This window comes from Vicugna pacos, chromosome 15, assembly GCF_048564905.1.
Source record: "Vicugna pacos chromosome 15, VicPac4, whole genome shotgun sequence".
NCBI classification, from domain to species: Eukaryota; Metazoa; Chordata; class Mammalia; order Artiodactyla; family Camelidae; genus Vicugna; species Vicugna pacos.
The window spans coordinates 25,524,102-25,812,459 of NC_133001.1; the positions used below are offsets into that span (position 1 = coordinate 25,524,102).

General features: G+C 41.0%; 1 protein-coding gene across 3 annotated transcripts; it reads left to right on the forward strand.

Annotated features, from left to right (window-relative positions):
* Nucleotides 1-39,931: 39,931 nt before the first annotated feature.
* Nucleotides 39,932-191,325, forward strand: FSHR (follicle stimulating hormone receptor). 3 transcript variants are annotated; one of them, XM_006211260.3, is made up of 10 exons: nt 39,932-40,207; nt 105,330-105,401; nt 142,608-142,682; nt 145,186-145,260; nt 168,035-168,106; nt 169,265-169,342; nt 174,242-174,310; nt 174,421-174,495; nt 185,355-185,540; nt 189,867-191,325. In XM_006211260.3, the coding sequence occupies exons 1-10, from the start codon at nt 40,056-40,058 to the stop codon at nt 191,098-191,100; spliced, it is 2,088 nt and encodes a 695-aa protein (XP_006211322.1). In that variant the 5' UTR covers nt 39,932-40,055; the 3' UTR covers nt 191,101-191,325. The 3 variants fall into 3 exon arrangements, with proteins under 3 accessions (XP_006211322.1, XP_072793860.1, XP_031531523.1); XM_072937759.1 differs by having other exon boundaries at nt 145,189-145,260; XM_031675663.2 differs by lacking the exon at nt 185,355-185,540.
* The last annotated feature ends 97,033 nt before the right edge of the window (nt 191,326-288,358 follow it).

Consider the following 288,358-nt stretch of genomic DNA (forward strand, 5'->3'; position numbering starts at 1 on the left):
CTATTATTATTCCTTAAGGTGGCCACAGGTAAATCTGCCATTGCCATTTACCTGATTGTCTTATTCCATCCTGTGATAACAGAGATGGAAGGGGTTTTGAAAGAAAACTGTATTTCTAGGGTTGTCTCTGGCCTTTGAGACTGACACTGGCCAACCAAAGACTCGTATAAACTTACTTTTGGTAACTATTGTTACAACCATTAACTATCTCTTCAGTATCAGGACAGAAATATGAAAAGGAGAGTTTATAAAGATGATGAAGGAGGTGATGTGGAAATCTTTGTTCCATGATAAATAAAACGGTTTGTTTTCATGTTATTGTTTAATTATTCCTATTAACCTAATCAGTTTTCCAGCCACCAAGAAATTAAAAAAAAAAGGTAACAATATTTGTAGTAAGCAGTATGATACTCCAAAGATGCCCATGCCCCCTACTCCTTTGAATCTGTGAATTATATGTATTACATGGAAAGGGAAATTTTGCAAATGTAATTAAGAGCACTAATCTTAAAATAGGGAGATTTTTCGGGATTATCTAGGTGGCCAAATCTAATCACAAGAGCTCTTAGAAGCAGAGCACTGTCTCTGGCTGAAGGCAAGAGAGAAGAGGTTGGGAGCCATTAGAATCAGGAAAGGGACTCCACCTGCCATGTGTGGGGTCACTGGGAAAGCAGGAAGAATGCAGGCAGCCTCTAGGAGCAAGGACAAGTCCCTGACTAACAGCAAGCATGGAAAAAGGGAGCTCAGTTCTACAACTGTGAGAAACTGCATTCAAACAAGAATCTGAATGAGTCTGGAAGCAGATTTCTCCCCAGAGCCATCAGTAAAAAACGTAGCCCTGCCAACACCTTGCTTGTTGGAGCTAGCAGAGGATTCAGTTATGCCCATCCAGACTTGTGAACAACTAACTACTAAGTTTGTGGTCAATTCTATGGTAGCATGGAAAACTAATGTGGTATTCAAACAGGTCAGACCTCTAGTAAAGCCTCATCTGGATTCCGAATGGGTAATCCAATCCACTGGCTCCAGCATATTTTCAGAAATTCTGCAACATAAAAATATTATATTGTAGCAGCTTGTATTTGAAAAGAGGACCTTAATGATATAAGTATTAAGTACCTTCCTCTTCGAGACATCAGTGAGGCTTGACAGCTGGATCAGAAGCCAGAAACCCATGACATCAGCTGCCTTTCAAAGGTGATTTGGTCATTCATTAACTTTACAAAGAGCTAAAGACATTAAAATATACCATTAAATATAACTTGGCATTTTTTTTTGGTCATTGTTATTAGACTACTTTTTAGCCTGCACTGAAAGGTAGTGAAATACTTTATAAAAGATTACTTAATTCATTTCTACAAAAGAAAGTTTAAGTACAAAATGAATATTAACATAAGGTACTGACTTGTGCGAATTACGATCTTGTCAGTTATGATACAGCACTTTGTAAAATGTCCACATTGTGGGAAAGGTATCTGGGTTAGAAACTGAAAAAGAGAACAATAACAAAAAAGATACATTCCAAGCAAGCTCTTGAGGCTGAATGTAATGGCAGACGATGAAAAATAATGGGTGGTCATTTTAGATAAGATTTAAAAAATGAGAGACAAATGACAGGAGTCTGGAAGAGGTCTACAACAGTATTATTCATAGTTGCTGAAGCTGATCAAATCCCTGTGCAAAAATAGATAGATCAACCAGATCACCAAAAATCCACAGACAACTCCTACTTCAAGATGAGGTGACAGGCCAGCATCGATAACACTGTGACAGACTGACCTGTTCCCTTGCAGATAAGGTAAAAATCTCAGCTCTTTACTGTTCTTGAGAATTTGTGAGATGAGACTAGATATTCACGGGAGCATGGCTTTCTGGAAGACCAAGTACAAAAGCCCAGTGGGCTGGTTTCAAGGATATGAGAAGATTCCCTAGGATCCAGTATCGAATCCCCTTGCCAAAGCAGCAGTCAGGGTTGAGAATCACAGGTAGATAAGCAGGAGAGTAGATGACATGTACAGGTGACACAGGTGAATAGTCTGCTGTGGCAGAAACAAAGGACTGAAGACAAGATGAAGGGATGGAGGTAAAGAGGCACCCGGGAGGTAAGGAAGGATCAGACGCTGCAGGCGAGGCTTTGACCTGTGGACCACATCTGGCCTGCCATTTGTCTTTTAAGACCCATGCACTAAGAAAGAACAGTTTCCACAGTTTTAGCTTGTTGAAAATAATCAAAAGAAGTCTACTATTTCATGTAGGCTACTATATGAAGCGTACTATTACACATAAATTATATGAAATTCAAATATCGGTGTCCACAAATTGGGTTTTTATCAGTGCACAGTGATGCCCATCTGTTTTTGCATTATCTGTGGCTGCTTTTGCACTGCTAAGCTGAATAGCTATGACAGACACTATATTGCCCACAAAGCCTAAAATATTTACTGGCCTTTTACAGAAAAAGAGTTTGCTAACCCATGATGCAGGTTCAACTAGAGTGACATAGTTGAGCACTTTGCTTATGAACTCTTAAATAAAAGAGCCAAATAATGTCAGTATTGTAACTCTGGCAGCAGTGTACAGGGTGTATTAGATGAAGAAGTGGCTATATACAGATCGATCACTAGAAATTATTGCAAGAACCCAAATTACAAATGAAAGTGAGCTCACTTGGAGAAGGGGGGGCAGTGAAGAGAAGGCATATGTTGTGAAATATTTATCATATAGAATTGGCAAAACCTGGAAACAGGAGCTAGAAGAGTGGAGAGAAAAGACTGATATTTTAGTTCTGTTGGCTAGAATGACATGATTTGAAGAAGACAAAAAGAGGAGCAAAATTGAGGCTAGGAAAGGAAAAATAAAAGCGAATGAGTTTGGCATCGTACGTTAAAAATGTGTCATGCCTGCAGAATGGCAAGATATTCCTTGCCTCTGAACATTTATAACATACCTTTATGCCATTTATTGCATAAGACATTGTGCTGGGTTTTGTATATAATCTTACTATATTGTGATCACTGAAGGGTACACCTTTCATTGAATACCCTCACACAATGTGCAGTACATAATAATAGGTAACCTGCAGATTCTTGAATAGGGCAAGAATAGGTCTTAAACTGCTCCAGAGCCCCTCAGCACCCAAGACGGTGTAGGGAACACACTAGTCATGAATGAATGCTTTGTGAGAGATGTCAAGGGGTCAAACCTTCCAACCCTCTGGAGGAGAATGCATCAGTCATCAGACTGTCCCCTGTCTTTAATCAGCCAAGGTTCTGTAATATCACTACCTATCTATCTATTATTGAAATACAATCAATTACAACGTAGTATCACTTTAGATGGAGATGTGATCTGGCCAATAACTCTACTCTCAGCAGCTGTGTGCTATAGAAACAGAAAACTGCTTTCTACCTTTCTATCCTTAGGGGACACAGAGAGACAATGGTTGCTATTTTAAAAGAGGGGTTGTTGGGAAAGCTGATGGTTCAGATGAATGGGAGAGCACTCTGGCAGTGAAAAGGATTAACAGTGGGGCATTAGGAGGGCCATCAGGAGATGCCATCCCCAGAGGCTGAATAAACCCATCTGCAGTCACATTATTCAAAACCAACATCCAAACTGCAATTGTTTGGCAGATAGACTCTCCCATTATTAGATGAAATAGATAGGTAGTGACAGGTGGAATTGGATGAAGGGTACATGTTCTGTATAGTGTATGCCTGCGGGTCATTTCTGAGTGTGGAGATTACCATGTGAGATTAAATCACTCACCAGTAGTTGCCAGAAAAAGAATAAAAGAAGATAAAGGGATGCTGGGTGAAGGCCAGATGGATGTGTGGCTGTTGCTGAATCAATGGCAGTGGCACCCAATGAGGCAAATGCAGAGTTACACATGTAGCCGTAGCCACAAAGAGTGAGGTCTGCAAACAGGACAGAGAGAAGGTTATAACTCAAAATAGCTTTGGTCTCATGGTGAATGTCCCCTAATTTGGACTTTTCCTCCCTCCCTCTTCATCTCACAGCCACTCTCACCTCTTTACAAATCAGGGTGCATTTTCAATACATGGTACTTAACGGATGCTACAGTAACCTGAAAGGAATAAAAATATATTCCTTTCTTTTTCCCTTCTGATATCTATAGATACTGATCCAAAACAGCCTTCTCACCAGCCTTCCAGACCAACAAGAACCTTCAGTTAGACCCACTCTTTGGGGTTAAAGACATTATGCCTCTCATAGCACTCTTAAAGAGTAAATTTACCCTAGAACGATAGCGTTAATACTTTTCTTAGGGCTTCTGAGGCATAATGTGTTACGTGGGGCATCTTATCTAATGAAGACAACTGAGCAGGTCCAGAGGAAAAATGGCCAGACCCAGTAAGAAAATCTTCTGAAAAAGACAAAGAGAAAACGGACACTGGAAAAAAGACAATCTCTTGAGTTGACCAGAGTCCACTGTAGGTACCCAAGCCATTGCCATCCATGAATTGTCCCGAAGAGTTGTTGTCAGCATGGACAATCTTGTGGTGGGGCAGGGAGCAACTCTCCACCACATCAGTTTGGGCTGTGACAGACCTCGACCCCACTTTTGTTCTTGTCAATCCTCATGCAGAATCCACCCTTTGAAAAAGATGGACTGTCCTTTATATTTCAAGTATAGCTTTCAACTGAAGAGTTCAAAGCACCAGCCAAATTTCTAACATCTTTCTCTAGAGAACTGAAGCATATGAAGTTCTTTTTAATCTGACTATGATTTTTTTTTAATGATTGTGAACCATTAGAATATAGGGTTTGTGAGAAGCCTCATCCTTGGAAATTGTTCATTGGAAAAGACAAAGTGCATAGAGCCTTCTTAGCTAGGACTCGGGTTATCAATGAAACAGAACATTGTGATTGGATCATAGACTGTGGCCAAAGATGGGATCAATGTTGAGGGAAATAAAAGAAAAAAAAATCCATTTCTGCCTCCAGGAGGATGCTACAGAAGAAAGAAAAAGGAGACACACAAACTTTTGAGTCAGGAAGATCTACATTTGAATATTGCCTTTATTGCTTTCCTGTGATCTTAGGAAAATGTTTTAACTTCTTGGAGGGTAAGTGTCCTCATCTGTAAGAAATAAGTCTGATATGTTATTTCACAGGGTACTTGTAACAAATGTGGCTGGTACATGATAGGTGACACATGATGTGTCCATCCAAACTTTGATCTCTCACCTCAAACTGGGCAGACACAGCTTATATAGAATGATAGTAATTTAGTAGAGAGAGCTTGATACAATAGACAGAGCAGGAGGAGTTAGAGAACTTGGCTCCTAACCATGGCTCCGCCCCTACAAGAATAACAACTATCTCTATAGCAATTTCAGTTTATCAACAGCAACATATGTTTCCAGTGGATATTCCAATGCCAGTAACTTTATGTCACTGAACCTCAGTAGTATCATCTGAAAAACTGAATGGAGGTGTCACCTACCGTCTGTAAGGGTCCTTCCAACTCTGATATTTTCATTCTAATTCTCTCAATCTTATGACTAAGCGGCAAAAAATAATTAATACTTAAGAATAGATTATAATGAACACAGAAAGAGTCTGGTGAACCTGGGAACCTGAACAAGTTTCATAGAACATTAGAGGCTTGCATCACCTCCTGAAGCATGGATAGGATGTGAACAGATGAAGGAGAGAAGAAAGGATGTCCCTAAGTGAGGGTGACAACTGGAACAAGGGCAGGGAGTCAGAATGGAGGGAGACATTAAGGTCGAGAGAGGAGAATAACCTGAAAGAAGCAAACAAGAGTATTGGAATATAACATGAAGAAAGGCCAGGAAGACCGAGGTCAGCACTTAAATACGCTGCAAAGCCAAACAAAAACGAGACAAAGCCAAACAAAATTACAAGGAGCTGTTGTGTGATTTAGCCTCTCTCCTCACAGTTATCACCATAGTAAACAATCAATCTCTATACATGTTTCCACTCCTCTGTCTTCGCAAGTAGTTTCCTCTAGGACTCAAATCAGAACTTCTGCTTGTGTTGTAGAAGGCAGAGGGTAGACACCCAACTGTATATGTGGATTGAACTAAATATAATGTTTACAATGCTGTGATTCACATGGTTTGATACCAAAATGGTATCATAGCCAAAAAAAAAAGTGATCATGAAATCAAAATAAAAATAATTCAGCTCCAATTCTTATTTTTTTTTCTCTAACACCTAACACCAGGGAAAGGACTTAGTGAACAGCAATACTTCTGAAAGTCTCTTTCCTTCTTCATTATGTCAGCTGCACATATTTCATCTGTTCTTGGGTCTCCCCTCAAAACCACCCGAAGCCATCCCTCGAAACCTTCTTGTTATCTCCCTCTGGTCCTCCCTACCCCTACTGCCAACTCATGATCCCCGAAATCTTAGAAAGAATCCAGGGAGGATGCAGAGAGAGACTGAATAAACCCACTTAGAGTGTGTGATAGCTGGTAGGAGGAGGGAGATTTTATAGCCATTTACACATTCATCATTTTCACATAAATTTACAACACTTCTGTGTTGAACCAGATGTGGTCAAGTATGTTCAATACTATGTGTCTCATCTAGATTATACTGGGGATGAGCTTCAAAGAGCCTAATTCCACAGACTTTAACGAGAGAGGAGAGGCAGTTCTCCTGGGCTGGCAGTGTTGGCTCTGGAGAGGTGAGCATATTTGCTGCATCTGCACTGACCCTGAGCCAGGAAAATGGCTGAGAGTAGGATCTGAGTAGAAAGAAAGAAAAGAAGGGCGTTTGGGCAACCCAGATATCCATGTAAACCACACCCTCTTAAGTTCCTCAGTGGAATTTTGAGTTTCTGTCTTGTCTAATTTCAGCGGAACCACAGGTGACCCTTGAACAACATGGGTTTGAACTGCGTGGGTCTACTTTACAAGGATTTTTTTTTTTCAGTGAATATACAGTCCGCCCTCTATATCCTTGGGTTCCACATCCATGGCTTCGGTATCTGCAGATTCAACCAACCACAGATGGCCAGCCTAAGACATGATCTGCAGTTGGCTGAATCTGTGGAGAAGGAACCCACAGACAAGGAGGGCCCATTATGGGACTCAAACATCCACAGATTTTGGTTAACCACTGCAGGTCCTGGAATCAGTCCCTTGCAGATACTGAGGGATGGCTGTGGTCTCCACAGAACTCTGAAAGCTAAATTTCCCCAGGTGCTAGCTGCTACTCCTGAAATTCTTTCATCGAAGGTCAAAATGCCACTTGCCTCTTCTGTTCACGCTGAAAATGAGGGCACAAGGCCCTCGCTTTTCGAAAGTTTGCTTTATACCACGTCACTTCTACAAAACATCTACATTAGTAAGTACCTACCTGTGTTTGCTAAAATCCAAAGAGGATTTTCACTTCCACAAAAAAAGATGAAAAGTGAAAATAAATCGCGTTAAGTGTCTGTTTTGCCAAGAGCTGAGCAGTTACAGAGACAGTGGCATCCCAAGCAGCGAGACGGGCATCTCCACTCTCCTTCCCTGGGAACTAGGCTCAGCACCCAGCTGCCGAGGCTTTGAACTGTGTCTGTGGACATCTGCACTCTATCTGAATCTATTTTATGCATCTGTTAGCAAGATGCGTCCTAAAGTAATTGCTTATTTACTTTATGCCATTTCAGCTTAGAAAAAGTTTCATAGGAGGATCTGCTTTCAGGTAGCAGGGAGACCTGTCATTGTAATCCCAAAGGAGTAAAGGAACCCTGCATCTGGTGTCTTGGGGCAGAATTCCTGCAACGCTTCTAATAGCCCCAGGGGAAACCAAGAACAAAGCTTAGCTCTCCAGGTGCATGCAAGTATATTCATTCCAATACCTCTTTCTCTTTCTCCCCTCTTAGCTCACAAGCCCCTTCCAATTAATTGAGGGCAGCCAGAACCCAATTTACATATTTCCACATTAACAAATTCTCATCTACCTTTTCTGAGGAGACTATGCCCACCTACAAACCTCTCCCAAAGTGTATGATGAAAAAAATCTAATTCTAGGGAGCTGTGTTTCTGCAAGTTAGAAAGATGCCCTACATATTTTTTTTAACTGATCAGTCTAAAAACAGCTTCAGCCAATTTAAACCACTTTTTATAAAATATCATTTGCATCAGGTTTGACAGCCAGCCTGCCACTTTTCCAGCCCATTATGATATGAAACAGCTGAGCTACCAACTCTGGGAAAAACTTTCTGCTGGAAACTGCAACTCGATAGTAATAATGGTCATAAGCCTGGAAGGCGGCCTTAGCCTACATTATGGAGCTCAGCCTGCAAAACTGAGGAAAAATTAAATCAAGCTGAAGAAGGTGACAAAAGAACTAATTTTTCTGTGTTAAATAAGCAGAGAAAGAGATGCTGGTGGCTCTGTACTCTGTGTGGCCTCAGGTCATTGTCCCAGCTCTCCTTGGGGCCTTCTTATGGACTCTGAGGGAGAAACACTGTAGCCAGTGGACCAGGAAATGCCCAGCCTGTGGAATGAGCCCTGCAGGCCTAGGAAATAGTCATTAAAACAGTTTTTAAAAGTTCATCAGAATTAAAGAATGGCCGGCTAGATCTGCAGTTGTTTAGCTATGTCAGACTGCACAGCCCAGCTCGGAAGGCCGTGGTGAGCTGTACAATTCAGACCACCACACCAAGGAGGTGAAATATGCTCTCTACCTCTCCCCAAAAGGGTTTAGAAAATGTTTCCATTCAAAAGCTGGAACTCAAATTTGCGGGCAGAAATCCACAGTGGTAACTGTTCTGAGATCAAGGGTGTCACGCACCTGGGCCCACCCCTGTCGAGTTGTAACAGGAGGGCTTTGTTCAAGCAACCAGCTCTTGCTGCCGCCAGTCAGGGGGCTGACTTATTCAGAGGAATGGAGACGTTGGTAAGGAGCAGTCCTAGATTTCTGGAAAAGGCTGCGGGCTCCCAGAGCTGCTCCAGACACCCATCACTCACCTCAGGTTCTGCACTTTAGCTGTTCTTGCTCTCCTGGGTGCTTTTATTCCTGGTCCTCCCGTGATATCCCCCTCACTCGCTCCCCCTACTTTCGACAAACCTCATTTTGAGACAGGAGGCAAGGGGGCAGGGCACAACCATTACAGAATGACGCAGCAGTTAGGCCCAGGACGGCGTAGGATTCACTTCCAGTTGACACTGAGCCTTATCACAACTCCCACAGGGGCCACAACACTCCTCTGGCTGACCGTAAAAGGCCAAAAAGTGGGTAGTGGTCCAATTCCTGGAAATCCCTGCCCCTTTCCCAAAATAGTTGGAATGGTCCTCCCACTCAGCATATGAAATTACCCAGCTCATAGAAACTCACCACCCCCACACCTTGCGGTGAGAGGGCCTCCCTTTTGAGTGAGAAGGCCTGCACTCTCTCTATAGAATGTCTATCTCCTGGGGCCTCTCTTGCCTTCTGAGATGGCGTGTATTCTATCTGTGGGACGTGTATCTCCCGGAATTAACTTACTTTCACTTTACTATGCCTCGCTCTTGAATTCTTCCCTGCGCCAGACAGGTACCTATTCCCAGGTAACAATTCTGCTCTGACTTTGACATACCGCTCACCCCCACTCAAAAGACTAGGATTCAGATTATTCTCCCACATCCTAACCACTACTTGGGGTTTATAATCTCTTATTGCTGTCAGGCCATTCTAACTCTGCCTCAGTTCATAACCAAAACAGAACAACATTCATTCATCCACTCACCATTCATTCATTCATTATTCATTCATTCAGTCATTCAACAACATTAATGGAGCACATGCTATGTGCCAGGCATTGTTCTAGGGCTGGGAATACAGCCCTGAGCAAAACAAACAAAAATCTCTCCCTTCTTGAAGATGATGTTCTAATAAACAGGAGTCAGACATAGGTTGTGGATCTAAAATGCCATTTAAAAAATTCCCCTTCATCTTGCATGTTAGCCAGTAGCCACCCCTATTCTCTACTATTTCTAATCCCTCAGAGTAATATTTAATTTGAGTATGATACTTCATACCTTTCTAGGCATTTTCAAATATTTTGGCAGGAGTTCCTTAAACAATTTTATGAAGTACAGCATTTTTTAGCTTTTGATTTTGACATAATTGTAGTTTGCAGAAAAGTTGCAAAAAGAGTTCAGAGAATTCACATAGATCCTTCACCTCACTTCTCCCAATGTTAACATCCTGTGTAACCAAGGAATATTTGTCAAAACTAAGAAATCTATTTTGGTACAATATTCTTAACTAAACTACAAACTTTATACAGATTTCATGAAAATTTCCACTAATATCTATTAATCTTTTTTCTGATTTCATTTCCAAGAGCCTATGTTGTATTTAAGCTCTTTAAACTGTTCCAATCTGTAAGAGTTTCAAGGTGTTTCTCTATTTTTTATGACTGTGACACACCGGAAGAACACTGGCCAGGTATTTGCAGAATACCCTTCAGTGTGGGTTTGTCTGATGTTTTCTCATGGTTAGGCTATGGTTATGGGTTTGGGGGAAAATACCAAAGAAGCAATATGCCCTTTTCATTGTATCATATGAGGTACATGATATCAACATGACTTGCTACTGGTTCTGTTAACCCCGATCATAGGGTTAAGATGGGATCTGCCAGGTTTCTCCATAGCAAAGTGATATTTTTTCCATATTCCGTTAGAAGCCAACATTCAAGGAGAGGGGAATTAGCCCCACTTCCTGGAAGGAAGAATATCAATCTGTAGATGTGTTAAAACCACCACAGTACTTAATAAATATTTTGGAGAGATACTTTGAGGCTATGCAAAGATCCTGTTTCTCCTTAAAGCTTTACCCACTGTTTTTACCATTTACTGTGGATTTTGCCTGCAGCAATTATCTAAAGTTGATTTTATTCCCTTAATTCCTTCTACATTTATTTTCTGAATTCTTTGGATTTGCTCCTTTCCCCTTACTTATTTGACCATTTATTTAAATCAATGCAGACTCGTGGATATTTATTTCATTTATGCTCCTAGATCATCTTGTAATTGTGAGGCACAGATTTTAATCCCCATTCTACAAATAAAGGATTTGAGAAACAGAGCATTGTCATGACTCACCAAGGATCACACAGTCACTTGGTTGCAACACAAGATCTGCAATTCAAATTTCCTCGCTCTCAGCTCTACACTGCCTCTGGTTTCACCTGGTACACGACTTGCTACATAGCATGAGTTTACAATCCCTGATGAACAAACAAACAAATGAATGAAACAGTAAGCTAACAAATTCATTTGATCATGACAGGTGACTGTCCATCATCTTATTCTAAGAGCACAGAGAAACAGGAAATGGATAGCAGGGAGCTGTGAATACCAACCTCCCCCAGAGGAACTTTATTCACCAGTAAAATCATTTCATCGTCTTCCCAAGGTAACTTTGTAGCTTTGGCATTTGTCCAAGTGTTCAGAATGTATCATAGTTTCTTTTGGCCTGATTTGATTTTAGGAACGAATGAAAATATAACCCCTGTAAAGGGAAACCCAGCAGCTGGTTTTCCTGATAATCCACAATGATCCCAACGTGTTGACTTAACCCTGTTCCCAGGAATCCATGAACTCCCCAAAGGCAGAAGTCATGTCAAATATGTGTATGGGTACTCAGTTACTGTTGCTAAATGTGCATCTTGCTTTTTGTGGTTTCTCTTGGGGGAAAAATCACATTGTTGGAACTCCATTAACTGCCATAGATTTAGGGTTCTGAGTTATGTTTTTAAATTACAACATTAATATATAAATAAACTGTATTATTAAAAATCATGTCCTAGAAACAGTAGAAATGTCTTGTAGTTCGCCCAATTTCTGGCACTCAATAGGTGCTAAATAAACCTTTGCAGAATAAATGCATGAAGAACTAAATAAGTGGGCTGGGGCAGTTGGGGAAGACCTTGTGCAGGAAGTGAGGCTTGAGCAGGACTAAGGATGCTGATGACAGGTGGAAAGGGATTACTGTATCAAAGGAACTCTGTTCCTTTGTAGTTTTAGTCAGCTGGTAATAAGACTTTTCCCTTATTAGAACTCCTTGATAACCATAAGAGGAAGCCAATACCTTCTACTACCCCTGCCTTAGTCTATCAAGTTCTTAAAAGCCCTCTCAGTATGTACAATTGGTCTATGACTCAAAGATGACAAGAAAGCATTTAACCATCTTTCTATGAGATTTCATAACAGTAATTCCATTTTCCCAGTCCAGATGTAATCCATGTTACCAACCACACTCTATATGAAACCAACCAGTTCATTGGAAGTGGAACATTACAAATGGCCAAGGTGTGTGCTCTTGGGGCCCAGTCCACGCATGCACTCAGAGACCACTCACTCCTGTTGCAACTGTCTCTAAAAGATTTGGCTTACAGGGGAACTTAGGCCACTGCATTTTCTTTCAGTGGTTACACAAATTCAGGGCACAAGCCCAAAGACCTTGGAAAGCAGAGAAGCCATGTAAAGAGATACAAAGGCATTTGTGTTTAGGTTCTGCCAGTTTCCCAAAGACTTACTGAAGAAGGAAAAAGCCCACTGTACAAAAAAGTTTTTAGACTTAGGAGCCAGGAAAGGTGGCTGGATTTCCCCTTCTGTACTATTAACTCTCTGAGAGACCCAGGGCACCTCCCTTGACCTCTCTGGGCCTGAGAGGTCATATGTTTCATATGTTCAATGAAGACATTGGCTTTAGTAGTTCTGTCCCAGTACCCTCCAGGTACACTACAGGCAGTCTACTCCAGAAAACAGAGAATGTAAAGGTTCACAGACCAAACTGAGATGCTCGCATCATATAATGAGAAGCAATGAGAAAGAGACATGGGTAGTTGAACACACCTAGAGTCCAGTACAAAGAGGTGGAAGGACCATACTGGCGGAGTCCTGAGCTACGCAAACATGAAATGTCTGATATCTCCCCCCTTCCTTCTTTCTCTCACTCTTCCTCCAATCTCTCTTGTAAGCCGTGAGTTTATGAGGACCAGAGTGGAGGATGGGCAAGGAAATTAGCAGACAGAAAGAATGAGTCTAGAGTCTCTTCTATTAAAGAGAAGTGGGGGCAAGTAGTCCTGACTACAGCAGTAAATGGCCACTAACATTCTAAGCAGTTACTAGCCATGTCTTGGGAAGAGCACACATGGGCCAGAATAAGTATACATACCAGGTCAGATATGAAATAGCTATCAATCTGGAGGTGATGTGACCTGCACTTTGAGGATATTTAGTATTTACCTGGCCTTCCATTATCTCGTGTGTTCCATCCTTTTGCCCTGCATCCAACACACAAGTGTTCTGCTTATTCTAGCGAGGTCTACTGTGCCTCACAGGTTGCTAACTTCCTCTCCATGAATCTTCACTGAGTCACAAGCTACTTGTCTACTGACTGTCTATAATTATTCTTGTGTCCACTTCATGTATTTGTTAAATTTTTGTGTAGCAGAATTGAATGTTCTTAAATAAAAGGGAAAAATTGAACTTGCAGTGGCTTCTGGAATTTCTTCCTAATGGAACATTCTGGCATCTGATGACTGGGGCAGAAGCTGCCTAAGTACACACGAAGGCAAAGCAAGGAAGCCAGAATAGAAGAACACTCTCCCTTCTGTTCTTCTGTCCCCAGGAACCAGGAGACCTACTGCAAAAATATCTGTCTCAATTTTGAAACACTCCTGTGACTCTGTGAACCTCTGACTATCAACACTCAGATAAATTATGAGTGTTTTTCTTCCTTGAGTTTAAAGGCAGCTCTGAAGACAGAAGAATTCCCCAGCTATATAGCTGGGGTGGTGATCAACCTTAGCCGCCTCCTTGTCCCTGACAACTAAAACTCAGGAAATCATTCTTATGCCAGTTCAGCTGTCACTGGGGATCGGGCAGCGGGAATAGCTTCTGAGAAAGCAACACGAAAGGGCTGCAGCCATTTCTGCGACAGGGTGAGAACATGTGGCTTGCTCAGCACACAGCTTTGTCACTCAGACAGTGCAATCCAGACCACCTCAACCACAGCACACAAAGAAACATCCAGGAGTCATGCTGACAAGGAGAGTAAATGGAGGCATTTTCCAAAAATCTAACCATGTGTTTACTATGAAAATGTATTTAGCCCCTTGACCTTTCTTTTTAGAAGGGGCTGCTGGGAAAGGAAACCAATCCCTCTACCTATTTTTCAGGAACAAACAGTGGACATACAGAGATAAAGGGAGGGGGAGACTGAGTTTTTTTCTTCTTTGCAATTTGAGAATGCCAAGGTTTCTTGCCAGAGCCAACTGATGGGGACTGGATAGTTGTCTAACAGCTGGGTAGAACAGAAGCATAGTGAATGATGCCTGGGATCTGCACGACTAGAAATACGGTCAGAAATCTGGTCACAGCAGGGGTCTCTGTTGGGCACCAACTCCAGCAATGTCAACATACCAACACCACAGAAGTGTTTGGCTTCTGCTGGCCTCCCGTTTTGTGTGTGACTCCCACAGCACCCTGTCCAGCTTCTCCCCTCTCCTTCCAGACAGATCAGTTCCTGCATCACTTTAGCTGGGGCATCCCTGAGAACTCAATAGGGGAGGCCAAGGAATTAGCATAAAGTTAATCCTAAACCAGTAACACTTCTCAAGTGACTGACACAAACAAATTAAAGACTACCCCACAAAGATATATCCTTAATTCCCATCACACAGAGATTTTTACAGAAAAACAACCTCCAAACTGAACTCAAAATCCCAAATTACAAAACAAATGAGTTAACAATCCACCATGAATGAGTTGGCAAAAATACAACCAGATCTCCTCAAAACTTCAAATAATTGAGATATCAAATATATACAAAAAACAAGTATTTCAAATAATTATAGAAATAATTCTGGGGTTGCAGTGGTAGACTGAATGCAGAATGTGAGAGTCAAGCAAGACCCTAGGTGTTTGGTCTGAACAACTGGAAGGATGGAACTGCTGTTTCCTAAAGAGGAGAGGAGTGGGATGAGCAGAAGCTCAGATTCAGACACAGTAACCTGTAGGTGTCAATTAGACATCCAAAAGAGATATCCTGCCGGCAGTCAGACATGAGTCTGGAGTTCAGAAGAGTGGTACAGGCTAGAACTATACATCTGACAGTTATCAGTATATGGATGGTTTTTAAAGCCATAATACTGGATGAGATCACCAAGGGGGTGAGCATAGACAGAAAAGGGAAGAGGTCCAGGGATTGAGCTAGGGGTCAACCCACAATGTGAGTTAGGAAACTAAGGAGTAGCTTACAATGCTGACTGAGGAGTGATCAGACACACAGAAGAAACCCAGTGCATCAAATGCGGTTGATAGGTTAAGCAGGATAAGGACTGGATATAGGTGCAAAAGTCTTAAACAGGGTAACAGCAAATTACGTCTAGCAGTGTTTTCAAAATAAAACCATGTAATGATCATACTGGATTTATCACAGGGATGCAAAACTAATACAGCAGTAGAAAATGTATTAGGTAATTTACCATGTTAACATTAAAAGAGGAAAACCAAATGATCACATTAAGGACGCAGACAAGAATTTAATAAAATTCAACATCCATTTATAATAAGCATTTCTAGCAAACTAGTAGGAGACTGAATATCCCTTAACTTGATTAAAAGTGTCCACTGAAAAAACCTACAGCCATGATCCACTGGCTATTCAAATAGTGGAACTGTCTTTTAAAAACAAAAAATAAGGCAAGAATGCTCACTAGTCAATATATTCTATTAATCATTGTATTGAAGGTCTTAATGATCTTAGAATAAAATGTTAAATGTATAAGAATTGGCATAGAAGACACAAACTATCATTAAGGAATTACTATATAATTGTCTATAATAAAAACCAAAAGCAGTCTACAGGCATGTTAGCACTTATAAGAGTTTTGAAATATAATTAGACAAAAGATTGACATATAATTAGTTGCATTGCTATACAATAAAAACAATTAGAAAATTCAATTTTTAAGAAGTACTCTGTATATTAACAACAGTAATATAACATATACATTTTACCTAAGAATACAATTAGCAAATGATTTGAAAATCATTTGTACAAGAATTATAAAACTCGATTTAAAGATATTTAAGAACTAAATCAATGATCGTTGAAGTCAGTTATGCACTATAATCTTGGATTGGAAGACACAATATCATGAACACACAGAAATTATCCCTAACTTGATCTATAGTTTGGATGCAATTTCATCAAAATTCCAAGAAGTTTTTAAAAGAAATTCAACAAACTGATTCTAAAATCTACATGATAGACCAAAAGTCAAATGGAGCCAATCCTCTTAAAAAAGGGAAGGTCTTATTCAACCAGAGAAGATTTATCATAAAGCTGCAATAAAATAATGAGAATTAGCTCAGTGATAGACAAATACAATAGAACAGAAAAGAGAATCCAGAAATAGTCTTACATATATATGATTTGTTTATATTGACGGATGTGGGGAAATGAGAGACTGTTAGGACTGCTAGGACAACTGTTTATCCCTATGGAATAATTAAAATTCTGTCTACAAGGTCACAACATACACACAAATCAATTCCTAATGGATTAAAGACACAAGCCAGGCAGGAGATGAATACAACATCAAAAAAGTTTGCTGTTTCCTTTTTCTGAAAAGAAAGAAAGAAAGAAAGAAAGGAAAGAAAGTAAAGAAAGAAAGAAAGGAAGAAAGAGAAAAAGACACTAATGGATTGAAGACTTAGATGTAAAAGGCATCATTTTGAAATATATTTCTGTGACTTCAGGGTAGAGAAGCAAGAGCTGACCATAAAAGGGAAATATTTTAACAGATTTTAAAAACTGTAATGATTGCATTAACATTAAGAACTTTTATTCATCAAAAGATTCCAGGAAGAAAAATACAAGCCACAAACTGTGAGAAAGATTAGAACAAACATTATATTTTTAAATTCCTTCAAAAAATCAACAAGAAAAAAGGCAAACAACCCCACATAAAAATCTTCAAAAGATATTCACAGACATTTCTGAGCAGAAGAAAAACAAATGACTAGTAAATAGGTGGGGGAAACAGTCACACTAAATAGTAATCAGAGGATTGCAAAATAAGACAATGAAATGTGATTTATAATCAGTAGTCTGCCAAACATTTTAAAATCTGACACTACCAATTATGACAAAAATGTGGAGCAATGAAGGATCATACACTTGGATGGAAATGCAAATTAGCATAATCACTTGGCAGTACAATTGACATCATCTTGTAAAGTTGATAAGCAAAACCCTATGACCCAGAAGTTTCACTCCTAAGAATATCCTCATTGTACCCTATAGTAGCACTGTCCAATAGAAATTTAATACAAGCCACATATGTCTCTTAATTTTTTCTAAGAACTACATTAAAAATGGTTTTCAAAAAAGGTCACCTTAATCTTAACAATAGATTTAATATATTTTAACACAATCTGTTAGTTCAGCATGAAACCAATATAAAAATGTTACCGAGCTTTTTTTTTTTTTTTGTACTAAGACTTATGACCCATAGCAACTCAGACTGGCCACATTTCAAGTGCTGAATAGCCAAGCGGTCAGTGCCTGCCATACTGGACAGTGTAACATATGGAATCACAGCAAACATGTATGGCAATGTTGATTTTCCAGGCAGCATGATGCATAACAGAAAAAACCCAGAAACAATCCAAATGCCCATTGACAAGAGAATGGCTAATTTAACCAGACTGCTTAGATGATGGAATACTATGCAACAATAAAAATTGAAGAAGAGCAGGCACACACAATACAAAGAATCTAAGAAATAAACTTTGAATGAGAAAAGCAAGTTTCACAGGGGTGTATACAGTCTAATATCATTTTCGTAAAGCCCAAAAGGAAACAAAACTAAACAATATGTTGTTTAGAGATACATATGTATGTGGTAACATTATAAAGAAAAATCCAGGAATAAAAACAAATAAACCATCAAAGATAGTAGTTACCCTTGAAGGAAGACAAGGAAATGGAATCAGAAAAATTCATAGCAGTTTCAAATATTTAGATAATTTTTCATTCTTCATGGTGTTTTCATAAGTCATCATACTAGTACTCTCATTCATATCTCATGTATGTTGTATTTATTATTTTGTATGTATTAAATTCTTCATAATAAAATGAAGGGAAAAATAAAGAGGTTGTTCCAGAAAACACCAAATCACTTTGCCTATGGTCACTTTCTTGTCCCCCTTCACACTTCAAGAAAAAATATATGTTTCTATAGCTGTGGAGAAAGGACAGAATGGCCAGAGTTAATGCATTTAAGTTGCAGTTTAAAAACAAATATTTATCAGGTGTCAAGCACTAGATTAAAATCTTTATATCTGATATCTTGCTTGATTATCACAAAAACAACTGGGTTGGCATTTTTATGGTCCCCGTTTCACACTTGAGGAAATAAAGCTTGGAGAGATTAAATGACTCACAGGGGAAATAAAATGTCCAAAGTCACATGGTCAAGTAGCCAGGACAGGACCTGAACGCAAATCTGATAAATATCAGAGCCTGAGCTCCTAACACCTGATGTATGGACTGGCTCTAAGTGCTGGAGCCAGGGGCTAAGATGTCATTAACCTAGACTGTGCATAACAAATGAACAACTGCCACTGATGAAGTAAATTACTTATACCACGGTTTAAGTAATTTCTCTATGCTAGGTGCAAGGTATGCTTCAGGTCTTTATCTTTCACCTTGTTGCTGAATCCTCTTTTGCAGATGAGGGAATTGAGGCTCAGAAAGTTACAGTATTGGCCGAAAGAAGCTCATACATTTAGTTAATGGCAGTGCTGGGAAGCAAACCTAAGCTGCATGGTGCATCCTAAATCTTAATAAATGCTAGAGACATGCAGGTAGGTGGCCACTACCTCTGTCAGTAGAATTTGGAGCTGGGTTAACACTGTAAGAGATGACATCCTTCCACTTGCAATCAAAATGAGAATGATGACACTTACAAGGACCATGGCTATGTGTGTAAACCACACCCTGGGCGGGACATATCTGAGGCAAGAGGACATAAGCTCCTTGTATGTTATTAAGAGGTGGGGAGAGGTGGGAAGGGGAACAAAACCAACAACACGATGGCAGGAAGGAAGGTGTGTAATGATTCTAAAGATGATCGTCCAGTTAATGAAAGTGAAGGCAGAGCAAAGCATTGGATGATTTAGGCAGTTTTACTTTTTAAAAAGTATACTTTGAAGCCTGATTCTCTATGTAGTGAATAATTCATGCTCTCCGGGACCACAGAAAGGCTTTGAGATGCTCTAGGAAAAAGGAGGAGGAGGAAAAAAGCTGTCCAGAGGGGTTTGTGGGTTTGGGAAGAGATGGGTATGTGTGTTACATGTTAATGCAACTCTAACCGGGTGTCCAGATCAGCAAATCTTGCTGTAGATCAGTGTGGTAAGGATTCAGGCTGGCTTTCTGTGTTCAGTGTTCTGAGTTCAGCTAGCTTTGAAAATGGTTTTTTAAAAATCGTCATACAGTGAACATTCCGTGTGGCCTGCAAGGCTGAAACAGCCAGACTTTTTCTTCTTCCATGATCCATACAGGTTTCTAGCTCCCTTCTCCCCAGGTCAGCTTTACTCATTGGTGTCACTCCACCTCCCCGCGTTGCAGGGCAGTAGCTCTGAGATACCTGGATCAAATCTGAAAAAGTCATGATCTAACAAGTGGAGGGGGAGCTAGAGTTGAGGGAATCCCACTGGACGATCTGAGCAGGGTTGCTGTTAGGTCTTTGACCATATATATTTCAACAAACCTCCAAACACTAAAGGAAAACAGTGGTTGAAGATAACTGACACTATGCAATGCTCCCACCAGCCTTCTCACATGCATAGAAAGTCTCTGGTTTCCCTGATTGGGATCTAGGGGAACCTACAGGGAATGATAGCTGCTGGACTCTCAGACAACACAATAGGTGAGGCTGGATGTCCCCTGAATGGCCAACAGACATAATCTGAGCAAAGTCAAGAGCCAAGACCAGAAAAAGTACATGATGGGTCAGATGCAAGAGATGACTGTGAGGGCACAGGGCAGGCAGCCATGCTGACCTGAGCACGTCAAGAAAGCTCTTGGGGGGAGGGTATATAGTTCAAGTGGCAGAGTGCATGCTTAGCATGCACAAGGTCCTCGGTTCAATCCCCAGTACCTCCTCTAAAAATAAATAAACCTAATTACCTCCTCTCTGCCAAAATAAAATAATTAAATAATACAATAATAAATAATAATAATAAAAGAAAGCCCTGCAAGCAACAGTCAAAGAGACAACAGGAACTCAACCATGGCTTTCATATACTGAGAAGCTATTATTTCATTTATCCCTCACAACAACTCCACGTTGAGATATCATTATTACACCTCTTTGTTAAATCAGGAAAATGAAGCACAGTTCAGTTAAACAACATGCTCGAGTTTATAGTTTTAAGCACAGATTTGAACCTAGGTCTCTGATTTTGAACACTGTGCTCTTAAGCCCTATAATAACAATGTCTCCCAAATTTGATGGATACACAGACCCCTTTAAAGAAAAAAAGTCTTGTGCACTTCTAGTCTTGATTTAAATTACTTTTACGACAATTTTGTTAAAATGTGAACAAATATAAAACTAGCTATAAACTCATTCTAAAATAACAAAACCAAACATCCATATTAGAAACATTTAATAACTATAAGACCCATAAAATTCAAATTAAAAACATTAACTCAATGTGATGAAGGATGTTCTTCTGCTGAAACTAGATTGTCAGTGTGGGTTTTAATAGGAGGAAGATGAGCCTCAGGTCAGGTTCTGTATTCAATAATTTTTTTGCATGTATTTTGGCTTCAGTAATTCAGATAATGCCTTTTAGCATAAGTGTGTTATTAATTATTTCAAGGCTTTGCTTGCTGGTTCACAATAAATAGACCTCACATGTTTCCAAAACGCTGCCAACAAGCAATCGTCAAGTGTCAAGTTTAATTAAGTGTCGTTTGATAACTGTAATGCTGTCATGTTTACGTGAAAAGAAGGTTATGATTGCAGCATTACTGAAATTTTCATTAAATAAACTCTGACTGCCAGAAGTAAGTCTCATTTCATTTGTCTGGCCATGCCTATGGTAAATGAGTAGGGAGGGTGTGGCTCGTTCAAAGATGGGTTCAGTCGTGGGTCTCTGGGTAATCTGGGGTGTAGGGGGCTGCCAAGGAGTATACTGTTTTGGGTTTGATGTGCATACAGGCTCTTGCACTTTCTGATGGCTCAGTTCTCCCATCATGTTTCTTCCTGAGAAACTTGTATTAGTGCATCACTCTCTGAAGTCACTTGACCTTCACTTAGTCAAAATGAAATTTATTAAAAAAAAAAAAAAGCAAACATCCACATGGTAATTGTGTAGCCATTCTTGGAATGAGTGATGTTAAAATAATTCAGACTATGCCTGTTCATTTATTAGATGATCTTTGAAAGGCAACACCAACTTTTAAAACTTCTTTTATGAAACATTTGCCCATGAGTTCCAGTTTGAGAAACATGGACCATGGCTTCTCGTTTCCCAGCATTCATTGCAAAGAGAGGGGCACAGGTCTTTCAAGGATTCTCTCCTATTAAAAAACTTTGGTCCTAGAGTCACCTCTCAAATATATACAGAGTCTCCATCCTCTGCCCCTTTCTACTGGACCCTAGAGCCAGCCCTACATTCCTGTCTCTATATGCCCCACCCTCAGGCAAAAACCTCCTATATCCCCGGTTTCCCCAGGAGAGGTACATCAGTAAGGAAATCAATGGCTCTGAGCCCTACATTGATGGTCTGTGTTTTTCCTTGTAGGGAGACAAGCCTCATCATGCTCTTTAAATAGATGAAGAAATTGTAGCAGAAAGAATTGACTTGTCTGATGTCACTGAGAGAAGTTACAGATCCAGAATGTGAACCCATGATTCCTGGGATACCAGTTCATCCTGTTCTCTTCAAAACACACAGGCTCATCTCAGTAACAGATCTGCCCACTTTGCAGCAACAGAGGACTCCCACATTATTTATATGACTAGAGAGGGAGGAGAGTGCACTAGAACAAGGAAGAATCCAGAGCCATTATGCACTTCTGTAAGATATAATACTGGAACCTCTTATTTTACAAATAGCAACAACAACTGTAAAAATACCACTGAAGACGCAGAATTTTAGATTAACCTCTCTGGCTGTCGTCACCTACTCTATTTGCTATTGGTTTGAGAGACAATTAGTAAAGGTAATTTTTTTTAAATCACAGGACTCTAAAATCCATTAATTCAAAAAATACTCACATAATAGGGTACCAGTAAAGACAAACTTGAAATGTTTTACTTTTATTTTATTTTAATGGGAAAACTTCTATTTGGGAAGTGTTTGAATCTTTTGAAACAGATTTCCTTGGCTTGGGAGAGATCAACAGAATGAACTCTTCAGTTACATATAGAAAATGTGTCGGAGTCTAGCCCCAGCGGGTTTAGGAACCTGAGGGAGGAGTAGCGTCGGCGCGAGGAAAGACACAGACAAGACACACTTCAACAACGAGGTAGCAGCAGGTTTTGTCAGTTTACTCATGTTGTGGTATTTATATTTATGTTTACAAGCACTTGTGGTTTTAAAATACAGAGGGGGAAGTACAGTATTAACAATTTCAGTCTTTGTTGCGCTTTTGCGGTTAGCTTTTGTGGAACAATTTAAACAATCTGTGTCTTTACTGTCCTTATACTTGTTTTATTTGGCCACTTTGCTGTTTATGAGAATCTTGATTTAATCTTGTTCTTTTTTTATTAACTCTGTTGTACCAGAACGTTTAGACCGACCAATTTTTTTTTATTTTTTTTGGCTCTGAGAATTTTTAAGATTATATTGACCTAGACAGACCATTTTTAAATAGCTGATTAACAGGTTGACATCAGAATTTTTTGAAGCCTGATTTAAACTTTACTTAACCTATTCAGTTAGAATCCTCCCTTTAAGATACGCAACAATAACTATGGCAGCACCACGGAACATTTGATGGTCCTCTAACCCAAGTCCAATTTCCTCTAGGTATCTTTTTTGTCCTTACTCTGGCTCCTGATAAAGGAGACAGCTCTGCACAGATTTTTTGGGACACATTTATATGGAATTGTCCTTTAGTCATGTTTGTCCCAGTCTTTTCCTGAATTTTCCCATCTTGTCCCTGTGGGGACTTCCCAGAATTATGATTTTTAATATATCTACATAGCAAAGTAAATATTGAGCAAAATCCTAAGAAGATGCAGAGAACCCCGCCACAACTTTTTTTTACCACTGCTGTGCAGTGGCTCCCTCGTAGGCCTCGCTGTGCGTACAGCCTCAGGGTCTGGTGGCGTGGCTCCCGACATCTCCCCCTTTTTTATTTTTTAGTTGTAGACTACGAAGCTCTAAATTTACTTTTTGAATACTGGCACTTAGGATTTTGAAGAAGACTGGAAACAAAAGCAAAATTAGAATAAAGATAGCAATTTTTATGTCCATATTAATCAAAGTATGAACAAATCCATGTTTATCCATATATTGTTGAAAACTTTTTATAAAAGAATTGACAGTATGAGTTGTAGAGAACTCAGCTTTAGAATTACTAATATTTTGTATTTTTGTGCAGTGGCCCCCTCGTAGGCCTCGCTGTGCGTACAGCCTCAGGGTCTGGTGGCGTGGCTCCCGACAAAAATGCAAGTGTCCATGTCAACAATTGTTCTTAAAGGAAACTGTGGTTTCCCCACAAATGTGAATGCAGATGGTGTAGGCTGAAGTTTGCATATTTTTGATTGGGTAAATTGACTGCATTCACAGTAAGCCAGACTGAGCCCTTAAAGATATAGACAATTGTTCTAAAGTAAGATTAATAATTAATCTTCCTTAAATGGCATTACTTACATTAGAACATCTCAGACTTGAGGAAGTACATTGTTGACTATTTCAACTGCCTTTTCTAGAGTTCTCCTAACATTCAAGGGTGTTTGTATTAGAGAGAGGAATAAAACCCTCTCCAGGCTTAGGGACTGACAGGTGGTGAGGGTCCCAGGAGTGCCCACTGCTTATAACAGTGCATATTAAACTTGGAGCAATCTATAAATGAGCCTGTTCTTGGCTATGCTTTTGAAGTCCTGATGGAGGAGCCAGTGCCTATCCTTAGTAAGGGGAGAGACAGCAGCCTGAGAAGTGAATTATAAGATAACATGATAATGTGGCATTTGTAGGCAGCAATGGTTTGGAGTTGAGTTGGTGGAGAAAGTAACAAGTGACAACCAATATTAGTTTGAGGGACATGTAAGCATTCATCAGACACCCCTTTGGTAGAAAAACTCGGGAGAAAAATTAGCTTTCTTATAATTTAGATCATGAAAAATTACTATTGTGCACTCATTTCAGAAGCAAAATTAATAGGGCTTTCCAGTGACATTTATCATCTACACATGCCAGACACAATGCCTGGAACTGGAGATACAAAGGTACACAAAGCATGGCCTCGGCCTTCGGCTCTTACAATCTGGTGAGTGGACATTTGTGTGTGTACATTCTGGAGGTGTGAGGGGATGATATGCAGGGTGGGAGGGCTGCCTTTTAACAGTAGGAGGTCAGAGTATGAGAAATCATTTCCTGGTTTGTAATCTATCTGTATAAGAGAAAAGGGATTTGGTGCCTCCAAATACTCCTCCTCTGTAACAAGCCCTGGTTAACCTAGAGCCACAGGCCATGGCTCCTCAGTCACAGCCCCCGGGAGGCGGGAACTGCTGAACTGTTGTCCACTCCACTCCATAAAGTCAAGGAATAGATTCAACCAAAGAAAACAAAATGGCACTTTTTTTTTAAAAAAAGCATCAGGAGGATGCAGAGGGATAAATGAATATCTGTGAACTGAAGGCCAAAGGGAAAAGACAGTATCACAGTATCACATAATTAACTTCATCTCCTAATAAGGAAGAGGAAGATCGTACTCTGGGTACCAGCCTCTGTGGGCTTTTCCCATCAACATGGCGAAGTGGCCTTGACTTCCTCCTCAGGTTGCCTGGGCTACAGCAGAGACCTGATGGAGAATCCCCCGATGCACTGTGTCTCATGATGAAAGATGATGGCTCACTCAGAGAAATCTGAAAACATGTTTCTGACTGAAGAGGCAAAGACAAAGCAAGCATCAGGTTTAGCAAGAGCCATCTCACTTTCCCCTCTCTCTCATCATCATTCAAGTTACTGACAAGTTATTGAAAGGTTTTAAATGGCTACCACTTATAAGAATCAGAATTGACTTGGGGAGGTGGCTTCTGAGACCTTGAACAGCACATTTTCTCTTAGCTTTGGATGAGGTGGACTCTGTGAACCAGGGAAATTAGCTGATCACGAGGGCTAAGATTGTTTTGTTCCCTTCATTGCAGAAGTTCACTGAACACACAATACAAATTTCTCAAGAGATTCTGTTTCCAGACAGCTAGTAAAAGAATAAGAAAACAAATACAACTGGACCTACTCCACACTGTGGCCAACAAAAGTGTATACATGGTTAAAAAAACAATGAGAAATTTCCAAACCTTCCACTTTCTTTGCACTGTTGACCACTTCCCTCTTTTGACATCCTCCTCTCCCTTTGCTCCCACTCTTTTCCAATTATCCTACAACCTCTCTGACCCTTCGTTCTCAGCTCCTTTCCCAAATCGCTTCCTTCAGCCCATTTAGGGTGATGCTCTGCCTTTCTCTCCGGTCCTTCCTCCCCCTGCATTAGTGAGCCCACACTTTTTGTTACATTGTGTTTTAATTTGTTCTGATGCAGTAGTCTCCTTGGGTCTCTTGACTTTAGTCTTGCTTCTCTCCAATTCAGCTTCTACATAACTGCCAGAGAGTTTCCAAAGTAAATCCCATCAATATTTTCCTTGCTTAAAACACTTCAAAGCTCCCCATTATCTACAAAACACAGATTCTTTGGCCAGGCACAAAATAATTTCATTATTGGACTCCTGCCTAACCTCTCCAAACTTACCTTCTACTATGCCTTCCAACGTACATCTTATGATTTAATCATATAAAATCATTACAGCTCCAGTATTTCCATGCCATCTCTAGGGAATGCCCTCCTCTGCTTTACCCAGCCAGCCCCACTCAGGTAACCTTTCCTGGCCATGCCCACAGCACCATCCAATCCGGGTGAGATGCTATTCCTTTGTGCCCACTATTTGCCTTCATTATAACATCCTCTTGTGGTGGTCTGAATAAGATTCAGACAGGAAAACAGGTCATCTATAATTATTGTGGAAATAAAGGATTTATTATAGGAATTTGACCTTACATAAATATGCAAGAATATGGGGAAGAGACGATCTGGATGGGGCAGTTGGAGGGTCAGAAGAGCAGTCATTAGTCAGACTCCCTGCAGCATAGGAGTGGAAGCTTAAAGAGAAATCCAAGAAGCCACCAAAGTGGGACCACAAAAGGAACGTTCATGGAGAAGGCTCTGGAAACTGCTCCTCTCCAGGGAAGAAGCTGCCTCCGCACAGCTGCAGGCTTGATGGGTCCCCAGCCAAGCACAGAGCGGCGGGTCTGGGGCCACTCTTTGAAGACAAGCTGGATGAGGAATGGAGGAGAGAACAAGCTGGAGCCCACCAGGCGCCCATGACTCTGTCCATCACCAGAGCTGACAGCAAAGACCTTCTGGGAGCAGTGGATTCAGCTTCCTTTCTGTCAGCCAAATCACACGCAAGTTGTTTTCTTTTTTTCCCTTTTGGAAAAGGAATCAGGCCAGGTTGTCCTGGGAAACATAGTTCCCAGAGTTGGTCAAGCTGACCTAACATGGTCCAGCACACCTCATCTGTCTGCCTCTTCTCTGGACCGTGAAAACAGAAGACAAGGAGTATGTTTCAATCTATTCTCTTTTCTTTTCTTTTTTTTTTTTAAATTGAAGTATAGTCCGTTTAGAAGGTTGGGTTGCTTTCTGGTGTATAGCACAATGTTTCAGGCATACATGAACACACATAAATTCCTTTTCATATTATTTTCCATTATAGAGTACAAGATACTGAATATAGTTCCCTGTGCTATACAGCAGAAACTTGTTGTTTATCTATTTTATATATAGTAGTTTGTATCAGCAAATCAACTATTTGCCAACAAGCGCAAGGCCTAAGATACGGAAGAGATCCAGTAGAGGTCTGGGTATTGAAGGAAGGGCACCGATATACCAGAGAAAGCATTTGTGCTCAGTCATTTTCAGAGAAGATGGTTAGAAATGATATTAGGCATTCTCAGGATCACAATCTCTCTGTAACAAGACTGAATTCCAGTGACAAAATAAATGTAGAAGGATTCTACTGTGGAAGATAAATTTGATTATCTACATCAACATGTGTACTTAAAATTTAAAGAAAATGGGCAAACGTTTTCTAAAATCAAACTGGTTTTTTTTCCTTTAATGTTGTGAACATCTTCAGTTTTATTGCTTTGTTTCAGTTTTAGGGAGATCATTCATTTTTTGTTTTCTGTTTGCTGTTGTTTTGTTTTTAGCAAACTGACAATAATGTATAGGGAAGAACTACATTATACTGACAGATTTATCCTGAGGTTAATTGTGTTCTTATGAGAACATAAGAAAAGTTTGAAAAAAATTTTAAAGTACATTTGTTTTTTAAGTTTACTCTATGACTACCAAAGTTCATATCCATCTATTCTTACTTCAGAGGAGGACAAACACTTCTCCATTAAAAAAAAAAAAAAAAAGACAGGAAAATTCAGTGTTGAGTCCTCAGAAAAAATTTTGTGACTTTATTTAATCCAACTATACCCTGAAATTCCAAATTATAAATTATCCTTCTGGTAAAAACCAATGACCATTTAGGGGTAATGGAAAAAATGGCAATTTTTTTTCCCACGTGGGGAAAAAAGAGTCACTCAAGATTTTATTTGGTTGGTACCAAAATTGTGTTATGATATTTCTCTCCTTGTTTCCTTTCTCTGGCTCCCTGCGGGTCAATATTGTGTGCAATAACATGGTCAGAGTAACTTGTTTATCTGGTACTATAATTGTGATCTTCTAGAGAATTTGGGGGGGAAAGGATTTTGAAATAAAATTAATATGTCCAGGTTCTTATTGGACTTTTACAATCAAAACTCCAGATCTTTGACTCCAAAAACTGTGAACTCCTCCCTGCTGGTCAGTGCTGTGGAGAGGGTTTTATTCCCTCACCCTTAAAATGAAGGATGTGGTGTTATACCAGAGGTAATGTGATACCACAGAATAAAAACAGCACATGTTCTTTGCATATAACTCTTGATAAAGATATGCTGACAAATTTGACAGTCAACATGGCTACTTTGTACACTAAAATGTAAATCTGCATACATTTATAATAGAAAGACTTCAAAGAAATGCTGACTTTATTGGGAATCTCTTTGAAAACCCACCCCTCCACCCATTAGGAGTAGTCTGATGGAAATTATTGAGGAGCCTGGTCTCAGAGCAAACATTATTTGGGACATTAGTGATGAAAAGCACTCATGTTTTAGACAAAGGGAATTTTCTGTCATTCTCGGAAAGATTTAGGACTAGAAGTTACTATCTAAATTGATACTGTCAAGTTAATCCAAGAAGCATTTTTCTGTTTCGTTATTATCAGACATAATACAAGACGACATGTCATTTGATCAGATGCTGTCACGAATCAATATCCATTTGTCAGCCCAAAGAGGATACATAACAAGAGGATTAAGGATTGAAAAGAGGAGGAGCTTGGGCTAGAAGTTCACTGTCACACTGGAAGATGTTTCCGGAATTGTTTTTTTACTTAAATCCATCTAGATCATCCTCCCTCCCCTCCTCCTTGCTTCACTCCCTCTCTCCCTCTCCACTCCTCACCTCCCCACTTTTGGGGCCCCAGACCAGCAGTATGTAATGCTGTCCAGATTGTTGCAGTGTCTCTGGTTAGATGACCTATAACAAGACACCCCAGCATTTCTTGTTACAGTCCAGTTTATACATTTGAAGCAAAAATGTTCAAAGATCTTCAAGAATAAGAAGTTCTTTCATATCTGTAAGTTAGAACAGTCCAAATTCACTGTATTTGGCAGGAAGCAAGTGGTTCCCACATAGCAATGTCATTCTGACATGGTGAATCCGAGCTGCCTTGGCTTAGTCCAGGGTGGGTGAAGGCTGAGGGACTTCAGTTGTGCACATTCCCGCCCTAACATCAGACAGGAGATAACCATTGCTGTATTTCCATTTAGCTGCCCCTATTCTGAAGATTTTCTTGTCTGAATAACATAGACCTTGTTTCCATGTTAACTATATCCCTTGATTCCATACTGGTAGGGTGACCATAAGCCCTGGGTGCCCAGGATAGCTCTGGCGTAATTATGAACACAGTTCACTTTCACTCTCAGAACAATCCCAGTTTAAATGATAAACTAAATGGTTTCTTTAAAAACCTCATTCTAAATACTGGCATTAAAGCTGAGCTATTTCCAGATAACTGAGAGCTACAAAAATAAAAATATAGCGTTAAGGTAGGTAGTTTGGCCACAATGTAGTTGGAATGATTCAGCAGGACTATTCTGCAGAAACAAAGGAGGGTCCACAGCCTTTCAGGGTCACCAAGGGACAACAGAGGGAGGGGCTCCTCTTCCCTGGAGGGTGGCTGAGCACAGCCCAGCAGAAGGCACTGTGTCAGCCTGCCAGCCGAGCAGCCCAGCCTGCTGCTTTCGGTCCCCGCCTCCCGGGCTGCCTTGCTTTCCAGGGCACCTAAGCAGAGGTGGGCTGCCTTTAGAGCGAAGACATTTATATGTGAATTGTGGGCTTATCAGTTACCAGCTGTGTGACCCAGGACAGATCCACTTAACCTCTCTAAGCCTCAGTTTTTCTATCCACAAAATGAGAATAATCAGAGCTGCCCTGGAGGGTTGGTATAAAGATCAGAGATTCTGTGAGTGAAATATTTATCCTGGGCTCTAGTGCAAAGTGAGCACAAAATAAATAGAAGCTGTGTTCTGAATTCTGCACAATTTAGTAGAGGACTCTCCACATCTCATAAATGGGTCCCTATTTTTATATGTCTGGCTCCGATCAATCCTGTGCATCAGCCAAGCCCTTGAGGACAGCGTCTCCATTCTCTGCCTTAGTTTTGCCCACAGCACCCAGTGTCCCAGAGTTCAAGGCACAAAGCAGGCCTTCCATACATTCCTACTCAGTGAAGCAGTTGCCTCCCAAGCTCAGTGAACACGGATGGCCAGGGCCTGCCACCTCTTTCCCTTGTCCTAGAAAGTAAGACATCAATAACCTATAATGAAAAGAATCTGAAAAAGAATATATATGTGTGTATGTATCATTGAATCACTTTGCTGTACACCTGAAACTAACACAACACTGTAAATCAACTACACTTCAATAAAATAAGAAAAGATGAAACTGTTAAAAAAAAAAAAAGAGAGAGAGAGAGACATCACAGCACCAGGGCTGCCCGAGAAGCCTGCAGGGAAGGCGACATTATTGTGAGGCAACGGCAAGGGGACCTTTGTGGAGTCAAATAAACTCTCCTTTGAAAGCAGTGAGATTTCACTGCTTCTCTTTTCTTTAACCGTATTCATAATGGGATGTCGGTACTACTTTTCTTCATTCTAAAGAATAAAAATAGAAGAGACCTTGGGTTTTCAGCCGGCAGTGCTATGTTGCTGCCAATTGACACCCTTGCTTTCGTAAACAGTGCCCCTGCTCTGCCGCTGTTTTGAATACGCCTATATCCTGCCTATAGGTACACAGTTAGAATGTTTTGTTTCACTGGGGGTTTGGTTGAGAGGTCCAGGTGGGTGCAGGAACCAGCTAAGTGAGAGAATGCCACACCTACTTATCTTTACTGCTAGGGACTCAGCTTAAAATCAATGTTCCCAAAAGCCCTGCAGGCCACACAGTTTGTAATTAAGTGTAAGGCAACACCTCCATTCTTGATTGTATTCCTGTGAAGTAAAGAATGTTATATGTTGTCATCTTGTTGTCATAACTAAATGTTTACCTCCTTAAGACAAAGGGCAGGATCCTAGACTTGTACATATCAACTCCTAGAGCTAAACTTTTTGGAAGACACCAGGTGTAGATTTATATTAATAGTGGCTTCACTACAAAAATTTCTGAAAATATTCATTGGCCTTGAATTTTTTATGAAACTTCTCACAATCAAACCAGTGACTAGTTGCAGCCACCACCTGTTTCCCTACCCCTAACCCCAGCCCCTGCCTGGTGTCTGAACAGACGATGCATCTGACCCTCCTATCCATGCATCCCCATTCCCAAGTGTGCTCCCTTTCAATTTCTACTTACTCTGAAGCCTAGAAGTGCTGGGGTCAAGACCCTGACCCAAAGATCATTTGCAGAGACTAAGATGTGACTTGGATTCTCTCCGTTGTGTTTTTAAAAGCGCCTGAGACCTTCTATGTTTCTCTGTGGGAAATTAAACTAATGCAAGAATATCAAAAGCCACTTTGTTCAAAAGCAGCCCCGATTGTCCATCAGGCTGACAAAACTGCCTGCCCTTCACCTATCAGCAGTCTTCATGGTAACATTTTGTTTTGACCATGTGCTTCATTTGTTATCCAATCTGTCAAGGACAAGTCGGAGGGGACATCACCCCTCTGCCCGCCACAGGTTGGCCTTGAAATCCTCAAGTCCTGAGTGGGAGAAAGGGTCCAAGAAGGGGAGACACGGGTCAGCGAAGGTCCGTGTCACCAGTTACAGTGATGACTGGCTCAGGCAGGGTCAGTGGCAGGCAGGTTTAACCATCATGTGACCAAAGTCATTGGCCCACCACTTCACCACATACACCAAGTGGGAAATCATCACTAAACAGATTTGCTCTTCCAGGGATGAGCTGCTTACCTTTCTTTTTCACCACAACAGAGCTTTCATGTGTGCATCCCACACTGTCTTCACAACAGCCCTGGGAGTTCTCCATGGATGCCACAGGACTGACAAAGCTATGGATGGAGCCCGGTCTCCCAACTCCAGTGGACTGCTCCTTCCTTTGCTGGCCTTATGCATAGGTAATGCAGACTATCGGCTGTGTGGTGTCCTAAAGGATGTGCCCCTGGACCATCTCCCCAGCACTCTACATACTCTGTCAACTGCCTCTCCTTAGCCTCCACTGCTAGTGCCCAGTAAAATTCCCTTCATTAGGTCAAGCACTCCTCACTGGCACCCATCCTGAATTCCCAGTGCAGTTGTAGAGGCTGTGCACTGCTCAACCCAAGAGGGTTCATTAACATTACAGTCTAAAAGAATGTCTTGTATCAATATACAAAACATGTGCTATGGCCCATCAGGCCAGGTATGACTGGTTGTGGGGCTGCTATGCTAGGTTCCTATGTAGTGTCCTATCACGTTTACATAATTCCACCTAATTCTTACTATAGATTATATAATAGAATAAAATTTAGTAAATAAAGTTTAATGTGTTAAAGATGTAAAATAGGAAGTGTAATTAAGATGATAATATTGATAATAACGTGGATTTAAGGATGCTACTTGAAAGATCTAGTGTCCAAAGATTATCATATTTTACTAAATATTTATAAACTCTACATTTTGCTCTTATCATATCACAAGGAACTTCTATACCTGCCTAAAGCTCTTACTGTACTTCACTCAGGCCACTAATATTAAAGCAAGACTGTATTAGATTCACATGAACAAATGAAATTATAATATGATGATATATAAAAAGAGAAAAGGAATTTATTTTTTAAAATAAATATAAACCTACCAAATATGAATTTCTGAATGGCGAATAAATATCTTTGGTCATTTTAAAGTATCACAGTAAAAAAAAAAACAGCTTACATTATTTCTTTCTTGGGGTAGCAACATGCTTAGTTAGTAATTGAACAAACTACTAAAGGCTGAAAGTGAATCTTCAACATTGTCGCTGTCAGTATCTCTATTGGCTTAACTTGTACTTTGGAAAACATTAAGGAAAAAAAGGAAAAATTACCTAGCATACACGATGATGTCCTCTCTAAATGCTTACATACCTGCAGTAAATATTGGCAGAAGTGGCTATAATTACTTCCATCACTTTGCCATGTGACTTTGTGTTCCTCTCACCAAGAGGTGGAGACTGTGTCCCCAGCCCTCGAATCTGACTAGACTTGTGACTTGGCATAACCAACAGATTGCAAAAGAAGCTATCTCCAGCATGAGAACAGCCTTCTCCCCAGTTAGCAGATAAAGAAATGTTCTCCCGGCCACCCCAGAGACCCTATCTTCACATGACTACCCTGGAAAGAAAAGTGGTTTGGAAATTAATTCTTCAGATTTATTTATCAGCCATTTCACATTTCTGACCTGTGACAGAGCTGCCTTGGTGAAGAATTGTACCCAGTTGTGTGAGAACATCAGCATCCACAGAATAAAAACTGCCTCAAGCAACTGCATTGAGTCCTCCAGTCCAATGGTGCAGGCAGGCTACTACCTCAACATTGAGATTCGAGATCTTTGTGATTTGAGAAACTTTAACTTATGAAATCAGTAAGCTAAAAGGACCCTGATTTCCTAAGAGGTTCCAAAGAGTACATTGTTAAGACAACAACCATAACCATAATCATCATCCCCTGATATTTGCATAGTCCTTAACCTCTAGGAAATGTACAGGGAAATCTGAGCAACCTGAAGGCAGTGTCGAATACACGGTGTCCTCTGATGCGAGGAAGCACTGGCAAATGACCTCAAAAGGAGGCTCTTCCCGAAACAGAGTAAGTGGAAGAAAAAGTCAACGGAAGCTAATGACTCGATAAAAAGGATGATGAGAGTCAGGTGGGAGATATACAAGGGTAGAACAAGATCTGTATGCCACATAATTTTTCAGGACTGAACATTCAGTAATAAGGAGTTTATTTCGGGTTTATCACCACCAATCTGCTGGTAAGCTGTTAGAACCGCTTTTTCCACACATTAGTTTCCCTTTTATGTTTGAGAAGGGTTTTTTCCTTCTGTATCTGACACTGGTGCCAAACATTGTTGCCACGATTGCTATGCCCAATTCTCTGATGATGGTCTGAGTAGCCACTTCTCTTCTTTCAAGGAGAAGAAAGCAAATTCAGACAGCTGCTTCAGACAGCATGCCTATATATTCACCCTATGACATTTTCTATCTAGCCAGATTCTCATAAAGTTCATAGAACTCGTGATGATGCTAAACAACCCAAAACAACACCTGAGGCTTCAGCCCCTGAGATAAAACAGACCACATTGGAGCTAATTCTAAAGTGAAAATGCAGATAAACTCTAGTATACTCAAAGCTCTATTGGATAAAGAATGGCTGAAGGAACTGAGAATTACCTAAACAGGTATGAGGATGATTCAGGAGGTACCAAATAGCCAGTGATGTGCTAGGACAATTTCTCATTCATAAGAACACATTGATAAATATTCAGGAATCTTGCAAGCTGGTTCACATCACAATCGTAGCTTGATACAAGCTATAGTGGCAGAATTTACACTGTGAAAATTAACAAATGCTACAAAGAAGGAATTTTTTTTCTAGGAAGCTGTTAAACATTTACCAGCATATCTCTAAAAACAGCTGTCTTCCATTATTTTAAAACTTAAGTTTGGAAAGACACTATATTTGGTCATAAGCAAAGCTTCTCAAAGCTTTCCAATGTACTATATGCAAAGACAAATGAGAATAAAGAAACTTCTTGGAGCTCCAGTGACATGGTCCAAAGTGGCAGAGAATCTAAGCAAATATTGAATGTATAAAATAATGAGGACATACAATAATGACAGAACTAAAATACTGGACAACAAAAAAAATGTTTTATCTAGCTAGTGAGTAGGCTTAAAAATTTTAAATCCATGCATTTTTCAGGCAGGGATTTTCAATACTAATAAAAATAAGCTTCTAAATAAAAGGTATAAGCTAAGAGTATAAGGTAAAAATTTGAGAGTAACCATTAAAATTAGTAAGGAGAGTATATAACATCCAAAACAGTAGATGGAACAAAATAGAATAAGAAAACAAAACAAAACAAAGCAATAAAAGAACCAAACACACAAAAATTCAACAAATAAAAGACAAGAACGGGAAAAATGGAGCATGTAAAATTGTAACAAAATAGAAAGCAAGTTGCATGGTAGGAAAAAAGGCATCCATATAGATCAATAATTAAGATAAATGTAAACTATTAAGGTCATCTGTTAAAAGAGATCTACAAGAATGTATTAAAGCAAAAAATTCAGTTAAGTGGTTATAAAAGACGTGCCCAAAACACAAAGACACAGAAAGGCTGAAAGCATAAAGGCATAAAAAATTATACTAGAAAAATGTTTATCAAATGAAAAGCTGGTATATCTATATTGATTCCAGACAAAATTGATTTTAAGACAAAAGACAATTATTATGGTTACAGTTAGATGCTACATAATTACAGAAGGCTTAATTCACCATGTATACATTCCATTCTAAACCTGTATGCCCAAAGTAGCATTTATATGTAAAGAAAAATATAAAGATAAGATATAGGGACAATTTGCACCATTCTAATCATGTGAAATTTCAATAGAAATCCCTTGCTTAGTTTACTTAAAACTTAAAGTGTCGGCAAATATATAGACAAGTTTAGCAAAATAATAATATGCTAGATTTATGAGACAAATATAGAACCTGTTACAAGTAAATAGATAGTACTGATTCTTCTCAAGCTCAAGATTATTTACAAAATATTTACAAAAATTAACTGTACTAAGCCACAAAACACATACCAACATGTTTAGGGGTAAAAATCAGTGCCGACCAGATTCTTCGACCATTGTGCAGTTTAAATTGGAGGTCAGTAACAAAGAAATAAATTTAAATATCTCTGTAGTTTGTAGATTTCAAAACTATGCATCTCAATTATCTGTGAGTCAAAGAAGAAATAATAATGGAAAATTGAGAAATATTTAGAACTAAGCTATAATGAAAAATTTACCTACCAATATTTGTAGAATAGAGCTAAGGCAAAGATTATAGGGAAATTTGCAGATTAAGTATATATATATTAGAAAGGAAGAAGACTTGAAAAACTAATGAACTGACATTCAAATAAGAGGTTTAAAAATAGAGCAAAAAGAAAATAGAGGGAAAAATCAGAGCAAAATTGTCGAAAGAGAAAATAAAGATAGAATAAGACAAAAGTCAGTCCTTTGGAGGACAATTAAATAGAGAAAATTTTGGCAAGTTTGGGTAATACAAAGAAAATGGATAGACATAAATAACACTAGAATTTTTAAAAAATTTTTAAAATAGAATACTAAATATCTCTATGATAATACATTTTAAAACCTCAATGAAATATTCTTAGAAAATTTATAGCATAGGATTTTAAGAAATAGGAAGTTTTAATAGCCCAGTAACAAAGAAAGAAGTTGTATTAATATTTTAAAATCTTCACACACACACACACACACCATTAGACCAGGCTTGGATGGTTTACAGGCAAATAAAGCCACACTTTCAAGAAATAGATTATTCCAATTGGAAACAGTTTATTTTCCTAAGAACAAAATAAGATGGATTATTGCCCAACTCAGTCTATGAGGAAAATATATCCTTGATATCACATTATATAAGGACAATACAAAAAAGGAAAATTAGAAATTACATTACTCACTAAAAATTACTCATTACTAAATTACAAATTACTTATGAACTTAGATCACGAAAGCCTAAATATTAGGAAATCAAACCTCTCAGAGTATAAAATGACAGTAACCACATTTGTTAATCCTAGGATTATGAGTAGTTTAATAGTATAAATATCATTGTAACTCAGTAAATTAATAGGTTAGAGGTAAAAACAAGCACAGAAAAGCATTTGACACTATTCATCTCTATTCATGGTAAGAAACAAATTCTTAGAAAACTTTTCTAAGATCGATAATCTGATCTCTAACCTGATAGATATCAAAAGCCTGTAACAAATACCATTTTAGTGGTGAAAAATTAGAAAACATTTTCTTTAAAATCAGGAATATTACATGAATGCTCACCATAACGTCTATGTATCTCTGAACTGGGTCTCCTAACCAAAGAAAAAGAAAGGAAGAGAGAGAGGGAGAAGAAGGAAGGGAAAATGAGGGGTGGCAGGAAGGAAGGAGAGTGAAAGGGAATAAGGAGGAAGGAAGAAAGAAAGGAAGTAATTAGAAAAGAAGAAATAAACTCATATATATGATATATATATGGAATTGTTTAGATGTAGATGATTGTCAACAGAAAGTGTAGCAAGGCAAATTGGTATAAGATGAATATTCCAAAATCAAACATAAAATGTAATTTTAAATACTGATATTATTTAAGTAGCAAAAAACATGTTTAGGTTGTGCAGAAATAAATTTAATATATTAAGACCTTTATTGGAGAAGTATAAAACTTTACTGGAAGATATCAAAGAAGGCCTTAAAAACTTTGGTGATATACTATGTTTAGGAATAGGAAGATTTAATATCTTAAAAGGGATAAATTTTTCCCAAATGAATCTATACAAGCAATATAATTCCAAACAAAATTCTACCAGGATTTTTTTCAAGAAGCTTAACAAGTTGACTCTAAAATTCATATGGAGTAAGAAAGGTCCAATAGGCATGATACTACTATGAGAAATAAGACAGAGGTATTTTCTTGCCACAAGTCAAGACTATTGCAAAGTTTTAGTAATTAAGACAGTATGTCATCAGCGCAGAGAAAAAGGACAATGGATTATATAAAAGAGCTTAAACACAAATCTATGCAAAATAGTTGTTACTTGAGATTTGATAAAGATAATTTTGCAAATGAGAGAAAAAAAGAGTGTCTATTCAATACATGATTCTAAGACAACTGTTTATCCATGTGCATAAAAACCATATGCCATTGAATAAAACTGAAATTGAGTTCCTGACTCATAGCACACATAAATATCAATACCAAATAGATTATAGACTTAAATGTGCAGAGCAAAACTATGAAACTTTTAGAAGAAAATATAGGAGAATATTTTTATGGCCTCAGAATAAAGAAAGATTACAGGAGGATGAAAACATAAATTGTATATTTATACAATGGAATACTACACAGTAGTGAAACTGAATAGACTATAGCCACACAGATGCTTCTTTAAAATGTCAAGGTAGTGTAAGGTAGCAAGCAACAAAAGGTGACTTAATGGGTAATGAAATTTGTATAAAATCCAAAACAAGCAAAACTAAGCAAGATATTGTTTGAAGATACAAACTTTGGTGATAAAATTAATTTTTAAAAACAAAGGAATAATAACTACGAAATTCAGATTAATGGTCACTTCCAGGCATAGGAACATAAGAGGGATAAAGGAGGAGAAACTAAGTAGATGCAGTGGCATTGGTTATGTCCTATTTCTTCAATTCATGACTGTTTATTATTTTGCTTAATAAGTCACATTTGGTTTACACATGTTGTCCATAAGTTGTGAATACAACATAGTTTTAAAATCTAAAGTCTCAATTTTAAAAAGATTTCTGCTCGTTATACAATGACAAATTTAATTATAACTGGAGCACTCTAAAATCTCAGTGGGAATTCATAAGGCAGGGGTATGGGTGAGAGGTTCAATTGGTAATGAGTTCTTTGGTCACTGGAGTTAGTCAAGGAGAGGTAAATAAACTCCTTTAAATTACTGTGGATATTTTAAAGCCAATTTAAGCATGGTTGGTTGCTTGAATTAAATCCCTTCCACATCTGAAAGGATATAATCCCATGGATCAATCACTGAACGAAATAATTTCACTGTTCATGTTAGCCAAAATTGTAACAACATGGAGTCCATATAGATATTGCCTGAATCTTCCAATACTGGAGTTAGAATGAATCAATTGCTCCCAGAAGCAGCCAGGGAACAACTTCACCCTAAAAGTCATTTCCTTCTGTGTTTCATGTGTTTTCACTATACATCATCATTCCTTGGTGAGGGAGGGGAGAGGAAGGATGGAGAAGGAGAGATATATACATGTTTAGCATTTTCACATAACTCACTTTATGCAACTAATTACCTAAAGATAGTGTTGAAACTAATTTTAGCAAGTAATACGTTGTAGGCAGGATCTTAGAGAATATTCTGCCTTTGAAACTTCATAGATCCTGGAGTTGAAAGTAGAAGGCCCCTCTCCTGAAATTGTTACCAAACGTTCCTCAGATCCCTCACCATCAAGGAGATGGGGGAGTGTGGACGAAGTGCCATCATCTCACCTACACAGGACATTGAAAACTAAATTAAAAGCACAGATGAAATAAATTCATTTGTGCCAACTTCCAGGAGGCAAGGGCAATCTCCCAAGCTTAGAAATGAGAGAAACCAGAAAGGATGTGCAATAGGGGATAAACTCCTGGCACCTACTAAATCCCACTGAAAACACAGCCAATCCCGTAGGTCACTCAGATTAGTCAATTATCGCAGCAGGTAACTCTCAGAAGTGCCTCTTACCTATGGAACGCTGCTTGGGGCTTACTAATCCACTGACTGCCTTCTGAGCGGCACCATTTTCAGTTATTACAGCAAGAAAGAGGGTAAATGGCTAAACCCAGAAATTCAGGTTTTATGTCAAACAAGCTGGAGGAAGAGGTTGATGCCAAGACTAGAAACAGGTCACTGCCCTTCACTGAGTGACACTCTTAGTGATGTTTCACATTGTGGATTGCATCTTTTTTGGAGAAAGTCAATCATGTCACTCTTTTGAGAAGAGAATAGTGACCAACAGGGACACTTCTAGAGTGATATTAATATAAACTATTCCAGACACGCATTGAGGTTCTCTATGCTGTCCTCCTTGGGTCAGGGTGTAAGAAACCCAGTCGAGAAAGATAAGGGAGTAGCTTATCTTGTCCCTCAAAATCACTGTTGGTACACAGGAATTTTGCTATTTGTCTGGAAATGCCCCAGAGGAAAAAAAAGAAGCATCTCTTGGTGGGTCACATGACCCTACTGGCTCCCAAGGCAGATCTCTTCTTGTAAGGGCACAGTGTGGAGCCTCTGAAGTCTGGAGATTTTTCTCTGCAGATGCAGGAAGAAAGCAGGTGGATGGATAAATAAACATGGCCTTGCTCCTGGTGTCCTTGCTGGCTTTCCTGAGCTTGGGCTCAGGATGTCATCATCGGATCTGTCAATGCTCTAACGGGGTTTTCCTTTGCCAAGAGAGCAAGGTGACAGAGATCCCCTCCGACCTCCCCAGGAATGCGGTTGAACTGTGAGTATCAGAGGCAGCGGGAACCACAACTTGGCTGGTGTTTGTGTGTTGCGTGCTATTATTATTTTCACATGAGGCTGATAACTGTTGAGCTGAAATATTTCTGCCCTGACCGAAGGCTCAAATAAAACAAACTCCCCCAGCCCAACGCTCCTGCCCTGCGGTTCTCTAAGGATCTTAGTGAGCATTTGTTTTAGATGCGGCGGGGAAGGGCAGTGTGGAAACCTGAATCCAAAGGCAAAAGGAAGACTTTTTAGTGTTTTCGAGACACTTGCTCTTGGGTTCCATACTCTCTTTGGTGGAATCAGAAAAGTAAAATGAGGGAAAAGGAGAAACTTAGAAGAGCTAGGATTGGAGGCAGAAAGATGGCTCCAATTTAAGTGAACGGCACACTGTGTGTAATTCCTGAACTGAGATTCTGCTTCCTGGGGAAAAAGGCATTGTAAGAGAGGGAAGGGATACGAAGGAAGGAAGAAAGAAGAGAAAGAAGGAGGCAGGGAGGGGAGGAGAGCTATAGGGTAATCTTTACACTGCTGGGAAGATGTGATTCCCACCTTTGGATTTTTACTGAACTACTTTAATAGGAAGTAGACAGACTTCAAGTTGGACAAAATTTTAGATACCATTTCACTCTCTCTATTTTGCAGTTGAGGAATCTGAGGTCTGGAGAGTGAAGACAACTGCCCAAACTCTCACAATGAGCTGAGGCAGAGCCAAAACTAGGAATCAGGACTTTTGACTCACAGTCTACTGTTCTGTCTTTAAAATCCCACTTCTACTGCATTAGAGCAAAAGGAAGGCTGGACTATTAAATAGTCCAGTTACTGTCTCCCCTGAGAACTGGCCGACTGTGTCTCAGAGGCCGTGGATATCCTCAGTGTTTTCATTCCAACAGTTTTAAACAGAAGCTGCTATTCTGGAAGCCTGTTTTAATCTTGGTTCCCCAAAGCCACGGATGACTCATTTACTGCAGAAGGTGGTCATCTTTTCATTTACCAGTTACCATATCTACACTCAAACACATTGGTGTTGCATGTCAGATTTCCATTCGGGGACAAATGGCCACAGACTGGGTTGATTTTGCTTGCTACTTTTCCCCTGGGCATCACAAGTCCTCTGTGCCTACCCAGAGGCAGCTGCAGTGGGCAGGAAAAATAACTGGCTGGCTCTGTGTTTTCGCTACACTGCCTCAGATGAGACAGTTGTGCCTGATTACAGAGAAGGATGTGTCTCTACACAGACGGTCTGCTTTGTCAGGATATTATAATCACAGGAGCAGGCCCGGGTGTCTGAGCTCCTGTGAGAAGTCACTTGCTCCTAAGCAATAGTGAATAATTACTTAACCTCCTTTGGAGTCTCAGTTTCCTAACTTCTAGTGGTTTTAATACCACCTGCTTATTTGGATTGTTGTGCATACCTCTCCTGGCCCTTCTCGCCTTTTTCCAGTGTTTCCCTGAGCCAAGAAGCGCCAACAAGTTGTTAGATAGCGTCTACCTGGGCTTCATTTTAGGGTGGTATTTGTCTATTCAAAACTCCCTTCTATGCTAGACTATCTGCTTCCTGGTATCTCTTTACAAGAAGAGAGATTTTTTTTTCATTCTGCCTAGAAAAACAGGCAGCAGCCAGCTTTGGCCCCCAGTCTGTAGAATGCCCACTTCTGACTGACACTATAGCTGAGAGGCATGACAAACTCCTGGCTTCAGGAGGGATTCGACAGCCTGTGACAACACAGCACCAAAGACAAAGTGCTGCAGTGCACGAGCAGGGTCAGGAATGGAGGGAGTGCTAAGGTGATGGGCACAAGGGGCCTTTAACTGACTCTGACTGCTCAGAGGTGGCAGCATGTGGACTCTGGAATCCAAGAAACCTGGGTCCAAACCCAGGCTATGACACTCTTTTTTGCCCTGTCACCTGGGCTCTTGGCTGTATCATGGAAATTATAATGTGTGCCTTCTTTACAAAGTTGCTATGAGGACTAAATGAGACAATGAGCATAAAACACCCAGCACAAGGCCTCTCAACTTGGGGGCACGGGGTGGTTGTTGTGTTGTCATCTGCAAAACGCTAGAGAAGAAACACCATAGAGGGCATCCAGTGATGATCAAATGAATCAATAGGTATGAGAATGTTTTGAAAAACTGATGTAAGGATCCTTATAACTCTGAGATAGTCTACATAATATCCCACTGACTTAAGGATAATCTCCTCTTCCCCCCAGTGGCTGGAGCACTTACTTTCTGTGCACTTAACTTTCTGAGTAAGAAAATGTGTTCCTTTAAGTTTGCAATATTTGCCAAGAACTCAGGGAGCAGGTTTCATTCTGATCATAGGCAAAAGAATTTTGACTTCAGACTTACCCTAGAAACCCAGCTTCACTTGGAGGCAGTCAATGAATCTAGAAAGGACCCTTTGATCTGGCTTTATTCTCCCCGAAGTTAGAATTCCTAAGAAGAATGTGAACACCCATTCAAAATCTAAAAATTTAAGTCTAAGTGACAGTATAGATAAATAGATACCGTTTTCTTCAGTAGGGTCAGATGACCACAACACTAGGAGGAAAAAAAAAGAGTCCACTGATGGTCATTCCTGACTTAGGGAGATTTGTCTTGAGATTATATTATAGGCTGCCTGTGCCAGCCCCTCTCCTCACAGCAAGTTCCTGTATCTCATTGCTATTTTAATTGACCCAGCATTTAACCTCTAACTTTCTAATCATATTTTCCCTTTGCTTTATATTCCTTGTTTTGCTGTTTTGGTTTGGATCACTAGCCATATCCCACAACCATAGATTATTATTTAGTTAGGAGCTAGTTCCGTCTCTCCATAGTAGGCCCTTAGTTCTGAGGGATGTGTCAGTATTGTGGGTCAAAGGGAAGCCTTTCGCTGGGCCAGTAAAGTTCCACCATCTCCAAGAGGGAAATAGACTTTCTGATGTTTGCAAACAATTTCAATTGTGGTATTTTTTTTCTTTAAGAGCATCTTCAGGGATTATTATCATTCTGTAGAACACAGTTTGAGAAAGACTGATTCAAAGCTTGTCTATCTAACCCCAGCCACCAGAATGAACCCCTTATCAAGACTGAATTGCCACCCAGATTTCCTAACTCCCACTTCAGTGCTCAATTATAGCTAGAGAAGGACCCTCGGCTGGGTATTCATTGCTTTGTGCCTGAAAAGCAGCTACTTAAGAATGTGATGTGTCCTTATGAGGAAGATGGTTGTGAACTACAGACTATAGCCATGAGAGAACTAGGTGTTACTTTTCCTGAAGTGTGAAAAGGAATAGACTGCACAGCTACTAAAACTACTTCTGACTTCCTCATGTGTTAAATACTGACAGTTCAATTCTCTTCCTCATGTAGGTTTCACTTTCCCGATCGCCCATATCTAATCAATTTTACCAACTTCCTTCATGCTGCTACTAGCAATAATTCTCTCTCTTTTTTTTTTTCACTGCCATCATCTTTGTTTGGGATCTGAACATCTAAAGCCTGGATTAAATAATTATGTCCTCTTTTATCTTCTTGCTACCAACCTGTCTCTTCTCCAAACCAGCCTGAAAACCATCATTCCATTTTTCTCCGTAAACCACTGTGGCCACCAGGTTATGATTCAAAATCATTCAGTGACTCATGTTTCTGACTTTACCTCTCACTTTCCTCCAACAGGAGCCATCTACTTCACAAGGCTGATAAAGACTTGCTCTCAAGCTCAGTTGGTGTCCCCTGTGTTTTTGTTATACCTCTTGCTTACATGGTCTTGAGTTTCTTCTTTGCCTCTTGAAACCCAACGTACTTATCATACTCTTGCTCAGAGGTTGCCTCTTTCATGAAAGACACCCTGACCACTCCATCTTTATTTAATCTGACCCCTGGTTCAATTCATTTTACAATCTTGCTTTGCACTTAATTTTCCATGTGTGTTTCATTTCCTCAACTGCAGTGAAAATTTCCTTTATACTCCTTCTTATGCCTGCTTCAATGCAATGTATGTTCTGGGCACTCAATTATATGTAGCACAAATGATACAATAAATAAAAGGGAATTACATCTGTTTATTTGCTCTGCTCCCCAGTATCAAAGAAAGATTTTTATAAAAGATGATTATTGGTCTCCCTGTGGTGAACACCGTGGAATTTAATAGTCTCCTTGTTTTCCTTGCTTTTTTACGTGTTTGTTTTAAAGAAAATGCCTGTATGTCATTCCAAAATTCATTAATTTATTCAGAAAGAAAGATACATAGACTAGAAACAAAGTCTCCTGAGTTAAAAGTTGAATATTCTGTATTTTAGGCATATCACTCAATTCCCTTAACTTAATAATACCTGCTTTTCTATTCTTAACAAGAATATTGAAAGGATGAATAAAATTGCCTAAATAAAATTCCTTTAAACCTGGCAAGAATGTTCAAAGAAATACAATTTTTGCCAATTAGGGCCAGATTCCAAACCCTGCATGTTCGGTTTCTAGTGTTTCCCAGATGTGCTTTCATTATTGTAGTTCTGCCTGGATAGCAAGACCAAACACCCCACTGTGCAGATTGCTCTGGGTGCCCAATCCAGAGACTTCTACTGCCTTGTTGAGATATTTCTTGGCAAAAAACCAAACAGCACAGTTTTCATGCTAATGTCTACGTAATCTTTTCTCTCAAAATAAAACCTTGCGTCAACTTTAGAGAGAAATGGTATGTCGATGTCCAACATTTGGAATTTAATTGGGCTAGGGGTAAGAATTCCCTGCAGAGGAATTAGGAGGGAAAAAAACAGCTATAGAATGCAGTACCTTGAAAGGGAAAAAGGAAAAATTATATTGCAGGGGAAAAAATGTTTTAAAGTAGAGGATAAAGTCTACTCTGAGAAGTGGCTAAGAGCTGTAATTTAGAGTGTCATTATCAGCTATTGAAGAGTGGGGATTTGACACTGCAGAACTCATTGCTTGGTGAGGATAAAATCCCCTTGTTTCCCTAAAGGTAAGTGCTGTCCTTCCTCACTCAAGGCCTCTACCCAAGAAGCCTAAGCTTCAGAAACAGAACATCTTTGCAGGAAATGGGAAATTCATTTAACTTTTGATTATCTTTCTCCAAAGCCACTAATTGGGTTATCTAGTCACTGTGGTTGATTGGACTACACTTTTTTTTTTAAGCTGCTGGATTTAAACTCTCCAATTTTGCTTTATTTAGACTAGATTCTAGCTTATCTATCCCATAAGGTCACTTGGAAAGAGAGTCATTATTTTTAATTGCTTAGGATCTGATGATAATGTGATGTGGGTGTTTCTTCTTAATCTGCCCTCTCCCTAAAGTATCTCAGAGCCTGTTTTGTGTCTCTGACCTGAACATGCCATTACCTTGTTCTTTCTTTCGTATGGAATATGTCAACTGATCTGAAAATCTTCAAGGGATGTGCAAAAGAAGAAGAAGAAGAAGAAGAAAAAGAATTGAGTAAAGCAACCGAACCCTTGCCAAAGACCTGAACTCAATTTTATTCTTAGTCTTAGGAGTGACTAGTGTCCACTTGTCTTTCACGCCTTCTCCCAGGCCTTTTTCAGCTCAACACAGAGCCATCACAGAATCCTGTACCAGAAATAGTGGAAAATGTAGAGCATGATCCAATTTTTGTATCTCCACCAGGCTATGATTGAGGAAGACCTCTTAAGAAATAGGGATCCTAAAAGTCCAGCAAAGTTTCAGTGAACCAGAGAGATCAACTGAGGATATGGGAGAGAAAAGTCATCAGTAGACTGGTATAAGGTGGAAGTAAAATAGTGCTGAGGTTTCTTTCAACCCTAAAATGCTTTGATTTTACAAACATCTTCAGGCACCCAAACTTCTAAAACCAACAGGCTTTTTCTAGGCCTCCAAGTCCAACAAGTATATAATTCTTAAGCTTCTGTGACTTCAGTTGTGGGATTTGAGGGGCGGGGGGATGGTTCTTAGACTTAACAGATAGTTCTGTTAAGCTGTGTTATTTACAAATGCAACACAGAAAACCTCCCGCAGACACCTCTCCCCTCGTCTCTCTCTCTCTCTCTCTCTCTCTCTCCCTCTCTCTCCCTCTCTCTCTCTCTCGTTATTTTCCGTTTGGTGAGGGATCCCAGGTTCAACAATAATTTTGTAGCTGCATAAACAAAGGCTGATTGGAGGTCATCTCATATTTCATTCAAAACTCTCCTGGAACAGAAGGGCATGAGAAAGAAAGGGCCAGAGACTGGAGCACTAGATTTCAGGAGTGGCCCCAGTTTAAAATATTCTGTCCCTTTGAAGAAAGTCTACTAAATTTTGTTTCAGAAGATACCATCAAATCCCTAGAAGACAGAACTGCTTCTACTCCTCCATGGTTTGTCCTCAAATTAACTCCCCGTCTTCTCTCTCATTGTCCATCCTCTCGACACTCTAAGGACTGGTTTCTATTCCCCAGTTCCCAAACAAACCTTCTCTTCCTCTACCTAAATACAATTATTTTCTCCAATCTGAAATGTATTCTTCTACTCCAGTATGTTCAGCTTTTGAGACCAAGTAAAGATGCTCATTTTTCATGAAGTTTTCTTTCAACATCAAATATTTATTGACTACATTTGCGCAAGGCCTTCTACTGGGCACTTGGGAGAAAGAATCAATAGGCGAGGCACGATGCCTGCTCTCATGGACTTGCTAAAACAGAAGAGCATCAAATAAGTAATGACAATAATGCTTTTCCTCACTTTTACCCACAACGATAAAAATGCCCTTCGGAACCCAGAATGGTCATTGTCAAAACCACTCATTTGACAATTAATTGCAAGTGGGTTTGTGCAATATGAAATCACAGATTGTGAGAGCTGGAAGAAACCAATGCCTAGTGAGAGCCAATGAGAAGATGCTTGCCTGCTTAATGCCAGGGGGAAAAAATGACGCGAAGACAGGCGTCTGCCTGTCTCATGTAGATTTGCTTTTTTCGGGGGGAGGATATAGCTCAAGTGGGAGAGTGCATGATTAGCATGCATGAGGTCTTGGGTTCAATCCCCAGTATCTCCATTAAAAAAAAACAACAACTAAATATATAGACCTAATGACCTCCCCCCTAAAAATAAAATAATAAATAGATTTGCTTTTTTGACCACCTAGGGTTGATTTCAGGAGCTGTGCAGGGCTACTTCCAGAGCACCCCATTTTTTTAAAAGGTCAGAAAATTCTTGCTTCATTTTACAAGGAAAACACAGACCTCGAATAAAATAGAATGACAAATGAACACCAGCAAATTTATGACAAGGTTAGGAGAAGGAAACTGGCAGATATCTAAATATTTGACTAGAAGTTTTCACATTGGGCAAATATAAGAGTCTGGACCTTTTGAGTTGGGACAGAAGAGAATGGTACAGAAGGTGGAAACAGTACCGAAGGGGGAAGCTTAGGCTGCACTGTTTACTTTGCTAACCTCACAATTTTCCCAAAGCTGCTTGTACTTGTGAATACTCTTATGTGGATGTAGGGGAGAGAGCGGGTAAAGGAGTTCATGTGTCAATGGGTGTGTCTGACTGCCTCCTTTCAGAGCCACTATCATCTATGAAATCTGGTAATCACACAGAGTTAGTCTTAGAGCCCAGACGTCTCTTCTGAAAATGACACACCTTAAAAATGTCTACTTTGGCATAAGAGGGACACCAATAAGGAATTCTCATATACTCTTGAATTTATAAGCAATTTATCTTTCTTCTAAATTTCAAACTATTTTGCATGGCTATGTTTAGAACAGAAAAACAAATTGAATGCAAAAGAATGAGAACTTGCCATCATCAGATCACAGCCCGGGCAAGTATCAACAGTCAGCCCCAAACCTTTGCCACTGCCACAAGTCCACCATGGCTAATTTCTGCTCAGGACACAGGAATGAAAGCTGCATTTAACTGGTGTTTGTTTTATAGGCAAGCAGTGCAGACTTTCTGTAAGTAAATATACTGGGGAGGGAGGGCAGCAGAAAATGCAACCAGAAACATTCTTTTAATTCAGAAAACAAACTGGAAAGGCAAGGAAAGCAAATATGAGATTTATGGTGACAAGCAAAGAGGTCATCTGGCATCCTGTATACAGTAGCAAGACTGCTTCTCAGGCCCCTGATTGTGAAAATCTGCTGAGCTCCTTCAACAAGAACATTCAGCCTTAGAACCGCATCTGATTCCCCCCAACAAATACTAGATTCAAGAGAAAAGAGAACAAACAGTTATGATAGCCAGACAGGAACGTTACAAAGTAGCTCTGGAAGCTGAGCTATGGGGAAAGAAGAAGCAAAACAGCCACAGAAATATAAATAAAAGAAATGGCTGGTCCACTGAACTGGGGAATCACTGTGTCGCTATCTAGATCCCGCCTCCTAGGCTAGGCACACTCCCTGGGGAAGGCTGTCCAAGGTCCTATCGGAGGGGGAAGCCCTAACTGCCAGCGCCCTGGTGGCTGAGGAAAAGGGCTGCAGTCTGAGCAGCGGGCAGCCCTAAGAGGCCCCTGTTGTCCTCTAGTTCAAAAACTCTCTACTGTCGTTTAAAGAATAAACATTTGGTGTTTTGCTCAGGTGGGGAGGAGTGCTGGCCTGACCGCTCCAGGTGGTCTGCTCCAGCTGCTTCTTAAACAACCATTCCACACCCCTCTTCATGTTGGCACCTCGATTCTATTTACTCCCCAGTCCTGCTTTCGGCGACACCAGTGCCTCAGTTCTTGAGTGTTCCAGGGATCGTGCAGGGTAAATCACACTGATTAAGGATTCCATTTTCTAGAATCTCCCAAGTCAGCATGTCTCAAACTTTAATGTGCAAGCACATCAGAGGACTGTGTTAGGAAAATGCAGATTCCAACTCAGGAAGTCTGAGGAGAGGCCTGAGATTCTACATTTCTAAACAGCTCCAGGAGACGCTGGCTGGACTAGTTTCAGAACCACATTTATCCGTGTTCTTTACAACCCTAAGATGTTACTGCTCTTCTTCCTCTGTCTGTATGGCTTTATGGCTTTAAAAGAAAGAAAAATATGGAAGCAAACTAAATGTCCATCAACAGATCAACGGATAAAGAAGATACGGCATATACATATACAATGGATTATTACTCAGCCATAAAAAAGAATGAAATGTCATTTATAGCAACATGGATGGACTAGAGATTATCAGACTAAGTGAAGTAAGCCAGAAAGAGAAAGATAAAAATCATACAATGTCACTTATATGTGGAATCTAAAAAAATGATACAAGTGAACTTATTTCAAACCAGAAATAGACTCACAGATGTAGAAAACAAAATATAGTTATCAAAGGGAAAAGGGATGGGGGAGAGGGAGGGATAAATTAGGAATTTGGGATTAACATATACATACACACTACTATATATACAATAGATAAACAAGGCCTGACTGTATAGCACAGGGAACTATTTTCAATATCTTGTCATAACTTATAATGAAAAAGAATCTTAAAAAGAATATATATGTATATATATAAATGAATCACCTTGCTGTACACCTGAAACTACCACAACATTGTAAATCAACTGTACTTTAATAAATAAAATTTAATATTTAAAAAAAATAAAAATTTTTTAAAAAGAAAAGAAAGAAAAAAAATCCCCTTCTTGTCTTCTCAGTAGGGTTTAAGAGGAAACCAATAGTTACTTAGTTATTTGTTTACTATGCCATTTCTTCCCCAGAATCTTCATTCATTATTCAACCCACTCAATCTGGCTCTCTTCCCATTTTTCCACTAAAAAATGATCTTGTCATAGGTACCAATAAACTTCTCTTTATTTTCAGTATGTTTTACACTATGGTTATATTATTTTTTCAAATAAAAGTTTGAATATGAGAGGAAGGCCCACCATTCAGGTATCAGATTCAATGGAAACTCCCCCAGCTACATGTTACATGCCTCTCAGAAACACACCACACAGTTGACCAACCTCCTGCTTTTCTTGATTTCCAGCTTCTGTGACACCGAGCAACCTTTCCTCTTACATCCCACTCTGGACCTTGGTCTTCTCTGCTAGCCAGTCTTTAAGTGCTGGAGATCCCCAGGCTTCATCCAGACCCTCTTTTCTCACGCATCTGTTTCCTCTCTATAGTGATCGCATTAGTTCCCTGGCTTTAAATCCCACCTACATCCAAAAAGTAGGTCATTCCTGACCTCTTCATGGAGACCCAGACGAGTTATACCCAACTGAAACCCTAACACCTACAAAGAATTAAACATAGCATTACCATATCTCACCTATTCCATTCCTAGCTATATGCTAAGAGAAATAAAAACAGATGTCCACACAGAAACTTATGTACAAGTGTCTAAAGCAGTATTATTCATAATAGCCAAAAGGTAAATAATCCAACGTCCATCAATAGATGAATGGATAGACTAACTGTGGTATATCTATACAAAGGAGTATTTTTCTATGTTTAATGTTTTGAGAAAACACCAAACTGTTCTTCAAAGTGGCTGAACCATTGTACATTCCCATAAACAGGGAGTGAAGCTGCCTATGTCTCCACATCCTCATTGACACTATCTGACTTTTTGATTCTAGCCATCCTAGTGAGTATCAAGTATCTCACTGTGGTTTTGATTTGCATTTCCTTGCTGAGTAATGGTGTCAAGCTTTTCATATTCTTATTGGCCATTTGTATCTTGTCTCTATTGAACCTATATTCAGATGCTCTGCCCAATTTTTAACTGAGTTGTCTTTTTTTATTGAAGTGTAGTTGATATATAATATTATTTAAGTTGCAGGTGTACAATACAGTGATTCACAATTTTTAAAGGTTTTACTCCACTTATAGTTATTATAAAATATTGGCTATATTCCCTGTGTTGTACTATGTATTCTTGTAACTTATTTTATACATAATAGTTTGTACCTCTTAGTCCTCTACCCCTAACTTTCTCCTCATCCCTCCTTCTCCCCACTGCTAATCATTAGTTTGTTCTCCATATCTGAGTCTGTTTCTTTTTTTTAATATTCACTAGTTTGTTGTGTATTTTAGATTCCACATATAAGTGGTATCAGACACTATTTCTCTGTCTGAATTATTTCACTTAGCATAATACCCTCCACACCCATTCATGTCGTTGCAAATGGCAAATTTCAATTTCATCCTTTTTATGGGTGAGTAATATTCCATTGTATAAATATATCACATCTTCTTTATCCATTCATCTGTTGATGGACACTTAGGTTACTTCCATATGTTGGCTATTGTAAATAATGCTGCTGTGAACACTGGGGTGCATGTATCTTTTTGAATTAGTGTTTTGGGGTTTTTTTGAATATGTACTCAGGAATAGAATTGTTGAGTCATATGGTAGTTCAATTTTTAGTTTTTTGAAAAACCTCTATCCTGTCTTCCACAGTGGCTGCACCAAGCTGCAGTCCCACCAATATCAGGGTTCCCTTTTGTTCACATCCTCATCAACATTTGTTACTTGTGTTCTTTTTGATGATAGCTATTCTGAAAGGTGTGAGGTGTTATCTCATTGTGGTTTTGATTTGCATTTCCCTGCTGATTAGCATTGCTGAGCATCTTTTCCTCAGCATCTGCGTGTACTCTTTGGAAAATCTGCGTGTACTCTTTGGAAAAATGTCTATTCAGGTCTTCTGCCCATTGTTTAATCAGGTTTTTAAATTTGATGTTGAGTTGTATGAGCTGTTTGTGTATTTTTGTATTAACTCCTTATAAGATATATCATTTGCAAATATTTGCTCCTATTCAGTAGGTTGTCTTTCCATTTTGTTAATGATTTCCTTTGCCATGTAAAAGCCTTTAAGTTTAAATAGGTCCCATTTGTTTCTTTTTGCCTTTATTTCCTTTGCTTTAGGAGACAGATCCAAAAATACATTGCTACAATTTATGTCATAGAGTGTTCTGCCTATGTTTTCCTCTAGGAGTTTTATGGTTTCCAGTTTTACATTTAGGTCTTTACTCCACTATGAGTTTTCCTTTTGTTTGTAGAGAATGTTCTAATTTCATTCTTTTATAAGTAGCTGTCTAGTTTTCCCAGCACTACATATGGAAGAGACTGTTTTTTTTCCACTGCATGTTCTGCCTCCTTTGTTGAGGATTAATTGACCTTAACTGACATTCTGGATAAAAGTCCCTTAACAGATGTATAATTTGCTAATATGTTGTCCCATTCTGTCCCATTCTTTTCACTTTCTTAGTGGTGTTCTTTGAAGCACAAAAGTTTTTTATTTTGATAAAATCCAGTGTATGGTTTGTTGTTATTTGCACTTTGATTTCATATCCAAGAATTATTTGCCAAATCCAAGGTCATGAAAATTTATTTCCATGTTTTCATCTCAGAGTTTTGTCGTTTTACCTCTTACATGTAGGCCTTTGATACATTCTGAGTTAATTTTTGTATATGATAGATAATTGTCCAACTTCATTTTTTTGCATGTGAATATCCAGCTGTCCCAGTACCATTTGCTGAAAAGACTATTTTTTCACTATTGAATGATCTTGGCACCCCTGTTGAAAATTAGTTGACCATAGAGGCATGGGGATATGCCTCTGGACTCTAAGTTCTGTTCCTCTGATCTATATGTCTACTCCTGTATCAGTACCACACTGTCTTGGTGAATGGAGAATGTTGGGAGAATGTTTCATGTGCATTCGAGAAGACTGGAGACTGTATACCTGTTGTTGTGGGGTTGAGGGTTCTATACATGTCTGTTAGATCTAGTTGGTTAACAGCATTGTTCCTATATATTTGTTGACTTTCTGTCTAGTTGTTCTATCTATTATTGAAAGTTGGGTATTGAAGTCTTCAAGTATTATTGTCAAATAATCTATTTCTTGATTTTTGTCCATTTTTGCTTCCTGTATCTTGCTCTGTTACTAGGTGTATATATGTTTATAATTGTTATATCTTCCTGATTGATGGAGCCTGTTATCCTCATAAAATGTTCCTCTTTATATCTAGTAACATTTTTGTTTTGTTTTGTTTTTAAGCCTCTTTTTTCTGGAATTAGTATAGCTACTCCAGCTTTCCTGAGGCTGCTGTTGCAGGATGTAAATACTTTTTCAATCCTTTTACTTTCAATCTATTTGTGCCTTTGAATATAAAGCGTGTCTTTTAGAGAACATATAGTTAGATCATATTTTTAATCCAATTCAGTTTGACAATCTCTGCCTTATGACTGGAATGTTTGATGCAGTCACATTTAACGTTATCATTGATGTAGCTGGATTTACATTTGCTATTTTTACTTTCATCTGACTTTTTGTTTTCTATGTCTCATGTCTTTTCCCCTATATTCCTCATTTACTACTTTCTTTCACATCAAGTGAATTTTTTCTAATGTAGTTTTAAATTTCTTTAATAATTTTTACTATTTTTTTGAGATTTTGTTTTTCTAGTGGGTCCTCTAAGGTTTACTATATACATCTTAATGAGAATCAGCTAGATTAATGAGAGACAGAGAGATGTGTGTGGTGCGGAATATATAACACTTATATAGCTCTACTCCCTATTAGTTAAGAGAAGAAGAGAAAAATGTGGAGTTATAAGTCTTTTATAATTACATAATTACCTTTACGAGTACTTTTTGTTTGTGTGGATTTGAATTACTATCTAGGGTCACTTGGTTCAGCCTAAAGAACTTCCTTTAGGGAATTTCTTGCAGGACAGGTCTGCTAGCAGCAAATTCTCTAAATTTTCATTTATCCTGGAAAATCTTTATTTTGTCTTCACTTTTGAAACACAGGTTTTCTAAATATAGTGTTCTTGGTTTATAGGTTGTTTTTTCCTTTGAATACTTTAAATATGTTATCCCACCATCTCTGTCCTCCATTGTTCCTAATGAGAAGTGAGCTGTCGTCCCTTGTAAGTAATGAGTCATTTTTCTCTTACTGCTTTCAAGATTTCCTCCTTACCTTTGATTTTCAGCATTTTTACTATAAAGTATCTGTTTATGGGTCTCTTTGTGTACATCCTACTGGAATTTATTGAGCTTGCTAGAGGTTTTTCAATAAATATACAAAGTTTTCAGTCATTATTTTTTTCAAAATTTTTTCCTTTTTTTCTCTTCTCTCCTCTGCTACTTCCATTTCCCATATGTTGTTGTGCTTAATTTTGTTCCTTATTTCTCTAGGGCTCTCTTCCTTTTTCTTCATTCTTTTTCTCTCCGCTTTTGGATTATATAATCTCTATTGGTTTATTTTCAATTTTTCTAATCCTTTCTTCTGCAAGTTCAAATCCACTGTGGAGACACTCTTGCGATTTTTTTTTTAATTTCACTTATTGTACTCTCAACTACAGAATTTCCATTTTGTTTTTAAAAAATAATTACTATCTCTTTATGTATATTCTCTATTTGATGCAATACCACCAGCATACTTTTCTCTCTTTCCTTAATCTTGTTTTCCTTTACTTCCGTGAACATATTCACAATGACTATGTTCAAATATTTTTCTGTTATATCTGACATCTGGTTATTCTTACAGGCAGTTCCAATTGTCTACTTTATTTTCCAGTGTATGAGTCATACTGTCCGATTTCTTTTTATGCCTTATAGTTTTTTTTTCTTTGTCATTTCAGGTAACCTAATGTAGCATTCTGGGTACTAGGGGCCCAGTATTCTCAGCAGGCCACACTCAAAACAGAGCCTCTGGTGTACAAAGTGTGGCTTGGTAAAAGGAAAGGAGCCCCAGCTTCCCAGCCAAACTTGTTCAGAAACAGGCAGCTGCAGGCAAAATGGGAAATGCTGAAGTCCTATTTCTCCTGGAAGAAAGCCCCCCATCTGGGAGCTGGGAGGAGAGGGAACCCTGTTTTCTTGACAGCAGCATTCTGGAGTGGAGCATCCACTTCTCTGAGGTGGGAGAGGAGGGGAAGACAGTGGTTTTGGTTTAAATAGCACATTCTTACCCTTTTTTTTTTTTTTTGCTGGATTTTCATAGGTTTTCTTGAATATATGTTTCCTCCTTTGCTCTTTGCTCTTAGGACCATTTCCAGAGATTTTTGAGGAGTTTTCTTTGTTTGTCTTGTTTTTTTTTTAATTTTCACCAGTTTCACTACAGAGCTGGTCAGCTGCTGAAAATCAATCCCACCACTGTGTTCTTCAGCAGGCCGAGCAGAGGGGGAGTGAGTTGTGGCTGAAAGCAGCAAAGCAGTCAGGTACCCAGGATTATCATCTCTGAAGTTCTTTGTGTGCCCTTGAACAAAGCAGAACAGTTGGGCACGCCAGGAGGAAATAAATGTCATGAGACTTAAGTTTTTCAGCCCATTTTTCACTTTAATGTTTTTCACGTGCATTATTGGTTTTAAATAATTCAGTACACATGTCCTGAATACCAGTCTAGTGAATAATAATGGCTGTCACCTACCAAATAAGGTCACTAACTGCTCTTTTTGGCAGGCATAACAGTATCCTAAACATTGTGATATGGTGAGCAAAACAGGTGGGAATGGAATTACAGCCCAAAGGGATGCTTTCCAGGGTTGCTCTGGTTTGTTAGAGCAAAGGAGAAATACTGATTTGTTTTCTCCTGAGCAGGATAGAGACAAAATGACCTTCTCCCTGTGTATTTACAGTCCTGACCATTTGACTGCAGTAATTTCAGCGACAGAGAGCATGCAGTTGGACCAAATGGAAAACAAGCCAAAAGTAATATCAAAATCCTGAGTTCAGCATCTTCACCAAAAAATCATTGAGACCTTAAACAGAGCAGTACATCATCCATGACCTGCCACTACAGGCATCACACCTTTATGGAACATTTACTCTGTGTACAGCTACTGGCTGGGATATAAGAGCCAAAGGTGCAGCCCTGACACATAGATCCTTTTAATGTAGCTGAAGAGAGCAGACACAGACACAGAAGAAGAACCAGGCTTTTCAAGTTATCATATGATAACATGAGAAGGACAGGAAATGCAGAACAAAATTTGAGTACTGTAGAAGCTCCTTGAAGGGAGAGGTCCCTACTAACAAACATAGGGCACTTCCTTGAAGAAGTGAGACATGTGCTAGATATTGGAAAAAAAGATTTAAATATGTAATACGGAGAATTCAGAGTAGGTAGACAAAACATCTGGAGAGCGAATCAAACATCAGCAAATCAAATAAATAGCCTTTACTCCTGAAGGAAATAGCTTCTGAATGATCAAATTCATTTCTCAAAATGTGCCAAGTACAGCACTTGGGTGAGAGGAGGGGAACCTGGAGCACTTCCAGCCAGATCTACTAATCCAAGAAAGATTATCTAGCAGGAAATAAAAATGAAGTTCTGAGCTCTGTTTTAATAATTTGTGGAAGTCTGGGAAGAAAGAACCAAGGCATGGTTCAGAGAAACTGAGTGGAGTGTCAGAAATGGCTTTAAACATCTCTATGACTGTAGGTAAACCAAATTAGACCCAGCCTTACTTTTCAGTTAAGAAACACAAATTATGTAAATGATTGGAAGTCTTTTCAAAAAGAAATAGTTTTTATTCAATTATTTGGTTCAATTGCCTGTAGCGGCCCACTGAGGGCATATTACACCTAGGAGATCTTTGGATCTAAAGCTACACATTTCTGAAACAAATAATTCCTTCAGAGAAACTTACTTAAACACTGGGATAATTTACTCTTTCACACAGTAAGTAAATAGACCCCAATTGGATCTAGATAACTTTTCCTAGGATTAACCTGAAACTTACCATTTTGTTTGTTGATCCCCAACCCACTTTATTTTTCAAAAGAAAAGGAAAAAAAATGAATAAGTAAGTATAAAACCATAAATATCAGGAAAATGTTCCAAATATCCTGCCTCGCCATTTACTGTATTTTTCTAACTCTGCCTTCAAGTCAAACAGTCAAGATCAGCTACTGATCTGCCACTCTGTCTACTTTTGTTTTCACATCACTCTGTTAAGTTGTCTCCATTCCAATAATCATTATGGTGTAACTGACACTCCAGGGGAAATCAATTCCTTTTGACTAAATAGAAAAGCCTGCACTACCTCCCTTGAATCATAATTGAAGCCTTGTTTATTTTGCTGTTGTCTAAACCCTGGGACAGCCAGCATCTTGGTTTCACTGAAGGCAAATAGCTTGTCTACTGCAGCCTCCAGGGAAGATTTGCCATCCTTTAGGAACTGCCCTCCTTGAGTACGGAATAATTAGAACCACTTAGATATCTGAATTGCATTTCCCAGAGACTGGCTAGATGTTGTTCCTCAAGATTGTTTAAAGGAAAACTCCTTTAAACCCCTAAGGGGATAGAGTCTTTCTCATTTTCTTTCCACCTAGAAAGATATGAAGCTACAGAAAGCATTTAGATTTGTAGGACCCTCAAAAACAAGGATTCTCATTTTTAACTGTCTTAGGTCTGGCAAGTATTATGCACATCTTAGACCTCAAGAGATATTTATGAATAAATGAAATAAATGACTTGCAGTAAGTTGAACTGATGAGTTAAATTGAATTGGATTGGACTGAATTGAAATGAATTGAATTGGGCTTCTTGGCACCGACAGAGTAGATACCAAGAAGGCAGAAGGAAGGTCAGGGTGCACCATTCACTAGATGATCAAGGCCAGAACTTGGAATAATCCGGGAGTCCAAGCCCTCCAGGCTACTGGGGACATAGAGGTTAAGTGATTTCTTAAGGACAGATAGCAAAGTAGAAACAGAGCACAGACTCTAGACATAATAACAATAAAGACAAATAATTGGGCTTACATGTATTGTGTCCGTACTATGTCAGGCACAGCCCTACATGTTTCAGTTTATCATCTCATTTAGTCCTCATAAAAACCCTGCCCGGCAGGCCCCGCTCATCCTCACTTTCAGATAAAGCAACTAAGCATCAAACAATTAAGTAATTTCCACAAGTGGTATTTTCAGGACTCAGACTGAGGAATCGAGATCCCCAATAAACTGCTATCAACCATTTCAAGACATCTGGGGCAGTGGAGAAAAAGAGTTTATAATCTTGAGGACTTGAAATAACAAACCTGTTTCAATCTCTTTAACTTAAACATTTGAAGATATCCAGATTTCACACCTCTTGGACTTCCTGAAGTTTGATCTTGTCAAACGTATGGTACAAAGCCTTGTAGGTCTGTCAGGGTTTTCATTTCTGGGGATGCCTAGAAGTAAGGCCTTTTTAATAATAATCCATAATCTCATATTTATATGTATGTATCCTTTACATTCCAAAATGTAATCTTACAATGTTGAAATGTTTAATTAATATGTTGGGACTCAGAGGCCCTGGACTGGACACCATATTATGTCCTTACTTCCAGAATGACCAGGAATCATTACATGGCGTTATTTCTCTACCCTGTATCAAAAGGCCTGTCCCTCACCAAATTTTCTGCTCCCATCAGTGTGGAGTGATTTGAGTGTATCCACTGAACCCTACACATAGAGGTGTTCTAATCATCCTATCAAATCAGAACTACACAAGCAATTCTAATTATTATCCTGGTTCTGGTTCTGTAGAGTTCTTTTCCTTCCACAAGTTTGACCAAACCCAACCTTGGCTACTCACCCTTTCTCAAAGCATGATCCAAGTCAACAATCTTTTTCTCTGCTGAGTTCAGGAAGCAGAGATAAAAGACAGATGCCTCCCTGTGGGGCAGGTCTGCAGGTCATCTCTGAAACCCTCATGCTCCACCTCCTGAGATGTGTATCACAGGGCAAAGAGGTCAAACAGCAACCTGGCATGATCCCAGGACTAGGAGTGAGAAGATCGGGGATCAGGTTCTCATGCCAAGAGTACCTCATTATACAGCCTAGGAGAATCATCTAGCACTTCTGGGCCTCAGCTTACTCTTCTATAAAGTCACAGAACCGAACACAGTGATCCCCAAAGTCACTTCCCTCCCCATTAAACAGAAGGAAAACTTGAGCCCTGAGAATGAACTATGACTGAAGTCATCCAATCTTTTGATAATCAACCAGCTTCGTGGGGTTGGTCACAGCCCTTCCCAACCTACCATTTCCAGAGACCCTTGCTGCTTTGTCAGTTGTGATTCTAAGAATCTTACCTGTGTAGTCAAAATCCTGCCTTTTTGGCCAGTCTCTTTCCTCTGGCTTGTCATGATTAAGTGGCAGCAGGAATAAGCTAAAGGACTTGGTGTCTTTTTATTGACAATTTGCCCTGTAGACCCTGAGCCGGTCGGGGGAGCAGCAGAGGGTAACAGAGCTCATCAGCCATCTGCAGTTTCCTAGGCTTTCAGTCTGTTAGCAACTGACATTTCATCCCCATCACTACAGCGAGTGGCAAGTCTGAGGAGTGAGGGCCACTGCAAGAGAGTGTGTGTGTGTGTGTGTGTGTGTGTGTGTGTGTGTGTGTGTGAGAGAGACTGTTCCTGGCTTTTCTAGTTCAGTATTTAAAACCAAACGTCCTGCAAATTGAGACAGCAGATGGCCTTAAAATTCCTCAGGTAGTTGAATGTTATTTCCAAAGGAACGAAGACAGGGAAATTGGTGAACAACCATTCATTCATTCAGCAAATACTTAACTGATTGCCTCCTGTGTGCCAGATACTACTCTACATGCTAGAGGTAACAGCAGAGACCAAAACAGACAACAGGAAGCGATGATAAGCTCTCATGGAGATTATATTCTATAGTAGATGATGGGTAACAACCATGAAAAGTAAGTAATAAGATATCTAATACACTAGATGGTGAGGTGTGGTAGTAAGAAAAATAAAACAAGGAAAGGGACTATAGAAGGTCAGAGATGGTATCTATGCTGGCCAGAAAGCCCTTCAGAGAAGCAACCTATTGAGTAAACAACTAAAGATGGTGAAGGACTGAACCACGTGGATGTCTGGGGGGAGAATGTTCTAGAAGAGGGCCCAGCAAGAGCAAAGGACTCTGAGACAGGGATGCATCTGCATGTGCAAGAAACAGCAAGGAAGTCAGAGTGACTGAGGATGATTAGAGAGGGCACAGTGTGAGAGAAGTTCAGAAGGTCACAGAGAGTTTGCATGTGGACCCTTGTAAGGACAGCAGATTTTGTTCAGGGTGAGCAGGGAAGCCATGGGTGGGAGGGAATCCAATTTAAGCTTTGACAGAATTGCTGTTAAGAGTAGACTGAAGGATGTCAAGATAAGAGCAAGAAGACAAGTCAGGAGGCTATTACAATAATCCTTTTGAGAGGAGATGGGGGTCACTGGGAGGGGATAACTATGGAGGTGATGAGAAGGGGTCAGATTCTAGCCCTATTTTAAATGCAAAGACAATCAATTCACTGAGACATGGAATATGGGGTGTGAAGGAAAATAGTGCCTAAAATGGCTATAGGTTATAAACCTGAACAAGCTGAAAAAAAATGGAACTGCCTAACTCAGACTGGGGAAGAAAGCAGGAGAAACAGGGCTGAAGGCTGGGGTGGGGCGTGAGGGCGGGGGAGTGGTGCAGTGAAGATTATGAGACAGACTTAACCCTAAGGACAACAGGCCTTTATCCTCTGAAAAATAATTTCATAGTCTAAAGATTGTGATGTGGATATTTAATTACAGTCTTGTTTTCTGATGCAGATAAACTTATGCTGTTCTTTGCCTTTAGAATATTACACTAAAAATTCACACTTCAAAAAAAAAACAACTCAAGAGCTTCTGAATAATTACATTATACCTCAGGATTAGTTTCTTCTTTTTTTTTTTTTACATTTTTTATTGATTCATAATCATTTTACAGTGTTGTGTCAAATTCCAGTGTTCTTTTTTTTAAAACTCTTTTTTTTAAACTGAAGTTGATTTACAATGTTAGTTTCAAGTGTACCGCAAAGTAATTCAGTTATACATATACATACATATATTTTTTTCTTTTCAGATTCTTTTCCATTGTATGTCATCACAAGTAACTGAATATAGTTCCTTATGCTATAAAGTAGGTCCTTGTTGTTTATCTACTTTATATATAGTAATGTGTGTCTGTTAATCTCCAACCCCTAATTTATCCCTCCCTGCCCTTTTCCCTTTGGTAACCATAGTTTCTTTCCTATGTCTGTGAGTCTGTTTTTGGTTTGTAAATGGAATTTGTATCATTTTTTATAGATTCCGATATAAGGGATATCATGATATTTGTCTTTCTCTGTCTGACTTACTTAGTAGGGAGGGGATAGTGGTAGAATGTGTGCTTAGCATGCACAAGGTCCTGGGTTCAATACCCAGTGCTTCCATCAAAAAAGAAAATTAAAAAAAAAAAAAAGAAAGAAAGAATCCAAAAGGATGGGGCTCAGAGAACTTCCGGGTTGGGGAACACCTGGAGGTGCTGGGAGAGTGGTGCCCTCAGAGAAGGCATGGAAGCCTCAAGCCCCTTCCCACGTACCCCGCCCCAGGCATCTTCCTGAGGATTAGCTTTTTAAATACCTTCTGTAGGCTGAACAAGTTCCCTCCAGCTACAGACATAAACCATGTACTCTCTTCTCTGGTGATGGTGCAAGGGGGGAGCCTCTCTTCCCTGAAGAAAACTGCTGGATCTGTTCATTGTCCTCATCAACTCTGCTTTGTCCTTCCCCTTGGCAAAGTCCCTGTGCTTCTACCCAACCCCTCCTCCCTCCCTGCCCCTCCCTGAGAAAGCAACTCCGGGTGGAACTCTCTGACATCTGAACTTTACTTAGAGGGCATGATTCCCTTTACAACAGAGTTTACAGACATAAGACAGAAGATAGTTTATATGACTCAAGTAAGTAAACCTCTTAAATTCTTCATGTTTGGGATATTTCTATTTCAAATCAAAATGTGGATAAAAGGAAGAAGAGAGGGAAGAAAGGTGAGAAGAAGGGAGAGAGGCACTGAGGGAAAAGAGGAGAAAAATACTACAGTTCTTGGAGAAGAGGATTATAGTGGGCTAGGCAGAGACCCCCACGTATTGACATCCTTCATTCCGTAAGTGCTGAAGCTGAGGTCCCAGAGGGGTGAGGCAAACTTCCCACAGACCCAGAACTAGGATTTGGCAAAGCCGAGAATGGAACCCAAGATTTTGGGCCTGAATCTTTAGGAGCAGTGAGCCCTCTTCACCAGGAGGGACTCTGAAAGCGAGGCAGAGGATTGCAGGTTTGATATAACAGGCAAAGGAAAGCCACTGTAGGTGGAGCAGGAGTGCAGTCAGGTCTTTGGAGCACTGGCTTGAAAGTAAATGTTCAAGACAAACTGGAAAAGAGAGAAACTGGTGAAAGGGTGGATCCAAGCGAATTTTCCAAGAAAGAAGCAATCAGACTTTGGATCAATGAGGGTTGAGATCCAGACACAAAGACAAACCTGACTGCTGTAACCATGGAGGCCGGCTCGCTGTTCCACCAGCTTGCAGGATCTCTGTGGATCCGCTCGAGAGAAAGCCGGACCACCTCCCCTACCCTGCACTGGGAGGGCCACGTCCGTAAGGCACCAGCTCTTTCCTGTGTAAGCCGAGAACATGCTTGTGTGGGCATGTCAGTCTGTTTCCAGCTCTTTCTTTCTGCCCTGAAGGTACAAAGGGAAACGCTCAGAGCGAGCTTTAGGCAAAGCATATTTAATCCCAATGCTGCCAGAGAAAAAAGTTCCCCTCTCACGCCATCAAAACCAGGATTTTGAAAGCACCAAGAAAAGGATAAAAGAAAACAAGCTGCAGCAAGGGTTCTGATTCTCTAGTTAGGAGCAATTTGCAGTGGCACGTGTGTTGCCTGCTGGAGCAGGCAGCTGGGAAGGGAGCGACAAGAGGAGATCTGATTGAAGTGCTCTGGATACAATTTTCTCCAATAAATAAATAAATAACTGGCAAAGCATTCTGTTCCAGAGAAAGAGTACTCATCTTTGTCTCGAAGACACAGATCACAAAAGGATGAGGCAGAGAAGAGATGTTACCTTATGGATGTTTTTCTTAAGGAAAAAAAAAGATCTTTGTTCTTAAAAAATGAAAGATGTGGGGATTTTGAAGCAGTGGTCCTCAGTCTCCCTCTGACGGATTCCAACGCTGGAATTTAGACTGCAACGCAGGCAGCTCTGCCCCTGGGCTGCTTTTTCCACATACACTGCGGCATTCAGAATGATAGCTTGAAGGCAAAGGAGTTAAAGTTATAGAGGAGTCTACTACTGCTACCCAGAACTTCAGCTGCAAAAGCCCTCACAGAATATTTAGAATAAAGCAGATTTCCCCGCAAAAAGTTTAGTCCCTTCCTACACTGCTCTCAACTATAGTGACGCACAGGCTACGGGCTTTGCCAGACATCAGAACAGGCCAGGTTTCTGTCCTGACAGTTCTTTTAATTCATAACAGGAGCTAACATTTACAGAGTACTTGACAGTTGACACAGCACTTCGACAGGCATTATCTTACTTGGTTCTCACAATGAGCAAATATTTCAGTCAATTTGGGCTGCTGTAACAAAACACCACAGACTTAGTGACTTTCAAACAACAGGAATGTATTTCTCACGATTCTGGAGTCTGGAAAGTCCAGGATCAAGGTGCCAGCAGATTCAGCATCTGGTAAGAGCCTGCTTTTTATTCAAAGACAGCACCCTCCCACTGTGTCCTTAAGCAGTAGAAGGGGTGAGGGAGCTTTTATAAGGGCACTGATCCCACTCATGAGGGACCCCCTCATGACCTAATCATCTCCCAAAGGCGCCACCTCCAAACACCTTCGTCTTGGGGGTTAGAACTTCAACCTATCAATTTGGGGGGAACACCAACAGTCAGAACATAGCAGTAAAGTAGAAGTTACTATTCTGTACTGATGAGAAAACTGAAGGTCGGAGAGGTTAAATGATTTGGCCAAAGGAATACACTTCAAAATGATGAAAACAGAATCTGAATCCAAGGTTGCTGTGAAGACCAAAGGCAGATCATGTAAATCACTCAGCACAGCGTCTGGCACATCGATGTTGCTCCATGAATAGTAGCTCCTCCACCACAACACACAAGAGTTTCACCAAAACAACTCATCAAACACTTTAGCAATTCTTCCTTCAAAGGATGACTGTGAAATAAAATAGAATGATTTGGCTCATTATCACTCACTGCCTGGATGTCTCAAAAGGAATTCTAGTTCCTGCTAATTGATTAAACCAAGAAGAAAAACCCAATTTACCAGTGCCCTCCTGGAACATTGCAATGCATTTTGCTCTCATATTCGGATATTCATGCATACCGAGTATAACGTTGCTGTAGGACTTAAAAGGTGGAAGCACAATGGAAGGGAAACCAAGATTTACCCAGCCCTTACTGTAGGTCAGCAACTGTGATAAGCCAGCCCTTATAAACAACTCTGTAAGATAGCTGGCATTTCAGCCTCTTGGTACAGAAGAGAGTGAACCTCAGGAAGGCTGTAAAATTTCTCCACGGGGTAACTGGGGCATCACTGAGCCAAGACTGGACCCCAGAAAGTGTGCCTGGCTCCAAGTCCATTCTATTTCAACTATAGCACCAAACTCCTGATTGCTAGAATTTTACTGAGTGCTACTTAACCTCACCCAATTCTCTAGCTCTTTCAAGGACATGTTACATCATGGCATCAATACAATTCAAAGTGCCAGATTCTCTGCTGACTTAGGCTGAAGTGTCAGTTTATCGTAAAAGGTCACCCTGTCCCAGGACAGAAACCAGAAATCATCAGTATCATCTTCAAGGGGCCACAGTGCTTTTCCCCCAAATTTTGATTCGCAGTGGATTCCACTACAATCCTGACTTAGAAGATGAAATTCCGCACCCAGAATGCAGCCTTGCAAGGGTTCCCTTTCTCTCTGAGCCTCTCCGTGTGCCCCCTGCAGCCATGTGCTGTGATCACATTCTCTCATTCAGTCTCCACAGTGACCATGCGATGTAGAGACTATGATTAGCCTCAGTTTGCAGATGAGGAAACTGAGGCTCATGGAGGTTGCACTACATGCCGACCCACATAGCTCAAAGTGTGAAACACAAACACTGAGCCTGGGCTTTTTGTTCACTTTTTACCTCTGTCCACTTGTTTTATATTGAAAATAATCTCTTACAATCATAACAGCTGCAAAGGGAGAGTGTCCACTGCGATGTGCGTTGCCTGGGACTTCAGTGACAATCTATGATAAATGTTTGTATAACATGTGTACAAGACTCCTGGAGGATAATTCAGTGCTAACAGATTTGGTTAAACAAAACAAACCAAATCAGTGATTATAAATGTGCCATTGCAGAAAAGGAAGGAAACTGTGTAGGTATGAGGTCAATTGAATTGATGGGTTTGGAAGGGAAATTAATATTTTAGGTTTTCAGCTTGGAATTTACTAGAAAAGAGAGAGTGATAGGAATGACCAAAAAAATGGAGGGTCTGAAAATTTGGCCAAACTATTTGCTTTTGGAACATTTTCCAATATACCTAACCTAATTTCCTCAAATTCCATCAGCATAGTAGAAACAAATACCTTAGTAATAGTAAATTATAAAGTGTCTGATTTCTTGCCCAACTCCCTCACTCCCTATTAAAATTAGCCTTCACTTCACCCATAAAGGGCCCCTGAGTTACACTGGCAATTTTGGGGAGTGGACCACGTGTGGACAGAAGTGGTCCTCTGATCTGGGCCAATCTGCCAATGTCCACTGCCCATGAAGCCAGTCTGCATGACACCTCTCCAATCCCACAGCTGCCACAATGTGAGCCTTGCAGATGAGAATCTATTGTCTCTTGAGGGATAACCAGTGCTACACTCCATTGGGTACCAGCTCATGAGTTGGACTAAGAAGTGAGAACTCTTACCCTACTAGGTCTCATTCAGCCAGCCATGAAGCAAAGCCTCCTGCATTGGCAGTGTCCCTGACACACCCCAAGCCCACCTCCCTCCCCTCCAGCTTCTCCACTTCCCCTCCACTCCTCTTCATCCCTCTTAAGGAAGGAGTTCCCTTCTGCCTGGAGCCCTTCCCTGCAGAGTGCTCAGACTCCATCCACAGCCTTGGGAGAGGTTAAAAATCTTCCTGGGTTTTCCCTCAGCTTCCAGGCATTCCGTACACAAATCATGATCCTGGGGGCATCCTCTTCCCCACCCAACCATCTACCAAATTAACATTTTCAAAGAGATGCCCCAAAGCTATTGGCCATATCTACTCTTCAGCTAGGCTCAAACACTTACAAACCTCTAAGTGTTAAAATCATTTGGATCCCATCTACCTGTATGTCACCCTGGATCCTAGGCCAGTGCTCACAGGACTTGCTAAGTGATTAAGTTGCAGTGCTACTTTACAGTTTTCTAAAGTAATCCCAGGCCTCTCCTTTGCACGGGGCTTTCTATCTCTTTGCTGTAATACAAAATGGAGCCCATGGGAGTAGTACATAAAAATGCTAACGTGAGATCAGACGAAAAGTTGGGGTGAAATAATTCACTTCTAAGAATAGTCAAGCAAAAATAAACAGTGAAGGTGACGATGGGGACACATATGCAAAGAAATCTGAAGAACAGGAAGACAGCTGGGGTGAAGAGATCGAATTACTTCTCCTTGATGCCATATTCAGTCTAACTCATTGGTACACATTTATCAAGTTTCTAAAATCACTGAACCTTTTTTCTTCTTCTTCAGCTACGTTGCCCAATGCTTCCAATAAAGACGCGTCAGTTATCAGGAATAAAAGTCTGCTCTTTAGAGCTCTGATTAGTCCTCAGCACAGGTACACAGGAGCAGCTGCTAGTTTGTATGAGTCAGACGGAATTCCAGAGAAGGGAAAGGTAAAGTGATTATCCATGTATAAACTACTTTCTTTGCTTCTGCTTTGTCATCAATGAACTATTATTACGCAGATACTCAGTAGAGTCAGAGAAAGCCAAATCAAATTCAAGAAATTGAAGATGCTAGTCAGTTTGTCCCATTCCATAGAGCAGTTCCTTCAGTGACACTAATGTCACTAATGACACACCAGAGATGCAAAGGTGTATGTGCAGTGGGGAGACAGGGGATTGCCATGATTTGCAAAAAGCATCCCAGCAAGGCTGCCTGGAAGGGTGAGCATTAAACATGGAGGCAGCATATTCCATAGCTGCCCTCAATGACTTAGAATCTTAAACAGAAGTAGGTCTCTCCTATGAACATTTTATTGGCCTAATTTTGGGCCAGCAGCCTCCAAACTCTGACCAAGCCAATAACAGTCCTAGCTAACACCGACTGGGCATTCACAAAGCGCCAGGGCCATGTTTACCTCGCAGAAGATGAAAAAGGGAAAGAACCCTACCCTCTCCCTCCCGCCCTCAAGCTCTTTCTCTCATGTGTTTTTCTTACTCCCAGAAGAACTAGCTGGACTAAAAGTGCTTCCACCCTTATCAGTCTCAGACAGAAATAGAACAGGGCAGGGTGACTGTTACCTTGTTTGCTTTTTGGCTTCTAATTGAAGTCAACAAAGCAGATACTGGGGAAGGAGGCCGGAATCTTGAACTAAGAACATTACTACGAAGTATGGTAGCAAAATGGGGGCACATAAAAAGCAATTGCTGACATAACTCAAGGTTATGAAAAATTCTAGCTTGCTTTTTCAATTCCCATTTATCAAGTACTTAAGTATGCGTTAGGTACTATGCTAAGAACTTTACGTGCATTCACAGTATCTCATTTAATCTTTACAACATCCTTATTGGGAAGCATTATTTTAATCCTTACTTACAGAGAGGAAGACTGAGCTTTGAAGGATATATAGCATATAAGCAGCACAGCAAAGAACTGAGACCCTGATCTATCTTAACCTCACCAGGCTGCTTCTGGGCCACATGTTTGTTGGAGCCTTTGAGCTCATCCTGGCATCCTGCTTCAGTCTCATCCCTGCCACCCGTCTCCACCAAGCAGCAGAGGAGACTTCTGAAACTCAGGTCTCATCTTTTTTCTCCCCTGCTTTAACCCTCACAGGGCTGCCTATATTCCCAAAATTCCCCAACACGGCTTAGCAAGAGCCTTCCTGACTTGACTTTTGCTCACATACAGACTCAGTTCTTCCAGGGTCCTCACTCTTCTGCTCCACCCACGATGATGTTCCTACAGTTCCTGGAAAACACCAAGTTTCCTCTTCTTTGCAGGTCTTGGTACAAGATGCTTCCCCGACCACCTTGGTCTTTCTTCCCTCCCTTGCCCTGCTTACCTATTTTACTCTAATACCATCACACCTACCTACAGGATTCAGCACAGATTCACCTCCCCTCAGAAGTCTTCAAGGCCCCACAGTCTCCATGAGCTGCCTTTTTTTTCAGGGTCCTAGAGCCACCCTGGTACCTGTATTGTTGCACATATCACACCAAATCACTTTACTTGCTGACCTCTAGATTAGGTTCTTGAGAGCAACAACTGTATCTTAGCCCTTGTTTTAGTGCCCTGACCTTGGCACTGTGACTGACATAAACCAGGTCTCCATCAATCAGCAGAGTGAGTGCAGAAGCCTCAGTGCCGAAAACTGACTCTTTACTAGTGTTGCAGCAAGGGCAGGACATCATGGCAGCATGGTTTTGTTACACTTCTCACAATATAAGACAGCATGATTTAAGGGGACTGGGTCTCCAGGGGTATGTCCTACTGGAATGCATGTGGCCCCCTAGTTTCAAATCCCTAAAATGACCCCCATTAAGAGAAGATTTTCCTTGCCATTCTCTCATCTTCTCAGCAACGGCCCCAGCTTTGTTTCACCCCAGCACTTACCCCAAATTACAATCATCACATCCTCTGGATTTCACAGCCCACCCAAATCAGGGCCATTGTCAACCCTGTTCTTCCTGCTTTTTACTAAACTGGAATAGATTCTGGCACACAGAAGATGCTTAATTAACTATGTGTTGAGTGAATGAATCATCTACCTCTTCGAACTTGGTGTGAGATAGCAATAAACATCACAGGTGACCAGCATGTTTCACATGTATAAAGTGCTAGGTTCAGAGCTGGTGTTTGAGACACGTCTGGAGTTATTCAGGAGGTGCACGTGGCAGCAATGCTCTGTTCTCATCCCTCCGGAAGTTCTGCTTGGACCCTGTGAAGGGCCGTGCTGCGGCCAAGTCTTTTTCCCATCTACCCTTCTTCCTGTAAGTCAGATGCTCTCCGCTCACCACTTTGGGGTTTGAGGGGCCCAGCTGCTTTCCTTGTACACTTTGCCATTTTATTGGGCTAGATCCGGGCTTTTATTGGATCATTCTTTAAGAGCAGGAAGGAGGCCAAATGAGCTTTTCAACCAAATGACTTAAGTCCAATCTTGGTCCATTGTGTTTTAGCAGTGGGCAATGATACTTTTTCTGTACATCTGTATATCTTTCAAAGGATCCTTATTCTTTCACATCATATTGTTTTTACCACCATCGAAGCTTTGTTTGATCATTGTAACAATATTCAGCTGTGAGCCTAGTAAGTTTTTTAATGCTCTCTCCCCTCCAAAAAATGTCTACTTTTATTGGAATTCAGGGTATCTTAGCCTCCCCAAGGCAGAGTTAGTGAAAAACCATCATAACCTCTTGCTTCTTCAATAATATAAAAGTATTGTGTTTCTATCATCTTTATTACACTTTCCAAGATATTTTCACATGCATTGTGCCTTCTGCTTACCACAGTAACCCTGTGAGGCTTCTCACTCTTTTTATTGTTTCTAGTTGTGGCAAGTGAGACCCAGAAACAGTAACTCACCCAAGGTCACACAGCTGTGAGGTACTGGAGCCAGCATTCAAACATGGGACTCCAAGTTAATGTGCAAACCTTCTTGTTGATTCTTTTTTTCTCTGAAGCATTTCCCCAAAGGCAAGAATGTGGTTTACAAACAATGAAAAATAGAGCAAACTGGTTCTGACACATTATGTTAAAGCGATACATTAAGAGAATATTGTCCTGGTCTAGAATGAATGTCTGAGTCCACAGAGATGCCCCAGGATACAGACTGTTCCTCAATCACCATATTTAGCATTTAGATAACCCTCAGCCCTGGGATGTGAGACTCAGCAAAGCTTCCGTTTAAGAGCAGGTGGTTGTCCTGGCAATGTGATGATGCTGGGGTTCCAAAGTTATTCGTGCACAGTGGTCTCTGGGTCACCCTCTGGTAACTGAGGAGGGAGGCAGAAACGTGGATTTGCTGGAAAGCAAGCCTGCAGCGCGGGAGGCATGAGAGCATCACCAGCTTGCTGACTGGAACAGCAGTGTGCTTTGCTGTGTGGCCTGTGCTCTGGGGAAACGAGCCCTTGGCTAACTCTGCCCTGTCTCTAAGCCTTAACTATTCCATCTCCTAAATGGGAATAACAAGGCTCACGTGAGACAACTCCCAAGTCACTTGAGAATGACAGTAGATGATGAGTATGAAATATTTAAGGTGCTTTGCATACAATCAAGAGCAAAGCAGAGTTTGCTGCCGACAAGTCTGGCAGCTGTGAGCTCCAGAGGCCTCCCTCACCGTGTCCTCAGGTCCTTTTCTGCACAGGTTTAGTTCAGAAACCACCTCCCACAACCTGTCACTGTCAATACAGGAAACCAGCAGCCACATCTCTAATGAAAGTATTCAACTAAATTAAAGCAAGTTGTTGGGGGGAAGGTGGGGCAAACGAACAAACTCAGGTTCTCACCAGCCCTATTTACAGACCCTTGGGTTGAGGGGGGAAAAACTGCATTTGGGCAAAGGGAAAACAAGTTCTAAAAAGGCTTGAGTGGTTTTCGATTGCAGTCTCATCTCCCTGCCCAGCTGACGTCAGCTCTCTCCCTGGCCGTGTCAATCCACAGCTTCCCAGAACATGAGAAGGGCATGTGGCTGGACTACCTGTTTTCAGAAACAATCATCCTTCTAAATGATGGCCTTGAGGAGACAAGAACTTACAGGAGCTCAGAATGTAGCCTTCTCGAGTCTCTGCCTCTTCTACCCGCACTCCACTCCCCCGACTATCCCTGCCCCGCGCCTCCTAGACTTGCGCAGAGCCACATAAAGACCATTTACAGATTTCCAACCCGTATTTTACCAGCGGAACAAGCAAGGGGTTAAAGTGGCTCAGCCCTGTCAGGCAGACCTGGCTCTGGGAGCCGCCAGCCTCACACGTCTGTCTGGAGGCGTTGGCATCCCCTCAAGGTCACCGGTGGTTAAGGCTGGGGCAGAAAGGCATCCTCCCCCCGGGGTCTCCGTCCTCCCCTCTTACATCACAGCTCCCAGAGTGCTGTCCTGCTTCCCCTCCTTTCCGCTGTTCAAATGAGAACCCCCCACCCCCCTTTCCTGTCCTCTCACATTCCTGGGTGGCTTTTCTTTTCCCCTCCAACCGCTTTCTCCCAACAGGGCACTGGGGATTTCTCTCCGGAATAAAAGGGCTGGATCCCTATTGGCCCACTCTGCATTCATGCACCCTTCAAATACACAACATGACCATCAGTTCATCAAAATACTTGGTGCAAGCTGAAAACCAGAATATAGCATTGTTCACAACAACAAAAGTTTACGGGGGCAAGAAGGAGTTAACAACTCCCTTACCTAGTTATGTACTGGGGGGTTTCTCTCCCCAAAGTAAAAACAGTGGCAGTCAGCATTTGGTTCTAGTGGTTTCAGCACTCCTCTCTTGTAAATGCTCACCCAAGGCACTGCTACTTCTACTTAAAGATGCCAAAGACAGGGGCTTCTCCACCTATCAATGCATCTTCATAAGTTTCTTGTGAAAATGTTTAAATATTCAAAACTGTGCAGAAAGCAATATAATAACCCCAGTGTCCCTAAGACTAGGCTTCAACAATTATCAACAAATGGCCAATCTTATTTCATCTACACCCCCACGTCCCCCAAATCCTCCTCTATCATATTTTTTTTAATTTTATTTTTATTGACATGTAGTTGATTTACAATGTTAGTTTCAGGTGTATAGCAATGCAATGCAGTTATACACACATATATATTTTCTTTTCAGATTCTTCTCCAGATATAGAAAACAAACTATGGTTACCATATTATTTTAAAGACAACCCCAGACTAATTATCTCACCCATATTTTCATCTGTATTTTATCAGAAAAAAGGTGAGATTTCTCTTATGCAACATCACCTCCTTATTACAGTACATACACATTACCCTGAAGCACCTTGGGCATACCAATTTGCAGTTGTGAATGGAAACATAATGATTATAATAGGGATCTTCTCTTTGCTGGACTTGACTCCAGTGAAGGGAGGCTCATGCACATAAGCAATGCCTTAATCTCATTTTCTATGAGAAGTGACAGCACGAAGTGAAGAGAATGCGTAAGAGATTTAGTTGCTCTCTGGATCCCTGTCACTGAGAAGCTGTGTTACCTTGAGGAAATAAATGGCTTTCTCTTGCCTTAGCTTCCTCCTCTAGAAATTGGGGGTAATAGGGCCTGCCCCACTTACTTCTCCAAGATGGGTGAATCCCACAGGATGATCCACCTTGTCTTTGTAAAGACAAGTTGCCGTTCAAAAGAAGAAATAATTACTAAGAAAAAAAAAAAAGAAAGAAAGAAAGGACACATTGCAGAAACAGGGCTCAGTGGGAGTGTGTAAAGAATATGAAGATTTTCCCTGCCAACTCTCCAGTTACGGTCCCCGAGCCTTCCATGCAAGCTCATAATGGATGCTTGCTGAGGACGCGTGCAGAGCACCAGCTGCAGAGCTATGTCAGGAGAGGCCTGCTCATCTCTGATCTCAACCAATAAACCTGCCATCCTGGGCAGGGACTGCTTCCTCCTCCACTGTGTGGGGTGTTCAGACACAAAAGCCACCAGAAAAAGGGTATTTTTCACCTTCTTTGGAGACCCGAACAGAGGAACAAATCACTGATCTCTCCCCTCAGAGAGAAAATTGTCTAATAATAATGCTTTCTCCGGCCAGCCAGAGAAACGAAGTGACCAGCTGAGCAGCAAGTAGATGATTGTTCTTTCAGCAAAAACTCTGCTCAGTCTGAAATCAAAACCCGAAGGCATTTTCAAGGCAAAAACACCTGGGGAGAAGAATGGTCAATGGATTAAAACAAAAATGCCTCTCACCTACTTTCTTCACAGGGCCGGCCAAAAAAGGAAGAGGAGGCAGAACGGGCACTGAGAAGGGATGAAATAATGGTTGATTATACAATGGTTCTTTGTCTGCCAGGGAAGCTTCTGGGGCCACCATGCTCTCTGACATTCAGAACAAGGGCTCTCGTGGGTTCTCAAGAGTAGATGAGGACAAGATGGCCACAAATAACTAATGAGGACAAAACAAGTCCTGGGGGTAGGGGCCAGCTCTGCCTTCAGTCAGACTACGTGGCCCAAGGCCATGTGTGATGCAAGACTCAGAACTCCATTTTTTTTTTAGCTAAAGAAATCACCATGTATTCAGAAGGTAGGCTGAACAGCTCTAACAAGCAACTTCCCCAAATCACAGTGGCTTAACATGATGAAAATTTATTTCTCCTTCCAGGAAAGTCTCTGGCTGGGTGGCCCTTTCACTCAATTCCATTTCTAGAACTCGGAACAGCCCCACTGGGATGCGGGGGCCTGGAAATGCTGTTCCCGGCTGCACAGCCATTTCCCCACAACAACCCCATGACAGGGGAGGGTAGCTTTAGGAGGAGCCTGCTGCTTCCGACAGACCCTAGGATAGTGGGAAACTGTGCAGGACTGTTACGCTGGGGTAAGGGTGAACTAACTGACAGGTGTTTAGGATCACCTGCTTTGGGCAAAGATGTACACCACCTGTTATAAAGGACACAGAGAAAACAGGACCCTTGATCCTCAAGAGGCTTAAGAACCTAGTGAGGGTGACAAACATGCAATCAACTAACAACTAACTAGATGCGAAACCTCCTTCCTTCCCTCTTTCCTTGAATTGTGCCAGCTAATTTACGTTTCACTAAATATTGATGAATTGAATGAAGGCCTACAAATAAGTGATTTACAAGACAAGTACTCATCACAGAAATTCATATGGAGGAACTTAATGAGCAGAGGCAGTATACTAAGCAGTTAAGAATCGGCATTGGGACAGGCTGCCTGTGTTCAACTCTTGAGTCTGCCGCTGTGCCCAGTTTTCTCACCTACAAAATGGGGGTGGAGATCACCCTTACCTCATGGGATATTGAAAGGATTAGATGGGAATTAAAAAGGTAAAACACTTAGAACAATGCTTTGCAGGTGGATGTTGGCTGCTGTTACCGGGTAATGCTGTATTAAATACAAAGGGTGTAGACCGCGCGTATACATGAGAAGCCTTGAATGACTCACTGTGCAAACCAGCAACGTGCAAATCTCGCTCCCAAATGCATTCTTCTCTGTCTCCTCTTGCCACTGTGCCTGCCTGCCTCTCAGGTTCCTGTGCCATCTCTGTAGCCCCTGCTCTCATCCTAGACAGCTTCTTTTACTTACTCCTTCACTCTGGTCCCACCTGAACAGATTTGCCCTGATTTCTTAGAAGTGGGGAAAATTTCATATTTTTTACCAAAAGATGTTTTATCCTTTTCCTAACTTGAAATCTTATTTTCACCTTCCTAGTGTGGCAGAGTGGCTTCCCATGTCTCCATCAAGGTGGTGTGAAGGAGAAAGCCATTCATTCCCGAGGGTTTAGAGGGGGCTTCTTGGCAGAGGTGATACTGAGCTGGCCAGGACTGTGACAGGTGCAGAAAGCAGTCCGTGGCTAGTGGATTTCTCTTTATTTGATCAGCTCTCAGTATGTCTGGTCTACATTCCCAAAACTAGACTAGCCCTGTTTCACCTCCCCTTCCTCCAGCTGTCCTAGTTCTCCCTTTGGTCCTAACTGTCCCTTTGTTCCCTGCCTAGCATACATTAGGTTATAAATGCTTACAGAATAAATTCATGAATGACTCTTCAGTGCCCCACATCTATTTAAGTATCTAATTTTTGATGCTTTTAACTATCTCTGGAATATATCCTCTCATTATTATGCTCACAGTCACAGGTACCTTCCCCTTTACATCACGATTTCCCCCTCTGTTCCAGCTCAGTCTCAGTGTCCTCAAAAGCACACCTGACACAGGTATGCAGGACTCCTTATCCTCGCTCTGCAGTATGCCTTGCTCTGTTTTGCTTCCATTTCTGAAAACCCTCATGCTTTGTTTTTATACAATAGATTCTTGGCAGGAGAATTAAAGATGGAAACAGTCAACACTTAATGAGCCTCCCTAGCCCCCTGCGCACTTTATGACCAGGTCCCCGAGTACCAAATGTCTAGGCTTGGTATGATTGGCCAGAAAGAACAGAGCAAGGGTGCGGGAGGCAAAAATCATGTGAAACCTGGAAGGCAAACACACTGAGGTATTGATCTGTAATGATGTGTCCAGGTAAGGAATGTGTACTTAACATCTGTCTCAATGTGCATTTCAAACCCACAGTGGGAGGGAAGAAAAAAACTCCATCTTTGGAGTCAGAAATGCCTTGCCTGAAACATCTCTCTGCTGCTAAATAATTGGGTGAACTTAGGAAAGTCACCTAGTCTCTTTCAACCTCAATGGGAGACAGTTATTTTTACTTTGTAGGGTTATCAAGAGAACTACAAAGTAGGCTCATAAAACCCTCCACACTGTAAGCATGCCAATAAAACTACATTTCCAATAAAAGTTAGTGATCATGAATAAGAATTTTGTGAGGAAGACAAATATCATGTGATATCCCTTATATGTGGAACCTTAAGAAAATGACACAAATGAATTTATTTACAAACAGAAACAGACTCACAGACATAGGAAACAAACTTGGTTACCAAAGGGAAAAGGGTGAGGGAGGGATAAATTAGGAATTGGGGATTAGCAGATAAAAACTACTATATATAAAGTAGGTAAACAACAAAGTCCTACTATATAGCACAAGGAACTATATTCAATAGCTTGTAATAACCTATAATGACAAAGAATATGAAAATATATATATATATGTATAACTGAATCACTATATGTACACCAAAAGCTAATGCAACATAGAGCCTGCCCTCCCAGGGCTAATTATAATGGAGTAAAATCATCAGGTCTGTGAATGATCAGAGCAGGAAGACAGTATGTAAGCTGTAAGATGGCGTGTGCAAGGCAGCACGAGCGCTTTAGAAGGAAGGCTTAGCAGAGCCTAAGGAGATCAGAGGCCAGAGACATCTGCCCAGGGGAAGTGACAGTGAAGACAAGCTTTAAAGGAAAGGAGGAACTCTCCATGAAAACTAGGAGGGAAGGCCATTTTAAGCAGAGGGAAGAGCTTGGGCAAAAAGCTGAGACAAGAGTAGCATGATGCACTCAGGAAGCAGCAGGCAGCCCGAGGCAAGAAGGATGCGGGCCTGGGAGGTAAAGCAGGAGCCAGATCACACAGGACTCACCCACAGCTGTCCTGCTGAGGACTGTGACCTTTATTCTATGGGTACTGAGGAGTCACTGAAAGGCAACGACAAGGTGGGATTTGCACTGAGCAAGTTTTCTTTAGATACTGTAGAACATGGGCTAGAGGGATGCTTTCTAACTTTGTGCACATCAGGGCACACACAGACTTGGGCCATAAAGGAAAGGCTCAGCAACAGGACTGGTTAAGGTGAGGGGCCGCCCCGGCCCCACACAGCTGCCCAGGGGCTGAAAGGGTTTGCTCACACGTGTGGCCTCCCGGTAGCCCACCAGTGTGAGGCGGCACTGGGGTTGGGAAGCTTTGGATTAGGGAAGAGGTAAAATCATCAGGCAAGAAATGTCTCAGAAAATTAACTACACTGAGGGTGTCTGGGTGAGTCCCAATGCGCACATAAGATGTGGGTAATGGCCAGGGGCGTAGATTACGGTCAAGACTTGCTCTCTGTCAGTGGGCCTGGGGTTTGATGGAGTTTAATAAAATGTCACTGTACGTGGCATAAAACCTCCTAAAGAGCAGGGCAGGCTAAAATATGACTTTCTTCTTCCTTAATCATTTTAATCTGTGACTGAAGAAAAGCCCTGAATGATAGGATCAGTCCTCAGACAAACTGTAAAATCAGCCAAGTTTCTCCCGGGAATCTTGTCTTCCTCATCTTCGTCCCTTACTCTGCACCCCTACCTTCCCTCCTCCTATCAAACCTGCCTCTGCACCTGTGATGCAGCCCCTCAGGCCCAGGTGTAGAGGGGTCACTGCACAGCTTCTCCCTGGAGTAACTGTACATCAGGTGGTATCTCATCGCAAAACAGGAAGACTTGCTTCCTTCTCAAGGTATTCCAGGCATCCAGGTGAAGGAAGAAGAGGTGGGCAGGTAGAGAATCTTACCTTCCTGCCTGTTAAACCACACTAGAAAGGTGTCTCTAAAAAACACCAGTATAGTATTTAAATAGTTACCAAATATGGCTTCATTTGGCCTCCTTTAAAACATAGTCAGAAGGCTGAACAGATAGGGATGTGCCCATCTTACAGAAGAGAAAATGAGATCTGGAGGGGTTCCAAGTAATTTGCTTCTGGCCAAGCAGTTCACTCTTGGGGTAAATTTTAGCTTCTGGATGGCTGGAGGGAGGGGCCCCCTCTGTTTGCCAGGAAACTCTTCTGAATCCGCATTCTTCAACTCCCATTTCCACTTGGAAGTAGGCAGGACCAGACAGCCCCACACAGTAAATTGAGGTCAGGACACCCAGAGCTTTGTTTGTCTGCCTGGTGGCCTTGGGTCCGGCAGCTCCCAGCCGGCTGGCAGCAGGGTGCGGCTCACAAGGACAGAGGAGCTTTGTCCAGAAAGACTGAATATATCCACGTTGAGCCTGAACCTTTGGGGAGCAGCAACCACCAGGCACATTGTTGATTTTGCACTTGGAGAGTCTGATCTTTCTGAGAAAGCAGACACTTTGTTTTTCCTCACTGAAACCTCTTTTGTTAATTTTCTTTCTCAGCCTTCTGACTTCTGAAATTTAATTGCCAATTTCTGTTCTTTAAGCCAGAAAGGGGAGGTGTCTGGCCATCTAATGGATGACATGACCTTCAGTGAGCTTTCTTGGGACCACGGCCCTTGCACTGAACTGAGGAAATAAGGTGTGCAGGCTCAGGAGTGAGGGGTGGCAGCGGGTGGTGAAGCAAGCTAAGGAGGGGAGTGACCAGCACATGACTGAGGCTTATCCATACCCACAGCACTCCCCCAGCACTCCAAGGCAAAGAGGAGGAGACTGCCCCTGCACTTCCAATACAGGCTGCCTTTCTGCTTTTCAATTCCATTCCTGATATTCAGATAAACCAGACTACGTTGGTAGAAATGCACTCCAACTTTATGCTTTGTGTTGCCTTTCTTTGTGAAGCATAAAATATGATTAACCCCAAACCCTCACCGCCTTGCCTTTATCCTGTCCAAGACTGATGACTTAAGCCCTTTCCCCACCAAGTCTTTGAATCTATGGGTTTTTCAACTCAAGACAGGTATTTCAGTTAGCTGGAGTCACTAAACTTTAATTCTGGAGTCCCACTGCCAAACCCTTCTCACCCTCCAAGTGGTTTTGGAAGGCTGGTCTCCTCTTTACTACAGATGTGTTCCATCTTACCCCTGCCCTGCACCTCAGCGCCAAGCACAGCTGGACCAGCTCGACTGCCCAGGGAAGGGGTGACTGCTCCCTTCTCTCGACCCTGCTTCCTTGAGAAAAAGTCAGAGATGGACGGGAACAAAAATAAAGACCCACTGAGGTAACACCCGTCCTCTTTAAGTTCATGGCATTCCCCAGTCCCCTTCTCACACCACATACACATGCCCTCGTGAACACGATGTCTTTCTGCAGGCCATTTCTCCCTTATGCACTCTGCAAATCAGCTTCCTTCTGCCAAGATTACAGCTTGGGTAGAATGCAAAGAAAAGACTGAACAGAAAGAATTTCTCTTTCTTAAACGTTTCTTTTTTTCCTAAGTAAAAGAAAAGCTTTGATGGGCGTGAAAGAGAAGGGAAGCAGAATGGCTCTTGGAGTAACTTTCCACAGAGGACTGTTTTGGACTCCGACCAAAGCACCCTCCATGGTCCTGCCCTTTCTCTCCTTCACAGAGAATTCTGGCTCAGGTGGCCTTACCTTCACACCATCTGCTCCTACTCAGTGCACAGCAACTGTATGTCTATGGGGAGGAAATGGCAGTGGCTGACCAGGGAGTCAAGGTGGGCATGTTAATCTGATCAGCCCGCTGGGACTCTGGAGAGAAGCAGTTTACCAGCTTCCACGACCACTCCTTTGTCCAAGCGGTCACTGGGCCCAGGGTCAGGACTGTGTAAAGATTAAATCTACTCTAATTTCCTTCCATGTGAGGGTTTGCTGGATAAAATGAAGAGAACTTTACTTGATTGGAATGCTTTACTGAGCAAGAAACAAAGTGTTTACACATAGGGATACTTGGAACCTGAAACTGGTAGGACTCTCAGAAGCTTGATATTACAGAATGGCTTGTAAGTGAAAATGAGGACCTTTTACAATGATTGGTGATTGTAATGGGGGTTTCTAGATGGTAGGGGAGGTTAAAAGTTATTATCTTCAATCATTTTAGGAAGATGACTTAAGTTTCATTTATGAGTATCAGAGGCATTTACAAGAGACACACTGAATTAAATTTTGCTTATATTCATGAAATATGCAAGACTGCTTCACTTCCGTGGCTTAACCAGTTGATTTTGCCTGCTTAAGGGATCATCAAGCCTGGTCTCTTATTTTATTTTGATAATTCCTCCCACTTGGTCTTCCTGTCAGTAAGTTGAGGGTGTGGCCAAATAGGACAGCTTGACTTGGCACCACTGTGACATAATCGCTGGGCTGATGGTCATGTAGTTGTTGCTACCAACAGCTGCAGAGCCACCGTAGACATAGGCAGGCAGATCACCAAGTTGTTCGAGCTGTCTAATCCTAATGGATATCATTTGATGTATAAGTGTCTGTTGAAAAGCATTTAAAACCCATGAAAAGGATACACTGCACTTGGGAGGCTAATATCATAACTATGTCAAGGATGAAAAAATTCTCCAGAACAGATATTCCTAGGAACTAAGATGTAATCAACCAGAAAAATCAAGGGGCTTTGCTGGCTCCATAAAGTCAACTTTAGTTCTTTAAAACTGTCTAATAATAGGAATTTAAGATTATATCTTTAAAAGTGTCTTTAGGCTAAGAAGCTAAATTAAGGACTTGCCCAAATATACGTTGTTATAAGGAACATGCATTCTTATTGAATCTATCTGAAAACCTGTATTGCCATGAAAATAAGAATACTCAGTAACGGTTTCTGAATTCTGGAGGGATCAAGTAAGGAGCAAAAGATAAATGTTTAATTTTGTTTATAAAAGTGTACTTTATCAAACAGGTATAACTTATGGATAGGAGAGAGGAAGAGAGAGAGAGAGATTGAGATTAAGAGAGAAATGAGGGGTACTTTAAAGCTGGAAAACAAAACATTGAGGAACCAGTATGTTTCCAACAAAGCCCCCCACCTCAAATTATAATCATCTCCATCAGTTCATTCAGTCCCATGTAACTAATTCTCGTTTGGGTTGATAAGTAGTTTTAAGAATCAGTTGGTTTTTCCACTAGAATTTTAGAAATCTTTACCCAGGCCAGGGTTATGATCTGAAAGTTATTAAAAACCTGTATTCTTGAGTACTTTTCAGGATCTTTTCCATTAAATCCCTTGCAATTTTGTATCATAGCTGCTTGTGAAAGCTTTCAGGAAAGCATGGAAGTAAAACAATAACTGTAATTAAAATGTCCATGATTAAAAATCTGGTGAAAGTTCACTATAATGCAATTGGCAAAGGAATTTGGTTATTTTTGTGATATACAATATTTTAAGGTAACAACTGGAATTATGACTGACTATTTAGATAGTGAGCACACTGATAAATATTAATGGATTTTCTGTAGTTTCTGAAACAATAGTTAGTAGTAGTAGTTAGTATACTCATGCAAATATAATCTAAAGAATGTTAATCATTGCTTTTATTTGACAATGTTTCCAATGTAATTTAACATATCAAATATGCCTATTAATTTAACATTTCTCTTTTTATAAGAAGAGAGAACAAATCCCAGGAACCCTCTGGAAAAACCCAAAAAAGACTTCATTCAGGATTGATTTGGGAAAAGTCTGTCAAAAATGTCAAAAGATTTAAAAGACTTGATCAAATAGGATCACAGGTCACTGTGAAACAAAACTTAGTTACCCATTCAACCCAAGTGACAAACAAAAGATTTCAAAAGCAAATACAGAAAATCACATAACTGTTAAAAAAAAAAAAAGAACTCAACTCTTTTAACATTGAAAAGACACAGTTTTTCTAAGTAATCAAAAACCTGATAAAGACAATGTGCACAGGAAATTATTTTGATAAGACTTGGAATCTTTGTTTCCGAGGCAAATCACAAAAAGCAAGCCATTTATAATCGCTTATTAAAAGCAGACCAATATTTTAAGAAATATTCTCATCTTAACAGAGAGAAAATTGAACTCTAGGCTTTTATTGGTACATTATTGACTGCACTTTAAAAACTCATAAATAAATCCATTTGATTTTAGTTAGCCTTAACCTCAGAACAAAAAACTTCCTTTCCACAAACACTTAGCACTCTCTACATCCATTTATATTTTGTGCTATTTCTTTCTTTCTTTTTAATTCTGGAACATCATTTTACTTTGAGACAAAACTACTCTTTTTTTCTTTAACAAAAATGCATCCTTAAATTCTTTGCGTACTCTTTATTTAAAATCACCTCCGCTTTTCCTGCCACACTTGGTATACAAAGTTGCTTCCCTTCACTCTTATTGTTTCTAGTAGTTCTATTTTTACATATTGATTATAAATTTTAACTATTAGTAACCTATATTTTCCAATAAAAACTAGGAAGCAATTAGGAAATGTCTGTCATATATCAGCACTGTATAGTAGATTAGCAAATTTATGAATATATAATTATAAAAAAATATAATTTTTAAACACATATATTTTATAGTCTATTTTTAATGTGGCAAAAGACATGTTTACTACTAGAATCCAATTTTTTGTCTGTAAAAATTAACAAGCCAAAGGTAGACAAATTTACATTTAGCAATTAATGTTTTAGTATAGAAATGATCTATATTCAATGACTATCTATCATTGAATTTAATTTAATATCAACATTTATCTTATTTACGTTTATTTAAATTACTTGTTTTTTTAAACAAGTGTGGTTGGATTAGATATTAAACAGTTAACCATCATCTTAAATTATTTTTCTTGTTAACAAATTTTATAACATAAAGATAGAATGAGTTTATTTGACTAGTAAATCTCGGCAGAAGAAAACTGTATGTCTGAATTATATTTTATGCTGCCAACTCTGAGGACATGCCTGTTTTAATTAAACCAACAAACGTAAACTAGCTTTTATTTATCAAAGATTATCCTGAGCACAAAAACTTGGACAACCTTTGGGTTAGTCTCTATATTTCTAAGAGTTTTAGGAATACACTATATAATACCTAATTTAGGAATATTTAATTGGCTTATTTCTTAATCAATTAAATAAAGCTTTAAAAAATATCACATATACATAATATACTTACATACAAATATGTACACACATATATATGTATACAGATGTACATAAACATACAAACAGCTTTCATTTAAAAATTTTAGCCAAGTATCAGGTACAATAATACAAAACTCAAAAAAGGAAAGCTAGATCCAAATTGTGTTTCAGGCAGATCAGAAAAGTTAGTTACCTGCTCAGATGGCTAAAGCTTTTTACCAAAGGTTTTTTTTTAATTTAATGTGCTACAAAGACTTTTAGAGAAGCTATTTTTGGAGTCATTTTTCTGCATACCAATCAAAAATGCATTCCCTTGTCTCTGAGAGGTTAGGAATCCTCTCTTTTTAAGAGTGCCCCTGTGGGAGACTATCTTATCAGAGTTAAGGATTTCCCAAAATAGTCACTACAATGCAAAATTATCCAAAAATTCATCCATTTTCTACAAAGTCCAAGATCCTGGCTAAGAGCTTAAAGATTGCTCAAGAGAAATTATCCAAACTGAAAAATAGAAAAAAGAAAGACCAAAGAGGAATGAACAGTCTTAAGAGACCTGCAGGACAATATCCTAAGGTCTATCATTTGTATTGTCTGAGTTCCTGGAGGAGAGGAAAAAGTTGAAGCAGAAAATATAGTGGAAAAACTAGCTGAAGATGTCTCAGTTTTGATGAAATACATAAATCTATAGATTCAAGAAACTTAGCAAACAGGAAAAACTCAAAAAAATCCATGCCCAGAATAATATAATTTAACTGATAAAAACTAAAGAAAAAGAAAACCTACTGAAAGCAGAAAATCAACACATTTCATATAAGGGAAAACAATTCAAATGACTGAATTTCTCATCAGAAAATACAGAAGCCAGAAAGAAGTGCAACAATTATTAGTATTAGTATTCATATTAGTTTTATTATTTTGCTCTGAGATATTCACATACTACAAAATTCACTCTTTTAAAGTGAACAATTCAGTTATTTTTAGTATATTCACTAGGTTTTATAACCATCCCCTCTATGTAATTCCAGAATATTTTTATCACCCCAAAACAAACTCCATACTCACTAGCAGTCACCCCATCTCCTTCTCCTTCCAGCCCTGGAAAACACCAGTATACCTTTTGTATCTATGTACTTGCTTACTATAGGCATTTCATGTAAATTAATCATACAGTATGTAGATTATTATGTCTGGTCTTTTTACTTAGCATAATGGTGTTTTTTGCCCTTTTTAAGTTGAAGCATAGTCAGTTTACAATGTCGCATCGATTTCTGGTGTACAGCATAATAGTTTAGTCATACATATACATACATACATTCATTTTCATGTTCTTTTCCATTATAGGTTACAAAATATTGAATATAGCTCCCTGTGCTATATAGTGTAAACTTGTTGTTTATCTATTTTATATACAGTGATTAGTATCTGCAAATTTCAAACTCCTAATTTATCCCTTCCCGCCTCTGGTAACCATAAGTTTGTTTTCTATGTCTATGAGTCTGTTTCTGTTTTGTAAATAAGTTTTTCTTTTTTTAGATTCCACATAAGGGATATCATATGGTATTTTTCTTTCCCTTTCTGGCTGACTTCATTTAGAATGACAGGTCCACCTATGTTGCTGCAAATGGCATTATTTTATTCTTTTTATGGCTGAATAGTATTCCATTGTATAAATATACCACATCTTCTTTATCCAGGCACCTGTTGATGGACATTTAGGTTGTTTCCGTGTCTTGGCTATTGTAAATAGTGCTGCTATCAACACTGGGGTGCATGTGTCTTTTTGAATTAAGGTTCCCTCTGGATATATGCCCAGGAGTAGGATTGCTGGATCATATGGTAAGTCTATTTTCAGTCTTTTGAGGAATCTCCATATTGTTTTCCACAATGGCTGCACTGGACTACATTCCTACCAGCATTGTAGGAGGGTTCCCTTTTCTCCACAGCCTTTCCAGCATTTGTCATTTGTGGACTTTTGAATGATGGCCATTCTGAATGGTGTGAGGTAATACCTCATTGTAGTTTTGATTTGCAGTTCTCTGATAATTAGTGATATTGAACATTTTTTCATGTGCCTATTGGCCATTTGTATGTCTTCATTGGAGAATTGCTTATTTAGGTCTTCGGATCTTTTTGAGGTTGGGTTATTTGTTTTTTTCTTATTAAGCTGTATGATCTGTTTATATATTCTGGAAATTAAGCCCTGTCAGTCTCATCTTTTGCAAATATTTTCTCCCATTCAATAGGTTGTCTTTTTGTTTTGCTTATGATTTCCTTAGCTGTATAAAAGCTTATAAGTGTAATTAGGTCTCATTTGTTTATTTTTGCTTTTATTTCTATTGCTTGGGTAGACTGCCCTAGGAGAATACAGCTAAGATTTAATAATGTTTTCAAAGTTCATCTATGTTGCATCATCAATCAGTATTTCATTCCTTTTTATAGCTGAGTAATATTCTATTATGTGAGTATACCACATTTAATTTATCCATTGATGAACATTTGGGTTGTTTCCACTTTGAAAGCTTTGTTCTTTTTCATGATTATTTTGGCTATTCTGGGTCCCTTGCATTGCTGTATAGATTTTACAATCAGCTTGTCAATTTCTGTTTAAAAAAAAAAGGCATCTGAGATTGAGATAGGTATTGCTTTGAATCTATAGATTAATTTGGGGAGTATTTTCATATCCATAGTAATTCGGTCTACCTTTCCATAAAAACAGGATGTTTATTTAGGTCTTAATTTCTTTCAACAATGTTTTGTAGTTTTCAGCATAGAAATTTAACACTATTTTTGTTAACTTTATTCCTAAGTGTTTTATTGTTTTTCATGCTAATGTAAATGGAATTGTTTTCTCCCTTTCATTTTTGGGTTGTTTATTGCAAGTATATAAAAATATAGTTGATCTTTGTACATTCATCCTGTATTCTGCAACCTTGATGAACTTGTTTATTAGCTCTAATATTTTTTATAGATTCTTTAGGATTTTCTGTATTCAAGATCATGTCATCTGTGAAAAGAGATAGTTTTACTTCTTTTCAATCTGGAAGTCTTTTATTTGTTTTTCTTATCCAGTTGTTCTGGCTAGAACCTCCAGTATTATTAAACTGAAATTGTGAGAGTAGACATCTTCATCTTGTTCCTGATCTTGGTGATAAGTTTTCAGTCTTATACCACTGAGTATGTTGTCAGCTGTGAGGCCTTTTTATCAGCTTGAGGAAGCATGCTTTTATTCCTAGTTTGTTGAGTATTTTCATCATGAAACAGTGTTGGATTTTGTCAAACACTTTTTCTTCACTTCTTTGGGTGCTAATGTCATTTTTGTCCTCTATTAATACAATATAAGACATTGATTGACATTTGCATGTTAAATCAACCACATATTCATGGCATAAATTCCACTAGATCATGGTGTACAATCCTCTTTATATATTATTAGATTAGGCTTGCTAATATTTTGTTGAGATTTTTACACCTGTATTTATAAGGATTATTGGTATGTAATTTTATTTTCTTGTGATGCCTTTGACTTTGGTATAAAAGTAATAGTTGTCTCATGAAATAAGTTAGAAACTACTCATTCCTGTCTTATATTTTAGATGATTTTGTGAAGGATTTGAATTTTTGAATTTTGTGAAAACAGTGATAATTCTTTTTTAAACATCTGATAGAATTCACCAGTGAAGCCATCTGGTCACAAGCTTTTCTTTGTGAAAAGTCCTTTTTGACTACTAACTCAGTCTCATTAATTATTATGTCTGTTCAGATTTTCTGTTTATTTTTGAGTTGAGTTTTGGTATTTTATGTCTTTCTAGGAACTTGTCCATTTAACCTAAGTTATCTAATTTGTTGTCATGTGATAATTTATAGTATTCACTAATAATCCCTTTTATTCTATAAATTAGGTATATTGTCCTTTTATTCCTAATTTCAGTACTTTGAGTCTTTTCTCTTTTTCTCCTAGTCATTCTAGCTAAAGTTTTGTCAATTTCATTGATTTTTTTTTCAAAGAACTACATTTTGATTTTGTTGATTTTTCTATTGTTTATCTATTCATTGTAATCATTTCTTCTCTCTTCTTTATTATGTCCTTCAGTCTGCTTGCTTGGGTCTAGTTTGCATCTCTTTCTCTAACTTATTAAGGTGGTAGTTTAGGTTATTAACTGGAGATCTCTCTTATTTTTATAATACAGGTGTTTATAGTTAGAAATTTCCCTATAAGCACTGGTTTTACTGCATTCCATAAGGTTTGGTATGTTGTGTTTTTGTTTTCATTCATGGAACAACATTTTAAAGTTCTAAAGGAAAAGAACTTTTAACCCAGAATTCAGTGTCCTATGAAAATAGCTTTAAGAATAGAGATAAAATAAAACATTATCAAAAGAAAAAAAATATTTTTTTCCATTATTACAAAAGGAAGAGAATTTGCAGCTAGCAGAATGGCTCTAAAAGAAATTCTGAAGGAAGTTCTTCAGTGTGAAAGAAAATTATACCAAAAGTAAACTTAGAACATTAATCATATATAATAAATAATTTGTATATTATACATAGACATATAATAAAATATCTAAAATACATAAATAAATATAATAAACTCTTTTCTCTCCTCTTAAGTTCTTTAAATATATGTGACAGTTAAAAGGAAAAAAATTATAACATTATCTGTTGGGTTTTTCAATAGATGTAAATGAAATGCATATGACAATTAAAACATGAAAGGAGGTTAAAAGGACTGTGTGATGGTAAGATTTTTACATTTATCTTGAAATCATAAAAAATTAATTCTAAGTGGATTCTTAAATTTTAAATATGAATATTTTAATCCCTAGAGCAACCACTTAATAATTTATAAAAAGATATATGGTCAAATATAATTGGAAAGAAATTCAAATAACCCAAAAGAAGGAATGAAAGGAGTAACAGAATAATAAAAATTAGAAGAAACAAGCATAAAACAAATTAGAAAATTATAGGACTAAATCTAAACATATTAGTAATTTACCTTATGTGTAAATAATTTAAGCACATCAATTAAAATATAGATACTTTGCTACACACTGAAAGAAATCCACATTAAATATAATGTTATAGGAAGGTTGAAAATAAAGGATTAATAAAGATATATCATGCAAACACTGATCAAAAGAAAGTAGGAGTGACTACATTAATATTCAACTTCAGAGCAAAGAACTAGTAGACTCCAGGGCAAAGAAAACTGCTAAGAATAAAAAGACACATTACATAATGACAAAAGGGTCAAGAAGACAACAATTTTAAATGTATACGTACCTAACAACACTGCTTCAAAATGCATGAAGCAAAAATTGATACAAATGAAATGAGAAATGAACAAATTGACAACTCTATCTGGAGGCTTCAATATTACTTTCTCATCAATCAAAAGAACAAGTAGCTAAAACATCAGTAAGGATATAGAAGAATGAACATCATCAGCCAATTGGATCTAATTGACGTTTCTCTACTCATTTTGTGAGGCCAGCATTAGTCTGATATCAAAACTAAACAGAGATAGTGCAACAGAAGAAAACTATGGACCAGTACCTCTCATGAACACAGATGAAAAATCTTTGACAACATACAAGTAATTCAAATCCAGCAACATATAATAAGGATTATACACAATGACCAAGTGGGGTTTATCCAAAGAATGCAACTGTTTTTAATGTTTGAAAATCAAACAATGCAACCAATAGACAGTAATGAAAAGACTAAAGAACAAAAACACTCAGCAAACATGGAATAGAAGGAAACTTCCTAAGTTGATAAAGAGCATCAAGAAAAATACCAAAAAATCCTGAAAAATTTATTGAGGAACAATGTAAGAATGTCCACTCTCACCACTTCCCTTCAACACAGCACTAGAAGCCTACCCAGTTCAATATGGCAAGGAAGAGAAACAAAAGGTATTCAGATTGGAAAATAAGAAATAAAATTTTTTCTACTAATAGATGACATGATTGTCTATATAGAAAGTCCATGCAATCTCAAAAAATGGTCCTAGAGCTAACAAGTGACTTTACCGAAGTTGTAGGATGCAAGGTCAACAGGCAAAAATTATTTTTACTTTTAAATTAACAATGAATAATTAGAAAACAAAAATAAAAACAGTACCATTACAATCACTCAAAAAATGAAATTCTTAGTTATAAACTTTTTAAAATAAAGAATCTATATCCTGATAGCTACAAAATGCTGATGAAAGAAATCTAAGAACATCAAAATAAAAGAGATATACTATGTTGTGTTCATAACTGGGAAATATAATATTGTTAAAATGTCAATTCTCCCCAAACTGATCTGGAGGTTAAAACAATTTCAATAAAAATCCCAGTAGGAGTTTTTGTAGACACAAATTAGTTGGTTTTAAAATTTATGTGGAAAGGCAAATGAGTTAAAATAGCCAAAACAATTCTGCAAAAGAACAAAGAGAATTCATATTATGAACTTTCAAGATTACTACAAAACTACAGTAATCAAGAAAATATGGCATTGGCAAAGTGATAGACACAGATCAGTGTAACAGAATAGAGAGTCCAGAGATCAACCCATGCATTATGGCTGATTAATTTTTGACATAAATGCAATAATAATTCAATGGCAAAAGGATAGTCTTTTTAAACAAATAGTGTTGGAACATATGCAAAAAAAGAAGCTTAACCTAAACATCACACCTTATACAAAAATTAACTTCAAATCCAAAATGGATCATAAATCTAATTGTAAAATATAAAAGTATAAAATTCTTAGAAGAAAACACTGGAGAAAATCTCTGTGACCTAGAGTTAGGCAAAGAGTTTTTAGACATAATTTTAAAGCACAACTCATAAAAGAAACAATTGGTAAGTGGGACTTTATCAAAAATAAAGATTTTTGCTGTGTGAAGATACTATCAGGAAAACGAAAGACAAACTACAGATTGGGAGAAAATATTTGTAAACCACATATCCAAAGAAGGAACATGTATCCAGGTTATATTTATTAAAAAAGAAAAAGAAAGAAAGAAAAAAGAAAAGAAAACTCTCAGAACTCAACAGAAAGGAAACAAGAACAAAGTCAGGGTAAAGACTGTAACAGACACTTCACCAAAGAATATATAAGAATGACAAATAAGCATAAGAAGAGATACTTGACCTCAGTGGCCATTAAGGAAATAATTAAATCTCAATGTGATAAAACTGCACACCTATTAGAAAACTGCTAAAAACAAAAACAAAACTGATACTACCAAGTGCTGACAAGGATGCAGCACACCCAGAACTCTCACATGTAACTAGTGAGAATACAAAATGGTAATGCTGTTCTATGAAACAATTTGGCAGTTTCTTATATGTTAAATTTACATCTACCATATGACCCAGTAATTTCACTCCTAGGTACTTATCCTAGAAAAATAAAAATGTATATTAATACAGAAGCCTGGACATCAGTGTTTATAGTAGCTCTATTCCTAACCACTCAAAAATGGAAATAAGCCAAATGTCCTTCAACAGGTGAATGAGTAAACTGTAGTATTATACGTACAATGAAATACTACTCAGCAACAAAAAACACACTATTGATACACAAGACAAAACAGATGAATTTCAAATGAACAGTACTGATGAAAAAAAGCCAGTCTCAAAAGGTAATATACTGGATGGTACCATTTACATAATATTTAAGAAAAGCAAAAATATAGCAACAGAACACAGATCAGTGGTAACCAGGGCTCAAACGTGTGTGCGTGTTGGGGGAAGAGGGGGTCAGTGTGACTTCATAGTGGCAGCACAGGGAGTTTTATGGTTATGGAACTGTTCTGTATCCTGACCGTGGTGGTGAGGAGTACATGAATCTATCCATGTGTTAAAACTTACAGGGGGAGGGTATAGCAAATCGCCTGCTTAGCATGCATGAGGTCCTGGGTTCAATCCCCATTTTTCCTTCCTCTTAGCCAAGGCTAAGCCCCTTTCCAGTGGTCAGCATCCCCACTAGCTAGATAATCTGTGTGCTCTGCACAGTTCAGAACTGGGAAAGTCTGGTGGAGACTATGTGGATCTGCATCCCATCAGTGGTGACCCAGCTCTTTACCACCATGTTTCAGTCTTAAGTTAGTGCAAAGATCCTGTTTAATAGGAACACTTATTTCTTAAATCAATGGGTGTTTTCAACATAGGAAATGCCAAGAGTCAAGACACAGATTTCATTCCTAGAGTGAAATGGAATATACCCCTTGTTCAGGAAATTGGAGACACAACCCTCTGTGTCAAATGCAAGGTATCAATACCATTACATCATTGTTGCAAATCTGTTACTTGTCACATGCAGTTACTCTAGAAATTTCCATTCATAGATTTCAGTATTTTTTAATAAAGAGCACTTGTGTTTCTCTGACCATTGCTATGTATTTCTACCATTTTAGTATCACAGACAAATAATGTTTTGCTTCCATTATGAGTGAACTATTTATTGAGGATCTGCTCTGTGCTAGCAGTTAGTATCTAGAGAACAATAATGTGTGCTTAATATTTATTTTATGTTCTTCTGATGCAAAGCAGAGGTATTTATCTTGATTTCTGGTAAAATCTCTGGTCCATATTCAAAAGAAACAATGCTAAATAATGCTTTCTTCTTATCCTCACAGAGGAAATTAAATTTTTCAGGGGATCTTTTTCTCTATCAAAATATATGTTGCTCTTAAGAACTAGGTATAGATATTATCAGGTTATTGCCTTAAAGATTAAATAAATCATTCTTCAACAAACAACATATTTATTATCTTAGGAGTGAATTTGGATCTAGGGTTGCTTTCTGAGCACCATCTTGTTCACTTTCTCTGAAGCTATTTTAAATAGTTTTATGCATTTGTTCTTGTCTCTAACAGAGTTCAACATTCGACATTTGCATTTTACACAGTCAGTAAAAGATAATTATTCAACGCATATGCTTTCTGATTAAATGTGTGAAAGTCCTAAATAGAAAACGGAAATTAGTTTTAAGTGCATTATGAAAGACTTAAATTTATCTTTGGTTCATGGAACAGTGATGAGCTTTTCTTGTGGTATTCTCGTGGTTTCATTCTCTGTGATCGTCACAGTTGGGCGGAACCCATAGCCTCCAGAAGGGAGTTTATCCCTAGTTAATCCTCCTATAGCTGAGCAGAAGTCACCCCAAATTGACCTTTATGTGACAGTCGCCTTTCATTATTGCATCTTGAGCTAAATGTTGTCAATAAAAATCACAGTTAAACCAAGTTGACATTTAACCAAGGGGACCGAAAGAACTGTTTTAGAGGCATAATACGTTTGCCTTTTCATCAGATGCTGTCTGAGACCCTGGTGAGTCATTAAAGTGGAATTCCGTTTATTCATTCTGACAGAGTAAGGGCAGCCCTGAATTCTATCCAGACCAAAATCGAAAATATAGAGTCAAAAAAAATAATAATAATTCTGAATTAATTTAATAAGACTGGACCCTCAGAAGAATTTCTGGTAAAACTTCTCCTTTCGCTTTCTTGAGGCATCTTTGTGTTTTCCCTAAATTCCCAGCACAGCCTCAAATGACCGCTGTCCCTGCTTTGAATTAATTTACCTGGTACTGCTTGTTAAAGAAACATCTAAGTTCCAGATCTGTTTTGCTCTCATTCATCCCACTTGCCCTCATTAAATCCTTACCAGCCCTGGATCCCACTCTCTTCTCCCCCTCTGTGTACGTACATACATATATATATACACACATACTGAATTCATACAAAACTATTGTGAGCATGGGCTCTGGGGACCAGACTTGAGTTTGAAAATCAGATCTGCTACTGCACTCTTGATCAAGTTACTAAACCACTCTCAACTCAATGCTCTCATCTATAAATGGACACAAGTACAGTTACTTACTTGGTAAGGTGGTTTTGAGGATTATGTTAGATAATGTTAAGTGAAATATTTAGCATAGAGCTTGACTAAAATGCACTAAAAATGCACTAAAAACGACCATTGTAATCATCAGCATACACTCTGTACTGTAATTATTACATTACATATATCTCACAATAGAATTAAAATTGGTAGAGCAAGAAATGTATCTTGCTTACCATTGGTTTTCCCAGAACCTTAGATAATGTGTCTCACGTCGTAGTTAATCAATAAGTATTTTGTATATGAATAACTGTACATGGTAACTCTCTCCCCTCTCTCTCTCCCACCCACTCCTTCCCTGCCTCCCTCCTTGCTCCATCAATCTACCTATCTATCTATGCATAGGTATGCATGTAATTTTTAAAGAAATGTTTCTCCTTTGTAGCTGTTAATTTATACATGACTGACTCTCCTTTCATCCCAAGTAACTGTCCCATGACAGTGCCTGCTTTTTTTCAAATCATTTCTCATTCCTTATTTCCCTGGCTAGAAAACAAACTTGTTAGGAAAAACACTGTCTTTTTTTTTTTTTTTACCACTATGTCATCAGGGCCTAGAACAGTGTTAGACATATAAATAGGAACCCAATAAATACTTGTTAAATAACAAATGGACATTCTCTGACTCTGACTTTTAATACCTGCTTCTGGTCCTCTACCTTGGCCTCCCCTTTCTGGCTTGACTGTCTCACTTCCATTCGATGCCCTTCCTCTTTCTGTAAAATACACAACTCTCACTCATAGCACCATAGACCTTCTGAGCTAGAGTTCTCTCCACCCTGATCCAGCCCCAGCCCAAAACTTAACCTCCATTGACTGAAGAAGGGGGTCTCCAGGGAAATGTGCACATATCCTATGTCTTTGTGTTGTTACTCCAATGAATCATGGTAATGTGTTAATTGAGGGTTTCCCACCCTTCCCAGATGAAAGGAACTGCTTTATGCCTCAACCATGCACTGAGGGGAGTTGGATTAGGGATAGGAGCAGCTTTGTAGAAACCTCCCCCATCATGCCAACTCCCTGACTACTCATCAGGGCAGCTTGCTGCTGACTCTGCACTGTCCTTCTAAAGCAGGTATTCTCCATCTTCACTACTTATAAGAAATACCTGGAGAGCTTTAAAAATAAGGATGCCTGATGGCAACCCCCTCAAGGGCGGGGCTCAGCCATTTACAGATGTAAACAACAATGAATACCCAGCCTCAAGAGATTCTGATATACACCCAAGGTTGAGAATCACTGGGTTCTAAAAAGTCGAAGCCCATTCAGACTAGCTCTTCAAGTACCAAAAATCCCAAACACAAAGTCCTAAGGCATAAGACAAGAAGAATGGACCAGCAAGGAATCTGACCAAGTAACCTCTGCTGTGTCAGTCGTGACTTAACTGTAGCCAACTGCAATGATGTGGAATGTAGCCCAGTGTTGCTAGATCTTCTAAATCTTCCACAGAAGCCACAAACCTGCAATTTTGGATGAACTTTCATAATCTGAAGTGCTGGCAACCAATTCAAATTTCTTTAAAATGTCGTGTGGGCTGAACAAAACGTCTTGAGCTGGATTCCATTCATAGGCCAATAATTTGCCGTTTTTACTTTATACCAACTGCTCTCCCATGTCCTAAGAAGCCCTTTCTATATTCTTCACCAAGTCTGTATTAAATTCCTAGAAAGCTAGATTCCTCTTTCATCATTCACGTATGTTCTCGGTATTGTTTTGAACAAAACTGGTTAGTGTGGTTGGACTAATTTTAAAGGGCAAAAAATATTCTAGGATTTAGAGTCTGAGAAGCTCAAATGCCTAAAACTTAGAGCTACTGCCATTAGAAACATTATCCCTCACCTGCTAATATGCATTAATACCTGAAATAGGCAAAGCGCTGAGGAGATGAGGCCTTTGGTATACAAACCAGTGGTATGGCTCCTACTCTATGAAACCATTCCATTTACGTAGGGAGATTGGATATATACCCATGGGATTTTAGTACAGACACAGCACAAGCCATGTGTTACTGGTGAGTTCCTGGTTAGTTTTGAGTTTTTACGCAGGAAGTAGTAGAGCATTTTCCTGGAAAGGAAGTAGAGGTAGACTGTGGAGTGGCTCAGATGGATGACAAATGAGTTAAGATCCCAGAGGTACTGGTGAGCAATTGAAGGGGCTTTGTGTGTTTTTAATCTTTGCTGGCTTTTTTCTTTTGTTTTGTCTTGCTTTTGAGTAGGAGAGCGTCAAGGCAGGCAGTGTTAGGAGGAACGGACTGGTCTTAGATGATACAGATTGGATAAGAGAGACCAGAAAAGGAAAACCTGGTAGAAGGTCACAGCCAAGGCTGCAGACTTGAGGGGATGAGAGAGGGGCAGGAAGGAAAGGGCAGGCTTAAGTGGTTTTAACCTTGATGAGAAAGGAGGACTACTATTATTCAGTAATCCCCTGGGATGGGCTTCATTCTGTGTTGAGCACATAACATAAAGTTATTTCTTTTGCTTTAAACAGAATATGACTAAAATGGGAGAGCACTTGAAGAGGATCCCACTATATAACCACACTGTAAAATCCATCTTATAAGGGCCTTAGGGAGCATCTGGCCCAGCCCCCTCACTTCTGACTGGACTGGACTCTTCTCAGTCATTTGCATACCTTGTAGCAGGGCCAGAATAGAACCCAGGTTTCTCATTTCTTTACCCAAGTGATCTTTCCTTTTACCATGTTGCTTCTTCCCCCTGAGCTTACATATAAATGAGTTATAAATCATCATCGGATTCAGGAAAGAAGACAAATGTGAACAGGTGATAAAATGAAAGTGAACAAGTGATAAAACGTGATGTAGAGAGTAATTCCATAGCCACTCAGTACAAACAATGGGGCTGGGGAGGAGTCAGGAAGAGGAGCCACCACCTTGATGTAAAGGTTGTGCACAGGAGGAGGTAAAGTCAGCAGTGATACACAGTTAGCGGTAGAGCCTCCGTCCCTTTTATCAGCCCAGCACAGATGTTGAGATAAGGGGACATAAATGGAAATAAAAAGGAAAGTAGATTCAAAACAGCTATTAGAAATCTCTGTTCACTGGAAGATGATAAAAGTGAAGAATCACCATTGCAGGAAGGTTGTTGAGGAGAAATCGTGGAGACTCAGGGGACAGCGAGGTGTCATCGGAGCTGGGCTTGGAGTGGTGCCTGCCTCATGAGTTTCCATCCTACAACCACAAACTTTCTCTCCTAAAGAAAACATCATGGCCTCATGAGTTGACACAATGGCATGTGGCAGTGTCTACATGGGACAGATTATCTGGAAGTTCAACTGAATAGAAGGTCAATGGAAACTGCACATCTGGACTAGTGGGGTTCCCCCTCCTTCAGCCAGCTGTTTTGGTATCATGAAGACAATCCCTGTGGCTGGGGCTCTGACTTGCAAATGTTTCTTCTATCTTAAACTGTGCCAAAAGGAAAAGCCAGATTACCCTCTCTGTCCTAAACTGCTCGTCGACAGCCCACGTAATGAGAGCTAAATAACAGAGGAGGAAATAGGAGTAAGAATGCTTTTCGTGTCTTTCCATTCTTTCTCTCGTTTAAGTTCATGATACTTTTTCTCTCATGGATAAGGCCCTACAAAGAATGACTGGTGAAGGTTTTCACCAACTCAGGAATCATAACACATTGATCAAGATGGATTCAGTAAGGTACAACCAGAAGGACTTTCTTCTTTACTATCTCTGCCAGGCAAACCAGCTCCGCTGACTCATCTCCCCCCCACCAGATGAAATTCTGGGCAGATACCACAGCTGTTTCAATCTCATCAATGTCATGAAAGTCCAGTGTCAACTATTATTAGCTCTCTACTCTTTTGCCCTATTTAAAACCTCCCTATTCCACTGCTTGGACCTACTTCAGACGCAAACCTGTAACTGGTAAGGAAGGGGGAGTTTCTTCTCTCTCCTTTACTTCACCTCCTCCCACACTTGTTTCCAGCCTTGCCTGGGTGGGGCCTGGGAGGCAGAGAGACTGGAGGGAAAGAACTGGTTCCAACAAGGATGGTGCAGTGGCCAACAGGCTTTGGGCCCCTCTGGGTGTAGCTGACATTCAAATGCTAATTCTTAAGACCTCCATCTATTGTTCCTGGAGAGCAGTGCCTCCTCCAACTGGCCTCCAGCAGTCTATTTCATACAAGCCCTCTTTTGTGGCTGTTCATGATGTAGGCAAGTCCATTTCTTCAGGATAAGAGTCCAGCTCCCTTCTGCTGGGTACAGGTCTGGCTTCTGGGAAATCCACATCTTTGTGGAACTGTCTCTCTGTCTCTATCTCTGTCTCTATCTCTGTCTCTCTCTGTCTCTCTGTCTCTCTGCCCCCCTCTCTCTCTCTCTCTCTCTCTCTCTCTCTCTCAGTAGCTGGCCACTTCCTGCCTTTAGAGGTCAGACTTGAGTCATTCTCTGCATCTCCCAGATTTGTAGGAAATGCAGGACATCCTCTTTATTTAGTTCTCCTAATATCTCCTGCATCTGGCTTAATGTGAAGGACAGTGCCTCCTCCACACCACAGAAGAAGAATACAAGGAACACTGACACCTCCACTGCAAGAAATTCTCTCGTGAGACTTAGCAACCCCCAGTGAATCCTTGGCATTTTCTTAACACAGCCTGAATGTGGATGAAGGGCTAATACCAGCTGAACCAATTTCTCTGTGATTTACAGAGCATCTCACATCTTGGCAGTTAAGACTTATGCCAAAATGTGGAGAAATTTTTTAAAAACTTAAAGTTATATGAGGAAGCCACCTCTTCCTACCTTCCCACCTCTTGCTTCCTACTATTCCCTGCCCTGCTGGCTTCAGGATCCATGTGTAACGATGTGAGAATACAACAAATTAAATGCCCAAATGATTCTAACGGCAGGATAGTCATCTCCTGGGTCATGGTAAATAGCCAAAGCAAGTTATTTAAACTCTTTTTCTGGATGACTTCCTCATTCAGTTCAATCCACCTCCTTGGATAGCTTTCCTAAACACATTTCCAGAAAGTTAATCAGGGTAACAGTTTGACCTAAAGAGTGTGAAACACAAAAACTCTTGGCATTTTGAGGTCAGAAAGATGATCACTTTCTTTTTGTATCTCCTTTGCCAAGCTGTTCTCACTTTAATTTTTTAAACTCGCATGCAAATTCAAAGAACACAGAGCCCAGTGTCATTTACACTTAGGCCATCATAAAAAGGCAGCTTCCTCAAAAAGAAGATTGGCTGCTTTCCAGGCTGCCAGAAAGCTTTTTATGGGATCTTTTAAACCATTCTCCTTTAATCCAAAAAGGGAAATTAAATTTGGCCAAGGGTGAATGGACTACCCAAGATATGAATTGCTTCTAACAGAAACAGAGTTCAAGGGAATCCTAAAGCTTTCCAATTACAGTGGGGAAAAAAAGAAAAATAAATTCCACCCACCCCATTTATCAGGGAAGAAATATCAAGTAACTTGCAATATAGAAGAAAATTTTGTTTTCAGAGCCATTTTGATGAATTGTGCATCCTTACAGAAATCTTTCAGGCAATCGATGCCCCCTTACAGAGTGAGGTCAAGTTACCATCTGACAGGAAGGGTAAGAAGAAACTTTTTAACAGCTCTCTCTGTTTAAAAACAAACAGATAAATAAATGACGCTTGGGATACGGCCTGGTGAAAATTTCAATCTTGAAAAACTAATTATGAAATATTTCAAGTATGAAGCGTAGAGAATGATAATAATGAACAATCATAGACCACTCAGCTTTGTGAAATCTAAACATTTAGTCAAAATTGTTCAGATTTTTAAAAAAAAAAGTTAAATATTTTAGATACAGTTGTGTTCCACTCCCTTTCTTCTTGTCACAGAGATAAACACTATGTTGGTTTTGGTGTTGTCATTCTTAGAATTTTGCTGTACACCTGAAACTAACACAACGTTTTAAATCAACTATGCTTCAATTTAAAAATTATTTAATAATTAAAAAAAAAAAGAAAAGACAGTTTGTTATACTCACTAAAGCAAAGACTCTGCAGGTGCAGGAGCTCCCCTGGGGTGATTAGGGCATAGGAACAGTGACCCAGAGTCTAAGGGCCCTTTAAATGAGGTTGTTGGGGGTATGGAGACTTGGATTGGTTGATCTGCTTATGAAAGGCACACTCACAGGCCAGGCATTTGCAATTTCTAGGAATTCTCTACTCCTGTGAGGAGTAGACTCTCCAGAGTCAGCAAACCCCCAAGATGTCAAAATATCAAAAATACAGAATAAAAAGGCACAATTCATACAAAACAACATGCCGTTTTACTTTGCATACTGTTAACCTTTAAGGAAAATCATATAATACTGTACATTACTGTACATGTAATTCACTAACTTTTTGTTGCTCAATATTATGATTCGGGGATTTCTCCAGATTGTAGTATGCAGCTCTAGTCAGTTTGTTCCTTTTCACTGCTTCATAATTTGGCATTGTGTCAGTATATCACAGTTTATTAATATTTATTCATTCTCTTCTTTGTGAGCATTTGTCTCCAGCATCGTACTGTTACAAATGATGTGACAGTGATTAATCTTTTACCTGTCTCCAGGTGCACATGTGGCAGGGAGACATGGAGTAACCGGATTCAAAGGCATTTGTTTCCTTGACTTCAATAAATTTTGCCAAATGGCCACTGAAAGTATTTGTAGCAAATTACTCTTCCATCAAGAGCGTAAAAAAATGTCCTATTATTTCACTATCTCACCAGCACTGTTATTGTGAGGTTTTCCTTTTAATGTTTGCCAACATGATGGTAGGTAACAGTACCTAACTGTTGTTTAAATTTGTATTTTCTTGATTACTAGTGAAGTTAAGCATCTTTTCATATGTTTACCATTCATTTGCATTTTCTCCCTGCTTTAGGGAAATTTTAAGTTTACTATACTCAAATCCATTAGCTTTTCAATTTTGGTGCGCAGCTTCTGTGTCCCTTTTAAAGAAAGTCTTCTGAATAGATTCTTATATTTTATTTAAAAGTTTTAAAGTGTTGATTTTTCCCATTTAGATCTTTAATAAGCCTAGAATTGAGATTTTAATATGGTAATAAGCAAAAGTGGTTTCATTTTTCCCAACAAGAATAATCAATAGTTTCAGCATTCCTTATTGATTAACCCAGTTCTTCCTCCATAGATTTTTAATGCTACTCTGTCATTTGTCATTTTCTTTTGTTTAAAGCTCTAATTCTGCACTTTTAATTCTATTCCATTCGTCAATTTTTAATCCTTGTCAATACTACAGCATTTTAATCACTATAGCTTTATAAAAATCATATTGCCAGGCATGTCACTTCTCCCAATCTTTTCCTTTTTCAAAACTGTTCTGGCAAGTCTTCAAAATTTGCTCTTCCATATGCATTTTAAACAGCTAGTCAATTTCCATATACATGTATCAAAAGAAACAATAACAGAAAAACTACTGTGTCTTAGATGGGTCTTGCATTGTTTTTGTTTTTGACGTTTCAATTAAGTATTTGATTCTCCATAAATTTCTTTTTTTTTATTGAGTTATAGTCAGTTTACAATGTTGTGTCAGTTTCTAGTGTAGAGCACAATTTTTCAGTCATATATGAATGTACATATATTCATTTTCACATTCCTTTTCACTCTAAGTCTTTTTTTATTAATTTCTTACACTGTATAAGTCTTGTGGCCACTGATTATTGATATACTTTATAATGATATAAGAATGCAAATTATTTGTGTGCACTAATTATATAGCCAGCTACCCTACTAGACCTTCTGATTAGTTCTACTACTGATCTCTTAGAGTTTCTTTGCTTGTGTAGACAATTGTGTTATCTACAGATAATGATAGTTTTTCATCAATAATCTTGATACATCCTTGAATGTGAATGATACTGAGTGGAAGATGTAATAGCCAACATCCTTGCTTCATACCTAATTTTAAATGGAATGTGTCTAATATTTCACCACTGAGTGTGACATTTATTGTAGTGGTTGATAGATTTTACCCCTTATCGGATTAAAAATATTCCTCCTCTTTCTTGTTTGTCAAAATTTATCATGAATGGATTTGGGTTTTATCAAATGTATTTTCTATGCCTATTAATAAAATCATGTGATTTTCACTTTCAATTTTTTAATGTGGAAATTTTCTTTAATAGAATTATCTAAAATTTAGCAACGCTTGTATTCTAGGACAAACCCCAAAGATAGTATTATTTGTTTAAACTCTACTGGATACACATTGTCACTATATCATTTCAGACTTTTCTATTTACATTAATAAGTGAGATTGGTCTAAATCCTTTCATTCTTTTATTGTCCCTGTCTAGTTTTATTACTGATGTTAAACTAGTCACATAAAATGGGTTGAAGAGCATTCCATCTTTTGCTAGTCTCTGAAATAGTCTGTAAAAGATGGAGATTTTTCCAGCACTTTAAAGGAGTAGAATTTACTTTCAAAATCACATGATGTTGACATGGCTTTTCAGTGAATAGGTTTTATTACCAACCTAATTTGTTGATGGTTATAGATCTATTCAGTTTTCTATATCTTCATGTGTCAGACTTATTAAGCATATATTTCTAGGAAAATTATCCATATTGTCTGATTTTTTAAAATCTAATGTTAAAAAATTGTTCTTAGGGCTCTCTAATTTTAAACATTTTTCATTTTTCTCACTCTTTTATTGGTTCTTTTTTTCTTGGTTGATATGGGCAGATTTCTTTTTATTCTATTAATCTCTCCAGAGTTTACTTTTGATTTTATTAATCCTCTCTAATGTTATCTTTAAGTATTCCTATTCTTATCTTTATTATTTTCTCCCCATTCACTCTAGGTTTCGTCTCTCAAGTCAAACTTAAATTCTGCAATGTGTTTTAAGGTTAGTCTGTTAGACTTTCATTTGCTTTATTTCTAAAATAAAAAATTTAAACTTAAACTCAATATATCAAGTTGTAATGTCTAGCTGAGTGTTTATCTTCTCAAAACATGTCTATCAGCCCCTCATTTGATCAATATTTTAAATTAAACTGCTTTTGAGTTTGCATTTTAAGTTCTAGCCAGAAATAGAATAAATATTTATAGTTATTTATAAATAACTTTATTTCCATAACTGTAGTTCTTTCATTAGTTTCCTGTGTTAGCTCATTAATTTTCCATTTTTTTGGTCTCCTTTTCTGGTATAATAATTTAAAGCTATACATTTCTCTGTAAGTAGTAGTTTAGCTGTATCCCATAAGTTTCATATATTATATTCTCATTATGGTTCAATTCCAAATAATTTCCAATTATTATTGTTATTTCTCATTTGGCCTATGTATGATTTAAAAGAAAATTTCATTCATTTGATTTGGCTTGGTTTGGTTTTGGCTTTCCAAATGTGTGTGTACATGTATTGTCAGGGGGTCATCTCTTATTTCTAATTTCTAAGTAACGGCAATGCATAATTATCAAAGAAAATGATTTGTTTGATACCAATTTGCTTTACCTAGTGATCCACTTTTTGGTCAGTATTTATTTTAGTGTTCCTTATGAAACAGGTGAGCTTTCCAACCATTATGAAAATCCCACCTATTCAATGAGAAACACTGATTTCTTTGTTCACTATTCCTTCTTGTTTTTTGTGCCTTCCTACTGAATTAAATGATCTTATTTCCTAAGGGGATTCTTCTGCTAAAACTCTGTTCATGGCTAATTAAATTTGTCTAAAAGTGTTTTTATTTTTATCCTCACATTTCAATGATTATTTCTGGGCATAGGATTCCAAACTGGCAGTTATTTTCTCTAATAATTTTGAAGTTATTTTGACGAAGTTTTCTAATTATTCCTTTCTTTGAAGATAATATGTATTTTTCTCTCTGTTTGCATTTAAAATATTTTCTCTTTCGGCGCTACAGTTTAAATTCACAGGTATCTGGCAGTAGATTTGTTTCACTGAGACTTGCTGAGATTTCTGAATCTAAGGATTTATGTCTTTGATAAATTGTGGAAATTCTCCAAATGTTATTTCATTGAAAATGTCCTGTCCTCCATTTTCTGTTTCTTTCTAGAATGCATATGTGATAGATAGGTTGAAAAGCAGTTAGGTAGGTAAGTAGGTAGATGGATAGACAGATGACATACAGAAATAGATCTCTGCATTCCATTGTCCATGTTTCTTCTCATGAACCAGTTTGGCATCAAAATTCAAATCCCTTGTCTACCAAGTGTAGACACCCCTTTCCTTACTCCTTCCCCACCCCTCCACCCCCAGGATACACCAACTTCAATTTATCTCTTAGAATTCTGTTTGCATTCACTACTCAAGGTTCCATCTGGTATTCAGTTGTTTTACTTTGGGCCCCTAGGGATTTCTCATACTTTCTTACAAGCTCAGCTGGGCAATTAAAACAATATTGATTATGTTTTATAGACACTTCTGGGTGATCATTAATGGAAATATCTTCAGGTTGTTTAGTTTATAACATTTCAGGAAGTGGAAGTCAAGATTCAATTTTCAAAAGAGATTTAATTATATTAATTAGTTTGAAACACTTAATACAGCTACAGATGTTGAACTTTTTTTAGGAAATGTGCCCACTACTAGGGTTGAATTTAAAAAAAAATAACTATCTAGCTAACCTATTATTAAATTGAGTCAATTATCCAAAATTCTACTCTTTGCGTGTCTTATTAATCTTTACCTTAATATTTCAGCTTCTTTGAAATTTTAGACTAATTGAGTAGTTTAAAGCAATTTTATTTATTTATTTATTTTTTTACCAGTTTGGTTTCATCATTCTTCTGCCTTGTGATAAATAGGAACAAAAGGAATGGGTCTATGTTAACTAAGATTAAGTGAGTACATTAAGGGAGTATGAACTGACCTTGATTCTTTTCAGATTGGCATTCTAGAAGTTGCTACTATTCCAGAACCATTACACTCAATCCTAAATTAAATTTAATAGTTTCATACAGACTATGCTTGTAGTATGATTGGATAGTTTTTAGAACCAGCCTGAAATTCACCCACTCCTTCCAATCTTCCTCATATATTTATGTACTTTGGGATCTTTCACATTTCAATCCTTGTATAATATTCATAGTTATTACACCAACTGTATCTCACATCTGTCTCTTGGTGATTTCAAAGCTTCTGATTTTACCTTCTCATCTATATAAACTCCTCTAGAGCAAGAACAGCACACTGGATTCTCTCTCATGATTCCTTCCAATGGAGCTGGTGCACATGGTGGCCAAAGGCAAACAAAGTGGAAGAAAAGAACTGTTTTCCTGAACAATAACTCTACCTGAAAGAGGAATTTCACTAATACCAATAAATAATAGGAGACTAAAGTAATGAAGGTTTCTGAAACTATCCAAGTCCACTGTATTGAATTCCTACTGACAGACTGCCTTGTGGAAGGAAGGATTACAATGGAAGAAAACTAAACCTCAATTAATTACAAAGCAAGAGAAAGTGAGAGGGAGGAAAGCCAGAGGAAGAAATAGTGAAACAGTATCCCTGTTGTAGAGATTCCCAAAGGGTCACTTGTAATTCTACCCTCAAGCCTAGAACTCTGAGACTGTTCGATAGCCATCCATTCAGTTATTCAAGAAATATTTTTCTGAATGCTTGTCATGCACCAGCCACTGTTTGAGACATTTGGTATATAGCAGTAGACGTGTCACACAAACATTCCTGCCCTCACAGAGCTTGCATTCTAGTTGTGGGTAAAAGGTAAATAAATGTACGAATATACAAATAAATAAATAAATAGAAGATATAACTTGTCAAAAGCACTATAAAGAAAGGGGGCTAGGGGCTAAGTCGGGGAAATTGTCATTTTTAAATAGGGGGGTTAGGAAAAGCCTCACTGAGAAAGTGACATTTGAGCAAACAGTTGGCTGAAGGAGCAAGCCAGAAGGACATCTGAGAGAGGAATGTTCCAGGCAGAGAGAATTACAAATGCAGAAGTATTAGGCAAGAAAGAACCTAGCATGTACAAAGAACAGCAGAATACTGTGAAAAGAATGGGATAAACAAAGGAGAGAGTTGTCAAAATTGAGGTTAGAGGGTCTATGAGAAGGGAGAGTGGGAAGGTCCTACAGGATCCTGCAGGCTATTAGATACAATTTGGTTTTTTTCCTGACGAAGATGAGGAGCCACCGGAAGGAATTTTGAGGCAGATGTGAGACAAATACTTCAAGGAGAAGAAAATGGCAAAGGTGAAGTTAGCTGAGGTTAAGACTTTTCTTAGCTGGGAAAAATTAAGGCATATTTGTATACTGATGGGCAGAATCCAATAAAAAAGCAAAAAAAGGTGAATAGAATGTATGAAAGAAAGAGGAAAATTGCTGTAATGACCACCTTCACTAGAAGAGAGGAAAAGAGGTATGGTGTGGATTGGAGGGGCTGTTCTTAGTCAGGACTCTGGACAGTTCATCCGCTCTAACAGGAGGGAAGGCAGGGTGTGTAAGCCCTGGTGCAGGTGGGTGGATGGCTGGGAGCCATGTGAGAGTATAAGGAAGTTCTCTTCTACTGATTTCATTATCTCCGAAGTAAGAAGCAAGGTCAGCTAAGCTGGGCAATAGGGAAGTGATATTGGGGGTTGGAGTAGAGAAAGAGAAGAGGGCTCACACAGCGCTACAGGACACATGGAGTAGCAGTGGCAAGAGGGTTCATATTCCAGCTTTGCTACGTATTAGCCATGTAACCCTGGGCAAGTTTTTTCACCTCTCTAAACCTCAATTTCCTCTTATGCAAAATGAAGGTAACAATAGTGCCAGCATCACTGCTTTGCGGTATGGGTGAAAAGAGATCGTTTAGAAGCAATTGTAATCAGTACTCAATGGCAAGCACTAAGTATATGTTGGCTGTTAGCAGAAACTACACATTAGGCACTCAATGATTTATCAGTAAATGGACTGTGATATTTTATGTCCATTCTCTTTTCAGGAGGTTTGTTCTGACCAAGCTTCGAGTCATCCCAAAAGGAGCATTTTCTGGATTTGGGGACCTGGAGAAAATGTATGTACCTGAGTGTGTGAATGTTTCACATGGGCTATGGGCACCAACCTCAGATCACGCATAGCACAATGCTCTATACTTAGAAATCAGACTGACATACCAAGCAAACATTTTGCACCTTGTCCCATTTTATTTCCTTACCACAGTTCCTAAACAGTAGTGTGGACTCAGTGTGTGGCCATTGAAGTGGGCATAAGGTCAATCCAAGCAATTCTCACTTTTTTTTGTATGAGGTATTGCTCCCAAAGTACCTGTGAGTGGAATTTTTATAAACCAAAGCCTGTTTTCTCTGCTGACATTCATTCTTTTTAAGGGACACTCTCTATTATTTCTTTGATTAATATTTAATTGAGAGCAGGGACTAACATTTGTGCTTTAGAGGTTTCTAGATTTTTTTGTTCCTAAGCCATGCTGACAAGTGGTAATTGATACATAAACATTTGAAAGTATTGGGAAAGTTTACAACACTGAGGGGAAATGCCTTTGAAAAGAGACTTCGTTAATGTAAACAACCACTTTTTATTGGGCTAGTTTAATGTAGGGGTTTCCCCAATTAGGCTTTTGGTGAAGTGGGGCACGGTAAGGAAAAACAGCAAATTCTTCCATGCTTAAGGTAACCCCTGACCCCCATCACCTTTAAAGGTAATTGATCCCATCTCCCAGGCTTTTAGGGATGAGAAAATGTGTTTTTTGCCACAGTAGCAGCCAGAATTCAGGACTTAAATGCCACTAAATACAGCTACAGATTGATGGATTACACAGATGGGAACTTTTTTTTCATTGTTAGAATAAAAAAAACCCCAGGTTATATGTGTTTCTACTTCTGTAAGCCATTCAAGTTATTCCTCTTGGTTCTCTCAACCCCATTTCTAAAAAGAATTCTCGCCCAGATCTGAGGAAGCAAGAAAGAAATCCGTTAATGAAAAAAACACAAAGTAGAGAGTAGCAATGTGTTTCAGCAGTTAAGCCACCTGCTAGGAGGAGGTTGGTCAGAATCTTGGCTCTGAGTGTTAGTTTTAATATAAACTTACTGTGTAACCTTGATTAAATCACATTATCTCTCAGGGTCTTGGTTTTCTCATCTACGTATTAAGGGAAGAGTTTTTAAAGGGGGAGATGGCTTATGTGATGTCTAGTTTCTATGTGCAAGCACCGCCCAGTTGGATGCGAGTCCAGTTTAAGACCTGCAGCCTTCAGGGTTTACCTTCCTGAAGACATTCAACACTCATGGAAATTGGGAGATGGGGCACTCATCTGAGAGCTCACCAAGGAAAACAGGGAGGGAACAGAGTTGGAGAGCTTTTGGCTCAAGGTGTATTCCTGGATAGATTAGCTATTGCCCTGCCTGGAATTAACAAGGACTAGGTGACTATTGGTTATGTCTCATCACCACCCTCAACAGGTCTATAATTGCAAAGAAATTAATCTAAAGACAGGAATATCAGACATCACAAGTAATCCACCACTCAGTCTAGCAAATGTGACTGATCCCTCATTGGGTGCTCAGCCTCCCATGAGACAGATCTTCCTGTAGTGATATAAATGGTTGATCTGAGCCGACATAGCAATAATCCCAGAGACAGAGCAGCTGGTGCAGAAACTCAACTTCCTCAGACACACCTCTCTTCTTCCTTTACGTTCTTCCTCCAGTTTTTAATCAGTTTCTTGAACTTAATAAAGATTGGCTTTCTCTTCAATATCCCCCTCTCCACCAATCACAAAGTCCCTTTCCCTCCTTCTGCACATGTGGCCTAGGTTCGCCTCTCCTTATTAAAAAGAAGGTGAAAAGCTTTCTGGGGAAATCCTGCCTTCTTTCCCTGCTACCTTCCTCTCTCCTCCCCATCACTGCCACTCTTCTGAAAGAGCAGCCTGCATGCCCTGACTCCCTCTCCTTTCCCTTCAATCACCCCTCAGTCTGTGCACTTGCTGTCTGACCACAAATTCCCGTACACTATTAGATTATTCTGTCCAAGATCCCAACAATACCAAAACTGCCAGAACTGATGACCTCTATTTTGTCTTTTTAGTACTTAACCTGTAGGTATCGTTTGATTCCACTGACTATGCATACCATCCTTCTCAATCCTCTTACCCCTTTTAACTTCAGTGACACCATGCCCCCCTGCCTGCCTTCTGAACCTTCCAGACTACTCCATAACCAGTTCTGTCCATTTTCTTGTTCCTCAACTGCCCCTCAGAAATTCAGATATGTTCCGGGGCCCCACTTTTGGCCATTTTCTTTCTTTACAGTCACATTCTCAAATCAGTATTTATCGAATAATGTCTTACTACTAGGTTTAGAGCTCCTAAACCTTCATCTGCAACCCCCACCTCTCTTCTGAAGCAATAATTTTTGTTTTGAAAGGGAGAGATTCCTAAAGATCTACACCTAAGTGAACTGCCAGTGCCTCATATTCAATGTATCCAGACAAATTCATTATCTTTATCCTACAACTTCTCATCTCCCCATATTGCCCAGTGAGTAACATCACCATCTGTCCAGACTCCCAAGCAAGGAAATTCAGTCTCCTTTGACTCACATACTTCTCTCTCCTTTATGTGCAGGTGCTCTTCCAGTCCTATTGACTCTCCGTCAAAAATATCTCCAGAATCCCTTCCTCATCTCGCTCCTGCTGCTATGTGCTTCAAAGTCACTTGTATAACCTACTGCATGAGGCTGCCTTGCCTGTCCCAGCTCCATTCTTCCGCCACTCAGCTTCCAGACCTTCCCTGCTCAAACTCCCTTGCCAAAGAAACTTTAGGAACAGTCATTGCTCTAGGTTTCAGTCATAAGTTCCTGGCCAAGAAATCAAAGTTGTTATCTCCCAATATACGCAGTGCAGCCCATACTTTCTCCAGGAAGGAAGATTTGCCATTTCCCAAGCACTCCCATTACCAGACATTATGTTGCTTATTTAGAACGTGATGGCTCGTTCTTTGGACAATGCCTGACACATAGAGGTACCAAAAAAATCAGTGCAGGTGAATGCATGAATGAACAAGTAAACAAATAAACTTTCACACCAGTCTTACGTAGATGCTGTCCTTCTGCCTAAAGTTCCACTTGGTAGCATCCTGCTTGCCCTGCAGGAGCCAAACCAGATGTTTACCCTTAGGCACAGCCTTTCCAGAACTCTCCACACCATAATCCTGTATTTGTAGTAGCAATAGCACATTTAGCAGATTGTATTTGGAATTTACAGGATTTTTTCCAGATCCCTGGATTGTTCTTTAAGAGCAAGGTCAGAATGTAACTTAACTTTGTATTAAATACAACACCAAGTCCTGTTGTTTTTACCTCCTTGCTATACCTCTCATCTGCCCACTCATCTTCTTCTCCAGCAACCACAACCTTTCCCTGGAAAACTGCACAGTCTTCTACATATGCCGCCCCACCCACCAGCCTGCTCTTCCCTCACCCCTATCCATTCTCTACAGAGCAACGAGGGTGATGTTTTCTAAATTCATATCTAATCATGTCACATTTGACACCTGTTCATACACAGACATACACAGATACACTCTATGCTTCACTGCTGCTCTTAACATAAAGAAGAAACTAGACCTTTCACATTCTCTCCTTTGCTCTACTAACCCTTTTTCAGTTCGTAAAGTGTACCAAGATATTATGCTGCCTACTATAGGCCTTGCCTGACCCAGACCGTTCTTCTGTCTAAAACTTCCCTTCCACTCTGACCTCTTAATTTCGTCAGTTCCTCCTCATTCTTCAGTTTCCCACACCAGTGTCACTTGCTCAGGAAAGCCCCCCTGACTTCCCCAACGGGGGCAAAACCCCTCCTGATACACTGGCATATCACCAGTCTCTGTGTGAGGACAGTCATTTCAGCACTTTTAGATTTATTTATGCAATAATTCAACCAATGTCTAACTCCCCTACTGGACTGTAAGCTCCATGAGCATAAAGACATGATTGCTTTTACCCAGTATGGTATCCATGGAGTCTCACACAGAGTCAGATATGTACAGTAAATATCTGATAAAAACATGAATAAAAATGAACAAATATAATTAGTTGGAGAGAGAAAATATTCAGATATAGAAAATACTAAATCTTATGATTGATAATGATAAATAACACAGGAGTTGACACGCATACAAACACTGGCTGCATATCTACTATGATCTAGGCACTTATATAGTTATAGTTGAAAATATAACCCAGGACAAAAATGTATAGGATGATGTGTGAAAAGTAAGTGATACAAACACTGTACTTGTTCGGACTCTTTCTGTTGTGAGAGGTAAAAGAAAATAAATCTCAAACAGGCTTAAGAAAAAGAAGGGAATTTAATGGCTCATTTAACTTGATGGTCAGAGAGGGAGAACGGCTTTAGAAACAGCTCTATTCAGATTCAGTGCCCCAAGGACTTGGCCTCTCTCCCTCTCTCAGGTCTCTTCATTCTGTGAGTTTCAACCCTGAGCCCCACCCTGGTGGCAAGAAGGCAGAAGCAGTTCTATCTTCACACAACATCTCAGGTTCTATTTAGGGGGAAAGAGCTGATCTTTTTTTTTTTTGCTCAATCCCACAAAAATCTTAAGATTTAGTCTGACTGGCTTAGATGACACAACCATCCCTAGACCAACCACAGCAGCTAAGGAAATGTGATGTTCAAACTGGCTGTGGCCTGGGTAATGGGCTCCATTCCTAGAGTTGAAAACACCTACCCTAACCACATGACCTGCAGTGGGGGAGGGAGATCCACAAACCAAAACTGAGGCCACTGCTGGGGAAAAAAGGTGGACACTAGATGCTGGCAGTTGGGCAAACAAAGGATGTCTAAAAAGAAAATCAGTCTGTTCTCACCTATGAGAGAAAGGTCTCTGTGGCCAGGGTGGCTGGGGATTTGATGAGTTTAAAATATTCTTCCCCCTTCCTCCTGTTAGAATAATTGAAAGAATCCAGTAACTCTGCCCCAATTCACTCTAACAGTTCATCTCCTTTAGTTAATCCAGCTTAATCCAGTCCCCTCTGCTTCTGTAAGAAGTCAAAAGGGGAAGAAGTCTTTTGGTCAAAGTGCGGCAGGAGCTTCTTCATCAGAAATGAAACAATCACTGTCACACACGAGTTTTAATCAGCATCACTGTCTCAAACCTCCCTACTTGTCCCTGCTACGGGACTGGCTGGGGGGAAAGGAGACCACTAAACTCTCTGCAATGTGAAGTGGCTTTGCAAAGTACACTGTAAACTGTTTACATTGTCTTTAATTACTCTGGAGCCATATGTCAGCTTGGCATAAAGGGTGAAGATTACACTAAATAGGGTGGGGGGAGTAGGTGACAATGTGGTGATTTATGGCAACCAGAAAAATTATGTATGGAAATGAGTGCAATTTAAAAACACATCTACGTGTTATTATAACACTGTAAGGGGAAGAAAACCCAGTGTACAACAAAATCTCTTTGAAAATAGGAGCATGATGAATATGTAAATAGGACCAATTAACATCAGCTGAGATATGGTATATGCAGATGAGACGGCAATGAGCCAAAATATGAAATAGTTCCCAAATCATAAATATGAACCATATAAAATTCATTTGAAATATTCATAACATAAGGACAAAAAATATAATCAAGTGATTTATTTGCATATAAAAATGAGAACACTTGTCTGACACTCCAGCCTCCACCCCCAGATCACTGAGGAAAGAAAAGTTAACAGAGGGACTTTAAGAGGAAGAGATTTATTGAATGAAAATTGTTGCAAGCACACTAAAAAAGTTGAGGATCGTCCCAGTTGTCAGTTCTTCAGGCCCACTCAGCACAGATAAAGGGAAAGGAAATAAATCAGGTAATTAAAATCCTAATGGCACCAGTGCTAAAAAAATTTGAGTTCCCATCTGCTTTGTCTTCCTAAGCACCTCTTTGTTAGCTATCTTAGGTCTGTTCCTACCCTGACCTTCTGGGATTCTGAGAGTGAATGGGCAGAAAGCCTTGAGTCCCACCTACTGAAATAAAGCAAGAAGAAAAGGCTGATGATTCTACTGGCTCCTGGTAAAAAACAAAAACAACAAAAAAAAAACTGGAGGCCAGTGTTGGAATGGCTAGACCTCTGAATGGGAAGAAGGGATTTGAATCCCTGGGCATAAAAAAGAAAATGAGGTTCAGTGGTTCTCATCTCAGGCTGTACTTTAGACTCCCCTGGGGAAATTCTCAAATAATCCACAAGCCTGACTGTCACCTCCAGGGATTTTCCATTACATTTGCCTAGGGTAGGGCCAAGCACTGATCACTTTTTAAAGCCTTCTTGATGATTCTAATGTATATCCACAGTTGAAAGCCACTGAGATGGATGATACTTGTTTCAATCAAATTCATAGAAAGAATATTCACAAACATGTATGGTGTGTCTATATGCTGTGGCTGGAGAATAAAGAAAGATGAGATGGTGGGAGATGAGGTCAGAGAAGAAGCTGGGGTAGTGTCACAGAGCACCTTGTAGGCCATGGGGACAAACTTGAGTGTCACAGTGAGTCTGATGGAAATTAAATGGGCTATTTTGATCAACTAAGTGAAATTATCTGACTTGCATTTGTTAAAGTTCACTTGTACACATAGATTTTGATTTGCTGATATTTTGTTAAGAATTTTTAGGTCTATAATTTTAGAGATACTAGTTTACATATTTCTTTTCCTGTAATTGATTTGTTTGGTTTTGTTATGCTGGTGCTATAAAATGAGTAGAGAAATGCTCCCTTATCCTATATACGCTGAAAGAATTCCTTACAATAACAATAGTTTTTTTTTTCTTCCCTACAAATGGTGGTGCTGAATCAACTTGGTATTCATATGGGAAAAAAATAAATAAATCTCAACCTCATATCATACACAAAATTTGCCTCTAAATGGACCGTAGACTTAAATATAAAAGCTAAAACTTTAAAACTTCTAGAAGAAAATATAGGAGAAAATCTTCACAATCTTGGGCTATGCAACAATTTCTTAAATAGGACACAAAAAGCATAAAATACAATTTTACTTTGAAAAAATAAAACACTCTGCTCTTCAGAAGAACAGTTATCAGGAAAATGAAAAACCGAGTCACAGGTAGGGAGAAAAATATTTCCAAAGGATGCTTCTGATAAAGGCCTTGTATTAAGAATATTTAAAGAACTCTTAAAGGTGAAAAATAAGTAGGTAAATAACCCAGTTGAAAATGGGCAAAAGATCTGAACAGATTCTTCACAAAAGAAGATACACAAATGGGCAATAAGTATATGAAAAGAGAGTCAACATTAGCAGTCATCATGGAAATGCAATTTAAAACCTTAATGAAATACCATTATACACCCACTAGAATGGCTAGAATTAAAGGTTGACGATATAGGTATCAATGAAGCTGCAGAGCAACTGGAACTCTCATATGTATCTGTGAGGCTGCAAAATAGTACAAAACCTTTGGGAAGCAGTTTGACAGTTTCTTATAAGAAGTATTTATCAAGAGAAATAAAAACATATGTCCATACAAAGACTAGTTCAGGAGTGTTCACAACATTCATAATAGCCCCAAACTGAAAACAACCCAAATACTTATCACCACAAATTGTGTTCTATGCATATAACAGAATACTAGTAAGTAATAAAATACTAGTAAGTAATAAAAAGGAATAAAATGCTAATACAACAACATGCATGAGTCTCAAGCACTATACTAAGGCAATGAAGCCAAACACAAAAGAATATACCATACATTACATAATTCTATTTATAGGAAACTGGAAGAAAGAGTATCTAATCAATGGTGACAGGAAGCACAAGAGTACTTGCTGGGGCTGAGGGTGATGGTGGAGACTGTCTGGGAAGGGGCACAAAGGAACTTTTTAGGCTGGTGGAGATGTTCTCTATCTTGATTATGATGGTTGTTACAAAATATATGAAATTGTAAAAACTCATCGAACAGTTCAAATGAGTGCACAGTATTATTTGTCAAATTGACCTTCAATGAAGTTGACTTTTTAAAACCAACAATTTTTTCAGCACCTATTTGGGGCCAGGTGTTTTAAATACCACATCTCAGTTAATCTGCACTTTACAGACGGCTAGTGACATTCAGAAAAGGTAAGCGACCAACCAGCACCAGAGTTCTTTTGTAGCGAAGCTAGGATTTGAACCCAAAATAATCTGGTCTTTTCAGCTACACAAGGCTTCCTTTTTTGTTGGCATCTACAAATTCCAAAGTCATTCTACTAAAGTGAAAAGTGACAAAGGGGAGGCTTAAGGCTGTGAAAGCTTCCTCTGATGTCATTTAAAATTAGAAGAGAGGATTTCTATGCCTAAGACTTTGAAATTGCCATAAACCAGAACCTACAGTCATTTTCTACAGGGACAGTCATAGAGGAGGGGAAACCTCTTCTTGGAGGGTTTTTTTGTTTTTTGTTTTTTATGTTTTTGCCTTCAAGTTCCAGTAGGCCAGCTCATCTCTGGGTAAAGATCCTGCTGAGACTGGCTTTAGTTCAAGGGTTTGCAAAACTGGGCTGCCTGTTAAGTTGCAAATTAACTTAGCAGTTGGGAAATGTAAGAGTTGGGCCAATTAAATTGTCATTATTGACCCAGATAAAACATGACTTAGTGTCTAGAAGGTGAAAGTCCTTACCTTATTTCCTATTGTCCATAAATATTCTGAAAATAAGTATTTTTGTTGTATTTATTGCTTCAACCAAAAACACAAGAAGCCTTTTTCTTGTCACTTTTTGGGTTGTTGTGGTTTTAGTGTTTTCATTAAGTCTCCTTATTTTCAACTCTTTCTAGGTGGGTCCTTAAAATAAACTCTATAATATCTAACAGCTGCCTGTTCAGATCAGAAAGAATAATATATTAGCTTTACATTTATATGCTTGGTTTTGTTTTTAGTTTTGTTTTTTGCTTGTTTGTTTTCATTTTGATTTCTTTTTATGTACTGGGGATAAGGAAGGACTCTGATAGAGGGAACAGTTCCTGAGATCTAGTGACTTTTTAGGTGCCCCTACATGTGATGACTCTTCACATCTCAGTCCCTTGTGCTTTAGGCATGAAAATAATGTAGCGTTTCCTTTGCTGGAAGGGATTCTAGAGAAAGGAATACTGAAAGAATACAGATTAGACCCCCATTGTCTTAAGCAGCTCAGCCTGCTGTATTAAAATACTGAACTAGATGGCTTAAACAACAAACATTTAAATCTCACAGTTCTGAGAGAACAAGAGTAGAAGATTCAAGAGTTCAAGATTAGAGTCTGGTGAGAACCAACTTCCTGCCTTCTCTGTATCTTCACCTGGTTAAGAGAGAGCTCTAGTCTCTTTATTCGCTTATGTGGGCACCAGTCCCATCATGGGAGCTCCACCCCCAGGACCTTATCCAAGTACTTCTCGAGTCCCCATCTCTAAATTCCAACACACTGGAGATTAGAGTCTGAACCTATGGATTTGGGGTGGTGTCGGGAAAGACAAACATTCAGTCCATAGCACCCACTGTGAACTAGCAAGCTTAATCATGTTGTATGCTGCAGATGCTCCCTTGCTTGGGAAGTACAGATATGCCCTCATTAACATCTTCCATCTCTAGGATCCTCTACCCTCTTGGCTACTTGATGCTCTGAGGCATTCATGGTCCTGCTGAACTCTGTTTGGTGCCTTTAATTCAGCAGTTATAACTTACAGGTGGCAAGACTTGACAGAGGTTCCCCAAGAAAGGCTTTTTTGGCTTGCCATCAAATACAGTCTTCTTCCATTTTGTAATCAACAGCCAAGCAACATTACCTTTTCTTTTAAGACTTCTGCTTCAGCCATGCCTGCCCTTCTGACCTTTCTTGACAAGGCAAGCTGTGGGAGAGGCCTCCAACCATGTTACGTTTGTCAGGGCTCACAGATATACCAGAAAACGAACTGACCTTTTTTTTTCCCTCTCTGCCAGTAACTCAATCTTTGTTTCTGCTCAGAGAAGAGACAATTAAGGCAGCACAATACTCAAGTTAAAAATAGCCTCGTGTCTCTGCCCCGGAGACTCTTGCTAGGTTTTTTTTTTTTAATAGAATGGTATTAAAATAAAAAGATGCAATCTAAACACAAGCTCCAATCGATGCACAAACTATTTATTTTTATTTCCTCATTTAGCCCATGCCCATCACAACCACATCCATCTGGGCTGTTTATGACTTAATAAGATGCTTTAAACAGTAAAAGACTCAGATAGGATATGGGCCCACATGCCTGCCTACCCCCCCATCCCTTCTAACAAATAAGCTACTTGAATCTATACTTCATAAACCTCTTCTGTGATGCTCAGGTCCACTCTGCTTAGCCTACACAGAAATCAAATGATCAGAGATGGGTTTTTATAGTTCAGAGCAAAGTTAAACAGACGGAGAGGAAAAGCAGAAGAGGGAGGGATAAATGCCAGGGGAGCCTAAATGAATAAAGTGGAAGTTAACCACCCCAGTGGGTCTGAGATTCTGAGAGAGTCTGGGCATAGAGATAGCAATTGTTGATGCCAAGTGTTTTAGAAACATGCAGTTTGCACTTGGATGTGAGCGTGCTTTGAAAAGTTAAAAGTGCATCCAAATCCAAATGCAAGGTATGAATAATAAAGAGAGCACATTTGCTGTTTCCCATTCATGGTGTCTCAGCTCAACTGATCTTGTCTTTCTCTCTTCTCATATTCCTCCAAGGCACCTAGCACGGGGCTGGGCCCACTGGAAAGAGAACAGCAGGCCAAGTTCGTGAATTTGTCATCCCTACCTCTTGGGTCCTTTCCCAACTTTTCAGAACCTCTTCCCCAAATCAAGCTTTCAATATTTAAAAATATATATATATCATTCTTCATTCTTCTTTCCCAGTAAAGATAACAGCATCTGAATAATGTATTGGCATTGAAATGCTAAGGAGTAATGCCAGTTCCAAAGGATTGAATTGTTAATGGTAGGATTTTACTCAATTTGGTACACAGTGTTTAAGGTTGCTTTAATACATGAAAAATTGTATCTAGACTGACTTACTTGTTTGGACTGCAAAGGCCATGTGTACATGAACAGAAATTTGAGGGAAAGATGAGCTTCTTGTGATGACAGACATTAGTGCCTTCAAGATTCCATCTGCTGAGGCCAGGCCCCCTCACTGTCTGACTAGGTGGAGAACTCAGGCTGGTGTTTGTTGGTTGGTTTGTTTGTTTCCTTCATTGAATATTAAAAATCGGGGTGCCAGTCTTAATGTATTTGTTTAAAATGTGCCCCCTTCCCTTAGATTGCCTTCCCTGCTTCTCTTCATATGTACACATAACTTCTCAGTCTGATCCAGTAAGACACTTAAGATGTGACTTTTTATTTAATAAAGTGGACATTCGCTTTGGGGGGAAAAGGATGGTGGCTTACTGCAGCAGCAAGTCCCATAACAAACAAAACCCCTGCATAGAGACTAAGTTCTACACTAACTTCAAGGAAATGAGGCCAAATCAGAAATCACCGGTTGGAGCCTTTTAAAGAGAGATTTATAGACTTCAGTCAAGCCAAGACTTCACTCGAGACAAGTGCAGCCTGATGGATGACACCAGCTAATCCATCAAGTGATTTATCAGGGTTCATGGCGTAAATGATTGTGACTTCCATCACTCCCTGCACACCTGTGAGGATGAGGCTTCCTCAAGCCCGGGACAACTCCTCTGACTAGTGTACGTGCTGCTATGTTTGTTCTGTTCTATTTGTTAGCAACTCTGAGAGAGATCAAGCAAACTCAGAGAAGCATACTCCATCCATCAGCAAATAATTCCACAAATTCTTCCTGAGTCACAAAATAAATTAATTAGGTGAAGGATGATCTGGTGTAGCTTATGTACCAGTCCCTGCTAGATGTTCTGGACAACAAAGAAAAAGATACAAAGTCCCTGCTCTCAAGGAGTTCCCAAAGAGAACAACAACCATTAGCTATCATTTGTTGAGTAATTATTTTGCTGGAAACCGAGATAAGCCACATTACGTGCATCATCTCATTTAATTATAATAACCTCATCATCCCAATTTTACAGTGAGGAGATTAAAGTCAAAGAGGTTATGTGACTTGCCCAATGTCACACATCTAGTAAGTGGTGGGGCCAAGGTTAGAACCCAGGCTTTCTGACTGCAATGCTCACACAGCCATCTATTTTTCTGTAATATCTACGGACACAACAAATGTGGTCCGGATCATACATAATATAGGAGAGTGATAATCTTGTTCTCTAATGGAGAGAAGCAAGACATTCATAAACACAAATTCACAGAGTCCTCATCCATTTTATTTGTAGTAGCTGTCTGAATATCTTCGCATTGGTTTCCTATTTTACAACTTCAAAACTGCCTCATATACCTCAGCTCATTTAATCTCACACACCAACCCTTCAGTAGCAGCTGGGCAAGAATTTGAGCCCATCTCACAGTTGAGGAAATGAAGTTCAGAGAGGTTTGTTGACTGGCCTGAGATCAACACCATGGAGGTGGGATGTCACAGATGCCACAACTCACGCATTTTCTCAATATAATGCTTTGCTTCTTGCAATGCTGTCTCTCATTTATTAAAGAGAAATTACATCTTGAGAGTCTTATAGTCACATCAGCACAGGATAGTGACACAGTGTCCAAGACAGAAGAAAAAAGTAACACTTATATTTTTACCAAGTACATAAACTGTAAATATGCAGGTGTTTTTGTTCAGCATTTTTCCTATTTTCCACTCAGTCTTGAGCACTTGGCAGTGGGGGAAAAAGATGACCTAGAAGTGTATGGGTGTGTGGTCCAAGAAGTAAAAATTCAAGGGCAAAACTAGCCTTTTCCATGCCAAAGAGGAAATGCCCCAATGGGGTGTGTCCGTTTTTAAAAACTAGTCCAAGCTATCTCATCAAAACATCATTTTTTAAAGAAAATTTCCTTTCTAAGTCAACTATACTTATTAGCTTTTCTTCTTTCTGTTTTTGCTTACTTCTTTTTGTCTCTCCTTGGAATTAACATTCTAGTAACATGTAGATTTAACCAGAACTTCTTAGCCAAGATATAGAATTTCATCTCTACAAGAAGGGATTTTTCTTTCAGTTAAATGCAATAAGCATTTTATGAGTTCCTACTAAGTGTCTCCTACATCATGGCATCCCAAATCTAAATGTGCGTACGGGGCGATCCAACTAATATGGAGAGTCTGACTAAGGAGGTCTGGGTGGGACCTGCGAGTCTGCAGTGCTAACCAGCTCCCAGGTGAAGCTGGCACTGCTGGTCCATGGTCCTGATGGACTAACAGGATCTAAAAAATACTAGTCTTGTGTAAGGAGCTGTATGGTGGAGGATCCAAGAGAAATGACCCACAGTCCCTGCTCCAGCATAGTTGTCAATAAAATACACATAAAACAGTTAGAGAGAAGCACAAAACAAATGCATAAACATGTATTCCATTGCTATAACCACATGATAGGTAATGGGGCAAAGTTCTCTTACTCTCTTTTGTCAGATCACATTTAATTGTAAAAATAGTCCTCTTTTTTTTTTTTAGGATAACTAGTCATGTATTATCTCAGTTTCTGAAAGCCCCTCTATTGGTACTGTGGAAACAGCTAGATATTGAAAAATTCAATTCACATCCAACTATTTCAGGAGCAAACCCACTGTATGGCTCATCTGGGCAAATTGTGTCTCATAAGTACTCTTTCTTATGACAGGATAGCACTATCTCAGGAAAAAAGTAGGAGACTGAATATAGGCATTTATGTCCTGGTAGCCTGAGGTGGACAAAGGTCAGAGGGAAAGTACAGGTTAAGGTAGACCATGTTTCATTCAGATCAAATGCAGCTAAGATTTGTGAGTAAGGTGGGCTGGGGAAAGAGAGATGAAGGAAGGCAATGGGAATGTTGGAAACAAACAAAGACACCTTCTTTGTTCCTCACCCCTTCAGTCAAGACCCAGAAATACTCGCACAATCAATGGAGCTCACAGGAAACCTACAGCAGCATGAAAGCTATGCTGGTCTGCATGAGTTCCAAGGGAGGAATGCTGTGGAGCTAATCACTGGACTCAGATTGCCATTTAATGCCTTTCCTCCACAAGTCATCCTTCAAGTTTATAGCAGGACAAGAGTTCATTACCATGTTCCTGTTTTGCAAATTCCTGAACAAGGTTATGCCTCCAATTTTAAGCGTGTGTATAAAAGGAATGAGAGAAGGTGGGAGGGTGAGAGAGTTTCTGGAGGGAATGGTAATAAACAGAATAAGCGCTCCTCACCAACTGGAAATGCAAATCGCCCCCACCTGCTTATGACTTTGTGCAATCAGAAGGAACAACATTTCACAGACTCTCAGATTCATTCTTATTAGAAGCTCCTAAGCTCCTTTCATCAATCTATCTATCCATTCATCTTTCAATCAGTCTCCTGTATTAGGAACTGAAAGAAAAGATAGGATTTGGTTCTAGCTCCCAAGAAGTTTGTGATGCAGTTACAGAAATAAGAGGAATTCATGTGAAACGAGGTCACAGACCAGAACAGAAGCAACCTCTAAACGTTGCTGTCCAAGTCCTGGGTGCTGAAAGCAGTTCAAAGAGGTGGGAGTTAGATCAATGTGAAGCAGTGAAGCCAAAGGTTTTGTGGAGACTATAGGATTTCCATAATCAAAGGGGAGAGGGCCAAGTGTTCTGAGTGGCAGATATTAATGAAACAGATTCAAAATCGTAACGGGGATATGAGGTCTTCCTGAAGAGGTCTGCAGGCTCCCACAGTCCATGTCTTTTGATCACATTATGCACAATGGGCTCCCACTATGCTCTGAAAGTTCAAACAGTAGTAGAAACAAAGAAGCTCCATGCACTGGGATAACTGTATCTGAATTTACCAGGATATTGACTCCCTGATAGCCCCACCCATGATTCTGTAGTCAGGATGCTAGGAGCTTGTTCATCAATATCCAGATAGTGTAATGGTCTGCATACAACAGACGGACTCAAATTACATCTAAAGCTGTTTATTCTCATTGATTTGGGGGAACTGTTGTTAAGGAGCCAGCTCTCCAGAGAGAGATGTCCCTTAGGCTGGGCTTATGCAGAACCAAAGGGAATGAAAGATTTATGTGTTTCCACTTATCTCAGTGTAATTACATAGTCAAATCAGAGTATATGTAAAAGTCACTTCAGGGTCTAAATTGTCCAATCTCTGTTTCCATAGATTGCCTTCACTAAGTAAATAACAAACTTATATCATTACCACATCCTAGTCAGAAGCACAGGAAGAAGAAGTGGCCAGCCACACCCAGGGTAGTTTGGTGCAGCTAGATCTCTTAACTCCAAGAAGTACTAGTCCTTCCTGAGGACAGCATAAAATTCCTCAATGTTCCCTAAGCTTGGGAAGCAAGGAAGTTGGAAAGGGAGATACTCTGCTCCTACCCAAAGCACAACAGTGCTTCCCTGATCTCCTCTGGAGACACCCAAGTGAATGCTAACTGTTTCCAAGCCTAGTTTTCTCCATTGTAGAAACATGAGGTCTTGGTGGGCTTTAGAAAATGCTCTAAGATCTGCCATAGTCTGCCTTTCCCCCCCCCACCATAACTGTTGTTAGTGTCAAGATGAAAGAGAGGCTATGTCCGTTCAGTGAGTTCATGGGTGACACAATACTATAGCTGGTCTCTGCCTCTTGACAATCCTCTGTTTAAACAATGCAACTAGTAGGATTTGACTGTGCTCAACATGCCACTTCCTCAGTTCTTTCTCATCATCTCTATCTTTTTAGTCCTAACCTGCTCTTGCTCTTGTCCCTGGAGTCTAGGGATGACCAACCCCAGAGATACATTTGGCTATTTAGAGCTTAATATGCCACATTTGAAGCTATAAAAAAATAAAATGCTGTTCCAGCATTCACTAATATGTGATTAAAAGCAAAACGATGTCCTTAGAAAGACTTCAAAAGAAAACAGTAATGAGCACATGTGTGGGTTCTGTAGCCATCCTATGTAGAGGAGAAAATGTTGATAGCAATGAATATTTTCAGAATGGGCATTTCTCTGCCCTTGTTCTAGCATCCCTTCTTTGGCATTCAAAATCTCCTCATTCCCCCATTGACATCTATCTGTCCTGATTCTCACTCCAAATAATTCCTTAAACACAAGAGGAGACGATCACCTTTAAGCCACAGGTTAAATGCCCCAGAAACAGGTCACTGGGCAAAATTTGGGAAGATAAAGTTACAAAAGCACCAGCTCTAGACTCTACAGTATAAAATATGATATGGAAGAATGTGCACCTGCCTTGCCTATGTCCCTGGAAACATGGCCAAAATAAATTGCTATGTACATGGTGGGAGGGTGGTTAAGGCACTTTAAGCCACTACCATTGCACCATTTCTCCAGTGTGGTTTTTTCCTCTTCACTTCTTAGAAGTAAATGTTCCAAGATGAGACAAGAAGGAAGCTCCCTTTAGGCTGAGAGTCTATTCCCTTCCCTTCAGGTAAGGATGCCAAGGGGATAATCTCAAAGAAACAATACATTCCTCCTGGTCTAGCTAGAACTCCTCAGACCAGACTCCCTTTCAATTCTAGAATATTTCATTGCATTGTTTCCCAGCAACCCCTAACTTGGGTCTTCTTTAGAATAATCTAGAATTTTAAAAAATAAAATCCTCCAAGGCCATAAATCAAAGCTAACGTCAAGATTAAATTAATCCTTCATGCAGCTTGGAAATCCTGTAATAGACATGCACATTTCTGCCCAGTTCCCACCCTAATTGCCACTTCCATTTTCTAGTACAACTCAGGATTTCTGCATGGCAGGAGGAGCTCCCAGACATGTCACCCTCAGAAGCTGGGCTAAGCAAAAAGGCGGGCTGTCTCTTTTCAGAAACAGAAAAGGCGTGCTCACTGTAGCATGTAAACATTTCATACTGAGTGAATTCCATTTCTTTCCATACTCATCACAAATGAGCACCACCAAAATGTTCAAATACATATTCACGATGTGTCTCTCAAATGCACTGCATGAAAAAAAATCAGAGCTAAGCACGAGGCACAGATCCATTTCATTTAATTAGAGTTTCAGAGAAGCCTAAAGAAAAAGGTCTATATCTCCTAAGTGTTCTGTTTCTGTACAAGAAGAGCTGTCATGCATTGTCAGGTGGTTTGAATTGAAAATGATTCCAAATGCAAAGCCTTTAAACCCCAAATGTTTGACTCGAGTAATATTAGCATAGACAGACAATGAAAGAAACCATTGAGCCATTCCGATTCCAGATTTTGTCCCTTTTCCCTTTACAGTGAATCAAGGTGAGAGACTATTTCCTCTGCTCAATGCCGGAGCCCTGATTGAACACCATCTGCGGAAATCCTGCATTGCTCTCAGCACATCCCCTGAGTGTCCTCACTCCTTATTTTGATTCTCTCTTGTTGTATTTTCAAGTCCCTTTAATAATTTCTCCAACTTAGCTACCACTTACCTCCAAGGCCAGGTCAGGCTCCTCATGAGCCCGTAGATGTGCTATCTCCTTTCTTACCTTCTTATCTCTGCTCACTGTTCCCCTACCTTCAGTGCTACCACACCTCTCTCTGTATGCATAACCATTTAGCATGTATTCCTTCCTTCCATGTATATTTACTGAGCATCTACTCTGTGCTAGACACTGGAGAGACAACACTTATTAAGACAGAGATCCTTGCCCTCATGAATTTTAGATTCTTGGAGCAAGAGACAAAAAATAAACAATAAAGTTAAAAAAATCTAGTAACTTATCTAGAGATAATAAGTGCTGAGTATGCGGGTGGAAGGGGAGAAAAATCAGAACAGGGTAAGGGGGTCCAGGAGTGCCTCTTCTAAGACTTACTCCCTGGTCTGGGGTTCAGCAGTTCAAAGGATAATCAAATTCCCTGTTAGTCCTACCGTATCGTAATATGTTTATGGCCACCTCAGCAACACTTTCATGAACCTATTTCTAGAATAAACCTAAACACAATTGTATAGGAAAAACAAAGTAGGCAACAATTTGCTTTTTCAAGTAGCTCTCCAATCCCCATTGTATATTGTTTCACAAGGCACTGTGTACTCATGGACTTTCTGCCTGCCTTTGGCAACCGAGACTCTCCCTAGCTGTGGAATCAGGAATGCTGTCCCTGATGGAGATGGGTTTGGTTTTGATTTTCACAACTAAGATAGAATTTTTTTTATGATTATAAAAGCAATATGTGCTTGCTGTAGAAAGAAAAACAAACAATGCAGAAATGAGTTCACTTAGTTCTACCATAACATACCCACTGTCAATATTTTGGTAAACAGCCTTCCACAATTTTTTTCCCTGCTGGCACACATTTTGTTTAAATTCTAATGGGATATTATGCATGCTCTTTTGTAACCCACTTTTTTCATGTAATTATATGTTGACAAATGTTTTAGAGGAAACTGATGGCTGTTAAAGTATTAAAAGACAAGGGCAAGGATCCCTAATTCAAGAAATCCAGAACTCAGCTACAATTGTGATAAGTGGAAGGGATAAGATACCAGCTTGGGAAAAAGTAGGAACCTACAAGGAACATGTCACCTCCAGTCTGAATGGAAAGCTTTGGAGAATGCAGGAAAGAATGCTGAAGAGTCACATATACAAGAAAAGTACATTTTTGTTAATCATTCTGGAAAAAAATGAGAGAGTAGACAATCGTGTGTGTGTTGCTGCATGAAGGCTGAGCCTGGAAAGCATTGTGGATAGAGATCTCTCTAAAAGGGGCTCTGTGATATGTCATCTTTACTGTCAATGGATGGTGAGTATCATTAGCGGGAAATAAATATGAAAGACATCAGCTCTCCAGAAAACAGGCCTGGCAACACAAGGAGAAAAAAAAAAAAAAGACCAGGGTTCCCCCACAAAACTGACTAGAAAACCAGGATGTAAAAGGGCCCCTAGAGGCACCTGCAGCCTGGTTTCTCAGAGATAAAGAATCTCTTTTGGCTGCAGCTACATGTACAATTGTACTTGCTACAACAAAACGATATGGAACAATTGCCATTCCAGGCCTACGCATGTTTTAAAATTCTACTTTAGATTTACAACTAGGATATGTACAGGGCTTCATGGAAATAGATTTGTGAGCTATCAGAAGACTTCTGGCATCCAGCACATACACACATATACGCAAATATGCACATATATACAAAACACACGGTAAGAAAACCTTTGCTGTTAGTGCTAGAAATGTCACTATTACAATTTCTTTAGTCTCCATTTTTTCCATCTCTAGAAGTTGTATGTTCTAGAAGTTATATGTGCTATTTATATTGTTTTATAGTTATTTTATCATTTTTAAATCATATTTGTCAAACCCCAAAATTAATCAGCATCACTTTATCCGAACAATACAAGAACCTTTAAGTGCTTTAACTCTGGGCTCTCTACCTTGCAATTTTCCATGCCATTTTTGTCCAAAATTTTAATTCTAGCTTGTTTTTTAAATAGCCCCAAATTAGTACCATTTTTAATTGAATAACTGATCAATATTACTCTCACTTTACCAGGGATTTTGCTCTTACACATTTGTTTCTTCTGGGTTCAATTTTCTTCTTGTTGATGAAAATTGTTCTTTCTAATGTAATCATTCTTTCTAACTTTCCTCACTGTTTGTTTTCTCCTACAGTAAGCATGTACTACTTCATTAACCATAAAAAAATCCTATCTTAATTATGAAAAACAAAAAAACCCAAATCGTCCCTTACATGGATGAGTGGTAAACTCTCTTCAGTCCTTATATATCTGAAAATGTTACCCCTGCTCTCCTGAACTATTAACAGTAGTCTAGGGGAATTCATAAACCTGGGTTAACCAGAATTCCCACTCAGCAAATAATTCTATTATCCTCTAGTATCTACTGTTGCTTATATGAAGTGTGCTGTCAGTCTAACTTTTGGCAGTCGATCTTTCCTCTCTGATAGGTTTTAAGAGGTTTTTTTTCTCTGCCTTAGTTTCACAATTGAGTGTAAATTTTTTGTTTTATATACTTGTGGCTCAGCAGTTTCCTCAAAGGAAGGCAGTCTTGCCTCAACTCTGAAAAGCTTCTATTATCTCTACCCTCCTTCTTTATCTCCTATTAGACCTATGCTGGGACTTCATATACTTTCTTCTTTGTCTCTTCACTTATCTTTCCTGCTTTACATGAAATACATATATGAAATCTACATAATATATATGAAATCTATATAATATATATGAAATCTATATATAATATATATGAAATCTATGAATACATGAAATACATATATTTGTAAAGTCAAAGCTCCCATATCAAAAATATCTAAACATTGAAGGATGTATTCAGCAACAGAAACTGAACAAGCTAAATCTTATCATTCATATGTGAGAATAGCTGAGAATCTGAAACAAAGAACAGACAAATATCTTAAAATTATGGAAAAGATGAAATGAGTTGTTCTAGCAGCCAAATCGTAGACACTTCTCAGGCATGAGGCGACACCAAAGAAAGCAAACGCAAAGCCACGGTCCCTGGGAGTATTTGTGTGGAGGAGACCAGACCCAGCGCGTGGCGGGCTCGAACGTTTGATATCCGGCAGCAGAGCCCAGGGTGACTAACTTCCTGCTGTACTCCCCCTCGCCCTCTCCTTCCCCAGCTATTCTCTGCCCTGAGGACTGAGAGGGAAGAAGCCACTTCTAATATGGGAAGGATGAGAGCTGAAGCTTTGAAAGGTGGTGAGGTCAAGCCTTTGGGTTTCATCTGTTCCATGAGTGGGTGAAGCCCTGGAGCTTGTTTTTCACTGACCTGCTATGAAATTATGGTAGGTTGCAGGTGTAATTTTAAGGAGCTCCAGAAAGGTGCCCAAAGTGCTTCTACTAGCTGTTCCTTTATGCCTAACACTCATTTTGCTTAAGCTTTGCTGCCTATTAATATGCAATCCCCTCCCCCTAAATCAGATTTGAATCAGTTGTCAGACACAGACACTTGGGCATGAATGAGTTTTTCTTCTTTAAAATAGAGACCAGTACAGGGAGAGAAGGAGAGGAAGTCACTGATAGGCACTTAGATGATGCGAGGTTCAAGGCTAATGACACTGCCCCGGATGGCTGGAGCCACCCCAGCTCCCACAGCCCCTCTCCAGGAGAATGTGGTTGTGGACCATCCCATTTCCTCTCAAATACCCCCTCCCCTTCTCTGGGCTGAAAACAGCTGCCCTGGTTTGCCTCTTCATTAACTCCCCCTTCAGCTATTTATCCTCAAGTTCAAGTTGGTGATTTTCAGCCCTTAGCTTTGTCAAGGATTTGGGGACCAGAAAAAAGGAAAACCAAAGCAACTGAACACCTCTCGGCCTCCATTCTCCCATTTTTGTTGGCAGGTTACAAACTGTTGCTACTACAAGACATCTCTTTTGGTTATACAAGCAGCAAGCAATAAACGGCTCATACTCAACTCTGGGGAGAGATTTTTCCAATCGTTTTCTCATTTCCTCATTGTCCCAGCACTTCCGCAGATCTCTTTAAACACCGTGGGGCTTACTCTGTCACTGACCTTGTCTAATCATATTGATTGTCAGCAACTGCAGTCTAATTGGAAAGCAAGTTGCTATGGTAATTCTTGTGTCTTATGTCTTACATTTAAAGATACAATGATCCTAAAAGAAGAAATTGCTTGTGGTTGGTGACAGAGGAAAACAGAATTAGATATACAAATTGTGAAATGAATCTATTCAGATGAATTCAGAAATCTAACTCAGGATTTGATGTAAAAAATTGGTACCAGATTTTCTATCAAAGGCACGTTTGGTCAGAATGTTTCTCTTTTCCTCCAAATACTTATATTTTTTTGGAAAAGAAAATGCATCATGAACATGCAGGAAGGAGGTGGCTATTCATAGCTTAAAACTAGGTATGAGATCCTTAACACCGGGGTGCTGCATTGTGTGTTTAGAAGAACATCAACATGGGAGTTAGCACACCCAGGTTTTACTTCTCTATATTTAACTTGCTGTGTGGCCTTAGGTAAATCACCTAACCTTTCTGTGCTTTATCATTCTTCACTGAGAAATAAGACAACTTTTGCTTCTCTCATTCATTTCATCAGTCAACAACCACTGGGAATCTTGAAAATCAGTCACAGTGAAGAAGACAATAGTGCAGTTTCCTGTTAGATTAAAAGCTCCTTGAAGGCAGAAATTGTATTCTCTTAAATATGTCTGAAGAAGGGGTCTGCAAAGAAATTTGAGCTTTGATGTCAAAAACACCAAAGCTTTGTTAATACCTGTTCCTTCTGACTCAATACAATTCAAAGCCTGCTGGGTGTGATGCCTGGGTTTGGTCCTACTGAGAGCTGGACGGTGGCCACTGCTCCAGCCCTCAGGGGCCTAGAGGCAGAAGCATAGCTGGCATGGCTGTTAGTCTCACTAGGATATAGACACAACGAGTGTACTTGGGAAGCTCAGGGGAAGGCCAATTGTGGAGGATTAGGGAAGGCCTCACTGGAAAAAGCTTTAAAGTTTAGCCTTAAAATTGGAATATGTCTTCTTCCTGTTCCACTAGTGAGGAACCAAATGTGAGGGTAAAAATAAATGTGTAATCAATACCAGGCAAAGGACTTCAAACTGCAGATGTCATCGGCCCACTCAGCACACATTTATGGAGTGCCTGCTGGATGCACAGGTGACAAGCTAGGAATATAACAAAGTCCTTGACCCTAACAGACTTACAGTCACAAGACTAGAGAGAAAAATAAAGAAAGAGTTTTATCATTGGTATTAACACTTATTAAGCTTTAAATATTTAACATGTAATTATTTAATATTTAGTCCAAAGTTCTGCAATGCAAATATCATTGTCCTCCTTTCAGATATAAGCAGACTGAGGCTCAGAGAGGTTAAGTAACTTGACCCACTTCACAAAGCATGAATTGTTCTCCAAGTACTTGTGTGGGGCTACCATGCTAGCTCTGTTGTCTGGCTCGTAACACAGATACCCCATCTCCTGGAAGTCAGCTAGCCTCGACTTCTTGTTGCTACAGCTCCAGCAAAGACACCCATGTAACGGAACCTAGGTGGATGAATGAAAATGCATTCTTAATATCACAGGTAAAGAACCTCTCAACCTAGACCAGTCAGTTATTAACTAACTCCCCGTCATCACAGCTTCTTGTGTGTTGTTACCTTCTCAGTTTGAGAAAAGGGAAGAGGAGGCATGTATAAGAAAGTAAATTGAGAAGGTAACTACTGAAGTCTTTTCCTTCCTTTGCTGATACCCTGAAATTCTCCTTTCAGGGGTACTACAAAGACAAAAGACAAACCAACAAACTTTTCTAAAAGATGTCTTCTAACAGGATCTTCATTACTTCAAGTTATCTTGGACAAATGCGTATTTCACAATTGAATAACACACTTAGGAGTATGAAGGGCCCCTCAGACGGTGCTGAAGCGAGGAAGGAAATCTGGGTTGTCTTGTGCCCCACAAAGCCAATGCCCTAGACCTTGACAGGAACAATTCTAGCGTTATTTGTTTCAGTTCTCTCTAAGCTTTTGTTTCAACAAACGTTTCCAAGGCACAGTAAAGGCCTGGACATATACAGAACTCGAGTGCTGACTCCAACCATCTTGGGTGGCTTTAACCAGCTGAATCAAAGACTCAAGCTGGAAAAGAACCCATTCTCTTCCTTGTTTTCTATCATGACCGCATTTTTCTCCAGGCATTGGCAAAGTTTCATAAAATGGAAGTTCTTTTAAAAACTCCTTTCTTTTTCCTGTCCATACAGGTCTCCTCACTGTAAAAACAGGGATACTTTTAGGACCAATGTGAGGCAAAGGAGGCCCTGGAGTAGGACTTTTGACTGCCATTTGGGATGGGATGGGGGAAATCTACTGCTCAGAAGTGGATATAAAATCAATTAAATATGGAGTCAGTGAAAACAGGCCCCTGAAATGCAGGAAAGGGCAGGATGGATAAATGCTTGGCACACAGGGCACTTATGAGGGTACTAGACTCAAGCAACTCCAAAGAGAAAAATAAGACAATCAAAGCGACTCAAATTCAGAAGCAGCCAAGAGGGAGTTCCTGGTTGTTCCTTCACTGCAGCCCATAAAAGAGGCACTCTCATGCCAAGAATAAGAGTTAATGAGGTGGAAAATGGAGGGGCATAAAAGGGAGAGTAATTATGAACTGCAGAGTGAAAACAGAGGAGGATGGAAGCCCATTGGAGAGGGCAGATTGTTTTCCAGGTGTGGCAAGAGAGACAAAAAGGCACCCAGAAGAGATGATTAAGGAAGGGGGTGCTGTGGGGGGGTGACAGAAGCAGATAGGAAAGTCTACAATAACGGCCCCAACACACACACACACTCACAAGCACACCAACCTGTGGCACAGGGTAGGGGTCGCAGGGCTGGGGGTCTTTCCGTGGAAGCCAAGCCTGGTGCTAGGCGAGAGGAGTGCGGCCAGCCAACCCAGACTCTAGTTGGTGCCCTGTCTCTGGAGGCCATGGTCTTGCTTCAGGGAAGAGCCTATAACGCAGGGAAATGGCACCCCACCAGGGGAAAGGAAAGAAGGAAGAACAGGTCATCCACCTCGGCCCTCAGGTGGCTGAAGGAGAATGTGTGTTTGGTGCCACATCTTTGCACCCTTCAGTGACACTTTTGTCCATGTCACCCATCTTTCTGACAAGGAAACCATTTGTTGAGTGACTGGTGGGATGAAGGTGAAGGCTGACCACAATGAGTCATCTCCATAGGCTGCCATGTTGGCCGCCCAGGATGGAACCCAGCGGTGCAATGGGCACCACTGCCCTCCACGTCAAACTCTGGGCCACAGGAGTAAATAGGACCAAGATCCCTGGACTGGGGGCCCAGCCAGGCCCTTAGAGCCCTCGCCTGCTCAGGAGTGAACATTGATCAGGTTCAGGATGTCACCCCCATCCTCCCAAGAAGGAGGGGGTCGCTGTGGTAGTCGTCTGTGAAAAGAACTCCTTGAATTATCATTTTCTGTTAATAAATTGCCTTCATGTGAGCTCTTTCAACTTACTTGCTTCCTTGGTAAAGAGGCTGGCGGAGTATGACAAGGCAGAAATTAACACTGGCTTACAGGAGATCAATGAAGCCCTCTTTAAGCTGACAATAAAACAAACACTGTCTTCAGGAGAATGACGGCTCAGGCAAGGGTACTTTCTCACCTTGTCCAGGGCTCGGGAAGGATGGCGCTTCCTGCTGCTGCTCCCTCCCGGGTCTGCCCACAGACCTGCTCTTCAGGGAACAGGTGCAGCGCCCTAAGCGGGATGCTTTGTGGAGCCCTTGCCTTCACCCCAGCTTGCTAGAAATGGAAACTGGCTGTCAGGGAGAACTGCCAGTGATGTGGCTGGCTGCCTTTTAATAACAGAATCACAGAAATAATTAAAATCACTGAGTTTTAGGGCTAGAAGGGACCCACGAGATCATCTAGATCAACAGTGTTGTTTTAGAGATGAGGAACAAAGGCTCGGAGAAGGGAATTGATTTGACTCAAGGAAAGTTGTTAATCAGGGGCAGAGTCAGGACTAGAACCTAGGTCTCCTGACTCTAGTGAAGTAATAAAAATGATGGTTGGCAGCACGACCTTTGCACAACACTATGTGCTTTTTCCCTTCTGCGTGATCATGCATTATTCATGTGATCTTCAATAGCCCAGCCAACTACAAAGGACTGAGTATGAAATGTACTGAGGGACAGAGGGCCTTAGCAATACCTTACAGAGGAAAATGGATCTCAGAGAGCTCCAGTGATTTGCCAAAGTGATGAAGGACTTCCTTTTGCCCGCTCAAGAGACCTCATCACATGCAGCTCTGCATTTCTGGAGATTACAGAGCTGGGGGTTTTCATTTCTTAACCTGAACACCCTCCCCGGGTCTGGGTGCTAATGGACTTAGTAGTCCTCATTGTGAAAAAGTTGTTCTTTCTGGCATGCTGGGATGGTCCCCGCCCCCCCACCCCCCGCCCCCCCACGAAATAATTTAAAAAAGGAAGAAAAAAAAAAAGCCAAGGGCCCATAATTCAATAAGGAGCAGCCACCTGGTGTGCTCACCACAAAGAGGCCAAGCCATTCAATCACAGGCAGTAAGTACTGTGTCACTAAGGAAGACAGGTCTCTGGCTAAATGAGATCAAACATAGACTTAGTTGTGAGGAGTTCCTTTTGTTTTTTGGTTGTTCCCTTTCAATTTTGCCAAGCAACAGTCCTACATGACTCCTAATGAACCAGCCAACAGAAATGTACTCAACATCTACTGTGCACATCCATTTTTCACCAGATGGTAGAGGCAAAACTCACACTTGCCCTGACGGGAGGAGCATGTGTTGAGCAATGTCAGGGACTTTAAAAATGAGTTTCTTTGTTTTTTACCTAGTAGTCCAAGGTGGAGTTCCTTAGCACTTGATTTAGGGAGCCCAGGACACCAGCTGCTTCACCATCTTCAATCATGGCTTTTGAGGTTGCCCTGGGCACCACCAACCAGGCCAGATGGGAGACAGCACATAGAGGAACACCCATGAGGGGTTGTGGGCCAGACCTGGCACAGTACACATTATTTCTGCTCATATTCCTTGGGAGAAGCCTTCTCCCCACAAGGCTAAACCTAACAGCAAGATTGCCAAGAAACACAGTGTAGCTGTGACCCCAGCAATAAGAAGGGAAAATAGATTCGGGTAGGCACTAGAAATCTCTTCCATATCGTGTGTTATAACCATAATTCTCATAAAAACCCTAAAAGGTAGTTATGATTACCTCCGCTGAAATAAAAAAGTCCCATGGAGATTGGTTGACACAAGTAGGCAATGATAAAAGTAGAATTTGAAGCCAGGCCTGCCTGGTTTCCAGGTTCATGCTGCCACTCACTCGTGCCTAGGAACTGAGACAAACACAAGCCAGCAGGGCCCTGACAAGACAAGGCTATTAGTGAGAGGACCCATGCAGAACATGTAGTGGTATGCCCGCTACACAGTAAGTGTCTAGTTAAGGTTAATTACCACCATCATCATTATTCCTGCAGCCTTGAGTTACACAGCCCCAACTCTAAAGGGTCTTGAACATATAGAAAATGTATCTTTCCTTGAGGGTCAGAGGCCCTTCAGCCTTCCCATCACCCTTTCTTTGGCCTCTGCTCAAGCTGGCAGCCTACACTGAAGCCAAGTGACCCAATCAATGTATCTTCCCTTTCTCCTCTCTACCCAGTGCCCCCTTCCTTATTACCTGTCCAACCTCTCATCTTCTATCACTTAGAACTTAATGAATTCCTGTTTAAACAACTTCTGACAGACATACACAGAGTAATAAAGAAATCATCTACCTTTTCTAACTCCAATATGATTCTATCTCCAGAAAATCTCTTTCCCTTTCTCTCCTACTCTCTTTCCCTCCTTCACTTTTTATCATCCTCTTCATTCCATCTACCTTCCCAAACTACAATCCCAGTCATGACTCCCAACCATAAATACTAGCTACACTCCTGTATTCAGGCAAAGATGAATTCTAGGTCATCACCGTCCTCCACCCTTTTCTCCACCAGCCACTCCATTTTTATTTTCTTGCATACTTTATATAATTTTATACACACACACATACACACACACACACACACACACACACATATATATATAGCCTTCAATCTACTCCAAAATTTTAAGTAAATCATTGGGATACTTAATTTGTTGGGGAAAAAAAATGACTCATGACCCATATCAAACCAATCCTAAGTCATCACATGACTGCCAAGAACTGCTGGTCTAGCAGAAATTGCAAAGAGCCATAATTACAATGATGATGGTGGGTAATGAAGGGATACTTGCAAGAAATACTGAAAAAAGTAATTGAGAGGATTTAGAATCTGTTAAATGTTGAAGAGGAGTCAGAGATGACACCAAAATTTTGGGAGCTTGGGTTGGTTCGATGAACCAATAGGGATGACAATAGAGCCATTGTCTAGGGTTGTGATGGGGGGAGTCAAAGACCTGGGAGAGGAAAATAATATGCCTGCTCTAGACTCGTTGTCCCTCAAGGGTGTGCAGGACATGCAGAGAATATGGCTCTAGCAGTTGCAGGCATGGGTCTCTGGTCTAAGAGGGAAACTTGTTCTGATGACATGTGAGGCATCAACAGAGTGATTGTGATATTAAGACAGAGCTTGAGAAATGCTGACATTTAGAGAGAGTGTGAGGGGGAAAATATGGTCTATGGGGGAAATAAAATGTATTGAACCCCTACCATTCACCCTGCTCTGTGTTGGACATTGGGCATTCCTGTCATGTTCCTCCATGTCTATGCAGCTGATCTTGCTCAACTATGCATGTTGCTTCTATGCAACTAAATTGCAGATTCTTGGAAGGCAGGGGCACTGCTTTTTGTCTTACATGTTTTACCTTTGCATAGAGAATGCACTAAAAAAGCAATTATCATCTGAGTTGCTGCTTAGGTCTTCAATTTATCTGTGGATGGTGCATTTGCATGTTGACTTATAGTTTGGTCTTGTCAAAACTCAAGCACCACGCAGCATGGTGGAAGGGGGTGGTTATTTAGTTGTTTTATCGGCATGTTGCTCTGCCAAAAATTTCTACTCTATTGGAAATTAAAATAACAACAACAGGATTTTCTGAGGTGGAGATAATTTTCCAATTCACTGGAAGTACAGCCTGTCTGATTTCTGCCATCTTTTTGAGGCCCTATGAATGGTGAGTTCATATCCCAAGTCAACTTCACTCACTTGGCTTTGTGGCATCAGGGAAATTACTTAACCTCTGTATGCTTCTTTTTCCTCTCCTGTAAAGGGGTTAAGGTTGGTACTCACCTCATAGAATTGTGACAATCAAGCAATTTAATACATGCAAAGCACAGAAAAACTGCTTGGCATATAATAAATGCTAATAAATGTTAGCTATTATGTCTATGATTTTTAGTTCCTTTCCTTATCTGCTGAGGGAAGCAAGGGAAGTGTATTATTCCAAAAAAATAGATTGTTACTTAACATTTTAAATTAAGACAAAACTAAATTAAGACAAAGCTTGTTGTTAATATATTTGAAAGTGAGGGAGCTCAATTCAGATATCTGAATGAGATCGAGTCACTGAGGGTGCTTTTATTTCTGTCTCATTTTGGGGACATCTTTAGAGAATCTGTAGCAAAGACTCACTTCACCCAGGGACAAGGAAGCAGATGGGACATGTCAGGAAAGGAAGGTATCCACCTGCTGCCACCTGAGAAGGTGAGAGGAGCCCTTTGGCAGTGTCCTCACCCTACCCTGACAACATGTCCCACTCTGCACTGACCCTCTCCTGAAGGGACCAGCATGCTATCTAGATTATGACTTCAGTGGTGGAGACATCCTTCTTGGGGCAGTCACGTGCTCTGCCTAATCTCCTCTGTTGGACAACAAACCAGATGGTGGGTCTCACTGTGGGTAAGACTCAGAATGGGGTTTGGGATAATGTCATAGCCTGGTTTAAGAACTTAAATGATCTGTAGGTGGGGTTAGGAGAAGCATTCCTAGGACATCTGATAGCACCGTTTCCCCCAGCTCGGTTGTTGGCTAGCGCAGCCTCTCCCAGCTGCAGAAATTCTGTCCTCAGCTCCACAAAGAGGAGGTGGCAGGCACAGTGAGATTAGAGTTCACCACATGACAAGCATTGTGCTTTCATATATACCATCTCATTTAATCCCTTTGACATACCTGTGAGATAGCAATTATTCCCATTTTACAGACAAGGAAACCGAAGCTTACAGAGATTCTGTAACTTGCCCACAGTTATTCAGCTAGTAAGAAATTGAAACAGGATTCAGACTCAGGTCTCTAGTGTAAAATCTCTGGATCTGATCTTAAGGGAATTCTAAATGAGAGTTGGGCATATATTTGGAGAACTTTATCAAATTTTCTGGAAGGCATTCTCATGGGAATTTTCACTTGACTTGTTCTGTATTTACTTAAGTCATATAGCACATTTTCAGAACAATTAAGAGATTAGACATATGGTAGAAATACATAGATATGTGTATATAGTATATAATCATATATATGACATTTAATATATAATAATTATATATCCTACATATGAAAGTATACTATTTATATATCTGTAGTTATGTTAAAATAATGTGTCAACAATCCATTTTATTTTTTCTAGTAACTCAGATGTAACCCATCAAAAAAGGATAGCACCCAGTGAAGGGAAGCCTAGAATACCAGACTCACTGAGTTAAAGATCACTGATAAAACCCAGGACTCATTTTACTCAGCATCGGAGCCCCAACACAGAGCCTAGGGCCTGGAATACAAAAGTTGCCTCATCAAAATTTGTTGAACCCTTCGCTCTTTTCAAGATTCACTCCTAGGTTCTGCTACACAGAAGCTTCCAGCCTGGGCTAATACACATTTTGATTTGCAAATACTCTGTTTACTGCAAGTTCTCAAGAACACAGCTTTATCATGCAGGAGCAAAGGCAGAAAATCTTTTCTAATCTTTCAGAGATCACTCATTCATTCAGCAAACACTTGGCTGGGAGCAGGAATACTAAGATGAAAGGCAACATCGCTGTCCTCCAGGGGTTCTTTGCCTGGAGGAGACAGACTGGAATGCAAACCCAGTGTAGTCCATGAGGCTATGGCAGTGTGTGAGGGGGTCCCACAGGGGCCTCAGGGAAGGGAAATGGTCAATTAAATTTAGTCTGAGGTTATTCAAAACAAAAGAAAGCTGATTCGATGAGTATTAAAAATATTTCAATGTAACTGAATCCCGTAATGTGCCCAATTAGGGAGGGGTATGTTGGATTTATTGAAGGAAAATGCTCTGCGGAGAGTCAGGAGAAGATGGAAAAGATGGGAAAACCCGGTTGGAGAATATCTCTTACATCAGGAAAAAAGCAAAGATGTTTCTGTGAGTGATTTCTTATTACATCCTGTTCTCCAATTCATCGAAGTCGTTGAATCTCTAGTGAGGCCTTTAATTGCCGGTAATAGTTCATCAGTTTCTCCTTCTTCTATAAAGCTGTAGCAACACTTCTCTGAATGAAACAGTCCCAGCATTTGGCAAATGAGTGTCAGGGGAAATGGCAGACAAATGAATATCACTCTAGGATAGGTTGCAATTTTATGCTGAACCTGGCTGAATGCTACATGCTCATTCACTCCCTAAAGTCTGCTCTACTGAACACTCTCCCCCACAACCCCCACCATGCTTCTATCAAGTGTACTTCTATATGAATAGCACTCTGTTGGCCAGAAGAATGGAAATCTGGAGAACTTGACTGTGGCTCTGAAACTCACTCCAGAGAGAATGTCCTAATACCCTCAGAACCTCATGCGAACACATCTCCCCTTCCTTCAAAGGAAAGTGGAATTCTACGCACAGATGTGATCTTATACCCAGTCAAATGTTTTAAGAATTCCTGCGGTCACAGCGGTCATCTCTCCTATTTTCTCCTCTATGGGTGTTTTTTCAGTTCAAGGACCTCATCCATGAGCCAGAGAGGGGCTGGGAGATGCTGTGATCCATAGGAGTAGAGCTAAAGGCATCCAGACGCTATTAGTACAGCAGACCAAGCACATGTATGTGTCCCATGCATGCTGTGAATTAAATGTAAAACATCCCTGGGACAAAAACCTAACTGACTGACAAGCTAGGCTTGGCCATCACCTACCAGACTTGGGCATAGTGGCTATAGAAAGGTGGTTGAAAGAATACAGAATACAAACTTCATCCCCTTTGCAGTTCTGCAAATGCTGTTTCTGGACCTAAAGATGATGTTTCCTTCATCCACTTATCCATCCACTAAATATTTACTGAGTACAAATCACATGCCAACTTATGACTGAGATGCTGGAGATACAAAGATAGAAGGATAAGATAACCACCCAGGAAGTCAAAGTCAGGTCGGGGAATTAGACAATGACCACCACCACCATCCCCCCAAAATAGGAGTGACAGAACAGTGTGCTAATTGCTTTAACTGAAAAAGGAAAGAAGGCTTGTGAGAATCCAGAGGACAACAAAATGTCAATGATGAGAAAGTAAGGGAAGACTTTCGAGACAAGATACAGGTTTTTGAGAATCAAGTACTCACTCCTTCTCTCTCATGCTTTTCACACCCACCTTGGTGTGTGTACTGTGGGAAAGGCCTGCTGGGGTGTTATTATCATTCTTCTAAAGAACTCTGAACTCCAAAGTGTGGTCTCAAGACCAGCTCCGTCCCCATCACCTGAGGTACTGGAGAGGCCAAACCTCAGGCCCCACTCAAGATCTTCCTGCTGAGAATCTATATTTTAACAAGACCCCCAGGTGATTTGTCTGTGCATGAACAATTGAGCAACTTTTTCTCAGAAGATAAGAAGAGCCTCATCTCTGGAAATAAGCTTCCCACAGAATCAGGATCCCTCATCTAAGAAGAGCAGCATTCAATGTCTACATGGCACAGTTTCAAACTTTCTGGTCTTGGGATCTGTTTACACCCTTAAAAGTAATCAAAGACACCAAAGAGATTTTGCCTATGTGGCTTATAGCTACTGACATTTATGATTCTAGAAATTAAAACTGGGAAACATTTTGTCAGTCAATTTTAAAACAATAATAAATTTCCACATATTAACATAAGTAACGGTTGTGATGCAAAATAGCCATGTTCAAAAAAAATACTAGTGAGAAGAGTACCCTAGTTTTATGTATTTGCAAGAAAATTTAACCCTTTGCTTAATAGACAACAGATAGGTTCTCCTATATGCTTCTGTATCTACACATCAAGTAGCCCCTGGACTCTACTGGAGGCTCACAGAATAAGTGAAAAAATTACATTTTAGCATTATTATGAAAAGAGTTTTGACCACATAGACCACTGGACCACTCTTGAGAACCACTGGTCTACCATATCCCTAGAGATCTCCTCTCTCATAAACCCTTTACTTGTTGATGCTAAGGAAACATCACCATGCCCCAAATAATGCCAATTGCAATGATTTGTCACAATTGCAAAGAAAATTCTTAACTAAATCTTTTGAGACAAAGAATGGTTTCTTAATGATGTGAGTTCTTTGGATGTAAAGATTCCACATCCTCCCTTCGAAGACCAGCTGAGAGATCCTCACGACTGTGTGTTATTTTAGCCAAGCCAGGTCAGCTCCGTTAACCCCAACGGAGACAGCAGTGGCTGCACGAACTAATTTACATAGGTACACTGAAAATGAAGACAAGCTATGCATATTAAAAAAATACTCTGTCAATTATCAATACTTACCAAATGTAAGATGTTATTATATATTTTCTACCATATCTCTTGCTACACAGTCAGCATTTGAAATGTGACTTTTTGATTCAATTTTCCCACTTATGAAAAACCATACCCAACTAGTACCTTCTCTGTTTCACTCTCCTGCCTCCAGGTTCTATCTCCAGGTTTCCTTGGCTACAATTTTGTCTCTTTTTCCTGTACTCCAAGAACCTTATTTCTCTAGCAGCCCAGGGAAAACTGGCCCTTGCTCCTGAAGCAAACTTTAAGACAGAAATCACAGATCTAAAAGGGATCTTAATATCATCTAGGCCAGCAGTTCTCAATCTTTCATGTACATTAGAATCACCATTGCTTGGAGAATTAAAGGGTTAAAGACTTAATGTCAAACTTCATCCTGGGCTAGATAAATCCAACTCTCCAATGTAAACCAGGATTTGGAATATTTTTTTTTTGCAGTCCACCAGGAGTTTCTAATGTGTAGCCAGAGATTAGAAACTCTGATCGAGTCCAATTATTCACTTTATAGATTGAGGGAGGATTTAAAGATTTATAGGTGGGGGGGGCAGTCAGGAGGTGAGGAACCTTATCTAGAATCACCAGGATAGAACCAAGATTTGAACACCACCTTCTAGCCAGACAGTATAACCAACAGGCCTCCATTATTTCTCTTAATTCAGAGTTCTCAAAATACAAACAAAATGGAATTTTGTCTCCTTCCTTTGAATGAAATTTTATTAAGGTATGTTTTATATACAACAAAATATATGCACTTGTTTAAAAATTAAAGTTAGACAAACTCATTTTACTACTTCCCCAGTCTTCAAGTAGGACATTTCCATCACCCCAGCAAGTTTCCCCCTGCCTCTTTCCCTCTATCCCAGGCCCCAGGTGACAATTACTCTGATTTCTGTTACTGTAAATGGAATCATATAGTATGCATTCTTTCATGTCTGCATTCTTTCACTCAGCATAATTTTTTAAAGATTCAACTATGTGGTGCAGCCATTATAGAAAACAATATGGAGGTTCCTTAAAAAACTAAAAATGAAACTACCATATGATCCAGCAATTCCAATCCTGGGTATATCTAGAAAAAACAAAAACATTAAATCTAAAAGATACATGTACCTCAATGCTCATAGCCCCAATATTTACAATAGCCAAAAGAGAGAAACAACCCAAGTGCCCATCAACAGACAACTGGATTCATGTGTGAGAGACTCACACACACACACACACAATGGAATATTAGTCATTAAACAAATGAAACACTGCCATTTTCTGCAATGTGGATGGACCTAGAGAACATTATTCTGAGTGAAATAAATCAGAGAAAGACAAATATATGAAACCTAAAAAAAAAATACAAATGAATGTGTATAGGAAACAGACTCACAGACATAGAAAAGAAACTTGAGGTTATCAAAAATTGAAAAGGAAGAGGGAAGGAACAAGTTAGGGGTAGGGAATTAACAGATACAAACCACTGTATATAAAATAGATAAGCAACAAGGATTTACTATAAGCACAGGAAATTATACTCATAATTATAGTTATTATTTTTTAATAACCTATGATGGAATATAATCTGCAAAATTACTGAATGACTGTCTTGTACACCTGAAATTAATACAATATTGTAAATAAAGTCACTTCAATTTAAAAAAAGATTCAACTGTGTTGTACCAGCAGTGTTTTACTTTACTGATAAGTAATAAACCATTGTGGGGATATTCTAGTCTATCCAGCAGGTAGTTCCCTGTTTGGGGGCTATTAAAAACAAAGCTGCTATAAACATCCATGTCCAAGTCTTTGGGAGGGCATACATTTTTATTTCTCTTGAGCAAATATACAGAAATGGGAACTCTAGGCCCAGCATGGTCTGCGGGGCAGGGCATAGAGAGGAAGGAGTTCCAGCCCTGCAATCAACCAGAGCTGGTTCTGCGTACAGGTGGGGCTGGTTACTGACATGGAGATTTAAATCCCAACTTCATAGGCACGTCAAAGAGACTGGAGAGCATGTATGTAGAGTGGCTGGTCAACAGTAATAAACGATAGTCGAAATAACTAGTTGCCGAACTGGGTTGAACTGCAGCAAGATCCCTGAATTTCCCAGTGAGGGAATTTTCCCCTGCTGCACACTGTTCACCCAACCCTCATCCAGACCAAGGCTCCCTCAACCCCCACCCAACCCCAACACACTCTCTCCTGTCTTTGAAGTTGAGGCCATAAAATGTGAACTACCTTCTGAAATAATTGATTTAGAAGTGTTTCTTGGCTTGTTTGTTTTAGTCATGTTTAGTTCTCTTTGACCAAAAAAAAAAAACCAAAAACCTTCCAGGTAAGGGAACTCTCAGTACATGAATTCAGGTAAGGAGAAATGGCTGCCTTTTAGGCAATATTAGGCTGAGCCATGACCGCAGCTGGCGGCCAAACCTCCTGGGACCCGGAAGCGAAACCGAAGCCACTTTTGAAGGATGTAGGCTCATTTGCATTTGCACCCTCTCTGCCATCTAGTGCTTTCCTCCATGCCTGGTTTTCTACCCGTGCAGCCCCTTCACTTGACTCCGTTAAGTGCTCAAATGTCTCCTTTTTCTAGGTTTCCCACCCCTTTCCCACTCCTCATTCCTGCCTCCTAGCACTCTTCCCACTCACAGGACAGAGGAGCGAAACAAGGGGCCAAGGGCCAGCACGCTCTCTTAAACACACACATACACACGCGCACATCCACATCACCCTTGTCCACGTTCAACCGTGTAAACCAACTCAATTCACCAAATAAATCGTGAAGGAAGCTACCACAGAGTAAGAGGCTTTTCTCTGGCAAAATGTCTCCTCACTCACGGCGGGTGGAGGGGTGGGAAACAACTCTGCCACCAGTGAGCTGACAAGCCCCCGGTGTCATCAGCCCTCCTCCCTGAGACAGTGCTGCTCACAGTCATACGTCCCCTCTCCCATCAGGCCTTCTCCCTGCCCTGCCCTCCAGGCCTTTCCCTTCATCCAGAGCCTTCCTAGAGCAACTCAGCTAAACCCTAGGCCAGCAGACAGTGCTTCTGCCTCAGCCAATTTGAATGCGGGCTACCTGCAAGATTTTGAGACACTCTCAGCTGCTGCATTAAAACTGCATGAGCGTCTTCCTCAGGAGGCCTAATAATAGCATGTTTCATCTTTGAGCCACTTTATAAACATTAACTGATTAAGCCACCCTTCTCTCCTTCTAAACTCTGGGCTTCTGCATAGTGGACTACATCCTCCACCTCCCTCAAATTACTGCAGGAGGAAAAAAGCTGGGACCTGAAGGATCTTTTCCAGATATCTTACGCCAAGACAACATTAATGCCAAAGGCCTTCCAATAACAGCCTACATTTGGGTAATGGCCTGGAAGGGTAAGGAATAGAAATCCACAATTATTTAAAAGAGACTGAATTAAGATTCTCATCTCCCAAAGCCAGGTCAGCAGAGAGAACTAGCCTTCATGGTCTAGAGCAGAGTCATTGAACTATAGCCCATGACACCAAATCCAGACTGCCACCTGCTTTTATGAATAAAGTTTTACTGGAACACAGTCGTGCTCATTCATTTCCATGTTATTTATGGCTACTTTGACATTACAATAACAACTGAGTAGTTGCGACAGTGACCAAAAAACCCACAAGGTCAAAAAAAATATTTACCACCTATAGAAAAAGTTTGTTGACCCCTGGTCTAGGGAATTTAAAGTTTGTTCTCATCCTGTATATTCTCTAAACGTCTTTAAGCCAATCTCTTTTCCTCCCTAGGCCTCAGCTGCAACATCTGTGGACTGAATATCCTCTAAACTGAGCCGTTGCCTTGGGCTGATTCCTCTCATTGTTCTGTTAAGGGTCAGCATCCAGCATGCTAGCTTTGTCTCCTTATTACAGCTGACTTCTTTGCAAGCAGAAACAGTTTTGTGTGTCTCATGATCACTGTAGCCACAAGGCTCTATGTTGAGCCCTAAATCCATTTGTGAAGTGTAACAAAACTGAGTGGAATTATATTTCTTTCTTTGCAGAGAGATCTCGCAGAACGATGTCTTGGAAGTGATAGAGGCGAATGTCTTCTCCAACCTGCCTAAGCTACATGAGATGTAAGGAAGAATCTATGGGGTTCGCTCATGGCTGTTCTTGGCGACAGCCTTAAGTTCATTGATATTTCTGGGAGGCCCTGGCTCTGTCCTGTTCTCAGGCCCCTAGAATTTCATTGTAAGGTGTCAAAGTCAGCCCAAAAGGTACTGTCACTGTCTCTGCCTGGTGATCCAGGCACCAGCCCAGAGCCTGGTCTTATCCAGCTCCTTCCCTCCTAGAGTCGTTTTCAGCATAGCAGACCCCAGAACCTTACTCTGTGACTGCAAGGACCTCCCCTTCATCCTCTCACTCAAAGTTACTCCATAGCCAAGGCCCAAAATAAATCCCACATGATGCTGCTGAGGAAGGGCAGTCTTAGCTTGGATACTTCTGTCACATCACATACTCACCTTGAAACCTTGGCCAAGTTACAAAATCATTCTAAGACTTAGTTTTCTTATATGTAAAATGGGGACAATATAACTGAAGGCCTCATAGGACCACTGTGATGAATAAGTGAGATGATACACATTAATCAGACCTAACACATCAACTGGCATAGAGTCAGTTATCATAATGATCCTTGGTTCCTTTATAACTCCAACCAAGGTTACTCTCTCTTGTTGACATTCTAGTTTTACATACAGGTCAATCAACACTCACACAGATCCACCTCTGTTTCATATGGGTCTATAGTTTCCAGAGATTAATTCACAGAACCACAGAATATCAAAGCCAGAAGAGACTTTGGAGACTGGTCCAAAATTTTCCAAAGTACATTCTGTGTATCATTAAACACTCAGAAAATTATTAAGTGTTTCAAAAAAGGAAAAAGATTTTATGGTCAAATAAGATTAAGAAATACTGGGCAAATAAAGTTAGACAGATTCACTTATTATAGGAAAACTCAGAGCCTGTAACATGTGAATATACACTTGGAATCTCCAAGAAAGACATTGTATTAACAGTTTCTCAACTGATGTCACTGGAAAGGTTTCTCTGTGAAGCATTTATTAATATCTCACAAAATTCTCACGGAACACAGTTAGGAAAGCCAATGAACCACTTTCCTAATTTTACAGATGAGGAATGAAAGACAGAGAGAAGTTGTGAGGCTTGTCTAGTTACCCAGCCAAATCCACAGCAGGATGAGGACTTGAACATAAATCTCCTGACTCTTTTGCATCTTTTAAAAAGTTTTTAGCATTTGCCAAGCATATATCCGTACACACGTACATGCATAATTCATATATGCATATATACATATATATGAGTTTGTTCAGGAATTAGAGCCCGTCCATTTCAGCAGACTGCCCTCTCCCTCTCCTGCACTCTGCCTCTCACTCTCATTCTTCCTCGTTGTCATTAAGCTTCTGCAGTTGATGCCTTCCCTCCCTCTCCCCATAGCGCTCCTGCTCCTTCCTTCCTTCTCTCTCCGCGTGGCCTCTCCTTACCGTAGTTAGGAAAAGAGATCTGCCCAGGGTCTCAAAACCCACTGGGGATATAGCAGAGAAATGAATCAAAGGGCACCCAGCCCTCTGGGCAAGGTCAAGCAGGCCTCCCTCTAATGTGATGGGCAGTGGAGTTAATGGGATGGCACTTTCATCTCTTCCCTGCATGGAGAGGTGCTCACCCCCATGTAGCACTGCCTGAACTTAAAATGATTAATTACCTGGTACTTGGATCTGGGTAGCTACAGGTTACTGCAACATTAAAGCTAATGAAACAGGGAGGAAGTAATTAACACACAGCATCTCTGCAAATATACATTGATCCAGCAAGATGAGGAAAGGGCAGCCTCTCTCTGCCGGAATCCAAATGTGAACATGCCCACCTCCAGACTATTGATCAGGACACAGCACAGGTCAACACAGGGCAAAAGCCATCACTTCCCATGAGCTGAGAGAGAGCAGCCTCAGTCTGCAGCATGAGCGGAATCACTGGCACATCCCCAGCTACCGTCCACTGGGATGGCACAGTTAAAACAAAGACATCCGCTGTCTTCCCCTAATCTTTGTTTTCCTTTGCCCCTCCCCGTTCCCTCCTTTTCTCCAATCTCCTCTGGCTCTTTAGCCTTTTTCCTTCCCTCCCATCTTTTTACCCTCTTTTGTTGTTTTTCATTCCGTTCCCTCATCTCCCAATCAGACAAATCAGACCCGTGTGAGTCTCATCCCTACCCTCTTAGCCTCCTCAGACCCTGGGAGACCCTTAGTGGTGAAAGACTCAGCTGTGCTCAGGGTGAAAATGACTCACCCAGCCAGTGCTTTGTCTGCCTCTGATGGACAGGTTCCAGGAGGATTTCTTGATGAGAGTTAAACGGGACAGGGTTAATATTTCATTTGCACAGTTTAGTACAGTAAGAGACACTATATGCATGCTCAATTTTTGTTGAACAATGGATAGATGGATGGATGAATGGATGGATGGATAGATGATTTACTGACATACTCTTTGCAAAATGTGAAAAATACCACAGTATTCCTTATTGTTGAGGTCACCACGTGCATGTTCTTTCCTCTTTTACAGTAGAATTGAAAAGGCCAACAACCTGCTATACATCGACCCTGATGCCTTCCAGAACCTTCCCAACCTCCGATATCTGTAAGAACTCCTGTATTCTGGTACCCTCTTTATGATTAAATTGTGCATTCCTATTTTGGCAAAATATCCACTTACTACTCTGGGGAGCAATAGCTTTTTACCAAAGATGTGGGACGGAAGTGGGAAGACACTTGCTAGCAGACTTTAATTCAGTTTAATGAGTGAATTCCACTAACATAATTGCATTTTGTTTTCATTTGCAAAAACAGACATCATAAAGAATACCATTTGCACTAATGGGATTGTCACACAGACCTTTTGCAGAACTCGGTCATAATTTAGTGTTAATGAGATACAGCCAAAATTTCTGCTAGCAATTAGCTTGTGACCTTGAACTCATAGATACTGTCTATCTTGTTCTACATACATGTATCTTTTTTTTTTGATAGATCACAGCATTTTATATTAAAAGTCTTGGTTAATAATAGACACAGTATTTTATAAGCAGAGAGATTCCTGGTGTGGGTGCTCCATCCCTTGGGCCTCCCCCCAACAGCAAAAGCACTGCTCCTTCCATTCAGATGGCTTTCAAATTAGCTGAGGACTTCCTTAGACCCTGAGTGCTACAATGGGGCCCCAGAAAATAACAGATAAGAATTTGACCTATGGAGTCAAAACCTCTGGACCTACGTATTAGCTGCTGATCACAGGCAAGAAAGTTTTTTCCTCATCAAGAGAATAGGAATAGAGAATAGGAATAATAATAATGGCGAATATGTATCTGTTATCTATTAACATAATAATAACACATACCCTCCCCAAAAAAGACAGTTTTAAACCAACAACAACTTACCATTTCTCACCTGTCTGTGAGCTGATCAGCAGAATGGTTCTGTCGAGCTGGACTCTATGTGCCTGACCTCAGCTAAGCTCACTCATGCATCAGCGATTAGTTGGCAGCTTAAGCGGGTACTGGCTGCTCTTGATGGTCTGGGTTGGGATGACAGCTTTCCTCCCAGCCGACTAACACAAGCTTGTTCTCCTAGCGGTCCTGGGATTCCAAGAGAGAGGATAAGCTTGCAAACCTTTTGAGACCGAAACCCTGAACTAACACACCATTTCTTCAATTGTATTTTATTAGCCAAAGCAATTCATGGGGCCAGCCTAGATTCAAGAAGTGGAGAAACAGACTCCACTACTTGATGGGGAAAGCTGTAAAGTCACAAGACAAGGTGTACAGATATCAGAAAGGATAGAGAATTGAGGTCATCTTTGCAACCTATTTAAAACTTGTAAAAGGTTTTGCATGGTGCCTGTGATACAGTAAATGCTCAATAAACATTAGCTACTAGTGATACTACGACTGTCTCTGAAGTTTGAGCTATGAGAGCTGTAGTTAGGTACAATAAGGAACACTGTGGCTTGGCTTTCTGAATGGAGACTGACTGAGGGAATAAAAGATTTAAAAGAAGAAGAATCCATATGACCTGGAACTTTTGCTTTCTGATAGGAGCCTCAGAAAGGATCTGAGAAAAAAGGTCTTCCACTCCTGAGTTAATGTCAGAGGCAAGACCCTTCACGGGCATGCAGCCCGTGCAGCCTCACAGGGCTCCATGCTCAAAAGGGCCCCACACTCAGAGAGCCTCACACTATGTTCAACACTCTGCTTTCGCCACCTTGAAATGCTTAAACATTTTTGAACAAAGGATCCTATGGTTTCATTTCGCACTGCACCCCATAAATTATATAGCCAGTCATGCTCAGAGATCAGGGTTATGATCAACTTAGGAGTCTTGGCTCCCAAATGGACTTTGCTGTGCCCTCTGCAGAAGATAGCCTGGGTTAGGCACATTAACAGTGAAGGAAATAGGAGGCAACAGAAAAGGCATGGGTCTTAGAATTAAAAAATCTAGGACCTCATCCCAACTCCACCACTCCACTTTACCCTTGGGCCTATCACTGGACTTCTGAGATGCACATAGCTTCTAAGACCCTCAAGGGAGATTTATATATGAAAATACATTATAAACTACAAATGGGTCAAAAACATTAATAAATGTACTAAGTATTTGTAGGATGATTATTTCTGGACAACCAATCAAAGTTTACCAGTCCACCCTCAGAAAAAGTCCAGTCAGGGTTGAACAGAGAATTATGGTGGCCAGTAAAACCTTCAGCTTCTATCCAGAGTGTGTGGCATGAATTAAAACAAAAAAAGAAAAGAAAAAAAGGATATGCCTTTACATTTAATGGAGCAGTAGAGGAAAGAAAAAGAAAAAAAACTATATATGATGTCAGAGGGACTGGATTCCAGATGGGATGATGTTATTTATTAGCTCAATTTATTAGCTCATCATCTTCTTTAAGCCTCAGTTTCCTTATCTGTAAACTGAGTCATTATAGAAAGCAAATAAGATTTTACCTGTAAAAAAATTTTACAAATTGTTTTCAGCATACAAAGAACTATATAAATGAATATGAAATTATTCGTGCCTGTTACCCAGTTGGTTTCCTTCAGTCCTCCTTTCCTTCTTTCCCTCCCGATTGCCACCCCTCTCTTCCCTCCTCCTCTTTCCTTCCTCTTAGAAAAAGTTTGAGTGGAACTGGGGTGAAAGGAGCACAAAGCCTTTGATAATAGAACAGCACCATTTTAAGATTTGCAAAGGGACACCCCATTCACAAACAATCACATGTGGCTCATGAAAAGCACTCCTGCAAAGGAGAGATCCAAGAAGAAAGCGACCCCCCTCACATACACACCCCAGAGCCCATGATAATAATAACACATCCAAGAATGGTGGACAGGGAGCAGGTGATGGGGAATCACTGCAAAGTTTGAAATCAAGAGATCCAAAGTTTGACCCTAATAGCCCCTCATCTTAAGGCCAGCACCATTCATTCTTATTAATAAGGACCCTCAGGCCTCCCTCTGGGGGTGAGGGCTGGAGAGGAACTTGGGAGGATGTGGGCGTGGAAGGCACAGCCCTAGATTGGAGGGAGAGGGAACTCTGACAGAACAGATGGGACAAAACTCTGACTTCGACTCTGGAAGAGGCTGAAATCTGTGTCATCTGTCATCAACTCCAGCTTCCCCTTTGTGTCCTTTTCTCACTTTGAGGTGTTGAGTAATCTCCAGTCCCACATGGCTCCCCGGTCAAGTCCAGACAAAGCTGAAAGTGACTAATTCTAGCTACTTTCTTTCCTAAGAGGAGGTTATCATTCTCAGAGCATTTGAAACATACTTTCTAACTGGTGAAAGAAAAGAACATATAAGCAGTTAGAGGAATTGTGTCACTGTCAAATGATCTTCCTTGATGGCTCTGGGGAAAAAAATACTTACCGTAATTCTACAGTGTATAGAATCCTTTCACATCCTCCGCCATGCTGATCCCCATCAGGAAGTTGAGACAAAGAGTTGTCCATCTTAAACCTTTTGACCTGTTGCCCAGGGTGGACCTCTCCCAGCTGCACACCCATGGATGTGGCACATGGTGACCCTGGGATCTGAAGCAACTCTGCACTCCAAAAACACTACCAGTGAGACATCCATTCAGGGCTCCCAGACTATGGTCCTTTGAAATATTTTCCAAACTGTTAAGAGGGATCACCTAAATTCAGAGTTGGTCCTCTATTCTAAAAGATTATATCATGGAAACAAAGCCCAATCAAGCTTCCTTCTTCTTCCACACTTATTTGTGTCTGAGCAGCAGTCATAAACAGCTTCGAGATCCAGCAGCCAGGTGGAGGTGGATGGGAACGATTTCAGATATTCCAGGATGATGAACTACTTGCTTCAAGGCAAAGAAGACACACAAAATGGATGGAGAAATTTGGAAGGGACCAGCAGGACTGAGTAGTTGTTTATTTCCTTAAGCCAAGATAAATGTTTATCATCAGCGCCAGCAAAGTAGGAAATTACCAACGGTAGGGGTGAGCTGCCATTTGACTTGAGAACCCTCATTCCTGCATGCACACACACTTAGAGATATTGTTCTGCAATTCACAGCATTGATTCCATTTCATGCTGATCACTGACGGCACAGAATTCAAGACAACTAGAAATCAGCGTTCTTCATCACCCCTTTATACTGCACTGAGGAACCTGAAATGGTTAGGAAAAAAAATCCTCATGAATAAAGAAATGTACTTTGACTAGAAGACTGTACATCAAAGGATTCATCTGGGTGGACTTTTTTTTTTTTAAGTCAGTATTGTATTTGCAGGCAATATTTCTTTCTTTACCACTCTGCCTACTTGGAGCTGACCTGTTATGTATGAAAGATTATCTATTGATCTGTAAATCAGGTTTACACAATATTCTCTTGCCTTTGCATCCTGTCAGCATAATTCTCAGGCAGCTGGATGCTGCCCTTTGCTACTCAATAAACCATAATTTCATCTTCGCAAACCCTTCACACAGCTGGGCAGGCCCCCACCCCCAACTGACAACCATCTTCCACTCACATGTGGGCCTGTTCTAGCTTCTTAGGATGCTGTTAATGGTAGCTGCATCATCTGCTTTCTCCAGCCAGTGACAATTCTGGGGGCGTCTTCACTGGGACTCACCTCTACAATTCCGGCTATTTCTTCCCCGCTCCTCCCTCCAAATTCCTCTCCCTCTTTTCTGCATTCTTCTCTTTCACTTGGGTTAATAGGAGTGATGAAACTAGCTTCTCTGATTGTAAAAGCTAAACCATATTGGACATTGCAGGGCCAAAGGGACAGAGGGCAGGGATTCAAAAAGCAGCACAGAGACTCCAGGGCCACCTACTTGGACTTGGCTCCTGCCCTTGTGTGACCTTGGGTAACTGGCTTAACTTTCTGTTTTCTTTTCTGTAAACTAAGGATAACAGTGCCTGTATCCTTGCATTGTATGAAATGCAATACTAAGAATAATGACTGACATTCAGAAAGTTCTCAATAAATGTTAGCAATTCTTATTAAATCCTGACCCTGTCATTTACCAGCTAAGAGAGCCTGTGGAAGGGACTTCGTTTCTTTGTACCTTGGTTCTCTCCAAAGCAGACTCCTGACATACCCAGAAAGGTCCCTCCAAACAAGCATAATGATACTATCCAGCAGAGTTCTAATGGAGGGCTCTGAACCCCTCTCCTTTTGCTCATTTTCAACGCTAGTGATCCCCAACACCCCATGCCATCCCCATCAAAATTAATTCCAGTTCTTCACACTGCCAACTGGTCGGATAATTTTTCCTACTTCTACGGTGATCTACAATTGAACTCTTTATCATACGTCACTGCATTTGAACTCATAGCAACCCCAGGAGTAAGCAGGGCAGTACAAGTCTGAGCATTTTCTAGAAGCAAGCTGGTTTTGCCTGGAGTCCTGCTTACAGTGCTCTTCTGACAAGAACATGCAGTGTCCCTGTGCATTGAATTATTCCGATACTTTTGATGTTCAGCAACATTTCACTCTCTAGAGTGGTGGGAAAGGAGCCAAATTAGGGTTCTTGTCTGGAATTTACGGCAGCCATGTGCACAGGGAAAGGATTGGTGCCCTCCCATTTCTCCTCCATCGTTTTGATTATGAATTAGCCAGTCAGTAGGAACACATTCTTTCAGTCAGCCATTCAACAATCATTTGTTGAGGTCATGCCATATCTCAGGCTGTGTGGTGGCTGTTTCTTGGGTGCACTAAAGATCGTAAGACAGATGAAGCCTCTGCCCTTATGGAACTTACATTCTAATTGAAGAGACAAACAATGTTGGTGGTGTAATGCTGTCAGGTGGTGACAGCAATATGAAGAAAAGTAAAGCAGGGAAAGTAATGATTTAGAAAAGGTGGTTGAGAAAGGACAGAGGGGCCTGGTGAGAGACACTGGAGACATCTGTGAATAGCTCTCAACACCAGATCAGTCTTTGGGAAGAAAAGGCTATCATCCATGAAACACTAAAATAACATGTCTGTCAAGCTGTGTGGCACTGGGCGAGGGCAGGAAGACTGTCCCAATGCCTTGGGCTGGAGTAGTCAGGAAAAGCTTCTTGGCAGTGAAGGGAGAAGTTAGCTACAACTTCAGGGATGAGTAAAACTTGGAAAGACAGAAAAGAAGGAATTTTCTGTGAAAGAAAGAGGTGAGTAACTGCATAGAACATAAAAGGACCATGGAGTAGGCAGAGGATAGGGAGACTGAGTCTCTACTAAAAAGAAGGTGTACCCGAAGGAGTACGACTATATTAGGATGAATTGCATTTGATGAGATTAGAAAAATAAACTAAGGCAAGAGAGTTTAGGCCTAACACAGCAGTAAAGAATAAGCTATAAGAGATTCTTGAACAGCAGAGTGACAGGATGACAATGATTTGGACTACAGATTGACAGGTAGCAGGGCATAGACTATATTCAAGGGAGACTGGTTAAGGACCAGTTGCCATACACTGGGGATACAGTAATGGTGGCATCTGGAGGAACAGAAAGTCATAGTTCAATGGGGGGCACATTTCCAAAAAGAATCACTGGTATATGATTTACCTCCAAGTCAGACAGGGACACAAGTGACTGCAGTGATTTTTGCCCACTTAACCTATAGTCCCCAAAGCCTCCCTTCCTCCTTAGTGCCCCCCAACACAAAATCATCCTGCAGACAGCACCCATCAGGAATGCAGTCTGGGCAAGAAGTCATCTTACACGGGGGCTGTGATTACTGGGAAGAAATTATTAGGCATCTCCCTGGCTGTCAGTGTTGTAAGTCTGGATGTTTGGGCACAATGGAAATTATACAATTGCTTCTTTTATTGGTCATCCGTCTAGCAGAGCCAACTTTGCTGGCCTTTGCTGATTCCAGGAAAAGACAGTCAGGTTTTCTTTGTGGAACACTGAAGTTCGAGATGAGATTTCAGCCTGAGCAGGCCAGCTCTAGGAGAACAGGAAGCTCCTCTTGTCTTGGGGCCTGGTTGTAACGATGGTGACGTTTTCATGCAGCTAACCTCTCCTCATTCCTCTGATCTGCTCAGTATGCTTTCTCCTGCAAGAAGTCCATGTCTTCTCCATCAGCAAGACAATTATTGAATCCATCGATGCACATTAGTATGTTCAGGTCTGACATTCCTCTTTCCAGGCAAAGTGACATATTTAAAAGGGGCCTGGAAAAGGCAATGAGAAACCCAAGAACTGATACTGAGAGACTCTCAGGAATGCGGGCCTCTGAGAGGGAAGGAAAGTCCTACAGGATCTGCTCCTATAGCAAATAGGTAGCCAGCTACTCCTCCCACTTGCAGAGTCTCGGAATTCTATTTTCACAGACTATATCTTCTGATGAGGTAGGTGCATCCTAAGCTCATTAATGGTGAAATAAGACTTGTCTGTCACCACCAGAAATCAGATGCGAAGACAAGTCTAGAGAGGGCTCAGAGAGAAACAGTCTCAGATTAGCTACATGAAGCTCAACCCTGACCTCTTCCTCATGGCTAGTGTCACCCCCACTACCCCTAGACAGTGGCGGACTGATCTCTTCAAGCCCCGGTTTCTTACTCTGCAAAATGGAAATAATAAAATGTGCTTCAAGGGGCTGATGAAAAGAGAGAAACGGACTCCACTTCCTCCAAGACCTCTTTTAGCCCTCAGGTGCCTGGTGTCTAAACTGCGATTTTCACGGATCTGGGGGTCCCAGTGTCATTGTCTGTCCTGAGGTCAGCATATTCAGACTCAGCACAAAAGGCCTTGCAGGGAAGAACGTCCCTCTGCGAGACAGGAAAATCCCGCCCCTCTACTTCCGCATCAGACTCTCTTCTCCAGAATCCAAGTAGACCCTTTAAACGCCGGGATCCTTCAGATGCATTCAAACTTCAGCCATCATGGCACGTCCAGGACCTTCTTTCCCCAGCAGAGGTCCCAAAGTGAAAAGCAGACCTATTTGGAAGAGATGCATTTAGAAAACGCCACTAGATTGTATCCAAAGGAAGAAAGAGAAAGTGAACAAATATCTTTCAGCAATCAAAATCGCAGGCAAGACCAGAAAGGGGTCTTTTGCAGCTCCTCCCACAAGCTCTTTAAGAAGAACTCCAGTGGATCCAAATAAAGGGAGAAAACTAATGAGAATCCCACAACGGATCCTTTGCCTTTGACCAAGGAACAGCTGTGTAAAACAAAGTCCTATTTACAGGTGGTGAGAGGAGGATAAAAAGCTTGTACATATCTGTGTAGGAATATATATATATATATATAGAGAGAGAGAGAGATGCACAAATCCCTGAGGAAAACTAATAGAAATACTCACTATGGCACAATATCAACATACAAGACACTGAAGAGATGAAGATTAGCCCACGACTGAGAGCTGGTTTTTTGAACCTCAACACTTCAGAAAAGGGAAAGGAAAAGTTTTCACAGCATTATAGAAAAACACAATAAATTTGGAGGAAAATAAACATTGGTAAGAACGACAACAAAAAACTTAAACCAGCTATAAAATGTACAGTAGAAGCTGAGCTTCTTAAGCTAAAGGAAAGTCACAGGATGACTTTTCACTTTGCCCTGCCACTTTGGTCCCTCACAGATGAGCACAGCCAGCCTTAGTGGAGCCGGAGAGGCCCTGGATGTGGGGCGAGGCTTAAGAGGCAGACGGCACCCAGCAAGCACTGGCGCTGGCCTGAGAGGGCACATTCCTGGAGAGCTGGAGAAGGAGAGACAGCTTAGCTGGTGAAAAGCTGAAGGGTATCACATGAAGCTCCACCTCCATGGAAAATAAACTGCTACCTCTTCTCCCACCCCTGCAGCCTCAATATTGGGAGGTTTAAAGGGTATTTTGGTCCTGACTGACCCTTTTTAGATTTGCATTTATCCCCAGGAGAGTCCATGTATGAAGATATTAGAGCTAACACAAGAACCATCAGCTTCCATCCCTGCAAAGATGGAGTGGCCCCTGGAAGCAGTGACGGCGGGAGGCAGATGGGCACTGCAACAGGGGGTGAGCAGGGCAGTGAGAGGAGGGAGGACATTATGCCAGTAAACTCTGGTCACCAGATTCGATGCTATTCTGGCGGCAGTGGGTGGGGGGAAGCAGGTTTCTTTCACTGCCTTATCCCCAGCCAGATCAGCTGGCTCAAGACCAGGGAGCAATGAAGGAGCTGGTGATGTCATCATCTGATTCTACCAACCCAAAATCCAGAGCAGAGGCTGTATCCAGTTCATCTCTGAGCTCTCACAGAGCACAGGGGCTGCACACAGTAAGCCCCTTAATGAAAACATGGGCCTGGGTTTGACTCTTTCTGTCTGCATGGTGTCAGGGAAGCAGCTGTTTTCAGAGAAATATCTCGGGGCGTTACAGAGGGTGAACACTGTAGTGACAAATGCTCGAAGGAAGAGCATTTTCATCTCCAGGAGACATTACCAAAATGTCCTGCTGCGGTTTCATCCTGAGCTCACCCACAGCAAATCCTGTCTAGTTCAAGGGGCGGTGAGCTCCTCCCGCATCAGTTTGGGATTCAAAGATAGCGGTGCTGGGCAGGCGGAGAAGGATGTGTAGGGGACGCATCAGGGAAGAAAGGAGGCTGCCTCCCTCACAAAGCTTGCCCAGCCCAGTCTCTCCAGACAAGGGCCAAACCACAGGAGCCACCTGGAGGCAGATTCCTTTGACAAGACACTGAGGAAAAGCTCTTCTCTTTACAGGAGAGCCACACACCCAGGTTCCAGCTGCAGTCCTACTTGTGAGAACTTGTAGTAAGCAAGTAACCAGACCTCTCTGGGCCTTAAGTAAAATGGAAAGGAGAACAGCCTTTTTGCCATCAAAAGGTCGTAAGGAAGAGAGAGGAAGGGAGAAAATAAGTTAGGATGCGGGGATGCTTTGAAAGTTCAAGTCAGCAAACAAGCATGAGCACTGCTAACTGGACAAGGCACTGCCGGCTGGTACGGGGGGGGGGGCACAGGAACCATAATCTAGAAAGCACTTTCACTTTGCACTAATTGACACAGTCTTACAAAAGCCCTCTAAGCTTCCACTGATGCATGGTTCCATTTTACAGATGGGAAACTTGAGGTTCAGAGATGCTGACTAAATTGCCCAAACTTACTAAGTGGGATTAAGAAATGACCTTGGGGCAAGAGAAACTAATCTTTACTGAACAAGCTGCTACGTAGCAGACCCTAATCAAGGTATTTTGTTCACACAGTGCATCGTCCAATCTTCCAAAACCGTGAGGCATGTATTTTCCTCAATTTACACATGAGGGACTTGAAACTCAGAGATTCTGTAGTGGGCAGAACTGAAGCCAGGGATGCCTGTCTCCACCCTGGTTCACCCTGCTTTCCAGCATGCTGCAGCTGGCAAGGTGCAGAGTGTGGATGAAGCCAATGTCAATGTCCCCAGTGTTCTGAGCACAAGAGTGACAGCTGATTAATGTTTGCCATTTGGAACTTGTGATCATCTACTCGGGCTAAGTTGAAGTGTACCTAAGAAATAGAAGTCTAAATAATTCATGTTAGAAATGAGTTGTGGGGAAGGGTATGCAAACTGTTTAAAATATTAACTCTTTTGCGACTCCCCCATGTAATTTCAAAGTAACTGCTTGCCACAAATTGGTAGTTTGATTAAAGTATTTCGGCATCCAAGACGGTCCCAAAAGACTGCCTCTTGGCAATGCTCTGTTGACAGGGAGTCAAACTTGGAGACAGCTTGAGGTTTTAAAAGTCCTTGCGAAGTCAATGTGGTACCATGGAAGGAAACTCACCGAGAGGCAGAGGAACCAGAGGGCCCAGGTTCAGATCCCATTTCTTCCACTTTGTAGCAGACAAGTAACTGAAACTCTCTAAGCCACAGTTACCTTATCTATAAAATGGAGCTAATGATGGTATCTTCCTCACGGCATTGTGGGCAGAAATGAACGACTCTGTATAGGCAAGGCCTTTAAAATGGTGCCTAACATGTGCCAAGGTAACTGGCAAGTTTTAACTATTACTCCTTCTACTTTGAGTTTAGAAATTTGGGTGATTCATTTACCCTCTGTGAGCATTGCCTCCCTGGTCTGTAAGATGGGAATTATAATTATGTTCATTTTAGAAACGCACGGTAAAGTCAAATGAGATGATATGAAATAACTTTGTCAGCCTCATGTGCTACATAAATATAAGGCAAGGTGACTTTCCAGTCTTTCCTTCCTAGACGTCTGCATCAGAACCCGTTCCTAGGGTTTCAGTTACTTCCCAAACACCAGTCGTTTGGTCTACTGCCACGTTAGGCAGCCTCTCACAGAGCCTACGTTAGATACTGGTCACTGTGTCCCCCAAGCATCAGGAGACAGGGGTGAAACCTGCCATGTGGTCTTCTAAAGTTCTTCTTTCAACCTCAGTGACACAACAAGCAGCTTCCACCCTTCCCCGAGGTGGGGAAAGGGAAGGACAGATTCCCAGGTGTCTCGAGAAGCCCTTCTCACAAGGTGTCCACACTGTTCTCATGCCCACTGTGCATGAGAGGATAAGAGCTGCATGACTGGTTTCTAGAAACCTGGGATAGAGCAGTTCTCACCCCTTGGTATCTCAGGGAAAATGTCAGCTCGACACCCTGGTACGCTGAGATGGGCCCCAGCCATGCAGGGACCCTCCAGCGTGCTCCAAATAAGGACAAAGAACGCCAACAGTGAGAGCTACACGGAAGCCCGTCACAAATTTTAGTTTCCTACATTCCGACTCCTTTTGTCAAAGATTGGCCCCGTTTTGATTCGTTTTGCCATCAGAGAACATGATTTCCTCTCACCCTGACATGGGGCGTGCGGAGGTTAATTGCTGGGCTAGGAATAGGAACTAATCCAGTGACTGACGTATTCCCTGCAGCTGCAGGTGAGTTACTCAGAGTCTCCTGCTCACCTTACCTCCTTCGGGTGTCATCTGTGGGGGGCCATCCTAAAATGCCTGAAGATGCCAATACAAATTGGATCAAAGGTCACTTCATCACAGGGTGCCCTTTCTCCAGTGTAGTTCTGATTTTCTGTACCAAAAACTTTCTGATTTCTGTCTTTATAGAGGAATGGAGAGTGCTGACTAATAGAATACTTTCTCTAAGAGAGAGTTTGCCAACCATGTCCTACATGGTGACAGCATTTTCAGAGAATGAGCATAAATCAGTATAAATACTCTAGCTTCTAGCAGGGCTTCCAAGGTTGAATTAGGAAGTACCACACTCAGGAGATACTCTGCAAGAAAGGCAGAATCCAAGGTCCGTGTGTTTGGGGAAAGTCAGTACAGTATTTCCTCCTCTTGGGTATTTATAATGAATAATTTTGTGGTAAGGGCTCAGAGAATCCTGCAGGAAAGAAACTGCTTAACCTTATTAAACCAGCATTTCCTAAACTTATTTGACCACTGTAGCCTTTCATTTGTGAACAAAACATTTATAACCTCTGGAAATAGTACTTCTAGAGAAATGCTAAAGGTTTCTAAATTGGAAGCCATCTTAGCAACCACAGAGTTCAACTTCCCTCTCTAATTCTACACCCAGTTCCGATGTGTGAGGTTTCCCCATACACACCCAAGAAATGGTCAGACACCAGCTGGTTCCCTACAATGCAGCTCAATTCTGACACTACCTACCTGGATGTTGCATCAGATCCCCCAGACTGAAGGCCCAGTCCTGTAAGACTGTTCCCCTTCAGACACCAATTGCAAGTCCAGGTTGTCATCTGTGCTTCTGATGAGCCAGCTATACACTGGAGGTCCCAATAACCCCTCCTTGAGTTTGGTTAATCTGCTAGAGGTTCACAGAACTCAGAGAAATATTTATAAGATTACCAGCTTATTATAAAAGGATGTAATTCGGGAAGAGTCAAATGGAAAAGGTGCACAAGGCAAGGTATGAAGAAAGGATTCAGTCCTTCCATGCTCTCCTCAAGTCCGCCACCCTCCCCACCCAGAAGTTCTGTGCCAAGAGGGGGAATGGAGACCAAATTCTCATAAATCACAGTATCACATCCCTCATGAAGAAACCCTACAACACGACAGACACACTTACAGAGATAGGGAACCAGAGGCTTCGCAGTACAACCCATTCCTCCACCAGGCAACTTTCATAATGAATGAGAATTAGTCATTCTGGTAAGTCAGCCGATGGTAAGAGCACAAACGTCAGAGTCAGAAAGATGTGGATTTGACCTCTAGCTCTACCCTCCTTATGTGTCGCTTTGTGGAAGTTACTGGACCTCTCAGCTGAGCCTCCTCCACTCTGATGTAAGGATGGTCATGATACCTGTTCTCTTAAGGTAGAGGAGAGGAATAAATAAAATAATCAATGTTAAGTGCTTGGTGCGGTAACTGTTACATAGGAAGTGTTCAATAAATGTTGACCATTATTATTTTCATCCTACACCTACTTTCCAGGGCAGAGCAGCACAAATCTATTACCATTTCCACTTGGCAGCCCTTCAGAATCACAGTTTTCTCTTCCCAAGCAAAATATCCTATGTATTGGACCATATGGTCTTGATGCCTCACCCATCTGCACACACACACACACACACACATAAATCCTATGTTCCATAATAAGTTCATTTATAAAGAAGGTACACATACGATTGCAGTATGAATGTGTGTGCGTGAGAAAATACACACACAAAATATTTTGAAGCATGAAGTAAAGATGAATAAATAATACACTTTTACATTTAGCTCTCACTCGATATATTAGAATAACAATATTCTAGAGAAAGTGTAGCATACGATGTGCTTCATTGTTTTTAAATCCTTAGTTTAACACTGAAAAAAGCAATCCACAAGTCATGTCAATACTGATTCAGACAAGATCAGACGCGTTCAGGGTGATATGGCTGTAGTCAAAAACAGAAAAAAGGAGACTCAAATGATCTTATCTGCAAAACAGAAGAAGACTCACAGACATAGTAAACAAACTTATGGTTACCAGGGGGAAAGGGGTTGGGAAGGGATAAATTGGGAGGTCGAGATTTGCAAATATTAACTACTATATATAAAATAGATAAACAAGTTTCTTCTATATAGCACAGGGAACTATATTCAATGTCTTGTAGGAACCTATAATGAAAAAGAATATGAAAACAAATACATGTATGTAAATGTATGACTGAAACATTATGCTGTACACCAGAAATTGACACATTGTGAACTGACTATACTTCAGTTAAGAAAAAAAAACTAGCTTTCAATGGCTGTCAAAGCTGAGAACAAAACTACTAAAGTAAGTAGATGCAATGGAAGACAAGGCTATAGCTGCACACTTAACGTTCAGTTCTATACTTTTATGCAAATATTTGTATAAAATTCAGCTAGTAGATTTTCTTTCCTAATGTCAATCAGAAGTTCTTACAAGCTACCTGGAAGATGTTGCATTTTTATGTAGCTAATGAAAGTGTCAAAAACCCAGCAGAAAAAATTTAAGTAAGTTAGAAAGTTGTACATCCTTGTTTTTAAAATATGATATGAGGGTTTTCATAAATGCAGGCACGTATCATTTTCAGCAATAAATTAATTTTCATTTCCCCCCAAATTCTCTCCTTTCAAATACTGTGTATTATTTCTCATTAATATGTCACCTTTCCCTTAAAGAGATAAATCAAGTATGTCTAATTTGAAAATATCTTCCTTGAGGCATTATTTCTGATAGACATTTGTCATCCCAGAAAAAGCCAACAAATTTGGGTCACTTGTATTTTTTTTAATGTGAAAGTCATCTTCAATTTTGCCAACCTTTTGAAGTAATATGCCTTAAAATGACCAACAAGCTTCTAGGGGAGAGAATGGTCAGGACCTCGAGACTAAACAGAATCAGACAGGCAAGAAGGTTAATCCAGACAGGTTTATCAAAAGAAGCAGGAGGAAATTGGAGAAAGTGGGGCAGGAGGAATCTGGGAAATATAGCTGCAGCCCCCAGTGGTTGCAACAGGACACACGGAGCCTCAGGCAGCAGTTAATAGACCAGCCTGCTCAGGAATCATGGAGGTCCCACAAGCACAATGCAGACTCAGACATGGAAACAGCATTTCAGCACCCAAGAGAACTGGAGGAAAGCAAGGCATGGCCCAGGTTCTAGGGGAACCAAGAAATCAGACAAGGTCTGTTACAGTAAAGAAATACAAGGCTGGACCCTGACCACAGCAGTACCTGGACACAGTGCTAAGGTTTCCTGTTAGGTAAATCTTATTTCCCCAGGTAAAAGATGAAGAATCCAAGTCCTGGAGACTTCAATGCACCCCTTAAGGTCATACATCTTAAAAAGTGGTACGCCAGGACTTGAACCCAGGTCCTCCAGCACCAGAGCTGCTAGTCTGAAGATGTGTTACATGTCCTTTCTCAGAGTAGGACCAGAGCCTGATTGTTAAACCAGAATATTAGGTCAAAAAAGAATCTGCAGCCAGGCTAGTAAGGCTGAGATCCTCAAAATCCTGCCTTTGGGCACATTAAATTCCCCCTGATTGCTAAGGAGTCTGGTTTCCATGGAGACTGAGGTGAGTCTGAACTGAATATGAGTTAAATGGTTCCAGTTTTGAAGACATGATATGGGGGAGGCAGGAAACGAAGCTCTCCTACTGTCTCATGTAATTCCTTACACAAATGTATTTTACAGACAGAGAAACTGAGGCTCTTAAAAGGTAAATGAACTGCTCAGGACCACCCAATGAGTGAGAGAGAAGGCACTAAATCCAAGGTCCCTGACCTTAAGACTAAGGCCATTTTCATGGAACTACAGCTTCTTACACACATTCCCATCTAACTCTGAGTACGTGTGATTCTACACCTAAGCAAATCTTTATTTAATGATTCGGGAAGTACATGTTAGCATCTTTTCTAATGGTGTATATAGAGATGCAAATTCCCAGTCAATAAGGATCTACAGTTAACAGAAAATTCAGTATCAGCGAGCCTCAAAATGTAAGGAGTCTTTTCATATATTAATTATGTGTAGTCTACTCTTCTCCTTATCTATCATTGGATAACTAAATTCTCCCAGAGTAGGTAGGAGGAAGGAGTTCATTTTATCCAAGAGACTAAAAAAAAGGTAACTAAAATGTAAAAAAGGAAGGAAAGAAAAAGACAAATTATGTGCAAACAAATTTTATATCACAGAAAACCAATTAGAAGATACAAAAAGGAGTTCAAGTTCAAACCGTCAGTCTTGACTTATAGGAAACGTGCTTTGGCAAAAATAATAGATCTCTAATCTAGATAGACAAACTGGCAGCATCCCCTCTCTAAATTAGATTTGCCTAAAACATCTCAATGGGCCATTCAGGTCACGGTGTGAACTCTGTTTCTGCCTCATTTTACAAACTAAAAGAAAACTGGATCGCACAGTCTCAGAATTAATATTCCCTGTCATGGGTGATTTTGGGTGGAACAGAGATCAAGAACTGCATTCTTGGTTAGCACGTGTGATGGAGAGGGATGTCTTGTTCTACCTGACTTTTCTCAGTTCAGTGGGTTATGTAGTAGGTTCTTAAAAACTACCCATTGGTTTGTTTTGGCCACTACTGTGAAGTCAGGGTTAGAGGATGGTGAAAACATGGGCCACTTCAGGGGGTCCCCAAGTCTTCTTAGTTCCTGTTTCAGCACCTGAAAGTGGCTTCTAATCACTTAGCCATCAAGTCCACACTTCTCTACCTAGTCTTAAAGTTCCTTGAGATACTGCCTCCTCCTTCTCTTTCAGTTCTAATTTCCTTTGTGCCCCACCTCCCACCCCTCTTCTGGTCCAGCTACACATGCTCACTTCTCTAGTTTAGGCCAGTAAGCTCTATACTCTCTCAGAAATCTTGTTTGCTCTCCTTCCTACAAGAATGCCACCATAACTAATCCAACCCGCATTACCTTCCCTGTCCCTGAAGTCTTAAGACACTCACAGTCAGTAACACAGTTTAGCACTCAACCCATCTGGGTATTTCATCTATTCTAGTCTTAACTCCTCAATTCACCTGCAAGCTCCCTGAAGACAGGGCATGGTCCTTGGTGTCCTATCTTGGATGGCAAAGAGGCTGTATGGAAGGAAGGTATATGGCCCAGTGAAGACAACTGAGCACACATACACTATTAATTTAAGGAAAACAACCCACCAGCACTCTTGCAGATTAATGCAAGCACTAATTGTGTCTAACAATGGGCCTTAGAGCTGTGGGGTCAACTGTTCATGAAAGCAAGTATATTATCTTGTTAGGTGTCAAGACATAATGGGACTGGTTCCCATCAATTGAAAGGACCTCAAAAAATTCATTCTGGCAGGAGAAGTACCCATTTTCATTATTGTGACCTAAAGACTAGGGACAGTCAGGCACGAAAGGTGTTAACACCAGCTCAGCATGTAAAACTGGCTGATGAGAAGGGAGAACTGTGAGCCAGTCACCTTTCTTTAGAAGATCCATTTGCAGAACTTAAATTTGCTGACATTTTACCCTCAGGCCTTTACCTGTTTGTGAAGATAAACTGCGGTTGAGTGAATCAAAATAATTTCACAGCAAACAGTCATTTGACCAGAGCAAGCCCACTGAGACATAGAGCTCCTAGTTGATTACCCACTTCCTGCCTCCATCAGACATGAATTTATTGATCAAAGGGGAAAAATGAATTGAAAACTAAGTGTTCATCCGAACTCCATTTCCTGAGTTATCCTGGGGTTATGGAGAGTTTCAGCTACAGAGTTATCACCAATAATCCATCTCTGTAGATGGTCACTAGATCTTTTTAAGTGTCTTAAACTCAGAACCACTGGAACAATTTTGGCCATTTTTGTTGCATGTCTTCTTTTCTATAAAGACCAGTGGTTTCAATGTGCATCTACAGACATTTGTAGATGGCCTGTAAGTATAGGGGCTTCAGGAACTCATACTATTGATATTAAATAATGCACTTGTATTGTTCTTATTGACAATCATAAATTCTTCCCTCTTTCAATTATGTAAATTTCTTACTCATTCGCTAAGAGAGAGAGTGCCAGGTTGATGTCTGTATAATGTTAAATCAGTTAGGTTTGATGAACACAGCTAGTGAATGATTCCTTTTCTGTGTTTATCTCTTGACAGCACATAACACATTGCCTGGCCAGCTACACATCAAGCACTTTACATGTTCTGACACTGAGTGTTAAGGAAAAACATAATTTCCACTGTCATGCCATTCACAATCTAGTTGAAGAAACAGGCTTTGACTAGATAGATAAACACAAAACAACATATAGTTCAGAATTCTGTTGAGCACTAATAAGGGAAAAGTGCCAAAAAGGATAGACTGCACTGGGAATAAATCAGGAACCTTAATTTAGATTGGCAATCAGGGTACTCTTCTCTGAAGAAATAACATTAGTAACTGAACCCTGAAGGGAGAGTTGAGATTGGCCAGGTGAGAACTGGATGGTAAGCCTTCCAGATAGAGCATGTGCAAATACCTGGAGACAAGGGAGAATTTAGTGCATGTAAAGAACTGAAAGGAAGTCACTGGTGCTGAGGTGAATTAGGGGAGATGAGGGGGCAAGAGTAGCCAGTAAGGAGTATAAGTTTTACTATGGGAAAGAACTAAAGGAAAGCAGAGGACTAAAGCAATCTGATTTACATTTTTTCCAAACTCCTCCTCCTGTGTGCTGTATGGAGAACTGGTTAGAAAGGACAAGATGAAATGTATGGAAAGCAGGAGATTATCGCAGAAATCTAGAAAAAAAGTTGATGGTGGCTTGTACTAGAACGGTGTCAGTAGAGATGGAAAAACTTGTATGGCATCGATAAATATTCTGGAAATGGAATCTAAGAAGAACTTGAGATGGACTGGATGTTTGGAATGAGGGTGAAGAAGCCAAGTTTAATGTCACATTTCTAACAAACAATTGACAGATGGGAGGGCTATTTATGAAGAGGAATTAAGAAGGAGTAGTTTGGTGAAAGTGACGGGGGGAACTAGTTTAGTTTGCTATGTCAACAAGACATTCAGAAGAGAATATGTGAACTTTGATTAGAGATGGACTAGAGAAGTCAGAAGTCAAGTGTAAGCCTAGGATCTGTCATACTGACAGTACTTACAGCCATGGAAAATGAGACCTTCCCAGCAAGACCATAGAGAAAAAAGGCAGAAAGCTCAGAGTACAGATAGAGGAAGGGAAGTCAACAGCAAAAGAACTAAAAAGGAGTAACAGAGAAAGGGGAGGAATAGGAAAGGAACAGAAGAGAGAGACTGGCAGAGAGCACTGAATTCTCCTGACAGGTCTAAACAATGAGACTTTAGATTGTTCATTAGATTCACTGATTGTGGGTTGATGGATTTGGGGCATGACAAAAATAGTTTCAGTGGAGAGATGTAGAATGGAAACAAATTGGAGCAGATGGCAGATGAATAGGATACAAGGGAATGAAGACAGAATATGCAGGTAACTCTTTCTAGAAACTTTACTGTAAAAGGAGGACAAGATATAGGGCTGGGCTGCAACTGGAGACAGATTTGGAGTCAAGGGAGAGAGCGATCATCAGTGAATCTATGTTAAATGTGAAATTCTGCACAATTCTGTCTTAGCCTACATGCTCCAAAAATATGTCTGAGCAAGAGCTTAACATGTAAGTAGTTTATTTTACATTCAAACCCGAGGAAAGAGATTGGATGGCTAAAAAGAAGAAAAGAAGGAATGAGGGAAAGCCAACTCAAGAGTGTATTATCAGCTGATTGCCACTGGAAACTGAGGCCCAGGTATGCTAGAGCCCCCTAAGGTGCCACTTAGAACACATTCAGAATTGCTCACACCAGGAATGGAAGAGTTCATCACCAGAAGAGTTGCCCCAACTCTCCTGTACCTCCTGATTTGCTCCATGCCCCAGAATGTTTGAGCAGACTCCTGTAAATGTCCCACTCAGAGGTGGTAGAAAAGCCCAAGATAGAAAATGAGAGCCCCCCAGTATACCTGAGGCCAGCGTCTGCTAAGTTAAATCTTTATGTAGCTGGTTGTTATGGTAATCACTAGGGTGAAAGATGGAACAAGAGAATGTGAAGCAGGGCGCAGAGGTATCTGATATAATGTCTACCTTGATATTTATACATTCCACATCCTTTCTGGTCTGGAAAGATGAAATGGCTTGTGTCTAGTAGCTCATGCTAGAGTTGGCACGTACATTCTCCTGATTCCTGGCCTCTAGACCTCCCTGCCTCTGTTTAAGAATAATTACTCCAAGTAGCCGAGATATCTGACAACTAAATTAACTAAATAAGGGTTTTGATACATTCTTGGTGACAGACGCAAGAAGTGTTTTAGAAGCATCAACCAATTAACCTAACATTTTATGAGCACATACTGTATTCCCAATCTGCACACAGTTGTATAGATTGTCAAAGAATATTAAATCTGGTCCTTGCTTTGATGTCTCATTAAAAGAATTAAAGAAATACTGCACAGACACATGGGAAGAGATCTAAAAATAGTAGAAGGCTGGATATGATTAAATAACAAATGTGGACTAGGACAGTGTCAAGCTGGCAGATCTTTAGTTATGGCAGTGTTTCTGTTGGGAATGAGCAGAATGTGGTGGAGACCAGTCAGGAAAGCTATTTGTTCTGGAAAGAAACTTCAAACTCCAAATGCTAACAGAAGCTATCTCTGGTTAGTGATACTAGAGGTGATTTTTACTTTCTTCTGTAGATGTTTCTGTATTTTTCATAGGTCTCACAATAAATATGTATTACTTTTATAGTCAAAGAACGTATTTTTTAAAATAACCAAAGGATTTAGCAACTAGAACTCTCATGCATGGCTGATGAGAATGCAAAATAGGACAGTGGCTTTGCAGTTTCTAATAAAGTTAAACATACACTTAACAGCAACCTAGCAATCTCATTTGTAGGTACTTACTCCCTCCCTTCCTGTCTCTCACTCTCTCTCACACACATAAAATACACAAATGTTTAAAGCAGGTTTTTCTATAACCACAAAAACTGGAAACAACCTAATTGATGAATGAATAAACAAACTGTGGTATATGCATACAATAGAAGACTAATTGACAGTATAAAAAAAACGCAGCATCACAGCATGAATACTGATACATACAATAACATGAAACAATCTCAAATGCATTACACCATATGAAAGAAGTTCCATAATAGATGGTTGCACTGATAGGACATTTTGGAAGAAGCAAAATTATAGAAACTGATCAGTGCTTGGTAGGGGTAGGAATAAGAAGGAGAGGGAACTACAAAGGGATAACGCTGTGATTTAGAGGGTGATGCAACTGTGCTGTATCTTGAGTGTGCTGGTGGTTAAACAGCATTTTATGCTTATGTTAACTCAGATCTCTACACAAAATAGAGTTTATTTTCCAGCGTGAAAAAAAATTTTAAGTAAATAACACAACAAATTCTTAATAGAAGCATGTTAACAGCTCTTTCCCACGAATGAAAAATAAAGGGAGATCATCTCAAGGGCTGTGGAAATAATAAAAAGAAGAATTGACCTAGATGGGTTCTGTGTGGATCACTGGAAACCAACAATGAGCAAAATATCTGAGAACCATTACAGAGAATTCAGAGGCAGAATTCACTGACTCTCTGAGTACAGAAGCAGAGAACAAGACACTGAAGTCCACTGCAGAATCATAAACCCAAAAAGACACGTGATCTTTCACAATGATGAGTGTACCAGCGAAGGTACTTTAGCTTGCAAGCAATCAAGACCCACTGTGTCTTAGGTAAGCCCCACAGAGAAAAGGGAAAGGGATGTGGGGAGGTACTGGAAGGATTCTAAGTAACTCACAGGAGCGAGAGAAGTGCTGAACAATAGTGTGTCAGACAACTTGCATGTGTCAACTTGAAAATCTCCTTCACCACTGCTGTGGCCGCCAGTTCTACCCAAATTTCAACCAGCTTAATGTAGCCTAATTTCAGCTGGACAACACCTAGCCTGGCCTTGCGTACCGCCCTTTCCAGTCCTGGGACTTCAATTCCACCGTAAGAGATGCCTGGTAGGAACTTGCTTGACACTTACAAGTGTGCAAGTCAGAGTGGAACGTTAATACCACAGGGACACATTCAAACAACAGGAAGTAGGAGTCTATGGATAAATCCCTCCCCTTCTCCCCTATTCAGAGCGAGAGTTCTGATACCCACTTTGAAAATCTCCTAAATCAAGTCCTTGGCATTAAGGACCAGTCACCAGTAGTGGCGGGGAATTCAACAATTTAATCTCATATGGATGATCTTTCCTCCATCTCTGTTTCATTCCTCCTGTCCCAAACTCACTGAACTCATACTATCAAATATACTACCTACAAGCTAGCACTTATCTCAGGCTCTGATTCCTGGGGAACCCAGGCCAAGACGAGCAGGCCTTGGGAAGGAGCCAATATAGTTCTGGAAATTTCAGCTGTAGAATTGTATGGACTATCTCTTAAGAGTGAAGGCATCAGTGGACTCATCTCTATCCAGCTCCTTCCCAGGAGAGTCTGATGGGCCCAGCCTGGTCACATGCATGCTCTGGGATCAAAGGGTATGGAACTCATGCCCTAATCTCAACAGAATCACTTGCAAAGGAGAAGAGGCAGTTCTTCAAAGAGTATGAAGAGGCTGGAAATAGGAAATGATTTAGGAAAAATTTGCTATCTAGTTGCAATGTGCTTTTGGATCATGTTAACATATCTTTAAAAAAAAAGGTATGTATTGTGACATATTAGTACAGCTATGTGTCTGAAGTTTAAGTTTCTTTTCCCTACACAATCAATAGCTTACTGGACCCTGGTTAGAGCCTTAAAATAGAAAATATAAGCATGATTCAGGTATATTATGGGATTGTCTGGTAGGTTTTTCTGAAAGCTCAAAATTGATATTTTATATTTGGAAAGCTTAGGCTCTAGCCGTTGTTAAAACAGCCAGCTCATTTTTCACTCACTCTCATTTCGTCTCTTTCTAGGTTAATATCCAACACAGGCATTAAGCACTTGCCAGCTGTTCACAAGATTCAATCTCTCCAAAAGGTTTTACTGTAAGTTTGAAGAGCGGTTACCAACCCTTTACTCACCAACTGTCTTGCCCAACAGCCTCTCGGCCTGTAATATGCACTGTTAAGTCAGTATTCTCCAAATATGCTGCTCTGGGTGAGCAGAGGGAGGAAGGCCAACAGCAAGTGTCCTTGGTTTTACCTGAAGGCCAGCTAGTCTCAGATTGGAGGAAGCCAGTGAACTCCTCAATAAGACAGTTGTCAACGGAGCCAACTTGTAGCAAATCAGGAAGTCTCTCCTTCCTTCACTATGTAGTGCCTTACATACCTCCCCCCACCAACTCCCCCTTCCTCTCTTCTTCCCTCCAGAATTCCTATGCTGCCCTAGGCATAAAGAAACCACCTGACAAATTCACACCCACGTGTTAATGACAATACATTTGCCTTTTCCCAAGGTATCTGTATCTTGAAAGAGGCAGCAAAAAGGCAACGTGTAAAGGCAAGTTCATTTTCAATAGTGAAATTGTAAGAATCTGGACAGACGCAAAGGGAAGAGGTCGGGAAAGGATGAAATGAACTAAGAAACGAAGGAGAGAGAATGAGAGAGAAAAACAGAGAATCTTCCCAAATTTCTCAAATTGTTCCAAGCAGTTTAGTCCTTTTACTTTTATGTTAGACTGGACCCAACAGGGAAGCTTGAGAGGATGGGGAAGTGGATACAAACAGAAAGAGAAAAACCAATGGTAACATTTTTCTGTGACCCAAGGAAAACAGAGAAGGGAAACTAGATGTACCAAGGGGATTGAGACGGAGGAAGATGAAGGTCCAACTAAAGTGAACAGAGAAGTTTGGGATGGAGACGAAAGGTCAGCTTAAGTGTCTTTGTCCTGTTGAGCTGGTACCAACAGCAAAAGCAAAGATAGTAAATGAGTATGTTAGAACCTTAGCACAGTGAGATTAGCAAAGAAAACTTTCAGAGTGGGAAGAGACTGCATGTCTGCAATTCCATTTTTAAGAAGAACTGATATACTCAAGATAAATTAGATATCATTTACTTCCCAGACTTTGACCTCATCACCCTTCAGAACAATAACAATTCAAGCATGACCTCAGCAGAAGACATCACAGCAAGTGGACTAAATGTGGGGAGGTGACATCAGTAGAGGTGACGTCAATATCTCTTTTGTCTGTACTTTCTTCTAGAGACATTCAAGACAACATAAATATCCACACCATTGAAGGAAATTCTTTCGTGGGGCTAAGTTTTGAAAGTATGATTCTGTAAGTAAAGAAAAAGAAAATCCAATGGAGTAACATTTGGTTTTTCATTTAATGATTTCTTTCTCACAATGGCATGCTCTTTTCTGGTTTAGGTAACCATGGCATCCCACCATCCCAGTTTCTCTCTTGTTCTGAGTTTTTCTCTCCTTTTACATCTTTACGTTTCAGAATCACAACATGAAGCCCTGTTAATAATTTGTGATTCTGTGGTGCGATTCGAGTATTTAAAATTGCTCTTTGAATGCTGGTCTCCTGTGATGCAACATCTGTTCTGAGGGACAGAATAACTTATGCATCAATAAAGCTAGTTATTGCCTGGCCAGGCTTTTGTTGCCCAAAGAAAAAGATCAAGAGGGAGTCTGAATCAAGGAGATATGGATATTCCCTCATAACCAAGCCAAGCAGCCCTGTTCAGCCCCATGCTGAGCACAAGATGACTTCTCATTTTCTTGGAACAGTCACTTTTTTTTTTTTTATAACAAGCTTGAGTTACTCCCTTTAACTTTTGGGAAAGTTTTAAACTGTAGTCTGCATCGTTGATGAACTACCTTGAGTTTGCGTCAGTAGCCTGCCTGGCAGTTCATCCCTTTTCAAAAATGGCCAGGGAAGAGGGCACAAGGGGTTATCTACATGTTTTGGGGATTCATGGAAGTTAGATGCACAGAATGATATTTGGGACACTGGTAACTGCAATTACACCTGTAAGGAAAGTATTTCATCTTTATATTTCACAAATTGTGGTGTTTTTTAAAAATAGACGTGTCTGTGTTTTAATATGCCAATATGTAAGGTTTAATATGCCAATACAAAAGGTAAGTTCTAGTCCAGGAAGAATTTAAGTTCTTTTTAAAGCAGTAATATGAGCCAGAGACCCAGCTGCACTTAAAAAAAAAAAAAGAGGAGGGGGTTGGTGGGGAGGGCAGAGAGAAATAGTAGGCAGATGAGGACATAGTAAAGAATAAAGCTAAGCACAATATTTGATGTAAATTTATTTCAGAGAACAAAAAAGATTTGAGAGAGACTAGCAGAGAAACAGGATGTGTGAAGGAAAATAAAATCAAAGGCATGTATCCAATGTACACAGTATTAGGACAAAAATTGTAGGTAATACCTAATCCTTTCACTTAAGATGCTCATGATATTCGAAATCTGTGTGTGTGTGTGTGTGTGTGTGTGTGTGTGTGTGTGCGCGCGCGCGTGCTGGAATAAGGTGATGGGGGTGTGAGAAGTATGAGAGAAAGGGAAAGCCAAAGAAATAAGCTAACTAAAATACAAGCACTATGAAATTTGTGCAAAATAAAAGTACTTGTTCTAAGCGTAAAGAAGGAATCATGTGATATGAGGGGAGGGTTGAAGGAAGAGCTCAAAGAGGGAAGGCAGGCAGCTGAGAGAGGAGGTTGGATCAAGGATGGGTCTTAGAAGGTGAGTGGGATTTAGCCACCTTGTGGGCAGAAGACAAGCAGAGGAAACACAGCATCAGGGCCAAGAAGTTTAAAAAAAAATGATAAAAAGGAACTTTGGATAATGGTGAATACCTGAGTAATACCAGCCTGGTGGGTTTTAACACAAACACAATAGGGAAAGGATTCCTGGGCCACACCATGGAGGGAGAAGGTCCATGATAAATAAATGTCATCAGTTACACCTGGTTGCTTGTGCTTCTGTAACCCTTGCTCTCAACACAGGTGTCATTTTAAATAGAGTGATTCAGAATTAGTTAATGTAATAATGCAGAACATTACGTAGAAAATATATGAGTGGGAACCTGAAATTAATATAATGGTAGACATCAATTATCACAATTTTTTAAAAAGTGGGCATGTGCTAATACTCTCATAGTTCCACACATTCACACACATCCACTTTGTCCAGAACACAAGACAGAAGGCAAGTCGTCCTGACCTACCTAGTCTTAACTCTTCCCAAGTCGGGGAAAAGAATTTGAGGAAGTGAGTGCCGTTGACAGTCTCGCAAACCCAAACCTACAAAAGATGCGTGGAGGTCATAGCTTTCTTCACTGACTCCTGTTCATGGACACTGTGTGCTTCCCCAGAGTTTAGAACAGACTCTCCTAGCAAGGACAGCTTTCCTAAGAGCCAACACTTCTCAGACATGTCTCTATAAAGGACAAATTCACATTTGTGAAACAGGACCCATTTTTTTTTTAACTCAGATGGCCCTTAATTAGAAAACCCACATTCGCTACAATTTAAGTCTCCAATTGTTCTTAGCTTGGGTGCTCTGTCTGGATGCAGGGGTACTTTGTCCCCCTAGGGACATCCTAGGGTACTCAGGAAAACAAACAAAAAGAGCCTGCCAAAATGGCTCTCATACCTGAAAAAGCTTTCTATGCACTGACATTTTCTAAAATCCCAAAGCCCTGTTCGTTCTATACATATATTAAAAAAAAAAAAAAGACAGCCCAGCAATGAAGAATTATCAGACACTGGTAATGAGGTAATGAGGGAAATGAGAAATAAAAACCTACCATAAGGAAACCACTGAGCCCTTCCCCACCCTCTACCCCCAACCCTCCAGCCATAAAGTCTGAACAGGGTAGTACCCAGATATGGCCGACCAGCAGATGGACTCATTCAGAAGGAATAAAACGAGGTTACACAGTGCCAGCTTCCAGCACGCCCCGGCCACAAGGAACTGCTCACTTCATGCGTGTTTCGTCCCTTCCTCACTTGGCTTCCATCTCACGTGCCTGCCCCAGAACCTTCATTCATTAGGGTGAGGGCAGACTCTGCTTTACGGACCTCCTGAGACTTCACTGAGTGAAGACACTAAGTGAACACACTAGGGAAGGGACAAAAAAAGATTAAGGAAAATCATGATTCAGTTATTCCTTAGCTGACGCTCTGCCCTGTTTGTCATCATCATCGTCATGAGGTTGGTTTTAAAACCAGCATTACCTCTCTTAAAAGAGTAGGCATGCATTTAGTAAACATCGGTTTCTCTGTTAGCATTTTGAGAGTCCTACTGCCTAACGTAAACTCCGGGGCAGGAATTCTGGACATAATTTGTTTTTTTGCAGAATGATCCATTGTTGACATGGAAAATTTCACTCCCTCCCCATAGGATGGTATCTATTAAGAAAATCTATAAAGACAAAGGGCTACTTTGAATACAGAAATTATTTTAAATTAGTTTGTATTTTATTTAATCATAGCAACATTTTATTTGCAGGACATAAATGTGCAGAAAATACTAATTATCTAGTCTATCGAAGAATGAATAGGCAGAGGCCATACAGATTTGCACACTGCTTTTGTTGGAGTAAGCATTGGCCAACTACAGCCCATGAGCCAAATCCAGTCCATGACCTAAGCTGGTTTTTGTAAGTGAACATTTTAATGACAGAGAACACACTGAACCTAAATTAAGCAGAACGTGACCCCGAACAACAGAAAAAAATCCATTCTTTTTAATAATAGGCCTACATTACAAAAAAGAGAAAATTGTACTCACTTATTACATGTTAAATTTTGTCAATAAAAGATTTCATGGGAATTGTTTTATAAGCACCTATGTAAGGGACCTGTGTAGTATTCTCCATTTTGCTTCTTGGTCCACAAAACCTAAAATTTACTGTTGGGCTCTTCACAGAAAAAGTTTGCTGAGCCCTGTGTTTGAACTAAAACCCCCAGGGATCCACATCCCACAGGTTAGGGGCAGCTGCTCCAGCAACTGTCACCACCCAAAGATAAGCTGACCAGTCAGTTTCAGGGACAAATGGGTAGGAATGGGGCAGGCAGGATGTAGGGGTGGCCATCCGAATCCAGTCATAGGTTGCTCATGTTTTAAAAGATGTGCACTACTTCCATCAGGACTTTTAGCTCACTGGCTTCCAGGAGGGAGAAAAACACATACAGTTGTTCTCCTGTGATTTTAAGCATCTCGAGCTACTCCTCGCAGCACCCGGAATAGTTGATGTCCCCCACACACAGGAGCTTCTCTGGGATTAGCCTTTGGAACAGTGTCATTTGCAAATCCACTGAGCCTGACGAGGAAAAGGACCTGACAGCAAATCAAGACCAAGTGATCAGAGGCTCTTCAAGCAGGCTAAGCTCTCCCGACCTTGGAATTCTGTTTTTGTGTTCAGATCCATCCAGGAGCACCTCAAAGCAGAGCTATCAGCCCAAGGTGTCCTTGGGCTGCCCTATCCAGGCCAGTCTGCCCATTGACCTTCTCTGCACCATCAGGGTGACTGTTCCACATCCAGCCCCACTGCCCCCGGAGCCTCCTCCCGTGCCCACTCACACCGCCTCACCCTGCCACAGCCCACAGTCTGTCTAATTGATTTCTCTTCCTTTCTGGTTTAACCCAGAGCCACCTCCACAAACCTCCAATAACCAGGTCCGTATGGGTCACAGAAGATGTTCAGGTTGTCTGACAGCTTAATTAGATCACTTTTGATGAGTTAGGCCTGCTGCTGTGAATAAGCATGGGTGAGAGATTTGAGGCCTTAGAGAAAGGTGGTACAAAATGTTTTTTCTTTGTCTTATGAACACTTGTTCAATAATGGTATGGTTTCTGTCCTTCAGGATGAGAAAGATCTCTGCCTGCTCCCCCCACGGCACTGTCTGCACACGAATGATGTGTGCAAAGTCCCTCCGGGATCCAAGCTGCTCTGCCTAAGTGTGCCTTTTCAAAATTACATTTCGTTTCTCTGAATAAGCAATACATGAACATAATGCAAACTGCCAATGTTACAAGATGTTGTACAGTGATAAATCAGTCTCCCTCCCAACCCTGTCCCGGAGTCTTAAGGGTGGTATTTGATTTATGCCACTAACCTGTGCTGTCTGACCTTGCCCCAGTGCTTCCAATTATGAGATCCCTGTATTGTTTGCATCTGACTTTATTGGTTTTTTAATGGATCTTTTATTTCAGATGGCTGAGTAAGAATGGGATTCAAGAAATACACAACTGTGCATTCAATGGAACCCAACTAGATGAGCTGTAAGTAGCCCTGACTCTTCTTCCAGGCCATTTAGAGGGAAATGACTCTTACAACAGTGATGTTTATGTGGTTTATGTTTCTCTTCTTCTTTCCTCAACTCCATCCCCAGGAATCTAAGTGATAACAATAATTTGGAAGAATTGCCTAATGATGTTTTCCAGGGAGCCTCTGGACCAGTCATTCTGTGAGTAGCCTCCCTCATTTCCATGTGAGAGATCAGCATCTCTAAGTTAGAAGTCCACTTTCTCTAATTCAGGGACACTTCCAAAACAGGGATGGCTATTAAGATTAAATTTTATTTGTGTCATCTGCAAAGATTTATAGGACAATTTAGGGCTGATCCACATTCTAACTTTCACTAAAATAACAACAATAATAATAACAACTAACATTCAGTGAGCACTTACCAAGTCTCAGATAGTCTTTTAAAAGCTTAAGATGCATTTTCTAATTTAATCATTACCATAACCTCTGTGGTAGGGGCCATTATCTTCATTTTAGAGGAGAAAAAACTAGCTTCCCTGGAGGGGTTAAGTCACCCAACGTCGTGGAAATTGTAGAGCACAGATTTAACAGAAAACTAGTCTGATTCACAGTACAGACCCTTAACCACTCTCTATACATCTCTTCCCTGAAAGGGAAAGCAAAGTTCTCCTTCATCTCCCTCCATGTCCAGGAGTGTCCCTCAGTGCAGTGAGATACATACATGCATTCATTTCTGGATCCTCTTTGCTTCGATTCTAGATCTCTTGGGATGCATTCAGTGCCTCGTAGCCCTGCATCAGCATCTCTCCTCCTATTGTTGCTTCCTCATCTCCATTTCTCTCACCAAGAGTGGCTTTCCCCAATTCTCATCTGCCCCATCCTTCCACAAGAGTCATTCTCACCCCTGCCTTCCCCCATGACAACCTCAGCCAACAGTGAATTCCACCTCCTGGGACTCCCATAGCTTTCAGGGCTGTGGGGGCGAAATCTGCACGAGCTTTTTTAAAAGGTGTTCTCCTTGGCTGTAAGCAAGACCTACTACATCTATTGACAAATGTACTGCAGGAAGAGGAATCCAGAAGGGAGGAGTAAGATACAAGAAGAAATGGTGAGTAAGTAAATAGATAAACATGTGAATAAATCTAAAGGTTTGCTAGATGACCCTCCAAAGCCTAAGGTCAGGTCGGGCATTTGGGAGCCACCAACCTGCACCTCTTATTTGGCAGTGAGTATATAGGTTACCTACCTGCCGACCTACCATCTATCACCATAATTTTCATAAAAACTTACACCGTTGACCTTTGAACAAAATGGGTTTGAACTGCGTCAGTCTATTTATATGTGAAGTTTTTTCAGGAAATATATACTATCTGCAGTTGGTTGAATCCCTGATGCAGAACTGTGGATGAGGAGATAAGGAGGGCAGGGCTAGGGAACTCGAGCATCCACGAATTCTGACATCTGCGGCGGGTCCTGGAACCAATCCCCCACGGACACCAAGGGGTGAATATGTTCTCCTTCAGGTTGGAACCCATGCATTCTCTCTTTGAGATCCTGTATGGTAAAGGAGAAACTCCATAGATGGTTCTTTGTGATAAAGGATATGTTTTGACCCTTATAAGACTATTCAAGAATGCCTGGTTTGAGATGGGCAATAGATACAAAAGAAGGACATGATCAGCTTGATTAAAGCAGAGATATCAGAGCAAACAACCACAGATTAAAACCAGTTCTCTCACCTCTCTAGGCCTCAGTTTCCTCACCTAAAAGAAGCAAAAACAGCAATCCCTATTTCCTAATATTGTTTGAAGCTTAATAATATTATATATTCTTATAAGGGGGAGTCAGACGATATAACTAAATATGCAACTTAATATAGCAGGTCACCATGTACACTATGAAGCACCACTTAGGGCACCGGGGTAACGAATGGGGAGCCCCAGGCCCACAGTCCCCTTGGGCAAATACAGCTGTGATGTAGATATTGCATGCAGAAGGCTTACTGGGGAGTGCTTGATGGAAGGAGAATCAGGCTCCGTGGGAAGCTGAACTAGAATGCATTTGCAATGCAAGTTCCAGCTGATCCCACAGGGAGCTCTGGAGCTAAGATGGCCCTTCGAAGTTGTACTGAATTAAGGCAAGGGGCCAGCCCTCTTCATCAGCAGTCATCTGGTGCAAGGCTTTCGGTGGGGGGCAGGGCAGTTCCCAGAGTAGACCCCAGCGTGCATGGTCCTCCAATGCCCTCAAGCAGTGGTTCTAAATTTGATCATGTATCGGAATCACCTAGCATGCTGGCAAAACCCTAATGGCTGATCTCCACCCCCAGAATTTTTGATTCAGTAGGTCGGGGTGGGCCTGAGAATCTGTATCTCTAATAACTTTCCAGGTGAAGCTGATGTTACTGGTCCAGAATGCACACTAAGAACCACTGTCCTAGAACCAATGCCAGGAACTGGGAAGCTGGGCCCCACCTCCCGAGTATCTCCTCCAAGAGTGAACCGTGGTCGGTCTTCCCCCTCAGCAGGCTCAGGTCCTTGCCCCTGCTAGATGCAGACAAGGGATACTAAGGGAGTTAGAGGGGGGCCCCAATCCAATCATAACTTTGCCTGAAGGCAAAACTTTCAGTTGAGTGAAAACCTGGGAGCCTCTGAAACACCTGAGGGTGCAAGGAGATGATGTTCTGCTGCGAAGAGAAATAAATGTTGAAAAAGCCAGGAGCACACAGACAGGCTCCACTGAGTTTCCGCGGAGCAGCCTAGAATCCTGATTTTCCCTCCTGAGCCTTGACCTTGAACAACAGCAGCCATCTACGTTTTCACCTGATATTCTGAACTCACTGAAGTTTGGGGGTTTTTTTTTTTTCCTTTTAAGCAATCAAGCAATTGCTGTTTCCTTGGGAAATCGTTTCCTGTGGGGGAAATTTAATGCATTGCCTTTGCAGGCTGGAGCCAGTACAATCATATTCTGATGGTTTATCAAATTGATTTGGCTATAGCTCAGATTCATTTGATAGTTCAGATTCAAACACTGAGTTATTTGTATAAGAATGATTCTCTTCCATTACCAGTGTACCCACAGTCCTATAGATAGTAAATTGCCTTCTTATTCCGCCTGGGATCATGAAAGAGAGGTCTTCTAGCCATCTGTCAGTGTAGTATACACCAGAAATGTGCTCTCACTTATGGAAATGATTGACCTGTAATAACATCTTTGCTGGGAAAAATAGAAATTGTTCAAATCAAATTTGTGGCACTGGTTATCACACACTTTATTAAATGGGGCACAGAGCACAGTTTAACTCCTGGCTCTCCTGCCTCAGCATCTTATTACTGACTGCTGTCTCCCTTTCTACTTTGTATCTCAAAATCAAGAATCCGAACGATGTTGAAACAGTTCAGGGTTACTAAATCACCCCAGCACCAGCCATCGTCTCGTCATGTCTCATATTCGTACTTTCCAGGATTTAAATTCTCAAAACCAGTCCCTGCCAGAAAGTAGCATGTGCTGAAATACTAACCAAAATGGCATCTTAAGAAGAAAGACTGCAGTCATGAGACTAGCCTGAAAGATAAGGATTAAAAACACCAGCCCATCACTACCCCTTTCCCCTTGTCCAGCCTACCAGCCCCAGGAACAATGTCAGTAATAAATATTCTCACCCATTCACTGAGCATATTAGGGCTTGCACTGTCATACAATTAGGAGATGCTGACTGAGCACCTACTATGTGTCTGGTACTATGCTAGATCTAAGGACAGAGAGATTTAAAAACAACAGTACCTGCACCATCCTGTCTCTTTCTGGTAGAGGGACAAACGATACTGCCCAAAACCAGAGGCTCTGCAGAAATTTTCACAGGAGGCTACAGTAACAGAACGGATGCCCATACATCTTTGACATGTGACACAGTGACTTTTAACAGATGAAGTGACAGTGTGAGAGGAGGAAAACTCTTAAATCATGCCTGAATTTCTGCAATGGCTACTTCACCCCCTTCCTACCTTCAGTCCTGTCTCCTTCCAATTCATTTAACAATAAATGAACACCTACTATGCACCAGGCTTAAGGTTCTCAAGACTGATCTTACAAAATCACTTCTTTCAATAAGTCATCCTTCCGCTCATAGAAATTCCCAACATTTCTGCTTGGCCTTCTGGGCTCAGAAATGGAATCCCTTCTTGTGGTTCCCTTTATTCCTCAAAACATGGTTTTCCAGAATCACCCTTCTGAAAACCCCTCACTGCCATGCTCTGTGTTCTGGGCTTCTCTCCAAGTCTGCTTTTAGCCAGTCATCACAAAACCCCCTTCTATGAAGACATCAGTAACTGAGAATACCTTATTTTGTTACTCTCCCTAGGGATGTCTGCATCCTAAGAGTGGAAAGTACTTTTACAAAGGAATTAAAAATCTAACATTAGATTTCCAAGCCACGTGGAAGATCTGAGCCAGAGAATGGACTCTGTGTGTCTGTGTCTGTGTGTGCATTTGTGTGTTAGGGGAACAGAGAGCAAAAGTGGGAATATTTGTAGTTAAAGTCACAAACCACACTGAACAGTATCCTCTTATCTTTGTCCTTGCTGATATAAACATCTATGGATTTTTCTTAATTCATGGAGGTACCAGAGAAACATTTTTTTCTGCCAGTCCAACATGTGGAAGTCTTGATAGGTTCCATGTTTGCTCACTCCACCAGTATCCAGTAAGCTTGAAGAAAACACTTCCACAAACACTTTGATTTCCCTACCACCCAGGAACCACTTTTGCTAAAGACTTTTGCTTTACCAAACTGAATGTGCATCTCTCTCCTACTAACCACACCCTCCTTTCAACATCCACCAGCAGAAGATCTGGATCCCAGGACACTGACAAGATGCCACCTAGTGCAATTGACAGCGGCTTATATATTTTGCAGCTATGATGAGGAGGAATCCAAAATACAAGCTAGCTCCAGAACACTGAGCAGACAGAAAGGCACCAACGCTTTCCAAGCAGGCTCCCCCATCCAACACCTAGTCACTGGATTGCATGCAGGTCGATCCACCCAACACATTATTCTACTTGTTCACTAATCCATGTCTATCTCCTTGTCAACTTTGCACAAGGTGGCTCCCTTCCTTGGTGCCTTTGATACTCTCAGTCACATATAATTGCCTGCTGCAGAAACACCATTTGGCTGAGCTCTCTTCCAAACCACATTTCTTCTCTCAGTCTGCCTTATTTTTCTCTCTATAGAATTGCTCTCCTGTAACAAATATATAAGCCGCTGTAAAATGTTAATGCTGCTCAGGCATCTCTGCTAATCAGACAACTATTGACTGAGCAGATTTCATGAGCCCAGCCCTGTGCCAGTTACAAAGCAGGACACAAAAGTTTCTTAATAATGTCTGCTCTCAGAGCATCTGAAATCTGGCTGAGGAGACGAAACAAATACACGTGAAAAGTGGAACGGTATGAAACAATAGAATAGAGAACACAAGGAACTAGATTCTTTGTAACTGCTAGAAGTCAGAGGATATCATCACAGTTGGCTGGGGTGATCTATCCATTCCCTTTCCCAATCCTCCATCAGTGCCACCCCAGGCATATCTTTGAACAAAGCAACAACTTTCTGGGTGCTTACTCCATCAGCACTGCTGAGAATGCAAGGATCCCTCTGCCCTCAAGGAGAGAAAAAATGCAAATACAAAGAGTAGTACATTAAAGCAAGAGATAGAGAGGCAGAAAGTATACGGACTACAATGCTACTGCGCTCTTTATGGCTTTCAAGGAAAAATACCTGTTCAGCTGTTAGAAATGATGGAGATGATGGAATCAGAAAACTTAGTGGCTTAAAACAACCATTCCATTTTGCTCACAATTTTGCATTTTAGAAGAGTGAGTGGCTTATCTCTCATCTATGTGATGTCAGCTTGGGTGGCTGGGTCTGGGGGATCTCTAGCTCCAACTCGTCCCCTTCACTCACATGTCTGGTGCATCTCTGCTACTTGGTATCTCTCTACATGCACACATGCACTCACGCATGCGTGCCCATGCACACACACACTGCCTCACATCCTCCAGGATCCTCTGCACATGGCCTAGACTTTTTGCAGCATGGCAGGATCAGGGCATTCAGAGTCCATTCACAGCAGCTTAGGGTTCTATAAGGCCCAAATAGAAGCTGTCAGTGCTCTTAAAGGCAAAGTCCAGAATTGGTATAGCAACACTCTCATCATACTCTGTTGTAGTCCAAAGACATCACAGTCCAGCCTAGATTCAAGGGAAGGGCAAACGGACCCTCTGTGGAAGAGTATAAAGAATCTGTAGTCATCTTTAATTGAACACAGAGTAAATGAGAGAATATGATGGCATTGCATGGAATATAAATTTTTTCTATTTTGGGGAATCTTCAATTAATGTGATTTTTGCATATTCTAAACTCAAGTGGGAAGAGGCATAGCTAAGAAAAAAAATCATCTTCTGCTTTGTATGCTTGCTTTCAGAAATATGAAAGATGTCCCTGGCAGGTAATAAATAATTGCTCTGGTTTAAATTGTTCCTGAAGAACTTTCTGGTACACTTTCATCTCATTCTTTGGAGGGAATCTTGAACTGTCTTAAACAGAACAGGCAATCTTTGCTCCCTTCCACATTTGAGGGGAAATAGAGAGCCCATACACCAGGTGAAACAAAAACGTGGTGACAGGGACCAGAGCGAATGTCATTAGAGGAAGTGGTCAGAGGAGCAACTGCTGGAAAAGAGAAACTAGAAGGACTTCTTAGGGCAGAGAAGACAGTTGAAAAGCTCTGGAACAATGGGATGTACAGAGTAGGCCAGGACAGCTAGATCTTTCAACAGCAGAGAGCAAAGACTCATCACAGGGCAAAGGCTCATGGATCAGACTCTTACCTGCAAGGACCCTATCTCTGAGGAATTGTAATACATAGGGAAGAACGAGAAAAGAGACTTTGGAACACTATAAAATTTTACCCCATGGTGATAGCAATGAATGTTGTGAAAGGTAGTTAAAGTCCAGATGTGTGTGAAAGGTAGGGCCAAGTTCTTGTGCTAAGGGTTTGCATATGAGGTGTGAGAGAAAGAGAAGACAAGGATGACTTCTAAATTTTTGCATGAACAACTGGAAAGTCTGTAAGGAGAGCAGGTTTAGGGAAAGATCAAGAGCTCAATTTTTAATACCTCCACCTGCCTATTAAACAACAAAGAAGAGATTACAAGGAGGTAGTTGAACATAAGAGTCTGGAGTTTAAGGGAGAAGAGCAGCCTAGAGATAAAAATTAGAGCCATCCATCAGCATATAGTTGGTGTTTAAGTCATAAAGCAAGATGAGTTCACCTACATGTAAGTGCAAATGGGGAAAAGAAGGCTATGTTCTGAGCCCATGGGTACTCCACCAACTAGAGGTCAGGAAGTAACCAGCAAAGAAGTACTGTCCAAAAAGTTAGGAGACAAACAGTACTAGATATAAAGAAAGTCACCAGGAAGACGTAGAAATTCTGTATTTGTCTGTAATAAACTATAATGGAAAATAATTTTTTAAAAGAGTATAGCTATATACACATATATGTATAGTTGAATCACTTTGCTATATACCTGAAACTAACACAATATTGTGAATCAAATATAATTCAACTAAAAATTTCGATAATTTTATGTACCTAAAAATTGTCATCAAAAATACATAATGCAAAAATTGACAAAACTTAAAGTAGCAGTATACAAATCCAAAATCATAGTTGGATATTTTAATGTGGCTTTCTCAGAGGTGATAGAACAAGCAAGCAAAAAATCAGCAAGCATACTGAAGTATTTGAACAATAGCACCGATGAATTTGATTTACCTGGCATCCAATAAGGAGGGGAACTAACTGAAATATATACAGGTGTTACATAAAAGTAATCATTAATATTAAGCAGAGGATTAGCAGTGGTAGGTCACCAAGACTCATTCTAGGACTTGAAGGCAAGTGAGGATGTGGTCTTCCTCAAGCACAAGAACTGGGATGTCTGGTAGCTGCTAGACATTCAGTGGACCTGCCTGATGACATCTGGAGTCACAGAGTAGATGTTGCCTGAGGTAGAGGAGGAACAAGCAATGCCCTAACTTCACCCTTCCTCCCACCCTCCAATCTCCTACCAGTGCCATTTGCTGAACCCAACTGAAGGTTGATTGTCAAGGTGGTACCTGAAAAATGGAACCTGCAGAAGCCACCTCTCCTGCAATACAGAATAGAACACAGAAAAGGGCACAGAATGAATATGAGAGAAACCAGGCAAATGACCAGCACATCACGTCCGTTGCTGGGTACTTCATAGGAACGGTAATGGGGAATCACTGACTAGCTACACGCAGGAAGTTACAATCTAATTGGCATTTTAAAGTATTATATGCAGTGTAGGTTGTATTAAAGAGAGATGGACACAATAGTTAATTTTATTTGTGAAGCTGACTGGGCCATGGCATGCCAGAGAGTTGGTAAAACATTATTTCTCATGTGTCTGTGAGAGTGTTTTCAGAAGAGGTTTGCATTGGAATCAACAGACTGAGTAAAGAAACTTCACCCTCCCCAGTGTGGGTAGGCATTGTCTCATGAGTTAAGGGCCCTACTGGAACAAAAAGGCAGAGGAAAGGCAAACATGCTTCCTTTCTTCTTGAGCTTCATCTCCTCCTGGCCTTGGACATCAGAGATCCTGATTCTCTGGCCTTCAGACTCTGGGACTTAGACCAGTGGCCTCCATGGTTCTCAGGCCTCTGGTCTCAGAGTGAATTTTAACACCAACTTTCCTGGTTCTCTGGCTTGAAGATGGCATATCCTGGGACTTCTCAGCCTCCATTATTGTGTGAGCCAATTTCCATAATAAATCTCCTATTATACATCTCCATATATCCTATTAGTTCTGTGTCTCTGGAGAACCCTGATATGATGGCCAGGAGAACTGCCTTTATGAGGCTGTTGTGTCTCTCTCTAGGCATAGATTATGGTGATTTAGACTTAAGTTGCAGCAAAGGAGTGGACTGATTTGAAACAGATGTGAAAGTTAGGCTCGGGAGAACAAGAAACTGATGTCCAAATGAGGAGAGAGGGTCAAGGATGACTCCCAGGTTTCTCTCCTGAACAGCAGGGGAAAATGGAGGAGTCAGTTGCTGAGATAAGAAAAACAAATGGGGAGGAACATATTTATAAGGAAAATGGTAAATTTAGTTTTGATAGTTGCAAGTCATCAAAATGGTGGGATCTGATGGTCAACGGATTATCTGGGGTTGGGGTTCGGAAGTAGGATCTGAACTTGGAATTACATTTGGAATCCATCAGCATATACCTGGTATCTGAAACCAAGGAAGTGGGTAAGATCACTTGGGAAGCTTAGGTACAATCAGAAAGGGGCCTAAGTTTCAAGAAACACCAACATTAGAGAACAGATAGAGGAGAAAGAAAACAAAATTGGAAATGAGTCAAAGTAAGTAGAAGTCAAAAGAAATTAAAAAGAATGTGATGCCAAGAAAGAGTGTGCATTAGAGTGTTTTACAGGTGAAGTGCAATTGAGAAGTCAAGAAGGTTAGAACTAAGATGTGACTTAAGTGAGTACTGTTTCTCCAGAGATTGGGAAGAAACTGAGCTGGATTATGAGATGAGGAAACAATGACATCAAGTATGGACAACCAGGATAAGAAGTTTGATTGGAAAAGGGAAGTGACAAATAGGGCAGCAATTATGAGTGGGTTTCATTGAACACCAGGAAGCATTATAAATTTGGGGGCAAGAGAAGGAATGACACCAGGAAGCATTATAAATTTTTGAGCAAGAGAAGGAATGACACCAGGAAAACAAGGCTTTGAGAAAGTAATTTTCACCAGACTCCGCGAACATATGGGGTAGCCGATACATATTCACACCCCCAAGTCTCATTGCTCTGAGTGCCCACTGCTTTGACTAATAGGAAATGCAGACATTATAAGATTCTCCTTCCCCAAGTGTATCCAGGGATCCCCAAGGGTGCCTGAAATGAATCCATCCTGGTCATCACGTGCCATCATCCCTATCAGAAGCCCTCGTTCACAGCCAGCCTGCTAATCCCAACAAGTCTCAGCTGGTACCATTTCAATCTCCTTGCTCCTACCAGCTGGTCATGGTTGTTTTGAAGGTTGCAGCTGCCAACAGCACTGCCAGAGAATCACTCATGTCACTGGTTCTGCTGCCAGAAAGGGTGGGAGTCTGGAGCCCAACAGGCACCTGGTTAAATTGTTCATTGCTGGCTTCCATAGAGACCCATTTACCCAGGCAGAGACTCCTACAAAGCAAGAACAACTGTGTGTGTGTGCAATGTTTACTGATAATAGCTTCCAGCCATTAAGTGTTGGCTGGGACATTCTCTATGTACTTTAACTCATGTAATTCTCACAACAACCCTCTGAGGCAGGTATGATTATGACCATTACTATTTTATAGCTGAGGAAACTGAGACACGGGAAAGTGAGATAACTTGACCAAGGTCATGAATCTAAAAGATCGAGGGGCAGGGTACACATGCATACAGTCAAGTCTAGCCATGGACACCAAGCTCATGACCACCACTCTCCATCGCCACTTTGACTTGATGCCTCCGATGCCCACCAGACCCCTCTTCCCTTATGATGTGCTCTCTTCTCATCCTTTGCTGAAATCTGGCTACAGATTCCACCCCAGCTCATCAGATCTATTTTTACGTCTGGCTTGATGATAGGGACGAAATGGTCTTAAACCCTCTGTCCTGTGTAAATTAGTGGGTATCTATTCTATAAATAGACTGTGGAAGGAGAAAGGGCTGCAATTAAGCCCCAGATCAGCCAAGATGTGAGTATATCCAGGATACTGAATGGCCTGTTATCTAAATCCTCCTACCACAAACACGAGGGCCAGGGCTTCTACCAAACCAAATATCCTGTTAGCCAAATACTGATCTGACCGAGGTGTGCTGGATGTACCCATGTAAGAACATCACGACTGTGCCTGCCATTTTTCTAACACAGCAGAAAATATAGGCCCATAGTAATCAGGTTATGTTTACCTTTTCTCCTTATAGAGATATTTCAAGAACCAGAATCCACTCCCTGCCTAGCTATGGCTTAGAAAATCTTAAGAAGCTGCGGGCCCGGTCGACCTACAACTTAAAAAAGCTTCCCAGTCTGGAAAAGTTTGTCACACTCATGGAGGCCAGCCTCACCTACCCCAGCCACTGCTGTGCCTTTGCAAACTGGAGGCGGCAAATGTGAGTCTTCTGGTGTCCATCCCTTGAGTCCCACTTGGGCATTTCTCCAGTGCAGTACTTGGTCCACAGCTTCTACACCTTTGTGGAATGAAGAGAATCTACTTTCAGAGATCTCCCTGTTGAAAGGCCTCAGGCATACTTTAGATAAAAGCTTTAGCATTTTCTTTGAAAAAATGGGCTCACAGGAGAAGGCTACCTCCAGGGTAGACCTCCTATCAAATACTGAATGAGAGAACATGAAAAACTCCAAGCATGGTGCCTGGCTCATAATTAATACTTAGTAAATATCTGTTCCCTTTTTCCTTTGTACCAACATGGATTTATCTTCAAGTCTCAAGCTCTATACCCCATCAATGTGCCAGGGCCCATCAAAGTCAACTTTGAAGGGGAGAGGCATAAATCCCATATCAGAGACACCCACAACACAGTCCAACCACTCTAAACCTCTCTAATCCATCTTTGGAGATTAGCACCTCACAGGGAGGACAAAGATTGTAACATCTCTTCACTTTGGCTTTCTAGGCTGGTCAGGTTCGAGGAAGCCCCTATGTAAGAGGGTAATACAAATAAAGCCGAATCCCAGTGGTTAACTGGTTAAAAAGTTGAAGTTATTGTAGACAGGTTCTGGAGACAATGGAGAATGAGTATGTTGGAGATTATACCAGATATTTAAAGGATCCACTGGAGGTATAATCCACTAAATATCAGGAATTCTTACAGCTTTCTCCCTCTCCTGAACTCACGGATACAACCATCCCACGCAGCTGCATGCAGTCACATGGTACCTTGTCACCACTGCTGTACAGTAGCCCAGCACTAACACGGCTTCTGTGGCATTATTTCACCAGTTCATGCAGTCTCTTCTGTTACTCAGCCTGAATATGTGACATGTCCTCTGTACTAAAGCAAAATAAAACAAAACAACCCAACAGCACACACCCTAAAATGTTCTCAAAGTAGGGAGGAGTCCACATTTAGACCCCCTGGAAGGATCTGCAAGGAAGGGGCTAATTTTCAGAATAAGCACTCATCATTGGGAAACCATCCAGAATAGACTCTCCTCACAGATGAGCTCAAGGGCCAGAGAATTTCTTCCTAATGACTAGAATTTAAGAGCTTGGGCTGAGGCAAAAGGCTTGCCTCTTTGATATTCTGGGAAGTTATTCCAGCCAGGGCAAGAAAGATACCAATATCACTGCCAATTTAGTTCCACTAAATATCTCTCAGGAGAAATCTCAGAGGATGATCAGGCCACTGTAAGAGCTGCACATGGTGTGCTGTCTGGCCCAGTACCAATTCACCATTCTCTTACTCTGTTGCTCAGACTTCTCTGGTCTTGCCACCACTTGGAAGTACATATGTAGCCTCGGGGCTCTCCCAGCTAGAAATCCCCAGGTCTGCCTTACATTGTACCATGACCTGAAGCATTCCCTGATCCCACCAGACCACCTGGCTCTTACCTTCTCTAGGTCCCTATTCTAACTCACCATCAGGGCAGGTCGAGTGCAGCCAAGGAGAGGCCCAAGCCTCTTCTAGGAAGACATGCCACGGTGTAGTAACAAAAATTGTGCGGTGTTTAGTCTTTGTATTTAACAAATTCACAAACAAATCTATATGCTTGGGCTATTTAGGAGAAAATCGCAGGATTTATTTTTTAAATGTTGTCATTCCATGGTATACTACAGTAGGTGCAGTTTGGTAATGAAATTTGAGTTTAAAGTTGTATGATGAAATTGTTCACCCAATCCGCACTTGGAAACAATGCCTCCAAGCGTAAATATTAGGCCCTTGGGATTGTGAGATGGCCAACGGCCCTCCTGGACTCACCAAAAGACCTTGTCAACCACACCTCTCATGTGTCCCTCTGTTATTTCCCTGTCATAGTTCTCTACTCATCTTGCAGTGCTATTTTGCCCTTGTTTTATTCTTTAATTTTTTCTTGTATTTAGACCTTTTCTTCACAGCTAGATTTTAAACTGATGCACTGTGGCACATGATTAAGTACCCACATAGGGTCTACACCCCAACATGAACTTAGTCAGTAGCCGCCATCACCTGTCTTTCAACTGTCTCACTGCCAGGCACTGTGATACTTTGAACCTTTATCTCATTTAATTCTCACGAAGGTAACAATGCTATTTTTATTCCCTTCTCACAAAAGCAGACACTGAGGCTCAGAGACAATAAGAAACTTAACCAACACCAACTGAACTCAGATCCAAACTCTCTGGTCTGTCTGCCTCCAAAGCTCAGACTCTGGGCCACGATGCCATGCACTTCCGAAGTGTCTGTTCACTGATTTCTAGGGGCCCAGGAGTACCACCTTTCTAAACTCACCTGAAACTGAATTCCCAATTCTTAATGATACTTAGGGTTGGCCAAGTTACTGCAGATGCAAGACTTTATTTCCCTCGCTAACATTTTTGTTTCTATCCTTCCCTTAAAGATATGCATTGTTTACATTTCCCCCACTGGGTCATGTCACTGGGTCACTTCTGTTTCAGGAAAGGGAAGCAATATATTTAGAATATGTTGGTAACAGCATCAACAATAAGCATCTTCACAGAAGCCAACAGAGGCCCCAGGAAGTGAAGGCTATGTCTAGATGGTTAGTCAGACCTGTTGCAATGAAAACAAATCACAGTCTGCACTTAACAGCAAGGTTACTTACTTTCTATTCCTAGAACTGGGCTGCCGCTAATCCAATGACAGGGTTTAGGAGCTGGGAGTTAGAATGAGAAACAGAGTGATTCTCTGGTCCTCTCTTTGCCTGTCTCTGAACTTGCCTCACCTTTCTTGTAAGATCTCCAACTAAACCAAAAGATTTCCTGTGCATCTTCAATTATGTTTATACTAATTGTTTAACCTCCTTAATGCAAACTGTGACTGAGGTGAGAAGCCCTATCAGTCTTCAAAAAACAAACAAAAAAATGACACCTTCTCCAGGAAAAACAGAGTCCCTTGGGCCAAGGGAAAATGACTTCTGGGAAAGTCTGCTCACTTCCTTGGAGGGGAGAAAATGGGGGAGAGGGTTCTCACTAACAGCCCCTTCTCAGAAGTTGATGCGGAAGAGTTCAGTCCATGTCCATTAGCACATGTGGCCAGCCATCATCCTTTTGTAACCAATGGAATCTTTGCCTCCTCCACTCACCAGCCACCCTCCTTATGAAGGAGAGGGGAGGTCTTTGATGAGTTTTAACACTCACTTTCCCACTCACTTTTTAGATTATGTTAAGGCTTGAGAGAAATTCAGTCACTTAACATTGCCATGAGCTTGTCCTTAAGGGAGGGAGGGAGTGTGAGTGTGAGTGTGAGTGTGTGTGTGTGTGTGTGTGTGTGTTTCCATCCCCAAAAAGATCCAGTGTGAAATAGCCCCATTTCTTAAGCCTTTGCTTCAAAACAGAACTATCACCCTTTATCTCTATGTGCATTATCCACTTGTCTGGATAGAATATTTATTGTCTGGCTTTCATTCAATCCCTTCTGGAAGTGCCTCTATTCTGTTGACAAGGCCTCTTGTACACTCAGGTTTAAAAGAAAAACTAAGACAGAGAAGTGAGCCCAAGAAGAGCCATCTCTCCAGGGATGAGTTACAATCTCAGAATATATCAGGCCCCATGCAACCTGCGTTTGTTCTCTGGGGCAGTCACTAGTGAACTATTCAATATGAGAGTGCCAGGCTTACCTTGCAGACAAATACATGCCTGAGGCTGGTTGTGGCCCCCAGGGGAATGAAGTAATAAAGAACAGGGCTCTCAGTAACATTTCAGGCAAATTAGCAGACCTCCTGGTAGCCTGAGTATCAAAGAATCAGGGACAGGGCTGACTGGGAACTAACTACAGCCTCTGATCTTCTGATTTACGTAGATAGGCAATTTTTATTTGAGTCAGAAGACAATCCAGATCGTCCAGGACTGGAGTTCAGAGTAGAGGAAGGGGGCTATATCTACTACTCAGGCATAGTAAAAGAGAGCTGAATGGAGATGGGGAAGGGAGAGGGTGGAGTGGATATCAGGTCAGTAAATTATCTGCACTTAACAGCAAGGTTTAGCTAGTCCCAGGCGCCTTCCTCCCCACATTCAGGTTGTGGCCAGATGGTTTCCCCAGTGGGTTGTCCAACTCTAGGAATATACACACGAGTTATTCTGTTCATTTCCAGTAAGCAGCATTAACCCTTGAGCTTAGCCTCAAGGGTAGACAAACTGTTATTAAAAAAAAAAAAAAACCTCAGGAAGAAACCCCATTCTCTATTCTGTGTCAAGACAGTGATATATTTGCCATTCTGGATCTAACATGTTGATTCAATTCCTTTTTGTATTTTTCTAGCTCCAACCTTCATCCAATTTGCAACAAATCTATTTTAAGGCAAGATGTTGATGATGTGACTCAGGCGAGGGGTCAGAGAGTCTCTGTAGCAGAAGAAGATGAGTCCAGTTATGCCAAAGTATTTGACATGATGTACAGTGACTTTGACTATGACTTATGCAATGAAGTGGTTGATGTGACTTGCTCCCCCGAGCCAGATGCATTCAATCCGTGTGAAGATATTATGGGGTATGATATCCTCAGAGTCTTGATATGGTTTATTAGCATCCTGGCCATCACTGGGAACATCATCGTGCTGCTGATCCTGGTCACCAGCCAATACAAACTCACAGTCCCCCGGTTCCTTATGTGCAATCTGGCCTTTGCCGATCTCTGCATTGGAATCTACCTGCTGCTCATAGCGTCCGTTGATATCCACACCAAAAGCCAGTACCACAACTATGCCATTGACTGGCAAACTGGAGCAGGCTGTCATGCTGCTGGCTTTTTCACTGTCTTTGCCAGTGAGCTCTCAGTCTACACTCTGACAGCCATCACGCTGGAAAGATGGCATACCATCACCCACGCCATGCAGCTAGAATGCAAAGTGCAGCTCCGCCATGCTGCCAGTGTCATGCTGGTAGGCTGGGTCTTTGCTTTTGCAGTTGCCCTCTTTCCCCTCTTTGGCATCAGCAGCTACATGAAGGTGAGCATCTGCTTGCCCATGGATATTGACAGCCCCTTGTCACAGCTTTATGTGATGTCCCTCCTTGTGCTCAATGTCCTGGCCTTTATGGTCATCTGTGGCTGCTACACTCACATCTACCTCACAGTGAGGAACCCCAACATCATGTCCTCCTCTAGTGACACCAAGATTGCCAAGCGCATGGCCATGCTCATCTTCACGGACTTCCTCTGCATGGCACCCATCTCCTTCTTTGCTATCTCTGCCTCCCTCAAGGTGCCTCTCATCACTGTGTCCAAGTCAAAGATCCTCCTGGTCCTGTTCTACCCCATCAACTCCTGTGCCAACCCCTTCCTCTATGCCATCTTCACCAAGAATTTCCGCAGGGATTTCTTCATTCTGCTGAGCAAGTTTGGCTGCTATGAAATCCAAGCCCAGACTTATAGGACAGAAACCTCATCCAATGCCCACAAGTTTCATCTAAGAAATGGCCACTGCCCTCCAACTCCCAGGGTTACCAATGGTTCCAATTACACACTTATCCCCCTAAGCCACTTAGTCCATAACTAAAACACAGTGTGCAAATGTTTCTGAGTGTTGTACAATAATTACGTCTTGCCTTTGAAGAATATGTCATGGCATAACTGACAAGAGTATTTCTACATAGTTCATCAAATTTAATCTTCCTGGCACATCTATAAGGTAAACTGGTCAGAAACTATTAACTTTGTGTGATAAATTAGGAAGCTGAAGTATTAATAACAACACTAATAATTAAAATAATGTAATACTACATCACATTTGTTTTCTGCTTTGTAATGTTCACAGTCCTTTTGTTCAGATCATCTCAACTGATCCCTATAAATGTCCTATTAAATAGGCAGAACAGGGATTATTCTTGGAATTTCACAGATGAGGACACCAAGACTCAAAGGGTTAAGTGACTTGTTCAAAATTGCTTGATTTATAAGAGGCAGAGCCAAAATTAGGTGTTCTGACTCCCAGAGAACTTCCAAGAGATGCAGCACAATGTTCATTCAGTCAGTCAATCAGTCACTCAACAAATATTTATTAAACACCTATGTGAAGGCTTTGTAACGTGTCAACTTGAGTAGGCTGAACTACATTTCCCAGAATTCCCTTTCTTATATGTTCCCCATTAGGGTGGGCCCCAGGAAAGATTCTTAGGAAAACAGGAGGGCAGAAGGGAAGCTGCAGCCACTCTGTCACTCACACACCTGTTGTTCATTGGCTGATTCAGCTCACTGCTGTGAAGCAGCAGCTGGGCCCACGATTGCTCCACAGTCCCCTGGATCCTTCTTCAGGTTCTCTACCTCCTGAGCCAGTTTTGTGTGTTTAGGTCCTTGATGAAGAAGCTCAGAGTCTTCAGAACACTTTCATAACCAAGGTCAGAGGCAACAAGAACAGAAATGGAGCTCAGGTGGACCTTGTGGGGTTTCATCTTGTGCTTGTGGTTTCAAGCATGCTTGTGATCCTCCCTTCATGACTACCTGCCCTGGGGAGCTCAAGTTCCTGCATCAGATGAAGAGAAAACATCCTTATAGAGACTGCTTAACCAACCTCCACAACTGTGTAAGCCAGTTCCCTGTAACAAATGTCTACCACATAGATACACACACACATACATGACTGGTTTGGCTTTAGTTGAATCCTTATTGATAGAAGATACAACCTATATGGCATGCATATGGATTATAATGTAAAAACATAGTAGCTTTGGAATCAGAGCTGAGATTTTATTCTTGCTCCATGGTAAGCCAGGACTCCTCCTCTCTAGGCTCAGTTTCTTCCTTTCTTCCCGCTTCCTCTGTAAGCGGGAGTTAGTTATAATATTTAACTACTGGGCTTATTATAAGAATTGGGCAAGAAAATGGGCATAAAGCACCTAATGCTGTAACTGGCTTGATAAATGCTAGTTTATTTCCCTCCTCCCAGATCAATGCCTGGGCTAGTGCCTAGTTCTCCTGACCCATGATCTAGGACTCATTCTGTTACACCATACTGTTCCTAATAATTAACTATATTTCCCATATCTATTTTCATCAATGACCCCACCTCGACAATTTGGATCATAAATGCCAACCACAAATCCGCATCAAGCACTGTGCTGCGGCCAGCCCACAAAGCTCTGAGTCTCCTCTCAGAGTCCCCCTTCACATGTTGAAGCCAATCCCTCCTCTTGCTCCATGGTAAACATTTCAAAAGTTGGTCCCAAATGCATTAACAAAGAAGTCCTTATATGACTGAAGAAAAAGTGATCATCTCTGCCTTTATGACCAGACACCATCTTGATTTATTGTGAGTACTGAGTGAAGATTATAATAATTATCCTCGGAAATAGTTGAGAGCTATGCTGGTCAGTACAGGAGCCGCTAGCCACCTTGTGGCTATTGAGCACTTGAAACATGGCTAGCCCGAATTGAGACATGCCGTAAGTAAAAGAAACACTGGATTTCAAATACTGAGTGCAAAGAAAAAAGAGAACTATAGTATCTCAATAATTTTGATATTGATTATATATTCGAACAGCACTATCTTGGACATACGAGATAAACAGATTTTAAAATTAATTTCACCTATTTCTTTTTACATTTTTAATGTGAGTACTAGAACATTTAAAATTACATACATGGAGCATGTTTATGGCTCATGTTAAATTTCTATTGGAGAGCACGGCTCTAGAGCTGTATGAAAAGAAAGGATTTTCACTTAGCATTTTCCTCCTGAGGTCCCCTTACCACACTGCCACACAGTTAGGCTGTCCCACCTTCATCTGCAATCATTTTTCTTCTCTGTTCATGGCCAGAGGGAATGTATTTCTGAATTTGGACTCTAAAGCAACTAGCAGCCAAATTCAAAACAGGATACAGTATTAATTATTCCACAACATAGCTGTCGATAAACCACTGGTTTAACAGATAGTGGTTCTGAGAGTCAAGAATATATTCACAGATAAACATACACCAAGAGAAGCTCAGAAGACTTCTATTCCATTACTGTCACAACATTTCCTGGTAGGAGATAAGACTTTTCTTAAATAAGCAAACATATTTTTAGGTAGCTAAATTCAGCGTTTTCTAAACTTTTGGATAAGTCCTAAAGGAAAAACACTTTCTCCATTTCCTGTATTTGGATAAAAACAATTGGAGTCCAGTATTATCAATCACGATTCCCCATAAACAATGATTATACGGGTAACAACACCTCTAGTCTGTACTTCCCAGCGTGGTGCTTTAGTACCAGAGTGGTGACCCAGAAAGGAAAAAGGAGGAGGAAAGAGGAAAGGCAAAGGAAAGAAAACACAACCAAAAGACATGTCAACAGGTTATTCCATGATGTTCTTTTTCTAAAACTTTTATTTCTACTCTCGAACACCATAAAGAGGGCCAGCAGAACTCCCAGAGATTTCTTAAAGTACCCATGCCTCCAGATGTGATGTTCAAAATATTAACAACTGGTACAACTCAGGTACTGATCTCTCAGCATGACTCTGGCAGTGAGCAATCCATGTGGCCCTCCTGGTACAAAGTGAGTGAACACCAGCCCTGCACATTTACCTCCCACCCCCTGACCTCAACCTGGACCTACTCCCAAGTCTCTTTCCTCAGGCTTTAACCCACCAACAACTCCTTCAGTTCCACCCTGGCCAGCTTCTCATATCACCTTCCTCCTCAACCCCCTTTCCTCCAGATCCTCCTTCACCAAATCCCAAGAAGCTGTCAGACAATATAGGACCCTCGCTGGAGGGGTCAGATCAAAAGAGACTAAGTAAATCCAGAAGCTTTTAGGGAACAGAGCCAAATGATAACTGGGTATATAGAGTAATAATTTTTATTTTGCCACATACCGAAGCAGTAATGGGGGGATGGGCAATGATACTGTCAACTGTATTTCACTACAGGGCTCCATGTATTAAATATAAGGTACCCTTCAGACGCTGTTTCTGGAAGGGATATAGGGAGGGAGAAATAAAACAAGAGGAAAGTCCTTCTGCGCTTGCATCGTCAAGATGTGATGGATCTTACTAGAAGTCATACTCTGCCTTATTTAGGCCAGAATATATAACATTCATCAGAAAGTCAGAAAAAGATCACTGAGACTGATTTTTTTATCCTAGTGTGACAGACACAAGCCTTGAGTTTATAAACTTTATTTCATTTTATCAGAAAAGTTTACAAAAAGAATGAAGTTTCAGATTCTGGATAGTAATCTGGATGGAGAAAGAAGGCAGCATTAGAGAAAGAAGACAAGTACATAGAGTGTTTGGTCAATTGAATATATAACATTAAAGGAATTAACAAAAAGTCAACACAATATAAAACTCAACCACGAGGTTATGTTTGCTGGTTCTCATAAAAATCTTTTCAGCTGCAAGAAGGAGAAACTCCAACTAAAAATGTCTTAAACAATAAGGTCAATTATATAAAATGCTCCAGACATGGATGGGCAGCTCAGGGATCTCAAGAACCCAGGACCTGTCCATGTTTTTGCCCTGCCTTCCATGGAAAGTTCAGCTACATTTCTCTCGAGGTAACAAGGTTGCTGTAACAGCTGCAGACAGCATAGGTAGGCATGAACAAATCCTGAGACAAAGCAAGGAGATCTTTCCTTCCATGCATCTCTCTTTTCAAGGAAAGACAATTTCTTCCCAAAGACTCGCAGTGAACACTTCTTCCTACCCACTATCCAAGAATGCTACCCTTGCTCTAAGACAGATGGGAGAATGAACCTCTGCCACATTTGGCCTCTCTAGTGGAAGGATGGCTCTGCCAGCCAGGAAGGCAGAAGTGGATACTGCAGTGGGAGGAATGTTGGTAATCTCATCCTCCAACCTGAGTCAACCCAAATCTTCTCCCATGGGATGAAAACCACAAGGCTCAGGGTCAGGATGCATATGGCACCTTCACACCTCACATTTCGTGCCCCCACCCCTCTCCCCTCCACTTCCTACCTAGAGCCTAGAGTCCAGTTCCTCCTCCCCATGTTAATCTGTTCTCCTCCTCCCTGGAACAAACTCTACAAGTTTCTTGGAACTTAAAGCAACCACTAGAGTCAGACATTGCCCAATAAATGCCCTGTTTGAGGCAAGATATAGAAAAGAAAATGGAGAAAGGATAGATAAAAGAAAAAAAAGGAAGAAAGAAGTGAAAGAAATGCACCAGAATAGGAAGAAGGGAGACCTGAAGAGGAGAGAGAGAAAAGGGTGGGACAAATTAAACAAAAGAGGAACATGGAAGGGAGCCAGGCCCTGATGGTGTTTCTTTGGCTAGCACTTGCTCATCTTGGTCTTAAAACTCTTTCAACTTGTTGCCAAGAGTTCTATTCAAAACACTAAATAAGCTCAGCCTTAGATACCAGTAGAAAGGTCCACTGGTCATACAATGATGTTTAGACTTCCCGGTGCCCCACGTACCACGATCTGGATCCCCAAGCTCTAGTTTAAAGGATGAGTAATGGAAAAATATTTCTGAAGGTCTTCAAAGCCTGAATGTTTCACTTCAGACATTAATGTAAGGGCAGCTTGATCTTTTTCAAGTTCTTCATAATATTCTATTCTCTCCGACAGCATTATCCACAGCCCCTGTGAATTTTGTTCTGGGGTAGATACGTCTCAAAAGTGCTCTCAATCCCAAAGGTTGTAAGAGCACCCCATTTGTGCACTCTTGCTTCCTTTTCTTCTATTTTCTTTACTACACAGAATTTATGAATCTTGACACATTTTTTATAAACAAATACAAAAAGAGAAGGATATAAAAATCATCTTATTTTTAGTGCTATTTTCCACATAATAAGATGCAAAGAACATTTTCTGCTCTGCATTTAGAGAATTTTCAGGCAATATTTCCCCCACGTATCATTACCTAGGATCATTTCAACTTCCAGGTATTAATGAGGTGTATAAAGATGAGGTTTGGGTGGAGAAGGTTTTAAGCTGTTTCATAAACAGCAGAAGGTTTCCTGTCTCCAAAAAATGAATCTACCAAATAGTTATGTTTCTGTTTTCCTTTAGGTATATGTGTGGAGAGTGGGGATGGAGAAAGAAGAGAAGAGAACTGAAAAAAAAAATGCCAGTAAGAATACACTGCCTCTGTCTATAAAGTGATGGGAACCCTTCAAAGGACACATCCCTGCAGAAATCCTGACAAAATTCTCTCCATCTATTCCAAGGACTGGGTATATGGGATTGGGTGCTTAGTTTGAAGTAAGAGTAGATACACTCTCCAGAGACAGAGTGCAAGCCATCTAGGAAGACAAGGGAGTGAGAGGCCGGGAGGCACAGTGTTGATAGTATTTATGAGCTCCGCAACTCCATATGCTAATAGGTGGAAGGATTATTCCAACTACTTTTGAGGAAGGGAGTGGGATTCCCAAGAACTGGGCCACTGCCCACTTGTTGACCTTTCATGGTCAGCCAAGGAATAGTCATGGCACCTGTTGGAGTGCCATTTACCATGCTTATATATTACAGTGAGCATATAATGAAGTTCAAGGTCTACTGGAAGTCAAATCTCCCACCATCTTGGGCCTCAAGACCTACTGGGAGCTGAATTTTCTACCACCTTGGTGTTAACTGCTGTGTCATACCTTGAATGTCTGTGCCCTGCCCACTTCCTTCCTGACTTGGTAAGTACTAATGACAAGACACAAATCAGGGAAGCAAGAAAAGATATAAAATACCAGGGAATAATTAAAGGTCTCCCTGAAAAGGTGACTTTTGACTAAAAATAGGAAGGAAGTGGAAAGTGAGACAGGTGGATAGTGAGGGAAGGTTGCTCCAGGCAGAGGGAACAACAAGCTCACAAAAGCCCTCTGGCTAGGATAAGCCTACTGTGTTCTAAAAATAAGGTCAGTGTGGCTGGAGCAGAGAAAAGGGGGCTGGAGAAAGCAGCAGGAGCAGGGACAAAAAAGACAGGGAGCCAGATCATTTCGATAACTTTATCTCTAAAAAGGTGAAGGAGAAGTGGCAGAAAAATATCAGAAAGGCTATAGCAAGAATTAATTGAACTAATGCGTGGAGACTGCCAGCCTAGGGTTAGGGTTAGGGCTAGGGGTAGGGCTAGAGCTACGATGAGGACTAGGTTGAGGGCTAAGGTTAGGGCTGAGCTAAAGTTAGCATTTGGGTTAGGGTTAGAGCTATGTGAGGGCTTGGTTGAGGGCTAGGTTGAGGGATCAGTTGAGGGTTTGGGTTAGGGCAAGGGTTAGGACTAGGGTTAGGGCTAGGATTTGGGCTAGGGTGAGGGTTAGGTTTAGGGTTAGGCCTATGATGAGGGCTAGGGTGAGGGCTAGGTTGAGGGTAAGGTGAGGGCTAGGGTTAGAGCCACATGAGGGCTTTGCTGAGGGCTGGGTTGAGGGATAAGGTGAGAGTTTTGGTCAGGGCTAGGGTTAGAGCTAAGATTAGGGCTTGGCTGACAGCTAGGTTGAGGGCTAAGTCGAGGACTACAGTAGGGTTAGGGTTATGTCTAAGTCTAGATGAAAGGTTAGGGCTAAGCTTAGGCCTAGATTTTGGTCTAGGGTTAGGCTGAGGGTTAGGGTTAGGGTTATTGTTGGTTATGTTTAGAACTAAGATGAGGGCTAGGTTGAGTGCTAGGTTGAGGGCTAAATTTAGGATTAGGTTTACGGCTAGGGTTAGGACTATGGTTAGGGCTAGGGTTAGGACTATGGTTAGGGCTAGAGTTAGGGCTAGGAGTTGGGGTAGAGTGAGGTTTAAGGTTATGGCTAGGGTTAGGGTTAGTGATTGGGTTAGAGTTATGGCTAACATTAGAGCTTAGTTGAGAGCCAGGGTTAGGGCTTCATTGAGGGCTATGGTTGGGGTTTGGGTTAGGGCTAAGTTTAGATCTAGGGTTAGGGCTAGTTTTATGGCTATGATTAGGGCTAGGGTTAGGATTATCAATTGGGTTTGGGTTAGAGCTAAGATTAGGACTTGGTTGAGAACTAGGTGGGAGTTCAGTAGAGTGCTACAGTTGGGATTAGGATTAGGGCAAAGTTTAGATCTAGGGTTAGGCCTAGGTTTAGGGCTAGTGTTAGGCTTAGCGTCTGAGTTATGGTTAGGGCTAAAATGAGGTCTAGGTTGAGGTGTAGCTTGAGGGCTAAGTTGCAGGCTAGCATTAGGGCTATGTTTAGGGTTAGATTTAGGGCTCGATTTAGGGCTATGGTTTGGGCTAGGGTTAGGGCTAGGGTTAGGGCTAGGGGTAGTGTTAGCGATTGGGTTAGGGTTAGAGATAAGATTAGGGCTGGTTGAGAGATAGGTTGAGTGCTAAGTTGAGGGCTTTGGTTAGGCTTAGTGTTAAGGATAAGGTTATAGCTAGGGTTAGGGCTAGTGACAGGTTTAGGGTTAGAGCTAAGAATAGGGCGTGGTTGTAAGCTAGGTTCAGGGCTAATAAGAGTGCTATGGTCAGTGTTAGGGTTAGGGCTAAGGTTAGATCTAGGTTGAGGTCTAGGTTTAGGCCAAGGGTTAGAGCTCGGTTTAGGGCTAGGGTTAGGGTTAGCAACTGGGTTAGGGTTAGAGTTAAGATTAAGGCTTGGTTGAGAGCTCGGTTGAGGGCTAAATTGAGACTTACAGTTAGCAGTAGGGATAGGGCTAAGGTTACATCTAGGGTTAGGGCTAGGTTTAGGCCTAGGTTTTGGTCTATGGTTAGGGCTAGGGTTAGGCCTAGGTTTTGGTCTAGGGTTAGGGCTAGGGTTAAGGTCAGCATTTAATTAGAGTTAGAGCTATGATGAGGGCTAGGTTTGGGCCAAGTTTAGGGCTATGTTTAGGGCTAATATTAGGTCTATGGTTAGGGCTAGGCTTTTGTGTTAAGGTTAGAGCTACAATGAGGGCTTGGTTGAGGGATAAGGTGAGGAGGGATTGGGTTAGGGCTAGTGTTAGGCATCGATTTAGGGCTACATTTAGGGCATGGCCTGGGCCCTTTTCTCTGAAATAGTCATTTCACAGTGAAGCATATGAGGGCATAAGTGCCCTCAGACCTGGGCTGTGAGGTCCTTGCCCTGGGCACCACACTGGAGAAGGCCCCACTCTGGGCCTCCTCTAGCCAGGCCTCACTCATAGCCAAGGAGGCTAGGATCCACGAGGCAAAAAGGATATGACCATCCAAGCCTGCACTGAATTTGCTGGTACTTGGGACTCCAAAATCCCCTGCACAAATTCTCCCGGACCACCTTGTCCTTCCCACAGTGAACCACACCCCTAGTGTGCATACCATAAGGCCTGAGGATCACTGTTTGTAGCGTGTTGATGGAGCTCAGTTGTGCATGCTGGGGTTCCCCATGTTGTATAGAACCAGATGGGAGGAGAAGGAAGGCTCTATCAAACAGTATCTCCTTACCTGAATACTGCAGATGTAAATGATGGTCTGCATGAAGAAATGGAAATGCACTGACACCTTCCCATCCCTACTACTGAGAAAACTACTCAAGGTTTTCAAAGATTTTTTCCCCCAGATAAAGTACTTTTTATTTTTATACCAAATATTTTAATATAAAAATTATGTAATACACAACCTGCAATCACAACAGTATCCACGTAACAGTGAAGGGATGGAGTGTAGTGGGAAGCATGGCAGTGGGAAGGTAGGTTTTCCGCATCCCTACTGCTTCCCTTGCCTACAATCACTCTGTAGCCTGTGAGAGCATGACGTTTCCCAACCTTAAGGGCAGATCAAGGCAGCGTGATGCTGACACTGAGACAAACCAACCTAAGGGGAGAAAAGCAGGTCCCCCAACATGCCATTTCCCCACCATGGCAGCTTCCAGGTAAAGCCAGATCCAGTTAGGAGGTAATAAGATAGATGTGACTGAGAGGAGAATCAACCATCATTCCTTAGCATCCTTCTGATCACACGTTTAGAAACAGAGTTTTCCAGGAATTGTTGGATTGAAAAGACCTAAAAATTGTCTTAGCTCTTCAGAGCAGGCAGGTCAGTTTTGTCACCTTTACTTGGGACATCGACACTGACCTGACTCTACCCTTCAGGGCACTTCACCTTATTTACCAAAACCCTTGGTACCTAACTGTCTCCACGTTGTTCCCTTGTCCTGTACCTTCCTGGTGACTTCAGCAACCTCATGAATCCCCCAGCGTGGACCCTAGCTTCACAATGTCTTGACTTACACATCTGCAGGGCCTTATACTTTCATGGACTTTAGTAACATGTAGCCACAATACTGATCTTTTAATTTGCAGAAATAGCTCCATTCTTCTGAAGTCTTCCCCCTTCAGAAACCTGATTCCTGACTCCCTCACTATTCTACTGCCTTTCTCAAACTGTCTTCCTGAAACCTGCCTTGTCTCCCAGGCTGTCATAGGGAAGTAGGGGGTCTAAGAAGTAATGCTAAGCACAGAAACAATATACAGGAGTCAATGAAATCCACTCTTGACTCTTTTAAAAACAACTGTTTATTTTTTCATTGCTTAAAAATCAATACCAAGATGTTCAAACTGTATAGAGGATTAAGTTCTTGTGTCCTGGATAAGGAAAGAAATAAAATAACTTTAGATGGAAAAAAAATTAGTTAGGAATGTATGCTTAATAGAATACTACTCTGCCATGAAAATAATAAAATAATGCCATTTGCAGCAACATGGATGGACCTAGAGATCATTATTCTAAGTGAAGTTAGCCAGAAAGAGAGAGAAAAATACCATATGATATCACTCATATGTGGAAATCTTGAAAAAAAAAAAAAGGACACTGTGAACTCATCTACAAAACAGAAACAGACTTGAAGACTTAGTAAACAATCTTATGGGGGTGGGAAGGGATAAATTGGGACGTTTGAGATTTACAAATGTTAGCCACTATATATAAAAGTAGATTTTAAAAAGTTTCTTTTGTATAGCACAGGGAACTACATTCAATAACTTGTAATAACCTTTAATGGAAAAATATGAAAACAAAAATATATGTATGTATATGCATGACTGGGATATTGCGCTGTACACCAGAGACTGACACATTGTAATTGACTGTACTTCAATTACAATTAAAACAAAAAGACAAAAAAGGAAAAAAAAAGAATGTATGCTTAAAATAAAAGGATCATCACTGAATAGAAACAACAAAATAAAAGAGGAAATAAAACTTTTAGCTTGTAGTGCTAGGTAAAACATAGAAAATTATCTCTATGACCTTAGGGTCAGCCAACATTTCCTAGTGAGAACCCTAAAAGCACTCAACATAAAAAAATGATGAATTGGACTAGATCAAAATTAAATATTTCCACCCAAAGACACATTAAGAAAATTAAAAGCCAAGCCAAGGCTGAGAAAAAAATATTCTCAATACATATATTTGACAAAGGATTCACACACAGAATACATTAAAAAAAAAAACTCCTGCAAATGAACAATAAAAAGATAAATAATCTAACGAATGAGAGGAGGAGAAACACACTCACCATATGCCCCAACAAAGCCACTACTACATTTTTACTCAAAAGAAATTCTCTTAAAATGCATCACAAAAAGATACATATACAGCAGTCTTATTCATAAAACCAAAAAAGTTTCCAAACCCAAAGTCCATCAAAAGGTGAATGGATCAATAAATTTAAAGTATTTAAATAATGGAATATTACTCAGCAATAAAAATAAATAAACTATGGATACATCCCACACACTGATAAATCTCAAAAACATTGCATGAAGTGAATGAAGCCAGACACAAAGGAGCAAGTACTGTATGATTCAAGTTCAGGAACAAGCAAGACTCATGTGTGGTGACAAAAGTCCAAAAGCAGTTGTCTTGGGATGGGGCCTTGGCCTGAAGGGGAACATTCTATGGTGATGGAAGTAGTCTATGGTTTGTGTGGTGGTTGCACAGATGTAAACAACTGTCAAACCTATCAAAAGGAAACACTTAAGATCTGTGCATTTTATTGTGCCTAAATTATACCTCAATTTTTTGACAATCCACAGAATAAATCTGACTGTGTTCCTTTAGTAACAATTAGAAAACAAGTTGTGTGTGGGGGGACCTCCTAATAGCAACAAAACCTATAAAGTATAGCAGTAAATATACGAGAAAAGTGTAAGACTTTCACAAAGAAAATGATAAAACTTATTGAGAATAGACCTAAATGAAGATAAAATATGTTCACCAATGTGAACTTTTAATATTGTGAAGATATTATTCACCCAAATAAACGTATAAATTCAACACAATTCCAATGAAATTCCCAGCTTTTGTTCATAGGTAGGGATTCATGGAACTTTAGAAATCAACTTGATGATATGAAGTAAGATGCACATATCATGAAACTTAGAATTTCCACTTCTAGGAATATGTTCCAAGGAAAAGCCTTACTCTTATGCACAAAAATGTATGAGTGCTCGGGGGGCATACAGGAGTTATGGCTACTAGCTTCTCACTTTGGCTCTAAAGTTGCCCTCACACTACCCTGTCACCTCTGTCTGGTGCTGCTGCTCTCCAGTCCACAAAGAAGGCAGGAAATGCGTACCAGAGTAATGTGGGGGGAGAGAAAGGTCACACTAGAAGTCTCTGCCAGTCAATCCCTCAGATGTCCCTGGCCTTCTTCCTCTCCAGTCTGGCAACCAAACACATTCATCTCCCAAGGGTTCTCACAGTATCTGTGTTAGTTAATGAAAATGGTTGAGATCCACCCATCTTTTTGTCTTGTGAATCTCCATTGTTAGGCTCAGAGAAGACAGCCAACACCGTGCAAAGACTGAGCCATATGGAACTCCAAGTTTATCAAGGTTATATGGTAAAAACTTTGTCAAGAGAAATTAAAACAAAAACGAAAACAAAAACAAAAACACTGTAAGACAATGAGAACAGAGCTAGATGACGTATCAGCTCCCAGCTCAGGCTGCACAGATTTCCCAACCATCCTCAAACCAAAGAGAGAACTTTACAATCAATTAAATCTAATCAAAGCTCACCAGGGCACTAGAGAGAGAACATTTGACTACTTTCAACAATTGCTCAAAGGCAATAACTCCTGAGAGGAATGAATAGACAAGTCACAGCAATATATCCCACAGGGCATAGTCCCTGCCCTCATTTAATTCACCTTAACTTTTAACATACTTTTCAAACTTTCATAGCTCTCTGTTACTTTCCCTCCCTGATACCAAATATCCATCTATTCCAATTTTATTTATTCTGTTCTAATAAAAAAATATAGACAATAACTGGGATAAAGAGTCTTTCAGGTTTCATGGGTTCTTATATTAGAAAGGCTACAATCTGGTTACTTCAGTGAATTCTGGGTAAACACCAATTACTCTGAGATTGAGCAAGACACTCCCCGTGGCTCAATTACAGAAATTCCAGATTACACAGGACAGAGTCAAGCTTCTTTTCTCTGCCAGAGTCAATTCAGCATTTGCACAGTATCCCACGGAAAACAGAAAAGAAGCCATGACTTGAGCCTCCTTGGAATATGCCCTGCTGGAGATATTATTTTCTCCTAATGAAACAGTATCAATTTAAAAGTCAGATCACTTCTGGATAAATGGTTAAAGTGTTCCTCCTACAAGGCCCTTTGAATAAGCATGAAATAAAAATGCTGTCATTCTGAATTATACTAATGATAAGATTGAAAATAAATCTTTACCATACTGACTACTGCAAGACTGCTCCCAAGTCCCCCTACTGTAAAACAGGGACACAAGACCGTCATCACAGGTCAACAACAATGTAATTCCCAGTAGTAATGAGCATTTCCTGATTTCTCCTCCTCTCTGATTCTAGACCTAAGAAGACCCACATGCAGACACACCCACAAACCACGACACTATCGTAGAATGGTTTCCCCTCTCAGTCTTTGCCATTATTCTTTCCCTATTTCCAACTTGTAGCCAAAATTCATACATCTGGTTCTCCCAATGACAGAAATATCTACTAAAACTCCAGCCACCTGATCGAAAAAGACAATGACCAACAAAGATTCTTTAGTCACTAGACCTCAACCTTTCTTTTCCCCTCACTGATAAAACAGGTCTTAGAGAAACTTGTAAGTGGCCCAGCCTCTGACAAGTTAAGTATTATCATCTCCCATTTTACACATGAAACAACTGAGGCTCTAGAAATTAAGTGACTTGCCAAGCATATCACACACAAGTGGCAACAGGTGAACTAGAACACAGCTTTTGTACTTGCTAAAATAGTATCCTCCCCATCGCTGACCCTGTAGGTTTTTAACCAGATGCTCAAGTACTCCCAATGCATCATAGCCTTGCAAAGAGTTGGGAAAACACTGGCATTCCTCAACTTTTATAACTTCAAATTTCATCAACCATTTTATTTCACAATATCAAAAAAGCTCTATTTCACTGTGGTGAGTTTCAAGCCCCTGCAATTGACTTTCTGCCTCCCTTTGTCACCGGGCAATCACCAGGCCAATACAAGGTCACCATCTAGTGGTAAAAACTACTAACTACAGACTACACAGCACATCTCCACAGACCTTTGCACCCCTTTTGATCTCTTCCCATGCCCACCTCCCACTACCATTATTTCCAGCAAACTTACAGAAATAATTTACAAAGGAAATAAGGAATTTCCAACTATGTAAAACATAAAGCAATTGTTTAATTATTTTAATATTTAGGCATTTACTAAGTCAATACACTTAGACACATACATAGGTAATAATCCACTCTATCAGTGGACTGTTCTAAGCAGCCCAGAGCTTGACATGCAAAAAAAACATCAAGAGAGCACTAGATATGAGCCCCATGTCAGGTCGCTGGAGATAACCACAACTCGAGGTAAGTGCTAGACTCTACTTCACTAAAGGAGCTCTACATCTTAGCAGCTTCCTGAGAACTGAGCAAGTACTCCTTCAGCAAAATCAGCTACTTCTAAACTAATGTGAATTCTGAGTCTACTCTCAAACAGCATGTATTTATTGAACACATGCTATAGGCTTACAAAATAATGCAAAGTATGTTAGATAAGTATTGAACAGTCCTCTAGCAAGCCTGTTTCTGCCCACCACTCACTAGTCCACAGAATCCACTGCCTTCATATCCCACAAATATTTTAAGTGATAAATTCTATCACCTTTTTTCAGTGCTAACTGTGAGCTTATCTGCAGCCTTTGGCACCCTTGACCAAGTGCTCTTTTCCTCATACTCTCTTCTGTCTTTAATTCCTTGGCCTAAATTCTCTTGATTATCTGCCTACCTCTCTGATTACACCTCTTGTTTTTAGCACCCCCAACTTCCAGAGATCTAGCTTGAGACTCCTTTCTTTTTTTTACCTCCCCCACCCCCGCATTGTATCTTGACAATCCATCACATCCGTGGCTTCAACACTCATGTCTGTATATCCACTCCTGACTTTTCTTCTTTAAGCTCTAGTTTTATGTTTTTAACTCCTTACTGGATATTTCCCCACTGGAATTTCAAACTCAGCATGCCTAAATCAGAGATCAGCAACTTCCCCTCCAAACTCCACTTCTCTTTGTTCACTATTTCAATCAGCCAGGTGCCAACTGCTGCTCCTTTAACTCCTTCCTTTCCCAATGCCCTCTCATCCAACCATCTCCAGGGATAGTCAAATCTGAACCTGCGCTGATCTCTCACTATCCCTTTCTCTCCTCTCTCCCCAAGGCAACTACTCTGATTCAGACCCTCAATTCTCTTCCATTCTGACCACAATCTTTCAACTGTTACTTGTTCTATGTATATTTGCGGAGAACCTATCATGTCCCAGGCATCTACCAGGGACTGGAAATATAGCAGGGACCAAATGAGACAGCAGCCTTGCTCTGATGGGGTTTATATGTTATTACGGTCAAAGAGAAACACAAACGTGAGGAATGGAGAAAGTCACAAAGAAAAACTTCAACATTCTCATCCTCATCTCCTTGATTTAACAGAACAAGTTATCTAGCATCATCTTAAACCTTTAGTTTCTTAGTTATTCTGTTCTACCCAATATACATGACCTGTAATGAAACTCAGAGAAATTTGAACTTTTCCATAGTGGATAGCAAAAAGGGAAAAAGCCAAAGTCTAAATTGTTTCCTTAAACCTTAAACTCTTGCTGAACTTTAAAATCATAAGAAACAACTACTAAACTTCTGAGAGTTAATCAAGCAAAAAATTGTACATGTGCTTTGCCATAACAAAAACTGTGACAGCAACAATTTTTATTACTAGGAGGCAAATTAGTAGTGTGTGCCTGTTTTGATCATTTGGTTGGAAACTTGAAAGTCTAAATTGTGTTTATTTTTCTTATTAGAAGGTATTAGCCCATCAAACTGATGCTTATCAAGCTAAAAGGCAATCAACAAAAGTTGTGTTTATTCATATTCTCAGTATTAATTGCTGATTTTTAAGGCCTTACGTACTGAGTGATTGATTTATTCACCTATTCTTTCACTTAACAAACATTTATTATAGAATGCTGTCTATGTGCCAGACTAGTAGGGGTAGAAAAACATGCTCAAGAAATTCAATCTAGCATGACAAAATTTTTTGTGAAGGTGAGAAAGATGAGAGTTATAGAAGAAACTCAAAGTTCTGTGGAAGTGGAGAGTGAGAAGTCAAGCAAAACTTCACCAAAAGAAGACATTTAAGTTGAGTCTTGAGACATGAGCGTCTTTCAGTTGAGATGGGGAAGGATACTGCAGACAGAAGAGAAAAGACGTACTCAAGGGTGTGACACAACAGAACATCCACCGGCATAACTGCCGATACATGAAATAACAATCCCAACTTTAGAAATAGATGGGGAATAAACTAGTTATCAAACTGAACAGGAATATTTATGTATAATCATACTTGCACAAAATTGGCAGATGGCAGCCAGTTTCTGACGCTAGCTTGTTTGACATGTATTCAAATGATCCTGACCATCCTTATAGAGAGAAAAACTTTCAGCCACTGACTCTGCGTTTAGTTATTTCACAATTCCTCCAAGACCTTAAATTAACAAACCATCAGTGTGCCCAGGTTTCCCAAGGCAATCATGAATTTATTAAAAGAAACTTTAGTTCTGCCTGCTGGTTTGTGTTATCTAGTGTGTGGCTGTTTTTGTTGTTACCACAGCAACATGTAGACAGTGAAATCTGGCATAGGACATGTGGTGTTGCTAAAATACTGCTTTATGAAGTACGTAACCAGAAGAGTTAAGGATAATATAACACGCCATTGTCTCTGAGGAGGAATCAAAACAGAGTAAAAGGGAGTGAGATAAGGGACTGGGTTCCAAAAGGGTTTCATGGACCACATCCCATGGCAAAGAATTAATAGCTCTCACTGGAAAAGTCTCTAAGGCAAACAGTGAGTTAACACCACTAATAACACCAATGTGAACTTGACCCTCCCAAAGAAGGAGAAGGTGCTCAGGCTTTCCAACCTAATTGACCACGGACCACTTTTTCGCCTAGAGGTGCAGGAACCATGAAACATACACTGAGGAAACGCTGAGTTAAACAGTATTATAGCTTTTAACAGAAAACTATATTAAGAACCTTAAAAGTATACCAGTAAGTGAAAGAAGCCAAGCTGATAAGGCTACATACTATTTGTTCCAACTATATCACGTTCTGCAAAAGGCTAAACTATGGAGACAGTAAAATGATCAGTGACTTTCAGGGGCTGGGGGTAGGGAGCAATGAGCAGGCAGAGCACAGCATGCTTAGGGTGGTGAAACTATCTTGTATGATACTATAATGGTGGATACCTGTCATTATACATGAATCCAAACCCACAGAAGGTACAAAGAGTGAGCCCCTAACATAAACTATAGACTGAGTGACAATAATGTGTCAGTGTAGGTTCATCATTTGTAACAAATGTACCCCTCTGATGGGAGGTGCCAATATCACGAAAGGCTCTGTATGCATATGTGGGCTCAAGGGGTACCTGGGAAAACTCTAATGTTTTCTGATAAATTTTGCTGTGATGGAGCTGCTCTAAAAAATTTCTCTAAAAGAGAAATTTCTCTATTTTTAAAAACTATATGATATCCTATTAAGAAAACTACAAAATCAGAGGAACAGCCTCTCATGGAGCTGTGATTCCCCAAGGTCCTTTCTCTACATATTGAAAACAGTGCTTGGGGGAACAACTGTTGACTGGGCCCTGTGCTAGGTACTGTGATGGGAACAAGAGAAACTGAAATCTTAGTTTCTAAGAGTTTGCAGTGTGAATGGGAGGGGAAAAATTAGAGGGGTGGGCGGGGGGTAGAAAGAGAGAGAGGGAGAGAGAGGAAACAATTAGAAAAACACATTTAGCTAATATTTACTGGGTGCAGTTCATGTGCCAGATATGATGGTAGGCTTGGGTATTTAGTAATGAATTGTGGTCCTTCTCTTCCTGGATCTGACTGTCTAGGTGGAAAGAAAAATATTACATCAGTAAAAACACAAATAAGAACGTGCTACATAGCCTAACAAAAGCAGCTTGATTTAGAATCGACTCTAGGCTATTCTGAGGAGATGATATTTGAGCTGAAATACACAGTACTAGTCAGTCGAAAAGTCAAGGGAACAGTGTTCTCTAGGCAAAGGAACAGCACGTGTAAAATCCCTGAGGAGGGAACAGCTTCCAGTTTCTGAACTGAAAGAGGCCTTGGCATTACAGGGGTGTGTAGGAGAGGAGAATGGAGAAGTGGGAGGGGCCTTGAGGACAGGTTAAGGAGCTTGTCTTTTATTTCATTGAAAATGGGAAGGCTTGGAAGGGTTTTAGGCAGAGAAGTGACAGAATCTGCTTAATGTCTGAACAATGTAGGATGCTAGGCATAGCTCACTTTCAGGTTTGCCCATTCAGTCCCTGATTCATTCTCTGCTGAAACAGAAGGCCACAGAAAGAGGAAGCCACTCAGATTGAAGTTGAAGTGTGACTGAGGGGTTGGGGGTGCATTTATTAAGAACATTTATTAGGAAGCTTATCATAAGCTTCTGTCAACAAAGCAGTATCTGTATGTATACGTGGAGGAAAAGAAGGGTGTAGGTTTTCCATTCCCAGACCTTGGTTTGAGTCAGCAGGACAGAAAGAGGCTGTGACAGTCCACGCCACTTCCTTAGCATCGGGACATAGTGTTTATGCCCAAGCCTCTGCTAATGTAACACAGTTTTCTCTGAGAGAGGTAATACCATCAGCAGTCACCAACTAGTGCCTCAGCCACGAAACAGTTAATAGTCAGTTAAAAGCAAGGGAGGGCCCACGTGAATGGAACTGGGACAGGGGAAAGAAACAATGGCATTTCAGTACAGGCTTCCTCTCCTCTGCATCTTTTTCCTTTCAAGAGTCAACTAGAAATCTGGAGACTCAGCTCTAGACCTTGCTGTCACAATCTAGCTGTGTGACCTTGAGTAAATCACTTCACTTCTCTGAGCACTTTTCTGTAACACTGGTAACTAGCAAGAGGTGAACTACATGCTCATGAAGGTTCTACTGCATTCTAACTTTGAGTCTATGATTCTCTTCACTGAAAGAAAGCCCGTCCTTGAGACCTCTCACAGAAGTGGGGGATGGAGCGCGAAGGGGGGAGGGAGGCAAGGGAGAGTTCTGCATTTGCTGCCTAGTTCACACCAGCCTTGTAACCTGCCTGTGTCACTCCCTGGCGACAAGGACTAGGCTTGTGAAGGAACAGCCAGGAGCTGTGAGACCACCCAGAAGGAGAAACAATCTGCCACATGTTCCCTGAAGCCCGTTTTGTCGTCCTTAATCCCCCCAAGTCCACGATGTGCAATTCTAACTCACACCACCAGGGTCGGGAGAGCCACCCCTGGGAGATGCAGGGTTCTTTCAGAGTGGGAGTTCAGAACACCTGCTTCCCAGTAGTCACTGGTGATCACCAAAGAGGCTAAGATTAGATTGCTTTTGAAAATATCTGAAGTTTGGTTTTTATTAAAACAATTTCCTATCTTATTAACCGATTTTTGAAATGGGTTTGCATCTTGACACAATCTTTTTATACATTAAAAAACAGAATATGCGGGGAGGCAGTCAAGATAGGATTTGCTTTATGTGGATAATTGTTGAAACTGGTGACAGGTAAATGGGGATTCACTACACTATTATTTTTAGTTTCATGTCTGTGTGAAATTTTGCAGATTAAAGTCTTAAAAACAGAGTGAATTTGGAAATTCTGAAATGTACCCATATTGGATTTTCCAAATATATGTATAAACCCCACAATAAAACTTGATGGTTAAATTGATAGGAAACTGGCAAACTGTGGCCTGTGGGCCAAACCTGGCCAACTGTCCAATTTTATAAAAGTTTCATCAGAACACAAACACGCTAGTCAGGGCTGTTCCAAAGAACTTTGTGATGATGGAAATCTTCTCTATCTACACCTACACGAGAGCCATTAGCCACATATTATTACAGAACTTTTAAAATGTAGCTAAGGAGACCAAGGAACCGAGTTCTTCATTTTATTTAATTTTAATGTAAATAGCCAGAGATGGCTAATAACTAACATATTGGACATCACAGGGCTAGAATTTCGATGCCTTAGCCAGTGGTGTGCTAGTAAATATTTTAATAATAAGGGGGGGTGCATGCTTGTTTACAAACAGAGATCCCTTGACTTGTAGCTGCCGAGTTCACTCATTCCCATGGTGTAAATACTTGCACTATAGTGGATTTCAAACTACATAATGCAGAACTGAGAAAGATGCATGGATTGGTTCTCATGGGCCAGGGCCTGCCAGGGCCAGCACACCCGGGGCTAGCCCGCAGTGTTTGGAGCTGAAGCATATGGGGAAGCAAAGAAGCTCAGATAAGCCAGAGGGGGACCAAGATACCGAATTCATTTGTGGCTGTGAATTGAGGCAGGAAAAAAGAACAGCACAAAGGTCCAAAACATGGGAGGAACAATTAGGGAAGAAAGTGGAACCTAAAATTAGGGGAAAAAGTTAAATTACTATAGAGCAGCCTCTTTCCACCTTAGCCTCATCTTTGAGGAACACCTGTGTCAAACAAGATGCCTTTCCCTAGGTCTGGGACCCTTGGTGCCCAAGAGAACCAACAGTTAACAATGTTACCCCCAGGTAAAAGCTAGAATGCTTGAAGATTCAAAAGAAATTCACTATTAGCCACAGAAATCACCCCAGCAGCAATCCCGTTTCAAGGCTACTGCCATAAACAGGACGAGACTGCAGAGGGAGAGCAGCAGCAGCATCTGCCTGCTCAGAGGAAGTTATCCCCAACTCCCAGCAGAACCGGAGATTTTCCAGGCTGGCAAGGTCCCGGGCTCCCGTTTCTTTTATTCCAAAGCCATGGAGCATGGGCACGGTTGTCCTTGGGGTGCATTTGCACAGAAGGAGCCACCCACTCACCTGAGGCACTGTTTTAAGATGGGGAAAGAGTGGGGAGAGAAATCAAGCCGTCCAGCACCAGATGCCATGAGAGCTGGGGAGCAGCGGGGAGAGAAGAGGGGTACGAGCTTGATAGAAGTGAAGAGGGTGAGGAGGAAAATCAGGGGGGGCGGGGAGCACCAGATGTGAGCAGCCAACACAAAACCAAATACAGACGAATACTCTAGAAGACACTGAAGACCAGAGGCACCAGAACGGGGTGGGAGGGAAAGAGAATCAGTGAAGCGGTCAATAAATATCTACTGCGATCACCAAGCAAAGGGCTATGCTGCAGGAACAAGGCAAGTCGTGCGGGCACTTGAGCCCCAGGTGCAAGTTCACGAGGGAAGAGGAGAGCTGTGGACAGGAAGTGCCAGATGGCACAACGGTTCTGGTGAAGAAGGGCACCTAGGCCAGTCCTGGGGAGGCAGGAAAGTCTTCCTTAAAAAATCACCATTATCAAGACCAAAACCCAAAGAATGAGTGAACAGGAGCTAACCAGGGGAAGATAAGGAAGAATATTCTAGACAGCAGATGGCACATACAAAGGCCAAGGGCCAGAGTATGCATGGTACACGGCCATTCACCCCTGTTCACCTGGGATGACCCTGGTTTGTTCTTGTTGTCCAGGTGCAAATTTCAATAACTCAATATCAATAGACACAGAAAGTGGCTCCATTTTGGATGATAAGAGGTTTCTCTATCCTCTGGCAGGACTTAGAACAGGAAAAAAATGGAACCTGAAGAGACAAAGACTGTGGCCACCTTCCCCACTTCCCACCCACCTGCTTTCTGCTGCACAAAGAATCTATGCCAAGTCCCCAGGGCCCGGCAATGGTGCCAGTGTGTTCTGGAAGGGCAGACCGGCAGAATGACAAGCAGCAAACCAAATTAAGGGCAGGCCCTGCCAGTACTAGAAACAAATGGGAAAAGTAAGACCGCAGGGAGAGCCAAGTCCAAACTAAGTAGAGCAGCTAACCCTCCAATTCTGCCAGGAAAAGGTTTTAAAAAGCTCCCAGGCAAAACCAGAGAGAAACTTGACTACTATCAACCAGTTAGCACAGGATTCTGACCCTTCATCAAAATTATTTGGAGCAAACTTAACAGGGGAATTTAATCTTAGAGAATCAGACCCAGACTCTCTCTCCTAACAAACACAGTGCAGGTGGAGAAGCCAGAGGAGAGCTGAAGTTCTACAATGTTCTGTTGCCATCACAACGGAAGAGACTATAACCGCTTTATTACTGGGGCAGGCAATTACGTGAGTGCTCCTGAAAACCTGAGCCCTTTAGCGAGTTGGAGTTGATGGAACAATAATGAAAGAAAGACAATTCTTTTATCACCAGAAAATAAGTGTTAGTTTTCAAACAATATTTGTGCATCTCAATACCTGGGTGATATTTTTCAGTGACCACCGTGGGGCTTAGGAAAAGAAGTTGTGACATTCTGTTCAAAGTGACTGAGACAGGGACTTGCCCCCAGGTTCCAGGTAGGCAGAGCTAACCTGAAAAGACTGAGACAGGACACTTGTGCCTGGGACGGTCCTGGATCACCAGGTCCAGCTAATCCCATTCCTCAGCATGATAGCAGCCTAGCCTTTAGCACTTTGGTTGGCCTTCTTCCTGAACCCTCTGTGGCATCTCCTGTCCTAGGTTCCTGGTGCCTACTTGTCCTTTTATTTTGGTTCTGTGGAGTTCCCAAGCTACTCCCAGAATCAACGGCAAAGTGAACAATATTATCCAGCACCGATGGCTGGTCCCACCATTTGCCACTAGAATCCGCTGGCCTGTCTTGACCTGTCCTGCCTTCACATGCACTCACATTTCCATTAAGGGCCTAGGAGAGACTGGAGCAGTTGGGTGTCCTTTACAGAGAAATATTAATTAGCCAAAAATATTCCAAAAGGGAGAACTGTTCACTCCAGTTAATTTGATTCTCTAGTCAATAGAGAATTCAAGGCCAAGCCAGAACTGCAGCGGGCTGTGATTTAACGATGAGATGTGAGGGAGACCTTCAACACCTATTGTTTATGCCTGAAATCTATGGACTCTTAGAACATGAAAAGCTCAAAAATAGTTTAGAAATCTAGTCTAGCCCTTTTATTTTTACAGACAAAGAAATGAAGGTCTAGGGAGATTGTTACCCAAATTCACATAATTCATTATGACAAAAGGATATTTGTTACAACAGCAATGCCAGACCTACCATGAGTGAGATATGGGTATATTTGCTAAAAATTTTAAGTAAATTATTAAAGGATAATTTTTAAGGTAAAAGCGTGACTCTTACATGATTAGAAGATATACCTGAGTGAGTATTTTTATTTAATTTATTTATTAATGAGGGAATCAGTAAGATATTGCAACAAGTTCAAAGGAGAATGAAGAGCAGACACATATACAGGCAACCAAAAAGGAAAATGATGCAAGTCCAAAGGCAATGAAAGACCCAAGTCCCAAGATGATCAGATGATCCAGAATGGGGCACTGTACAACCCCTAGCAGTCCACTGAAGAGTCCCTGTAATTAGGTTTTGTTTTTTTTTTTCCATTTCAAAGTTGTTCTCATTTTTTCCTGGGAAGGTCTAACATTTCTACATTAACAAGGCTCCTGTGGTCCCTACTGGTGCCTGTCTGAGCCTTCTTTCTGCTAGCATTTGCCTGATTTATGTGCCACACTGACCAATCCAAATGTAGGAAGAGCTGTCACTCGTCCTGGCAGAATTCACCAGCACCCCAAATATCCTGCAGTCCTACCACGCTACCCAAAAAGAGCAGGGAAGAATCCCACCGTAAACTTTATGTATATTTTGCTAAGTAAGTCTCCAAGAGAGAATGCCTTTTTCCTCTAGTGGCATATGATGGTCTTGATGACATCATTCACCCAGTCTTTATTTTTAGACCTGTGCTCCTCACATCCAGGTATCATTCCATGGGGACTGGACCAGAAGATGGCCTGAGTGTCTGTGGATAGCTATATTCAAAATCAGCTGGGAGACTCTGACCCTGGCGGATAGGGCTCAATGTGTCCCCTCGCCACCCCCACCTCCCAAGAAGTTCTTTTCCAGATGCTCCCTAGTGCCCCTTGCAAATAGACCATTTTCAAGTATAACCCACCAATCCCTGGTAATCATTTGAATCCTAAAGTAAGAACAGTTTCACGTCAAGCTCAGAGCATTTTCCTTAGAAGCATCTTCCTAGAGAAGTGGTGCAATGCTTTGGAGAGCTCAGCCTTCGGCCTCAGAAAGACCAGTATTTTAATCTTATATCTGTTACTATCTATAAAATCACATTAAAAACATCACTTTTCAGGGTTATCATGAGGATAAAAATGCAATAGTGCATATAAAACACTCAGCAAAGGTATCTGTTAATTTTCCAGTATGGTTACTACAGGCTGGAGGCTGCCCTGGCTTTGCTCCCATCAGTATCATTTCTCAGTTGCATTCTGCATCTCATCTCCATAAATGGCCTTACATCGAACCTCCCAGGTGGTTCTCCCCAGCTCTAAACTCAATGTCTCCCACTCCACTTGCTGATGAATGTGTATACACAGTCCTGATGGTCTGCCCATTCTACCACATACCTGCACTGACACCTGCCCTCTGCAGTTAAGTGCCCATCAAAAGAAGGGTTGCCCCCATCCCTTTTACCCAAGGCCCCGGCATCCAGTCCCTGAGCCATTAAAATTGCCTTGGTTTTGAATGGAAGTTTGTCAAAATCCTCATAAAGAGCTCATATGCAATTCCATTATCAAGAGGCTTGCGTAGAAATGACAACGAAAATGAAAAATATTGACTAGAGCCGCAAAGCTCAATTTTTTAGCAGTCAAAATTATACCTTTTCATTCAATTGGGGCCCTAGAGAACAAAAAATAAAGATAATTAAACAGATTTATGATGAAAAATTTACAGAAAACATCTTCCTGTTCAAAGTGATCAGAAGTGCAGACACTCAGAGAGAAACGCAGACATGCAGAAATGTGGGAGAGATGCTTCCCTGGGATATTCAAACTGTCACCTCTACCCCACAATAGCTTTTTCCTCCCCACTCCTCAGAGGCCACCTCTGAGTCAGGGTCACAGTAGCATGTGACATCTCTGACCTCCAGGAGAGACGAGGGAGCTCGGCAGCAACAAACAGACCCCACGGAAGCAGCTCCAGAAATTAACACCTGGACATGCACAGCACATCACTTACTGCTCTGTTCCAAACCCTCCAGGGGTTGGCTGTCACCTACTATATCAAGCCCTAACTGCTTCGCTTGGCACCCAAGGTCCTCTCCAGGTCTGCTTGCCCTAGCTGTGCTCCCCTGCTCCCCACCCACCACCCTTCTCCCAGCTGGACAATCAGTTCCTTCCCCACACCATGCCGCTTCCCAGCATTTCACGTTTGTTCACACTGTGTCCACCATCACCTTTTCCTGACCCTCACTGATGCCTTGCTTCTCCCAACTCTTACTGTACTGGTATCTTTATTTGTTTGAGGTTTGTTACCACCCTTTCTTTAATGAGACTGTGTATTCAAAAGCAGGGATGGGAATGTTTCTATTGCTGTATACCCCATAGTAGCTATCACAAGACTGGATTCATAGTAAGTATTCAATAAAATGCCACTGAACAGTTAACTCTCTTCTGGGTAAACAGAGTTGAACATAAACGAATACAATTTATGGCAAAAGTGAAAGGAAAGCAAGAGAAAATAATTAACATTTGGTGAATACTGGCGAGGAGCTACACTGTACTTCTCATGCTATCTCAGGAATTCTTTACAGTAAGTCTATGAAATTGTGCTACCCCATTCTACAGATTAAAAAAAGATTCCACGGAGGTTAAACAACTCTGCCAAGGGTAAGGCAATTTGTGAATGATAGAGAATTCAAATTCAGGTCAGTCTGACTCCAAAGCATGTGCTCCTTCCAACGTTCCAAGAATTTCTGTACTCACCATCATTGTCACCATAGCCATCTTTGTCTGCAGTGGCATTGAGTCATTTGGCTACAGAGAGACTTTTAATGGGCACATACCATGTTTTTGCAGGCTACAGGCCTGCAGGTAGACAACAGAAGACACAAACCTATCCATGGCAAGACATTTTCCTTGACTCCTTTCCAGAAGGGTCCATCAAAGAGGCAAAGAGGGCCAGTTTCAACAGGCTCCCTCCCCATGTCAATTCTCCTCCCATCTTTGGCCAATTAACTAGGGTGAAGACCTGGGTCATCTGAATATACAAATAACTACAAGGCAACACAAGGAAAAGGAAATTAGGGAAATTCCTTGCTCTATTACCTCCTAGCAGTGCATCCCTGGGTAAATCTAGTAACTTTACTTCCCTGAGTTTTAGTTGCCTCATCAGTAACTTAGGATCCCTTGAGGCTCCACAAGATGGTACAACACTAAGTGCTACATAAATGTTGAAAATTAAGATCCTAAATTCACACATTGAAGAGTAGATTCAATCTTATCTCTTTGGGAGAAGATATCTAACCAAATAATCAAAGTGATTTTTTTAAAGAATGGTAATTTTTAAAGGATAAAATCATAACTCTTGCACAGCTATAAACTACAAAATGAACACATGTCATACATTTTATTTAATTCATTAAGTAATCATGGAAGTAGTACCATGTTACAATCAATTCAAAGGAGAACTCAAAGAACACACAAATATAGACAATCAAGAATGCTGAAATAAAGTCACAGAGAGATGTGGTCAATATACCCATGGAAATAATCAACTGCATTCCAAGGGACAAATTTTATTTCCATTTCTATAGACAAGAACCATTTGTGTTGGATTTAAAATTCTGAGATTTACAGAGATTAAAAGACAGCTCAAAGACAATGGGGGTAGATGGCCATAAAAATCAGATAATCCAGACAGGTGTGCTAGACCACACTTAGAATTGCACAGGATACCCAGTATTTTTTTTCTCCCTATTCTCCCCTAATTAACAGGTATCCCATCTTTCCAAGCCCTTTCCTATGAGGGAAGCAAGAAAACAGTGACAGAGTCAATGATGAAGAAAAGAAAAGTCATCTGAACAGTCAGAGCTTCATAAGCCTGACCTTACAGGACACCATCTCCTATCCAGTGAACTGACCTTCGCCTGCCCCTTGCCCACCCTGGGCAAGGGCTCTTGAGCCTTTTTGCACACCTTCACCCAGCATACCCTCCAAAGCGGGTACTCAGGAATGGCTTAGGATAAATCCCTGCTCCCGAATAAATCAATGTTGCCCAGGAAACAGGACCATTAACCTTACCTGAGTGCATGTGAGACTAGAGGTTCTCAGGCCATGCCTCTGACCTCCTGAACTGACTCTGCTTTTATAACATGATCCCCATGTGATTTGTATGAAACCAAAAGTCTGAGAAGTAGTGGTTTAAATAAAATCTTAGCTCTACCCCTAATTAACTGTGTCACCTTGAGCAAATCAGTTTACTTGGCCTCAGTTATCACATCTTTAAGTTGGGTCACTGGTCTCAGAGGTCTCTCCTGATCTCTGAGTCTATCTTACAAAGGTTTTTTCTCTGACGTCCAGCTCCAAAGCTAACAACATGCCACCAACTTCTGGAGCTGGGGTCATGCAGAGATTCAGCCAAGTCTTGCTTACATTTTTCTCTTCTGTCCTTCTCCGGAGAAGATACACTCACACAATGACCTTGATGACATTACCTCTCTTTCTGGAGGACCAGTCAGGTGCCAGGATCTCCTACCAAATGAGCAGGAATAATGTGCCAGGATTTCTTACCAAATGAGGAAGAAATCTCACCATCTGCTTCCAAGTCAGGATTTTCCACAGTCCTCCCCCCACCCCGATGGAGTGCATTGCTTTTAAAGTCCCAAAATAATCAACTCTGACAAGAAAGATTCAGATATGCTTTTCAAATCAGAAAAACACACACAGCACACACACATTTCCTGACAACCTGATAAAATGAGAAAGCGAATTATCAGCTTGTTATTTTTAACTTATTTGTTTTCTTCAGGCAAGCCTGCTGGTTCTGCAGGGGCCCTCTAACCCCAGTGCAGCGCGTACAGTGTAAAGCTTTACAAAACCCTGCCCTTGCCATGACAACATAGAGTTCCCTCCACAGTGAGCCAGAGCTACATGCAGACTGTGTTTGGGGGATGTGGAGGGGTGATGGGGTCTAACTGTATAAGGAGACTGAATGCAAACAGTGCTATCACATGTAGATGAAGTGTTTTCCCCCATTGTTCCTCATTACATTTGCATTACTAGTCTCCCCTGAATGGGTTCCCAACTGAACTCAGTGTCCACTTGAAATTTCTGCAGAGCACAAAAATTCTGGTTCCAATGGGCTCCACAGCAACATTCTAGCATCACTGGTCCAGTCAAGAGGAACCAGCAGCCATTTCTCATATCTGTCCGTCCACTTCCCCCTGCGTCCCTGAACACCAGAACCCTCCTGCTGCCATATTGGTCCTCTCTCTCTCCCCAGATCATTCAATGGTTTGATGAGAATTTGTAGTACACTTACTCCCTGCCAAGTCTTGTCCTTACAGCTCAAGCTTTGGTAGTAAACAAGACAGACCTAGATCTACATCTCTCTAAAAGCTCAGAGTTCGGTGGGAACACACAGATCTTGTAATGACAGAGACACAAGTCACTTCAGCGTGTAATGTCAGCCTGTGACAGTAGGGCCTGATCTGGTCCTGACATGGAAGAAGGCTTCTGTGGTGGATTAATTTCTTGAACAAAGTACTTTCCTCCATATCCCACAATGTCTTGTGTCTGATTCTCCCCTCTACAGACAGAGGCATTCAATACTTTAAAAAAGGAATAGAATTTTTATACCAAGAATACAAAGAGTAGTCTAGTATCAGTTTTTGGGTTTTAAAACAGATTTTTAAAGCCACTGTCAGAGCAAACTGGCTTAAAATCCAACCCTTTCATTGGTAACTGCTTGGGCTTCTTGAGAAAAAGATTTTTTGAGTTCTAAAACTTAGACTTTAGTATCAACAATGAAACCTTAAAGGAGTCAGAATAGCAGATTATTCCATGACAGTTCTTCAAAATGAAGATAATTAAAGAGTCAATTTATATATTTGCTCATACCCCAGGGGTTAGGTGTAAAGGAGAAAGTCAGCATGCTTGTGGATGTCTTGTGACCACAAAAAGCTGCAGGTTGGCAGAGGTTAGGTAGTGGATCATCCTGCCATGGATGCTATGAGGACATGATTAGTTCTGTCTTGATACTGACCGTCCCCCTTGGTCAAGCAAGTTGGCACACCTTAACAGAAGCCAGAGGTATAGACACCATGACCAGTGATGAATCAAAAAGTTGGTGCCAAAACAGATACGACATGGTTAGAGACCAACGACTTGATGCCTTGACAACTTGCAAGCACCCCTACAAATTAGATGCAGCCCCATGGAGACCCAGTCAGAGGGAAAATATCTGAAGTAACTAAGCTTAATTCTGGAATTAGAGAAAATCTTGAAAGTGATTGAGTTTAATGGATTAACAAGATTGCCACTTTTTCTGCCACTAGACAAAAAGGGCTTTAGCCTAAAATAGTTGAGATAAAGAAAGATAAAGACACTTCCATTTGTTGCACACCTGAGTTTTGTGAGTTAAATATACATCACTTCCCTGAAAAAACAATTTAAATGAGGACCTAATTGTCCCAGGTAAGTTTTGGCCAGCTGGTCACACATTCCAAGAGGGAACAGCTCATTTGACACCATGCCCAGGAATCAATACAGGATTTGATCAGCTTAAGGAATTAAAGGTCAGCAAGTTCCTGGAAGAGGGTGAAGATGTGTCTTGACAGAGAAAAGACTAAAAAGATTAGACTTCATCCACAGACCAAGCAGTGGAGAGGCACTAAAGGATTATAAACAAGATAATTACACCATCAGATTTATGTTTTCACAAGATCATTCTCTGCTGCCACCAACCCCTCTTCACCCACATCCTCACACACATTCATCTGGCCCGAAGACTCTTCTAATACACTGCCCCACATTCCAGAACAGCTTCTTCTCTACTAGCTGGTGGGCTTTTTTTCTCCCCATCCCTACAGAGTATTCCCTGTCCCCTGGTCTTTACAACATCCCAGTGAGGTTACTTTTTGAGAGGTTGAGATGAGAGCGCCAGGTCTTATTATGATATTATGGTTAAGGACCAAGGAATGACTTAATCTTGCCTTGTTTATTAATTATCCCTATACCCTCCCAGCAAAGTTCTAGGGAGGTATTCACGAAGAACCAATGCAGAATGAAAGATGTAGTACCATTTTATTCCCAGCTGCACTAGCACACCTTACAGTACAGCTGTGATTAAAAGCTAAGTTGGATCAAGTTTCAAACTGAGAGTAGAGCCTCCTCCTTACTCCCTCTCTCCCAATTCTAAACAATGCAGCAAAGATGCTTAAAAATGACAACTGAGAATAAAATTAATAGTCAAGCCCATAAAAGAAAAGGTGAAGACTGGATTCTGACCTTTTTAGGTACAATGATCCCCCTCCCCCACTTTGAAGGCTCATCAAAGACCTCAGGTCTGACCAATCACCAAAGCAGAAGGGGGCTGTACTTAAAAGTTCAGGCCTGACAAAGGGAGAAAGGCATTAAGTCCCCATCCCTCACGTTTACTGCCATAATTTTAGTTGTACCTTAATCCACAGTATTGACCATCAAGTTTTATATCCATCAGGAAATGGCTGTGTTAGTGAGGGAGAAATTCCTCCCTCTATGCCTCTTGACTTCTTGTGGTTGGACTAATAATAAAATAGACACAAGACAGAATAACAAGAGAAAAAGAAATTTTTAATTCATGGGCACAGAGGTTTCACAGAAACGGGACCTAAGAAGTAGCGAAAGCAGGAAGCTTTTATACTTTTTTAGACAAATGTCTAGGTAGAAGAAATTTTCCTCTACCTTCTAAATCCTTCTGGCAGATCTAAGAATAAAACTGACATAAAACGGATTAATAGGAAAAAATCGAAGAGATGTTGAACAACAGGAAAACTGAATAACTCACCAAAATGCCAAAGTCTTCACCTTAAATACCATCTTCTGCTGAAGACAAAAGAGGATATTGGGGGTAGTGGTTTGGGACCTCCAAGTGGAGGAAGGCAATTGACATGGAAAAGGAAAAGCCAATATTTGATTTAAAAAAAAAAAAAAGTTTGCTGGGCAAACAATGGGACACAGAGTGGACCCTAGGCCCTGCTGAGATTCCCTATCACCACCACACTTGGCCCATATTCTTTGCAGACATCTCTGGTGAGAGCTGTATTCCAGGAGCAAGCCTTCTATCTAAATTCTTTTAGGCAGTCAGGGGGAAGGTCAAAATTTCTTCCTGACTCTTACGGGCCTTGATAGTTTTCAGTTCAAAGTCATTTGCATGTCAAAGAGTCACATCTTGGGGTAGTAAGTTTTGTTCCCTGCACTAAGAAACTAAGGCTTTGGGTGCTTAATTAGTAAGGAATTTTTAAAAGTTTGTGTTTGGCATAGTAAGTTAAAGAAGTAACAAGATTTCTTTATATAGGTTTCTTCCCCCCAAATTCCCTACCTCTGAAGATAAGTATGTCCTTCTGCCTCCTGGTACAGGAAGGGTACCTTTCACATGGGAGACTTATTTCCTACTTTCAGGGAGACAGAGACACTTTTAGGTCAAAGTGTTTCTCTTGCATTGGCCATTTCTTAAGTAAATTTAATTCAAAATAATCAATATGCCTTTGAGACTCCTGGGTTCCTGCCCTGGGCTCCACCAGTTGTCACCCTAGGGGGAAGAGTCAGAAAATTCTCAGGGAGTTTTTGTTCAAAGGACTGCTGTGAGAATTGTTAAAGAGGAAAACCACAGGCCTAAAGTGGTGTCAGTTGTGCTAAAAGCTCACAACACTAAACCTAGATTTAGTACCTAATCTTCCCCAGAAATGTAAACGTCATCAACCAGTTTGGAATTTTCTGGTCAGCACCAATCAATTAATCTGCCCCGTGGGCCCTCTCCATCTCCCAGAGGAAGAAGAGGCAATCTACATGATAAAACCTGTACAATCCCCTTCCCCCAGGAAAAGATGTCCTGGACTGAAAAAGAATCCTTTCTTTCTATTGTGAATAGTTCCCATGCCCTGTCATTCTTCCTATAAAAACCTTCCATTTCATACAGTCAACCCCTCGGAGGGCACTTGTAGCTGGTAGATGGGTTCTTGTCTGATTCATGAATCACTGACTAAAGTCAATTAGATCTTCAAATCTACTCTGTGAAATTTTGTATTTTAACAGAATCAAATGAAAAGAATGGCGAACAGTCAGCTCAGTTAAAACATGTCCTGAGTGCATTGTCTTGCCCATGCAAATCTGGAAGAGGACTGAAGGCGCAGGCCTGAAGGGATTCACAGCTGTCTCTGCAAATTCAAGCAGAAAGAAAAGCTCCCAGACGACACTGTATTGTGGGGAGGAGGCTTTTCAGGGCCTCTCAATATCATATCCCAGAGATTACTGTCTCTTCATCTTCTTATGATTTTATAAGAAAAGTTGATTCAAGGAGAAAAAAAATTTTTTTTAATATTTTCTTTATCATGTGCTACCTACTAAGCAAGACCAAAGTCTAAACTTTTATTTCCCAATTTCTCCCCAAAGGACTAACTCAAACACTGATCTGCGGCCTGTCTTCCACCATGTGACAATAAAAAGATAAACATACTTTTTTTTTCCCTAAAGGCAGACACTAGAGGCCTGATTGTTATATATTAAAATTTTTAAAATAAGGACTATGCAATAACTTAAATGCCAGCAGAAGTAGGGGACAGGAGTGCCACACTAAGGGATGTTCCCAGTCACTGCCAGACATCATCTTTCCCTGGGTCTCCTACAGGGAAACCTTGAAATTACGTCAATGTGATGACAAAGAATCAAGATTTCCCTCTTATTTTCCAAAAAATAGACACAAAGTTATCCCTAAGTGGCAAGAACAACAACAAAAAGACAAGCCCATGTTCAACAACTGGTCGACAGTTAAGACCTCAGATTCCCTACCTTCACTCCTACCCAAAAAACAGAAGAGCTTTAAATAGAAGTTATATTGAGGGGCCGTGTAGGAAGGGACAGGAGAAAAAAAGATTCTGGAAAGGAAGATTCAGCTACAGCTTCCCAAAAGTATGAGACAACATGTACTTCTTGGAGGTGAGGGGTACACAGTGAGGGGCACACACTGTGATGTTAGTAATAGGAAGGACAGGGATATAAAACTGGAGGTGTACCAGTGCGATCCTAGGAACAGAGGAAACGGGGATAAATGTCCTGTTTTCAGTCTGTCTACTGTATCAGAGAAGAGAGTCACACATTAAAAATAATAGTAACCAAATAGTAAATAAAGAGCAACTAAGCTGACTGTCTTCATTGGGTGAAGAGAAGTGAAGTATAAATAAACTCACACACAAAACCCTCGATCACCAAAAGAAAAACCAACCCAAAACAAAACAAAACCTAATTTAAACTAAAAATACTTATCTAAATAGCCTTGACTCCTCCCTTATACATTTAGTAGACCAAAAATAACTTGCCTTTTTTAAAGCTGAGTAATTTTTTAAAAGCATAGGATTTATACAAAGATAAGAATAAAAAAGTTTTGAAAATCAAGAAAAGCAACAAATGGGACCTAATTAAACTTAAAAGCTTTTGCACAGCAAAGGAAACTATCAACAAAATGAAAAAGACAACCCACTGAATGGGAGAAAATATTTGCAAATGGTATCACTGATAAAGGGTTAATATCCAAAATATATAAACAGTTCATACAAATCAATATGAAAAAAAACAGTAAAAAAGAGGTAGAAGACCTATTTATAGACATTTTTCCAAAGAAGACACATATGGCCAATAGGCAGGTGGGAAAATGGGCAATATAGCTAATTATTAGAGAAATGCAAATCAAAACCACAATGAGATATCACCTCACATCTCTCAAAATGATTATCATCAAAAAGTCTACAAACAACAAATGTTGGTGAGGATGTGAAGAAAAGGGAACCCTAGTACACTGTTGGTAGAAATGTAAATTACTGCAGCCACAATGGAAAATAATATGGAGGCTCCTCAAAAAACCAAAAATAGAACTACCAGATGATTCAGCAGTTCTACTCCTGGGTATATATCCACTGAAAATGAAAACACAAGTTCAGAAAGATACATACATCCCACTGTTCAGAGCAGCATTATTTATAATAGCTAGAAGCAACTTAAGTGTCCATCAACAGATGAATGAATAAAGAGGATATTGTGTGTGTGTGTGTGTGTGTGTGTATAATGCCTGAATATATATATATACACATACATACACACACATACACGAATACTACTCAGTCATGAAAAAAGAATGAAATCCTGCCATTTGCAACAATGTGAATAGACCTATAGAGCATTATGCAAAGTGAAGTAAGTCAGAGAAGGACAAATACTCTTACCACTTATACATGGAATCTAAAAAACAAAACAAATGAACATATATACAAAACAGAGGCAGACTCACAGATACAGAGAGTAAACTAATGGTTACCAGTGGGGAGTAGGGGCAAGATAGAGATTAATAAGAGATACAAACTACTATGTATAAGATAAATAAGCAACAAGGATATATAACCATTATTTTGTAATAACTTTAAATAGAGTATAATCTATAAAAATATTGACTCACTATGTTGTTTACCTGAACCTAGTATAATACTGTAAGTCAATTATACTTCAATTTAAAAAAAATTTAAAGATTGTACAGGAACATTATTATTCATAATAACCAAACAATGGATAAGTTTTGATGTATTCACACAATATAATATCATAAAGAAATCAAAATTAGTGAATTACTGCTACATGCAAAAATATATGAATCTCATACCCGAACCTTTCTTAAAGTAGCCAATTACAAAGTATCATACTATATGATTCCATCTATATAAAGCATAAAAACAAGCAAAACTAATTTAAATTGTATATTAGAAGTCAGAATAGCGGTTGCTTTGAGGAACTTGAGAGAGGAGTGGTCAAGGGCAAGGAAAGATGCTCATGGGGTACTGGTTACGTGAGTGCTCACTTTCAATAACTTAACTGAGCTACAAGCTTTTGATGTGTGCATTTTTCAATAGATTTTTTATACTTCAATTTTTAAAGCTGATTTTAAAAAGATAAAAATTCAGTCAAAATTATTTTTATCTTTTTAAGTGGCTTTATTTCTATTGTGTTATGCTACTAGAATTGTGGAGTTTGTTACAACAGGTAAAACTACCCTAATACAGAACTTTAGAGGTCATCAACATTCATTTTATAGATGAGAGAACTGTGGCCTGGAAAATTAAGGGACTTACCCAATGTCAGAGCTAGTAAGTGACAAGCTCTGGTCTGTTAGGCTGCAAATCTAGCAGGTCACCTTTTTTTTCCCTTTTTCACTATGTCTCACTGCCTCAATTTATGTATATACCAGTTAACACTCTCATCCTACTTGGCTTCAATAAATAAGCCATAATAATAGGGAGTGATATCTACTCACTCAGCAAACAATTTCATATGATATCAGCTACCCAAAAATCGCCCCTGAAATTACCCAAATGTCTTCTTGTTAACCTTGGTCATTGAGTTTGGCATACAACACTCTGAAAAATAATACTTTTCCCAAGATGAAAATTTTATTAGCTAATCCCAGGTGCTTGGCTACCCAAAAGCCACATGTATATTTTGTAATTTTTCTTACCTATTAACATAAAGATTACTGTGATTAAACCAAAATATGCCCTCTAATGTCTCTAAAAAATAGTATGAAAGAATAAAGACCTCTCTGAAACGAACATTTGAAAAAAAAATTGAACGTATGAACAAAAAAAATCACATATTTTAGCTGCTGGAAAAAGCAAACCACATAATTTTAACAATCTTTAAAGAGACCCTAGTAGCATTACTGGGTATTTCTCTCCCTGTGAAAATCTCAGCCAGAACTAGGCAGCTGTCCTAGGTTTTTAAATTAAGTGAGTCACCCAGTGGAGGCTGAGAGATGGCAAGAAAGAACCCAATCCACCTACCCACCATCTTCCCCAGCTAGGGCTGGTGTTGTGAGATATGGGAGCCAGGAACAGAGTAATCCTGGTGAGATCTGGACTTCCCACAAAGAAAACTCAGCGCAACAGGTTTATGGCATAATAATGAACCAGACTTCCCAGTCTCCGCTGTTGATCACCTTCTGTTTTCTTGTGCCTTGCTGTTATGGACTGACTTATATCCCCCTAAAATTCATATGTTAAAGCCCTAACCCTCAGTGTAACTGCATTTGGAGATAAGGCCTTAAGGGAAGTAACTGAAGTTTTAAAACTTTAAAAGGGTGGTGCCCTAATCCAATAGGACCAGGTTCCTTCTAAGAGGAGGAAGAGACAACAGAGATCTCACTCTCCCTCCTCAGGCACAAGAAAAGGCCATGTGAGGACAGCTGTCTGCAAGCCAGGAAGGGAACTCTCATCAGAAATCGAATCGGCTGGCACCTTGATCATGGACTTCTAGCCTCCTGAATTGTGACAAAGTAAATGTCTGTTGTTTAAGTCACCCAGCCTATGGCAATTTGCTATAAAAGCCTGAGCAGACGAATACACTTGCCAACCTGGACAACTGTATTGTTGCCAAATCATCTCCAGGCAAAATCCTCCCTTGGTGTTATTTGCACTTTCAGAGGGAGTACTTAGAGATCCAAAAGTCTTCAGTCTCTACACAGCTTGACTCCTTAAGGGTGAAATTCCAGGCACCATGACAGACCTTGCAGGGAGTTAGGCATAGGAAATGGACTGGCAGGTTTGGATAGGGACAGATCAGAGAAACTTAAATGTCCATCTAAGAAGTGGAGAATTTACTTCAGAGACAATGATGACTCACTGAAGGTTTCTGAGAAGGAGGTACGCCCGAAGCTTTACTTCAGGGCGATAACTCTGCCAGCAGTGCAAAAGATTTTTATTATTACTATTAATTTCAGTGACTTTTATAATAGCTAGCATTTATTGAGCACTTACTCTTTGCCAAGCACTCTATATGCATTATCTCCATTTAATTAAGTGGGAGAAAGACTGAAATGGACCAAAAAGATTACTGGGTTTTTTCAATAGAAAACTAGGCATGAGTCAGGTTATAACTTTTTTTTTTTTTTAGCTTTTCTACAACTCTGTGAGATGTAGAAAACATAACAATGCAAATAAATTTGTCAGTTGAAATGCAAATGAAATGTGCCTAGTGCAATTGATTACTGCCTTGTGGATAAAGTCAGTTTGCACCTATTTTTAAATTCATTTTTAAATTTATTTCGGCATTCCTTATTGCCTCTATCACGTGTGGTTCTTTGAATTCTCCTTTAAGTCAGTTGTATCATCTTACTGCTTCCCTTTAAAATTAATGAGTTATATAAAATCTTTGACACTTGTTCATTTTATATTTGTATGTCATGATTTTACCATTTAATAATTCTCACAACAACTCTGTGAAATTAGTACTATTATTATCACCAGCTTACAAAGAAACTGAGGTTCCAAGAAAGAAAGTAATCTGCCAAGGTTACACAGTGACCTTTAAACTAGGTTAGGGATGGGAAGACTACCTGCTTTACCAGACCACCAGATTACCATCCTCATGCCCAAACGCTAGAACTTGTCTCTGAAGTCCTCCCCATCCCCTCTCTGCTGAGTGAGAAGTCCCCCTCCTGTATCATACTGTCCACTGTCCACAGCATTTCCACCATCAACTCAGCCATCTGACTGAGTAATCCCTGTAAACTAGTAATGGAAAAGTAATGGCAAGAATGGATGTTCTGTAGCTGGGATTTAGAATGACAGCATCTCCATCTTTTCTGCATGTCCTGTCAGTCACCACCTCTTGGGCATATGTAGGTGGAGGATGGCTGTAGGACAGGAGGAATGGGCATCAAAGGTGACCATTGGCTCTGTCTGCTAATAGACTAACACTGACCACCACCATGAATAGAAGCTCTACCTCTCTGCTTCTAATGACAGCAACTGGAAGTATTAAAGGTATTGCTCCTAACAGTGATTCCTAATCCCTTTCACATACCCCCAGTACCATGGATTTACAAAAGAAATGCTGTCAGCCTTACAAAATGAAATCATATGATGACAATGAAAATTCCCTGAAAGTGTATAACACTGTATGTTTTAAGCCCTTTCATACCTATTATTGTGAAATAGCCTTGGGAAGTCAGCCAAATGTATATCATCATCTCCATTTCACAGCTGAAGAAATTAAGTTCTACATAGATGAAGTGACTCACCCCAAGTCAGCTGGGAAGATACTGCAAAAACTGGATTCCCTTCCTTAATCCAGATTAGGTTTTTCTCCACTACCCTAGACTGCCCCTCCTCTATCTTTCTTCCCCGGTCACCACTCCACACACATGGTATTTATTTTGGCCCATGTCAGCAGTCCAGTAAGCACAGTCTCTCAGCTGACACTCATCCCCAAGCCTACTGCTCTAGGCTAATTCCTCCTCCTCCTCTGGGGAGTAATTTGCATGTCCCTTCTTCCACTGTCCTGGACTAGATTAGTTGTCCCCTCTCACTTGTTCTCATGGTAACCTACACTTCTCTAGAGACCATTCATTACACTACCATGTAATCGCCTCTTTCCTTGTCTAAATCGAGAGCTCTGTAAAGGCAGGAACGTGGCACACGGGGAATGATCAACACATGCCTATCAAGTGTTGAAAAGAACCCAGATGTTGCCTCAGAACAGATGCAAGGTCAGGTCTGACCCAGGTCTTCCCTATCAACTCGTACATAAACCAACAGCTGGGCTCAGGCGGGGCTTTTAGTGAAGCTGAGCAGGCAAGTTTTCTGAATTTCCAACAAGTCATGTTTTCTAAAAGAAACCAAAACGTGCCCCCTCAGGGCCAGCCTTTCCCCAGGCCCAAATATATTCCCAAAAAGCAAATTAAGCTCTTCAGAAAACTGTTTTCCATGTTGCAACCCAGCAAGGTGCCACTTGTGCCTTCAGGGAAGGCAAATGATAAACATTTTGTCCTCAGCTGTGTCACTAGTGAAACGGGACGAGTTAGGCCTCCCGCCTTGGTTGGAAGGGAACATAAATTTGAACTGAATTCGCTCTCCTGCCTCTGAGATCTAGCTTCTTTCTGACTATCCAGATGCCCCAGTCTTCAATAACAACAGCTAATATTTTTTTAACTCTTCCCAGATGCTGGGCACTGCTCTTAGCACTTGAGATGTATCAATTCATTTAATCCCCACAACAATCCTATGACGTGGGTACCATTATTATCCCTATTTCACAAATGAGGAAACTGAGGCACAGAATGATTGAAAAACCTACCACGGTCACACAGCTAGTAAGGAGTAGAGTGGAGATTCAACACTAAGCAGTCTGGCTTTAAGAATCAGTCAGTCCTTGAGGACCAGTTTAGGCCCCACCAGCTTAGGACCCACATTCTCCAAGAAGCCTACCTCACCACTCTAGCCCGGATATAAATCCTGCTCCTCTGACGAAGTGCTCCAGCTATTATTTTTAGAACAATTTATTTAGGAATTAATTCCCCATCTGGTGTGCTTCTATGAAAGTCAAGACCAAAAGATGGTGTCCCCTCTCTTCCCCTCAGGCCCAGATGAGGGTCTTCACCATGCATAGTATTTTGTCGTTACAAAGGGGATGAAGGGGATAGAAGGTCAAGGGAAGAAGGGCCAGATATGCAAAAGGAGAGCTAGATTATTCCTGGCTAAGAGGACGCTTGTCACTCAGCAGAAGAGGCTGGGTATATTCCTGAGGGAAAATCTCTGCAAGATCACCAGCAAGTTAGCTCTGAGAAGAGAGACACCTCTAGTGTTTCTCACTGACTCGAAAAACCAAAACAAAATGTGCCCTGCCCTCTGTCAGATCAGACAAGAGCCCTGAAGCATCACAAGGAGGCCGTGGAACAAGAGGTTAAGCTCTGGGCCCCAGAGCCTGTTTCCTCATCTCCATTTGATAAGTGCTTCATAATTAATGATGTGGAGATGACAATCTCTCTCCTATTAGGCCGATTCTTTTGCAGAAATCAAGAGTCTGTCAGAGGAAATCCTTTTGGGCAGAGACTGTTTAATCATCTTCATTACCATCATCATTATCGTCATGATAGATAACAGTGATTGAATTCTTATGAGCGAGGCGCTGTATATGAATTATCACGGCTCATCCTCCTATCCACGGAAAACCTTTATTAAATACTGGATGGCACAGACACTGAGTCCTCACATTCAACCAAGCTAGCGCCTGTCTTCAGATGGTTTTATTTCAGGCAGCCCAGCAGAGGACCTGCATAAGGTCGAACAAAACCTCTGACATGAGCATTACTGAAAAACAAGGTTTCTACATCACTGGCAGCAGGATCTATAATGGCCTAAGGAATGGGTTTGAATCCTTCCTCAGCTACGCACTGGCTATGTGACAATAAACAAGTTACCCAATCTCTCTGAGCCTCAGTTTCCCCAAAGATAAAATAGAATGTCTCACCAGAGCTGTGATGATCAAAGGATACAATGGCTGAGAACACCTAATACAGTGAGCCCCCAGGAGAGAGACCCCCCCAAGAGAGGCCCACTCCTCCTCCCTATGCAGGTATGCAGCCCCCTTTACATATAAATGCCTTGCTGACCAATTCCCCCTATTCTTTTTTTTAACCATACAAAGCTATTACATTATTATTGACTATCTTTCCCAAACTATGCATTTCATACCCGTGATTCATCTTGTAACTGGAAGTTAGTACCCCTTAATCTTCCTCCCCTATTTCCCTCACCCCATTGAGATCAACTTTTAGAGAAATCTAAAATTCTTCCCTGACTTAGTCAACAGAAAAAAAAAAGTATATCTTTTCAGCTTTTCCTGATATCCTTCATCTTGATATTGATTTTAGCCTGGTTTTGATACGGATTATTCTATGGTATCATAACTGAGGTGGAAGACAGCTTCTACACTGAGCGCCTCCCGACTGCTGACTCTGCTACCTTCTTCCTCTTTTCAGGAACTTCTCAGACTGTCCGTTTCAAGCAGCACTCCCACCCTCCGTTTCCATTCTCCCTCTCTACCACTTTGCCTCAGGAAATCTCAATTTTCATAAAACTGTAACTCCAAGCAGATCCCAGCCAGGAGAAGCCCCCGCGGCCTCTCCTATGGAGGGATATTCACAGGCTTTCTGCCAGCTACTCTCATTTGTCCTTAGAGGTCTTTGGATCCCACTGCCCTATTTGTGGATGTTTTTCAGGTTGTTGAAATGCTCCCCCACCCCAAAATTCAGGGGACACGAGCCATGGTTGTTACTGAATACATACATAACTTACAGCTTTTAATAGACTCTCCAGAACCACACTCCGTGTAACTATTTCAGCATCTCTTTGTCCCACCTCTTCCTGAAAACGTAGGGGTGGTCTATGTGGACCTGTCACATTGTGGTGACAGTGGCTGATTGTGGGACATTGCTCCTAGCTTCAGCACTAGGATGGTGGGAGAGATTTATAAACTTATTTTTCATTTCCAGCATCAGGTCAAGAGCCTCTGAGTAAAGAGTATGATATAATAGCTTCTGATAAAACTGACAGTGTAAAGTAGACAAAGTAAACAAACAAAGTTAGGTTCATAAAGTAGATTTCATTATCTGGAAACATGTCCTTTGAAGATGCTGAAACATTATCATTAGGTCTCTATCGAATACTGTTTTTTCTTTATGTATTTAAAAAGTTTAACTTATTTAAACTAAAAAACAAACAAACCAACAGTTCACTCATTTTTCCCACTCCTGCCTCTGGCAACCACCAATCTGTTCTATCTATGAGCTGTATCTATGAGCTGTTTTTTTGTTTTCTTTTCAAGATTCCATATATAAGACAGATCATTAGGTATTTGTCTTTCTCTGACTTATTTTACTACTGAAGATGATCCCTCAAGGTCCATTCACTTGGTCACAAATGGCAAGGTTTCATTCTTTTTTTTAATGTCTGAATAATAGTTCATTGTGTGTGTGTATGTATGTATGTATGTGTATAGATATATACATATATATAAAACAATTTCTTTATCCATTCATCAATGTATACTTATGTTGTTTCCATAACTTGGCTATTGTAAAAAATGCTGTAATTAACATGAAAGTGCATATATCTTTTCAAATTAGTGTTTTCTTTTTTGGGGGGATAAATACCCAGAAGTTGAATTGTGGACTATGTGGTAGTCCTGATTTTTTGAAGAACCTCCACCACTTACCATAGTGGTTGTTTCCATTTACATGCCACAAACAGTGCACAAGGGCTACCTTTTCTCCACATCCTCACCTATACTTGCTATTTCTAGTTTTTTTGAAAATGGCCTTTCTAATAGGTATGAGGTAATATCTCACTGTGGTACTGAGTTGCATTTTCCTGGTGATTAATGATTTGGAGCATCTTTTCATGTACCTGTGGGGCATCTGCATGTCTTCTTTGTAAAAATGTCTATTTCAATCCTCTACCTATTTTTTTAATTGGATTGCTTGTTTTATTGCTACTGAGCTGCATAACTTACTTTTATTTTGGATATTAGTCCCTTATCAGATATATGATTTACAAATATTTCCTTCCATTCAGTAGGTTGCCTTTTCATTTTATTGATGGTTTCCTTTGCTGTGCAGAAGCTGTTTAGCTTGATATAGTAGCAGTTGTTTACTTTTGCTTTTGTTGTCAGATTAAAAAAATCATCACCAAGACCTATGTCAAGGAGCTTATCATCTATTTTTTTTCTAGGAGTTTTATGGTATCAAGTCTTACTTTTTTTAATCCATTTTGAATTAATTTTTGTGTATGGTATAATATTGTGGTCCAGTTTCATTCTTTTTCATGTGGCTGTCCAATTTTCCCAACACCATTTATTAAAGAAACTTGTTCTTTTCCCCAGTGTACATTCTTGTATATCCTTTTCTCCATTGTATATTTCCCCACTGTACATCCTTTGTCATAAATTGACCATATATGAGTGGGTTTACTTCTGGGCTCTCTCTTCTGTTTCACTGATGTATTTCTCTGTTTTCATGCCAATACCACTCTGTTTTAGTTACTACAGTTTTGACATAAACTTAAGACAAGACACTATAAACCTCCTAGAAGAAAACATAGGCAATACATTTTCCAACAAAAATCTTAGCAGTGTTCTAGGGCAGTCTACCAAGGCAACAGAAATAAAAGCAAAAATAAACAAATGGGACCTAATTAAACTTACAAGCTTTTGCACAACAAAGGAAACTGTAAACAAAACAAAAAGACAACCTATGGAATGGGGGAAAATATTTGCAAATGATGGGACTGGCAAAGGCTTACTTTCCAGAATATACAAACAGCTCATACAACTCAATAACAAAGAAATAAGCAACCCAATCCAAAATGGGCAGAAGACCTAAACAAACATTTCTCCAATGAAGACATACAAACAGCCAATAAGCACATGAAAAAATTCTCATTATTGCTAACTATTAGAGAAATGCAAAATCAAAACTACAATGAAATATCACCTTATCCCAGTCAGAATAGCCATCATTAAAAAGTTCACAAATGATAAATGCTGGAGAGGGTGCAGAGAAAAGGAAACCCTCCTACACTGCTGGTGGGAATGTAGTTTGGTGCTGCTATTATGGAAAACAATACAGAGATTCCTTAGAGGGGAGGGTATAGCTCAAGTGGTAGAGTGCATGCTTAGCATGCAAAAGATCCTGGTTTCATGCCCCAGTACCTCCTCTAAAAATAAATGAGTAAACCTAATTACCTCCCCTTAAAAAATAAACTTAAAAAAAAAAGAGAGAGAGAGAGATTCCTTAAAAAACTGAAAATAGACTTATCCTATGATCCACCAATCCTACTCCTGGGCATACATCTGGAGGAAACTGATTCAAAAAGATAATTGCACCCCAATGTTCATAGCAGCACTATTTATAATAGCTAAGACATGGAAACAACCTAAGCATCCATTGACAGATGACTGGATAAAGAAGTTGTGGTATATTTATACAATGAGATACTACTCAGCCATAAAAAATAAACTAATGCCATTTGCAGCAACATGGATGGCCCTAGAGAATGTCATTCTAAGTGAAGTAAACCAGAAAGAAAAAGAAAAATACCACATGATATGACACATATGTGGAATCTAAAAAAAAAAAAAAAAAAAAAAAGATGAATGAAATTATTTATAAAACAGAAACAGACTCACAGACATAGAAAACAAACTTATGGTTACCAGGGGGAAGAGAGTGGGAAGGGATAAATTGGAAGTTCGAGATTTGCAGATTCTGACCGGTATATATAAATTAGATAAACAAGTTTAGACTATATAGCACAGGGAACTATATTCAATATCTTATAGTAGCTTACAGTGAAAAATATGAATATATATGTATATTCATGCATGACTGAAGCATTGTGCCATATACCAGAAATTGATACAATACTGTAAACTGACTATACTTCAATTAAAAAAAAGAAGTTATGGTATATTTATACAATGGAATACTGCTCAGTCATAAAATATGACAATACCATTTGTAGCAACATGGATGGACCTGGAGATTGTCACTTTAAGTGAAGTAAGCCAGAAAGAGAAATACTGTATGACATCATTTATATGTGGAATCTGAAAAAAAAAAACAAAAACAAATGAACTTATTTACAAAACAGAAACAGACTCACAGACATAGAGAAATTGTAATTACCAGAGGGGAAGAGGAGTTGGAGGAATAAATTGAGAGTTCAAGATTTTCAGATACTACTATATATAAAATAGATAAACAGCAAAGTCCCACTATATAGCATAGGGAACCATATTCAATATCTTATAATAGCCTATAATGAAAAAGAATATGAAAAGGAATATATATATATGTATGTATAACTGAATCACTATGCTGTATACCAGAAATTAACAGAACATTGTAAACTGAATATACTGCCACCTAAAATATACTTTGAAATCAAGGAGTGTGATGCCTACAGCTTTGTTCTTCTTTCTCAAGATTCTTTTGCCTGTTCAGGGTCTTTTATGGTATACAAATTTTAGGATTTTTTGCTCTATTTCTGTGAAAAATGACACTGGAATTTTGATAGGAATTACATCAAATCTGTAGATTGCCTTGGGTAACATGGATATTTTAATAATAGTAACTCTTCTAATCCACGAGCAAGGAATATCTTGCCATTTGTTTGTGTCTTCTTCAATTTCTTTCATTTATGTCATGTAATTTTCAATATTCACGTCTTTCACCTCCTTAGTTAAAACTTATTCCTAGGGATTTTATCCTCTGGATGGAATTATAAATGGGATTGTTTTAATTTCTCTGCTAGTTCATTATTAATTTATAGAAACTCAATAGATTTTCATGTATTGATTTGGCAACTGACTTAGTAATTCTAACAGTTTTTTGATGAAGTCTTTAGAATTTTTTATACATCTCATCTGCAAATAGTGACAATTTGACTTCTTCCTTTCCAATTTATGATGCCTTTTATTTCTTTTTCTTGCCTAATTGTTCTGGCTAGGACATCCAATATTATATAACTTCTTTTATTTTCCCTTGGACATGCATTAGTTACTATTCAGTTCTTAAGCCTTTGGGGAGAAAGAGACAAAGTACAAGAAAGACAGCTTTATGATAATCCCCACTTTTTCTTTATGTTCCCAAATACTTGGTGTTGGCATATACAGCTAAAACTGAGTATAGTTCTGAAACCTGTAACAGTTCTCCCTTTCAGTGGCAGACAAGTCGTGACTGAAATCCAAAGCAAAGAGAGGTCTTTTTAACAGTCCTCACTTGAAGTGTTTCCTCTTCCTCTTTGCCTGTGCGAATAAAACCCATGTTTGCAGGCCCAGTTAAGATTATACTTTCCAAGAAGCCTTCCCTGACCAGCCCAGTGCACAGTGACCAGTCCTCCTCTAAACACGTGGTTCTTACTCATCATACCATTCAGTTCACAGTTACTCATCTGGACCCCTAAGACCATCTTGCAAGGTTGCCTCCTACTTTAAGTGAGAACTTCCCTTATTGTTCCACCCTCCCTCTGACCACAAATAGAATTTACACTACCTACACATTTTACTGTTCATCTTCTTGGATAATTAATTGGTAGAGACGTCTGTCCCAACCCCTTCCCCACCATCTATTTAAGTAATTAACACTTAAGGCTTTCTGGTTCAGGTTGTACAGAGTGGCACACCTAGTGGCTGCACCCTGGGGAAAGTGGATCCTCCCCCAAACCCACCCACCCACCCAGAGACCACAGACATAGGTGAAGTTGCTGACAGCTGAAAAGCTCTTGCCTCCTACTGCCCTGCTATCTCCAGGGCAGAATTATTCAGTTGGTTTGGGTGCACAACTAACTCTGAGTCAAAATAAAACTCCAGGCCCCAAAGTGAAGAGCTAATAAATCCTTAATGAATAAGACCTTCTAAATTGAGTTGCTTTTATGAGGCAATTTGTGAGCACTCTGGCTTTTTCTACTAGGGCAGCAAACTGCAACTATAAATATTAACAAGATGGTAGATGGAGCTAGGGGTGTGGGGCAGAAAAATTGGGGATCAAACATTGTTCCTAAACAGGATTGTCCAGTTTAGTGGGGTTCCTTCTCACTGCCCCTTGCTCACTAATCTAGGCTGCTTTTAGGGAAATATAACTCCAGGAAAGACAGAGCAACCTGCATTCGGGTGGAATATAACAGCATCTCATTGTGCTAAAACCATGGGAGTGTGGATATTATTAATTCTAAGGATGATTGACAACTTGAGGGTGTGTGTCCAAGAAAGATTCTCCCACTGCCTGCTTGTGGAGTAGGGTGTGTGTGCGTGTGTGCACGCGCGTGCGTGCTTGGGGGTCAGTGATGAGAAGGGCTGTTGCTGTTTTGTTGGTTTGTTTCCATGAATAAAACATAGGGCACTTTAATTTTTTGAGGGTTCAAATAATTTAAAATGTTTTTATTTCAAATAACTCATTTGGCAATAGTTCTATATGCCAAAGTGAAAGGAGTTACAGGAAGGCAAAAAGGAGAACAGACAGGAGGCCCACTAACAGAGCGAGTTTAGGATCTGAGTGTTTCTGAGATCAACTACTATCTCTCTAGAGCTCTCCGCATAGTAATTTCACAAGAGTAAAGGTTACAGAGAGAGAGTTATGTGCCATGCGGATTACGTATTTTCTGTCATGTTGCTATTAATCCCCCATTACAGATGGGAAAACTAAGGCCCAGGAAAAAAGCCACCTGCTCAACCTTACACAATTTGCAATTTCAATGGTAGAGATTCAACCCTAAGTCACTTTACCCCGGGAATAGGGTTCCTAACCCCCGTGTGGTACTGCTTTCCACTGTAAGGAGCCAACAGACCAAAGCATGGAGGTTCTGAAGGTGTTTGAGCCTCCTCAGTGCTCTGTAGTTGAGGCCCCCACTCCAAGAGTGGAGCTCTCTGCTAGGCAGGGTGCCTGCAACGCGGGAGGCGTTTCTTGGCAGTGGGAACCTCCCCTGGGACTTTCCAGCCCTGGTCATCAGGCCATCTGCACTTGTCCCTGGACCCTGCCCCCAAGAGCTGCATAAACACAGTCCATCTTTATACTCGACTTTAACAGAACACAGTAATGTAAGGCACGAGGAGCTGAGAAAAGGCCAAGTCAGGGCCATGAAGGAGGACGAGCTTTGGAGGTTATGCAGTGTGAGTCAAAACATTCACATCCCAGGAAGCCTCCTCCTGCACCTGGGTGGGCCCTGTGCCCTTGCCGAGTGCCTGTGGATTAGGGACTCGGGCTGATGCCAATCCAAGGAGACTGCAGCACTCACATGGGGTCAAAGCCTCAGCCAAAGGATTCTATCACCACAGGGGCCATCATGTGCCCTTTCTTCCATCCACTTACCCCACACTGTGCCCCACTCACCTCTGCCCTTTTGGACTGTGTCACCTCCAAACCTCACTGCTTTGTGGTTGGTGTAGCAGGTACCCTCACATCAACTTCTGGCAAGTCTCCTGTGTCTGCCCTTAGCAAAGCAGCCTATTTGAAGAACGACAGCCGGGTTCAGATGGATCATGCACAGGTTATTAGAACAGCGTTCTTTCTGCTGCAGTTGTGACAGAGGTGCCATAGATACCAGAATATCACAGGAAGTGGTAGGCAGACCGCCCAAGCAGACATGCAGAGTGTGAGAATTTACAAAGAGAATGATGGACAACTTGGTCCATGATGTGTGGATCAACAAGATCAAGGATACAAAACCGGGTTAGAGAAGGATTTTAAGAGAAGCTGGTTGAGAGACTTCCTTGGAGGGAGGGGTTATGAGCTGTGATTCTCTGCTCCCATCTTCGGGGACAGGGACGTGCTGCCTCTAACAATTCACCTGGAGAAGGCTCCAAGGCAACCACTCAGGATGCGCTGAAGCATGATGTCTGCACCCAGGGGTGCTGGGCCGGTGCCTGGCTCACTTCTAGAAAGATCACAAGGATTACAGACTGAGGTCTGATTCCTGCCCAGGAAACATAGGAGCTAAGAAAAGGGCACCTGCTTGGTGAGGCGGAGAGAGGCTGCTGCTTTCGGGCGCACCTGTCCTGCCAGGGGCATGGCAGCTCTCCCTTCAGCCACATGTGCGCCCCTGACAAAAGAAAACTGTCATGAGGTCATCATGGGCCCTGAGCGGTGGCCTGTGGATGGGGAGACCTCAGCTGGAAGAGGCTGGAGGTGTACACAACGTCCAGGAGCTGAGGAAGGAATCCCAAGGGGATACCTGGACTAGGATGGGGAAAGGCACCCAGCAGGGAAACCCCAAAGAGCTTATGAACAGTACTCACAGAGAAATGCTTCCTTAACCACTTTCTATGACCCAGAAAGGATGCAACCACCCAGCCACCGAAAACTAGATACCCCCTCCCCTCTTCTTATACCAATCCTGGGGGCATCAAAACAGCAACAGAGGCTGAGGTGAGCAGAGGTGACACACAAGGCGAGGTCTCTGTTCCCACAGGAAGACTTACAGAGAAACACAGGTCCAGTCGTGGGGGCAGGCAGGAGACTGGTTCATGTGGCCAGGTTCAGGCTTTTAATACTTGCTTTGGACCAGACATTCTAATTCCTGAATCGAGTTATGTAACTCATAGAGTCCACTGGACTGTGTTTCCTGGGATGAGTAGAAAAGCTGTGGAGCCTGACTGAATAGTCCTTCCAGGGGCAGATGAAGAGCTCCCCACTGAGTTCCATCTAAACATAGGTGATGTGTTGTTCTCCCTTGCACGGAAGTCCTGCTTCTTCCACACTGATCATAAATCAACACAGCGAGAGCACACTTGCCGCTGGGTCCACCAGGACAGGTAGAACAAAATAGTCCATGGGTTCTCTCTCCATCCCAAACAGGTTCTCCTGTCCTTCATTATCCCACATCCTCCCATAAGCACACCGCCTGACGGCAGTTTTCCGAAAAGCATTCACGGAGACAGTTACTACCTGGGGGATCCAAAGGGGGACTGAGGACGTTAATCTCCCCCACCTGCTTTCAAAGCCCTCATTGGGCTCTGTGGGGTATGATTTGGGGCTGCTCCCCAGAAACCCTCCCACTCCTCAAACGTCTCCCCCTCATCTCTCTCCTTGGCCTGCCCCATTGTAGAAATCTCATCATTCCTTTGTCATAGTCACGTGTTAGAATTCAAATATCCTGCGAAAGGTAAGATTTTTGTTCAACATTCACACATTACTGTGAATTTCTATCTTTCTCAAAATTTTAACTTATGATAATTATTTACCATTATCACAAGTGTCATGAGTAAAACAAAGTAATTATAACACTGAATATGCTTTTTAAAAAATGCACATGCCCTCCAGAACTTCTGACCCTTCTTCCAAGAGGGCTCACACACCCACCATACCCCATCATCTTGGAAAACTGGCTGAGAACATGGTGTAGAAAGCAAAAAAAGTGAAACTGCTTGGTACTGGCTGGTCAGCGTGTAGGGGAAACGGGAGTGATACAAAGATTGTATCAAAATAATGGGGTGTCATCTGGGAAAAGCAGTCTTAGGCCAAGGAGATGCAGGAGCCATGTTAAGACCTTAGGGTTTAATTTTCTAACTCCTGCTACAGAACCATAAGTTTTTCTAAAAGGATAGAGAATGACATGTTTGGATTTGGGACTGTAAAATTCTGCCTCATAAAATAGCATGCCAGCTCTTATTATATAATTCATTGCTCAGCTACAAAGGTGTTTGGGGAAACCAGCTGGGGATTAGAGCAGGGAGGAAGCAGCTTTGAAATCAGGCAGTCCAGCACCTCCTTACAAGCTGCATGACCCTGGGCACATTCCCTACCTTCTTTAGGCCCATTTTCTCATCTGTACAAATGGGATAAAAATAGACACCCTGAATGTCTGCTGTGAAGCTTGCAGCATCACTAGAAAATGTGTCAAGCAGAGTGCACAGCACACATAATGGTTGATGTCATTTTCAGCAATTTGTAGGAAGGATCACGGAAGCTTTACCTGCAGACTTGCATACCAGGAGAAACAAAAAATGAGGGCTTGAGGACCCCAAAAGGGAAAAGATAAGGTAAGTAGGGGCTTCCCTGGGGGTACTGATGGTGACGCAGCCCTGCAGCCACCTGCCTGCAGTGTGACATCAGCGTGAGCCATCAGGCAGTGACCCCCAAGCAGAAGCAGTTTCGCCTTTATTGTTTTTGGATCTTAGGAGATAATCACCCCAAAGAACCTGGGGTAATCCCCGCCCCATCTCATCTAGATCAACCCCTAAGGGAAGGGGTTGTGGGGGAAACCAAAAGGGCTGAGGAGCTGCAAAGGCAAGAATCATGGACAGAGGAAATGGGAAAGCCACAAAAAACTGTCTTTGTCAGTTTCACAGTCCTGCTGAGGCCTCTCTCCTCCCATTGCCACTGCCCTCCCCACCCCCACCTCACCCAGACACATACAGAAGTAATTAGAGTCACACAAAGCCAGTCTTGTCACACTCCAGGCCAGGAACTGACAGGCTGTTATCTGCACCCGGCTGGCTACTCGCAGGCACTAACAGGATGGAATCCCGCTATCTCCGCCATCTTCCCTTATCTACAGCCCCAGGTGGCAGCAACCCTAGCGGGATGCCTCCAGTTCGGCCTCTGATGAGCCCAGGCCCAGCAGGAACTGTCCTGTTCCTAACTGGGAGTCTCTCACCATGCTGCTTAGGGCTCCAGAGTTAGGACTCCTCCTTACTGGAGGGCATTGGGTCTGGGGGGGATGCAAAGGAAAGACACGGCTGATGCCCCTGGACTGAGAAGATGAGAAGAGGAGCCTGATATGCTACTTTCCAGGGCAGGCCGTCTGCTGGGGGAAGCCAGTCCCATGATTTCAACCTGACAGTGATTCTGAGGCTGTTTCGCAGCTTAGCAGAGAAACACAGACTTACCTGCTCCCTCTCTGGTTCCCAGCCACCGCAGGGAGCCTCTCCCTCCACCCTTCAGTGTGAAGATTCTAGGAAGTTCCCACGCCTGTCCTATGCCTGTTATTTTTGCACTATAATAGACATTATCTTATTTAAGGCAAGGAAGGCATTTTTGTATTAGTATTATAAAACCTTTCAACATAGGCGTAATTATATGTATTTTACATGTGGGAAAAGTGAAGGTTCTGGATGTTAATTAATATGCCCCGAATCATAAGATTAGTAACAGTAAGTGACGATTTTAACCAAGTTCGCCTGCCTGCAAAGTTGGTACTCCCTACAACAATAAACTATCCTCCAATACCAGGATACAGACAAGAACATGAGTGAACATGACTCCCAAATCCAGGGCAATTGGGTGATATCCACTCCTCTCTGAAGCCCCAGGAAAGCCTCTTTGAATTGACGACAACGCTAAGCTTCTGTGCTACAGGTTAAGTCTCGTACCTTCTGGGGAAGTCAGTCTGTTGGCCCCTGGGACAAGGATAAATAACCGACCACAGTGCTCTCCTTCGACAATGTACAGCCATTGCTGGCAAAAGCGCCCAAACTAGGACCGTATCTCACAGCCTACCTTGTACTCTGGATGGCGCCACGGTTACTCTTGTCAGTGGAATGTGAGCAGAAGCAAAGTCCACCAGATATGGGCTACTGTTTTTAAAAATTAAATGCACTCTCTTCTCTGTTTCTTTCCCCTCCTCTTGGTCAAAAGTAGAGGGTGCCATGACATGCTGGTGGTTCCCAACCTTAACTACACATTAGCATCACCTGAGGCTTTAAAAAGCATTCCCAATGTGAAGGCCACACCAGAAACCAATTAAATCAGAATCTCTGGGGTGGGAACCAAGAATCTGTTTTTAAAGCTGCACAAGAAGCTGAGATTGAGAACCACTGCCCTAAGGGAATGCTGAAGCCACAAGATGGAAAAAACCTGAGCCTCTGAATGCTGCAAGGAGAAAACCCACCCACCGACAATCATCACGTGCATTCGACATGCATTTAACTGTTAATGAGTGAGAAATAAGCTTCTAGTGTGTTGTAAGCTGCAGATACTTTGGGGGTTTTAGTTCTTATAGTTACCAGTAACTAATGTAGCCCATGAGGAATCCAGACTTTACTCTTTATTCCAAAGGAAACTTAATATGCTTCTCACTGGTACTATCTACCATGGGGCTGAATCCCGAATGCCTGGAAACTAAAAGACCCCTGTCTGTGTCCAGGGACCCATGTGAGCAAGCCAAACCATTCTGAAACAGCAAGTGTGCAACAGGGCGCGTCCCCAAAGTACAAATATTGCTTCCAATACCTTCTCATTCATTATCTTGTTTCATCCTCATAAAAGCCCAAAGAGGAAGACCTAAGTGATGTGATGATACCATTTACAGATGGAGAAATTGTGACCCAGAAAGGAAAACTGGCTTAGCCAAAACTTACATGGCCAAAGAGCAGCAGAGCCAAGTCTAGAGTTCAGTTTTCTAACTTTTCCACAATACCCTGAAACTCTGATCCTTTCTTTGGAGTCCCAAGATAGAAGACAGGAACTAATTTGCCATGGACAGGGCCAAACTTAGGATTTTTCTCAGAATGCTGTATGGTGGCATTAGATCCTGGAAAGAAGGATCAGGTACAAACCTTACCAGTAACCCCATGGCCAGATACAGGGCAAGTTTATAAGCTCTGATGTAAGGGACAGTCTATTCAACAAGATGTAAATCCCATCACTGGGGCATCCTCCTCCCTTTGGGGACAAGTATCATGTTTTCCAAAGTCTTCTGCTGCAACCCTAGGGTCCCCTTGGCATTGAGTCCCTGCCATCCCAGGGTAATGAGTTTCAGAAGCTTCCCCCAACTCCCAGCAGGAGACACCTGAGAAAGTGGAAGACTTGTTTAAAACAAAAACAAAAACAAACAAACAAACAAAAACACTGCTCATTTCAATTCCACAAGGTTGCCAAGGACTGAACTTGCAGCCTGCCCTATTAGGTGACAATATGGTGCTGAGTGGAAGGTATGTGGCAAATAAAAGGGGCCTAAGGTTGCATAATGAGAAACCTGGAGGTCATAGTCATGTCCCTTGTGATGTCAGTCACATCCCTGTGGCTTACATCCAACTAAGGCTTAAACAGCAATGCAACCCCAGTGGAGTTCATTCCCTTTAGCAATGCAATCTGTTCACACTGCTTACTAGACTGTGTCTTGGCTCTTCACCGAGGTCATTGGGACCAAGAAAATGCACTGGGAAGTACCCTCAAAAGTTTTGTCTAGGTCATCTCCAATCTCCAATGTCCCTAGTGAAAGAAATGATTCAGATATGACCTTAAAGTCTGCTGTCACAGGGCCACCACACTGCACAACTCCAATGGCACCATTCCCATCAAAGTCTACATTTATGGCACCCCCTAGAGTTGTGCAGTGCACAGCCCACACAGCAAAACACTTCCAGCCTCACCCCTGCCTCCTCTCTGCAGGAAATTGTATCTCATCTACCTGAATGTGAACTCACTCTAAAAGACAGGAATTTGCTGACTTGAGAGATGCCAGGTACCAACACTAAATGAAAATTAGGCAACATCCCAAAGGAACAGAAAACTATCTCCTCCACTCACCCAGCACTGGGTAATGCTCTAAGATACATTATATCAAAACTGAGTTATTGACTCACAAGTTTGTTTTCCTCCTCAGATTACGAGCCCCCTGAGGTCAGAGACTCTAACCCATCACAGCAGTTGGCACAGAGTCTGGCACATAGTAGGTGCTTAATACACCTTTTTTGACAGATGGATGAGTGAGCAGATGCATTCATTTATGAATTCATTAAGTGCTTATTCTATATCAAGCTCTGTTCTAGATACCGAGGATGCAAAAGTAAATAAAACAGGCAAAAATCCCATCCCTGCCCACACAGAGCTTTTATTCCAAGAAGTATTACATTTCTCACTCAGAAATTGAGTGGAATAAATAAATGAGTAAAAGCTCTGAATAAGTTTAGGTCTGCAGTGGTGGGGAGGGGGGACAGTATTTGTACAATAACAGTCAACAGTTACTATGCATAAACACACATCAAGGGTTGAATCCCTATAATCTAGGAGGCAGTGTGGTGAACTGGTTAAGAGCATGGCTACAGAATTTTACTGTCAGAGTCATACTCAACTCTGCCATTTGCTAACTATGTGACCTTGGGCAAGTGACTTAATTCCTCTGAGCCTCAGCTTCCTCAGCCACCAAATGGGGATAGTACAGTTACTGTGAGGGACTGAATTATGTAATTCCCGTAGAGATCACTTAGACTGGCTCCTGGTACACGCTAAGCATCCACAGATAAATAGCTACCGCTACTGTCCCATTTAACCTTCACATCAGCCCTGTGAGACAAGTACCATCAGCATTTCGGCAACGCAGAAAAGGAGGCTTAGAGAAGTAAAAGGTGGTATCTCAGGTCACACAGATGGGAACTGGCAAAGCCAGATTCAAATCAAGCCTGTTCAATTCCAAAGTCCCTGCTGTTCCCATGAAAGACTAGGCTTGCCAAAGTAGGCATCACAGAGCAGCTAGAAGGGCTCTGAGAAGACCCCCTACCCCATATACCTCCCAGTGAGCCAACCACAGTTGCTATTAGCCGTTCAAGTAAGGCATCTCACTCTAAGTTCCTTCTATAAAGCAGGGACCCTCTACCGCTCCAACACAGCCAACTAATCGACAGAAGGCCAGCCGCTAGAGGATCACCAGAGAATGGAATTCTGGAGTTACTGACTTTGTCCTAACTTTTGTTTTGTTTGTGGGGTTGGATTGGAAACCGAGGCATCACCTAGGAAGAGCAGGCTTGTGCAGGAACTACACTGAGCTGGTAACAGGAAGGCTCAAGAGGGAGGAGGGGTTACAGAGGGAAAACCACCACAAGGACACTGCAGGTTGTTGGGGGTCACATTTTCATATGATATGGAGCAGAAGGAAAAGGGAGTACACATAGTGAGGAGGTGGTACTACTGGGACCCACATGTGGGAAGACTCAGTACAAATGAGGCTGGTTATTAAGACGTATCAGTAGTGCCTTAAAAGTCTCTGTGCCTTAGCCTATCCTAGAAGAGCCATTCCATAAATGTTGGAGAGACCATGGGTAGGTGAGTGGGCGAGTAGGTAGATGGAAGGATGGATAGATGGATGGATGGGGAGGTAAGTGGATATGGATGGATTAATGGATGGATGGGTGGGTGGATGAATGGGTGGATCTCTATACCACATATAAAGATTCATTCTTTGCTTACAGACAGATGTATTTTTAAATAGTGGTCATTAGGAATTGGTGAATGGCATTGGAAATGGTACCATAACTGATTTAGTTTTCAATATCACTGAAGCGTATTTAGACTAATCCATCTGCCTCAAATAAGGACTTACTAGTTTCTCATCAAGTCACATTTTTCAGTCATTCTTTTATCCTCTCTGCATTCCCTCTCTTAGACAGCTAGTTTTCTCCCACAGAAAATACCACCTACTAGAAGAGAACTCCAGCATCCCCACCCCCAGCTCTGGCCTCTGTCCTGAAACCCCATCCTTTCTCTCGCTGCCTGTTCTGTGCGTTCATCTGGATGTCCCAGTATCACTTCGATCTCAGCATGCCTACACAAATGTTGACATCTCCTCTCTCCTCCTCGATCCAGCCCCCTTATCGAACTCTTCTATTTCTAAAGATTTCATCTCCATTCTCCAAAGTTTTAGTAATAAACTTAAAATCAGTCTTTCTATATTATTTCCTTCCCTCCATAAGTGATCAATCACCATGTCATTTTATTTTACTATTACAAAGGCCTTTTGAAAATGTTCTCAGACCCTGATTTCTCCTCTCTACAATCAGTGCCTTGCACATATTTATCCATTCATTTATTCATTAATGCTACTCAAAGTATTCATGCCTCTATCTGCTCAGCACAGAGTTTTGAGCTAGGGATTCAAAGATAAATAAAATAGTCACTGACTGGAAGGATCTCAAAATCTCAGCAAACACTCCATAGAGTAATACACTGACTATATCTGTCCCCTCCTCAAAAAAATTTTTGGCAGCTCTTATTGTCAGGGATTCATAATCATTGCCCAAAACCTGTCTCGTCTTTGGCCTTGGCAGCTGGTTTTTAGTGCAAATTCAATTCAGTGCTTACAGAATAATTACTGTGAGTTGTAACCAGCCATGTCAGAGCCTGGGCCCATGCCCACACCTTCTCTCAGAATTATGATGCTCAGACTTGGGATGCTGACTTGGGGCTCAGAGAAATAGGAGAATTGGCTAAAATTAAAATATTGGTGATAAATCAGATAGTCACCCAGAGCTAGGAAGGCTCAGGCTGAGAGAGCAGAAAAAAAGAAGACTAATAACAATAGTAAAACTACTCTCCTGGAATATAAGAAATCCAGAAGCTCAACCACAAGTTAGCAGTTCTGGCACTTCTGAACCACGCAGGGTACAGACCCTAAGCATATCACAGCAGCTCCTAGGATGACCTCTGTGAACCATCTTGTTTAGCATTCCCTCTGATAGGGGCCCCCAACGAAAGTTCTTAACAAAAACTATATTAATAAATAAATAGACAAAGTTATGGAGGGAAAGGAAAGGGAAGCAAAGGAAAAGAAGGAAGAGAGGAGAGAAAGTTGACACTGTATGAAGCCTCAATAAACTAGAAAGGTAAACTGGACCTTTTCAGATCCACGAGGATGCCCGATCTCTAGGAGAAGCGCTCTCTCCCTATCATCCTAAAACTCAAATACCAGAAATCTTAAGACTTAAGAGGGAGAGAGAACAAAATGAGTCATGGTAGAGAATGTGAAACCTGATAGGCTGAACCCCCACCTCCCCCAATTCTCTGGATTTTCAGCTGGGTCAGGGTTTGGGGGCAGGAAATTCTTCGAGGGCTGTGGAGGTTATCCACAAGAAGGAGGAGGGGAACTGGGAAAGGACCAGCTGCAACAAATAAAAAACTAGACAGGCAGCATAGGTTTGGTGCATGACCTTCCTGAATGGAGCACAGGGGCCAGGCCCAGGTAGAGGCCCACTTAGGTGCATTGAGTCACAGAAACGGAGGGTTAGAACTGGAGAAGATCTCTGCATTCTATCTGAGGAGCCAGAAGTCGGTGAATGTTGATGGATGAGGACTGGAGCTTCATCCCGATTGGCTGCCAGAGGCCCCAGGAACAGTCATTTCACTTCCTCCCATTCTAAATTATCTTCCAAAAAAAGATTAATGTAAGGGAACAATTTACTTAATCTTCTTTAAACTTCAGATGTAGAGGTTGAGGTTTGTTGATCCTTTATCCCTTCGAGATATTTTTACCCTAATCAGATGTTACTAAATGTTAAATCCCCAGTTCTGGGTGAGAATGGGGACTCTCATGAGAGTTACGGGCTCCTGGGTATCCGAGGAAGGAAAAAGAGTAGAAATTGAGGCGGGCAGGTGAACAGGGGCCCAAGATTGCGGGCTTTAGAGGAAGATTGGAATGTAGTGCTGTCACATGCTTGGACGCTTGATCCCAAATTTGTCTCTGACTCTTTTGGTCCAGATTTCTCTTTTGAAGCTCAGACTCACCTACTTTGAAGGATTGCTAATAGAAATAATGAAGACCTGGCACAGTATTGGTTCTCTCCCATTCCTTTCACTACATGATGTGATTTTCCCTCCAGCCAGTGCCAGTTGAACATTCTAATTCGCCTACTTAATTTTGACCACCTTGTTGTCCATCTAATGTTGACAGGCTCTGCCCAACGACAATGAAGGAGATAGATTTAAAGTTGCTTTTCCTTCCCAGCAGCAATTTCTCTCTCAGGGTATAAGAAGAGAAAAAAAGAGGAGGCTAAAGCTTTATGTCATCTGATGAGTGGGTAAGAACAGTAATGGAGTATTTCACAGCCAATAGGCTACTACTTTGATGATCAGTCCTTCAGCCTCCACCTAGCCCTTCTAGCCTGGGAAGTGCCTCAACCACTGGCCAGGCAACCTGAGTTCTGGTCCAGGCTCTGCCACTGACTTGCTAAGTAATCCTCAGCATCCTTTGTATCCTCTTAGAACTTCATTTTCCAGTGTGTAAACTGGAGACAGTAATACATCCCCACCCTCCACGTGACTTGCCGCACAGAGGAGTCCTAAAGATCACACCGGGCGACAGATTTTAAGGCTAAAAATGCACAAGAGCTTATGACTATTATTTTTATTTGGATGGCTTGAGGGAAGAAATGAAAACAATTTGGGAGGAGGATACTGACTTCAAGAGGAGTCTGCCCTTATGCGCTGGAAGGAAGAAAGGAAGGGTGGATTAGGGCAAATTCCACCCCATGTACTGACAAACTGCTATTTCTACATGTGCCTGGAAGAGTTGGGAGGATCAGAGGAAATGTGTATATTTACAAGCTAAGCAAAGAGAAAAATGTCACCATAAAACCGAGGGGGAGGGATAATATAGTAAAACAATATAGAATGTCCTATAACCACAGAAACAATAACAACGCTAAAACAGAAATAGCTTATTAAGTTAAAACAGCAGTAAATCTGTCAGAACAGCCCATAGAAGCTCTCATCTTATGAGAGTAAAAAGCCTCTTCCAGGCTTATTGTCTTATCCTTTCATTAAACTACAGTTTTATAAGCTAAATTACTGCCAATTCTTGCTCAATTCCCAGAATAAAACCTAGTTAAACTCTTAATTCAGGAGATATATCTTTTGCAAGTGACAGATCCTTAACAGACAGTTCCTGAGGCCTGATGACTGAGGATGCAGAAAACCAAGGCACAGAAGAGCTCCCCACAGTCTGGATCTGGGACCCTGTCCAGCTGTCCAGCCTGCTCTCTTATCAGACCCTCAGGCACTTTCTCACCAAGGAAGAGTGGACAGGGAAGCTGTTGATTCCCTTCTCCAGCTAAGAGGGTTCAGATCTCAGGACAAGGTGAGGTTCAAGCCAGCCAGCTCCACTCCCTCTTTAACAAACTAGGCCTACAGTCCCTGCAAATCCCCGTGTCCGCCCAGCACCATATACGCCAAGCAGCCTGTAACCAAGGAATTCAGTACGCTTCTGCTGGTTAAGCCTGGGTTCTGAACCACTTCCCTTATCCCACTGCTGGATTGACTTTCAATTCTCCTTGCCTCTGAATGGGTTGCTTGCCTGTTTTGTTGTTTGTTCCCAATTTGCTTCTGACTGTCAGTTCTCAATTTGTAATCATGGTTTTCCCCCTACCATAGCCTTTTTTTTTTTTTTTTTTCTTTCAGTTGAGGCCTATTGAATTTGGGACCAGAGACGCTAGGAGCCCAGGGCACAGCTGGACCATCCCTTCTTCCTGTTCTCCACAGAGTGGAGTTAAAGCCCCAGTGACCCTCAAAAAGAGGACTAGACCATCCCCAGACCAAGGACCAAGTGTCTACCACATTACCCCAGAGAGAATGATGTCTTTCCTAGGGCCTCTGGATATGCCCATGTCCCCACCAACATCCAGCCTCAGAAAACCAGCCAGATAGGAAACCCCCTTCCAGGATCCCAGGATATCCTGGGGTTCTCCTTCCAGCAAGCCTGCTTCCAGCTGCCAGCCTCTCTGGCCAATGCAACCCCAGGAGCCTCTGTTGGACGCTGCCTCCTGAGAGACTGGTCCTCCTCCTCCCAGGATTGCCAGGTCTAATGGGCAGGAGCTGGACATCAGTACTTGCACAGCAGAGGAAGAGGGGTAGGGGGAGTGGGCAGGGATTACGACACTGGGACGGATCTCAGTGCTGTGTGCTGCCCCAGGCCCTTAGGACAAGGGAGGATCCAGTATTGGGTAAGTTAATATAAAGGAGCACATTTTGGATAAAGTCATCTAAGTACTGGTTTGGCTACAACATCCTGGATGTTTTACTGATATCTGATAGACATGCATTCTTGTGGCAGTGTCTCAGGAATGCATTCCTGTTTTCCATGCCACCCACATATCCAGCTTTCTAAGCTAAATTATTTCCACTACTTGAGAACTGTCAAGGATGAGCATAAGTGCCTGATAGGGTCATGTGATGTTGCACAGTGCCTTGCACCCCATGCAGCAGCCACCACCCCTCTTCCTTGTGCCCAAACCATAGCCCCACTTCTTCCCTGGCCTCCCACCCCACCCACACACAAACCAGATGTCCTTTTCCTGGCCCAGCCCCGTCCCTGCAGGCCCAGCTCCAGCTGTTGCCTGGGTCTGAACTGACCTTGACCACAGAGCAAACTTATCTCATCCTTCACAGCTCTCATCAAATCTACCTCCTCCTTGGAGCCTCCCCTGGCTCCTCCATGTTCAAAGTCATCTCTCTCACCCTTGATATCCCCAGGCACGTGGCTTCCAGACTCACTGTAGCACAGATCCTTGTCTACCTGGTAGAGTGAGACAAATGATCAAAAAAGAAAGTAAATAACTGGTGTGAACATTGTTTTCCCTACATCCACCTGTGGACAAAGGAGCCAACATTGCTTTTTTTCAAGATCCAAGATGATCTTTAAACACATACATGCACAGATGAACACACAGACATACACACAGAGAATTTATATTTCAGGCCCACTGAGGAAGACTGAGCTGGGGTTGCTGAAAACGAGGCACAGATTTAAGCGCTGAGAGGAAGAGAGAGAAGTTCTCTTCTTTCCTTTGAGATAGGGTTTAAGGGTGAGATGCCTCACTTAGAGGCAGCACCCTGGATGGGTGGGGATAGGAGATTGGGGGCTGCTGGATGGGTGACTGTGGTCACTGGGGGAGGTACTAGAGGGCTGTTCCTGTGATTTCCCTCAGAGAATCAAGACTGAGAGGCAGCAGGACAGGATCACTCTCTACAGGGCCTTTGTGAAGCCAAAAGGACAAATATGAAGATGGACAAACCACAGCCCTGCCCGGTTTGGGGTTCCATGAAAGTCCAGGATTTGTCAACAATCTCCCAGAGTAGGAAAGGAGCCCCAGTCATGACTGAGATTTAATTTTCCACCAAACAGGTAGATGGAGACTCAGGGCTGACAAATTTTGATCTAGAAAGGTAAAGGATTATGACATGGGTTGTCTTAAAACCCATACCTGCTACCTTTGTGTTAAATGACTCGTGGGCATGATCGCCTTCCCCACGGGATTGGAAATCCCACAGAATCAGAGGCTCTTTCCTCCCTCATCCCAGCCTTCTGCACCCCACTCCCAGCCTTCCTGGTCTAAATTATTGAAAGCAGTCCCTGAGGTGGCAAAATAAAATTAAAGGAAATGATGCCATTTCACTGGCAGTTTGCAATCCACAACCATAAAAGTGAGTGGCTGGGTCATCTTGCCATAAATCTGCAATTCTGCTGGAGAAGCAGACAGAGGCAGCAGGGGAGCCAGGCTACTGCTTTGTTTTTGCAACGCTTTCCATTGCAATGCCCTTTATATATGCAGCCCGGGTGGAATGCATCATAAAAGGTGACATTTTATCACAGCAGTCTGTAAATTTTACAGAAGCGGGCTCCCTGTAAATCACCCAGCTTATTCCCTCACTGACTTTATTACAGCAAATCCAGTCATGGATAAACTGTATGCCAGTTTACTTGAAATTTATCTTTTTTTATTCAAGCTGAACTGAGTCCTTTTAATATTCTTCTCTCTTCTAATGATAAGGCATAATGATAACCTTATTTTCTATTCAGACAGCTTTAAGGACTCATTTCTATAGAAATGCAGTTCCTAGTCAGGGTCTCTTTTCTCCCAGAGCCATTAGAATGCGTCTGTTGTGTCAGAAATCATGGGTCCCCTCCTGCACCATCTTTTAAGTCCATGGAACTTCATTTATTTTTATTCCTCATTGTCCCATAGCGTGTCTGCTTCCATGGGTCCAGGGCTCTTCCCTCCTACAACAGCTGCAACAAGCCCTCCCCGCTGAGTCCCACCCTCCACATCATACATGTAGGGGTAACACAGCCACATGGAACTGATTGTCTTCCCACCCTCCATCCCATGTGGCTACAGAGCCAGTCCGAAGCGAGATGAGCTGTATGTGTAATCAAAGATTCAGTACCAAAAAAAAAAAAAATGCCTGTAAAATAATACCTCATTAATAATTTTGATATTGCTTACATGTTGAAATAATACTACTTTGGCTGTGTTAGGTTACATACAACATATCAAAATTAATCTCTCCTGTTTCTTTTTACTTTTCTAACATGGCTACTCGAAAACTTAAAATGACATTTGTGGCTCACATCATATGGCTATGGGAGGGTGCTGTTCTGGGCACACCCTTCGTTCCTTCCAGTCAAAGTGTCTCTCTTTCGCCCTCTCCAAGAAGTTGAAACCAGGTCCCCCTAAAACTGAGGTTCCCTGCCGAGTTTAACCTCTCTACCCAAAATGTCATTGCCTTCCTTATTGCCTCTGATCTCTACCCAGTGCTAACTAAACGCAAATCAACCAGTCAGGTGACTGAAATCGCTGTTGTCGATAACATCACTAACATACACACTCAGGTTGTTGCTGCAGGGTGAGAGAAGCTAACAGACCCCCTAGATTATGGACCACCAGACCGGAGACTTATAAACCGTAAGCACCGTGACTCCCAAAATGCCGATTAAGAAATGTCACGGAAATGTATTCAAGGTGTCTTGTCTTCCAAGGGGCTCTCCAACTGGAGCCAAGATGACCACGCTCCCCTGACCTCCTGTTTCACAGCACACCCCAGTTAAAAGCAGTGCATGGTTACTCAAGGCCTGCGGCCTGCAGGTGCAGTTTGAACAGATTCTACGGTGTTAGTTCCACCTGTTAGTCCACAGGCCTGAAATACCTTGACTTTAGTGTGGTAGACAGACAGGATTTGGAATGAGGAGAAATGAGTGTGAATTACAGCTCTTTTGCTTATTACCAGAAAGATTTATCCTCTCTCTCTCTCTCTTTTTTTTTAATTGAAGTATAGTTGATTTACAATATTGTGTTAGTTGCTGGTGTACAGCATAGTGTTTCAGTTATATATTCCATATATTCTCTTTCATATTCTTTTTCATTATAGGCTGTTACAAGAAAGTGAATGTGTTTTCCTGTGCTATACAGTAGGACCCTGTTGTTTACCTATTTTATACATAGTAGTTTGTATCTGCTAATCCCAAACTTCTAATTTATTCCCCCCTCATTTCACCTTTGGGGCAACATGGATGGACCTAGAGATTAGCATGCTAAGTGAAGTCAGATAGACAAATATCATATGTTATCATTAACACATGGAATCTAAAAAACAATGATACAAATTAACTTATTTACAAGATTTACCCTCTTTAATCTCAATTTTCTCAGCTGTAAAATGGAAAAGAAAAAATCCTGACTCTGACGTAATATACTCGGAACTATCAGTTCTTCCTGGACTCTTTTTCTAGGTAAACAGCATTTGCAGAGATCTACATGTTTGCACACACATGCCCTGATCTCTAAAAATTACCTAGGCTCTTTCCTTTTAAAGTGTGATCTGTGGGCCAGAGGCATTAGTATAACTTGGGAGCTTGTTAGAAACACAAACTCTTCGGTCCTTCCCCAGACCTACTGAATAAGGTTTCTCAGGGATTTCTCATGCATGTTAAAATTTCAGAAGGCTTTCTCTAGAAGGCTGATTGGAACAGGAAGTGAGACGTAGTCAAAGAGGCTGGGGGCACATTTTAATCCGGAATTTAGGGTATCAGGATACAATCCACAACTTAGGTTTTCTCAGCAACCTGCTTTCAGTCTAAGGGGACTTTGAGGGACTGAGGTACGGGGCTAACCAGGCCACCGACAAGTGTGAGCCACTCTATTCCCAACTGCAATCTGACCTTAAAATAGGTGAGCCCTGGGGGTAATAGTCTCCTTGCAGGGAAATCAGGTCACACTCTTCCTTCTGCGTAGAATGAGTGTCAGGTTTTAGCATTGGCTCAGATAGGAAGATGTACTTACCCTACAACTCAAAAGAACAGGGGCCTGCCTGGTGATGTGCCCTTGATGAACTAGTTCTTGGAACACGGGAAGAAATTAATGAAGATAGAAAGGAGATTCCAAAGACCATGAAGAGAGACTATGTAGAGAAAGGAAAAGCCAGCACTGAGAAAACAGTGATGCTCAAACAGAGGAGGAGAGATGGTGGGCTGTAGAAGGTGGACAGAGAGGGAAGGGCCTTGAAAGCCCATCAGAGAAGTTGAGATTTTATTCTATAGTTCATGAAGGGCCTCAAATGTTTATGGGCTTTTGTTATTTTGATCAGCTTGTTTATGGAAAAGATGTGGTCCACATATATGTTGAAAGAGAATTCTCCCTGAGTCTGGTCTTTATGCACATCTCAAACTGTCTCTTCCAGGATGTCTGAATAGCAAACAGCCTTGGAAATTAGAGATGATGTGTCCCTCCTGGTAAGAGGAAGGATTTGTCTCCTGACCAAAACAGTTAAGCTTAAAGACCCCTCCCCAGAGACATTCCAGGGGAGTAAAGGTAAAGACTTCTTCCCATCCTGGAGAAGACTGGCTTACTTTCCAGAGAAAAAGAAAGGTCTGTCTCTCTGGGAAGTGAAGGATGAGCAGGTTGCCAGAGGTCCTATATAAGATCAGAGTTTCCTTATTGTGGAATTCCTCTCCTGTAATATACCCTACCACATGCATAGTTACTAGCTGGCCCTCACTGCATCACCACGTACAGACTGAGGCTTGGAGAATTTGTGCTAAGAAGTTGCAGGTTTTTCTGTGCACAGTAAACTATCTTTGTCTCTTCTGTTTTCTGTTTGTACGCACGCACACACATACATACTATGCTGTGGTAGGATAACTTGATAGCTAGTTTGTAGAATAAAATCTCAGACCCTTCACAATTTCTGACTTAATACAGTGGGTTTAAAATAATTAAGTGAAAAACAATGCCACTGACCCAGGGTAGACAAAATATATGATATCACTGTTCATCAAAACCCAATGACAAAAATTTTTTTTATATAATTTGATGCACTTTTACAGACAGTGATTAAACTTTCTGGCCATTTGTTCATCAACAAAATTTAGGGTTAGAAAACTCCTTTTTGCCACAGTGCAAGTCTGAGCAGTTCAGTCCTATTCAAAGATACAAAACCCAACAGACTTTCCCAATACTAGGGAAGTGGCAAGAATCGTTTAAAGTGTGAACTAGACGTTTTAGCATGATGTTAAGAATGGGAATTAGGGTAAGTAGAGCTCCAGAGATGTGGTCTATTTAGAAATCCAGTTTGAACTTGAATAACTCTATGTAAAGACACTGAAATTCTCTTAAATTGATATTAAAGTCAATTGTTCAATTAAAAAAATTCTAAGGCATTTTATTATGGGATGCAAACTTCAGAGAGACAAGAAATTAAAAACTAAAATGTTGAAAGAAGAGAGGCTGAATAGAAACTGGAAATACCCCAATTTTTTCCAATTTCATAGTAAGGAGAGAGAAGGTAATAAGGCAGTCACACTGTATCATGATTGTAGTTTTGCCAATAGGTTATATTTAAGTTAACTTCTCTGTAAATTATACATCCATTCCACAGAAGGGGTTCAGTGATCCAAAATGAATCATTTTATCAAATCCAAAGGGAAACATGCTCTTTCTACCAATTATAAGAGAAAGTCCTGAAGCAGATCGACAAACCAACCATCTCAGCTAAGAGTAAGCAAATGGTAACCACTGAAAGCTGGAGACATAAAAAAGCATATTTCAGTTTGTGTGGCAAGAACATAACTATAGAGCACATAATTCGGGATCTACTGCTAACCTGCTCCACCCAAAGCCACAAAACTACCTCTTTTAGAGAATAAAAAACTACTTGACACCCAACGTCTCCTCCACAGTCCTAACAACCTCTCCCTCCTCTGTTCTCATCGTGGGTCCGCAGACTACCACCCTCACACACTGCACAAGGCAGGGCCAATTCACCCTGTGCTTTCCCTCTTCATCCCAAGTTTTCCTAATTCCCCTGACAAAACTTTATCCAGAAGGCAATTCCTGCCTTGTCCTATCTTTCAGAAAAGGAGCTACTGAGAAGCATTAACACCCAGATCTCTTCCAGGGGAAACGTCAACATGAGAAGGGTTTGCCTTGCTCATAGGATGGATCCATGAGGGTGGGTGGTACCCAAATTCCATTTGGTCCCCAGGGACAACACTAGCTATGTGGAATAAGAGTGATTGGAAAGGGCACTTGATTGGAAATCAAACGAATCACATTTTTAAAATGGTTCTGTTACTAGCCAACTTTGAACTTTAGGCAAACTCCTTGACCTCAGTTTCATCTGCAAAATGAGGGTGTTTCACCAGAGAACACTGCCAGGTTAAAAAAAGCTACACCTGTATAAGTAAGAGTGAGTAGTGACCTACATGAAGAAAATGGAAGGGCACCCCCAAAATGTCCCATACCCCCAAATAATAAGAGAAAATAAAGTCTACCACCACAAAGATATGCTTTATAACTGTCTTTGCTCTTTTCCATACTCTTTGTCTATTTGGCCCTCACAATTAGATAAACAAAAAGAACCACTTTTTAGGTGCATATCCCATGTGAGGAAATAGAAAAATCACAAGACTAGTCAATGATAGAACTAGCACTAAAATTAAGTCTATGCTAACTCCCAGCCTAGGGCATTTCATCTACCTCTTCGGGGTTCTAAGGAAGGCAAGCATTAGAGACCATATCATTTTGCTTCAATAGACCTCAAATGTGAGTCACTACTTATGGTTTTCTGCTCCATCAATATGGAAACTGCATGCAGCCCTCAGCCCATTGGCACAGCAACAAGACACACTGTTCTCTAGAATGGAAAAGGAGCAGAAGATTTCCTTTGAAGCTTGCTAGGTGCTCTCCGGAAGACCATTCTTGAAAATTCATTTGAAAAGCTAGGAATCTCACAAATCTGGTGCATTTCCATCATCGTGGAACCCCTATAACGAATTTGCCAAATGACAAAAATATTGTGCAGCCAAAACTTTGGATGCAAATAAAATGCACATAAAATACCTGGAAAATTAGTCAAACTCTACTTCCAACAGCTAATGATGTGACTTCAGTGTTATTTACATCATGCTAGTCTGGACTTCCTTTCCTAGAATTCACATAGCTGTTTCCAAGCTTGCCAGCTTCTAGTTTATATGCTCTAAATTGAAACTAGCATTTCTCTCCTTTCATTTCTCAAATTCCCTACTTGATTTTTGAGTCAAAAGCTACTTTTTTTTCCAAAAAAAAGTAAGAAGGAGGTTTATTTTCATTCTGTGACCCAAAAAAAAGTTTGATTGAAAATAAAATACAAAGTTATTACTATCCAATAGGAAAAAAAAAAGGTGTTGTTAATAATTTACAGGAATGAAAAACATCCATTCAACTATGGGGTAAAGTGAATGTCTTAAATGATCTGTGTGTAGATTTGGGACAACTTTTTGACAAAGTAGAAAAAAAGGCTGTAAAGCAGCACTGCATTTTCAAGTCTCTAATTACAAGATGTAGTTACTTAATTGCACATTGTTAGCACCTGATTACAGAGATCTGCACTAATTTTGTAATCGTGCTTAATTACACTAATTAGGCCAATAATCAACCCACAAAAAAATACAAGGAATTCTGCATGAAGAAAATCCTTAGTAGAGTGGATTATACGTAGCAAGAAATAGCCACTAAAAGCAAAGCTATTTCTCACATATGTCCTACCTACAACCTCCCAGTCTATAAATATTGCCCCAAAGTGTGGCCCGGCACAGATCACTCCGAGTGTAGACTTAGTCATTGGTTGAGAGAAACAGTGACTTAAAGCAAGGGAAGGAAACTCTGAGATATACTTCTACTATTCTATCTTTACAATAGGGGAAACTGAGTCCCTGCAGAGCTGCCCAACTCGTCCAAAGCCTTCAGCATCTTTCTCATGAGCCAGGACTTTGTTACACAGATACCACTAGCTACAAACTAGCAAGCCTACAAACCTACTGGGAGAAGACTGGAGTTCTGAAGAAGGGCAGGGAGAGCTGGAAGCTGGGATGGCCAGCTGGGGGTAGGGGGTGGTTCTAGGGAAAGATGAATTAGAGCAAAGAAATGGAGGAGCAAGAAATAACAAGCCATACCTGGGAGAGAAAACCGTATGTAGGATGATAATGATACTTTCATGTTTCTTTCTTTCTTTCTTTCTTTCTTTCTTTTTTTTTTTTTTTGGTGGGGGGAAGGTAATTAGGTTTATTTACTTATTTATTCTTAGAAGAGGTACTGGGGATTGAACCCAGAACCTCATACATGCTAAGCATGCACTCTACCACTTGAGCTATACCCTCCCCCTCAAGGATGATAATATTAACCTCAGTAACTCCCAGTGTTCGTAGAGCAGTTTAGTGTGTGAGATAGTTTACTACACAGTCAACCATTTCACAAACTATGGGGAGAGGATATAGTGGACATTGCCTGTTTGTTTAGTTTTGTATCTGATCACCCAGTATTGAAAAACCTTCCTGCTGAGGTGAACTCTTTCCTCTGGGACTTTTGGGAGACACTGTAGAGGCTGAAAGAGCAAACATGTTTTTCTTCCTGCCTTCACCAGCTTGGGCCTAACATAGGGTCCAGATGTGGCCATCTAGACACTCCTTCCTGGGTCTTTGAACCTGTAAGAAATGACTCACAGACACAAGAGATAGTAACGGTCATTCAGGGGCAGCAATGAGGGAAGAATATCAAGAGGAGGCAGTTCCAACAAGGATGTCTTCACCCGAGTGCTCCTAGCTATGACCTTCCTAGCACCTCCTGGTTTCTGCCACTTTTCCCATTGATTCTGGGAGCTACCCACATCCTTTGATCCAGCGTTTTCCTGCATCCATCAGCCAGTCTGTGTCTGTTGTTTCCAGACCTCTAACAGGTACAGGCAGGTTTTCAAACCCAATTTTACAGATGAGAAAAAACAGGCCCAGAAAGACTGGCATTTTCCCAAGGCTCCACAACCAGCATGAGGCTAGGCTGGGACTAACACTAATGCTTTTTCCATGACACTCGATCTTCAGAATTACCATTCAGTTAAGTAATGTCTTCTGAATAGTCTGGGCAATGGTTGCTTCTCTGATTTTTCTTCTGAAAATGAACATCTTTTTGATTGTGGGTTCTGCTATCAGATTTAAACAACTAGTATCCAACTCTATTACAAATGGATATTGTCAGGAATATATGTAATCTAACTTCTTTGCTAATTTGCAGCCTGTTTTCTCTCAGGTATTTATCCAGCCTCTTGGGAGGGCTTCTCCAGGAAGAATGAGATTTTGAGGAGCCTTTGCAGTAATTACATTGCATTGTGCATATTCATGGCCTGACTTCCTTCTCTGGAGAGGCCAATCAGAAAAGCTGATGGAAATCTCTCCTCTGATCAGCCAGAGAAATTCACTGCCTGGGACTGCTGGCCTTTGTCATGTCTTGGGTTTGGCATTGAAAACTGGCCCTTCTAAGAAATAGGACCCCCTGTCCCCATCCCTGGCCAAGAGGAAACTGCAGATCACTTTGTAGCCTTTGGCTGAGGAGGTACAGGGGATAACCACAGTGGCCACCTTCCAGGTATTGAAGGGCAGAAAGGGGTCCTTTGAATCACAGAATCTCAAGGATAGGAAGGACTTCAACAATCACCTTGCGAATCACAACCAACCTACCCTGTCTTGACTCCACCCCTGCTAAGATTTCCCAGCTAGGTGTGAGTGGCACTGTCCCACACTTGCAAAGCTCTGTCCATCAGAAAGTTCTTGCTTATTTTGATTCCAAGTCTGTCTCCCCATAGTTTCCACACACTGGGGCCAAAACAATCCAATTATGTTTTTCACATGAAAATTAAGTGTCACTCCATATACCATGCCCCTCTGTATATTAGTGGAATCTTTTCCCCTACCTCTACCTAAAGACTTGTAGTTTATTCTTAAAACCCAGCTTAAGCCCCTCCAGGAATCCAGTGACCTGTCACTACCAGGATCATCACCAGGTTGTGCCCCCCATTTTGTGTTCATATAGTCATCACGGTGCATACCGGGCTGCAGTCCCCACTAGATAGGAGCTCCTCCTTGAGGGCAGGATCTGCTTCTATAGGTATTCCCTAGCATATAGCCTTATGAATAAATAAATAACTTTTTAAAAAATGAGTAACGAGGGTCACCTTTGAGACTTCTTCAGGCTGCAAATACCACAGTCATCTTTGCCATGTATGACGCTGAATCTTCTCCCTACCCCAGGCATCGTCTACAGAGAGCCATGTGGGCGTCCTGGACCCCCAGCCACTGGGAGTTTAATCAGCCAGGGGCCTCAGCTGCTGCCTCAGAAGCCACTGCCACATTTGCACTAAGACCACACTCCCCACAGGCCGCCCCCAGCTGACAATCAAGTGTACTAGGAACATTAAATCCTGGAAACACACAGCATTCTCAGACAGCTGACTTTGGCTGGAGGAATCCCCAAGGCCCTACCCACCCCTTCCTCAGCCTGCTTGACAGTCTAGGATGCTTCCACCCACCCTTTCTTCCCTCTCTATTACAACTAGGGTAAGACTTATACTGTGGTCTGATGGCTCTCCCAGCTTTCCCTAGCTCTCTCCCCATTATTCCCTCCAGGAATTTCCCGGAATAAAATCACTACGTGTGTAACCTTATCTTGGCATCTAGTTCTCAGAAGTCCCAGACTAATACGTCCCTCCAATTCTGCATGTACACTCCTCTTCAAGAAAGTTACTTTCATCTATACATTACCACTCTGCAGTCAGGACAGCACCACACAATCATCTCCTTCATTCTAGGAATGATGCTTTCATTAATACAACCTAAATGGCACTCGCTTTCTTAGCAAGCACTTCACACTGTTGACTCATATTGAGTACAGCATCCAGCAAGCCTCCTTTTGAATAAAACTAACTAGACCTAAGCCCAAATGCCCTTTCTCACTTTTATCTCCATCCCGCCCCTATTTGCAGTTAAGAGCCACCACAAATTTTACTTCCTGTGAGAAGCTTTCCTGACATAACAGCTCCCTCCCTCCCTCTCTCCCTTCCTTCCTCAACATTCAGCATGTACCACTGTTATGTAATATTGAACAAATTTTTCTTGAAACTTCTGTCTCCTCAGAACAAAGTGCAAAGATTAAATCTCAGTCTTCCCGTAAATCCTATGCCTAGATGGTAGAGGATGCTTGTCTATTTGATCAATAAACAAATGTCTTTTCTCTCTGGGTACTTTTAAAACTCTTTGGGAACATAAATCAGGTCTTCATCTCTTAAATCCCCCAGAGTGCCTGGCTCAAGTGTGAGTACATGCAGATATTCAATACGTTTATATTGCAATGACTTGAGCTCCTGAAAGGCTTTTATGGCATCTCAGTCCCATGTCAAACCCCAGTTCAGAAAGGATGCTCAGGACAAAGGAGCCAGGAGGAGAAAGAGACTAAACATGGCGAGCTTTCCCTGGGGGTAGGAGGATCTTGTCCCTGGGCTGCCATTCTTGACCCCCTTCCATCTGGGCTCCAAGGAATGGCCACAATAATCTTTCAGGAGCCAATCAGATGGTGTTGCTCCTTTGTGCAATCCCTTAGATAACTTCCCCTTGCACTGAAGACAAAAATCCAAACTCCGTTCCAGGGCCACAAGGCCTGCACGCTCTGCCTCTGACCACCTTCCGAACCTTGTCTCAAATAGCACTGTCCTCCTTCTGCACCACTGTCCAGGGCTCTGACCTCCTTTCAGCTCCCCAGCCCCTACCTGCTGTCTGCCCCCAGTGCCCTCGCACACTGTTCTTCCACCTCAAACCCTTCCTCCCAGAGACATCTCCTCTCTGCCTTCTCCTGCCTCCAACTTATTCCAAATACTGCTGGTTTTTCTTTTTAAAATTTTATTTAAATAGTGTTGATTTTGAAATGGGTTTCTGGAAGTTGGACATCATTATAAAGACTGTGATGCATTTTTCTACCTTGGCTTTGAATAAAAATTCAGCCTAAAATAATAGTACTGTTTGGATTAGGATCAGGTGTATGTTTCCCACAGAAGTCCCCCACCCAGCTTCCTCTGACCCCCTCAAAGACTTTGGAGGTCAGACAAGTACCATCCCCAGCTCACAGATGAGAAAACCAAGGGCTAAGAGATTTATTGTCTTGTTCAGAGTCACTCAGCTGGCTAGTGACAAGTAGGAATGAGACCCCAGACATCAGGACTCCCAGTAGACAGGTATGTGGTGCTGGCTCCCTTCAATCACACAACAAATTGTCTCCAAATCTAATGACAGAGAGACCTCAAAAATAATAATAATTCAGAATAAAGTCTGAGGTTAACCGAGGATCAGCACAGCCAGCCAGCAGCACCACTGTCTCTGGCTGCAGCGGCCACAGAACCCTCCACCGGAAGAGCCCTGACCTTCCAGAACCATCCTCAGCAGGTGTGACAAGGAAGGAAACCAGCTGCTCCCCAGCACACACTCGGAGAGAATCAGCTGAGCCTCCTGAAACATTTCTCCTGCCCCGCGCAAGAGAGAAGAAGTGGTTAAACTTGGAGGCCCTGCAGAGACATTATCTTAACACTTTGGAAACATTTGTGATTCACATCCTCATTAGATAAAAAACATTGCAAAGGCTTTCAGGGTTTGTGGGGGGAAACATCACATTGCAGCAATAATGACACAGAGCAGTATTAGCATTTCTGTTGGTTCATTCAGCCCACAGTCAGGAGTGGCAGCAGCCACTATCAATTTATAGAAATGGGTTTTAATTCCTGAATGGCAATCCTGCTACTTAGAGTCAAGATAAATGTTTTCTGTGTGTGCACACAGATAAGCACAGAGCTGTGAACTCTGTGCCCGTGCATGTATGCATGCATCTGGTGAATTACAGTGATAGCTTTTCCTTGCATTAGTTTAATGTCCTGGATAAGGCCCAGGATGTAGTCAGAAAGTCAACAGCAAGTTCAAGTTTAGTCAACAGTCATCTACGGTGTTTGGACATTCTTCAGAACAGATTGTTTTCACACTACTTCAGAGAAGGATCAGGGAAATCCAGCTCTAGATTTTATGGAGTAATCACGGGTAACATTTGTCAAGTGCCGTCCATAGATCCCTGTTTCAGAATCGGCTCATGTGGCTGTTAAAATTTCAGTTATTGGGCCCCAGCCCAGAGCTACCAACTCAGAATCACCAGGGAGGAGTCCCAGGAAACTGCCATTTTAACAAGAACCCAGGGGACTCTTATGTATCTAAGGGAGAGACAGGAAAAGAGAGAAAAGGCTAAAATCTAAGGTGAGAGACAGGGAGACACAGAGAGCCGAGAGCAAGACCAAAAGAGAGGTCCCAGTCATTACCCCAGCACCCCTTCCCCAGCTGCCTTTAACAAGCTCTGCCCAGGCGGGTTCCAGGTCAGCCCTGCCAAGACCTGTGCCCAAAAGAGCCAGACTTGTTGATACTATATAAGCCCACCCCCACCATCGAGTGGGGCCCAGGCATGGTCTGGCTCCCCAACACCTGGCCTCTAGCTTGAGGGTTAACAATGTTTAGCCCCTGCACATCTCCATGAGCATCAGGCTGCAAACATCCCCATCTGTACACTTGGGGGTGGCCTATGTGTCTATTAGACCATGATTCCAGCTTCCCCTTCAATCTCGGCTTTCCCACAGAGAAGCTGTTGACCTTCTGCCCTCACACCTGCCAGGCTCTCCCCTGACAGGACTCCACTCTGGGTTTCCTCTGTCTCATCCCTTGTCAGCTGTTTGAGAGATGACAGGGGAGACATCAGGTGCTGCGTGTGGGAATTGTCATTATGTGGATGCTACGACTATCATATGGTCAGATCTCAAAGAGAAAGACCCTTCCCTGTGTGAAAGAGATGGGAGTCACCTACAGGCTAAGTCACTCTCAGCTTTAGAGACAGACTGGGTCTCAAACTAGCAGCCTGAATCCTCAGGAGAACTGCAAGCCACATGGTAAGGTGGCTGTGAACTATCTTGGAGGAAGCCCATTAGTTGTCACCTCCAAGTGAAGAGGAACAAGGATCAAGGAATGAGGAGCTCATGCCTGCGAAGTTATACCAATCCTTCCCTCCCTTACTATCCCACAACCCCCTACCCACGCCCCTTACACACACACACGCACACACAGAGCTAGAGTATAGATTATCAGGAAGGATCACAGGACAGGGCTTGAAAGCCTTAAGTACCATGACTTGGAGCAGATTCACAGATGTGAAGTGTGTTAACTATTCCTAATTGCTGTCCCCTAATATTTAACAGTGCTTGAAAATGCCAGCTGCTTCAGCTGTGCTAAGAGAACCAAGAGACAGGACTTTTATTCTCCTGAGAAAGATGCCTTCCCATAGAATGTCCGCTTAAGTCATATCCAAGTCAAACTTCAGAGATGAGTTATGAGTACACCTATGCTTGGGAATAAGTTGTTTAAGGTCAGAGGATGGGGAGGAGGATACACTCTGAGGTTAGCAGAGTGATGCCAGCAGTAACTAGATTATAAGAACTCAACAGGAAAGGTGAAACACACCAGGATTTGAGCCTTTTGCTTCAACTGCCTCTCCATCACCTTCAGAAAATTAGTGGGGTTTTTTTTCTGCTTAATGAAAGAAAACAAGCAATGAGGCAGCAAGTGGATGGAGATGTGTGTGCCAGGGTAAGTCCACTGGCTTTGTTAAGTAAAAGAGGAAAATCCCCTTATACTCTGGTTCAAAAAGAAATAGAGACATTTACTGAGAGATGATAAGGTGTCAAGTATTTTTCTGAATCTTTGCACACATCATCTCTTGTAATATACACAAAAAACTCTGGGAAGTAAGGTATTACTATATTGATTCCACAGACAAGAATATTGAGCCTCACAGAAATTTAAGCAAAAATAAGCCTAAGGTCAAATATCTAGTAAGTGGCAAAATCAAAATTCAACCACAGGTCTGTTTGATTCCCAAATGTCTTCACCTTCAACTCAGTCTGTGGCTTCTATCAGACACATACTTAACCCAGAGAATCACCCAGCATCACTGCTGCCAAGCAGTACTGATGCCACCCCTGGGCTTGCAAATCAGACTATTTGGACATTGACAGCAGCCAGACTGGAGAGGCAATGGTCAAAATGCCTTGCACCCCCTGGCCTACAGTGCTGACTTCTGCTGCCGTGGTCAGCTTTTCTGGTCCCACCCTGTGTTTGTTGGCACTTGATGCTAATTCACCCACCACTCTCATTGAACATCCCATCATGTTCAGAAGCCAGGGATAGGAAGTTCATGACACATAAGATGCGTTTACTCATAACAGAGCTTGAAGTTACTCCATGAATTCAAACCCACATATATGACCACATTCTCCAACCTTTCTAAAACCATGACTAATAGAAAATTTGCTGTTACAAAGCTTAAGTGCTAGGTTGGTTGACTTTGCCTTTAAAAAGAGAACCAACAGTGTACAGCTGGGATTTGTCTGACAGGATAATTTCCCAGAGAGTCAGGGAGACCATGTGGAAGTAAAGAAGCAAAGATGCATTTGACCCATCTGAACTCCTGACTATGCTCCAAAGTGAAGGACTCGTCTACCGGAGAATCTACAATAGAATTCACCTTTCTTTCCTTCAAACCTAGAGAGCAATTTCTTGCTTTGGCTGGGAAAGATACGTTTGATCATGCCACTTTTGCTGCACATTTGCAAGAACTATCTAGATACCCACTAATCCATATGCTAAGATTTCAGTGCCTTCAGTATGGAGGAGACAAGAGATGCATTTCTACACTGAGACCACAAGGCACAGACTCTCCCTAGGCTGAGATCCTTTGCTTTCAGCAAATTATCAAGAGACTGTGGACTCAGTCATATGAGGCTCTGGGACAACTGATATCCTCCATGTGCTATTTGCCATGACTTGTGCTGCCTCCTACGTGCAGGTGAGAGGGCTTCACAGTCATACACTTGATAGTTAGATCACATGAGTTGTGGTATCTTTGGAAATGAGTATTGTGGGGGCAGTATATGCACAGTGCTCAAGAATTGATCTATCCCAGATATATCACTCACAAGATTGCCTCTCCCAGCTCCCCTCCAGCTAAAGCTGCCCCACCCCAGCCCCTGTTCCCAGGAGGTGGTACTAAAGCTGATTTTGCACAGAGGTGACAGCTGATGGCACTAGAGACCACAGTGAAGCACATTCACATTCTTTTCAGTCGCCTTTGGCATGGCCTGGCACCAGACTCTGCCCAACCAGGGACAGTGGTCATTAGCTGGTTCAGACAGAGGACCTTTCTCATGAATCTGAATTGGAGATAATGTGGAGAATTGGACATAGTAGTAGTAGTACAGGTGGATACTCTAGCCAATATATGGGTCCTGTTTATGAGAATACCCCAGAGTCCCTGAACTCTGGGTTTGAGCAACTTGGGTCCTCAATGGAGCCATCTAGTTCTTGAACAGATTTCTACCTCCTCAAGGCCCAGAAGTGTGATTGCCCTAATTTTTAGATTTCTATTTTCCTTATTCTCCCATATGTCCTTATATTACACACTACCATTACTAGAGGTAAAGAAAGGAACTTTGGAAAAAGCTGCACATTATGGCTTTCTTTAGGGATATTTAAAGCCCAATAGTATACTAAAGGTTCTGATAAGGCTAGCAAAAAAAAAAAAATACAAAAATGCCTTTTTACCTTTAACTCAACATTCCCCCGAGAAATTTGTTTATAAACCTCCCCCTTTCTTTCTCAGAATCACTGATAGTATCTTAGGAAACCAATAGAAATGCTTCCTAAAATAATTGGCACTTTTACAGATAATACTGGCCTGTCAGTTGAAGGTAGAGATGTTGGTTCTAAAGTAAACTTCCAGGGAAAGGTGGGAATGAAAAGGATGATTTGGGCTGGAGCAATCTGGATGGGCCAAGCATGGCACAAAAAAGGAAAAGCAGAGGCACAAATGCAAAGATGAGCATAAGGACAGGAGTAGGGGAGAGGGAGGAACAACACCAGGGATGAAGTCAGTACGAGAGGGTGTAGCCAAGCCTTGCCATTGGTGCTGCCATTATGTCCCCAGTTCATCAAACCATAGACTTTTAATGCAACCATGACAACCCTTGATTTGTTTTAGTCTGTATTCACATCCCTGTTATTGTTTTAAAGTCGCTGGGGTAATTTTAAACTAATCTTCTAATCTTTTTCCAAGAGCCCTCATCAATAACAACTGAAAGGATGATTAAAATAACCCTCTGTGTAAGACAAACTAAGTCAAAATTAATGTGGGGACTAAATTACTCTAACAGAGATAAAATGTCAATGCTATCATTTATAAAAGATTTGTTGCCAAATGCTATCTCAAGTCAAAAGTATGCTTGAGTTGTAACCTGATCTTTGCCAGAGTATCTAAGGAGAAAAAAAGAGATATGAGGCCTACATTTTGGTCTTCACTGGCCCATCTGTGTTGTAGGGAAGATACGGGTGGATGAAGGAACTGAGGTTCAGCACACTCTCCTCCAACTATGTTCTATAAACCCAGCCACACTCCCAGCTCAGCTTAGCCTCTTTTTCTGAAATGATCCCCTTTCAAAAACATTTAACCCTGAAAGAAGGGGGCTAAAGCTGAGAGATGAGAGTAGCACAGCGATGAAAAACTCTTACCAAAGTGGGTATAGAGTGATCTCCATCAAATTACCCAGGATATTTTTTACAGAACTAGAACAAATAATCCTAAAATTTATACGGAATCACCAAATACCCAGAATTGCCAAAGAAATACTGAAGAAAAAGAACAAAGCTGGAGGAATAACCCTCCCAGACTTCAGACAACACTACAGAGATACCATAACCAAAATGGCACAGTACTGGCACAAAAACAGACATATGGATCAATGAGACAGAATAGAGAGCTCAGAAATAAACCCACACACCTAGTCAATTGATATTTGACAGACAAGGCAAGACTATACAATGGAGAAAAGACAGCCTCTTTGGCAAGTGGTGCTGGGAAAAGTGGACAGCTGCATGTAAATCAATGAAATTAAAACACTCACTCACATTATATACAAAAATAAATTCAAAATGGCTTAAAGATTTAAACAGAAGGCAAGCCACCAGAAATCTCCTAGAAGAAACCATAGGCAAAACATTTTCTGACATAAATCTTAGCAATGTTGTCCTAGGGCAGCCAACCAAGGCAATAGAAATAAAAGCAAAAATAAATAAATGGGACCTAATTAAATTTATAATCTTTTACACAGCAAACTATAAACAAAATGAAAAGACAACCTATGGAATGGGAGAAAATATTTACAAATGATGCAACTGACAAAAGCTTAATTTCCATAATATACAAACAGCTCATACAACTTAATAACACAAGAACAAAGAACCCAATTCAAAAATGGGCAAAAGACCTAAACAAACATTTCTCCAATGAAGACATACAAGTGGCCAATAAGCACATGAAAAATATCCTCAATATTCCTAATTATCAGAGAAATGCAAATCAAAAATTCAATGAGTTATTGCCTCAAGCTAGTCAGAATGGCCATCACTAAAAAGTCCACAAACAATAAATGCTAGAGAGGGTGTGGAGAAAAGGGAACCCTCCTACATGGTTGGTAGGAATGTAGTTTGGTGCAGTTATTATAGAAAACAGTATGGAGTTTCCTTAAAAAAACTAAAAATAGACTTACCATATGATCCAGCAATCCCACTCCTGAGCATATATCTTGAGGGAACTCTAATTCGAAAAGGTACATGCATTGCAATGCTCATAGCAGCACTATATACAACAGCCAAGACAGAGAAGCGACCTAAATACTCATTGAAGATGAATAGATAAAGAAGTTGTGGTATATTCATACAATGGAATATTATCCAGCCATAAAAAAGAATGAAATAACATCATTTGCAGCCATATGGATGGACCTAGAGATTGTCATTCTAAGTGAAATAAGCCAGAAAGAGAAATACAAAGGTATATCACTTATGTATGGTATCTAAAAATATGACACAAATGAACTCATTTACAAAACAGGAACAGATTCACAAACATAGAAACTTATGGTTACCAAGGGGAAGGTAGGAGGGGGTGGAGGGATAAATTGGGAGTTTGCGATTTGCAGATACTAACCATTATATATAAAATAGATAAACAGCAAGGTCCTACTGTATAGCACAGGGAACTATATTCAACATCTTGTAATAGCCTATAATGAAAAAGAATATGAAAAGGAATATATATGTATAAACGAATCACTGCTGTACACCAGAAATTAACACAACATTGTAAACTGACTAGAATTCAATTAAAAAAAAAATAAAGAGAAGAACTCATACCAGTCCTTCTCAAAGTCTTCCAGATGATTGAAAAGGAGGGAATACTCCCAAACTCATTCTATGAAGCCACCATCACCCTGATACCAAAACCAGGCAAAGACACTACAAAAAAAGAGAATTATAGGCCAATATCACTGATGAACATAGACGCCAAAATCCTCACCAAAATTTTAGCAAATAGAATCCAACAACACATAAAAAAGATTATACATCAGGACCAAGTGGGGTTCATCCCAGGGACACAAGGCTGGTTCAACATACGCAAATCAATCAATGTAATACATCACATCAACAAGAGAAAGGACAAAAACCACATGATCATCTCAATCGATGCAGAAAAAGCATTTGATAAAATTCAACACCCATTTATGAGAAAAACTCTCGCCAAAGTGGGTATAGAGGGAACATATCTCAACATAATAAAAGCTATATATGACAAACCTACAGCCAGCATAGTTCTCAACGGTGAAAAACTCAAAAGCTTCCCACTAAAATCTGGGACAAGACAAGGATGCCCACTATCACCACTCCTATTCAATATAGTCCTAGAAATCCTAGCCACAGCAATCAGGCAAGAGAAAGAAATAAAAGGGATCCAAATTGGAAAAGAAGAGGTAAAAGTGTCATTATATGCTGACGACATGTTACTATATATAGAAAACCCTAAAAGGTCCACAAAAAAGCTACTAGAGCTGATCGAAGAATTCAGCAAGGTAGCAGGTTACAAAATTATTGTTCAAAAATCAGTTGCCTTTCTTTACACTAACGATAAATCAACAGAAAAAGAAAGTAAAGAAACAATCCCCTTTAAAATAGCACCCAAAGTAATAAAATATCTGGGAATAAATCTAACCAAGGAGGCGAAAGAATTATACACAGAAAACTATAAACCATTGATGAAGGAAATTAAAGAAGACTTTAAAAAATGGAAAGATATTCCATGCTCCTGGATTGGAAGAATCAATATTGTTAAAATGGTCACACTGCCCAAGGCAATCTACAGATTTAATGCAATCCCTATCCAATTACCCAGGACATATTTCACAGAACTAGAACAAATCATAATAAAATTTATATGGAACCATCAAAGACCTAGAATTGCTAAAGCATTACTGAAGAGAAAGAAAGAGGCTGGAGGAATAACTCTCCCAGACTTCAGACAATACTATAGAGCTACAGTCATCAAGACAGCATGGTATTGGTACCAAAACAGACATATAGACCAATGGAACAGAATAGAGAGCCCAGAAATGAACCCACAAACTTTTGGTCAACTCATCTTCGACAAAGGAGGCAAGAATATACAATGGAATAAAGACAGTCTCTTCAGTAAATGGTGTTGGGAAAACCGGACAGCAGCATGTAAAACAATGAAGCTAGAACACACCCTTACACCATATACAAAAATCAACTCAAAATGGATTAAAGACTTAAACATAAGACAAGATACAATAAACCTCCTAGAGGAAAACATAGGCAAAACATTATCTGACATACATTTCAAAAATTTTCTCCTAGAAGAAATAAAAGCAAGAATAAACAAATGGGACCTAATGAAACTTACAAGCTTCTGCAGAGCAAAGGAAACCAGAAATAAAACAAGAAGAAAACCTACGGAATGGGAGAAAATTTTTGCAAGTGAAACCAACAAAGGCTTGATCTCCAAAATATATACGCAGCTCATACGACTCAATAAGGAAAAAATAAACAACCCAATCCAAAAATGGGCAGAAGACCTAAACAAGCAACTCTCCAAGGAAGACATACAAATGATCAAAAAGCACATGAAAAAATGTTCAATATCACTAATTATCAGAGAAATGCAAATCAAAACTACAATGAGGTATCACCTCACACCAGTCAGAATGGCCGTCATTCAAAAATCCAAAAATGACAAATGCTGGAGAGGCTGTGGAGAAAGGGGAACCCTCCTACACTGCTGGTGGGAATGCAGTTTGGTGCAGCCACTATGGAAAACAGTGTGGAGGTTCCTCAAAAGACTAGGAATAGACTTACCATATGACCCAGGAATCCCACTCCTGGGCTTGTACCCAGAAGGAAATCTACTTCAGGATGACACCTGCACTCCAATGTTCATAGCAGCACTATTTACAATAGCCAAAACATGGAAACAACCTAAATGTCCATCAACAGGTGACTGGATAAAGAAGAAGTGGTATATTTATACAATGGAATACTACTCAGCCATAAAAACCGACAACATAATGCCATTTGCAGCAACATGGATGATCCTAGAGAATGTCATTCTAAGTGAAGTAAGCCAGAAAGAGAAAGAAAAATACCATATGAGATCGCTCATATGTGGAATCTAAAAAACAAAAACAAAGCATAAATACAGGACAGAAATAGACTCATGGACAGAGAATACAGACTTGTGGTTACCGGGGGGGGGGGTAGAGGGTGGGAAGGGATAGACTGGGATTTCAAAATTGTAGAACAGATAAACAAGATTACACTGTATAGCACAGGGAAATATACACAAAATGTTATGATAAATCACAGAGAAAAAAATGTGACAATGAGTGTGTATATGTCCATGAATGACGGAAAAATTGTGCTGAACACTGGAATTTGACACAACACTGTAAAATGATTATGAATCAATAAAAAATGTAAAAAAAATAAATAAATTGTAAAAAAATAAAATAAATAAATAAAGAAATCTAAAATAGATAAGCAACAAGGTCCTACCATATAGCACAGGGAATTACATTCAATATCCTATAATAAACCATAAAGGTAAAGTATGAAAAAGAATATATACATGTACAACTGAATCACTTTGCTGTACACCAGAAACTAACACAATATTGTAAATCCACTATACAAAAAGAAAAAAATTTATTTCATTCCCTTAAATTTGTAGAGTGGGAAACGGAGGCCCAGGAGAGATCAGCAATTCGCCCAAGGTTACACCAGACGGAGTTTTGCCTAGTGCTAAGATTTCCCATCCATATCACTCAAAATTCCAGCTTGCTTGCCAGGCTTGGTTTCACTTCCCACTTTGGTACCAAACTGTCATGTTCAATGAAAGCACCCTCCCTCCCTGAGCGAAGGCCCACTGGATGGTCAGTTTGAGACACAGGGCCTCAATCTGGCAGGGCTTGACAGGCAGGCCACAGTGACCACTGTGGTAGTGGGTGACGGGGACTGTTAACTGGAGCAGAGAGGAGCAGGACAAGGTGTTCCAAAGTAGGAAGCTCCCACTGGGGCTGAGTTCCTGCTGAGATCTATATGCTGGTGTTGAAGAGCCCTGTCCATGAGGCAGTGACTCATGGGAGCCCTGGTCCCTGAAAGCCCCCCAGCAAAGAGGACGGGTATACGTTCATTCATTCACTCACACATGCAGTCACTCATGCACGGCTGAGCACTAGGACTGTGGTGGGAGCTGGTAAGTCCAAGGAAGAAGCTGGACGGGAGGGAAAGGAAGGGAGGCATCATTCCAGCTACAAAGCCAGAAATCAATTCAAACCAAGGAGGAGTGCACACGCAGGGGTGCCAAACAGAGACCCCCAGCTCAGCTGGCCTCTGTGCTTGGAAATCCCCACCAAGCAGGGGAGGATAATGGAGTAACTCATGCTCAGCAGATCACAAAGGGCTTTCTCCTCCCCATTCCTCCCCGACTGGCTTACCTCTTACAGGTTACGGACCAGCCCCCGCCCCTCCCCTGGCAAAGGAACGAGTTGTTCCCTCAGCACTTGCTGAGCACTGGGTCCTGTCTGGAATTAATAAGCCCCTAAAACAAGACTTACTCCTCCTGTGAAGGGGACAGAAACAGACTTGAAATGCAAACAGATATTTCAGGGCCCTAATCAGGGGAAAATATCATTTCATAATAGAAGGTAGTCACTGTCCTCTGTGAGTTCACAGGCCCCTGGGGTTACGGGTGGCGATTATAAGACAGAGAACTGAACAAAGCCAGCAATGAAGGAAAGGGCACTGGATGGCCAGAGAGCAGTGCTAGCCAGTGGGTGAAAGGTTACAGGTAAGACAGAGCCCTTTCTGCTGCCTCAATTCCTCCCAAACTCAGCGCTTCCCAGCACTCAGAACCCTTTCCCATCTCCACTTACATGCTTCTCCTACATGCATTGCACATGCATGACTGGTCACATACGATGGCACTTTACAGTTTACAAAGCACTATACGAGCAGCATCTCATTGGACCCTCACAAAAGCCCTGTGTACGGGCTAGAGAGCTCACGCTACCCAGTCTTACCTCAAGACATCAAGGCACAGAAAGGCTATGGAACACATCAGTGATGCAGATGTGAAGGGTGGAGCTAAGGTTCAAAAGAAGGCTTTGCCTGAATCCATCTCATCCTTCCAGGCCAGGGACACTTCCTCCTTCCCTGAAAGCATTCCCCCAAAACTGCAAAGAGCATTATTACTCAGAACTAGTGGCCTCCGAAACTTGCCACACTCTCAGTCAACAAAAACAAGGCTTCAAGATTTCTAATAATCAAGATTTTTAAGATTGGTCAATATATTTCAAGTTCCTAATATATACCAGGCAATATGCTAGCTACATCTGTCTACAATTCTGTGATACCAGTTTTTGCTGTTGTTCTTTGTTTTGAAATCACTGTTGTACATGTCAGACCACTGAGGTGTGGACAATGAAAGATGTGTTTGTGGTCATGCAGTTGTATCAGAGCAAGAATTCTAACTCATGTGTTCCACCTTATAATCTTTAACTCTCGAGTTTTCTCAAAATATGATTAGCCAGACTTCTACTTATGGAATATTCCAGTGAACTGAGTTGTTCTTGGTACTACTAAGGGATACATGGGTTTGGAGGGGCTGCCTCATTTCTGCCTCCCAGCTGCTCATCATCTCAAGCACCTCCCCCATTTTCTCCACTTCCCTCCACAATGGACACTAGCACATACACAAAGCATGTGTGCACATGCACACACACATATACAGCCACAAATACACATGCACACGGACATATACAAGCATGTGGAGGGGCTACAAGTTCTCAAATCAAAACCTCTCTGAGTCCTTTTCGAACTCCCTGGCTACAGCAGAATGAAGGAGGGAGTGTCACAACATGTTTTTCAATGCAAGAAACTTATTTTCAAATACATACACTACACAGTGCCTATATGCCCCATGATCAAAGGGAAGGCCTTTGATAAGATCCCAGATGCAAAGAAGAAAGACATGGTGGCTTATTTGAAATGAAGTTGGACTGTTTTAAAACTATGAGCCTGTCACAGGAGAATCTCAACTATATAATTAATTTTCTTCTGGCCTTCTGGTTTACCAAAAAATTACAAAATAATAAATCCTGAGATATCCAACTTGCCTACAAATAATGAATTAACTCTAAAGGAATTTGTAAGAGACTCCAAAGGTGAAAGTATGTAGCCATGGGGTCAGAGAGACATGGGTTCTAATTCCAGCTCTGTCATTTACCAGAAGTGTGACCTTGGGAATGTTAACCTCTGAGTCTGTTTCCTCATCTTCACTGTGGGAATAGAAATGCCATGAGATTGTTGAGGGAATTAAAGGACAAAGTATATACAATACCTGCTACCTTGCAGGAACTCACTGTTGGTCTCCCCCTGTTGAGGAGTTCCCTAAATGCCCACACCTGAGACCTTCACGCCCAAACTTAGGAAGACATTATAATGCCCCAACCAGTAGCTCTTCATTCTGGCTGCAGTTGGAATCACTTGGGAAGCTTTGAAAATCTAGATGCCCAGATCCCACTCCACTCCAATCAAATGAGAATCTTTAGAGATGGGATCCAGGCATAAGTATTTTTTATAGCTCCCCAGATAACTCCAGAATGCAGCCAAGGTTAACAATCAATGCCTAGATTCCTATTCCTACACAGTAAAGACTTCATCAGAAAAACTACATTATTATCCTCAATGAGCCTAAAGTTAAATTTCAAATATTTTGCTTCTAGAGAAATTCCTAGAGAAGCTGCCTATCAGCTCCATGAGCCCCCATTTCTTCAAGAACCTGGTACCCAACCTTGTCCTGCAGGCCCCCATCACAGCACCAACCCTTCCCACCCCATCTCAGGAAAGGATATGGGTGCGTCACTGGCACAGTAATGGGAATTAGAAGCTGGATTGTTCCTTCAATCATTGGTCATCTGAGGCCTGAGATTTCATCTCACCACGGAATCTATAAAAGGGCTTTTGAGATGTTAGAGTTGATGGAGTTACCATGCTGGGAGGGGCTTCTATTTTGCCTCAGAAATCACATCCAAGAAGTCACCACCTAGGATCCAATCCATTCTCTGTTCCTGGAAGTTTCTGACTTAAGTAGGTAAGGCAAGAGCTTTGAACTGCCAGTTTCACCCTACAGGAGGCATTCCCAGGATGGGAGAGCCTACAAGCTTTTTAGCTTATAGCAGAATGCTACGGCAGCTAAAACAATGGCTTGACCTTACAGAAACTAATTGCTGATGCCAAAGAGCAACACTTCTGACCACATTCACATACTCAGAGCAAATATACGTGTGCTAAGCACTTTCATCATCTTGAAAGAGTAGAAATCTAACTAACGTAACGCACAAAATGGCTTCCCTGATGCTAAGGCTTATTTGCTGATTCATTTTGACAATCTTGTTTTTATTTTTGTTTACTCGCTCAATTGCTTTGCTAAAATATCCCCTAACCTTCCCTATACATTCTTTAACCCAGAAGCTGTTTTCCAGAAAGAAAGTCACGGGTTGATGACCTCAGAAGAATGGACAGACCCTAAGGAGTTTTCCGTGACGCCAGATAGACTTATCAAGATTAAGAAGAATACAGCACAACAAACTTTCCCGATTGTTATCACTCTTTTGCTCCATCCAGTTTTTCTATAAAACCTCAAGATCTGAACTCCAAGGTGGGTTCAGTCCCTAAGACGTTAGCTTGCTGTGATTCCCCTTTGTCTGGCAAAGCAATAAAGCTGCTCTCTTCTGATACTCCCAAAACTCTGTCTCTGTCTCTGAGTCTGAATTCATCTTTCCAGGCACAGAGGCTGGTTTTTTGGCAACAATCTCACTTACTCTCACCACACCCCTATGAGGTGAATGCTCATATCAAGCAGACATTAGAGATGAAGAAATGAATGCTTACAGAGGTTATTTCCATTACCCAAGTCCAAGTAAATCCTAAGTAGCAATGAAACTTGAACCCAGGCCTCACTGATGCCAACACCTTTTAAGACCCTGACCACATCTTCCTAATCTTTCACTGAGCACTGCCCCTCAGTCCCAGCCACTGTCAGACTCAGAGTCCCAGTCAGCCTTCACGCTGCCTGACAGGACCTGTGCATCCTAATAGAGTCTGAGTTGGACAAAGTGACCAGATCACTATAATCACTCCCACCGCCGGGTAAACAACCTAAAGAATAATCTTGCTTATGTTATCAGTCAAGGTCCTAGCAGAAAACAGTTCTACTCAGATGCTCCCAATGAAGAGAACTGACAGAAAAGACTGCCCTCAGAGGAATGGGAAGGGCAAGAAAAGCAACAAGGGTGTCATGCTCCCAGAAACTAACAGGAAGAAGCCATTCCCAACCTGAGGCCTGAGACAAGTAGGGGGATTGGAGCCTGGTGAAGGAGGGGCCACCAGCCAGAGCTGTGTCACCCAGGGATGCAGCCTTGTCCAGACCCCTGGGGCCCAGCAGGGAGGGAGCTGCTGGCAAGCAAGCTCCAACTTCTCTCTCTCACACTCCCAGCTCCTGCTGGTGCCTCCCTCTGGTCAGACCCAACACAGCCTGCCAACAGGAGAGCCTGGATCAGGCCACCTGTTAAGGTCAGCCTCTTGGGGCTCAGAGCAGAGCAGGGAAGGGAGTGAATGTGTCTGGACTAGGGAAGTAGAAAATAATCCATAGGAAGAGAAAAATGTGGTTTTACTGGGATGACTGTGCACAGTGTAAGTGAATTCTTTACTTTTCCAAAAGGATTTCTTGAACACCATTCCTAATAACAGTATCTGCGGCCTAAGATGTCCACTGTGGGCCTGGTACTGTTCCAGGTGCTTTACAGAGGTAGGAGGTATGAATCTCAGTTCAGATTCATGCGTGCAAGAAATAATGCACCTGTTTATTTTCTATAAACTAATTTAATTTTTATTTTAAGCTGTTATCCTCTCAGGATGAGAGGAAACTTCATCTCAGTCATCACCATTGCATGAGATGCCAAGGTACCACGGTACATGGTACAAGGGCCAGCCTCTGGGCTGGGTCACCTGTGCATCCACTGTCCCAGCTGGCGTGGCCTTTAGGATCCAGCGGCTCCATTCATCTTTGAAGGCACACTGGATGGGGCCTGGGTTTCTCTGCTGAGGCAGAAAACTCCAAGTCTCACAGACCTGTGGCCACTATTTTCTGGGGTCCTGCCAGGAAGTAGGATGCAGGTCCCCACTGCCCAGAGACAGGCAGAACTTCTCAAGAAATCTGGGGGATTGCATTTTAGTCTGAGGAAAGGCTCCCTTTCTGTGGCTTTTCCTATACACTTTGTGTCTCCCACAATTCCTCTTCACTCTTCTACCTTCTCTGGAAGCTCTACACTCTCTGATAGGCTTCAGTTCTTAAAAACAAAAGCTGGAGAGTCTCGGAAGGCTCTTTCTCCTTCCTTCCCCACCACCTAGCTCCTCTCGGACACAGCACTGTGCCTTGATGCGTGGGATGCAAGGAGGTAGAAGGAGAAATCTAGGCAGGAAAAGACATAAGTTAATAGCTCAAAAGACAGCCCAAGTGCACCTGTATTTCTTTAAACTTGAAGACAGCATATGCCCCACTCTCACCAATGGGGCTCAGAGCAGTTTAGTAACTTGTCCGAGGCTACACAGCAGGCAAGGCTGTAAATCCTTACCTACCTGGCTCCAAAATCCACTCACCTAACTAGTCCAGAGATGGCAGACAGATTTTACCTCGTGGGCCCACTCTGACTGGTTGGCATGGTTACCCAGAAGCCATCTTGAGAAGGATTTTGATGTGATGACTAGCTCATTGCGAAACAGTGCCATTATTGATGGCCCGTGACTCTGTGAGGACAGAAGGCATGTGTATCTTGTATCCATCTACTGGAAACTAAGTCATTTCTTATACACCAATGAAATGAAAATGAAAAATGGTTTGAATTTATAAAAATTAACTTTACACAAAATTACAGGAGCACATCTGTCTTGTGCAATGTATCCACAGGGCCAGGAAAAGAACACATCAGGAGGATCTTTATTTTCATTTGATACTCCTTGTATTCAAAAGGTGGAAGAAGGCAGCCATCGTGTTGTGCCTGCCTGATGTACTTTCCACCAGGGGCAACCCGAGAAATTAGTTTGTCGAACCCACTCTCTTTCTTCCTTCTCACTTCTCCATCCCAGCCCTAAACAATCACCAAGGAAAGGAGGTCAGCAAAGCTTGCATCATTTCATCACATATTTTCTGACATTCTGCTTTCAGCAGCTCTTAATGTCCTTCCTCTGAGCACTGTAGGTTTGTTGTTTTTCACTGATTTATGAGAAACTGGGGATTCTTACCAGTTTAATTAAGTAAAAAATTACACTGCTGTATATGCTTGTCAACTTAATTTTCAGGATTTTGTCTTGTTTTATGTTGTAAATTTGGGGGACAATTTGTTCCATCTTGAATCAACACTTGAAGGTTTTGTTTTCTTTTTTATTTTTAAAATTTTTTTGCTCATTTGCTTCCAAGCCCGATATGGACAAAGATGCTTCACATTTTCCCTTGTTTTATAACCTGAACCATCACGTTTACACTTACTTTGCTTTGAAGAAAAAGGTGAACAGTTTGTATTTTTATTGCAGGAAGTAGATAGAGCATAATACAGACAAGTTCAAAGAATACTCAATAAGGATTCAGTCTGATTCTAGTCTTGGCTCCTTCAATTTTCTGGATTGCCTTAGACAGCTCTGTGTCTTCTTTTTTCTGTGAAGTGGGTGTAACTGTACTTCACAGGATAGGTGTGAAGCCTATGTCCACTTTGGAATTTATGGATCCTGTGTTAATGTTCTTTGGTTGCAAGCAACAGAAAATTACTCTGGTTAATGTACATGAAAAATCAGAAGGAGCCTGAGATCATTTACAAAACTGCAGAAAGAACTGAACTGTTAGTTAGGCTTAGGGAGGACACAAGCCAAAGAAGTACTGGAAACCTCAAGCACAGAACTGGCAGACCTTCATTCAAGGATATTATCATGGGGTGATTCTGCACTCACAGCCTTCCATCTTCCTGTACCTTGGCTCAAGTCTACAAGCTCCAGGAGAAAGAATGCAACTAGCCCAACTTATTCCTCAAATCTATTACTATTTGGAAGCCCAGCCTGGAAGAGTGTAAGGGATACAGCAACTGTTAGCAGAAGAAGGGATGGGAGGGAGGTAGAGAAAGCATAAGAGGCAGGTAAATATAGGTTGCTATCTTGGTCCACAGCTTAGTTACTGCCCAGGACATAAATATACACACATAAACATACAGTTCTCTAGGTCCAGAGCTTCTGGGAAATTCTGTAATGACCATATCTCTGTGCCTGCACTTACAGATTAAATAATAAACAATTCCAAATAACTGAGGAAGAAAGAAAATAAAAGAAAACCTATATATATATATAGCATATAATATTGTATATATGTATATGTACATATATATGTGTGTGTATATATAAAAATATAAATTTATTATATAGTAAGCAAGAAGATGCTATAACTTCATCTCCCCAGCTGGCCATAAAACTACACCCAGTGTTTATGGCACATCACCACCTCTAACATCTCCATGTTCCTCTGAGCTTTTACCAGAACTTCCGACATAACCAGCTGAGGGTCTTTCATGACAGGAAGAGTGACTCTTCTAAGGGATCTTGGCCCTCAGTGGTCTTTCCTGTTGAGGGATAGAGCATTTACATGTTGACCTTGACCATGTGGCATGGCACAATAAGGGCTTCCTTAGATTGCACTCATTTTTCTTTATATAGTAGCCACCTGATTTGACAATCAAGGTGAATCACTCCAGTCAACTCCATCACCACCTTTCCCTATTCCCAAATGGTGTAATAAGCCTAACACAGCCCATCTCAATTTCCAATTCAATGGACCTATTCCTGCCCCTGATGAGAAAGAATCTCGTATTTGGTTACCAAGATCTCTAAACCAGCAGAAGCCAGATTCGTAGGAACAAGAACCAAAACTCAGAAAGTGGGTTCTCAAATAAAATCATTAGATCCTACCCTCCTCAATGGGTGAACAGCAATGAAGTGTGAGAATTAGGCAGTTGAGAGGAACAAAACTTCAAATAGCAATGTCTTAAGCAAGGCAGAAGTACATTTCTCTCACATCTAAGTCAAGGTAGGTAGCACAGGGCTAGCAGGGCATTCCACGGCTGATATCATGGATATCATGATACTCTATCATGTCCAATAAGCTACTGATGGTCCAATAGATAGTCCTAGTCCAAGCCAGTATGTCTGAATTCTAGTAAAGTGAAAAGGGAAGAGAAAATTTCCTCCTGGAAGTTTTATGAGTCACTCACATTCCATTTGCCAGAATTTAGTCACCCAGTCCCACTGAACTACAAGGGAGCTAGAAAATGGAATTTTTACTCTGGACAGCCATGAGCCCTGCAAAAAACAAACAAACAAACAAACAAACAAACAGGAGTTTATTTATCTAGAGGAAAGGGAAAAAGGATATTTGAAGATAACCAGTGGTCTCTGCCACTTAGAGTGAGTGGGAATTACCATTTTTCTCCCATAGGAAAGGGGTGGTGGGGAGTGTCCTAGAGTAGTATGGAGATTCAAATTCTCCAAATGCCCAAGATCCTCTTGGAGGTTCCCCATCTCAGTTGGTCCCCTTCTCAGTTGCCTAGATTCCACTCCTTCCCAAACAATGTTCTAACTAGCCAGAGCAATGCCAACAATGTAAATCCAACTGATCTTTTCATCCAGCAACTGCCTATCTCCGTGTTTCATTTTCAACATTCCCAACCTTGCAGAGTTAACAAACAGTAAGAGATTTTTTCATCATGATTGCATAAAAGCTTCAGATTTAATTCTCTGCTTTGTGGTGAGAATTGTGAGATATGAACTTGTCAGAAGAGCTGTCAGAGAAACCAGCCTGGCCCCAGACTCAACATTTACCATCCCTATTGCATGAGCCTATGACAGCAGCTATCTTATCCATTCCCCTCCAGAGCTTCATCCTTAAAGAGCATGTGGTCCCAAGAAAACAGTGTTGACAACTTGAGTAGTTCATTTATTATTTAACAGCATGAGTTATAGTTGCCATCCTAAAACAAAGAGAAGGAAAGAGGGCCCCATCTTCGCCCCAAAACGAGTTCCAAGTAGCCTATATATGGTTTGCTTGCAACCCTCTTGCTATTACAATTTTAGCATCAGTTAGGGTATTGTAAAGGAGTACTGGGAAGAAATATCCTTTAAGGCTCATCCCACTAACCTCTGTAATCCTCTATCACCCTTAACTGTCATTTTCTGACCTCCAAGTCACCTCCTCAATCACTGAAGACTTGGATAGCTGTGGGCCTTCTGAAATAGAGGCAAAATTTTTGTGTTTGTTACATACATAGTTTCCTTGAGAGAGAGCCTATACTTTTTATTTTCAAGGAACACCATAACTTCCCCAAAGATAGTTAAGAATAATCTTCCTAGATATTAAAATTGCCCTTAGTGTTTTTCACCTGTGAAATCATACATTTTACAGTCTTACTCTCAGTCCACGGTATCCCATCTTTCCATCTGCTTTCCTTTGTGACTCCACTGATGGCTGGGTCTGCATCACCTCTTCAAACTTTCACCTTAATCTCCTTCCAACTTAAATTCCATGACCCATCCTTTCAACAACTCCTTACTCATTTGAAAATTCATTCCATCAATGTTTATTAATCATCTACTATTTGTCAGGCACACAAAGGCAATAAAGACTGCCCTAATAGAGAAAACATTCTGAGAGAAAGAAAAAGAAAACAAGCAAAGAAATAAATAAATTCAAATTAATGATTAGTGCCATGAAAGCAAACAAGAGCTAAGCAAGAAACTATCAAGGAGACCTACTTTAAATAGTGTAGTAGGCAGAATGTGGCCCCCTCAAATATCTATGTCTTAACACTGAGAACCTCTGAAAGCGTTAGGTTACAGGACTAAGGGGTATTAAGACTGCAGATGGAATTAACATTGCTAATCAGCTGACTTTAAAGTGGGAAGATTATCCGGAACAACCTGGGTGGGCCCAATGTAATTATAAAGGTCTTAAAGATGGGAGAGGGCATTTTATAACCAAAAAGATGGCAGCATGAGAAGGACCTAATCCACTGTTTTCAGTTTTGAGATGGAGAAAGAAGTCATGAACCAAGAAATCCAGATAACCTATAGAAGTTGCAAAAGGAAAAGGAGTACATTCTCCAGAAGAAACTCAACCCTGCCAAAACCTTGATTTTGGATTTCTGACCTCAAGAACATTAAGATAATAAATCTGCAATTATTAAACTCTAATTTTTTGTTGATTTGTTATGGCAGCAATATAAAACTACTACTGATAGAGTGGGTAGTAAAGGCTTTTTACTAAGGAAATGACATTTAAAATAGACCTCAAAATGAGTAAAAGCCACGAGATGGAGGAAAAGTGTTCTAAGCAAGGGAAGGGCATGAACAAAAGCCTTGAAGTAAGATAGAGCTTGACACATTTGCAGAACTGAAAGTAGACCTACATAGCTGAAGTTAAGAGACTGAGGGGGAAAGTTCCATACAATAAGTTTTAAAAAGGTTGGGGCAAGATCCTTCCCCTGGACACGTAGGTTAGAGTGATTTTTCTAAAACACAAATCTGATGATGTCACTACTCTGTTAAAAAAAAAAATTCCAAGGGTTCCCAGAGTGCCTCAGGCTGATCCAAATTTCTCAACATGTTTACCACCATCTGGCTTCCTAATCTGGTGCCTGTACTTCTCCACTTATGTTCTAGTCACTTTTATGTTCTCAGTGTTTTTTTTTCTCTTTTCCAGCTTGCTCACTGTTTATCATTGTGTTTAGAACCACTGATATCACCTGGAACAAGCACCACTTGATAAGTGAATCACCTTTATTATTTGTTTCCCTCTTCTCCTAAGATGTTTATCATCAGAGTTTTTTCCCTTCCACCAGATAAAATCTCTGGCAAGCCCTCTGATTTTTTTCATCTCTTTTAGAGAACAAGATGTAATTTGGTCACTTTAAGTTGTAAAGTACAGTCTGTTGAGAAAGTAGAATTTATACTCTCATCTATTAATCCATATTTCTATCTTCATTTATAGTTAAGGCTCCTTTTCACTTATTCATCAGCTAGAAATGGATAGTAGATAGGCCTCCTGCCCTAGTGGAAGGGCATATGGTTGGCTTTATGTCCTGTTCTCTCTCTGGAGTAGAAATATTGAGGAAAGAGGATGGGAAAGAACTCAGAAGGTTCTTAATTGACTGGTATGGTCTTAAGATGATGTCATGCTCTTACCAAGCTAGTGTTTAAATCTAATTCTTTCTTTGAGAGTGACTTCAGGGTTCTTTCGAGGTTCCCCGGCTGGGATCTGCTGACCTACAACTCCAATAATAGAGGCAGTGCCATTGGTTTTTCTGCAGTTGCTTGTTCTCCCTCTACCTCAGGTTTTCTGGTTGTCTTTACCACACAGACCATCTCTTCATCACAGATGTCTCCATGCTCTGTAGCCTACTTGAACAGGAGGCAAAATAGCTCCAGGTATGAATCACCAAAGAAATTAAAAAGAAATAAAAAATACCTGGAGACAAATGAAAACTAAAATACAACGAAACTACTCAGCCATAAAAAGAAAAGAATGCCATTTGCAGCAACATGGATGACCTAGAGATCATCATTCTAAGTGAAGTAAGCCAGAAAGAAAAAGAAAAATATCATAGATCACTTATATGTGGAATCTAAAAAACAGAAAAAAGAAAACACTAATGAACTCATCTACAAAACAGAAAAAGTAAACTCACAGACAAAGTAAAACAATCTTATTATGGTTACCAGGGGAAAGTGAGTGGGAAGGAAAAATTTTGGGGTTCAAGATTTGCAAATATTAACTACTATACATAAAAATAAATTAAAAAACAAGTTTCATACACTGTATAGCACAGGGAAATATACACAAAATGTTATGATAAATCACAGAGAAAAAAATGTGACAATGAGTGTGTATATGTCCATGAATGACTGAAAAATTGTGCTGAACACTGGAATTTGACACAACATTGTAAAATGATTATAAATCAATAAAAAATGTTAAAAAAAAAAACAAGTTTCTTCTGTGTAGCATAGGGAACTGTATTCAATATCTTGTAATAACCTTTAATGAAAAAGAATATAAAAATGAATTTATATAGAATATATATATGAATGACTGGGACATTATGCTGCGTACCAGAAACTGAAACATTGTAATACTTCAATTTTTTAAAAAAAGATATCATAAAACAAGAAAATTACAGGCCAATATCACATTCCTTTTGCCCTCACAAATTCTGGGAGTGCAGGCCAATCTCAACCCATCCATCCTTGTTCTGCTGCCAAAGAGTTGTGTCCTCTAGATTCCTAGGACAGGAGTCAAACTCAAATCCATGGTGCCAACCAACTGCAGAGAGCACATGTTAAGCTCTTCAAGTGGTCCCTCTTTCTAGATTTAAGGTGGCAAGATATAATTACCTAAGTTAATATTAGTTACCTTAACAAATAAACCCACAAATCTCAGTGGCTTAATATAACAGAATTTATAATCATGGGTGGGAGGAGTGTCTGATGCATAAAGTCATTCAAGGTTCCAGGGTATCTGAGGCTCTGCAATCTTCAAATACTGCTTTCAAGGTTTCCCTGTATATCAATATCTTGTTAAGAAATGAGGGAAGAGGTTGAGGCGTGTGCAGGGAGGTTTATGTACGCCAGGCTTGAGAATGAATAGTCATACTTCCACCTACTTTTTCACTGGCCAGAACCCTGCCACATGGTCACACCTAATTGCAAGAGAAATCGGGAAACACAGACTAGTTTGAGCAAGAGGAAAGGAGTTTGGAGTGCAGCTCGCCAGTCTCTGCCACAAGGGAGTGGTGATCTAGAAAGACCACAGGACTCAGAATCAGGATATCTGATTTCAGTCCCACTACTGACTGTCTGTCTTAGGCAACCAGTTCACCACTCCCTGAGCCTTGGTTTTCCCAACTGTAACCAGGGGATTACAGAATTCTAAGCCCTAGTTCCCTCCTTCTATGGGTCTATGACCCTAAATATCATAGTGGTAAATGGGGGAGAGCCAAATCTCAAAGGGCAGCTGTGCCACGGCTGAGGTGAGGGAAGGTATTCTGGTCCTATTGCCATCAGTAGTATCTTTTTTTCAAAACTGAAGGACACAGCTCTTCTAGGAAGGCACCATATGTGGAAGCTGAGACCAGAAAATCTAAAATATGTCTAGAATCTCACCCTTTCTCACCATCTTCATCACTATCCATTTCATCTACATCACCTTTTCTCTCACCCTGATTAGTGTGCAAGCTTCCTAACCGGTCTCCCTCTATGTAGCCCCTTTAAAAGTTTCAAGCTGTTGGATTGCTATTGCATTATTCCAAATGATGCCTATCTCAATTCAATTCAAAGAGCAATTATAGAATACAACATTATTTCTCCTTCCACTCAAGCTTGGAATATTACCTACTCCCCCTCATTGCAATCTCTGCATACCCCACTCCTTCAACTCACCACCCAAACCATTCCACCCACTCCTTAAAATAATTTTTGCTCCTGCTCTCCAATCTGACTCTATTTCTCATCCACTTAAGCACTCCTATATCAGAGCCCAGTTATTTGTGTACATCTTATCTTCTCTACTAAACTGTAAGTTCCCTGAGGGAAGAGATCGTAGATTATACTATTTGCATTTGCACCATGCTAGATGCTGAATTATTTATTGAATGAATGAATGACTAATGATTGTGGGGAATTATTAAAAGGCATAAGCAAAGTAGCCCTCTTGGAAATAGCAGTGAGCCCCATTTCAGTTTGGCAAGTGCATTGTTCTGATTGTTTTTCTCGGAGTCCACTGTAGTTGCACTGAACAATCTGTAGGAAGAACTGTAGGTGTGACTCTTGAGCCAAGGTAATGATTGCACTGGGGTCTGACTCTACTCAGTCTTGCCCAAGGGCAGTATTAGGAAGCAAGTTAAATGAGAGCTCATATTCTGTCAAATCCTGAGAAAACAGCTGGACGCCTGCCAAATGAGAAATTGCAGCTGGATAGTAATTTGCCTCTCTTTCTTGCTTTTAAATGTGAGGCCATGTGCTCTGAAATAAAACAGAGCAGGGAAATGAGAAATCATTTGAAGAATTCAATCAGCGTGGACAATTGTTATGAAGTCAGACAAAATCAGCCTCTTTCTCCTCAGTAGCAGAAAATTATGAGCTAGTTATATGAATCCATGCTCCAGCCCCCGTTTTCCTTTGTCCTGTTCGAGTCAACAGCCGTAAGCCAGGGTGTAGCCAGTTAGCTTAGTTGGACAGAGCCTAGAGTCTGTATCATGTCAGCCCTGAGCTTGGTGCTCCTAGGGGCTCATTAGTTACATATACTTCCATCACATGTTAAGATCATGTCCCCAACCACAGAGGTACAGCATGCCACAGGCACAGACAGGTCCAGGTGAGACAGAGGATCGGCACAAACCCAGCCTCACCACTAGAGAAGCAGCCCAGATTCAGAGGGTGCATCCTACCAGCGTCGGCAGCACCATCCTAACGGCACTGGACACAGTAACCTGTCTGCAGTAGGACTATTGTAAGGATCCATCCAGT

Excerpts from the sequence above, each read along its gene's own strand:
- FSHR (XM_006211260.3), top strand. The coding sequence starts at position 40,056 with ATGGCCTTGCTCCTGGTGTCCTTGCTGGCTTTCCTGAGCTTGGGCTCA. Across the intron at positions 142,683-145,185 it reads CTGCCTAAGCTACATGAGAT|TAGAATTGAAAAGGCCAACA; the intron begins GTAAGGAAGAAT and ends CCTCTTTTACAG. Across the intron at positions 169,343-174,241 it reads AGTTTTGAAAGTATGATTCT|ATGGCTGAGTAAGAATGGGA; the intron begins GTAAGTAAAGAA and ends CTTTTATTTCAG.